This window comes from Cynocephalus volans, chromosome 6 (genome assembly GCF_027409185.1).
Source record: "Cynocephalus volans isolate mCynVol1 chromosome 6, mCynVol1.pri, whole genome shotgun sequence".
In the NCBI taxonomy this organism is placed as follows: Eukaryota; Metazoa; Chordata; class Mammalia; order Dermoptera; family Cynocephalidae; genus Cynocephalus; species Cynocephalus volans.
In genome coordinates this window covers 103,949,862-104,197,082 of record NC_084465.1, presented here as the reverse complement: position 1 = coordinate 104,197,082, position 247,221 = coordinate 103,949,862, and the positions used below count along the sequence as shown (strand labels likewise).

General features: G+C 40.9%; 1 pseudogene; it reads left to right on the top strand.

Annotated features, from left to right (window-relative positions):
* The first annotated feature begins 7,559 nt into the window (after positions 1-7,559).
* On the top strand, positions 7,560-195,799 carry LOC134380997 (chromodomain-helicase-DNA-binding protein 2-like; annotated as a pseudogene).
* The last annotated feature ends 51,422 nt before the right edge of the window (positions 195,800-247,221 follow it).

The following is a 247,221-nucleotide window of genomic DNA, read 5'->3' as shown; positions in this document are numbered from 1 at the left end:
ATCCCAGGCACAACAGCCCTAGAGAAGAATCAACTTTCCTCAAACTCAGACCTATCAGTGCTCACTTTCAAAAAAAGATTTCTTCTCTCCTACTCCCCACCCATTTGAAACATTTTCCTCATCCTCCTGCCCCCCCAGACAATGCTAAACTTGGCAGCAAAATTCCAGATTCTCAAACCCTACTAAAAGGCAACAAGGTATATCAGAAAGAGACAAACTTGAAGTCTGACTGCTCTGCGTTCAAATCCCAGCTGTGCCATCTTCCAGCTGTGTGTCTCCAGGCAAGCTGCTTAACATCTTTGAGCCTAACTTTCTTAACTACCAAAGAGAAAAACAAAACTTAAGTTAGTGTTGAAATGAGGAAGAGCATAAAAAATGTGAGTAGTGAATAAAATCATCACCTCAGGAGTCTACTAAGAGTCCAGTAAAAGATTTTCCTCTGTTCTTCATTCATTTAATATCACAGCAACTTTGAGAAGTGGGTATTAGTTATCTCAACTTTGTTGGTGATAGAACAGAGGCTCAGAGAGGTGAACTCACTTGCCCTAGGTAACACAGCCAGTAAGAGGCAGAGTGGGATTCAACCTCAAATCTGACTCTCTTCAGAGCCAGTGTTCTCCTTAATGAATGGCAAATAGAGGGACCCTCTGTAAGCTGTCACCCATTAGAGTTATTTAGAGAAAATAATGAATTCAAAGTAAGGGCTTCCCTGTGGGGGTTATTTGTCTGTGATATGTTTGTTTTGTGTGGCTGATTTAATCTTTATGGACTAATGGCACTGTGCTAGGTACGGAATACAATGATGAAAAAACAGAAGTCATTTTTTGCTCTAAAGCCATTAAACAAATATATGCACATGTTATTATTTCATTACCTGAGCGCTAAGTGTCTGGGTTTGAATTCCAGCTCCACAGTTTCTGACTTGGATTCTTCAAGCGTCAGATTTCTCCTCTGTACAATGGACTGGTGAATTCCTGCCTCATCAGACTGTAGTGAAGCCCAGGGACATCAGCATGAGGTGGTCCTACTGTGTAGCTGACATCCAATTAAGTGCTGCTGTGGTGATCATCACCATGGGCACCTGTTTTCCGACGTCTGCTTGCAAGCACTCTGAGCTGGGCTGCACCACTGTGAGGCCAGGGGCAGCTTCCTCTTTTCTGTGCCTCGGTGGCCCACACAGCTTGGGGAAAGCAGGCCTGTGTGCCTTCATTAGGAGGAAAACCAGACTTAACAAGTGTGTGTTGAGAATACCACACCTCTACAGGAGCTACAGAGAAATCACTGTGACCATGTTTAGAGTTTCAAGGAAGTCATGCACAAACAGACCATACTAGGGCTCAGTATTCCTACTGCAGAGGAGAAAAAATCTGAAGCCATATGGGGAGAGTTCCATTAATTATATATTAAGGCTCTTGCAGTTGTACTTAGTAATAGGCCAGAGCTTGCCTGACATGGAGGCCAGAAGGGATAATATGATGAATTCATTAAAAAATCCTTTGCTCTATGTTCTCTCTGCTTACAGATGGGGATTTCATTGGATGCCAACACTTGGTTGTTACAGGGAAAGTACCCTAATGAATGAGAAAGGGAAAATCTGTATATGAAAGATACTCAGTTGTTGCAGAACAGATTTAAGCCCAAACTCCCTAACTTGGTATCCAAAGACCTTTACTCTAAGGCCAATGGATTTCTCTCCTGAAGTCTTTGTCAGGGAGCTGGAGGTTGGCTGCCTGAGTTCAGATCCGCATTCTATCTCTTGTTAGCTCTGTAACCTTAGACTAACAGTTGTTTGAGAAATGAGGATAAAACCACTACCTCCTGAGGGTATGACGATAATGAAGTGGTTTAAAGTCTGTAAATTGATTGCCATGAGGTAGGCACACAGCAGTTTCTCAATCTCAGCACCAATGGCTTTGGGAGGGGGCTGTCTTGTGCTCTGCAGGAGGTTTAGAAGTATCCCTGACCTGTGCCCCATAGATGCTAGTAGTACCCCCCCACACATTTGTGATAATAATGTCTCCAGATATTGCCAAATGTCCCCAGGTGGCAGAAGCAAAATCACCCGTGATGGAAACCCTTTGTTATATATTAAGTCCTCAATAAGGGTTGTCATTATCATCTCCCACCACATGCTTCTGAAACCCTCCACCTAAATCCAATGACTTAAAATTCCCTTGACTGGAATGTGTTTTCTGATAGTCCTCTGCTCACATCTTCCCTTCTGCCTCCAAAGCCCCTTTGTGCCTCTTTTCCTGGGTACTTCTGTTCATTCTTCAAGACTCAATACAGGTATCACCTCCTCTAGGAAGCTTTCTCTTCCCTTTTCCCCCCAAAGGTGGGAATGCTCTATCTCTGGGCCCTGGGCTTCACTCATTCATTCAAAACAGACCATGCCTGGCACTCAGTAGGAACTCAAAGAAGCTGTATTAGTTGGTTTCTGTTACTTATAACAGAATACGTGAAAACTGGGTAATTTATAAAAGAATGAAATTTATTTCTTACAGTTTGGAGGCTGGGAAGTCCAAAGTCCTGAGAACACATCTGGTGAGGGCCTTCTTCCTGGTGTAATAACTCTCTACAGAAACTCAGGGTATCACATGGTGAGAGAATGGGCTGAGCGAGACAGAGCTAACCTTCTCATTTGCCCTCCTTCTAAAGCCATCAGAACCATGCCCATTACTCCATGAATGGGTGAATCCATTCATGAGGGCAGAGTCTTCATGAGCCAATCACCTCTCAAAGGCCCCAGCTTCCGATTACCATAATTGGATTTCTCACTCTCTTAACACAGTTACAAGGGAGATCACGTTTCCAACATATGAACTTTTGGGGGACACATTTGACCTATATCAGAAACACTTAGCACAGAATTATCACTGTTTTTTTTGTGTGTGTCTCTCCCACACAGGACAGTGATCCTAGAAGATTGGAATTGCTGGCACACAGTAGGAGCTCATTGAATATTCAGTGCAGGGAGTGGGGAAGCAAAGAGCTAAGGGCTGGGTCCTTCCCAGGAGGACAGATAGAACAGCTACCCTGCTTCAAGCCTTCTTGCTCCTTCTTTCATCTGGGTCCCCAGAACACAGCCCAGGAAGCAGCAGGAGTTGCATCAGCCCCACTAAATAAGAACTGCTCTTTAAAAACATCATTTGAAACTCATTTACCACAAGCCACCAAAACCGCGTGTGGCAGAGAAAATCAGCCAATTCCAACAGTCTTTCTCTTGTTCCATTTGCTTTTTTCTTTTGTGTATTTTTTCCCTTCAAGTTTTGCTGATTCTCTTCATTTACAAAGAATTATTTCCCCTGCTTCTTGCCGCCAAGTCCCCAAACAATCAAGCGCACACATCTGTGTGTTGCTCAAGGCGAGAAGAATGCCTTTGCTGCTTAGTACACATTTTGCAGTTTGCAGGGCTTCGGATCTCAACGCTCCAAGTTGCTGGAGCCCATCCTTGATCACATATTAACATCCAACTGTTGGACTTCCTTTCTCTGCATAAAAAATGCAGAGGGGTTTTTAATAGAGTTAAATAGCTTGCATTTTATAAAATTTTCTGTCTTCCATTCCCAATCCTAATCAGGGAGATTGGTTGCATCTAAAAATAACTTTAAAAAAATTTTTTTATTTGAAAATTGACTTAAAAGCGATTATTTTAAAAAAACCATTTTCCATTCATTCAAAATTTTCTTAATTTTTAGCAGGGAGCCTGTTCAGTGTCTGTGCTTCAGTTGATGCCCATTCCACTTTGAGAAAAGGAAGAAAAAGGGGAGAGAGGAAAACGCCGGGGACCCACCACGTGCCTCATGCCTTGGGAGAAGCACTCACAAGCTCACGTTTACAGCTGAGAACTCTAGAGCACAGAGACGTTAAGCAACTTTCCGACAGTCACACTGCTAGTGGCTGATGGAGGCAGGATGACTAACAGACTCAGCTTCTGGAAAACACCAATGCTGTCATTTTCTTAGTCCTCTTGACCCATATCATTTGAGCCCTGATAATAAACTAATTTTGCCTACCAAGACCCATCCTGCACAGGAGCAGTGGAAATACTTTTCAATCTGCCTGTTGTAAGAGGGGATTCTAGTCTCCATCCTCCTAGGGCTGTGGTGAGGATTAAATCTCACAAATCTAGGTTTGTTCAACTGAGCACCCAGAAGGCACTTCATCTTTATTAGCTGGCATTATTATTTCGTCCTTCAAAACTAATTGACTTTCTGTCCCATTCTCCAGGCCCTGCCTGCTATAGAAGATTTCTAAATGATGAGTTTTTGGAGGACTGGATCCACATTAGATCCCATCCTCAGCTTGGAGTATGATGCCTGGCACTGAGCTCAGCAAAATCTGGTTGATTGAATGGCAGTAGTGGTAACTGGCTAAATGAGTAAAGGATACACTGGCAAATATCTACTCTGCGAGGGCAGCCCAATGCCTTGGGCTGTTGCAAATGCACCCCTAAAGACCGTAATGGATCATGCTAATGGCAGAAATATGACACACGGCAGCAGGCTAAGACATATTTAAGAGTAGATGGGAAATTTTGTCTCTGTAAGGTATATTATGAGGACGATGGTGTCTTCTTTTTGTGCCTTCAAATTGTTCTATTTTTAAAGTTAGGCTTTCTAACCTTTTGTTTTTAAGTGCTAACTATTTGCTAGATGATGAGCGCTGGTATGGATCAATCATATGCAGTGATGGTTATGTAAGCAGACTAAGGGAATAAGAAAAGAATTAAGCTGCAACTTTTGCGATAAAGTTGGTTAGCAGGAAGCAGCTGAAGAGCTGAACTTCGATGACTTTGCTTATTATAACGTTTAACTCTCTACCCAAGGAGGAGCTTAAGCTTCATTAACATAACACTAGATGTATGAACAAGCATGATGTGAAACTGAGCATGTACCAACAAAATCCCACCTCTGCATGTGATGACCTAGACAAGAACTTTGCATATTCATGTATGTACTAAATAAAAAAGGCTGTCACTTTTTCTTTAGAGAGACACTGCTTTGGGAACTATCCCCAGTGTTCTCATGACTTGTGAGTAATAAAGTTTTCCTTTCTCCAATCTGATCTCGGTAGTTTGTTCTGAATATACTCTCAAGGAGGCGGACCCCTTGAGTCCAGTGACAGTCACATTAACTGCCCTGATCCAATCATTATACAACATACACATGTATCAAAACATCAGATGTACCACATAAGCATGTACAATTACAATGTGTCAATTAAAATAAATAAATTAAAAAACATTCTTCCTTAAGGTGGAATGAGGTTTATATTAAAAGAAATAATATTAGGAGCACTAACATGTGGGTCTCCCTGCTTCAGGAACATGGAGACTTTTACTTCCTGGTCCCCAGTGGGATCATGTGACTCTCACTGGCCAATGGGTTGTGAGCCTAAGTGTTCCCTTTCACTTCTGAGCTGGACCATTTGTTTGCCTGGTGTGACACTCTGGTACTCTCTTTTTTCTCCATTCCTGACACCAACAACATTCAATTTAATAGTTGTTCCATCAACCTGAGACCTCCAGTGACTAAAATGCCCAGGACTCCCCTATTAACTTTAAACAACATATGAAAGAAAGAAACAAATGTTTTAAGGTGCTGAGTTTTTCTGGGTTGGAGACTATTTGTTATGGCAGTATAACTTAGCCTGTCCTGGCTCATACAAAATATTTATGTATTCAGTCTTTGCTAAGAACCAGGCACTGTTTTTTTCTTTTTGTTTGTTTGTTTTGTTTTGTTTTGACCGGTAAGGGGGTTACAACCCTCGGCTTGGTGTCGTCTGCCCCATGCTCAGCCAGTGAGCGCACCGGCCACCCCTATATAGGATCCGAACCCGCAGCCTCAGCACTACCAGCGCTGCACTCTCCTGAGTGAGCCACGGTGCTGGCCCAGAACCAGGCACTGTTAACTGTTAAAAAATTAGCATAGTTAAGGGCCGACTCCATGGCGCACTCGGGAGAGTGCGGCGCTGGGAGCGCGGCAGTGCTCCCGCCCCGGGTTCGGATCCTACATAAGGATGGCCAGTGCGCTCACTGACTGAGCGCGGTGCGGCCGGTCACAAAAAAAAAAGACAAAAAAAAAAAAAAAAAAAATTAGCATAGTTAATGATCAAAATAACCCCATAAAGAGATTCTTCTGTATGTTTCTAACTGAGCTTTGAAAAGAGTAGCCCAGAGTCACACTGATAGTAAGTAGAGGGTCAAGATAGACTGAGGCAGTTTGACTCCTGAGTTCTTGCTCTTAACTCCTGTATGGTGCCACTTTGACGCCTCTCAAACAAACCAGTTAGTGCCACTAGACGGGTATAAACAAAGCCATCAGGAAGAGGTAGGGATGATACACCTTGGAAGGAACAGCAATGACCTTGGGGGGGGGGGGATAGATTGGGAGGCTTCCCTTTAAAGTACAGGTAGGAACCTGTGGCAGTCAAACTCTAAGGTGATCCCAAGATTCCAGCCGCATGGTGTTCACTCCGATGCAATCTCCTCTGCTTAAGTGTGGGCAGACCTGTTTCATTTGCTAGGTAAAAGGGTAGAGCAAAGGTGAAGGGAGTTTATAGAAGTGGCTAAGTTTTCAAATAGTTTTTTATTTGAAGGGGCATTATCCCGGGTAGGTTTGACTTAATCAGGTGAAAACCTTTAAAAGAGGGCCAAGTCCTCTCTGAGGTGAGAATTTCTCCTTGCTGGTTGATGAAGTGATGGAGTAAGAGCCAAGTGAAGGAATCCTATGTGACATTACACTGTGGGCAGCCTCTCGGAACTGCGTGTGGCCTCCAGAAAGCAAGGACAAGCCAGCCCCCTCAGTCCTACAGTTGCAAGGAAGTTACTTCTACCAACACCTGAATGACCTTGGAAGTGGATTCTTACCCAGCAAGACTTCCATATGCAGTGCAGCCTAGCCTCCACCTTGTGTGAATCTGAGTAGAGGACCCAGCTAGGCTGTGCCTGGACTCCTGACCTACAGAAACTGTCAGATAACAAAGTCATGTTGATTTAAGCCACGAAGTTGGTGATAACTTGCTCTGCAGCAATAGAAAACTAATACAGAGTCCAGAATGGGGATTGGATGAAAGGATATTCCAGAAAGTAGGATGAAGAAAGGATAGGAGGTGGTAACTCAACACCCCCAGCACAGGTAAGTGAAGGGGTGAGAAGCTTGGATGTGTTCTGGGAGGGCCTCAGACGGCAGACTAATGTGGTTGGGAGTCTTTTAGGTAAAAATGAGAACTCTGAGAAACTTTCAGCATGAGAGTGATGTGATGCCACAAACAGAGAAGTACTTGGGTAAGATTGACCTTGAAGTGGGGAGTGGAGTTTGGGATGTACAGTGGGGTGAAAGGTGAGCACTCACCCCAAAATATACATCCACATGCTAACCCCAGGAACATGAGAACGTGACCTTTTTTAAAAGAGTCTTTGCAGATGTAACAAATTTAAGAATCTCAAGATGAGATGATCCTGGATTATCTGGGTGGACCCTAAATCCAATGACAGGTGTCTTTATAAGACTGAAGTCTAGAAGATTAGACATACAGAAGAGGAAAACACACAGGACATGGAGGAGACAAGACCATGTGAAGAGGAGGCAGATCGGAGTGACATATCTACACTCCAAGAACAGCAAGGATTGCCAGCAACCATCAAAAGCCAAGGAGAGAGAGGAATGAATAGGAAGGCCTCTGGAAGGAATCCACCTGCCAACACCTTGATTTTACACCTTTGGCCTCCAGAGGTATGAAAGAATAAACTTCTGTTGTTTTAAACCATCCAGTTAATGGTAATTTGTATTAGTAACCCCAGAAAACTAACAAAGAATGATTTGGAGAGAGAAGGAACTGAGGCCAAACAAGAGGACAGTGCAGTTGTCCACACATGACATGTACGGGTTCCAAGCCTGAGAGTGGTGATGGGAATGGACGGTGTAGAGTCCTCTCCTCGTGTCTGAATTCTTATTATTTCCCCCTTATGTATTACACAAACGCACAGAAACTCATTTACTGAAAACTTAACATGTGCCACGCACATACACATTGCATTCATTACTTAATTCACACAATGAAAGCACATTAGAGAGTGTTATTACTCCCATTTTGTGGAGGAGAAAACTGAGACACAGAAAAGTCAAGTAACTTGCCTATGGACAAAGCACTGCCCATAGGCGGAGCTAGAATTGAGGTCCAAGTCTGTCAAACTGAAAGGGTAATGCCCTTAACCAAATGCTGCACTATCTCTGTGCTCTTTCTTTCATAAAGAAGCATCATAAAGTGTTCTTAGATCTGTTAATTCAAGAAATCCTGGAAACAGTGCAGGAGGGCTCCTCTTTCTCTGCATCCTCGCCTGCATTTGTTGTTCTCTGTCATTTTGATAATACACCCACTGTAAATTAGTGCAGCCATTATGCAAAATGGTATGGAGGTTCCTCAAACAACTGCAGATAGAATTACCATAAGACCCAGTAATCCCACTGCTGGGTATATACCCCCCAAAATGGAAATCATCATGTTAAAGGGATACCTGCACTCCCGTGTTCACTGCAGCTCTATTTACAATAACCAAGACTTGGAACCAACGTAAATGTCCATTGGCGGATGACTAGATAAGGAAAATGTGGTACATATACACAATGGAATGCTACTGTGTTATAAAAAAGATTAAAATTCTGCCATTCGCAGCAACATGGATGAACTTAGAGAAAATTACGTTAAGTGAAATAAACCAGGCACAAAAAGGGAAATACTGCATGTCCTCATTCATAAGTGGGAGCTGAAAAAATAAACAACTAAATTCAAAAAGAAAGACACAACAATCAGAATAATTTGTTGAATAACGAAAGGAGAGAACAGAACTGAGGTCATCAGAGGTGGGAAAGGGGGAGAGGGAGAGAGGTTAGTAAGATACTGGAAAAGGGACACACAAAATGATTACATTGTATAGTGTTAAATATACTAACTATCCTGATATGAGTATCACATATTGCACACGGGTATTGATATTCAACGTTGTACCCCACAGAAATGTGCAATCAATCAATCAATTATGTTGTAATAAATAAAAGAAGAAAAGAAAAGAAAGAAATCCTGGAAACACAAACACTGGGCTTGGGCCTTTGCCTGTGGCATCCTCTGGGTACAGCCAGAGTGCTAATTAGCTTTTGTTTATCACCTCTAATTACCCGAGACTCTCTGACAGTTTGAGTTCATGAATGCTAATGGGAAGACAAAGTCATGAGAAGTTAGAAGCAGAGGCCTCAGGCATACGAAACAAACTTTGTGTTTTAGCTGACCCAGTGACTTTTGGGGGGACAGAGTGATGAAAACATGGGGTTAAAAACAGAGATTGCGATGAAGAGGGCCACTTAGCATCTACTTCCTATCCCAAGAGCTCTCACCTTGCTGTAATTATTCTCTAAACAACTCAACTCAAGGACTAATGAGTTTTGAAAGACTGATGTAATAATTTTAACATTTGTATTGCAAAAGGTTGTAGAGCACATGTGTTATTTTCTTCCTGCCCTGCAACTGTTTCTCTTTCTACTGGTAATAGAACACTAATTGCTTGGGAAGCCATCCACCCCTACTTTAAGTCCATTCTGATCTTAACCTATAATCCAGCCCTGGGCTCCAAGAAGAACCATGTGGTTCAGACCTGGCCAATCACCATATTCTATCCCTATGGCCTCAGTGATTGGCTCAGGAATACACCAATGAGATTCAATTCCAATTTTTTTGGAAATGTTGGATAAGTATCTAAGTTGCAAATAGATCTAGTTGACTTCAGGCTCAGCTATATCCAGAAGCTCAATTGTATCTTCAAGAGCCTGTCATTCTCCATCTGTAGTCCTGTTTCCTTTATGTTGCTTCATTTTTAGGTACACACTCTATTTGTTAGGAATGATGGCTACCAGAATGGCCCTTCTCTGCCCCAGCATCCATATGTCAGATTTCACAAAAGAATTTTTAATTGGTCCTACTTGCCTGCACAGTCCACTCCTTTGGCCAATCACAATTGGGAAAGTGAAGTTCTAGGACTGGCCATGTCTGGGTCACCCTTGCAGCTGCAGGTGGGTGGTGCGGGCAGGCACCATAAGTCCTTATGGAGGATAAGTGGTGTATAAGTCCGTTTCTGTTGCTTATAACAAAATACAAGGAACTGGGTAATTTTTAAGAAAGTGAAATGTATTGCTTACAGTTTTGGAAGCTGGAAAGTCCAAAGTCCAGTGAATACATCTGGTGAGGGTTGTGGGGGAGGCAACAGCGACTCAGTGGTCTCACATGGCAGAAAATGTCAGACCAGAGGGAGACTGACCTCTCATGTGCTCTTCTTTTAAAGCCCTCAGAACCAGGCCTCTGACCACCATTGTTAATCCATTCAAGATGGCATAGTCCTACAATCTAATCACCTTTTCAAGGCCCCACCTTTCAATTGCCATAATAGGATTTTCCACCCTCAGCAATTACAGTGGGGATTAAGCCTCAATGAGGTTGTAGGTGGGGGGCATCCAATCTATAGCCAGTAGTTTCTCCAAGACAGGTGAATTTCAAATACTCTTCATAGTTCGTTTCAACTATGAGTGGTTCCTCTCCTTTGCAGGTTTCCAGAAAATGGGCTATATTGTTAGACGTTTCAGAGTTGGATGGGCACACTGGCTCTGTCAATGGTGTCACTGGCCAAATCTCATTCCTTGGAAGACTTACAATCCAATTTAGAAGCAGATATTGGCTACCTACTAGCACACTACTGCCAAGATACAGGAATAAGGCTGATGGACTCACGTGGGGAGGAAGGATGTTTAGGGGTCCATTATTCTCAAATTGAGCTGCTTACATTACTCCCCTTCCTAAATGTAGATGGGTTCCCATTTTATTAGGTCAAAGTCCAAAGTTCTATCTAACTTGATATCTGGGGCTCTTTCCAGCCCAACTGGAGCCCAGCTTTCTAATGACATCTCTTCTCTGCTTCTCTACCTTCTCATTTCTGCCATGCCCTGTTATGCTCCAACTGAAATGCACTGTTTTTTTGGTTTTTGTTCCCTGTAGGTGCATGCTCTTTGGCATCTCTGGACCTTTGCACGTGTGATTGCCTCACCTGGAATGCCTTTGTCTGTGAACAATCTTTTAAACACCCGTCTATTAAGCCTAAGTTATATTATAATCATCTGAGAGAAGCTATAATGCAGGGTTAAGAGTATAAACTCTGAAAGTTTAACACCCTGGTTCTACCACTTACCATCCATGTGATCTTGGACAAGTTGGCCTCAGTTTCCTCATCTGTAATATGGGGGATAATAATAGTACCTTCCTCTCAGAATTGCTGTGAGGTTTAAATGTGGTAAGTTATCTAACACACTTAGAGCAGGGCCTGGCATGGAAATACTTTAGAAATGCTTGCTCTTATTTTTATTAATTCACATGTCTGTGAATGGTCCTTGTAAATCATAGGCTCTTTGAGGGCAGTGACTGTGGCTACTTTTTCTGTGCCCTCCATGTGAGCATTAACAACCTCCGGGCTCATCCTGGGGGAAACTCACCCAGAAGCAAATCTCGGCAAACAGGAAAGCTGGGCTAAGATGAAGTGCTGGAAATGTGGCAAAAATGCCACCATTCAAGACAATGCCTAGGATTTCATGCCTATTGCTAACCTAGTGGACCATTGCAACAGGTGACAATACAGAGTTGAACATGTTCTTATGGAAATTAGCATCTGAACAGGGAAAGGCGGGGGATGGAGTGAAATGCAGGAGACAACACCAAGGAAATACTTGAGGGAGAAACAGTGCTCCCCAGAGCTCAGAATGCTGAGTCCTGTGCTGGATGGCTGGCAGATGGCCAGGGTACAGAGCAGTATTTAACTGCTCTGCTCTTGCTCCAAACAGCTGGGCTATAAATGCTCATACCTCAGCCAAAGAATAAGCAATCTCATCTGAAATTGTATTTTAGTGAAAATAAAAATAGGCTGGGTTGGAAGAGGGAGAGTTGAATTGCCTTTGATTCCATCCCCCCCTCCCTTTTATTGCCAAAATTGTATTGCTGCTTCTCCAGCTGCGATAACTCTTTCAGAAATAATAAGAGCTTTCATCTGTCTTAAACAGACTAACAAAAGAATTTATTTCTTCTGCCCTACCTGCTTGTGAAAATTGAGTTCAGTAATAACTGGCTTTTATATACTACCTTAATATGCATTATCATTGGACCCTCAGGGCAGCCATTGGAGGTAGGTGTGATAATCATCAATCATCACAGTTACAGATGAGGAAATGAAGGATCAGAGAGGTTAAGCAGCTTGCTCAAGGTCACACAGCCAGGGTATAAAGCAAGATGATATAAAGGAAAGAGATCCACTTTTGAGGTCAGAGAGATCTGGGTTCTTACTGTACTGCTCTGCTACTTTGCAGCTGGGTGAACTTGATTAAGCCTTTTCTCTTCTCTGAGTCTACACTTCCTAGTTATTGAAGTGTTATAGTAATGTTCACTCTATAAGTTTATTATAAATTGAATGAACAGTTATGTGAAAGGTTTTAATGTCAAGTATACTGCCTAATAACTTATTGTGCATTTGCTCCTTTTTCTTTTCTTTCTTTTTCTGAGAGTTGAATAGAGTTAGAACTTGAACTCAGAGCAGCTGATCTGTCAGTTGATCTCTCAGAACAGCTGATCCCACATTCTTTTCGCCTTTCTATGCTACCTAACATCTTTGCCCTCTGCCACTGTGATAATATAATGGCGGAGGGAGGTAATGTCTTCTTCTGAATCATCTGTCATATGGTGAGGGAGATCCCCGGGTACTAGAAAAACATGCGTTCATTTATTTGTTCAATGAGTGAGCTCCATGAGGATTTAGGGGGATGGTGAGTCCAGCTTTGAATATGTACATGTCAAACTGCCTGCGAGGACCCAAGTGGCACTGCTCAATAGTGAGGTGAATACACTGAGCTGAAGCTTGGGAAACCAATAGGAGCTTTGCTGCAGATTTATGACATAGCCATACAAGAGATCAGAGTATAATATCTGCTCTCACGATGCTCAAAGGAGGTAGACACAAGGTGTGGCAAAGACAGAAATAACTATAATACAGTATAAAACATGACAAGTGCGGGATTTCCACAGATCAAAGCAGACAAGAACTCTGTCCTCATGGAGCTTAGGCTGCAGGGAAATTTAAGAGACATTAATCAAAATTATATTCAAATGTATGTTAAAAATTGACATACCAAATTCTCCAACTGGATTTATGCTATCTCCAGAACTCATTCATTTATTTGTTCATTCTTAAAATGGATATTTATTCTGCTCCTACTACGAGCCAGACACCATGCTGGGTTCTGGAGATAATGTGATGAGTGAAAGAAGATAATAGTCTCTTCCTCCCATGGAGCTTAGAGTCTGTTGGAAGAAACAGAGAGACAGCAATCAAATGTTTGTGTAATAATACATAAAATTGCAAGTGTGTCAAGGGCTATAATGAATAGCAAATGATTCTAGTAAGTTTTGACCTAGGCAGGAAAGTTGGGGAGGACTTCCCTGGGGCATTGATATTAGAGCTGGGAAATAAATGTTGATAAGGCATTAAGTAGGTGAAGAAAGAAGGATGGAGAACACACAAGAGCAGCACATGCACAGGTCCTGTAGTGGGAAGAATATTGTGTATATGAAGGACTGACAAAAACCAGTGTAGCTCCATTCAGTGGGCATCTGGCTACAATCTAAAACCCAAATTGCATCCTTATCTACAACACAAACTGAGGTCCCATAAGTTACTTTGTAAGATGCAAATGACTGTAAGTTACCCCACTGGTTTATTAACATTGATTTTTTTTTAACTGAGAATTTAAAAAAATTGTGAGAGCTTCATTACCACCTTGAATAAATACATTGATTTATAAAGAAACTTTTCATTTGGGGAAATTTCAGATTTACAGAAAACACATCAATTTAAAGATGCATTCTGAACTTCAAAATGCTAAAAAGATACATCTTGGAATTGAAGCAATTTCTGTGATTATGACAATCACAGCTAATATTTCTTGGAGTTTTACATGTATCAGACACTCTGCTAAGCACGCTTGATTTACTCAGAGAATACAAATGGGAAAGAGAGCTGCAGCATGATTAACACACACTGTGAAGAATGCCAAGTCAAGGCTTGAACCCAGGCAGACTGGATTCAGAGCTCTGTACCTACTACATGCCTCTTGGTTTAGCTCCAGTTCCCAGGATAGGCTTTTTTTCTACCAGTTGCTTTTAGGGATAATTGATGAGCTGAGTGAGAAAGGATGAGGCTGAAGGGGGATTCAGTCTCTACTCAATGACACCTCCTGTGCCTTTGGGCATTTCTTTCTCCTCTGTGCTCATTTCTCCAATGCCAGACCAAGCACAACATGGAAATGTCATAGATTCCCTGGCCTCAGGGGAGATGATGGTCACCTCCAGGTTCAAGACCAGCCTGGCCACACTGGCTGCATGGATCTGCTGTGTTAGTACCAGCACCTTGACTTTCCAATAAATGGGGAGCCCAGGGGCTGTCGAAGACCACCTGATTATTTATGTTCCTTTCCAGATAGTCAGAGCCATCCTTAATTTCATTGATCTTGGCCACCATGAGAGGAAGATAGCCATTACTCATAACCCAGAATTGATCTCTTTTGCTAACTTGCTGAATTGGTTTTGTAAAACCTCTGGTGGCAAGTATTAAAGTAAATAAGTGATGTCCACCATAAGGAAGCTTAGAAAAAAATAAAATGTGCTCTTATTCACACCCTGTGCTTAAGTATAAAAATGGTTGTCACTAGCAAGGTGTGCATATTCCAGTATTCCTTGCTTGGCATGATGGACAAATTTTCTGTTATTTCTTTGGATTAAGACATATATGCATTTTATAGTTATACACTTATACAGAGACCTGGAACCTGTAAGTGTTAGAGATTAAAAGCGTGAGTCTCTACTCCGACTACATGAGATTGAACCCTAGACCTATTACTTTCTTTGTGAATTTAGATAAATTATTTAAATTCTCCATACCTCAATTTCCTTATCTGTAAAATCAGGTTAATAATAATACATACCTTATAAAGTTGTTGGAGGATGAAATGCATTTCCTAGCCAATAGTTAGTCCTCAATAAATGCTCCTTTTCTTCTTTTGCTACTCCTCTTCCTCCTCATTTTTATAGTTATTATTATTGTCAATAGGTTATTTCATTAGATTTTTCCAATTAACCTGTAAGAAAAGCAATAGCATCATTTTATTAGTGTAGCCCATTCAGATAGAGGAATAGGCTTGCAAACGTAGCCCCCTACTAAAGAGAAATTTCTCTCTGTTCTATTGACCTAATATCCCAGTATCTTTTTTTAGTCAATTTTATTGAGACATAATTAACATAAAATAAAATGCTCACATTTTAAATGCTTACATTTTAAATCACTCATTGACTTTTGTCGGGTTGATATGTCTGTGTAACCTCCACCACGATTGACATATAGAACATTTCCATCACCCGCAAATGTTCCCTTGTAATCCTTCCCAGTCAATCTCCATCCTCCAGTCACAGCCAACTATTGGTCTGCTTTCTGTCTCTAGAGATTATATTTGCCTTTTCTAGAATTTCATATAAATGGGATAATGCAGTGTGTACGCTTTCGTGTTTGGCTTCTTTTATTTGGTAGAGCGCTTTTGAGATTCACCCACATATGTGGATCAGTAGTTTGTTTCTTTCTATTGATAAGTAGTATTACACTGCGTGAATGTCACACTGTATTAATCAGCTGGTGGGCATTTGTGTTGTTTCTAGTATTTGCCTGTTTTGAATAAGATTGCTCGGAATATTTGTGCATAATCTCCACGTTCGTATGGGCATATGCCTTCTGGGCAGATACGAAGTAGTAGAATTGCTGGAGAACCACAGAATGCTAACTACAATGTCAGGACTTCTCCTTCAAACACTTATCTATACGAATACTTACATATTATTTTTTGATTCAGGGCTTTTAAAAAGATTATGAAAATATTCATAGGACTATATATAATTTATCATAAGTTGACCTATACTAATAATACCCAATGACAAATATTATGTAGTGACATTCTGCTGATAGCCTCAAAGACTTCTCTAAGACATAGTGGCTTACTTCAATAGAATAGGAAAAATGTCTCCCTCCTGCTCTGGACATTGTCACTGGTAATTCCCTTCAGAACTGTTTTAGTCCATTTACTGTTACTTGTAACAGAATGCCTGAAACTAGATAATGTATTTTTAAAAGAGGTTGATTTCTTACAGTTTTGGAGACTGGAAAGCACAAGATCCAGGAGTGCATCTCTGGTGAGCACCTTCTTCATGGCAGGAACTCTCGGATGAGTCCCATAGCAATGCAGGGTATCATGTGGAGAGAAATCACATGGAAAGAGTGGCAGGAGCTTTTCCACAAGCTTCCTTCCTCTCCTTATAAAGCCCCCAGTCTACTCCCTGATAATCCATTAAACCATTAACTCATTAATCCACAAATGGATTAATCCATTCATGAGGGCAAAGTCCTCATGATCCAATCACTTCATAAAGGCCCCACCTTTCAAATACTGTATTGGAAATTAAGTTCTAACATGAGCTTGGAAGGGAGGCGGGGGACATTCAAACCAAACAGGAACATATACCAAGAAGACACTCAGGTGACAGCAAACTCACGTTGCTGTCATTCTGTCTTTCAGAGAACAGGCTCATGCTCATGGAAGACATGTCAATAGAAGCTCTAGGAAGCAGGGGTGCCTGCCACATTCATCCCTGGATGATGCTAGAGAAGTAGTTTCCACCTATTTCTCTGGATCCTTGCAACCTGCCCTTTTAAAGTCAACTTTCTTCCTTAGTGCCTTTTGGTAAAAGAACACGACAATGTCAACTTTCCCTATCCTTTTTTGTTTTATTTTATTTATTCCATTTAAATCCTGTTCCCCATTCCACTGTTCCTTTCCCATAGGTAAGCATTTTAATGCATTTAATGTGTATCATTTGTCTCTATATGTTCTTGCAACATATTACTATTTTTGGTGTGCATTTATATAAATGGCATTGTACCCTATCTGGTTCTGTTTCTTCCTTATTTATTCCCCCTACACCATGTTTTTACATCTCATCTATACTGCTAAGTGTGCAACTAGTGCATTTCTAAGTGTTTTTTAGCACACCTTGATGAGTGTTCTCCATTTCTTCTCTCTCCACTCTTTCTGATGAAATTCTGTGCCTCTCTGATTTCCACTCAAATACCCTCCAACTTCCTGTTACTACAAATAATGTTGCAGTTCTCAGACATGTTCCCTCAGAGACCAGTGGGAAACTCGGTATGGGGTTTATCCCTAGGAACTGTACTGCTGGCTCACAGGGCATGAGCATACTTAATTTGACCAAATACTGCCATATTGCTCCAGAATGCCTGAATCACACCACACTTCCTCCAGCAGTACAGAGCATGCCCGTATCTTCCCCAGCCAGCACTTAGCATTAATGAGCTTTCTCATGCTTGCCAATATCATAGATGTAAATTAATATCTCATTATTGTTTTCATTTGCATTTCTCTGACTAGTAATGAGTTTGAACATCTCCTCATATGTTTGGTGGCCTTTTGGGTTTCCTTTTCCCCAAACTGGCTAATCATATACTTTTTCTGCTTTTTGCAATTGAGGTTGCTGACTTTTTCTTGTTAATTTCCAGATGACATAAACTTTGAAACTACAGCATAGTGCCCTGAACAATATAGGCCATCAAAAATTTTTGTTGAATAGTTGGAATGAGAACAGACAGCATGACATGATGCAGGTGGCCTGTCTCCCTGAGGAATTAATGAAACATGCCAAATAGTGAATGATTCAATGCCTGTGTTTGCACAGAGTCTCTGATTGCAAGCAACAGAAATTGACACTGGCCACCATAAACAAGGTTGTGGGGAAATCCTATTGAGGTGAATTAGCTTCAAATGTTTTAGTCTTCGCATCACTCTGTTTACTTTTCAAAATCCTGGGAGAGAAGAACAATTTGGCTTTGATGGATGGATTATCTTGCTGACATTCCTACCAAAATGGCATTCAAAGGGTACCTCACCAAAAGAAAGCAAAAATGTACCAAAAGAAGAGGAATGAATAATTCCTGAACAGGTAGAACCCATAAATACTCACTACATTCCTCACCATCCTGATGGGTCCTGCAGACTCTAGCAAGCCCTCAAGGTGTTCAGAATTTTCTGCACTGTGGCCAGGGGTCATAGACGATGCCAGGTCAGCTGAGGGAGATGATTTGAGGCAAGGGGAGCCTAATAAGTGTCTTTCAGTCAACTCTTTATTGAGTACTTACTGTGTGCCAGATACTCTGGAATAATACAAAGATGAATCAGACATGCTATCTTTCTTTTTAAAGCCCATGATCTAATGATGAAGATTAACATGGAAAAAAACTGTCTCTTCTACCAGACAGATTATTATACTTGCTAAAATAAGTGGACAAAAGCCTAAAAAATAAAAATGAAGGAGATATTAATTTTGGCTTTGGGCTGGGGAAGGAGTTGGAGAAGACTTCCTGGAAGAGTTTCCATTTATGTAATGAATATCTATTAAGTATCCACCATAGGTGCTGGGGTTGCTGCAGTGAATAAGAAAGACAGGATCCTTGCCCTCATGTGGTTTCCATGCAGATTCTCAAGGGGGTGAAGTCTAACTTGCCCATGTTTATCTCTCCAGCTCAATTCTTCTCCAGCCCTCCCACTACTTTTCACCTTTGTTTGAGCCATGTGGTGACTATTTATTATTGGATAATTGGCCCATACTCTCTCTTGCACTCATGAATGCATTCATGCTCTTTTCTTGCCTGGGACCCCCTCACTACCCACTTAAGTATCTAACCAACGGCTACTGGGCTAGATCCCTTCTCTTCTGTGCTCTCACAGCCCCCTTGTGGTCTTCTCCATAATTTTGTTGATGACAATACAATCCTGATGAAACTCTGTGTCTCTCTGAGGGCAGGGACTGCATTGGATTCATCTTATTTCCAAGTGTCAGTTTGCTAAATTTTTAATGAATGAATGAATGAATGAATATTGGGGGAAAACCCAGAATGAGTTCCACATCTTGATTCTGGTCTTGCTTCAACAATCAAATTACTGCGTGACCTGAGATAAATCCATTGCCTTCTCTGAGTCTCCATTTCTTTGTCTGTATTGTAGAGGCTTAGACTCGAAAATGTTTAGAGTCCTCTTTTCAATTCTGGGGTTCTATACTTCTCCCCCTCTGCTAAGAGAATTATGACTGTCTGTGGGAATGACACATAACTGTCATAAAACACTTAAATAATTCAGAAAAGTACAAAGAAGGAATGCAAAACTTACCCTGAATCCCATCATCTAGAAATAACCATGGTAGCATTTGGTGAAGATCATTCCAGACATATTATGCTTATATAGTAATAGAAGCTAGATAGAAATAAAACCATAAAAAAGGATCATAGTATCCTGACTTTTTGGGAATACAATATTAAATTAATTTTTTCTTGGATGCAGTAGATGAAAAGGAAATTGAAAGGAAACTGAAGGAATTGCTGAACTTCAAAGTCCTATTCTTCTGAAACTAAATGCTCACAAGTTCTGACAAATACCAACAATTCAGGTATAAAGAAAATTCAAATTCTGGGGTAGAAGAGGCTCCTTTTAATTCTGAGTGTGCAATCTCATGCCCTAAGCTGGAAGGATAGGCTTCAGGGTCTCAACAATTTGATTTGAGCGGGCTTGTGAAAGATGGATGGCTGACAGCCCAGCCTTGCTCTATAGCTGATGACAGTGCAGTAGTGACCAAGACTATCCCGCATGAGAAACCCAGTTCCTGAGGCTGTCAGCCAGGGCTGTTAGTGGTCCAGCGGAGGGCTCAGATGGACCCATCCTGCGAGCCCCAATCCTGGGAAGTCAACAAATCCTCCCCAGAATCTAAAATGATCAAGGGCAGGTGAGGGAGGATTTCTGGCAGATAAAGAGATGATGTTCTGACTTGATTCCAGAGGCTTCTGGCAATAAATTACACATTTGGCTGAGATTGGTCCATCCCCACCCCATGTCCCAATCCCTCTGGCTTCTGTAGACAGATGAACTCACCATCTGATTTTACCTACTCAGAAGGTGGGGATGGCTATGATGAGAAACAGAGATGTCTTGACGGATTAAGCAAGAGCTTAGAAGGCACAGGGTAGAACACCAACTGTGGGATTTTAGGGTTAGACAGAGAAAAAGGTGACATCTCTGCAGGACAGTGCAAGTCCCAAAGTTCTGGGTTTGAATCCAAGGTCTGAGCTTTAATAGCTGTTCAAAGATCCTGCTTGTTCAGAGCATCATCATGATGATCCCATGAGAAGGGGAATGAGGCAGGAAAAGGACACACAAAGGGGACAATAGGGCCATCCTCCACATAGCCACTAGAATAATCTTTCAGAAACATACATTTGGACCAACCTCTCTTCCACTTCTTCCATGGCACCCCATTATCCTCCTGAAAAAGCTAAGTTTCCTTCCTGCTTCTTCACAAGCTTCATCTCCTTCCACTCCCAACCAAATTCCCTGTGCTCCAGCCACACAGGAACATTATCTAATCCCTATGCACAGCCTGGGTTCTCCAAAGAACCAGAACCAAGAAGACAAATATACATATATACACATACGTATGTATATATACATACGTAGGTATATGTATGTATATATGTATATGTATGTATACATATAAGTGTATAAGTATATGATAGAGTTTGAATGTGTTGTCCCCACCAAAACTTATGTGGAAATTTTATCCTGAATGTGGCAGTGTTGGAAACCGATTGAGTCATGGGGGCGGATCCCTCATGAATGGATTAGTGTTCTCCCTAGGTGGGGGGATTAATGAGTGAGATCTCGCTCAATTAATTCCCGCAAGAGCTGGTTGTTTGAAAGACCCTGGCACCTCCTCTCTCTCTCTCTAGTTTCCTCTCACCATAGGATCTGCTTGTACCCGCTGGCTGCCTGCCACTTTCCACCATGAGTAGGAGCAGCCTGAGGCCTGTGCCAGACGCAGCTGTCCCAGAATCGTAAGCCAAATAAACATCTGTTTTTTATAAATTACCCAGTCTCGGGTATTTCTTCTGTTATAGCAACACAAACAGACTAATACATTATACATATACACACTAAGAGATTTATTTCAAGGAATTGGCTCACATGATTGTGAAGTTTGGCAAGTCCAAAATCCACAGGGCAGGCCAGCAGGCTAGAAACTCAAGCAGGATTTTAAGCTGCAGTCTTAAGGCAGAATTTCTTCTTCTCAGGGAAACCTCAGTTTTACTCTTAAGTCTTTCAACTGATTGAGTCTCACCCATATTATTGAGAATAATCTTTACTTAAAATCAACTGATTATAGATGTTAACCACTTCTACAAGATGCTTTCAAAGCATCACATAAGTTAGTGTTTGATTAAATACTTGGGAACCACAGCCTAGCAGAGTGGACACGCAACAGTGACCATCACGACATCCTTTCACACCCCCATGGCTTTATGCAAGCTGTTCCCTCTGCCTGAGCTTTATTACCAGCCTTCTCAGTTTTGTGATTCTTTTTTTTTTTTTTTTTTTTGTCTTTTTTGTGACCGGCACTCAGCCAGTGAGTGCACCAGCCATTCCTATATAGGATCTGAACCCGCAGCGGGAGCGTCGCTGCACTCCCAGCGCCGCATTCTCCCAAGTGCGCCATGGGCTCGGCCCAGTTTTGTGATTCTTGAAGGTACAGAAAGTGTCCCCCTTTGTGAATCCTTAAGTGCAGTGAGATCCCCCTCCCTTGTGCTTTCAGGTACCCCAGGCTCAGTCTGTTACAGCACGTATCACACTGCATAGCAAATATTTACTCCCACCTGCCCTCCTCCATTAACTAAGAGGTTTCCTGGGGCAGTATCTGGGTATTTTTCCAATCTAGTGTCCCCAGCATCTTCCACACATCTTAGCACATGAAAGATGCTCGATAAATAGTTGTTAAAAGAGACAATTTGTTGTAAATAAGGAGTAGAATGTGAAAAAAAAAACTGATCTCAGTGGAAGCATGAGAAGATTACACTACTGTAAAACCCACCAATGTATACATTTTTTCTCAGCCCTGATTTCAATGTGTTTCCCTCCCTGCTGCTTAGAGCCAAGTCGAGACAGGACTGCCAGGACTAGCTGAGCCCATCATCAAAAAGTGTGTGGGGGGCTGAGGGCAAAGGCAAGCAGGTCTGCAAAAAGTCACAAGGAATGGCTTTCTGTGAGAGGCTTTGCAATTAGTATTCCACAGTATGTGGCATTTTTCAGCTTCCTGCTGGCAAAAGCCAAGTGGTTGTAAATCATTCTGCTGCAGCTGTCCAAGTGATAAGTGCCTGGGAATTGGGAAGGGACATGGAGACATGCTTCTGCTGTCAGGAGCCATGCAGGGCTATTTTTTATTAATATATGATAACTGTACATATTTATGGGGTACGTGTGATAGTTTGATACAATGAGTAATAATCAAATCAGGGTAATTGGGATATTCCTTACTTCTTACATTTATCATTTCTTTAGGTTGAGAACATTCCAAATATTCTTTTCTAGCTATTTGGATTTATACCACAAATTATTGTTACAATAGTCACCTTACTGTGCTATTGAACACTAGAATTTATTCCTTCTGTATAACTGTATTTATTTTTGTACCAATTAACCAACATTTTTTTAATCCTCCCTCTCCCCTACCCTTCCCAGCTGCTGGTAACCACTATTCTACTCTCAACCTCCATGAGATCAACTTTTTTTATCTCCCACATATAAGTGAGAACATGCGATATTTGTCTTTCTGTGCCTGGCTTATTTCACTTAACATAATGTCCTTCAGGCTCATCCATGTTGCTGCAAATAACAGGATTTTATATTTTATGGATTAATAGTATTCTATTGTGTATATATACCACATTTTCTTTATCCATTTGTTGATGGACACTTAGGTTGATTCCACATCTTGGCTATTGTGAATAGTGCTGTAATAAACATGGGAGTGCAGATATCTCTTCGATATACTGATTTTCTTTCTTTTGGATATTTATCCAGCAGTGGGTTGGCCTGGGCAAATATTTCTTGGGAGTAAGACCCCAAAAACACAGTCAGCAAAAGCAAAAATAGACAAATAGGATTATATCAAACTAAAAAGCTTCTGCATAGCAAACAATCATCAGAGTAAAGAAACACCTACAAAATGAGAGAAAATATTTACAAACTATCCACCCAACAAGGGATTAATAACCAGAATATATAAAGAACTCAACTCAACAGCAAAAAACCAAACATCTGATTTAAAAATGGACAAATAATCTGAATAGACATTTCTCAAAATAAGACATACAGATGATCAACAGGTATATGAAAAAAATGCTCAGTATTACTAATCATAAGGGAAATGTGAATCAAAACCACAATGAGATAGCATCTCACCCCAGTTAAAATGGCTGTTATCAAAAAGACAAAAACTAACAAATGCTGGCAAGTATGCAAAGATAGGAGAACTCTTGTACACTGTTGGTGGGAATGTAAACTAGTCCATCCATTATGGAAAACAGTATGAAGTTTCCTCAAAATCTAGTTTCCTCAACAACTAAATCTAGAAATACCATACAGAGTATTTCCAAGGTGTGGCAATTTATGCTGAAATGCAGAGGGCTTGGTCCCTTAGCTCCTGAATCAATAGTAGACAGAGAAACATTTGTTCTCATAGTGCAGTCCACAGCTTGAAGGTGCTGGAGGCCAGATCTTCTGGGAGAGTAGATCCTCCAGAACTCTGATAGTATGAGCTCTTGGAAATGTGGCCACTTTGGTGAGGCAGGAATCTACTTCTAAGCTCACCTAACCTTGGGAAAGTCATTTAAACTCATTGAGCTTCATTCTACTTATCTGTAAAAATGGGGACAAAAATAGTAGCTACTTTGTAGAGTTGTTATAAGGATTAAATAAATGTGATGTGATAAATATATGTAAAGCATTATTTCAGTGCCTGGAACATGGGAACCACTATGTAAATGTTTACTATTATAACCATCATCATCATCATCCTCATCATCACCATCATCACCATCACCATCATCCCTATCATCATCACCATCACCATCATCCCTGTCATCATCACCATCATCATCATTGCCATCATCACCACTATCACCATCATCACCACCATCATCACCATCACCATCATCACCACCATTATCAACATCATCGCCATCATCACCATCATCACCATCATCACCATCATCACCATCATCATCACCATCATCACCATCATCACCATCATCAACATCATTGCCATCATCACCACTATCATCATCATCACCACCACCATCACCATCACCATCATCACCATCATCACCACCATCATCACCATCACCATCATCATCATCCTCATCATCACCATCATCACCACCATCATCACCATCATCACCATCACCATCATCCCTATCATCATCATCATCATCCCTGTCATCATCACCATCATCATCATCGCCATCATCACCACTATCACCATCATCACCACCATCATCACCATCACCATCATCACCATCATCACCACCATCATCAACATCATCGCCATCATCACCACTATCACCATCATCATCACCATCACCACCATCATCACCACCATCACCACCATCATCAACATCATCGCCATCATCACCACTATCACCATCATCATCGCCATCACCATCATCACCACCATTATCATTATCATCACCGTCACCATTACAAACACCATCATCATCTCCATCTTCGTTGTTGTCATTATTGTCATGTCAATATTTATAGATTCTGTTACACACCAGGTTCTGTACTAGGTTCTGAGAATTTCCAGAGACTGAAAAATATGATCCTCTAACAGGAAGTTGAGCATGCAGACATCCCAAAGGTGCTTCAACAAAGGCTTGTTCAAGAGGCACAGAGAAGTACATGAAAGCTTCCAAGAAGAGCAATGTTTGAATTGACTCTATAAAAAGGTCTAAGAGGTGAGGAAATTAGTAGGGCAGACAAGAGGGTATTTTGGGTGCAAGACAACATTCCAGGCAGAGGAAAAGCATGGAGACCCAGGCCCAGAGGATGCATTTAGGGAGCTACATGACCTGGCACAAAGCCTGGCAAAGGACATGAGAGAAGAATTGATGACTTCTCAGAACGTTCCTGAGGTACATTCATGGCCACAGTAGCTTCCTAGGCCTCCACACACTCTAAAATGTTAAGTAGGTAAAAATTTCTCTATAAGCCTCTCTCCATAATATTCATAGGAATGAGCATATTTCTAAATAGATAAATGAATAAATTGGTTCTGGATTCCTTCTGCCCATAAAAGCTCACTAGAAGGAAAAGTTGCCACTCAAGTTTCCTGTCTGCTAGATGCACTTTGGTTCTCCTCATACATCCAATTGTACACATGGCGTTAATAGCTCTCACTGAATGGGTTTCTATTCACATGCCTGGTACTGTTCTAGACAGTAAACATACAGTATAGTATTAAATAATCACAACAGCTGCAAGGAAAAGAAATTACTAAACCTACTTTATAGATGAGAACACTGATACTCAGAGAGCTTAGCTGGCATATCCAAGGGCGGGCAGGTAGTGAGTGACAGCAATAGGGTTTGAACTTCATTTTGCTGAATTCTAAGCCTTTTGATTACTGTAGATCTCATGGTTCAGTCTGATAGCCACAAGACACATGTGGTGACTTTCACATAAAGTTAATTTGAATTAAATAAAATTAAAAATTCAGTTACAAGCTGCACTAGCCACATTTGAAGTGTTCAACAGGAACATGTGGTTAGTAGCTACCATATTGGAGAGTGAAGATATAGAACATCTCCATCAACACAGAAAATTTTATGAAACAGTGCTGCTCTAGAGAACAGGTAATATCCTCCCTGTATGTCTTGTGCTATCAGGAGATCATGCCTCATTTAGTTGTAGCTTTGCAACATCATACTTAAGATGCTCCAGAGACCCACAACTTCCCCTTATAAGATTACCACCAGGAATAGCCCATTTGGAAGGACATTAGGCAATATGAATCATGAAAGGTGCAATTAATCAAAGCAAAAGGCAGAGAAAGAAGCCATGTGGCAGCTGTTCCAGAGGTGGAAACTTCACCTGAGAAGAGCAGGCAAGCCCAAATGAGCATAAGCTCACCCGCACCTTGGGCCCTTTCCTGGCTGCAAAGTTGTGTTTTGTAATATTGCTCAATGGCCTTCTTCCATGTCTCTGGAGCTTGCCTTACATAGCCCTTCATGGATATCAATTCATTGTCAGCATAGGTCCACGCATATTATGTGCCAGGCACACTTCTAGACACTGTGGAGGAAAATCAATTCAGGATTCTGACTTAACACCTTGGTCATGAGAATTGAGTTCAAGTCTGATGCTGCATTCCTCTTAGGTCTAGCACAAGTCCTTTTGTGGCTCTGGACCTCAGTTCTGGACTGTCAGGAAAAGGAGACCTAAAAAAAATATTTTTGATGCTCAAATGAAATGATTTATGTAAAAATCACCCTGTAAGCTGAAAATCACTGCTCCGAAGGTCAATGTTTTAAGTGAAATTAAATGCACCTCCATGGCACCAGTGAGCACCAGATGACCAGCTCAGAGAAGAAGAGGGGGGATTAGTTCCCCTGATATGAGTCCTCATTTTACATGTAAGAACAGGTAGATGAGGGATAAAATGGCTTATATGAGTGGGTGCAGGAGCCAGAGAGACAGAGAGGGACTAGAAGCCCCAAACTCTACATCTCTCTTCTTCCCACTCTGATTATCTTTCCATCCTTGGCCAAGCTGTGAATCCCTCTCTGCTTTCAGGACCCACAGGTTTTCATTATCTGAGGTCAATAATAAAGGCCCTGGAGACCATTCATCCAGCCCTTACTATGTGCCAGATAGTAAACACCCAGAGTGGTGTTAAATCCCTATGTACAGATCAAACTGGGGGACAGACCCCAATTTCTCCTAGCTAGTCTCCTAACCCCAGTCAGAACAGACCTGGGCTGGGGAAAGGGGCAAATAGCAAAAGAAAACCTGCTTGACCAAGCAGGACAGGCAGTGTCCCAACCCTCGGGATATTCAACGCAGACCCTGGAGAGGGGAGTGGGAATTGGATGGGACAAGAGATGAGAGAAATGGAGACAAGACAGTATTCTGATCAAGTCTCATTTATTAGCCAGAAGGTCACAGCTTATATAGCCAGCAGGAGGGAATCAGCAGATAAGGAAGTATGCAGCAGATGTTTTCCGGGAAAAACCACAGGGCAAGTCATTCCAGGAAACGGAAGATTCCCCTGTTATTTATGGCAAGTTGCAAAGTTACCCACACCCATAGTGCACACAAGAGGGAGGGACGGAAGATAACAGCAAACAAGGCTCTGACGCCTCGAGGCAACAGCCAGGCTCTATGGCTCCGGACAAGGCTGGAGTCCTAGGAGTAACAAATTCAGTTAATAATAAGAGTCGAGTTGATTAAACATATACCTCCATAGGCTAAGTCTTAATCTGAAGGTCAGGATATTTGTTCCTTAAATGAATGCCTTATGGCTTAGGATAACATCTGTAACCCCTCTCCTTGAGTCATCTTTGTAGATAACAAACAATTACAAGCCTGCTTTGAAGTCTGTGTACCCCCAGACTTGAAGGAGCCAAGAAGTTCCTTAGTCAGGATGCCAGAAATAATTACACTGACCTCACTGACCAATAAGATTCCTACATGTCTGCCAGGACCTCCCCTCATGATTTTGCTCTATAAATGCCCACAATTTTAAGCAGTTGAACAGCATGAGGTCTTTAAGCCCCTTTGGCTGAGCTGCTCCTTTGAATGGCCATCCAAAAAGAAAAAAGAAAAAAGAAAAACAAATAAATGCTAATCTTTAACACCACAAACTTTGGCACGAGAGACTTCTTAGTCATTTGGGCAGCGGATGAAGGATCTCTCTTGGTTCAGTAACATTAACCCTCATTGTAGAGAAGGGGAAGAAACCATCAGAGAGGCTAAGTCCACGGCCCAAGTCCACATCACTGATAATGGGCAGAGAAGGTGATCATGCCAATATTTTTCTGACTGTGAAGGCTTTTCACAGCTCACTGTCTTCTATTGCAGCAGCATTTTGTAGTTGCCAAGAGCTACAAAGAGGGTGGGAAGAAAGGGTGTTTCTGCTGTCTGCACCAGCTGTAGCACTGTTAGAGCCCCTTTGTCTTTCCACCCAGCTAAGAGAGGAGAGTCGTTGTTAGGGCAGAGATTCCAGGAGGAAGGAGAGAGAAGACATAACATCTGGGGAGTCTCTCCAGAGCATTGAGAAGCTCCATGCAGCCCATGCTTTGTGTTTCTTCCTCCATGTTGGGATCTGCATGCTTATCTTTCTAATTATATTTACCCGAATCTTTCCATGAAAACACTTCTAGAGGAATTTCCTAATTAAATGAAGAAGTAATATTGTCAAATTTTCTGGGGCAAACTCTACCTCCATGGCCTGCTTAAAGAAGAAATTAAAATCCTACATTGACCTTTTAGAAAGATCAAGGCTGGTTTTGTTCCTGTACATCCGTGCTAGTAGTCTCCTTTCTTCTCCTTTTCCTTGCAAATTTACATCTCAGGTTTAGAACAAAGGTAGCAAACTCAACTGAGGACTAGAGGATCATATTTAGAAGAGTTATTGGCAAAGTCCTCAAAGTTGACATGTGTCTGCATTTTCTGGTTAATCAGCATGCCCATATTAGCATGGATCACCATGCCCAGCTCTGTGATAGTTTTGATCTTCTAGACAGAGATTACTTGTCACTTTGTATCACAGTGTTGGTCTGGCTGGTAATGTCATTTCTGTTTTCATCAGGTAGCTCCATCCCCGGCCTCCACAGCCTCTGATGCCTAGTAGATGTCCAGCAATTATTGGGTAATTTTGCCTTGTATATCTTTTATAACATTTAACATGACCTGACCTTATTTTATTGGCACTTGCATTTTTTCTATTATTAAAGTCAGCTGCAAGAGAACAAGGACATTGTTTCTTTAGTTCACTGCCATGTCTCCAGCATCAGGAAGAGGACACTAAATGAACATTTGTTGGATGAATGAAGTACCACTGGAGAGGCATGGTTAACCCTACAAAAGGAGCTGACCATCTCAAATTCCAAATTTAAGGTGAGAAAAGAAATGGAGACAGTACTTCCCTTCTGTAGGGAAAATAAATTAGGGGCTTCTGGATCTGTGCATAGTAAACAAAGCTGAAAAATAGGAGTGCTGTAGTTAGTAAATATTTTACATACAGCTTGTGAAAATAATATCTAACTTTGTTTGCCAGCCACTTAAGATACATTTTATATGCATTATCACATTTAATCCTTCACAGCCACCATATGTGGTAGGTGTCATTATCCTTTTGTGAAAATACATATTGATGAAAAACCAAGGTGTACAGGGGTTAGGGAATTGTCAGAATTACATGATTGGCAGGGTAGCATTTATTGATTACCTTGCTCTACTACCTTCCTCGGTTTGAAAACCAGCCATTTACAGCTGAGTTGACACACTAACCAGCGAGGGGCTTAATATTCTAACACAGTTGAGGTGACCTGAGCTAAAGCACAGAAAGGAAAAAAAATCAGTTCCCTTTCCCTCTTTGTGTCCTAACAAGCATCTCAAGCATCTCTATGCTTCTCAAAAACTAATCCCTTTATTTCCATAATTGATTCTTCTTTACTCTTTGCTTTCCCAGCTAAGTGCTCTAAAGTACATTTTACCCCCATGCTTTTCCTCTTATCTACTACATTAAAGCTCTCTTGACAGGGGCCTAAGTTTTGCCTCTCAGTTATTTAATGTCTGTATATTGTAGGATTTTTGTATAATGCTGTACTTGAGCACCAAGAGAGCAGGGAACTGATCTGTCCTGTTCTCTGTTCCATCCCCACCATCTAGATCAAATCCAAGCACAGAGCAGAGATGCTGTAAATATTGCTGAATGAACAGATAGGGGTGTTTTGGGGTGAGTGAGGAAAATCTATATGCACTCAAGTCAGGAGGTCCTGGAAAGGTGAAAGCAAGCATCTGTTTTGTGAGGGACTCCAGGCTGTGTATTATAATTACAGAAGAAAGCAGGATCGGGAAGAAACTGGAGACAATATTGAGTGAGTCTCACTTGAAGCCAAGCCTGGTCTGCTCCCAAGAAGCTAAAAGAATCTCAGGTGTATTGACCCAGACCAATCTCCTCCTTTACTATAATAAGAATTATGTTTGTGAGGAAGGGTCCTGGTATTGGTGCTCACGCAGCCAGATAGATCAAACACAATTAGAAACCTTCACTTGGGTCTTTGAAAACCCAGCTGATTTTAACAAATTCTCCCCAAGTCAACTTCCATATTTGCCTCGAGCAAAAGAAAAGCAATGAATCCTTTGAAAAATACTTATGAAGCCTTAGACCCTTGAAATTTTCGCTAGTGGGCACCAGGCCACTCAAACTCAATCTGTAGTGGATGATGATTTGTCTGTTCAGCTGCTCTCTGATCAGAATTAGTGGCCCTAAATGACTTCCCTTTCCTATTTGAAAAATGGCAGGTCACCAGCTTTATTACTCTCCTACGGCTGCTGTAACAAGGTGCCACAATCTGGGTGGCTTCAAACAACAGAAATGTGTTGTTTCACAGTTTTGGAGGCCAGAAGTCCAAAAGTCAAGGTTGTCGGCAGGGCCATGCTCTCCCTGGAGCCTTTAGGAGCATCCTTCCTGACCTCTTCCTGGCTTCTGGTACAGCAGTCCTTGACATCCCTTGGCTTGTGCCTGCATCACTCCAATTACAGCCCCCACTATCACACAGCCTGGGTATCTCTATATCTCTCTCTCCTTATAAGGACACCAGTCATTGGATTTAGAGCCCACTTTAATCTAGTATGACTTAATTTTAACTTAAATTACATCTACAAAGACCCTATTTCCAAATAAGGTCCTAATCAAAGATACCAGGGTTTAGGGCTTGGACATATCTTTTGTGGGGACACAATTCTATCCACAAAACCAGTCAAATAAGTTTCTTCGGGCTACTTTGTTCTTGGTGTGAATTATGAACTGGAGGATTGATTTATCAAGACTCTTTGACCAAAAGGAATCAGAGGAAGCATGGCATGAAGTTGCAATGGCACCACTGATTGGCAATGGATTGTCTCATCCCAGACATCTTTCCTGGACTGCAGCATGTCTCTGGGTTTCCACATCCAATTGAATCTTTTAACACTTCTTTCAAGCAGGTGATGATGGTTCTTCTGTTCACCATCTGGCAGGAACTGTAAAGAGCATCACTAGTACCCACTGCTATGGGTCAAATGTGTCCCCCAAACGTTCATGTGTTGGGAACTTAATGTCCATTGCAATAGTGTTAAGAGTGGGAAATCTGGGCCGGCCCGTGGCTCACTCGGGAGAGTGCAGTGCTGATAACACCAAGGCCCCGGGTTCGGATCCCATATACAGATGGCCGGTTCGCTCACTGGCTGAGCGTGGTGCTGCCAACACCAAGTCAAGGGTTAAGATCCCCTTACCGGTCATCTTTTAAAAAAAAAAAAAAGAGTGGGAAATCTAATTATGGTAATTGAAAGGTGGAGTCTTTAAGGTGATGAGATTGTGAGGACCGTGCCCTTGATCCATTTGTGGAGCGATGGATTGATGGTTTAATGGGAGGTCATGGGTGTGGTTCCAATGGCTTTATAAGGAGAGCAAGTGAGCAGATTAGCTCTCTTGCTCAGCCCATTCTTACAATGTGACACTCTGCATTTCTGTAGAGACACTACCAAGAAAAAGGTATTCACCAGATGTGTTCCCAGGACTTTAAAGTTCCCAGCCTCTGAAATTATAAGAAATAAATTTGATTTCTTTATAATTACCCAGTTTTAGGTATTCTGTTATAAGCAACAGAAATGAACTAATACATGCACCCATCTCATGAAGGAGTAAATCAAGGTACCAGGAGATTAATGGACACCCAGGACTGCCAATGGCTGCTGTCAGGCTGGATTGCAATGACTGACATACTTTCTTGCCGTGAGAATCAAGTCTTTCCAGAATATGAGTCATAAGCAATTTATTTTATATATAAAATAATAAAAATAGTGTAAGGTTATTTTTTTCCTTACTTTGTTGCCTTTTAAATAAGGTTCAGAGTCACCTTAGGACTGGCCACTTTTGCTGTTTGCTCATAGCCCTGTGCACATACCTGGCATGTAGAATTATCATCATCTCTTTGCATGTTTGTCTTCTCCCAGACAACTGTAAGCTTCACAGAGGGAGGACAAACTTCTCTAAAATCATCTTTGATTCCATGGCACAAAGTACACATTGACTACACCTTGGAATCACCTGGGGAGCTTTAAAAATACTTATACCTAGATTTCAGCCCCAAAGATTATTTAGTTGGCCTGGGATGTGGCTGAAAATCAGCCTTTTAAAAGCTCCCCAGGTGGGCTGGCCAGTTAGCTCAGTTGCTTAGAGTGTGGTGCTATAACACCAAGGTCAAGGGTTTGGATCTCCAAAACTGGCCAGCCACCAACAAAAAAATAAATGAAATCTCTGCATATAACCTCAACATGCAGGCAGCCAAGGTTAAAAATTACTGCCCTGGCATCTAGCATTGAGGTTGGGTAGCATTGGTGGCAGCAGCAGCTAATATTTATTGATCTCTTATTATGTGGCCAAGGCACTGTGTTTTGCAATTTATATGCATTGTTTCATTTTGTTATATAACCATCCTAAAAGATTATCATTACCCTGACTTTACATAGTAGGAAAATGAAGTCTAAAATCGTTGAGTGATTACCCAAAGTTACTGGACTAGTAAGTGACAGATCCCGGCTGTCCCAACACCATTTTGCTATATTGCATTCACTATGCTATCTACCTCTCTCTGTTGCCGTATAGGAGGTGCTCCATCAGCCATAAATGACTGAATAAATGGAACTCCCAAAATCTATTCTTAGCATTTCATATACGTCACTCAAGCTTCCCCAGGCATCACCTCAGCTACCGTAATAAGCTCTACACATCACTGCCTCTTGTTCCATCTCACACCACAGTACCTCGATCTCCCTCCCAGGGCTGCTCAGATGTGTCTGGAATCTTCAGGACTGTAGTTAATGACCAGGTATGCTCTGAGCTCAGGGGACCCCCTTGCACTCATGCTTCTCCACCGTGCTCCCCAGGACACCACCACAGTTCTTGCATGCCCAGTGGTCTGGAGGGAAGTGAGACCAGACAGGGTGAGACTCTAGAGGGGAGAATGCCTTGAGCCCATTTGATGCAGTTAAAGAAGTACTCCTCCAACTTTAATGTGAGTACAAATCACCTGGGAATTTTTCTTAAATGGATATTCTGATTCAGTAGACCTTGGAGAAGCACCTGAGATTCTGCATCACCAGATGATGCTCTGATTTGCAGACCTTGCTTTCGGTAGCCAGATGTTGGAGGAGTCTCAAGGTAGTAGTACATCTTGTCAGTTGAACTCTGAGTATGTCAGCTCTTTCTGCTCAGAGACCTCCCTTCTACCTATGATTAAGACATCTGTGGATCATGTGATGTCACTCCAGCAAACATGGGGAGACAGGGCTAAACCCCATCTTAAACTCAACCTGGATCCTTCCTGCACTCACACATAAAACAAATTACAAACACACCTCAAAATATCACTTATTATTAACCTCTTTCTGTAAGGGATAGCGCAGCAGCTGACATATGGTAGGTGTTCAGTATATATGTGATTAATTTAATTTATTTAAGAATCAACTGTGAATCTTTATTGCATTTGACATCAGCTCAAGACATTAATTGCTTCAGGTAACTCTCAAATAAAATATTATTCCTGAGTTCACTGAAAGGTGGGTAATTTTATAAACTCTGATAAACACAGTTATTCATTCTAATGTCACTGAGGTACAGGGAAATCAATTAATTGTTGATTAGGCGCAGGAGAAATAACATGCATTGTTGTGGGTACTGCTAATGATTATATGTGCTTCTATGCCATATAAGATAATTGTATATTCTATGTATTAATTAACCAGCTAATAAATTAATTTAATATCTGTTGAGTGCTTAACATGTGCCAGGTAATATTCCCGGTGCTGTAGATAGAGTGGTGAACAAGATAGGTAAGTACTCTGTCTTCACGGAGCTTACATTTTAGTAGGAGAACACAGATAATATAAGGAAAATATACTGAGCAGAAAAAACAAATTTTTCCCTCTGCTCTCTCACCACAACAATCAGGACAGAAGACTTCTGAGACCAAAGGTGTGTGTGCGTGTGGGATGGGATATGGGGGGTGTCTCCACCCACCAAGCAAACAAACAATTCTGCAGTGAACACCAGCTGTATGTCTTCTATGTCAATTCAGTTATGACATATGTGCCTGGAGATAGCATCAGATCCCACAAGACTGAGCCCCATTCCTGATGCCAGTTGAAAGGCACAGAGTGTTTGACCTGTGCTTCTAACCAACCAGTTATAAACTGGAGTCCCCACAGCCCCCTCCTTGAGTTCGATTAACTTGCTAGAGCAGCTCAAGGAACTCAGATAAATACATGCTATGTTCACTGGTTTATTGCAAAGGATATTACAAAGGATAAAGGTGAAGAGATATGTAGGGTGAGGCAGGGGGAAGGGGAACAGAGCTTCCATGCCCTCCCCAGAGTGCTACTCTCCAGGAACCTCCATGTGTTCAGCTATCTGGAAGCTCTCAGATCCCTGTTTTTTGTTTGTTTGTTTGTTTGTTCATTTTTCTTATGGAGGCTTCATTACCTAGGCGTGATTGATTAAATCACTGGCCTTCAGTGATCAACTTAACCTTCAACTCGTCTCCCTTCCTGGAAGTTGGAAGTTGGGGCTGAAAGTCCCAACCCTCTAATCTTGGAATTGTATTTCAGGAAACAGGGGCAGAGACCAAATATATATATTTCACAGTACCACAATATGAATTAAAAAGATATGGAACAGGAAAAAAGCTGATGTGGTTATGACATAGTTAGCGAGGAAAGTACAGCCTTGTAGTTTGTGCTAAGGAATTTGAGTTTATATTATGTGCAATGTGCACCTGTTGAAAGATTTTAAGCCTGGGGTAGCAAAATCGCTTATATTTTTACAAATTATTCTGTCTGCTGTGTCAAGAATGAATTATTGAGTGACAAGACTGGAAGCAAAGAGACCATCAGGAGGCTCCTTAAGACCATCCAGCTGAGAGATGGTGGCAGGTTGGTCTAGGGTGATAGGAATGGTTATGGAGAGAAGTGTACAGGTGCAGTGGTTTAGGAAGAGAGAGGAAAACAAGCCCTGCTTAGAAATTGGATGTAGGTTTGAAGGAAATAAAGATGCCAAGATTAATTCAGGAGATTTCTACAAGAGCACCTGAATGGATAGTGGTGCCCTTCTGAGCTAGAGAAGACAAAAATCAAGAGAGGTTGTTTTGGAGCTTGTTAAATTTGAGATGCCTTCCTTTGATTGGAGATGTTGGGTGGGTAGTCAGAAATATGATTCTGGAAATGAGGGGAGTGGTGAGTGCAGGAGACATGGATTTGGGTGTCCTTAGCATATTAATGATATTTGAAAACACAGGTGTTATCAGGATCAAGTTCGAACAAAGTTCAGAGAAGATAAGGAATCCCAGGACTGAGCCCTGGCTAACTCCAACTTAGAATGAGTAGAGAGGGTGGGGGAGGCAATGGGGAGGACAGAGAGCTCAGTGTCTTGGAACCAAGAGAAGCTTTCTGAGAAGAAGGGAGAGATTAATCAGAGATGATGCTGCTTAGAGGGTGAGTGAAGGAACATGTAGTCGTTCACTGAAATCCTGCGGTATGTCCCACATGTATTTAAGGAACATTAATATTCTCATGACATCCCTGTAGGTTATACTGAACTATCCCACATTTACAGATGGGAAACAGGGTTCAGAGAAGTGACTTGTCAAGATCACAGCTAACAGGTGAAGGTGTTGGGCTTCAGCTCAGGGATGGAGCTCTTTCTGCTGCAAATCACACAGGACTAGTGCAAGCTCCTGGAGGACAGGCACCTTCCCTCCTAGTTCCCTGGGTGTAGGGAGGCCCGATAGTACAGCTGTTAAAAGTATGGGATATGAATCCAGAGGGCTGAGATTGGACTCAAATGTTTTTTATCCACACAGTGGAAATGAGGTTAATCACCTCCAAAGTTTATTTTGAGAAATAAACGAGATACTCTACCAAAATGCCTCCACAGTGCTAGATGAGTACTCAGAAAACTCTAGCTTCCTTTTGTTATTCTTTTTCTTATCCTTTCTTTTTCTTTTTTTTTTTCTTTTTTTTTGTCTTTTTCGTGACCAGCACACAGCCAGTGAGTGCACCGGCCAGTCCTATATAGGATCCGAACCCGCGGCGGGAGCGTCGCCGCGCTCCCAGCACCGCACTCTCCCAAGTGCGCCACGGGCTCGGCCCCTTTATCCTTTATTTTTCAAAAGAATTCTAGAAAATACTACAAATAAAAACTATCCTGTATTTTTTCTTGTGAAGCTCTGGTTATGAAACATGATCTGAAGTATTATCCAAAATAGAATTTTGTAAACCTCAGTGTGCTGAGTAATTGCATAAAAAGCCTACATGTTTTGTCTTAACCAGGGGTGGGGAGGTCAGAGTTTTAATTTCAGTTTTTTAATCCCAGCCTCAGTGTTTACTAGCCGCGTGACCTTGCAGAAATCCCTCATGTCAACCCTTGCTTCCAAGATATCATCGTGGTCCTATGGATAGAAAAGTTAGATATCTGTGCTATAAAAATCTGTGGGTATCTGTTTTCAGGAGTCTTGCAACTAAGACTCATGGAAATCTATCTCAAACAGGTTTAAGCACAACAAAGAATGGTACAGGCCAACATAACAGAAACCCCAGTGATGACCTCAGGCATAGCCGGATCCAGGTGCTAAAATGATAACAGTAAAAATATTTTGCTCTCCAGCTTTTGGCTCTGGTGTCTCTAAGCTGGTTTCACTATCAGCTTCCCAGATGGTGGCAGAGAGGTGGCCAGCACCAGGTGTACCTTCTTCTGGCTTAGCAGCCCAGGGGCTGCTTCAGATCTTACTGTAATTAAGTTGGCTCATGATACATTCAAGCAACAGCACGTCATAATAAAGTGAATCATTGACCAGGGGTTCTCAGCACCCCTTACCTGCTTCTCCACTTGCTCCCACCAAAAGTCTGTACCTCCTCTTTCCTTCCTATCCCCACAGGCTGCATGGACATCAATTCTACCCCTGCCTCTGTTTATCTTCCTCCTCTCTCTCTCATCTCTTGCTTCTCTATTTTCTCATTGGTGAAAAAACAAACAAAAAGATGAATAATGTTGATGATGAAATCAATCCTTTGAGTTTGCTGCAAAGATTAAATAGCATGCCTATGTAAATGTCTGATAGGTCACAGAAGTTCTGGTGATGTTATGCCTCTTCCTTCTGTATTTTTTATTAGTTCCTGATATGTAAAACAGAGGTATAAAACATTGTGATTAAGCTCAGATTTCCAATACAGAATTTGAGTTCTGTCTTCTCCCCTTCTGGCCCAATGGCTCTGAGCAATTCAGCTAATCTCTCTAAGCTTCTTCCTCCTCTGTAGTGTGGGGATAGTAACAGTAAAACCCACTTCAATTTGTGTAACAGTTACATGAGAGACCATATGTCCAGCACTTAGCTGGGTGCCAAGCTCATTGTATGCACCTTACACATGTCAACAAGTTTTTATTCTTAATCCTCATGGATGAGATGAAGAGAGGGCTTACTCTGTTATGACATGTGAAATATGTTTCTGAAAGCTAAATAAATGATCATTGTCTAGTAATGCTTTTAGTCTTATTGGGTAATTGTGAATTACGTGTGATGTTCCATGTCCATTTGGAATGGGGTGAGGAAACCAGATGGATTATCCTTAAACATATACATAAACAGAAGCCCTTGGGTCATTTACCATATTAAAATATCTCACACATGCCCAAGGCATATTTTCTGGCCCATGAAGCACTGCACAAGACCCTAGATTCACACTTAACAACTGATAAGTAACAGATACACACCTGACATTATGATGCCTACAAGGAAGATTTACAAATGTTTTGAATCTTAATATTTAATATTTTAAAAGAAGAGGAGAACATAAAAATGAACATTCAGCAACTTAAATGGCATTAATTATTTGCTATTGCTGGGTTACTGTGGATAGTTCCATGTAATCTCAAACACCTGCTTTGCTAATGTGCAAAAAGTCTTAATAAAAAAACCATTTACCTACACTCCACTCTTCAAAAAGTCTTCACTTTCCTGATTTTATCTAATTTTCATAACAGTCTTACGACTAAATAGAGTAGCATTCTTATTTTTGGAATGAGAAAGCTGAGTCATAGGGAGATTAAATAGCTGAGTTTAGTCATACACGTGTGCAGTGTTAGAAACCGAATAAGAATCCCAATGTTAACCTCTCTTCACCTTGAAATTTTGAGCCACTTTTTTTGATAAAACTAAAAATGTGCTTTTCCTCTCTTTTTTCCTCTTGAGCTTTTGTTATCCTCAAATTTTTGAGAAACAGTATAAGTAATGCAAATAATGGACCTTACATTGGATAAATAGCATGTGAGAAGTGGGAAATTTTGATGAACCCATTTCCTGGCATTGGCTCCTCCTCCTTTTTTGTTTTTTCATCTTATATTTCTTCTTACTCTCAAAATATTCACCACAACATAGTTTAGTTTAATAAAGCAAGTTTAATAGTTCAGTTTAATAAAGCGTGAATTTTAAAATTTATTTCAATGTGTATTTTTAGAATTTTTATCAAGGCCATACACATGGTTAAACATTAAATAGGACAAAAGGGCTGATAAATGGCCAGGGGACATCACCAACTCTACTTTCTTCCACTTTCCTGAACACATCATGACAAATGTGAACTGCCTGACCTCCTTTTATTGTTTCTTCTAATAGTTAATTCCATACTTCTAAATAATGTGATGATTCTGGTATTTATGTGTCAATAAGTTTTATCTGTTATCTATTGACTTCTCGCTATGATGAGTATTTACTGCACTTCTCTCCTATTCTCAAATACATCACATTTATAAATTCCTCTTTGGTAAATATTTCTTACATATCTTCTTGTCTTATTCTATCAATTAAAGATAAGATCTAAGCTCTACCCTTCAACCTCCCTTTCTCTTCTACTTCCAAATTTCTGTCATCTGTGCTTTTATATTGTTAAGACTAATAGTATTTATATAGTGGTGAACAATAACTACATATCATCAAATCTAAGATGCTATGAATGACAAAATGCACCATTTTTATGTGTCACTAAGAAAGAAAAAAAATAGCAAAAGTAGTCAATTGTAGTTGCAAAGTGCCATCAAAGACACATCTTAATTTTAGATATATGAAAAAATACATACTGTAACCCTCAGACATTGCTGATGGTATTGTAAAATGGTGCAGCTGCTTTGGATACAGTTTGGTGATCCCTCAAAATGTTAAGTATGAGTTTACGACATGACTCAGCAATTCCACTGCTAAGTATTTACCCAAATATAACTGCATGTGAATCTAATAATCAACTCAAAATAAAAATTTTAATTAAAAGAATAAAGTGGGTTTGAGCTGATGGATATGCTAAATACACTGATAAGATCATTGTGCATTGTATAAATGCACCCAAATATCACACTGTACTCCATCAACATAGAAAATTATCATGGGGCAATTAAGAAAAAATAAATTAAAAAAATAAATAGCAAGTAGAATAGTTGTTACCAGAGGCAGGGAACAGTAGATTAGTGGGGGAGGGGGAGAAGTTAGTAAATGGGTACAAAGTTACAAAATTACAGTTAGATAGGAAGAATGCATTCTGGTGCTGGAGGTCTACTACAGCTTATAAAATTTTATTGTCTATTTCAAGATGGCCAGAAAAGAGGATCTGTAATGTTGCAACAACAAAGAAATGATAAATGTATAGGTGATAGATATGCTAACTATTCAGATTGGATCATTATACTATATATGCATATACTGAGACAACAAACTGTACCTCACAAACATGTACAATAAAAAAATTTTTTTTTTAATTTTAAATGAGGTAGTACTGAAATGATTTCACTCAGGAAGCACCATGCTATGATAGTTGGCATCCATAAGTCACTGTTGTAACTACTAGATTGTCATCAACTAGATTTCAAAGTGTTTCAGAGGGGCTGAGGAGTCACAGCCAATCAAAACCTTTCATTTAAAAAAACTGATTAGAAGTTAGTTCAATAGCATTCACCCATGATCTCACAGGAACCACATGCAAATTACAGGGCTGCTTCCTCTGGGTCAAGGGGCTATTTTTGCAATTTAAGAGGTGCACAAAATAAAACACTGATGAGATATCAGGCACAGGCTGGATGACATTTTGTGATGGATATTTAACAGTGAGTGTGTTATAAATTGCCAGAAATGAAGCAGTGCAAAGGACAGGGGTGAAATTCCCAGGTGTCTGAGCAATAGACCAAAGAGCCTAGAAAACTGTTCAGCCGTTCATCCAGATGGATCAGAATCCATGAACAGGAACATAAAATGGTTTTACTGTCTCCTAAACTGCTCCATCTGCGGCTGCTGTAGCTGAGGCTGGGTCAGGATTGCAGGCGACAGTCTGGGAAGCAGAAGGTAGCAGGCTGAGATGCTAATGGGATTTGCAGGGTTAGCTGTGTTAGAGCACGCTGCGCTACAGAACAGTGGGATGAAAGCCTTGCTAAAAAGTGCTGCGGCCTTTTTTTATTGGGGCCAGAAGCTCTCTCTGTCCCAAATCCATGGCCACAGCTAAAAGCATTTGGCCCATAGTGGGCTGTGCTTAGTTTGTTTCGGGGTGGCATCTTCAGATTCTGGGGGGCTGATGGTAAAGCCAGTAGCATAGAGGTGAGCTCCAAGAACTGGTAATGCAAGTGGCTCTTACGCCCAGAACTTTTCAGGGGGGTGTTAAAGGACAGAATTAACTGAACATTTCTCCTGATAGATCTAAGAGTCATTTGACATTCTGGACCATGATTTCCCATCTACGCTGTCTGCTTGAAGCCTGTTAATGACTCATCACAGTGGTTTTGCTTCTCTGCTGCCTACATTCAGAGCTATACTTGGTGACCTTCTGAAGAGCACGCAGGGAAGCCTGAAGCAAATGAAGATCAGGCAGGTGACCTTCACCGCTCTTCTGATGAACAGGTTACAAACTACAGAGGTTAAAGGTCAAGGCCGAAACTTGCCTTTCTGAGAAACTATTTCCTCCTCTGCTGGTGAAAATGACACTGAGAAGAAGCATAAAGACTTCAGAAGCACGGTAAAAGGGGTAGGGCAGATTATTTAGTTCTAGAGATTATTTAGTTCTGTCTGGGCTAGAGAGGCAGGTGGCAGAAGGGACAATCAAGTTCACCTATATTTAGTCTGGACTGGTTCCTCTCAACTTTAACGTGCATACAAATCACCTAAGGACCTGAGCTTCAGACTTGCTATAGGTCTGGCATGGTGCCCAAGATCCTGCATTACCAGCAAGCTCCCAGGTGATGCTGATGGTTCAGGGCTACACTCTGAGGAGCAAGATTCCAGATTGTAACTTTGCATGATGGATTCATCTCTCCTTCCCCCTCTCTCCAGTTACCTGGAACAGAAGCTGGATTAATGGCAGGCCATGGAGTTGGTATTAGAAAGGACATTTTTATTCATCAAACACTTGTTCTGCTCTAAGAGCTTTCCCTGCACTGATGTAGGTATCATCTTTCCTATTTGACAGATGAGGAAATTGCAGCACAGAGGAATTTTGGTTGTTCATTGTTATGGCTGGCTTGTGTTCCCCCCAGAATTTATATGTTGACATCCTAATTCCCAGCACCTCAGATGGGACTGTATTTGGAGATAGGATCTTTAAAGAGGTGTTTAAGCAAAATGTGGTCATTCCGGTGGCCCTAATCCAAAATGAATGGTGCCCTTATAAGAAGAGGAGATTAGTACACAAACATGCACAGAGAGAAAACCATGTGAAGACACAGGGAAACAATGTCCATCTACAAGCCAAAGAGAAAGACCTCAAAAGAAACTAACCCTGCCAACACCTTGATCTAGGACTTCTAGTCCCCAGAACTCTGAGAAAATAAATTTCTGTTGTTTAACCCACCCAGTCTGTGGCACTTTGTTATGGAAGCCCTAAAAATCTAATATACCTACCTACTATGCTCCAGCAGTAAGTAAAGAATGACAACCTTTGGGTTATATTCCAACTCTGGGCATAGTGCCATGAACATTGTTGACAATAAATGTGCTGAATTGATCTAAGGCCTGTAAGCATGTAGCCAGATAGTCAAACTCATATTTCTCCAGAGCGAAACAAACCTTCCAGACCTGCTCAAGCCTCTGACCCAATAGATACCTGGGTCATGTGGTAAGAATGCAGAATTGGTTCAGCCACTAAACTACTCCTGCTAGAGGTAAGAAATTTAAAAAGAGAGTCTCCTGGACCACAAAAATTCTCAGGTCTTTTGGATCTCTCCCAGAAAGATGAAGTCCTTGAAGTCTGGAGTGGCAAGTAGGGTTGGAACATACGGTTGTGCAGAATACAACCTGAACAACCACCCATGGTAGTCCTAGTGATATAGATTGATGAAAACTTGAAATCCACAAATTCCAAGCCAGGATTGTATAGAAAGCGCTCATCTGTTGACATGGGTTAAATGTGTCCTACAAAAGTTCATGCAATAGAAACTTGCATCCCACTGCAACAGTGTTAAGAGGTTGGGAAATTCAATTATGGTATTCCAAAGGTGGGGCCTTTTAAGAAGTGATTAGATTGTGAGGACTGTGACCTCGTGAATGGATTGATCCACTCATGGAGTAATGGGTGTGATTCTGATGGCTTTATAAGAAGGGCAAGTGAGAAGCTTAGCTCTCTCTCGTTCAGCCCATTCTCACCATGTGTCACCCTGCATTGCTGTAGAGAGTTCCCACCAAGAATAAGGCCTTCTCCAGATGCGTTGCCTGGACTTTGGGATCCCCAGTCTACAAAACTATAAGAAATAGATTTTGTTTCTTTATAAACTGCCCAGTTTCAGATATTCTGTAATAAGCAACAGAAATGAACTAATACATCCCTAGAGGGAAGAACTAGTGCAGGTTAGTGCCAGCATGCTAACCTTGATCGACCCCATCTTGGATGCATTCTGACTTAGGTGTCACTTTTGTTCAAGTGAGCTTTCCATGGAAAAGGAAATGACAAAGAGAATACAAGAGCATCTTTGAAAAGTGGTAATTGTATATCATAGTTTGCAATTCTGTGTGTAATGCTGTCAGAAGCACTTCCTCACTAGGGGTCCTTTTTAAGCATTTTATGCTCATTTTTGTGGAGGAATATTCTGTGCTGTGGATTTACTGGTAGGACCAAACTCAGGAAGAAGTAAATGTAGTGATTCAATGAATTTTCTTTATTGAATAAATATCACATGACACTAAATCTTGTATCAAAAAACCCTAGGACCAGATGATACTTGTGGCCCTTTAATCTACTCACCCTATGTGTACTGAACACCTTTTTTTTTTTTTAAATATCAGGAGTGGTGCTTGCTCTGGGGATATAAGTTTCAGCCAGGTAACTATGGTGCCTGCCCTTTTAAAGCTTTGATCTTCCAGGGCCTGCTGGTAGATGAGTTATTATAATACAGTGGGAAAGGTGTTATGTAAATAAGGGTAGTCCATGGTGACATATCAGATTGAGGAAGGCTCCCCAGAGGAGGTTTCTTAGTGGTGGCAACATTTAGCCTGATACTTAAAGGTTGAATGGGAATTTCCCAGGTGTTATGGACTATATTGTGTCTACCCAAATTCATGCATTGACATTCTAACTCCCAGTACCTCAGAATGTGACTGTATTTGGAGGTACAGCCTTTAAAGAGGCAATTAAATTAAAATGATGTCTTTAGAGTGGGCTTTAATTCAGTGTAACTGGTATCCTTACAAGGAGAGAAAATTTGGAAACAGACATGCACACACATACAAAGACCATGTGAAGACACATCAAGAATGCCGCTGTGTGCAAACCAAGGAGAGAGGTCTCAGAAGGAGCCAACCCTGCCAACACCTTGATCTTGGATTCTAGCATCCAGAAATGGGAGGAAATTAATTTCTGTTGCTTAAGTCACCCAGTCTGTGATGTTTTGTATGGCAGTCATAGCAAACCAAGAGACAGAGAAGAACATTCTAGACCAATGGAACAAATGAGTTAACATCCAGAGTTAGAGAGAGCTTGGCACCATCAGGAAACTGAGAGCAGATCTGAGTGGCTGGAGGGTGGGTCAGCGGGAGGGACGTAGGGGAGGAGGCTGGAGAGACAGGTGGGCCCTGTGAGCACAGCAAGGGTCTTGGTCTTTATGAAAGGGGCAGTGAGGAGCCGCAGAAGGCTTTGAGCAGGAAGTGACATGATCAGGCAGAAGGGGAGAGAAAGACTGTGTTGGCAGTCCTGCTGACTTCCTGTTGGACAGATGGACATCATCAATCTGAATCCTTCCTGGGATTGGGGGAAGAAGAGCAGGGCTTCTTGACCTGGACTCTACAGACATTTGGGATCACATAATTCTTTTTAGTAATCCTTACCCACTAGATGTCCCTGGTCCTTACCCACCAGATGCCACCAGCACATTCCCTCTGCAAGTAGTGACAACTAAAAATGCCTCCAGACATTGCCAACTATTACCCAGGAAGTGCAAAATTGACCTTAGTTAAGAACTTCAGAGGTAGAGTGGAGTGGTAATACCTGAAGTCAACAGTTCTCAAAGTGGGGTCCCTAGGCCAGCAGCATCAGCATCATCTGGAATGTGTTAGAAATGCAAAGTAGTAGGCCCAACCCCAAAACCTATGGAATCAGAAACAGTGGAGGTGGGGCCCACAAGTCTGTGTTTTTTTTAATTTTATTTTTAATTGGCGCATAATAACTGTGTTTTAAGAAGTCCCCCAGATGATTCTGTTGCTCTCCAGATGATTAAACTCTGTAAGTCTAAGCATTATAGGGACTCAAACCAGACATGGAGGAAAGTTCTTGGATGCTGATGAGAGAGTTCGAGAGCTCTACTCACTACAGGAAACAGGAAACATGTATCACGGGCTCACGCCTTCTAGCAGTGCCTCCTGCCCTTTATACCTTAGGCACTTTGACTCCCCTGCAGGTTCAGAAATGATTAAGACACAGTTCTCACCCTGAGGACTTCAAACCCTGCAGTGTGTTATTAATAAACATTTTTTTCCTGATGCGATAAAGCAGCAAACATTTACTGAGTGCTGACCATGTGCCAGAAATGGTGATAGCCACTCTTATTACCTATTCTATCTTTACTGCTATATAAATCAGGTACCATTAACAATCTCATTTAATAGATGAAGAGTCTTAGCTCAAGGGGGATGGAACTAGCCAAAAGTCACGCAGCTACCAAGTAAGTGGTGTTCAAATGCACAACCACCTGACTCCAAAGATTTTAATCTTTTCTGTACATCACTGTCTTAATTCATTCAAGCTGCTATAAGAAAATACCACTGACAGGGTGGCTTATCAACAGGATTTTTTTCTTACAGTTCTAGAGGCTGCAAAGCTCAAAATCAAGGGTCTGGCTGATTCAGTGTCTGGTGAGGTTCCCACGTCCTGGTTCATACATGGGGCTTTCTCACTATGTCCACACATGTGGAGGGGTGAATTCTGGTCTCTTTGACCCCTTATAAGGGCACTAATCTTATTCATGAGGGCTCCACCCTCATGGACTAATCACCTCCTAAAGGCCCCACATCCTAATGCCATCACATTGGTGATTAGGCTTCCGCATATGAATTTGGGCAGGACACAAACATTCAGTCCCTAACAATTATGCCATCCATAAATGATAAACCAATTGTGAGAGATGTCATAAAATTAAGCAGAGTTTTGGAAGTCCTCAAAATTGAGTAAGAGTAGAGGAAAAAGTGCACAAGGGCAGAAAAAGGATTTGAGGAAATATAATGGTATATGCAATCCACAGTGCAGCCAGCATCAATTCTTTATCAAAGACAGATAAGCAGATTTGACGAGCCTTTGAAGAAGTCTTAAAGCAGAAAAGGCAGTAACCCGAATCAGGGGACATTAGGAAGTGAACTTTCTGATAGGAATAGAGTGGCATCCTCCAAAGAGGATGAGAACAGATGCGCAGGACAAGGCAGGAAATCTCATGTCACACCACGAGGCTCTTTGATGTGGCAGTACAGTCCAGGACTCTGAATTTAGGGGATTTTGTGGCCACTGCCTCAGTCAGTCAGTAAGAACATATATAACAAGACATGACACAAGAAAATACAGCTCCACAACTGGACATAAATTGGGTCTAACAGCACTGGGAGATTCATGGTATCAGATATAATACTGTGTTTGTTACAAGGCACAGTGGCACAATGAGGTTGAAGACACATAATTCAACATGACGGCTGAAATTTCGGGAGAAGAGGCATCTGTATCCAAATCAGCTGTGTTAATTTAGGTGGTAGCCATATGAGAGAACATTACCAAGACAAGAGCACCAACTATTTGCAGGGAGCTGGCCAGGGCGGGAGACTACAAACATGGAGTATAAAATGCCATGACCGTACCATTGGGCTGTTAAAAGTCATAAGAGCTAGCCTTTTGTGTGTGCGTGTGTGTGTGCCAGCTTTCGAACAATCAGCAAATGTATGTTTGCTGTGAACAATCAACACATTACCTCATTTAATTCTCCTAACAACCCTGAGGGTTAGGAATAATCCCCATGTTATGGGTGATTTTACATAGCTAGAAGGTGACAGCTGGGATTCAAATCAAGGCCATCTCATTCCAAAGCCCATAGCTGCAAACACTACACTCTGCTCGGGTTCCCTCCAATCTCTAACAGGAATGCTTTGGACACAGTAGGCAATGGATATGTGTGTAATAAATTACTCACTGTGTGAGTTTTGTGAGATGACTCCATGACTAGGTGATTGTTCTCAGGAGCCCTTGCTGGTCAGATGTCCAGAAATGCACCCACAGAATGTCAGCCCCTACTACGTTTTTTTTTTTTTTTTAAGTTGCCAATTTTTAAATATTGAAACATTCCCTGTACAATCCAGGTTTTCTGTCTCTGGAGAGACTGGGAAATCTAGTAATGCCAGGTCCACTTGGCAATCATCAGCTGGAGCTGACACTACCTGTACTCTCTGACTCTCCACCACTCCCTATTGCCTCTTTGATTCTGAATCCCAGTACTCCTTGACATTTATAACTGCATTTGTGTTATTTTTCTTTCAGGATAATTAAAGAAAAAGTGAAATATGTATTATACACATCTCTATCAAATGCAAAAAAATCAAATACAAACTGAGAAAATCATATATTTCAAGAAAATTTGGAACTGTGGAATTGAAAAGTATTGTACCTGTTTAATATATTAATACAGTGTGTCTGTATCAAAAGCATAAGTCTTAGGATACCCAGCCTGATTCAGTGATGTTTGTTTCCTGCTTGATCTTTGTATGGATTTGATTTTTCAGCCTCTGATCTAGACTGTTGATTGTAATAGTACAATATCATGTGAGCTCTTGTCAGTATGAGGTTTGGTTCATTTGTGAGCAATCAGGGAGGTCTATAATCAATAAGAACCAGTTACTTGGTTGCTGCTCTATATGAATTTAGGGATTCATAAACACTTCAAGACTTATATCTTGAAACTGTCGGAAAGTGAAGAGACGTTTGTGGAAACATTTCAGGCTGCATTGACAGGGAAGGGGTGACCACAAAAAGTTTCTCGTGAAGTGGGAGAGAGATGAGTCACTTGGGGACCAGTCTGATTCACTGAGGACTGCATTGTCCCTGTGGACTCGGAACCTCCATGTTCCAGGTTTGCAGTGTGATACTCTGTAGTCACTGTTGCCACCACTGAGGCCCCCACCAGATGTGTGCCCTTTCTGGACTTCCCAGTCTCAGAAACTTGGTTATCCAGCCCACAATGTCAACAACGCAGAAGTTGAAAAACCATGCTTAGACACACCCTGTGGTGCCAGCACAAGACCCAGAAGGTAGGCCTCACTGCCACCACCTGACTCCATCCCCAGCCCAGCTGAGTGCGTGTGGAGTAGGGAAATGTCCAGCAGGGGAGGCGGAAGCTCAGCAAAGACCACACGCCCTGCAGTGCTGGTGAGAGACCCAGCAGGTAGGCCTTACTGCTGCCATGCGACTCCATCCCCAGAGCGGCCGAGTGCATGCTGATCAAAGAGGCAGATCCCCAGAGAGGCCCAAGACCCAAGGCAACCACACACACAAGGCAGTAGTGGCCAACTGAGCAGACACTGAGGTAACCATACCAAATTGGCAGCCCCAGCAGCATCCTGGTCAGACAATAGTGTCCAACCAGTGGACTGTGAATCCCCCAGCCACAATGACTAAACATCAAAGGAAAGATATGAGAAATATGAAAAATCAAGAAAGTACACCACCAAAGGGTAATAACTCTCAAGCTCTAGATCCCATAGAACAAGAAGCCCTTGAAATATCTGACAAGGAATTTCCAGTGATAATTCTAAGGAAACTGAATGAGATACAAGAAAACTGAGCTAGACAACATGATGAAAAAAGGAAAAGTATACAGGATCTGAAAGAAGAAATGTACAAGGAAATCAATGTCCTGAAAAAGAATGTAGCAGAGCATGCGGAACTGAAGAATTCATTCAACAAAATAAAAAACATAACAGAGAGTTTAACCAGCAGGCTTGCAGAAGTAGAAAAGAGAACTTCTGACCTTGAAGATGGGCTGTTTGAAATAACATAGGCAGACAAAAAAAAAGAAAAAAGAATTAAAAACATTGAAGAAAATCTAAGAGAGATATCAGACAACCTTAAGTGCTCAAATATCCAAGTCATGGGTGTTCCAGAAGGGGAGGAAAAAGGAGATTGCATTGAAAAAATATTCAACAAAATAGTGGCAGAAAACTTGCCAGTTATTGGGAAAGACACAGATCTTCAGATTCAGGAAGCTCAAAGATCCCCAAACGTATTCAACCCAAAAGGTCCTCTCTAAGACATGGTATAGTCAAATTGGCAAAACTCAAAGACAAAGAAAGAGTCTTAAAAGCTGCAAGAGAGAAGTGTCAAATCACCTATAAGGGAGCCCCAATCAGACTAACATCAGACTTTTCATCACAAACCCTAAAAGCCAGAAAGGAATGGGATGATATATTCAAAATACTAAAAGACAGAGATTGCCAGTCAAGAATACTCTACCCTGCAAGGTTATCCTTCTGAAATGAAGGGCAAATAGTATATTTCTCAGACAAACAAAAACTGCAGGAGTTCACTACCACATGATGACCCTTATGGGAAATTCTCAAGGGAGTGCTGGGTTTCGTACCTGAAAAACAACTACCACTGCCATAAAAACCCAAGAAAAATCAAAACCCACTAGTATAATAAAAATGGCATCCATGAAGAGAAAACAAACAAACAAAAAGGCTATATACAACCCAAGGAACCAGCAAATACAGAAAACAAATAGTAAATCAGAAAGAAAGGAAAAAAAGACACTTAAGACATCCAAACAAAAATCAATAAAATGCTAGGAGTAAATCAACACTTTTCAATAACAGCTCTTAATGTAAAAGGCTTAAATTCTCCAAACAAAAGACACAGACTGGCTGACTGGATTAAAAAGGAGGACCCAACTATATGCTGCCTTCAAGAGACCCACCTCACCCATAAAGACTCACATAGACTAAGAGTGAAAAAATGGAAAAAGATTTACCATGCAAACAGAAATGAAAAATGAGCTGGAGTGGCTATTCTTATATCTGATAAAATAGACTTTTAACTAAAAACCATAGAGATAATGAGGGCCACTACATAATGATAAAAGGATCGATCCATCAAGAAGACATAACAATCATAAATATACATGCACCCAATGTTGGAGCAGCCAGATTTATAAAACAAACTCTATTAGACCTAAAGAAGGAAATAGACACTAATACCATAGCAGCAGGGCACCCCACTGTCAATATTGGACAGATCATCTAGGCAAAGAATCAGCAGAGAAACACAAGATCTAAACAACATACTAGACCAATTGGACTTGGCAGATATCTACAGAACATTCCATCCAACAACCTCAGAATATTCATTCTTCTCATCAGCACATGGATCATTCTCCAGGACAGATCACATGTTAGGTCACAAAACAAGTCACAACAAATTCAAAAAAAAAAAATGGGATTATCCCATGTATGTTTTCAGACCATAATGGATTAAAATTAGAAATCAATAACAAATGAAATTCTGGAAACTATACAAACAAGTGGAAATTAAACAGCATTCTCCTTAATGACATATGGGTCCAAGAAGAAATCAAGCAGGAAATCAAAAAATTTATTGAAACTAATGAAAATAATAATACATCATACCAAAACCTGTGGGATACTGCAAAAGCAGTACTAAGGAAGAAATTTATCACATTAAATGCTTACTTCAGAAGAATGGAAAGATGGCAAATGAACAACCTAACACTTCACCTTAAAGAACTCGAAAAACAAGAACAATCCAAACCCGAAGTTAGCAGATGGAAAGAAATCATTAAGATCAGAGCAGAACTGAATGAAATTGAAACCCAAAAAACAATACAAAAGATCAATGAATCAAAAAGTTGGTTTTTTGAAAAGATAAATAAAATTGACAAACCATTAGCACGGCTAACTAAAAAAAGAAGAGAGAAGATCCAAATAACAAATATTAGAATGCAAAAGGTGATATTACAACTGATACGTCTGAAATACAAGGAATCATTCGAGACTACTATAAACAGCTATATGCCAACAGATTTGAAAATCTGGAGGAAATGGATAAATTTCTGGACACATACAAGCTACCAAAACTGAGCCAAGAATATGTAGAAAATCTGAACAGACCAATAACAATAAAAGAGATTAAAGCTGTTATCAGAAGGCTACCAACAAAAAAAGCCCAGGACCAGATGGATTCACAGCAGAATTTTACCAAACATTCAAAGAAGAATAGACATCAATTCTTTACAAACTATTTCAAAAGATTGAAACAGACGCAAATCTCCCAAACTCATTCTATGAAGCAAACATCATCCTGATACCAAAACCAGGTAAAGATACAACTAAAAAAGAAAACTACAGGCCAATATCCTTGATGAATATAGATGCAAAAATCCTCAATAAAATACTAGCTAACTAAGTACAGCAACACATTGTAAAATTATACACCACAATCAAGTGGGATTCATCCCAGGGATGCAAGGTTGGTTCAACATTTGCAAATCAATAAATGTGATACACTGTATTAATAAAATCAAACACAGGGACCACATGATCCTCTCTCTATATGCTGAAAAAGCATTTGATAAAATTCAACATTCATTCATGACAAAGATACTATATAAGTTAGGTATAGATGGAAAGTATCTCAACATAATTAAAGCCATATATGATAAACCCACTGCCAATATCATCCTGAATGAGGAAAAGCTGAAAGCTTTCTCTTTACAAACAGGAACTAGACAAGGATGCCCACTCTCACGACTCCTATTCAACCTAGTGTTGGAAGTACTAGCTAGAGCAATCAGAGAAGAGAAGGAAATGAAGGGCATTCAGATTGGAAAAGATGAAGTCAAACTATCCCTGTTTGCAGATGACATGATCCTATATATTGAACAGCCTAAAGCCTCTACAAGAAATCTCTTGGAGTTGATAAATGATTTCAGCACAGTAGCAGGATATAAAAACAACACTCAAAAATCAGTAGCATTTCTATTCTCCAATAGTGAACATGCAGAAAGAGAAATCAAGAAAGCTTGCCCATTTACAATAGCCACCAAAAAAATAAAATACTTTGGAATTGAATTAACCAAGGATGTGACAAATCTCTATAATGAGAACTACAAACCACTGCTGAGAGAAATTAAAGAGGGAACAAGAAGATGGAAAGATATCCCATGCTCTTGGATTGGAAGAATCAACATTGCGAAAATGTCCATACTACCCAAAAGTGATATACAAATTCAATGCAATCCCCATCAAAATTCCAAAGACATTTTTCTCAGAAATGGAAAAAACTATCCAGACATTTATATGGAATAACAAAAGACCACGCATAGCCAAAGCAATACTGAGCAAAAAAAATAAATAAATAAAGCTGGAGGCATAACACTACCTAACTTTAAACTATTCTACAAAGCTATAATAACCAAAACAGCATGGTACTGGCATAAAAACAGACACACTGATCAATGGAATAGAATAGAGAATCCAGAAGTCAACCCACACACCTGCAGCCATCTGATCTTTGACAAAGGCACCAAGCCTATACATGGGGGAAGAGACTGCATCTTCAGCAAATAGTGCTGGGATAACTGGATATCAATATGCAGGAGAATGAAACTACACCCATACCTCTCACCATATACTAAAATCAACTCAAAATGGATTAAAGAATTAAATATACACCTTGAAACAATAAAACTTCTTAAAGAAAACATAGGAGAAACACTTCAGGAAATAGGACTGGGCACAGACTTCATGAATATGACCCCCAAAGAACGGGCAACCAAAGGAAAAATAAACAAATGGGATTATATCAAACTAAAAAGCTTCTGCACAGCAAAAGAAACAATTAACAGAGTTAAAAGACAACCAACAGAGTGGGAGAAAACATTTGCAAAATATATATCTGACAAAGGATTAATATTCAGAATATACAAGGAACTCAAACAACTTTACAATAAAAAAAAACAGCAACCCAATCAAAAAATGGGCAAAAGAGCTAAATAGGCATTTCTCAAAGGAAGATATACGAATGGCTAAAAGACATATGAAAAAATGCTCAACATCACTCAGCATTTGGGAAATGCAAATCAAAACCACACTGAGATACCGTCTCACCCCAGTTAGGATGGCTAAAATCCAAAAGACTCTGAACGATAAATGCTGGCGAGGTTGCGGAGAAAAAGGAACTCTCATACATTGTTGGTGGGACTGCAAAATGGTGCAGCCTCTATGGAAAATGGTATGGAGGTTCCTCAAACAATTGCAGATAGATCCACCATACAACCCAGCTATCCCACTGTTGGGAATATAGCCAGAGAATGGAAATCATCAAGTTGAAGGTATACCTGTTCTCCAATGTTCATTGCAGCACTCTTTACAATAGCTAAGAGTTGGATCCAGCCCAAAGGTCCATCATCAGATGAGTGGATACAGAAAATGTGCTATATCTACACAAGGGAACACTACTCAGCTATAAAAAAGAATGAAATACTGCCATTTGCAACGACACGGATGGACCTAGAGAGAATTATGTTAAGTGAAATGAGTCAGGCACAGAAAGAGAAATATCACATATTCTCACTTATTTGTGAGAGCTAAAAATAAATAAATACATACACAAAAAAACGGGGTGGGGGGGAGGGAAGAAGACACAACAATTACAATTCCTTGAAGTTGATAAGACAAGCAGACTGAAACGACCTTGTTGGGAGGGAGGGGGGAGAGGGAAGAGGGGGGGGAGGTTTCAGTAATGGGCCACGATAATCAACCACATTGTATATTGACAAAAAATAAAATTTGGAAGAAAAAAAGAAGAAACTGTCGATGGCCTTCTACACTTTCTTTTCAGAGCAGATGTCTATTGTAATACAGTGATAATAAAAATAACATAAAAGAGTACCATATATTGAGCTATCTACTATGAGCCAGGATACTTAATGAGTAATGAACATATACTCTATAACTTATTTTAATTATTGCAATCACCCTGTAATGCAGTTATTATTTAACCCCAAATTTTTCACTAAGGCAGTTGATGATAGTCAAGGTTAAGACATGAACTCAGGTCTGAGTCCAAAACCTGAATTTTTTTCACTCTGCTATACTGTTTTGACTTTATCTGATTGTAGCAGGGACAACTCCACTCTTTTTTCTTTTTAAATTTTCCTGATGTTTAATTGCTGATTTTCAAAATTTGTAACCTTTGCCATTTAAGACATTTACAAGCAATATAACTTGTATTTTAAAGACAATTTTTAATAAGGGGTTTTGCTTTATAATAATGAAATATATCCCTTTTATTGTCATAACTGATACTTATACTTTGTGTCTTTATTCTTTTTATTTCTTTTGTACCTCTCCATAGTGAAACATGTCAGAACGCTGTACATGGTAGGTAATCAATTAACATTTATGGACACAGGGAGGTGCTCAGCATCAACTGGGAAGGAAGATTTTAAGTTAAATAAAGTTGGGCCATTCATTCCCTAGCTTCCAACAGCTGTAAAGATGAGCTAAGGCTGAGGTTTGCATCTTTTTCTTCTCTCCTCTAAAGAGGCTGAAGAGGTTTTCTCTTCAGAAACCTTAATAAATATAGTAGAAAATTCAGGGGACATTACAATGTTATACAAGCAGTTATCTTCACATATTTATAGCCAAATCACGTTGTTTCATTAAGACTGGAATTTGTGACATGTTGGCTGGAGGCTGGAGGAAGTTTACCAAATTAACGGTGTAAACGAGATTTCAAGGTTCATACTGTTCCCACTTAAAGCAAGTTACAAGCACATTGGAAGCATCTGTAATTAGATAAATTATTGGATGCTAAATATATGGTGGGTTGTGATGGAAGCTAGGGGTCTCAGGAGACACCCTTATAAACTAGAGCAAGTTATCACACCTCTCGGTGCCTTGGTTTCCCCATCTTTAAATAAAATAGAGATAAGGAGACCTAACTCAGCACTACTATTAGAATCAAATAAAAACATACATACAAAAAGAGGTGAATTCACATGGTAGTTAAGTGCACATATTTGGCAATCAGAATTGGGTTAGACTCTTTGCTTTATCAGTAACAATATGGCTATGAGCAAATGACAACACCTCTCTGACCTGTACCAGTTACCTCATCTAGTAAATGGGTAGAATAATGTCATTGGGCTACTGAAAGGATTAATGCAAGTGCAGCACCTTGGCCAGTATTGGACACGTAGTAAGTGCTCAGTATACAGTAGGTATTTTCACAGTGTCACCATAGTGCTGATGTTAATATTACCTCAGTGTGTAAGACTATGTAATTTTAGTATGCAGTTTAAATATTGATAAATTAACACTGGAAATAATACAATTGCACGTAGTAAGTGCCCAATATATTGTATATGGTATTTATCCTGGAAGAGAGAACTAGAGGCAGAAATAGTTGTTGGGGATGTCATTGGTGCTTCCCTGCCAGGCTTGACTTACTATTTCATAGACTAGAACATGCCTTTTCATTCATTCATTCCAGGAGGTTCCCACGGCTTTTGACGAAGATGAAATTTTCTTCCATTGAGTGTCTGTGTCTACCTGAACGTAGTAAGTTATGTCTTTTATAATACATTATACTTATAGTGCACTTTCTTCATTGATTCCTTCCCTCAGTATGCACAGCCCCTCCCTCTGTCTTCCCCAAATAATGACACATCTCCCCAGGATTGCTGTTGAGAGTGTCTTTTTCTTTGGCCCTCTTTCTTCCTTGCTTCCCAGCAGCCTTCCCCAATGCGGGAGAGGATGCCATGGTTAGAGCGAGAGATGAGAGGATTTGTGCAAAGGGGAAAGCATATCTTATCTCTAAATCTATATTCTCTCCCCACCTTCTTCTTTCCCTTCTCCCCATCACCATCTCTCTCTCACTATCTCTTTTTCTTCCTCGTTCTCATCTTGTTGCTTTTGTTTCCTCCTCCTCCTTCCCTCCCTGCTTCCCTTTCTTTCAGCTCTCTCCTCTCTCCCTTCCACAGGGCATGAGTACAGCTGTGATTTTGTTTGAAACGCTCTGTGAAAATGCTCTGTACTTAAATCACCAGGAATGTCTCTGAGCGGTGAAAGAAGAGAGAGCATCGACTGAAACTCTCTCAACAGCCTCAGATTACCACATGATAATGGAGGGGGAGAGGATGGATGTCAGGTGCAGGCATCTGACACAACTGATCCTGCGTCTGCTTTCCTGGGACAAGCTCCATGGTTTCCTAGGAACAAGGATGACTAAACACAAAGACGTTTTAACCTGGACGGGCTTTCTGCAGAGGTCCCCGCACCAAGCCCACCTGTCCCTCCAGTGACTTAGAGGGGCACAGAGCCAAAGAAAGCTCTCCCAGCCAGGCTCTGGGTCTGACGGTAGCCAAGGACCAAGCAGAGTGCGTGGACAGCCCTCCAGCCCTGTTACCAGGAATCCAGGCTTTTGTGGGTGCCTTGGTGGCTGGCAGAGATCCCCTTTCATCCATCTCTATTTCAGACCCTATCAGTTGTTTCCTTATCCACTTCCATCCATCCAAATTCTCCCTCGATGGAGGCATGTTTTTAAATACCTATAGAACACATAATTCTTAAGTGTACAACTTCATTGATTTTTATATAAGCCAATTCCCCAGGAAAAGAGAAATCACCACCCATATCGAGATATTGATTGTTTCCATCATACCAGAAAACTTATTCCTACTGCCTTCCAGTCCACACCAGTCAGTATTCTGACTTCTGTCACCATAGATATGCCTTGCTTGTCCTTGAACTTCATACAAATGGAATCATACTGTACGTATGCTTTTGCGTTTTCTTACTTTGCTCAACATAATGTTTTTTGAGATCCATTCAAGTTTTTATATCTAGCAGTAGTTTTTTTTTCTTTTTATGAAGGAATAGACTACGATTTGTTCATCCCTTCTTTTGCTGAGAGACAGCACATTTTAATTGATGAAATGGATATCTTTGGAAAGTTTTCTGTGGAAGCTGAAAGAAAACTAGCCCTACTGACACAATAGTGTTGTTGTTAGTGCTGTGACCTCATAACCTGCTGGGTCTGTCTGGCTCCATCTCAGTATATTGGCAGGGGAAAGGTGGACAACCTCTCTGGGATTTTTCCTGGAGAAGCAGGCTTCAGGAAGCCTTTGAAGCCATTCTGCTGGACACGAGCTCTCCCTCCATGCTAGACTATCTGGGTCCAGGAAACCCAGCAAATGCTGCCAACACATAAGCAATGAAATACACCAAGATGTTGCAGAAAAGCATCAATCCAGATCAATTCAGATCAGCTGGGTTCAGTTCCCAGTAGTTACTCTTAGCAGCTACGTAACATTTAGAAAGTCACATAAATGTTGTAGCCCTCCAATTCCACGTTATTACGTGGGTTTTATACTTAAACTTCCTAAGATCATTGTGAGGTTTTAATAAGGCAATGTGAAAAAAAGCACCTGGTACAACTGTGACACGTAGTAGGAAATAGCATATTCAGAAAGGAACCTCCACTCAGGTGGAGATTTCCAGAAGCTTCTTAGAGAAATGAGATTTGTGTGTGCGTTTTCTCCCAAGGAAAAAATATGCATAATGGAAATTTTTGCCTTGCAGAGAAGAATTTCATGACATCTTCTAACACTGGGACATTGAACATTCTCTCTAGGACTTGTAGAGTCATGGCTAATGTCTGTTTCATTTGCAGGATGAGGCACGAACAAAATACTTTGCCATAGTTTGTATTTGGTGTCTTCCGCCAGGTACTTCTGCTCTCATGCTCTCCCTTATGGCGAGATGCACTCTCTGTGGAATTCTATCTTACCCTGACATCTCCTTTCTCTCCTGCAACATTTCTTCACCTTAATCAGACCATCCCACTGGTCGATAAACACAACTTACTGCAGCCTATAGCAACTCCTTCTTTACTCTTATATTGTTCTATAAGAAGGTCTTCTATACTCTTATTTTAACCCTCATACTCTCCAGATAATACCCAGTTTCTTTACTCACTGTCTTTATTTTCCCACCCATCCTCTCTTTAACTCACTCCGACTTGCCTTTTATCTATAACCCACCAGAGTAACGGGGATTTGCACAAGCTGATGATGGCCTAAGTCTGGCCAAAGCTAATGGGAAATGCATTCGTTCATGCATTCAACAACTTCCTACTGAACATTTCTTTGTAGCAGTGTTTGTTCTAGATTCTGACATATATGTCAGAACAAATAGGCAAAGATCTCCTCCCCTCATGGAGCTTATCTTCTGGAGGAGAGTAATGAGGTAGAAAGTCTTCACTTTTATCATTCTCTCTGCAGGACCCCTTCTTCCTGAAGCACTGTTCAGTTGGGCAAGATCAACTTTCAATGTCTCAGTTTCCTCCCCTGTAACATGCAGATGATCACACCTACCTGGGAGGATTGTTGGGAAGTTCCAGGGAAGTACTATGTGGTCAGTGCCCAGCACACACACATGCATAGAAATGCCAACTTCAGTTCTTGATGATTTTTCCTTACCCCACAAGATCTTTAATAACAAAATATGTAACTTTATATTAGTTATGCCTGTAATTACAAAGTAACCTTCAGAATAATATATGCAAAGGAATCAAATTTCCTACAGCTCAACATGCATTTTTTTAAACTTCCAATTTTATGGTCTAAACCAGCTCCCTGATTTATAGACTTGTAACCTTCACTTTCTGCCTGTCAGCACCTGCCAACCCTGGGATGGCCTTGGCTTCTTTAGCCAAAACCTTAGAAAGCTTAACAGCCTAGCCTGAAGACTTCTTCCAGGAATCACATCCTGGGCTTTCTCTGTCTCTATAGATTAGATAGATAGATAGATAGATAGATAGATAGATAGATAGATAGATAGATAGATAGATAGATAGATAGATAGATAGATAGATGGACGGATGGATAGATTTTTACATAATTCCAAACATACAAAAAAGCTGCAAGATGAGTACAAGCAAATCTCAATAATTCACCAATTTTTAATAGTTTACCTCATTTGACTCGTTATTCTACATATGTATTTTTACTGAAACATTTGAGAAGTTGGAAATATCATATCCCTTTACCATTAATTTTCATGTATATTTTCTCAACCAAAAATATCCTCTTTCATAAACAGTATAATTATCATATTCGAGAAATTTAACATTGCTATGTCGATTACTGATGTGCTATCATGAAGTCTACAGTCTGTATTCAAGTGCTGCCAATTTCCCAGAAAGGTTTTTACAGTCCTCCGCCCTCCCCCCGTTCATCATCCAATCCAGAGTGATACATTGCATCTAGTTGTCACGCCTCTTTAGTTTTTTCATCTAAAATGTTCCTCGGCCTTTCCTCATATTTCTTGACCTTGGTATTTTTGAAGAGTTTGTTATTTTGCAGAATGTTTCTCAAAATCACTTGGTTAATGTGGTGTCTGCCAGGTTTCCGTACTGTAAATTCATTACTTTCCTTTCGTAATTAATAATTTGTATGTAGATACTTTGAAACTCTGTACATATCCTGCTTCTTTTTTATTTTATTGTATTTTGTTTTGTTTTGTCAATATACAATGTGGTTGATTATTGTGTTATTACTGTTTCTTAATCAAGCTTTTAGAGCATGGTTCAGCATTAATAGGTGCTTTTCTAATGCTGTCAATCCTTTTATCTTTATTAGTTGACATTCTACCATAAGGAAGAGCTTTTCTTCCTTCTCTGTCTACTTAGTTCTCATTTGTATCACTACAGACTCACAGATTCTTATTTTATTCAATCAGTTATAATCTACTATTGTTATTTATTTTCATGCTCCAACTGTACCAGACTGAGCCAGTGGGAACCTCTTCACGTTGGTCCTGTGTCCTTCTGATATATCCACATCAATCTTGAACACTTCCTTACTTTCTGACACAAAAAGGAGCTCCAGATTCAATTTATACTCTTTCTTCCCCAACTCTGGATTTAGCCTTTTCTCCATGGAATCTCAGTTCCTTGCAGAGGAGACTGATATTTAAAAACAAAGATCTGGGTCTAGATGTACTCACTGCTACTGCTGTATTATTGCTTCCAGACCCTCCCAGCAGATATAGCTAGGGTATACACATATGTCTACACACACACACCCTCTATTAAAACCATGAGTTTATGATACCTCTAATTCCTATCCAACAGCACAGGGAACATTCTAGTTTTTCCCCTTTCCATGTTTATAACTGCCTTTTCTAAGAAGGAGAAACCTGGATCTCATTATTTTTAAATTATTTATTCTTTTCCTCAAGCCCATGATATACAAAAAGTAGTTTCAGAATTGCCAACTCATTCCACTGTGAAAAGGAAACCAATTAACTAGAGTTCAGAATTTGTTGTTAATTCTTTTTAAGATAAAATGTACATCAGATGAAATGCATAAATCTTAAATGCATAATTCATGAGTTTCGGAAAATGCATATACCTGTGTAATCCACAATCCTATAAATACACAGAACAGTATTTACATCACACTAAAACGTTCCCCTTATGCCCAATTCCCAGTTTCCCAGTCAATTACCCACAAGAGGCCACCATTTTTCTATTTTTCACCATAAAAGTTTATATAAATGGAATCATACAGTATGTTCCCTTCTGTGTCTGGCTTCTCTCACCCAGGATATCTAAGCAATTTATCTATGCTGTTATATGTATAGATAATTTATTCCCATTTTTTCTGAGTTGTTATTCCATTGTATAAATATGCTAAAAATTGCACATTTTTACAGTTTGTAAAATTGTAATTGCAAATGCTTGCGGTCTTGTTCATTCTTAATTGGATTGCTTGTTTTTATTATTGATTTGTAGGAGTTTTGTATATATTCTGATAAAACCATTTGCCAGATACATGTTTTGCAATTATTTTTTAAAATCTGCAGCTTCTTGATTTATTTTCTTAATGGTGATATTTGACGAGTAAAAATACTTAATTTTAATAGTCTAATTTATCATTTTTTCCTTTTCCATTTTTGTGTCTTACCTAAGAAATTTTTACTCCCAAGTGGAATGGATATTCATCTATATTTTCTTCTAAAACTTTCTACTTTTGACTTTTATTCTTAGGTTCATGATTCATCCTAAAGTGATGTTTGTTTATGGTATAAGGAAGAAATTAAGTTTATTTTTCTTTCCCCAGTGAAGTGCTTTGGTACTTTGTCTAAAATCATTTGACCACATAAGTTTAAGGATCCTGCTAGACTCTCTAGACTATTCCATAGATTCAAGTTGTCTTTCGCTGTGCCCATAGCACACTTATTTGATAAAGTAGTTTTACAATAAGTCAGGTAAGTCTGGTAGTATTAGTTCTCCAGATTTGTTCACTTTATCAAAATTGTTTGGATATTCTATGTCCTCTACACTTTTATTTAGATTTTAAAAGTATACTTTGTCAATTCCTGCCTTTATAAAAGCTGCTGAAATTATGATGAGGAATGAATCTATAGATTAAATTAGGAATCACTAACATTTTAAAAACGTGAACTCCTCCAATCTATGAACATATTTCTCCATCTATTTAGGTGATTTTAAATTTTAATGAGCAATGTTTTATGGTTTCTCACTGGTTGACTTGCACATTTTTTCATTAAACTTAGTCTCAGAAATTTTACATTTTTGGTGCAACTGTGAATGAAATAGTTTTATTTCAGTTTCTAATTGCTGCTGGTATATAAAACTATAATTCTTGTGTATTAAACTTGTATCATGTGATCTCATATTCCCTATTTTACCTACTACCTGTGTTACCTTGGAAAGGTTACGGAAGTCGTGGCCAGAAAAAAGTACCCATTGCACAGAAAGAATTGAGAATAGCTTATTGGTGGAATTCTGTGCAGGTTTTAGGAAAACTGAAGATATTGAAGCACCCTGGGCTAGCAACTACAGAGAGTTATAACTCCCAGGCACAGGAAGAGGGAGAATTTACCAGACTTCAGCAACAGCTATAGGAAAAAGCCACCCAACATGAATTATAGTCTTCAATAGAGGAACCCTGTCCCAGCCGACTCACAACCCACCAGGGATGAAGGCTTGAGAAAAAAATACCCCAATCACTCTTCCCTCCCACACCCCAATCTCCTGCTAGTGACTCTCACTGACTGAGCCTAACCAGAAGCCAGATGGCCAGGGAACCTGGTTGAAGCAGACCACACAGTCCAGTCTCCATGTCACGGAGCAGAGTGGAGAAAGGTGGAGAATGAATCTGGAGGGATGAAAGGAGAATAGCTTGCACACTCACTATGCCTCACTTTTCTCATATAAAAGCAGGAATTAGAATGATACCTACCCTAACAGGTCTTTTGTGGGAAGCAAATGGCATAAAGTTCCTAGCATAGAAACTCAATAAATCCTAGTTACCATGTTTCTTTTCTTCCTTCTTGTTTACCTGATTAAACTAATCAAAAAATTGTTTGAATAAAAACTTCTAGCTCCTAGATAAGGCAACTGCCCAAAACATGTCTAATAAGTTTTAGTTGTTACAATTTGTACAATAGCATGGTTTGCTTATCAACTACATCTGTTCTTTCTGGAAAGTGACAGGTAATTTTCTTACCAGTTAGCTACTGATTTCTCATATGCAACAAATACACAAAAGCATCTATCATACATTGTGAGACTTACTTTGAGCAGACCATGAAATTCAATGGCCTGTTCAGATTATTTCTGGAATCCATAAATGAGTTTAGATTTGCCTTGAATTTTATGAAAAGCTGATCCATTATCATTCTCTCCTGTCAAATGGGCCTTGTGCTAGTTGCTTTAAAGTCCTATAGAATATGTAATTATATATATGAATATATCACATTTAAATGCAATTAGAAAAATAAGAAATGTGCATAGTTATAAATGTGGAACGTTCACACTCACATAAAGTGAATAAAATATTTGTAATTTCTTTAGCTTCAAAAACACTGAATATTATATATTATATATTACACATTACTTATTGAAAATTTTATATTCTATTATGTATTACCACATAAAGGTTTTTGAGCCAGACAGCATAGCTCAAAATGCAGGTTCTATTGTATAATAATTCTGTGACCTTGGGAAATTTATATAGCCTCTTTAAAATTCATTGATCTCATTATGAAATGAAGACAGTGATATCGAATTCACAGGGTTGCTATGAGTATTAAATGTGAAAGTATATGTAAGATGCTTAGTATTGTGCCTAATAGCTAATTTGTGCTCCATAAATTAAAGATTTTATTGTTATGGAAAATGGTATTTCTGTTTATAAATATTTAAAATGTAGGAGATAAACCATTGCTTTCTTCTCCCCAAAGAACTGGATCTGGAGGGGAGAGTTTGGGGTAAACAGAAAATTTTGCAATTTGAGTGTAACCTTTACCAGCCTTTACTAAAGAGGAAAGGAGAAAGTTGAGCAGGGACATGGGGATGTCTTCTGGGTACTTCTTATATAGTCTGGTGACTTTCTGGTTGTCACCTACAACATTCTCCTCTGAATACAGAGATTTCTAGGGAACGCCTATCACAGCATCCTCATCCACACATCTCTCAGAGGATCAGTGGTCATTTTCCGTCTACTTCTCACTGTCAACCCGAGGACTTAGAGACATTATAGTCTCATCTGTGCAGCACTTCTCAGGATGAGACATCTTTGGGGAATTTCACACATGCAATATAATAAGGTCAGAAAGCAATCAAGAGAAGGTCCTAAATAGTCCATCTTTTCTGTCTCGTATCATTCTGAGGATGAGATACATTAAATCAACAGATAAAAAATGAAATGAAATATTAGAAGGTACAGACAAATAGATTTTGTTATCATGGTCCCTGGAACAAACTCTCTATTAAAAACAAACAAACAAAAAAACACCCAGATAAAAAGGTAATATTAAATCAAAATTATGAGTGGACTCAGGGACGTCATAATAGTAAATCTAATAATAATGATGACTACATTTTTTTGGAGGTTTACTTTGCATTAGGTATTATTTCAAGTGCCTTCTATATATTAGCTTTTAAATCTTCAAAACGACTCTATGAAATAAATAATATTATATTCCAGATTTTTTTAGATGAGGAAACTGAAATAGAGAAAGTAATAAACTTGCCCAAGTTCACACAGCTAATAAATGCCAGAGCTGGTATTTGAACCCAGGCACTTAATTCGAGTCTAGAGACAGCAAGGCACTGACTCTGACTTCTCTCTCTAAAATGTTGTCTTGCTGATGTGAGTTTAATTAAATAACAAGGATACTCCGACATTTATAAACATCCCTTAAAATAGAAGCACACATATTATTAGTGTAAGTTATTCTAGGAGGTGGGAAGATTCCTGTAAGCCCCGAGAATAAAAGACAATGGCAGTGAAATGATTGTCCTGTTTTCATATTCGGGCAGTGACCTACCTGTCTAGATGGGGCCTGCTGTCCATTAATAGTCAAGCGTCACATTAGGAACTCAGGGACCTGGGAAATTCCAGTGCAGGCCATGTTATGACTGCTCCTGTCTATATAGTCACACTGCACTGTTGAAGAATTTCAGAATTTTGGCTAATAAGCCTAGTAATCTATAGTGGGTCTGTACATGCATCAGTGTGTTATATAATCCACCTGAAATGCTGCAAATAGTTAATCCTGTGGGCCTTTTAGAGCCTTGATTCTTAAAGTGTGGTCTGTGGACCAACAGCACCTGAGAGCTTATTAGAAATGCAGAGCCTCAAGCCCCACCCCAGACCTACTGTAGTGGATAGAATTATGTTCTCCCAAAAGATACGTTCACCATGTACCTCAGAAGGTGACTTTTTGAAATATGGGTCTTTATAGATGTGATTAACTGAAGGATCTCAGGATGAATTTTTATATACTGGTGTCCTTTTAGCAAAGAGAGCCTAGAGACACACAAGGAAGGCTGTCACGTGAAGATGGAGGTGGAAATCAGAGTAATGTGTCTGCAAGCCACAGCTGGCAGCCACCAGAAGCTAGGAGAGATGCACGGAACAGTTTCTCCCCTAGAGCCTCCAGAAGGAACAAACTTTGCCCAAATCTTGATTGTAGACTTCTGGCCTCCAGAACCAGTTGTTTTAAGCCACCTGTTTGCAGTAACTTGTTATGGCAGCCCTAAAAAATTAATATACTTACTGAATCAGAATCTGCATTTTAATACCTCCCAGGTGCTCCTATGCAAATTAAAATTTAAGAAGCACTGCTTGAGCATTTACAATGTCTGTTGACATCTTCCGTTGTTTTCCAATCTGTTTTAAGGAGTAGGACCACTTTTTTTCAAATCAAGTCTTAAGCTAAAGAGAGGGGAGTGATTGGGCTAGAGTCTAGGGGTTGATGGGAGATGCTCAGGATGACCTAATTTGCTTTACTCTGCAGACCTCAGATCCTGAAGAGCCTGCCTTGTTTCATACGGAACCTGTGTGTATTACCATTTGATTCACAGACCACTCCTGTGGGGTAAGAAAGGTCATGGAACTAAAATACAATGGAACCAGAACTCAAATACTTCTTAGGGCCCAAATTACTTTTGCTTTTTAAAATTTTAGTTTCCTTTCTGTAATCCTGTAAAGTCTTTCTCAGAAAGGACATAAAAGTTGTAGAAAATTTGTCCTCCCAGCTCTTCGATCATCAGTAGGAATTTTGAGGTTTATAGAAAATAGGATTAGCATCCAACTAATGCTGTAATCAGCGGCCTCATAGTAAGACCTTCTCTTTGGAAACTAGATCCACATAAGGAGCAAGTAAGTCCTTAGCTCTGGTTTTGTTTAAGATGACCCCCTACCTAGCACTAACTACAATGGACAGGGCACCATGAATAGCTTCCCCTCCATAGAATTGCAAGAGTACTTCCAAAAGATCATAGAAAGATTTGTATTTCATTTTATCAATATACAATGTAGTTGATTTTCATGTCCCTTTACAGATTCCTCCTTCGCCCCCCCCCACTCCCACCCATCAACATCATATCTGTTCACTTGTCTTAACAAGTTCAAAGAATTGCGATTGTTGTGTCTTCTTCCCCACCCCACCCCCTGATTGCTTGTGTATTTATTTATTTATTTTTAGCTCCCACAAATAAGGGAGAACATGTGGTATTTCTCTTTCTTTGCCTGACTTATTTCACTTAATATAATTGTTTCTAAGTCCATCCATGTTGCTGCAAATGGTAGTATTTCATTCTTTTTATTTATTTATTTATTTATTTTTAAATTTTATTTTATTTTATTTTGTCAATATACAATGTGGTTGATTATTGTGGCCCATTACCGAAACGTCCCTCCCTCTGCCTTCTCCTCCTTCCCTCCCAACAACCTCATATCTGTTCACTTGTCAAATCAACTTCAAGGAATTGTAATTGTTGTGTCTTCTTCCCTCCCCCCCCAGTTTATTTGTGTATTTATTCATTTATTTTTAGCTCCCACAAATAAGTGAGAACATGTGATATTTCTCTTTCTGTGCCTGACTCGTTTCACTTGATAGAATTCTCTCTAGGTCTATCCATGTTGTTGCAAATGGCAGTATTTCATTCTTTTTTATAGCTGAGTAGTATTCCATTGTGGAATATACCACAATTTCCGTATCCACTCATCTGATGATGGACATTTGGGCTGGTTCCTACTCTTGGCTACTGTAAATAGTGCTGCAATAAACACTGGAGTACAGGTATCCCTTTGACATGATGATTTCCATTCCTCTGCGTATATTCTCAGAAGTGGAACAGCTGGGTCATATGGTAGATCTATCTGTAATTGTCTGAGGAAACTCCATACCATTTTCCATAGAGGCTGCACCATTTTGCAGTCCCACCAACAATGTATGAGAGTTCCTTTTTCTCTGCATCCTCACCAGTATTTATCATTCACAGTCTTTTGGATTTTAGCCATCCTAACGGGTGAGATGGTATCTCAGTGTGGTTTTGATTTGCATTTCCCAAATGCTGAGAGATGTTGAGCATATTTTCATGTGTCTGTTGGCCATTCGTATATCTTCCTTTGAGAAATGCCTGTGTAGCTCTTTTGCCCATTTTTTAATTGAGTTACTTGTTTTTTTGCTGTAAAGTTGTTTGGGTTCCTTGTACATTCTGGATATTAATCATTTGTCAGATGTATATTTTGCAAATATTTTCTCCCATTCTGTTGGTTGTCTTTTAACTCTGTTGATTGTTTTTTTCAGAACAACATGGATGAAGTTAGAGAAAATTATATTAAGTGAAACAAGTCAGGCACAGAAAGAGAAATACCACATGTTCTCACTTATTTGTGGGAGCTAAAAATAAATAAATAAATAAACACACAAACAAATAAAGGGTTGGAGGGGGGAAGACACAACAATCACAACAATTCCTTGAACTTGTTAAGACAAGTGAATAGATATGATGTAAGGGTGGGAGGGGAGAAAGTGAGGGAGGAAAAGGAACAGGTGAAGGGTCATGAAAATCAACTACAATGTATATTGAGAAGTTAAAATAAACAAACAACAAAATTCAGCTTCTCATTCACACTAGCCACGTTTCAAGTGATTAATAGTATCAGGTGGCTGGTGGAAACAATGTTGGACAATGTTGGTATAGAACTTTTCTATCATCATAGAAAGTCTTATTGGATAGAATAAGTCCAGGGCTTTTGGTCATCAATATTTGGCCATACAATTCCATTTCTGTGACAGTGACTTTTCTATTGTTGAACGCTATTGTCCACTACCAGGATGCTTTCTATATATTACCTCCTTAATCCTTGAAATTCTAGGGGTGAACTGCACTCCCCCTAATTTGCAACTGAGGGATTTAGAGCTTTGGAAGGTCAAGGACTTACTCAATGCCATGTTGCTTGGGCTTGGCAGAGCTGGGGTCTAAGATCAAGGCTATTAGATACAAAGTCAGGTTCTTTCCACAAGAATCATTTGCTTCTCACTGAAGTGTTGCTATGCATGTGTGAAATTTATCAGGCATCTGAAATTTTTGGATTAAAGGAAGCTTGAAGATTGGTCAGTTGCTCACCCAGTATTGGCGTCCTTTAATCTACATCCCAGATGTAACCAGATATTAGGCAAGTTTCACACTTTACTGTTTTGACCCTTATATGCATTCACGTATGCACATCTGCTTTTTAGTTGAGTGTTTTCCATGCAAGAGATGGGTAAAACTCCATGAGTCTTTTACCTAATTCTTAATACTTATTACTCACAGACATATACCACAAAAACTAAAACTGACAACTGTTAAATCTGCACATGGTAAAATTTGTTACAGTTGAAAAGCTAACTGAAGAATCACATCTTTTTGATAACACTGAAATCTGCACACACACACAGACACACAAAAATTGACCCCAGGAAAAAATTAGACCTGGTAGAATGATTAACAGAAAATGAAACTGACAGCAGCTAAAACTGTATATAGTCGAGTCTGTTGTTGACTAAAAATTGTTGGAAGAATAAAATAGTCTTGACAAAGTGCAAAATTTTACGTGGGAAAATTTGATTTGGTAAAAAATATAGTAATGATGGCTTTTAAGCTGTTCACACTAATCAGATTTCTACGGATTAGCTAACATGATAAACACTTTCTGTGGTTTATTTTATCTAATTCTCAAGAAGATTAAGAGATTGATATTAACATTACTCTCATTTTATAGTTGATAAAACTGAGGCAAAGAAAGGTTGCCCAGAAGGATCTGCCTAAAGGCAGAAGGTGAAATTAAAGCCAGGAAATTTGGTTACTTGGGAAATGTTTGCACTCTTCAATATTTATTTTATTTTACCATGCTTTTTATTTAGTTCCTTATTTGTCTTTCCTTTGAAATTATTTTCTGTGCCTCTTTTGCTTTATATGGAACACTTTATATTTAATAATTAAAGTAAAATATTTTTTGAACATTGTCTATTGAAATAATTTTAAACATGGAAAAAATTGCCGAAATAGTCTAATAAAACTTTTTGAACCATTTATGAATGATACCTCATTATTCCCAAATATTTTAGGATTCTTACAACAAATACATTCCCCTAAATAATGACAGTATAACTGATAAGGACTGAATTGTGTCCCCGAGGTTTTATGTATGAGAAGCTTGATCTCCATTGTAACTGTTGAGGGTGGGAGATCCTATTATGGTCATTGAAAGGTGGAGCCTTGAAGAGGTGACTAATTTGATTGTTTAATGCTGGCCATGGTGTGGTCTGAGGGCTTTAAAAAAAAGAATGCGCAAGGAGCTATTCTTTTTTCTCTCTCTCTGTACCGTCATTCTGCCATGAGAGACCCTTGTGTTACTGCCAAGAAGACCCTCACTAGATGTGTTCTCTTGACTTTGGACTTCCCAGCCTCTGAAACTGTAAGCAATAAATTTCATTTTCTTACAAATTACCCAGCTCCAAGTATTGTGTTATAAGCAACAGAAATGGACGAATACAGCAACCATCAAAATCAGGAAATTAACATAGATGTGTTTCTGCTATCTAATTCATGGACCCCACTCAAGTCTTGCCAGTTGTCTTAATCATGCCCTGAAGCCAATCTCTTGCCTTTACTGTCTTCCATGCCATCTAAGTTCTGGCCCACATGGGAGCTGTTGCTGTCCCTCACCACTTGCACGCCCATCTTGCTTAGTCCAAACTAATGTCTTTAGAAAGGAAGGAAGAGTGGAAGGGAAGGAGGAAAAGAGGCAGAGATGGAGCAAAAGAAAGAGAGAAAGAAGGAAGGAAGGAAGGAAGGAAGGGAGGGAGGCAGAAAAGAGAAAGGAAGGAAAAGAATACAAATTAATTTAGGAAGAAAAAAAGAACTGCAGTGTATAGAAAACCGATGACATAAATTGATGTAATAGAATTCACTTCAGAAATACTATATCAATATAAATGTATCATTTGGGGATAATTCTGATTAAAGGTCTATATTTAAAATAGAGAGCCAAAATGCCACAGAAATCACAATTGTCAAATACTTACAGATAGGAATGAGGGAGCGAAATATTCACCAGATCAAAAAGTAGCATCAATACAGTAGGATTAAAACATTTTTAGAAGGGAGGACCGCTGCTGCTGGCCGGTCGTGGGGGGTGACCGCCACTTTGCCCCCGACAGCAGAGGCTGCCTCACTTACAGGCAACAGCTTTGAAGTGTGGAGCAGGAAAAGAACTGTTTCTTAGCTGCAAAAGCGAATCTCGAAGCAGGGAACGCGGCGCCAGGGCTGCTGTGGATGCAGACAGGATCCCGGAGGCCGGGGCCGCGCTGAAGGCGGCCAGCTGCCCTATTCAGGATTCGAGGTTTCAGGCCGGCATTAAAGAAGATTCCTGGGAGTGCCCGAGCCGTGCCACGACTGAACAGCCCGAAGCGGCAGCAGCCGAGAACGGGGAAGGTGGCAAACCAGAGACAGAGAGCGAGCACCCGACCTGGCACAGCACTGTGAGTGACCCCCTGGTCCAGCTCTGTTCGGGGGGCGGATGCCCACCTGGCTCCTGCCTGCACCACCAGGGCACTCACCGCCCCGGGGCTGCCTCCATTTTCCCAGGTCCGGGCAGCTCCGCCCAGCTCCGCCCAGCTCGGCCATCACTGAGCCCTCCCACTTGCTTGGCCTGGCCGGGGCTTTCCGGAGCCTGCAGGCCGGCCTCCCATCCCACTCCCTCCGCGGTTCTCTGGCGGGGCTGGTGGCGGGGGGCGTCCCCGGCCAGTGTCGGGAGGGCAAGGAAGTACGGGCGGCCAACTGTCACTCCACCACACCCTGGACTCCGGCCCCCAGTAAACTTCCTGTTACTGGGAGGCAGATACCATCTCTGCGGCCACCAGTTTGGAAAAAAGCCTAACGAATTTCTGGTTGGGAATAGTGTGGTAGGAGAGTTCCCAGGTCCGCTTGAACCTGCCAGAGAGCAGGCTGCAGGCACGCGCTAGACTTGGTTTATACCGGGGGGATACAAAGGTGAACAAGACCTGAGAAAGATCTACATAGTGCTACAAAGGCACCCAGAGAGACCAGTCATCCGTGCCTAGCAGAAACCTGGTAGACTTCCTGGGCGAGGCGGTGCCGAGCAGGGTCTTGAAGGCCCAGCTGAGAGACGAGGGTTGCAGAAGACACTCCCCAGCCCAGCACAGTGTGCAGAGTGGGGAGACGTGCGGCCAGGGAGGCGGAGACTTGACAGAAACCACACACCCGGTGGGGTCGCCACTGCACAATCAAACAGCCAGGGCCAGAGCACACGGAACGGGGAGAAGTCCTGCACAGGAAGTGAAAGCTCAACAGAGATCACACACCCTGTGGTACGTGATCCACCAGCCCAGCAGAGTCCAAGCTGACCAGAAAGGTGGCTCCCCAGAGAAGCCCAAGACCCGAGGCAACCACACACACAAGGCACTAGAGGCCAACTGAGCAGTCACGGAGGGAGCCATACGAAATTGGCAACCACAGCAACATCCTAGTTAGTCCTTAGTCTCAAACCGGAGGACTGTGAAACCCCCTGCCACAATGAATAAACACCAAAAAAAAGATACCAGAAATACAAAAAATCAAGAAAGTACACCACCAAAAGTTAATAAATCTCAAACTCTAGATCCTATAGGACAAGAAGCCCTTGAAATGACTGACAAGGAATTTCGAGTGATAATTCTAAGGAAACTGAATGAGATACAAGAAAACTCAGCTAGACATCATGATGAAATGAGGAAAAGTATACAGGATCTGAAAGAGGAAATGTACAAGGAAATCAATGTCCTGAAAAAAAATGTAGCAGAACTTGCTGAACTGAAGAAGTTATTCAGCAAAATAAAAAACACAACAGAGAGTTTAACCAGCAGGCTTGTCGAAGTTGAAGAGAGAACCTCTGAACTTGAAGATGGGCTGTTTGAAATAACACAAGCAGACAAAAAGAAAGAAAAAAGAATCAAGGACATGGAAGAAAATCTGAGAGAGATATCAGACAACCTCAAGCGCTCAAATATCCGAGTCATGGGTATTCCAGAAGGGGAGGAAAATGGAGATTCCATTGAAAACATATTCAACAAAATAGTGGCAGAAAACTTCCCAGGTATAGGAAAAATCACAGATCTTCAGATCCAGGAAGCTCAATGATCTCCAAACGTATTCAACCCAAAAAGGCCTTCTCCAAGACATGTCATAGTCAAATTGGCAAAACTCAGAGACAAAGAGAGAATCTTAAAAGCTGCAAGAGAGAAGCGTCAAATCACCTATAAGGGAGCCCCAATCAGGTTAACATCAGACTTCTCATCACAAACCCTAAAAGCCAGAAAGGAATGGGATGATATTTTCAAAATACTAAAAGACAAAGATTGCCAGCCAAGAATACTCTACCCTGCAAGGCTATCCTTCCGAAATGACGGGCAAATAGTATATTTCTCAGACAAACAAAAACTGCGGGAGTTCACTACCACATGACCACCCTTACAAGAAATCCTCAAGGGAGTACTGGGTTTGGTTCCTGAAAAATAACTACCACTGCCATAAAAACCCAAGAAAAATCTAAACCCGTTAGTATAATAAAAATGGCAGTCATGAAGAGAAAACAAGCTAACAAAAACACTATCTACAACCTAAGGAACCAACAAACACAGAAACCAAACAGTAAATCAGAAAGCGAGGAACAAAAGACACCTAAGACAACCAAACAACCAATAAAATGCTAGGAATAAATCAACACCTTTCAATAACAACTCTTAATGTAAAAGGCTTAAATTCCCCAATCAAAAGACACAGACTGGCTGACTGGATCAAAAAGCAGGACCCAACTATATGCTGCCTACAAGAGACCCACCTCACCCATAAAGATTCACACAGACTAAGAGTGAAAGGATGGGAAAAGATTTACCATGCAAACAGAAAAGAAAAACGAGCTGGAGTAGCTATTCTGATATCTGACAAAATAGACTTTAAACTAAAAACCATAAAAAGAGACAATGAGGGACACTACTTAATGATAAAAGGACTGATCCATCAAGTAGACATAACAAACATAAATATGTACGCACCCAATGTTGGAGCAGCCAGTTTCATAAAACAAACTCTATTAAACCTAAAGAAGGAAATAGACACTAATACCATAATAGCAGGGGACCTGAACACCCCACTGTCAATATTAGACAGATCATCTAGGCAAAGAATCAGTAGAGAAACACAAGATCTAAACACGACTCTAGACCAATTGGAATTGGCAGATATCTACAGAACATTCCATCCAACAACCTCAGAATATTCATTCTTCTCATCAGCACATGGATCATTCTCCAGGATAGATCACATATTAGGTCACAAATCAAGTCTCAATAAATTCAGAAAAATTGGAATTATCCCATGTATCTTCTCAGACCACAATGGATTAAAACTAGAAATTAATAACAAACGAAACTCTGGAAAATATACAAACACATGGAAATTAAACAGCATTCTACTTAATGACATATGGGTCCAAGAAGAAATCAAGCAGGAAATCAAAAAATTTATTGAAACTGATGAAAATAATGATACATCATACCAAAACCTGTGGGATACTGCAAAAGCAGTATTGAGGGGAAAATTTATTGCATTAAACGCTCACTTCAAAAGAATGGAAAGATGGCAAGTGAACAACCTAACACTTCACCTTAAAGAACTAGAAAAACAAGAACAATCCAAACCTAAAGTTAGCAGACGGAAAGAAATCATTAAGATCAGAGCAGAACTGAATGAAATTGAAAACCAAAAAACAATTCAAAAGATCAACGAATCAAAAAGTTGGTTTTTTGAAAAGATAAATAAAATTGACAAACCATTAGCATGGCTAACAAAAAAAAGAAGAGAGAAGACTCAAATAACAAAAATTAGAAATGAAAAAGGCGATATTACAACTGATTCATCTGAAATACAAGGAATCATTCGAGACTACTATAAACAACTATACGCCAACAAATTTGAAAATCTGGAGGAAATGGATAAATTTCTGGACACACACAAGCTCCCAAAACTGAACCGTGAAGACGTAGAAAATGTGAACAGACCAATAACACTAAAGGAGATTGAAGCTGTTATCAGAAGGCTCCCAACAAAGAAAAGCCCAGGACCAGATGGATTCACAGCAGAATTTTACCAAACATTCAAAGAGGAATTGACACCGATTCTTTACAAACTATTCCAAAAGATTGAAACGGACGCAAATCTCCCAAACTCATTCTATGAAGCAAACATCATCCTGATACCAAAACCAGGTAAAGATATAACCAAAAAAGAAAACTACAGGCCAATATCCTTGATGAATATAGATGCAAAAATCCTCACTAAAATACTAGCAAACAGAATACAGCAACACATACATAAAATTATTCATCATGATCAAGTGGGATTCATCCCAGGGATGCAAGGTTGGTTCAACATACGCAAATCAATAAATGTGATACACCATATTAATAAACTCAAACACAAGGACCATATGATCATCTCTATAGATGCTGAAAAAGCATTTGATAAAGTTCAGCACTCATTCATGACAAAGACCCTCTATAAGTTAGGTATAGAGGGAAAGTATCTCAACATAATTAAAGCCATATATGCCAAACCCACTGCCAATATCATCCTGAATGGGGAAAAGCTGAAAGCTTTTCCTTTAAGAACAGGAACTAGACAAGGATGCCCACTCTCACCACTCCTATTCAACATAGTGTTGGAAGTACTAGCCAGAGCAATCAGAGAAGAGAAGGAAATAAAGGGCATCCAGATTGGAAAAGATGAAGTCAAACTGTCCCTATTTGCAGATGACATGATCCTATATATCGAACAGCCTAAAACCTCTACAAAAAAACTGTTGGAATTGATAAACGATTTCAGCACAGTAGCAGGATACAAAATCAACACACAAAAATCAGTAGCATTTCTTTTCTCCAATAGTGAACATGCAGAAGGAGAAATCAAGAAAGCCTGCCCATTTACAATAGCCACCAAAAAAATAAAATACTTAGGAATTGAGTTAACCAAGGAGGTGAAAAATCTCTATAATGAGAACTACAAACCACTGCTGAGAGAAATTAGAGAGGATACAAGAAGATGGAAAGATATTCCATGCTCTTGGATTGGAAGAATCAACATAGTGAAAATGTCCATACTACCCAAAGTGATATACAAATTCAATGCAATCCCCATCAAAATTCCAAAGACATTTTTCTCAGAAATGGAAAAAACTATTCAGACATTTATATGGAACAATAAAAGACCACAAATAGCCAAAGCAATGCTCAGCAAAAAAAATAAAGCTGGAGGCATAACACTACCTGACTTTAAGCTATACTACAAAGCTATAATAACCAAAACAGTATGGTACTGGCATAAAAACAGACACACTGACCAATGGAATAGAATAGAGAATCCAGAAATCAACCCACACACTTACTGCCATCTGATCTTTGACAAAGGCACCAAACCTATTCACTGGGGAAGGGACTGCCTCTTCAGCAAGTGGTGCTGGGATAACTGGATATCGATATGCAGGAGAATGAAACTAGATCCATACCTCTCACCGTATACTAAAATCAACTCAAAATGGATTAAGGATTTAAATATACACCCTGAGACAATAAAACTTCTTAAAGAAAACATAGGGGAAACACTTCAGGAAATAGGACTGGGCACAGACTTCATGAATACGACCCCAAAAGCACGGGCAACCAAAGGAAAAATAAACAAATGGGATTATATCAAACTAAAAAGCTTCTGCACAGCAAAAGAAACAATTAAAAGAGTTAAAAGACAACCAACAGAGTGGGAGAAAATATTTGCAAAATATACATCTGACAAAGGATTAATATCCAGAATATATAAGGAACTCAAACAACTTTACAAGAAGAAAACAAGCAACCCAATTAAAAAATGGGCAAAAGAGCTAAGTAGGCATTTCTCTAAGGAAGATATCCAAATGGCCAACAGACATATGAAAAAATGCTCAACATCACTCAGCATCCAGGAAATGCAAATCAAAACCACATTGAGATACCATCTAACCCCAGTTAGGATGGCTAAAATCCAAAAGACTGTGAACGATAAATGCTGGCGAGGTTGCGGAGAAAAAGGAACTCTCATACATTGTTGGTGGGACTGCAAAATGGTGCAGCCTCTATGGAAAATGGTATGGAGGTTCCTCAAACAATTGCAGATAGATCTACCATACGACCCAGCTATCCCACTGTTGGGAATATACCCAGAGGAATGGAAATCATCAAGTCGAAGGTATACCTGTTCCCCAATGTTCATCGCAGCACTCTTTACAATAGCCAAGAGTTGGAACCAGCCCAAATGCCCATCATCAGATGAGTGGATACGGAAAATGTGGTACATCTACACAATGGAATACTACTCTGCTATAAAAACGAATGAAATACTGCCATTTGCAACAACATGGATGGACCTTGAGAGAATTATATTAAGTGAAACAAGTCAGGCACAGAAAGAGAAATACCACATGTTCTCACTTATTGGTGGGAGCTAAAAATTAATATATAAATTCACACACACACACACACACACACACACAAACCGGGGGGGGGGGGGGAGAAGATATAACAACCACAATTATTTGAAGTTCATACGACAACTAAACAGAAAGGACATTGTTGGGGGGGAGGGGAGGAGGGAGAAGGGAGGGAGGTTTTGGTGATGGGGAGCAATAATCAGCTACAATGTATATCGACAAAATAAAAAAATAAATAAATGAAAAAAAATAAATAAATAAAAAACATTTTTAACCCATACTTATGTGAAAAGAATTGATCCTGATGAAAATAGATCTACTAAAGTTAAAGTTAAGATAGGAGGAAATGAATTATATATTGTATTATACAGATAATAGATTAAAAATTAATTGGCATAAGTTAATAGTCTCAAGAGTAGTCCCTGTCTCCTAAAGCTATATTTTGAGGACTAAATAGATGAGAGGATGTGATATACATACAATGCATAGCCCAAAGTAAGTGCTCAATTAATGAAAGGGTTGGTAGAGGTGATAATATGGTAATGAAGGGAATGAGTCCTGGGTTCCTTATTATGCCTCTGGAGGTAGTAAAAGAAGTAGAGGTTGACATGAGGTTGTCATGTACACACAGGGAGAATTCAGATTTAATGACGCCAGGTCTTATGGTGAACACAGTGCAGGCACAGATTTGTCAGAGAAAACCCTTTCTAGGTGTATGTGTTCCAATAAATCAGCCACTGTGATTTGATGAAAGACCTTGAGCTGCAGAACCAGTGGCAAAGGAAGACATCAAAAGGGGCTTTCAATCTGAAGTGAAGAGGTAAAAACCATTAAAATGATTAAAGATATCTGCTAATGAAAGAGGAGAAAGTGGACACCAATCTTGTTTTGTCGAGACTGGCATCTGCTGCATGGGTTGTGAGCTTTGATCAATGGCATTTCTCCAGCTGAAGGAGAAAAACCTTTTCAAACCCACCAAGGCAATTTCCAGAAGAGGCCATTTCAAGTGGAGATTATTATTGCACGAAGAACTTTCTTAGTGATTGTCTTCCTTCTGACGGCTCCAAGGAGGAAAAAAAAATAGCATAGAAATGAGTCAAGTATACTAACCATTGTCTGAAGTCAGAAAACAGAGAATGAGCTGGAATAATACACAGAAAGCTGCTCAAACTGAGACCACCCATTGGTCTTTGTAGTACTGCTTAGCATGTGAAAGTGCTCTGTATATATCTTGGCTGAATGAATGAATGTTTCTTAGATACTGAAATGGTTTTCTCCTCTCGGTGCCTCTCCCATCTATGATCTAATTAAATTGCACCCAAGAAATAAAAGAGCAATAGCTAAGAGGATTAAAAAAAAATACAAGAGCTCAAAATAAGTTGGGGAAAATGGAAACACCTGTTTATGTGATTATAATTCTTGCATTCCACTAATAGCTTTTGAGGGTTGTATTTGAAACATGGTTCATTTTCTCCCATTCTGTAGGGTGTCTCTTCAGTTTGTTGATCATAACACAGGTTTGGGGGATTTTAAAGTTAAGCCATCCTGCCCTTTTAGAGCCTAGAGAGCAAAAGGAGGCAGATATATAAAGGCCCATTTACCCATTTACACAACAAAATTTATTGAGCACTTACTATACTTCAGGGGACACAGATATGTATAAGGCAAAGTTTCTGCCCTCCTAAGAGCTTATGGTCTTGTTATGGAGACAGATAAACTGAAGTGTGTTTTGTGCTAAAGGCAACTTAGAAGCACAATAGAGTTTCACCAAACCCAGATGGTTGGAGGAAGCAAGTTATGAACTAAGAGGATGGCAAGTTTAGCCACCAGGGATTTTGCCTTGTGTACTGCTAAAGGTAGGAGGTGACCTATTTTTCCCTAAATAGTTAACCAGTTGTTCAAGCACTATAGATTGCATAATCCTTCTGTTCCACACTGATTTGTAATGGCACTGTTATCATGCATTTGCTATGGTGTTGTGTGTGAGTGTGTGTTATAGTAGCATCTGTTGCTAAGTCTCTCTTCTGTTCCATTAATCAGTCACCTTTTGCAACAGTACCACACTATTAAATTGATTACCTCCCTAGCACTCACAGATATTAAGTATACTATAACCTCACTTTTACTTCCTTAATTTTTTTCTTGGCTCTTTTCACCCATTTATTTGTCCAAATGCATTTTAGAATCACTTTGTCAAGTGTCCCAAAAAATGTCCTACTAGAATTTATATTGTAGATGCAATAAACCTGTAAATTAATTAAGAGAGAACTTGTATTATTGCATCTTGTCTTTTAAGAACATGATATGTTTCTACATTAAACAAGGTATTTTTAAATGTTCCTCAGAAAATAATGTTGGTTATTTTCTTCACAGAGCTAAGTTTATGCTTTATGGGCTCAAAAAAATTATTTTTGCTGCTATGGGGGAATAGGATTCTTTTCTATTGTATTTTTTAAGTGCTTATTGCTAACATATAACAAAGCCATTGATTTTTATATATTTATTTTTTAGTGCAGCCATTTTACTACCCTTTCTCACTAGTTCTGAGACTTTTTCAGGTGTCTTTCCTGGGTTAGATAATCATATTACCTATAAACAGTGATAGCTCTGCATCTTCTTTCCAAATAAAGTGATTCTTCAAAAACATAAAACAAATTATTTCTACTCCCCTGCTCCCTACTGTCTCTGGTACAAGATCCAAATCCCCTAAAAGGGAAGGGGAAATATTTTGTGATCTTGCCACATCTTCTACAGCCTCTTTTCTGCATCTTCATAGCATTTATTGTCTTACAACCATTTCCAAGTTCTGGCAGCCTCCCAAAAACAAGACAAGCTCTGTTACTGCTTCACACACGGTCTCTCCTTTCTCTGCCTATCAACTGCAATTCATCAGCAAAACACAGCTCAGGTATTTGACATATCCTCCTTAAGCCTTCCCCAAGTCTTTAGGCTCTCCCATGCTCCTGGGATGTTCAATGGGAATCGTTCATTGCCATGGTATATTTGCAGTACAGGCTGTTAAACTGGTTAGGAACACAAGCTTTGGTGTTAGAAACCTTGCTTTTGTATCTTGGATACACCATTTATCAACTATATATACGATACATAAGTTAATTTGTGCTTCTTTTTAAAATGGGAATAAAAATACCTAACTCATAGAACAGTTACAAGAATGAAATGGGATAATTAAAGTGTTTCATGTAATCTCTAGTTAGTATTAAGTCTTAAATTAAAGATAGCTATTATTTTATTGTTGTTGTTATGTTGTGGTTATTTTCCTATTATTGAAGTTTTCCTAATAAATTAACAATTGTTTGTATGCCCCTCTAGACTATAAGCTCCTAGAAGGAAGATTCTATATTTTTGTTTTTGATTTTTGTTGTTATATAGATTATTTTCAAAGTCTCGTTGTTATAAACAATGCTTTGTTGTCAGCTTATCCAGGGTAGACTTTCTCAGGTGTTTCAAGACTATCCGCATCTCTCACCTGGGGACTTTGTCGAAAAGGTGGCTTCCCAGGCTACCCACACTGTTGAATCAAAATCTCCAAAAATTGAGCCCAGGAAGATGGATTTTCACTAATCACTAATTGAGCTTTATGTACTTTAACATTGAGAACACTGTTCTCATGCCCAACACCATGTGTGTTCAACGAACATCAATTAACTAAATGAAGTGGGTCAAAATAGTTGCAGTGAGTCCTACAGCTGAGTAAGTAGCCGCATAGGGAATTCACAAGACACTTCATTAGAGAAAAAAGCAACCTGTCTATGGCTTATCATTGAAATTCAGGGGCTTACACAATATCTAGCACATAGTAGGTTCTCAATATATACTTGAATTTGTAAGTGGATGCATGAATATGAGAAAACCAGAGCTGCAGTGTCAGTCTCTGAGCCCAGCTAGGCTCATCTGCTACTTAGAGGAAAAATAGTGATAAATCTCATGCCCTCTTCCTGTCCCCAGCCACCCTTGCTAAAACACCTCAGCATCACTTCTGAAGGGAAGCTCCTTTTGTGGGATCAGCCCATCGTTTGCAGAAGCATCCATTACTACTTTTGCTAATTAAAATCCAAACAATTTGCCTTTTCCAGCTAAGGAGGTTCATCCAAACACGAAATATGTGTGGTTTTTATGTGTTCTTTTCTGGAATTATGAAAGCAATATATGTTTTATTGGAGAAAACTTGGAAGATAAGGACACATGTAAGGAATAAAATAAAACATCAACCATAATCTCTCCATGTATTTTTGTTATCATTTGAATGCTCTAATTGCCATCCTATTTTATTAGCATGTGTGCTTTTTACACAGTTCATAAGCTTCAGAGCTCAGGTGAGCATTGCCTGTATCATAAAAAGGATCCTAAACATTATTTTCAATAGCTGCATAATACTGTCACATGGATATACCATAACTACCATTTTATTCTCCTATTGGACATGTAGATTATTTTCAAAGTCTCATTATTACAAGTAATGCTTTGTCGAATATCCTTAAATAGGCCCAATTTGTTTTCATTTGTGATTATTTTCTTATGATATATTCCTGGAAGTAGAATTACTGCATCAACAGGTGAGAACATTTCTAAACATCAAGGTATACATTACAAATTCCTTTCTGGAAAGACTGTAAAAATTTATATCCCTGTGGAGTATCTGATAGTGTCTATAAATGAAATTTTTCTTATTTTTTTCTTTGTTTCATGGGAATCATTCCTCCTTAGGTAAAAGGAAGAGTTTTAAATATTTGGAAAGGCAAAAAGCATGGTTAGTCTCCTGAAAACGGAAGCTCTGCTGATATGCTAATATGCCCCCGTCCCTTGAACTTTTACCTCCAAAAGAACAAAACCAAGTTCCTTCAGGGGGTCTCCAGGTGGTTTTCTCAGCCCTCGCTCAACCCTCTTCCTGTCTTTGCTTGCAGAAGGAAGAAATTCCGGAGATAAACTTGCGGGGCAAGAATCAAACTCTCGCCGTGGCCTTGTAATTTCCCTAGATCCTTAAGGATGCAGTCAGCTCTGGGCAGGTTCTTTCAGAATGATGTGTGAATATGAGAGGAAGCCACACCATCAGCCACAGACAGTGAGGGGATGGGGGAGTGGGAATCTTCTCTTGGTGAGCTATGAAAAAAACAAGACTCCTTCAGTTCTCACCATTAGTGAGGAGAAGTCCATTCAGGTCATTTCCAATAGAAGTTCCTACCTCTCTTCCTGTTTCTCAGTTCAGTTTCTCATTCTGCTACCACTACTCAGAGATCACACAGGGGCCAAACGAGAGGCATGTATCTGAGGATGTGTTCTTGTGACTTACTCCAAGAAGAAGAAATCCCTCAGAATCCCAACTGCTAAGCTATACTCCCCTCGACTGAACTACAGACCTTGACTCACTTAACATGGAATTCTTATGTGTCACTTCACTCTTTTGAAGGATGTCTCAGCCCCAATCATTTCATCAACCAGCTTCCAGATAGTACAGAAGATAAAAATGCTAGCTGAGGTGAGAGCTGGGGATAAGCCAGGTCATGACTAAATCAAAGGACTTTGTGGAGCCTGTAGCAAAATCTGTTAGTGTTCCTCAAATATCTGTGCATCCCTCTGCATTTCCCATCCTCCCATGTGGCTGGGGTGGGCCACATGACTAGTGCTGGACAATGAAATGTGAGAATGGGTACCAGTGTTGAAGTTCAGACACATGTCACTTCTAGGTTGAAGCGTTTCAGAGTGAGGTGACCCTGGTAACTCTCTCTTCCCGTGCCACAGTAATCATGAGACTGTGTATCTTGATGCATCTTGTGAATAAGAAATAAAATTTTATTGTGTAAAGCCACTAAGATCTCAGAGTTTATCTGATGGAACAGCTAACTTTAATTCCTCTGATCAATATAGAAGCATAAAGTCAGTTTGAGGTACTACTGTTTGGATATGTTGATTAACAAAATCTTTCTTTGACTTCTTTTTGGTGTTCCTATTGGCCTTGACCAAAACCCCACAGGTTGGCTCAGAGTCTAAACTGAGGTTTGGGCAGCATATTTCAGCTGATGGCTTGGCTCAACAGTACAATCTCTACTTCAGGAATTGACAGGAGTCGTAGATTATGAGAAAAGATGGGTGAAAGTGGGAACTGATGAGTGTTGAGTCTCACAGTTGTGGGTTCAAATTTTTATCCCACCAGTAACTAGCTGTGACTTTGGGAAGGTCACTTAGCTTCTCAGCCTCAATGTCTTCATCCATAAAAAATGAGAATAATGATCGTATCTACCCCATCACTGAATTGGTGTGAGGATCAAATGAGATAATCCATGCTAAGCATTTAGTACCATGCAGTGAACCATAATATTTGACAGATGGGGAAGCTGAATCTTTGAGAGGTGAAGGGACCTGACCATGCCACACAGTGAGTTATTTGCAGAACTTGGACGGGAAGTCAGCCCTATTTCAGGGCTGGACTCCAAAGCAGGTCATGTCTCATCTATGCCGTTCTGCTTCCCACACCTCCTTCTTTCTCTGGGAGGCCTCCCAGCAGCTTACACAGCTGTTCTCTGTGAGATGAGCTGCATGTCTCAGCTGGGGCCATGCTCCTGGTCAGATCTCCTGAGTCACAAGGAAGGGACACTGGGATTTAATAGGGCTTTAACGCCATTGCCTAGAAGACCCTGGAAGCAGCTAAGATGGAGACTGTCTTAGAGCCCATTCATGTCAGTGAATAAGGAGCTTTGAAATTGTTCCAGAAACCCATTTAAAACAACAGAAAGACACCATTCAGACAAAAAGCCCTCTGCCAAGTATGCCTCCCATTAAGGCTTCCTTTGTGTGGGCCCGAACAATGGGCCGTGATAACCTAGACTGCTGAAAGAGAACAATATTTCTGTGAGAAGTACACGACAGCCTTTCTTGGAGAGGGCCTTTGTTGGGTGAGCTGTCATTGAAATAGGGGGAGTGAGGACCATGACAAACAAACGGTCTGAGTTACGGGAAGTGAAGATAAAGAGGAAAGAATTCCAAACAGCCTCCTGGCATTTGGCTAAGAGAAGGCTCTTTACAATGTTGCAGAAGAAGGATGGAGATGGAGCGGTGAACATGTGACTTCTAGCCAGTATCCTTCCTTGCCGTAAAACTTTCTGAGCAACGTTGTTAACACCTACAGTGATGCTTTTTCCTTGTCGTTGTCACCATTGTCATCGTCATGGATACCATTTTTGAAGCTCTTATGATGTGCTGGAACTTTACGTCCACTATCTCATGTTATTACTGTAACAGTCATGTGAGGCGTTATCTTTATTTCTATTCTACAGGTAAGGAAACTAAGGCTCAAAGGAGCTAAGGAAATTACCATTAGTCACATGGGATGTAGTGAAAAACTTAACCTTGCCCAAAGAGAGAGGTGGTCTTTGCCCTTGGCTTTTGGGAGGTGGTCTCTAGGCTCTTGGAATGTTATGCCTGTCTTTGTTTGCCTGGGGGCCTTTGGTCATACGACATCGTTTAGGATGGGGACTTTGAGTCAAGCAGTATCAGCTCAACCTCCAGAAAAGCTGGAGACAGATCAGTCACAGGGTAGTCAACCATGCCTGTATAAAAAACTCTGGACAATGCTGCTTGGGTAAACTTCCCTGGCTGGCAATACTCCATGTGTATTTTCATACACTGTTGCTGTAAAAAGTAGCTCTGTCTGTGGCCCCACTGTAAGAGGATGTCTGGAAGCTCCATGCTTGGAACTTCCTTGGACTTTACTCCATGTGTCTCTTCCCTCAGCTGATTTTTTTAATCTGTGTCTTTCCACTATAACAGACCATAATGTGAGTGTAACACCTTTCAAAGAGTATTTTGAGTCCTTCTGGAAAATTAACCATCTGAGAGTGGTCTTGGGCACCCCCAAAATTGCAATTGGTGTCCGAAGTAAGGGTGGCCTTGGGACATTCCTAAACTTTGCAGTTGGTGTCAGAGTGAGGGCAGTATTGGGGACTGTTCCCTAACTGCATACCTGGATAAAGCAAGATCTGAACTCTGGTGAGTCTGACTCCAAGTTCGCTGGTCTTTCAAAGAATGGTCTTCATGAGCAAGTCTCAACTATGATTCTCAAACCTAGCTTAGAATAAAGATCCCATGGGAGCTTTTCAAAGATACAGATTGCTGGACCCCATCTCAGTCCTACTGAATGAGAATTTCAAGAGGTAATACCAAGGAATCTCTACTCTGTGTATCTTGTAACATCTCTGGTTGATTCTAATGGGGCTCGCCTAGCACTGGTCCATAAACATAGGGAACTGCACTGGTCTGTGAAATCCCTTTGTTCCATTATGGCAAAGGCATTTTTTTTTTCCAAATCAGACGCTAGTGTTTATAAGTGATGAATCACCTTGTATTAGTGCCTTTATGTCACTTATAACAGAATAACTGAAACTGGGTAATTTATAAAGAAAGCAAATTTATTTCTAACAGTTTGGAGGCTGGAAGTCCAAGGTCCAGGTGGAGCATTAGTGAGGGCATTCCCCTGCGTGGGAAGAATGGGCTGAGCAAGCCAGCTGAACTTCTCACTCGCTGTCCTTATAAAGCCATCAGAATCATGTCCATTAAGCCATCAACCCATTACGCTGTGACTGGATCAATCCTGTTACAATGGAGGTCAAGTTTCTAACACATGGACTTTGGGGGGACACATTTAACCCATAGCACCCCCCCAAATGCCTTCAGTATCTGTATTAGACTGTGCTCTCCCTGAGAATAGGAACAGTGTCTTTTTCTCTCTGCATCCTTCAGATCCGGTACAGGGAATAGCAGATACTCAAATGTTTGTTGAATAAATTAGGTAGTATATTTCTGGTTATGACACATTTATAATGAGCTAATTAGTTAATGCATATGATCATGAAAGAAATAAATACCTGTTGCTCCACATCTTGGGACCTGCTATGTAGAGTTGTCCTAGTGAGGAGCAACTGAATATAATAAATTAGTCACTGCACTTGTAGATGTCTGCCCTCATGTCTCACAACTAGAGGGTCATATGGAAAATCACAGCTGTGCTCTTGGTCCCTGGCATCTGAGTACCTATGGTAGGTCTTCCTCAAACAGTGGACATGTCGGCCTCTGGTCATACTTCGGTCTCTGTTTCTCTGATGATTGACTGAATCTCTGAGATGTCCTCCCATAGGGAAGTCTCTTTATGCCACATCAGCTATATTTTAAGTCAAATCCATTCCAGATATACCTTCTAAAACCATGCAGTTAAAAAGCAGCTATCCATTTTTGTGTGATGCGAGGATCACAGAAAAGAAAGAAAACTTAATTTACCTGAATGTGTACATGGCCTCCCGTGCTGGAATTGCTTCATCCTGATGGCACAGCATTAGGCAGACCTGTGTCTGTTCTGACACAGAGGAAGGGAAGGCCTGGGATCAAGGGAGTAGGGCATACTGTCATGTGCCAAAAGCCATACTAGCCATCATTTCATTTTTTCTGTAGGTAACCCTGCAAAGAAGGGCCTTCAGACATGCCATTTCCTTGGCTTGGAATGCTTCCTAGATTGTCCTGGATCACTCTTATTCATTCTTAGGATCTTAACTATTCCTCCCGACCTAATCAAGTCTTCCTATTATCCATTCTCATAGCATGATGTTTCTTCTGTCTGCAGGACTTAGCTGAGTTGTCATTTTATCTGCTCAACAGTGGTGTGATTTTTCTTCCCTTCTTTACTGTAATGAGCAAAGGGGATCTTTCACACAGGACAAAAATTATATTTACTCATCACTGAAGCTCTATATCTTTATACCCAGAAGAGTGCCTGGAGCCTGATAGATCTTAATAAACCTAAACTGAATGAATAAAAAGTTGCAGATGAGGCTCAGAGATCACAAGTGACTTTTCCAAGGTTGCATAGCCTAGAGCAGTAAAACTGGGACTGAAGTCCTCTTGGCTCTGATGTTTACCCTCTCTCTACTCCCAGCATCCTCACCTGATACTACTGAAGGGAGTGGGGAAGCTCAGAGCAGGTGTAACAAGACCCTTTTGGGGGACAGTTTCCATCTGACTCAAGTCAAGGAGGCAGGTGAAATAAAGAAAGGATAAAGCACTATTTATTATCCACTGGGTTTCAGGAGACTTGCTTCATGAGGTTATTTTCTAGGGAGCAAGGATTTTGACCCTGACATTGAGGAAAGTGTCACACTGGGTAATGCTGCTTTATGAACTATTGCCCTGGACTTTGGGAAACTGGAGAGTATAGGAGAGAGCTTTAAATGGGGTCAGAAGAGGGCATTAACAATGCCATTTTAGCCAGTGCGCTCACTGGCTGAGCGCGGTGTGGGCGGCACCAAGCCGAGGGTTGCAATCCCCTTACCGGTCATAAAAAAGGCCAAAAAAAAAAAAAATGCCATTTTACCAAAATCCAGGCTCTACTACTGCACCTCTATTTCTAAAGGAAAGAAAGGCTATTATTCAGCTCAGAAAAACTTGTTTTACTTTTCTGAAAGCAGTGGGATGGACTGAAAAATGCAAGGGCTTTGAGGGCAGAGAGGCCTGGGGTTTGGTCTCAGATGTGTTGCTTACAAGCTGTGTGACCTTTGGAAAGCTGTTAACCTCTCTGTGCCTCAGTCTCCTTGTTGGCAATATGAGTACAATAATGCCTACCATTCATGGTATTGATGGATATTTAATGAGACAAAGAATTTTAAAGTACCCAGTAGGGTGCCTATCACAGAGCAGACACTCAGGAAATCTTAGTTCTCTTCCAATGAGATATGGTCATTTGTACAAGAGTACTTCAAAAAGTTTGTAGAAAAATAGAATTGAAAGATAATACAAATCTTTCTGTGAACTTTTTGAAGTGCCCTCTTATTAGTGCTTTCATCATTATTATGGGGGAAGACAACAGAGATATGTGGAAAAGAAGATAAGAAGCAGGAACAAGTAACATTTAGGGTCCCCTCCAAAGACTAATTCCATGATTCTCCTTAATGTTTGTTGAGTGTCTGTTGGTACTAACATGCACAGGATGATGTTTGGGGGCAATAGCTTGACATCAGAGCATGAGTAAATTGGGGTCTTGACCATAAAACTCTTCCCAGGACTTTTCCATGGTGAAGATAGGTGACATCTTTAGATTCTTGATTTAGGATCAGAGATAACATAATCACCCAATCCATTTATTTATTCAGTGTGGATGATGATAATAATAGCTAACAATTTGGGGATAAGTACTCACCATAAGCCAGACAGTGCTTAAATAATCAAGACATATCTCATTTAATCTTCATGGGGCAAAAAAGTAAATACTGTTATCATCCCTATTTTACAGGTCAGAGAACTGAAACTCAGAGAGGTTAGGTAACCCGCCCAAGATCACACAGCTGGTGAGTGATGGGACTAGACTTTGAATCCGGCAGTCTAACTCCATAGCCCTTTCTTGAAGCTACTAGGCTTCTTTTCCATAGAAAGTCCAGAGATAGGTAAAAATCCTCATCTGTAAAGTGGGACTCATGAGAGTAGCAAAGAGAAATTACTCTTAGTAAAGCAATTACTTCAGGGTCTGCACAGAAGTTCACAGACAGTAAAGGAAATAAAAATGGGAAAATACAAATATACAATATGATGTGTGCTGTAAAGGAAGAACATGCATGAGGTGAACTAGATGCAGGATCAGCGACAGCTTTATGTAGACGTGAAACTTGAGCTGAGTCTCTATTTCAACTTTTTAAAAAATGAGTTGGTAAAGTTATATGAGTAAATAAAAAATAACTTCAAGGTAAACTTTTCTAGGCCTGGTTATCTAGAATTTTATTTTGTTATGATTTATTTAATCCTGAGTAATAATCAATCTCTGGGCTATGGGAAAATTTAAATAAGAACAGAGGATGGTCTGGAGATAGCATTCTTTGTCTGAGCTGAATCTTGAAGGAAATTTGGGAATGTTCCAGTTAGAAGAAGAGGAGACAGATACTCCAGATCCATCTTGTGATACAATCTCCAGCATCTGAGAGTGTTTAAGGCTCTGGCTATATTGCACTGTAAGTACAATGGAATCTTGAATTCCTTATCTGTTGGAAGGTGGAGTTTGGGACTTCTACCTGACATCCTTGAGTGCTCTACTGTTCCTGAAAATCCTGCCTGGGTGATTTTTGTAAATGACGGGGGATACAGTACATGGCTTATCAAGTCTGTGGCCCTTGCTTCTGGATGTTACAGTAACCAGAACACTCCCCTCCTATTACAGCCCTGAGGTAGCTTCAAATAATACAAATAACATTGGTCAGGTTTTAGAGGCCCCTAGGATATTCCCCTTGCTGGAGGGTTCAGACTCCCCAAGTCCTAAGCTGAGGCAGAAAAGCTTTAACAAAGTTGAATAAGCCCCCAAATTATGACAACTTTTAAATTCCACCCTCTCCTGTCACCACAGAATACTGGGAGTAGGGAGACAGATTTCTGATAACGTCTTGTGCAATGGCTTTTTCTGATCCTGTGATTTTCTTTCAAGATCAAAGTGGTCTTTGAAGAGGTACATTATCTAAAATTTACAAATCAGTGTATTGGGTCTTTTGGGGAGGATACTTGGCGACTCTAAACCAATCAATTTGGGCAGTAGAAAGAACAAGAGAAATCTGTTGTACAGATGCACAGACATTCAATTTATCAGGCTTGCCAGAGACTAGGGGACTCTGGTGGATTTGAAGTTTTCAGTTTGAGCTCAGTTTCAATTGTTTTTTTAAATTTTATTTTTAATTGACAAACGATAATTTATATATATATATTTATGGGGTACAATGTGATGTTTTGATACATGCTCACAAGGTCAAATCCACATACTTATTATTTTTTTGTGGTGAAAACATTTAAAATCTACCTTTTCAGCAATTTTAAAATATACAATGCATTGTTATTTATTATAGTCACCATTCTGTGTAATAGACACTAAAGTTTGTTCCTCCAAACTGAAATGTTGTTCTCTTTGATCAACTTCTCCCTCTCCCCATCCACCGCCTTTGCAAGCCTCTGGTAACCACCATTCTACTCTCTATTTCTATGAGTTTGACTTTTTTAGATGCCACACATAAGTGAGATCATGGGGCATTTGTCTTTCTGTGTCTGACTTATTTCACTTAACATAATGTCCTTTAAGCTCACGTTGATGCAAATAAAAGGATTTTCTTCTTTTATAAGGCTCAATAGTATTCCATCATGTTTATATACCACATTTTCTTTACCCACTCATACACTGACGGACATTTAGGTCAATTCCATCTCTTGGCTATGGTGAATAGTGCTGCAGTGAACATGGGAGTGCAGATACCTCTTCCACATACTGATTTCCTTTCCTTTGGATGTATACCCAGTAGTGGGATTGCTGGATCATAAGGTGGTTCTATTTTTAATTTTTTTGAGGGATCTCATACTGTTGTCTATAATGACTGTATTAATTTACATTCTCACCAACAGCGTGTAAGGTTTTCTCTATATCCTCCCCAACACTTATCTTTTGGTTTTTTGATAATAGCCATTCTAATTAAGGTAAGGTGATATCTAATTGTGGTTTTGATTTGCATTTAACACTATTCAGCCATAAAAAAGAATGAAATCCTGTCATTCATGGCCACATGGGTGAGCTTGGAGGACATTATGTTAAGTGAAGTGAGACAGGCACAGAAAGGCAAATACTGCATGTTGTCACTCATATGTGGAATCTAAGAAAGTTGATCTTATAGAAGTAGAGAGTAGAATGGTGGTTATCAGAGGCTGGGATTGTTGTGGGGAGAGGGGTGGGAAAATTCTGGTCTAGTTCTGCTTTAATGGCAGGTCTCAGTATGCTTAGCACCATTCTCTGTATTTGTATTATTGTTTCTCTGTCCTTGGGCTTTGAGTTACTGGGAAAGTTGTGTTATTCTTGGGTGTCTCTCCCCCAGTAGCGGAGAAGATGGGCAGGTCTGGGAGGAAGTGGAGGCCTGGCTCCAGCAGCTGCAGCAAATTGCTGCCCACTGCACCCCGAGGCTGATGCTTAGTGATGCTAGGTTGTACTTAAAAGTTAAACCTCTTCTCAGCTTGTCCAGATGCTGCTCAACTATAGCCCTGCTTTTATTAACCCAGGCAGCAGGCAGGGAAAGAAAATCCAAGTCATAAAATGCAAGGATGCACATAATTCTCATAAAGTTACCCTTCAGACAAATTTTTTCTTTAAATACTGGAAAGAATTATCTTTTTTTTTCCACATGAGACCATGCTGTCAAGCACTGGGGCTGGGATGATATAAGAGATATAGAAGACACAGGTGTAGTGCCCCAAGAAGATTTTACATCCATTTCCTCCAAACTCTGCAAACTGTTCATGTTACTGCTGAAAATAAGTAGCCAACATTTATGACTTATTACACACCAAGCCCTGTACTAAGTATATCCTTACTGAATTCTCAACATAACCCTAAAAGGTTAGTACCATATTACCTCCACTTTATAGATAGGGAAGCCAAGACCCAGCAAAGATGATTATCTTGCCCAAGTTCTCAACAGTTCTCGAATAACAGAGCTGGCATGTTTATCCATGAGCCTGGGCTGATAATCACTCTGCTAATTAAGATCTAGGAAGTGGTGAGTGGTAGGAGCATGGAATGCCCAAATCTTGCTCCAAAGCACTAAGCCCCTGGCAATTCTCTGAGTCATTCACTTGCCTGCTCCTGGTAAACACAGCTGGAGCTCATGGCTTAGCCCAAAAGTCTTTGGGAGTCTCTTTTTACCACCCCCACCCCCAAGCCAGAATCTTGCTTCGGTAGATTGCTAGAGAAGGAAATGCTCGGGCAAAGAAAGAAATCAGCAAAGGAGGCTGGTCCCATGGAAAGCAGCAGGTCCTGATTCTAACTACCCATACAGGATCTTAGGAGTGGGGATGGAGGATGTCATGGCAGGGGTGGTTTAGAGTACAGGGAAGAGAGGTGGGATTCAGAAAAGAGGAAAGACGTTAGATGTTAGTTCTCTATGGCAGAAACTGTATCCTATTTACCAAAACCCATTTTCTTTTTCTTTTTTTCCTGGATACACAGATTACATTTTCCAGCCTCTCTTGCAGATGCATGCAGCCACGGGGCTGAGTTTTGACCTACGGAATGCGTGCAGGAATAAGTGATGTGTAACTTTTATAGGCATACACCAAAATTTTTCATGCACAATTCTCCATAGTATTTCCCTTTCCACCAGTTGAATTTCATTGTCAAGACTGACTTTTGAGTACCATGTTGATGTTAGCAGAACTTCCAGTGGCCTGGGTCCCTGAGTGACAGTAAGGAATAGAGCTTCCCCCACTGAATTAGAATCTCTTTAGACTGTTAAATAAGAAAAAATAAACTTCTAATATTAACTTTGGATTCATTTTTTACAGCAGCTAGCATTACCCTAAATAATATGCTGTACTTGTAGAAATAAGAGAAAGCATTGCAGAAGAGAAAATCTTAAATGGCCTCTGGGAGGATGGGCCACATCTTGTGTAGAGCTCTGTATCCAACAGGTAATAAATGTGGAGGCTGACTGCAATAAAGAAAAAGTTCTAGAAAAGTGAGATAGAATCCCAAACATGAGGTTATGGGTCTGCCCTATTATGACATACAGGGAATGAATCACAGTCGGAAGGGTGCTCATTGTGCTCTGAAGTAATCTAGGAAACTTCTAGAAAATGATGGCTGTAAACAGAAGATATATCACTGTGGGACCTGGCTACAAAATTATGTCATGGGGGAAAAAGACAAGATTATGAGACTTGGGTTCTAGTCTTGACTCTGTGTCTGCCTCTTTCTCTGTGGCTCAGTCAGGCAAGATACATCCCTCTTCGAAAAGTTATTGCCTCTTTTGTTAAACCAGGGATTGGACAGAAAGATAATTGTCACAAAGAGGTGGTTTGGCGTGACAGTTAAGAACCTGGATTCTGGGGTCAGATGTCTGTGTCCAAATCTGATCTGAGACATATTAGCTCTGTAGCTTTTGGAAAAGTTTCTTAACTATACCTCAGTTTCCTTATCTTTAAAAGATAGGGTTAATAAAAGTGCCCATTTCATGTGATGGTTTTGAGATTTAAATGAGATGCTAAATGCAAAGCTCTTAGCATGATCCCTGACATTGTATGTGCTTGATAAATGTCAGCTATTGCTGTTATTAATAAATCCTTTTCAATGAAAAGGGGAAATGGACCAATAGACAATATTTAGTATTCACCAAAAAAAAAAAAAAGACCCTATAGCTGTTTATCCCTTAGGTCTGGATGGGGCAGCCCTCCCTGCTTTATCTAGAAAATTCCTTGCTCTGCTGGTAAAGCCTTGGAAAGGAACAACAGGACCTTGATGAATCCATTACCCAGGAAACGCATCCCCAAGTGTGTCTGAGTGCTGGCTTTTCGTGAAGATGAACCTCAAACTGGGCAGCTTTGTGCACCTCTCAGAGAACAGGTTTAAGCAATTGGCATTAAATGGAAGTAGATTTGGATTTTCCACTCAACTCATCCAGCCTAAACGAGGGGAAAGGGAACAGTTGTTAAAAAAAAAAAAATTGAAATTGGGAGAGTGACCTTCAAAAGGCCAAGGCCAAGGCAAGAGGGTCCCAACAACAGCACTGTCCACCCAGGCAGCACAGGCAGAGTCTTTGGCATGGACACAGCTGCATGCCATTGGACTGTATGGGAGAGAATGAAAACCAAAGAATTCAGAACACCAACCTCAGATTCCCAGAGGAAGGAAGGATGCTTTGCAGAGCAAGTATTCAAAGAGACATTGTCCCCATATGACGGAGACCAAGAAGCATGTCCAGGAAAGGTGATCACGGACTCTCAGAGCCCAAAGTATTATAACAAGAGCTACCGTTTCTCAGTACTAACTCCATGACCATGCTAAGCTCTTCGTAAACACACGATCTCATTAAATCCTCTAACAATCCCTTGAAGCAGGTACTTTAAAATCCCCACTGTAGAGATGAGGAAACTAAAGCACAGAGAGGTAAAGAAACCTGCCTGAGGACACACATCTAGAAAGAGACGGAAGTGGGAAAGAATCCACAGGGGTGACTCTAGAGCCCCAGGCAATAACAGTGATGCTATATGGAAGCAACTTCCAGAAAAGCATGCGATACATGAAGAAAATGAACACATGAGTGAGTGAGTGGATGCGTGGACTGATGAGAAAATTGAGGTGAAAGAAAAATAAAGGAAATAAATGAAAGTCGTTTGGTAAAGTTCATCTGTCAGATTCATTTCCATTGGCTGCAGAATATAATGATTTGAGAAAGGCTACAAATTAGATTGAGCTTCTTAGAGGCCAGAGTGAACTAAACAAAACAATGAGATCTCAATGCCATAAAATAAAACCCGTCTCTGTTCCAAGGGGTCCTGGACCATTTTGCTTGGTACTTTTTCCAAAGACACAAAAGAAAGCTTCAAGGCCTCTATGAGATGACAAGCTACTTTTCTTTCTTTTTTGATTTCTAGTTGGGAGGAATTGTCACCTACCATAATTCCAAACAGTTTTATTTCAGAGTTGGTTATACAAACACATTAATTGATTTGTAGAGAAAAGAATTATGTGGGTAACGTTACATCCTTATTCCTCTTTTACTCTTCCCACCCCCACAAAGCTCAGTGTCCTGGAAGGATAATATAAAAATCTCATTGGAGGTGAATTGCTCTTTTTCACTTTCACAATCAATTTTGACATCTACTCAAAACTGAGTAGAATTGCAGTTGAATACCAATGCTCACAACCACCATGGGAGGTTTTGGGGGACATATATTTGCATTTCCATTAGACAGGTAAGCAGCTCAGAGCATGTGATGTGCCCCACATCTCACAAAATCTGGTTTACTCTTTTTTCCTAAGCCAGTGGTATTGCCACTACCTGATCCTTCCTTGGCCAAACTTGACAAATAAACCTTTTCTATAATTTGGAGGAGGCTGCCTGGTTAGCTCAGTTGGTTAGAGCACAGTGTTATAACACCGAGGTCATGGGTTCAGCTCCCTATACCGTCCAGCCACCCAACAAACAAACAAAAATCTATAAAGCTTTTGGTTAAAGCACAGCCTTGTAACACCAGAGTTATGGGTTTGGATCCCCAGACTGGCCAACGGCCCCCCCCAAAAAAACAACAAAAAAAGTTGAAACATAATTTGGGGGAGGTTCTCCCCTCTGTTTTTGTTTCAGTAAGATCCACATACAGCTCAGACACACCCTCCAGGGTCTTAGCTATGTGTGTGTTGGGGCTGAGGATGAGCTAGACTCTGACCTTTATTTTTCTTCTTAGCAGCTGCTCTCTACCCACTTAGGAAGATGTATTTATGTATTTATTTAGTTTTGGCAGCTAGCCGGTACCGGTATCAAACCCCAGACCTTGGTATTATCTGCACCGTGCTCTAACCAATAGAGCTAACCAGCCAGGCCCACTTAAGAAAATTTAGAAGCTCTTGAGCCCAGTAACTTCAGGACATAACCCTTACCATTTGTTCATTCATTCCACAATACTAATTGAGTGACGCCCTTTATGTTACAGAAACTACACTACAATCCAGGGATGTAGAAATGAACAAAATAAACATGCTTGCTTTGGGGACCTTGCTTTTGGGGGAGTCAACTTCTTAATAGGGAAAGACAAATCAAGCAACAAGTACAACAGATAGTTCATTGTTTACAAAAGCGAGGGATGCAGCGAAGGAGATGCACAGGGTTCGTGAGAGTGTAACGGGAGGGGGCTGGACCCTGCCTAGGGCTTGGGGTAGCGTTTCTCCACCTTCAGTGTGTGTGTGCATCACCAGGAACCTCGTTAACAGAATCCAACCCAGAGGTCTGGGGTGAGGCTGAGATGCTGCATTTACAATAAGCTTAAAGGTGATGCTGATACTGCTGGTCCAAAAACCACACTTTTAAGAAGGGTTGTGTGATCTGGGCCCTGGGGGATAGGTAACAGTTAACCAGGGATGTTCTCCCATTCTGAACAGGTCTGTTCATCTTGCATTTGGCAAGAAGAGTCATTCTCTGACATTTCAGTCCTGCGCTCCAGCCTGGCAGACGATAGAAAAATGGTTAGAGGATCGGTGGCAGGAGGGGTAGGCAGGCGAAAGATAGACTTCCCACCCTCCTACAAATATTTCATAAAGTTCCTGGGTGAGGAGACTCTAGAGTCTTTTTCTAGTTCCATTCTCATATTTTTAAACTAGAACTGGGACCCTGCCTACTCCTCCATATTTGTTAACATATATTGGGCACCTGCTGTATGGAAAATCCTAGACCATGCATGCTGCTCGCAGTAACTTGTGCAATTCTAAAAAAGCAAAAACAAAACAAAACAAAAAAACAGAAGAATTGTTATTACTATCTGCAGTTTATTAAAAAGAAAATATAAATGTTTGTCCCATGCCACACAACTAACAGGTGATAGAGCTGGGATTTGATCCCTCAACCCCGGATTGCCTAACTCCAAAGCTGCATTCTGCATGGCATCTACTGACTTGAATCTTTGTTCCAACATCTGCTTAATTTTGACACTCAACTAATGATGAGATAGGGGCAGGCAAACGAGGGGCTGGTTTCATCTCATGAATCACAAAATGCTTCTTCTACCCAAACCTCTTGCTGCAGAAACTCTATTTACCTTATTGACAGCTTCACCAGAGATTTTTCAGCAGCAAATTTTTTTTTCCGGGTGGGGGGGGAGGGAGCCTTTAAACTAGCTTAAACAGCGTCATGATATCCCTTCTTCCTGTCCCTCTTATCTTTCCGTGTTTCTATTTGGCTGTCTCTCTCTCGCTGTTGACAGCCTGTATACATGAAAGTCATTCTAAAGAGCTCAACTTTTACTTTAGAGGAGATAGGGATCCATTTCATAATTTCTCCCTTATCCTAATCCTGGCAAGCTTATGGGAAATTGCATAAACTGGCTCATTTATTAGGAGATTCATGACAGCAAATCAGACCATTGGAGCTGATTCAAAAAACTGTAACAGATTCCAAGCCTAAAATTGACCCTCTGGCAGTGGGGGTCCCTTATCAAGTCAAATATCATCAGCTGTGGGCAAAGGAAGCTGCTAATTTAATTACAAGCTCTGTGGACTGTGAAAAGTGATCATTTTTCATCACAGTTTCAAGGACACCGTTTTTCTGGAAGCTCTCTAACTGCCTTCCTAGTCAGCGGTCACAAATCATCAGAGCACACCACATAATGTCACGGGGAGGGCGTGGAGCATGCAGTCAGACAGAGCTCTTTCCTCTGCAACCAGCATCTTGGGCTTGTCAGCTAATCACCTGGAACCTCACCTTCCCAATCTGTAACGCGGGATGAATCGTAACGCCTGCCTCGACTAATCGTCATGCAAGCTCTGAATAAGCATAGTGTGGGGTGTCCCGTGATGTTCCCAACATGTTGTAGGCATGCAACAGAGTAGCAGAAATGGAGGCAACTTCCACCTGAGCTGGAGGAAATGCACATTTTTCTTTAGCTAACACTGCTCCGGCTCTCACCATGTGCCACGCACTGTCTAGGAACTTCACGCATATTGATTCATTTTAAAATTCACAGCAATCACTTAAGATGGGCACATGATTTTCTCCATTTCATATACGAGGAGACTGAGGCTCAGGGAGGTTGACCAAAGTCACAGAGCTAGAGAGAGAACAATGGTAGATTGAACCCAGGTAATCTGGCCCTAGGGTTTATGCTCTTAAATACAACATGACACTGCCTCCACTGCTTACAGTTGGAGGTACTCTGAGACCAGCAAAATAATAATCAGAGCCAATATTCACTTGCTCCTTGAGATCAACCAGGCATCTTACATACTCTAATTAATCCTTGTTATAACCCAATAAACTATGCTCTGTCATTACCATCATTTTACAGATGAGAAAACTGAGGTACAGGAAGGCTAAATAGCCTGACCTAAATCATACATTTAGTGAGTGGATTAAGATCCATGTCTGGCTGTGTTTAGAGCCTGTGTTCTCAACCACTCTAAACCACTTTTGGATTCTAATAAGGCTCACCCCATTGGAGCCCCCTCTCGGGCAGTGGAGGAACTGCTGGCTAGAGAAGGACCAGCTGGAATGACCTTCCAAGGTCTCAGGTCAGCGTCAGTATGGGCAGCTGCCCTCTGCTCAGAGTGTGAGAGGACCCAAAGAATGATAGTGTGGGAAGATGCTCAGAGATCATCGCACCCAGAACCTATTCCACAGATGAGGAAACTACAAACGGAGAGGAGAAGGGATCTGCCAACGAAACCATCGCTGAGTCCTTCCTTCAGGCTACCTCTCTTTATAAAAACACAAAACAAAAAATCCTCTAATTTTCTCTAATAATTATTCTCAGAAAAGGGCCTAAAATATAAGAAAAGCTTTAAGTCAAAATATAATCAATGTGGCCTTTTATATAAAAAATAAAAAATATGTGAGCAATTTCAATGTTCAGCAATAAGGGTTGTTTAAATAAATTTTGATATGTCCACACAATAAAATATTGTGCAGCCTTTCTCAACAAAGTTAGTAAAAAGTTAATCTTGGTGTGAGAAATGTGTGAGACATAATGTTAAATAAAAAAAAAAAAAAGAGAGAACTCAAACTAAGGGAGGTGATAGTAATTCCCTTGCAGGGTGGGTTTCTGGGTGAATTGTTTATTTACTTCCTAGATTACTTCCTACATTGTCTGGAGTCCAATCATTCACCCAAGACATTGACTTTTAGCCTCTTCAATGTATCTTGAACCTGTCGACTGGTCTCTATTTCTGCGGCCAATTCTTTACCCAGGTCACCCCCATCTTTCACCTGGATAACAGCACCCACCTCCCAACTGGTCTTCCAGACTTGATTCCACCCTCAATTCCCCTGGCCATGTCTCACATAGCAGCCAGAGTGATCTTTATAAAATATGGACATGACCTTGCTATGCCCTTGCTTGAGTGCTCCAATGGCTCCTTATTGCCACAGGATAAAGTCTGAACTCCATAACATGGTACCCAACTTCTCTCTCCAGCCTGATCTCATCTTTCAGCATTTTCCACCTCTCTCTTTACATTGCAGCCACACAGAAAGTTCTGGAGTCCTTCTGCCCTTCCAAGCTCCTTCTAGCCCCAGAACTCAGTCACGTGGTGTTCCTTCCACCCAGCACACCTGCCTTCCCTTGGCTAACTTCTGCTGTCCTTCTCACCTCAGCTTAGCTATCACTCCCTCTCTGTGGCCCTGAACCCCAATACTATGTCAGGACTTCTCCTCAGGACTTTCACACTCCCACTTTCCCATTTATAATCTGTTATAATCATCTTTGCTCATGCTCAACTCTCCCACTAGAAAGTAACCTCCATAGGGGCCAGGAAATGTCTTTCTTATATTCCAGCTCCAAACACCAGTGCACTCAGTAGGCATTCAGGAAATATTTGCTGAATCGATGCACTACATAACTCAGTTAGGGGGCTGGTTTGAGGGGCTCTACATTATCCAGGTATTTGAGAGGAAAATCAATCTTTGGGGGAAGCTTAAATGATCCATATTTGTTATATAAAAAGAACACTTCCCCTGTTCAAAATTACAATGTGATTTTCCTTTGTGCTATGAGGATTTAGCCCCTCCATGCCTTGAAATGTATGGAAGTCAGCAGGTGGTCAAAGACATGCATTAAAAATACAGATGCCCAGGCACTACCCACAGGGATTCTAATTCAGCAAGTCTGGGATGAGGCCTAGGGATCCGTATTTGTAAAAAGTCCTATGGGGAACTTCAACATATACATCCAACCTGAAATACCACTGAAATATATAGAGAGACTAGCCTCCTGTTTGGCACAATTTAGGGTTTCTCAAAATTTTAGTTCTCCTTACTTTCCTGCCAGATAAAAGCAGGCCTGCTTTCTCCTAATTCTTTTCATCTAGGGTCCTACATTTTCTGCCTATTAAGTGACACACGTAAAGTAGACCCCAGAGCTGAAAATCCATCCTTCCTTGAACCCACCCTGAAATAGAAATGCATTTCAAGCCCCTCAGACTGCAGGACCAATGATTTTTCCTGCTTATTAATGATAATACAGAGGCAGCTGGCCGACCACGTTAGTATGACAGGTCTATTTTCATATGGAAAAGAAAATTATAGAGAGGCATAAACATTTGCTAACTAGAGAGATGTTATTATAGTTTGCAAATTGCATTCAGATGTTCAGTAATACTAGAGTTAATGAATTTCTGAGAGTTCTTCAGCAAGTGAGCTTATCTAAGAAAAACCTTTCTTTTCTCAGTTTTTATGAAAAGGATGTTACCCAGCCTCCTTCATCTGGCAAGATGGTTACTAGCTGCAGTGGGGAATCCTGGGTCTGCAGGGGTTAGGGGGCTGTAAAAGGACAGCACTACCTCTGCTTCAGTTAAGTGTAGGACTGTCAGGGAAGCCCCTTGCTCTCACATCTTTACAGGTAAATTAAAGAGAAGGCAGTTACTGTTTACTGAGCACTTACTCTGTGCCAAGCACATTACATTCACGTCTCATTTTATCCTCTCTACACTTCATGGAGTGGTATTATTATCTCTTTTTTATAGATAAGGAAACCAAGCCACAGAGAGTTTAGGGATCTTGCTTAAGATCTAACAGATAATATGTGCGATTTGACTAAGTTAACCCAGAGCTCTGCTATGGGTTAAATGTGTCCCCCAAAAGTTCATGTATTGGAAACTTGATTCCCATTGTGACAGTATTAAGAAGGTGGGAAATCCAATTATGGTATTTGAAAGTTGGTGCATTTGAGAGGTCATTAGATTGTGAGGACCGTGCCCTAGTGAATGGATTAATCCATTCATGGAGTAATGGGTGTGGCTCTGATGGCTTTGAAAGGAGAGCAAGTGAGGAGGTTAGCTCTCTCTTGCTCAGCCCGTTCTCACCATGTGACACCCTGGTCTCCATGGGACCCTGAGTTGCTGTAGAGAGTCACCAGCCAAACAATAGCCATCACCAGATATGTTACCTGGACTTTGGACTTCTCAGCTTCCAAAGCTGTAAGAAATAAATTTTACTTCTTTATAAATTACCTAGTTTCAGGTATTCTGTCATAAGCAGCAGAAACAGACTGATACAAACTCATACCACCCAACCTCAAAATTCAAACTCTCCACCACCAAATTCCATATGCAAGGTTTACACAGTTCTACAAGGCAGCTACCATGGCACCTACTACACAGATGTGTCACTTGAATCTCAAAAAGTCTCTTGCCTAAGAGGTGGAACCAGGGCTTGAACCACATCAGTCAGTCTGTCCACACTGATTGAAATCACGCTCCATGCCAGGCTCCAGGCTCAGCAGAGAAGAACACAACAGATGCCATCCCAGTGCTCATGTATTTAATGCTCTGTGCTGCTCTGGGACTCCCTCTCACATGGAAAACCCTTGGAAAAAATGTCAAGGGCATTGCTATTTGTGACCATTGTGTCCTCTGTCTGCTCATCCTCCTTATCTTGATCTCTGCCTCTAGGCCACACTGCCCAGGCCCACATCCAGAATCTGATCCAAATAGTCATCCCCTAACTGGATATCCATATGCAGGAGAATGAAACTAGATCCATACCTCTCACCGTATACTAAAATAAACTCAAAATGGATTAAGGATTTAAATATACACCCTGAAACAATAAAACTTCTTAAAGAAAACATAGGAGAAACACTGCAGGAAATAGGACTGGGCACAGACTTCATGAATACGACCCCAAAAGCATGGGCAACCAAGGGAAAAATAAACAAATGGGATTATATCAAAGTAAAAAGCTTCTGCACAGCAAAAGAAACAATTAACAGAGTTAAAAGACAACCAACAGAGTGGGAGAAAATATTTGCAAAATATACATCTGACAAAGGATTAATATCCAGAATATATAAGGAACTCAAACAACTTTACAAGAAGAAAACAAGCAACCCAATTTAAAAATGGGCAAAAGAGCTAAGTAGGCATTTCTCTAAGGAAGATATACAAATGGCCAACAGACATATGAAAAAATGCTCAACATCACTCAGCATCCGGGAAATGCAAATCAAGACCACATTGAGATACCATCTAACCCCAGTTAGGATGGCTAAAATCCAAAAGACTCTGAACGATAAATGCTGGCAAGGTTGCAGAGAAAAAGGAAGTCTCATACATTGTTGGTGGGACTGCAAAATGGTGCAGCCTCTATGGAAAATGATATGGAGGTTCCTCAAACAATTGCAGATAGATCTGCCATATGACCCAGCTATCCCACTGTTGGGAATATACCCAGAGGAGTGGAAATCATCAAGTCGAAGGTATACCTGTTCCCCAATGTTCATTGCAGCACTCTTTACAATAGCCAAGAGTTGGAACCAGCCCAAATGTCCATCATCAGATGAGTGGATACGGAAAATGTGGTACATCTACACAGTGGAATACTACTCAGCTATAAAAACGAATGAAATACTGCCATTTGCAACAACATGGATGGACCTTGAGAGAATTATGTTAAGTGAAACAAGTCAGGCACAGAAAGAGAAATACCACATGTTCTCACTTATTGGTGGGAGCTAAAAATTAATATATAAATTCACACACACACACACACACACACACAAACCGGGGTGGGGGGAAGAAGATATAACAACCACAATTACTTGAAGTTGATACGACAAGCAAACAGAAAGGACATTGTTGGGGGGAGGGAGGGAGGGAGAAGGGAGGGAGGTTTTGGTGATGGGGAGCAATAATCAGCCACAATGTATATCGACAAAATAAAATTAAAAAAAAAAATAGTCATCCCCAATACATCTTTAGGAACTTCTTCCAACACATGAATCCATAAAATCAAGGGATGCTCAATGTATTAGTCAGCTATGGATGCCATAACAAAATACCAGACTGGGTGGCTTAAACAACAAAAATTAATTTTCTCAGAGTTCTGGAGGCTGGAAGTCCAAGATCAAAGTGACAGCAAATTCAGTTGCTGTTGAGGACTCTCTTCCTGGCTTGCAGATGGCCACCTTCTCAGACAGTCCTCACATGGCAGAGAGAGAAAGAGAGCTCTTGCATCTTTTCCTCTTCTTATAAGGACACCAGTCTTATGGATCATGTCCCTACCTTCATCACCTCCTTCAATGTTAATTACCTCCTTATAGGCTCAGTCTCCAAATACAGTCACATGGGGGTTAGGGTTTCAACATATAAGTTTTGGAGGAACACAATTTGGTCCCTAAAAGTCAGCTACCCTTTCTCCATTGCAGAAGCCACTGAACTTTAGAATCAAAAGATTCTGGGTCATCCCACCCATCCTTCTCATTTACAGGTGGGGAAACTGAGGCCCAGACTAGAGGAGTGCCTTATCTGGAATGAAAAGTCCAGGTAGGGCCAGAGCTGAACCAAGAACTGGAGCCAAACCTTGATTTCACATCTAACGGGCTGTAACCTTGTCCAAATGACTTAGCCACTCTGAGGTGCTGTTTCCTCCCCTGTGAGGTGGGGGAATCCTAGACATACCTGCCAGGAATGTTGGAGGGGAGAGGTGAGATGAGATCACATATGCAACATCGTGGGATAACAGCAAGGACCTTGCTGTTCTTCTCATTGGGATGAGGGCTTGGTTTTTCCATGTCTGCATCTTTGACTGCTTCCTGATAGCTAAAACAGAAACTCACACCCACATTTCTCAGATGCATCTTTTTACTTGCAGTCATGGGGTGCATGCCCTATGATGCTCCATCATGTGAAGTTCATAATTTGCAGCTTATCTTACCCTAGCCTTTGGAGTGACAACTTTAATCTTTATTGGCTGATGGGCCAGGTCTCTACCCTCTTTCGTAATGGGTAAGAATAGAAGTCAGAGTCCCAGGCACAGAATCTGGAGACCTGTATTCCATGACTTTGCTGTGCAGCCTTGCTTGCCCTCTCTGGGCTCTAGTCCACAGCTGTAGAATGAGCAATTTGGAATTAATGGTCATGAAGAATCCTTTCAGCCCTTGCACTCTCCATACAGCATGTTTTGAAATGTAATGGATGAAGAATAGAAAAACTCCACCTGGTGGTATGTTCTTGCTAACAGAGAAGGGCAGATCATGCTGGCCAGAACTCCAGCATGTGATCATGAATTCCTTAGTGGTTGAGAGCCCAGGAGATTTACCTTAGTTTTCTCCATGTCTGGCACTCATCACTGTTATTGTTTTCTTTATTGACTTCTGTACTTATTTATTTCCTGCCATAGTGGGTTGAACGGTGTATCAGTCCATTTTTGTTGCTTATAACAAAATATCTGAAACTGGGTGATTTATAAAGAAAAATGACATTTATTGCTTACAGTTTCTGAGGCTGGGAAGTCCAAAGTCCATCTGGTGGTGGCGACAGTGAATCAGGGGTCTCACATTGCAAGATGGTGGAAGCAGAGAGAGCAGAGCGAGAGAAAGACAGACTCTCCTCTTCTTTTAAAGCCCTCAGAGACCCCTGACTATCCTTTTTAATCTATTCACTACTGCATGGTCCTACAATCCAATCACCTCTTCAAGGCTCCACCTTACAATTACCATAATAGGATTTCCCACCCTCTTAACAGTCACAGTGGGGACTAAGTTTCTAATACATAAAACTTGAAGGATACAATTCAATCTTCATTGAGTTTTGGGGGGACATAATTCAATCCACTACAAATGGTGTCCCACACAAAAGACATGTCCATCCAGAACCTTGGAAAATAACCTTATTTGGAATAAGGACCTTTGTAGGTATAATTAGGTTAAGGACTTGGGATGATATCATCCTGGATTAAGGTAGCCCCCCAAAACAATGATGGATGTCCTTATAAGAGACAAATATGGAGAGGACACATAGAGACCACAGAGGGTAAGGCAGAAGACAGAGGAAAAGACTGGAATGATACAGTTGCAAGCCAAGGAGTTCCAAGAATTATTGATAACCACCAGAAGCCAGGAAGGAAACATGGAATGAATTCTCCCTCAGAGCCTCCAGAATTAACCAATCCTGCCAACACCTTGATTTTGAACTCCTGGCCTCCAAACTTCTGAGAGAATAAATTTCTGTTATTTTAAGTCACCTAGTTAGTGGTAATTTGTTACAGAAGCCCAAAGAAATTAATACTCATATGCTTGTTGCCTTGGGTTGAATGTCTCTTCAAAACTTAATCCCCACTGTAACTGTTGAGGGTGGGAAATCCTATTATGGTACTTGAAAGGTGGGGCCTTGAAGAAGTAATTAGATTCTGAGGACCATGCCCTAATGAATGGATTAATAATGTTGATCATGGGCATGGTTCTGAGGACTTTAAAAGGAGAGCACATGAGAGGTTAGTCTCTCTCTGCTTTGCAATTTTCTGCCATGTGAGACCCCTGGGTCACTATCACCACCACCAAGGTCTTCAACAGATATGTTACCTGCACTTTGGAAATCCCAACCTCTGAAATGGTAAGCAATAAATTTCATTTTCTTTATAAATCCCCCAGTTCCAGGTATTTTGTTATAAGAAACAGAAACGGACCGATACACTTGTCTTATTTGAAAAGGTCTAGGGTTCATATAATACAAGGTAAAATAAGTTTAAGGAAAAGGCCATATAGAGTAGTAGAAAAGACAGAAGAAAGAGCCACTTTCATAGACAAAATGAAACTATACTAGAAACAGATGGCATCATTGGGTTCCAAGCTTCCTGGTAACAGATGCAGAAAGAGAAGTCAACATCTTACATGGTCCACTGTGTCTATAGGAAACAAACATAAGTACACAGAATGAGCACTGAGATCTGAGTGTAAGAAAAGTATTCCTTAAAGAGAGAAAGGGTCACTTGTGATTTCCCGAAGAACATTTTAAATAAAAGTGCCCGGTAAATATTTGTTGAAAGAATCAAGACTCTCTTACAGAGGCAACTGTTCTAGAAAGTTGACAAAGCCCTCAGGTTTCAAAGAATATAATAGGAATAGAAAGAAACTGACTAGTATATCCTGGAGATATATTTTTAAAAATGCATGCTATTAAAATATTAAACAAGCCTCCAAGGGACACACTGTCTCCTGCTTCCTGGTTTATATCCTGGGCATGAACCCTGCATGTTTATCGCACACACACTCTCCCCCAGAGGCAGCCCCAGAAAAGCCAAGTGTCTAAGTCTTGCCCTTAGCAGTGCTCACTAGGGACTCTGGGTCTCACGCTTAGCTGAGATTCCACCCTTCCTCAGGCCACTTGCATCCTCTCAACAGTGGGCCCATGCCCCTCAATTTATTCCTTTATTTGTTCATTTATTCAATCATTCACTTGCTCATCAGCTGCAAGCCCTGATCCACATGCTAGGAATTCAGTGTTGAGAAGACCAAAATTAAATGAGATAGTACAAAGACAATGCCTAACACAGTGGCCGGAAAGCAGCAGATGCTCAAAGAACATCACCCCTTCTCTTCCTCCCTTCTTTCCAAAACAAACTTTTGGAGATAATGGGCTTGTGATACATGCTTGTGATTGGGGAGCATGGCAAAAGGCACATCACTTCGTTCAGTACCCTCAATGGGGGAGGATTTGGCTCACCTTTTAGAAATCTGGGTCATTAAATTTCAGATCTTAGCATGTGCTCAGTAAGTATTTAAGTGAATTAATGAAAAAATGAACATAACTGGTTGCTTGCTTTTTAAATGGATTTCTTCTTTTTTTAAGAAAGTAATTTTAATTAATATATGCACATAGTAAAAATTCAAACAGTATGAAGTATATACAATGAAAATTAAGTATTCTTCCCATCCTTGACCCCTTCCCCCAACTCTTTCCATTACTGTGTGTGTGAGTGTGTGCATGCATTTAGCATTCCAGAGATACTCCAAGCATCTACATATCCATATTTTTATCATTAGAAATATACTCTGAGAACCGGTTAGTATCTCACTTTTTTTCCACTGAAAAAATATGTCATGGATATTACTCCTTATCAGGGCATATTGAGCTATTTTCTCCTTCCCAAATGAAACAATGTGTGCCATTGTGTAAATGAACGAATTATTTAGCCAATCCCCTATTGCTGGACACTTAGGTTGTTTCCAGTCTGTGCTATTATAAGCAATGAACACCTTCATTGTGCACAGCTACGAGCACATGAGTAGGAAAACATCACAACACTGGAACACCTGGGTCAAAGAATTTATGATTTTCTTGTTTGTTGTTTGTTTGTTTTCACAGATATTACCAAATAACTCTTCAAAGTATTTTCGTATTTCACACTTCTTCCAAAAATATATATAAATGTCTGTTTCCCCACACCCTGGCCAAATCACCCAGTACTGTCATTTTCAGTCTTTGCTATTCTGCTTCCCTAGTGATTTGATAGTCATTCATCCTGCCCTCATACAGATTCTTCTGGACAGGAGAGATTCATTAAGCTGTATTAATGAAATTAAACACCTTTCATTAAGTGCTGGTTTCAGGATAAATTGAATTCGAATTCTACTCCACCTCAGCTGATCATTTTTTTCACAGATCTAGGCTGCCCTCTCTGGATTGGGGTTTCCCAAGTCTCACGCAGAGGGCTCGGGTGTTATTTGCATAGCATATGGCAGTGAAGAAACAAGTTCAAGGTCACGGCACCACTATTAGTCAGATTGTTTCAACACAGAGCTCTGTTTGTACTCCCAGATGTGAATCACATTTTACACTGTTCTAGTTTCCCCTTTTGGGAAGGAAAGACACAGGTCCAAGGGAAGGCTGAAGGTGGAAGGTGTCTGGAAAGGTTAGTTTATCAGTACAGAGTCAGTTCCTGGGGCCACAGTGTATAGGGTTCAGGATTTCCAAGGTGTAAGACACTTTGAGAAAGTCAGTGGGTCCATGTCCCTGTTTCTCAGGTTAGGGAATTTCAGTGCGACTCAATTCAACAGAAATGCACGAAGCCCAAATATTTGTGTGGCTCTGTGATACATCCTGAGAATGTATTGATTGACTAAAACAGATAATGTGCAATCCCCAGGGGTTTTAACCTAGGGTCCATGCATCTTTTAGTCAGATTCAAGGGGCTCCATTAATTCCCTAAAATTACATACGCAACTGTGTATGTATGTGTGCATGTTTGTGTGTGGTTGTATGTACTTTCTGGGGAGAAGGTCCATAGACGTTTTCCTATCGTTAATGATTCCATCTCCGCCATCAACACCAAAGACAAAGCTTAAGAACTGATGAATCTAGGAGTAATGGTGTATCTACCTTCACCTTGAGGACTTTAGTAGCCATTTCCAGGGTTTTTATCTTCTCAACACCCATAAAGTTCTTGCTTTTCTCCAACTACAGTACCTCCTGTCTATTGCTTGACCTGAATTCTTCCTGCTCTTAGAGAAAGTAACTGGTTTTGCCTTTAATAGGCTAAGCAATGCATGTAGTGATTGGTAGGCACAGGGAATACCATGGTGGCAAAGGTATTAGACCATTCAAAGTTCAGAAAAGAAGGCAGACTTGCAAAATCTGAGCTCACTTACATGCTTGCCTTCATTAATCACTCATCATTCATCCCATGCTCTCAAGGACACACGCACTGTTCCACTGACTCTCTCATTCACTCACCATGCAGGCAACACATTCACACTCATTCTCTCTGGCACACAGTCATGCAGCTGTGTATTCGTTCTTCAAGCCCTTACCAAGTACATATCAGGCACCTGGCACCATAGGATTGCAGAGTTGTATGGCCCATGTCCCTCCTCTAAAGGATTTTATAATCTAGAGGGGAATCAGATGCTAAGAATAAGAATGACATTGTCTTACATACCTCAGAAAAATGAGGTAGAAAGGTCTGTGTAAATTGCTGAGAGGGCTCTGAGAAGATAACAACTGCCTCATCCTTGGGAGAAATGGGGAATGCTTCACAAGGGAGTGATTTTTGATTTGGGTCTTAAAGGATGACTAGGAGTTTTCCAGGCATAGGAGAGGGATAAACATTCTAAGTAGATGGAAAAACAGGTGCAAAAGTCCAGAGGTGGAGAAATACAGGTATTGAAGTTTGGTGCACATTGAAGATTTCAGCCTTTTCTTTCCCCAGTTATAACCTGTTTTGAGCTGGAGTGCGGCTGCTTTGGGGGGAAGTGCTCAACGGATGAGCCCACAGGAAATTCTGCAGCACTTGGTGACACATTTGCTGCGGGGGCAGGGCACCAGAAGCCGGGTTGTTTGTTTCTCTCAACATTTTGTTGATTGCTCTCTAGGTGCTACTTGTACGTGATGAACTCATTCCCGAAGCACATTTGGCCTTCAGTGGTGACAAAAGCTCTGCCTGCGAGTGACTGATTTACTGTGAATAAAATAATCTCTTTCCATCTTTAGGACTTAGTTTATGGGACTCCTGCTATGACTGAGTGCCTGATTTTCTAGACTTTACCATAGCCCTGCTCTTCCTCCTTCCTGTGGCTCCCACTGCACAGGGGTGGGACAAAAAAAGTTTCATAAACAGAAATTAAATTCAGAAGAGATGAAATGAAAGCTATTTTGCAAACATTTGGAACAAAAACATGTGTGATTCAACACTCTTGACTCACACAACCCTATATTTTCAAACTTGTGGTCATTTGAAGATCTTGCCCAGAGGTGCTTCAATACAGAAAAATGTTTAGCTGGAGAGACAATATGACAGGTTGCTTAAGGTCATGGACTCTTGAGTTATAGGGAACAGACTTCAAATCTTGGCTCTGCCACCTAGAACCTGTATGTGCACATCAGGACTTGTTGGGTGCCAGTGACAGAAAACCCAACTGAAGCTGACTGGGGTGGGGGGAAATGGTCACCCCTCAGTTCTGAGAGTGTACCATGCTCTTTGTCATCTCCAGGCTTTTTAAGTACCATTCCCTATCCTTTGGATAGTCTCCATTTTCCCGGCCCTCTACTGGGATAACTTACCTTTTTAGGTCATAGCTTAGCTATCGCCTTCTCTATAAGGCTATAGTCAACACTGCAGTGGGCCACCCAGACTCAGCTCCACAACTGGAAACATCAGTGGCTAACAGCTCCCACCTAAGTCCCTCTCCAGAAAATGCCTTCAGTGGAAGAGAACTGCCCCACCCAAAGTCACTCTACAAACCTGGGGCCAACCCACATCCAATGACTGTTCCATGGGGCTGTCTGAAGGAAATACAACTCTCGGGGCCATCACAGTTCCAGAGCTTGCTGTGGGATGAGCAGAGGCTTTTGTTGCAACTACATCATAGTTTGGCTCCTCTCCTTTGCCCAGTTGCACTTCCTTTACTCCCCGACAGGTGTCAATGTCAAGGGCACTCCCTGAGAAATGCCCTGAGTGAAAATCTCCATCTCAGAGTCTTCTTCCTGCAGAACCTGATCTAAGATAGTAGTCATCCTTGACACTCTGTAAGGCTAGGTCAGATATCAGGTCCAGGAAACCTTCAGCTGAAAGTCACCAAAACCCTAACTCAAAATTGCTTAATAATAAAACAATTGTTACCTGCCGTGGAAAAATCCTAAAGTAGTACAGACTTCACAGCTTGTTAATTCACCTGCTCAGTGACGTCCTAGAGACTTAGATGTTTCTCCTCCCTCTCCTAGACTATCTTAGCACTGGCTTTAATCCTCAGGCTGTCAAAAGGTGGATGCAGCAGTTTCAGGAATCACATGCAGACATGAAAATGCCTAGAAGAAAAAGAGAGGCCATGTCTTCTTTTAGTTAAGCATATAATTTTCCCAGAATCCCCTCAGTAGGCCCTCATAGCCTCATTGGCCAGAGATGGGTCATGCCCACTCCTAGACCAATCACTGACAAGGAGATCCAGGTCCTCGTGGGGATGGAGTCCCCTCCCTAAGAGGAGCTTGGCTACAGGGGAGGCATGGATACCTGAATAATATTAGGATCCTATTAATGAAGAAGAGAGTGAATGGATGGAAGATAGACTACCAAAAGCAGCATCAGCATCCTCCTCTGCATTCTTCCTCATAAGAGCACCCATCATAATGTAGTGAAGAAATCTGCTGACTCCTCCATCTGCCTCATGAGACAGAACTCTGTGCAAGCAGGGATTTCACCCACTCGATGTCAGGCACTGTTCTAGGCACTCGCAGATCCAGTAGGAATGAAACAAAGTCCCTGCCCTTTGAAATTTGCATTCCAGTAGAAGAGACAGAAATAAATAGACATATTGATGTGCAGTATAACATCAGTGGTGGTAAGTCCTATGAACAGAAATAAAACCCCCCAAAAAAGTGATTAGGAGTGATCAGGGTGCTTCTTTAGAAAGTTTGGTCAGGTGAGGTCTCTCTGATAAAGTTACATTTGAACAGAGACTTGGAGGAGGCAGAGGAGGGAGCCATGTGCTATGCTGTCTAAGTGAAGTGCCCTCCAACATTAGTGGACAGCAGGTGCAGAAACTAGCTCCTGATTGCCATGTTCAAGGAGAAATAAGGGGGCAGGTGTAGCTGTTAGGAAATGAGCAGGGGTGAGCTCAGTGCTTCCTAATAGAAAAACAGTGTGGTTGCAAATGTAGCTTTCGATTTTTTTTTTCCAGTAGCCACAGGTAAAATTCATTTTAATAACATATTTCATTCAAGCCAATATAACCAAAATATTATCATTCCAGCAGTAATGATATTAAAAAGTATCAATGAAGTACTTCACATTACTTTTCTTACTGTCTTCAGATACCTCAGACATGGGAATGTACACCCAGTGTGTGTTCCTTACTCCTTGCATATGTGAATTCTGACTAGCTATATCTTAAGTGCTCCGTAGCCGGATGTGGACAGAGCAGATAGAGAACAGGTTGAACCTTGCTGTCAGGTTTTTATTCTCTGGGTTTTATTCTTAATAAGATAGGAAGCCACTGGAGAGTTTTGAATAGGAGTGTGGCTTTATATTCCATTTGTTTTAAAGGGATTAAATAAAAAGCTGTGGCTATTAGGGGAAATTTGCTCCTATAGGTATCAAGGGAGGAAGCAGAAAGACCTGTTTAAGAAGCTATACTTGGGTGGTGACAAGCAGTAGGGAGTGACCCCAGCCCCCGAAAGCAGAGGTGGCTAGATCCTCAGTGGGGATGAGCTCCCCTCAGCCCATTCTCATCCCATCCTTCCATCTGCACTGGAGGGGTCGGCCTCACATGGATGGAATTTCCATGAGGCAGGATGGCTCACCTGTCATTTGCTCAGCCGTCTCCATCTCCATGCCTTCATTTGCTTACCCATAAAAGAAATCAAGAGTGGTCATTAATTTGTTCAAAACACGGAGAAAACCAAACCAAACTCTGCAGTGGTGGTGTCCACCCTGGATCCACTATCTAGCATTTTTAGCGTAGAGATCTATGAAATAGATCCAATGAAATAGTCTACCAAGTTCTCAAGCAGATACTCCTCCACTTACAAATGGGTTAGGTTCCACAAAGTTCTCTGTTGAGTCCATCTGTGCCTGGTCCTAAAACTCTGGACAAGGGACAGAAGCACTTTCATGGAACTAAATAAAGTCACCTTCAGTATGCTGACTCATCTCATTCTGTGCACGCAGAAGTTTTATTCTAAGTTGATGGCATGCTGACTTTCTTCTTTATATCATACATAAAGCATGAATCACCTTCATAAATAAACCATGACACCTAGACTTTAAACAGTCCCACACCAGGTTCACATCACCAGCAGGTGCTGGGCAGAGTGGACCTACCTCTGGTCTGGTAGGTAGCTTTGCTCATTTCTAGCAATGTCCATGTGTCTAAGTTGAAACTGTTCATAAAACAAATAAGGACAGATAAGAGTGGTCTTGAACCAGCGCAGATTGTCCATGCTCATATCTTTTCCTTCAAAGTAGCCCCTGGGGCAGCTCTGAGAGACAATTTGAAAACCGTCCTGTTATTGTCCAATGGTTCCAAAACTTCTGACATTCACATGCCACCGTCACAATTTTTAAACAGCTTTATTAAGATATAATTTACACACCATAACATTGTTTTAAGTGGACTATTAGGTGATTTTGTAGATTTACAGAGTTGTGCAACCATCCCCACAAACTAATTTTAGACTATTTCCATCACCCTAAAATAAACCCTCATGCCCAGTTTAGTTCCTCCTCTTCCCCACCCTCAGCCCCAGGCAATCACTAATCTATTTACTTAGAATTGCCTTTTCTGGACATGTCTTATACATGGGCTCATATAATCATGGCATTTTGTAGGTGACTTCTTTCACTTAGAGTAATGTTTGTCCATGTTGTAACATGATCAGTACTTTATTTCTTTATATTTATATTACCCCCTTCATAATTTTTGCCATATCCAAATACTACTTATACTATTCTTTACTTACTATTCTCTTTAAATCATTCACTTTTTAAAAAGCTGTGTTAGGAGAAAACTTGACATTAGGACTGCCAAGGGAAAACCCAATACTACTTACAGTAGTGGAGGGTAACTGTAAAATAAACAGAAACAAAATAAAATGCATTTGTGAATTATATCTCAATAAAATGCAAATGAATACATAAATAAAACATTGTTATTTCATTTGAGTTGATTACTCATGTCTGAGATGTTCTAAGCCTGGCCTGCTTTCAACATGTTAAAAGGAGAAATTAGTAAGTGTTAAAGGAGTGTTAAAAACCCATTAGCACCAAACTGAGCATTTCTCAGTGAAGTGTTCAAAAGAACTGAAAGATAATCAAAAAGGAAATAACTTTCTCATTCAGTGATTCTATTATTTTGTGCTCACCTGTGCACCGCTTAAAATAAATTTAAACGTCTTCAGAGCTATGCTGCCCACATTCTTAGGGGATGCCCAGATCACCCTTATGTGGATATTTGCATTGTACATTGCTGGTGCTTAAGTGCATGTCACTGCCATAAGATCCCTAGGCTTAGAAAACTTTAATTCTTGACTCTAAATCTTAAAGAGCAGTCACTTCACAATTATGCACAAGGCCCTGGATTGATACACAGCCATAAGACGAAAAGCCCTTCCTCCTCCTTCCACACCTGCCTCGAGACCCCCAAACCCTGGATAGCGCTGTAATTCAACTGCACCATGGGATACATGGCCTAGCCTATTCATTTACCGAGGGAATGCCTCAGAACCTGGCCACTTCTTTTACCATTTCTTTTGTGTTCTGAATTCTAAACCTGTCTACCTCAATTGTTTCTCTATTAAAATTTTTCAGTGATCCCTATAGTGCTCAGGATAAGTCCCAGCTCCAGCCAACTCATTTTGAGATGTTTCCTGAATGTGCCCTTGTATTTCACACCGAGTCTTTGTTCCCTGTGTCAGAAACATACTTCTCCTTACATTTTCCTGCACAGCATCCACTCCTCCTTAAAGACTTGCCAAAGCTTCATCTCCTTCAAACTCACCTGGGTCACCCAGTTCTGCTGTGTGTGTCCATAGCGTTCACACATAACTGTCGCCAAACACATGGGATGCTGTATTGTGAGCATCCTGTGTTCACTAAAACCTTGCTGGACTTCTAGGTCCCTGAGGACAAAAGCTCCATCTTCTATCTCCTGACCCTCTCCCAGGATCTCAATTTATATTTGTTGTATGAATGACCTTGAAAGGAACCTACTAAAAGCCAAATGTTGGAGAGACAATGGTAAATGCTACTTTCTTTGTGAATTTCTTAGATAAATTTGTCACTTGTATTTTAGGGGTGTTTGTTAATTTTGCTTCAACCTCCTTTCAAAACTGCCTCTCGACCTTGAAAACATCCCCGACAAGGTGATTTTGCAAGCACGCTCACACTTCACACACCTAAATTCAGTAGCTCAGACAAAGTCTTCTGTCACCTCTGATTTCTCTCTTCTCTCTAATTCATGGTTATTGGTGGCAGAAATAGCAAGGATTCTGTCCTAGGCTTTGTTCTCTCCAACAGGAGCATTCTTCAGGAAGTTTAAAGTGGCTCTGAGGAGAGTCAAGAAGGCATTGTGCTTGGGGGAGGCCACCTGGCGGGGTAGAGAGAGCATGAGTCTGGGGTCTAAGGCTAAATGCCCCAGTCATCCATGAACCCCATGCCCTCCAGCCAACCCAGGACACCATTCCAGCAATTGATCCATTTTCTTCCTGCATCACAATTTTTTTCCAATCTTCAGTATCATTCCATTAGAACACAAATGTGCTGTAGGATTTCTCATCTTGGGAAAAATCATCCCTGGTCTGTTCAGCTACTGTTCTATTTCTTTGCTCTCCTTTACTGCAATCACATAAAAGTAATTGTCTCCATGTGTCTTCTTCCTTCTGTCTCCTGCTTTCTTACCCACCACCCCAGAGAGGTCAACAACAATATCTAATGTGCCAAACCCAATGGTGAATCCTCAGTCATAATCCAACTCAATTAAGAAGAAGCATTTGATGCAATTAATTGCCTCTTTCTTCTCAAAATTCCTTCTGCACTTGGCCTCCATGGCCTCATTGTTGGTTGTCATCCTACACTAACTACACCCTCTCAGTCTCCTTTACAGGTTCTTATCTTCCCATCCTCTAAGGTTAAAATGCTCCAGGGCAGCCTCTAACTCATTCTCTTCTCTATATCCACACTTCCTAGTGGTTTCAACCACTCCATGGCATTTAATACTGTCTCTATGGTGACAAATCTTTTATTTTCATCTCCAGCCCTGTCCTCTTTCCATATCCAACTGCCTCTAAATATCTCCTCTTGGGTGTCTAAAAAGCGTCTTTAACTTAACAGGTACAAAACCAAACTCTTGATTCCACTGTGCCCCAAACCTGCATTGGCCAATGTCTCCCATCTTAGTAAAGGGTAACTTCTAGTCACTAAGACCAAAAACAATGATGGTCTTGAAACCTCCCTTTCTCTCACAACGCACATCTAAACCATCAGCAAATCCTGCATCACTTTCCTCAAAATGCATTTGAAATCGATCCGTGTCTCCCATTCCAGTCCAAGACTTCACCTTCTTTCCCTGGATCACTGCAGTAGCTTCCTAACTGGGCTCTTGGGTCCCACCCTTTCCTCTCTACAATCTATTTTTCACAGAAAACCTAAGTAATCCAAAACATAAGTCCAATAAGGCATAGCTCTTTTTAAAACACTATAGTGACTACCCATCTCCCTCCAAATACACAATCCAGTGATTTTACGATAGTTACTAAACACTATATGATACGGCCCCTCTTCATTCTCTGACTTTACTTCTCTTTAGCAAAGACCTTCCACCTCAGGCCCTTTGCATTTGGCTGTTCCCTCTGCCTGGAACATTATTCCTCCAGGTATGTGCACAACTCCCTTGTACTCCCAGGCCTCTGCTCATATGTCACCCTATAAGAGAGGCCTTCTCCAACCACCATAAATCAAATAAGCCCCCACAATGCTCTCCAAGCCCACTTAACTTTTTATAGCACCACCCACCACCTGACATACTATATATGCGAACATTTATGTGCATATCATGGTTCCTCCCCTCTAGAATGTAAGCTTCGGGAGAACAGGAATTTTTCCATTTTATTCACTACTGTATCCCCAAGAGCCTAACACACTGAGTGTATGCAGGAGGCCCTCAATGAACATTTTTAGATCAATGACTGAAAGTCAGATACGATTTGAATTCTGACTGTGCCACATACATGCTGTGTGACTTTGATGAAGTTCATCTACCTCTCTGAGCTTCAGCGTTTTAACTCTGAAATGGGGATGATGGTATCTACCTTAAAGAAATGTTGTAAAATTTATCAATAATATGTGCAAGTGTCAGAGTAAGGACAGAGTAGTACGGGCAAAGGAAGCACACAAAAAAATATATATACTATTAGCGTTTTGCTGCCATTAACGAGAGTGAAGAGATCAGCCCTGGATTCGGGTGCTGGAGTTCCATCATTCATTAATCTTTATTGTGAAGGCGTTAGGGAGAGCTGTCTTTCTAAAACTTCCTGTGGCATTGAAGAAATTTCAGTTGATTAGATTTGTTTGTTCATTTCTTAAATAAATTTAAGAAATAAATTTCTTAATTTAAGAAATAAATTTAAGAAATAAATTTCTTAATTTAAGAAATAAATTTAAGAAATAGTTGAGGAACATCTGTTATGTATCAGGCTTCCTATATAGACGTGCTCTGTACTTACTCTCTGGATCTGACAGTTTGGGCAGTAGTGACCACAAGAAAACCTTTATTGAGATGGCCTAGATCTCACCAGCAGAATAGCAAGCAGGTCTTCACTCATCACATGAGCAAAATAGGCCTGATCTCAGCTGCCACTCACACCCAGCTCTGGTGGGGCTGGCTGCACACCACTGTAGCCATCATTATCCAGAGTCTGGAACAGCGTAAGTGCTGAGTGATGGAGGGGATGGAAATACCTTCTGGAAAAGGAGGTTGGCATTTCTGGGGCAGGGCTTCAAGGCTCTGGCAAGGAGATACGCAAAGACACCTTGTTCTTCCCTCTGGGCCTCACTGGCTGTTTGCCCAGTTGCAAGAGTCATCACCTAATGACTGATCTGAGTGACCCCTTGATGGGGGGCATGGCTTGAGGGCAGAGAGTGGCATCCAGGAAGGCTGAGAAATGAGCGCTGGACTTGGAACCATGAGCTCAAGCAGTGAATCCTGACCCAGCCTCAGTTTTATGTGATGCTCGGTCGCACACCCGGACATCAGCTGACTCAGGATCCAAGTTCCGTCACTTGGTGGCTGGCCAGTTTCTTCATCCTGAAATGCTGTTTTCTTGTCTATAAAACATGATAGGACTTCACAGCACTGTTGGGAAGATTTGCAAAAATAGGGTCATCTATGTGGAAGCATATTGATGACTGGCACGGGGTAGCTGTGCTTTCAAAGCCTCATTACCTTATCTATAAAACAGGAGTAACATCGCATCTATCCTAGAGGTCGCTGTGAAGGTGCATAAAAGGGCTTTATGAAGAGGGTGTAAGGTGTCATTGTCATCAACCTTCTCTTGTCTCGAGTGTTCTAGGCTGAGAACAGAAATCTCTCTATTGTAATCAGTTCTGTGCATTCCTCCCACCAACAATTGTAAGTCCTTGGGTGGGCAGGGACTGTGTTTGCTGCTATGAGTTAAATGTGCCCCTCAAAAGCTCATGTATTAGAAGCTTGATCCTCATTGTAACAGTCAGTGTCAAGAGGGTGGGAGACCCAATTATGGTATTTGAAAGGTGGGGATTTGAGAGGTGGTTAGATTGTGAGAACTGTGCCTTCATGAATGGATTGATCCATTCATGGAGTAATAGGCATGTTTCTCAGGGCTTTATAAGGAGAGCAAGTGAGGTTAGCTGGCTTGCTCAACCCATTCTCACCATGTGACACCTTGCATTGCTATAGAGAGTCAGTACCAAGAAGAAGGTACTCACCAGATGTGTTCCCTGGACCATGGACTTCACTTCCCAGCCTCTAAACTATAAGAAATAAATTTTATTTCTTTAAAATTTTCCCGGTTTCAGGTATTCTGTTATAAGCAACAGAACCAGACTAATACATCTGCATTTGCACAATATTGTCATCCCAACATTTGGCACTTAATAAACAGCTGGGAAATGAAGGACTGTCTAGTGCCTTGAAGATTTCTTTTTCCTATCCCTTTAAATGTTCACTTCCATGAGGAGCCTCCAGACCAGATGGACAGACTTATTATATAGGAATACAGTTTGTGTCTGCCCTTCCTCTAGTGACAGCCCCCTAGACTTCTCTTTGGGTAACTCCTTCTCCACCTTTCTGAGACCAGATTGGTTGAATGGGGCTTATGCAAGAACTAGCTAATCAGCATGTTTTTCTCCCAACCAGAGTGACTGGCTAAGGGATGGCCATGTGACCCATGTCAGACCAATGAAACACAACATCGAGATTTTTACTTTATCTTTAGGCCAATGAAGTTCTTTCCACTGGGACTGGATGCAGAGTAGAAAAAGGGGAAGAGAGTCTGATTAACTCTTGATGATATCTGTTTCAATCTCTAGATCCAGTGGGGCTTGAAGTCCCCAGATTGTTCACTTGTAGAATTTCAGGGTTTGGGGTTTTTTTTTTTTTTTATCTTCGGCTTAAGTGGTTTTGAGTAATGTTTCTATCACTTGCAACTGAAAGAATACTGACTAATTTCTAGCTAGGATACACAGTGGTAAAGAGCACTGCAGGTGGCACCAACAAAATAACATACTTGTGAGTAATTGTATTTGAGAGCACTGGCAAACACAGGTGACAATTACTTTTAAAAGGGCAAACAAAATTCCAACCAAGATACATCATGCTGGCCCTTTCTTGCTGTATCTCAGGCTCTACACACTTTTTACTTAGGGTTTAAAGGTCCCAGGTCCTAATTTGACATGCACACAGTATTGGAAAAGGAAAGAAAAGAGAGATGAAGAAATGACAGGCTTCAGGGAAGCAATATCATTTTAAATGTAAAATTGCTGAGTGTTGACTGCACAGTCTGTTGAGAGAATATGCAAATTATACACAAACTGTATGCATATTTAAACTACAAATCCCTTGTGACCTTCCCACACTGTCTTCCACACACCTGGTATGAGGCCCTGGGGGAAAATCCTAGTGGGAACTTACAATCAATAAGTGTTTATTTAATAAGCTCTTACTCTGCCTGTGCAAGGTGTTTAGTCTACAAGACTTGGTCTTTGCCCTCAAGGAGTTGGCATCTGAGCTGGGGAGAAGGGAGGAACCACAAGAGACAATTAGTGCCTAACAGAAGACAAGATGTAATTAAGTGCTAAATGCTGGGCTGCGGATTTGAAGTTGCAAAGAGGCCAGTTTCAGCTCAGTGCAAGGCAGAACTTTCTGGTCGATGGACCTGTCCCTCAAGAGTAGTACAAAGCCAGATTCTATCTTATCAGAGCTTGACACAGATTTGCAATAATAAGAGTAATAATAGCAATCATGGAACTGGGAATCATAACAAGTTTGAATCCTGGCTTTGTCATCTAACCATGTGACCTTGAGTAGGTGCCTTTTTTTCTTCATCTATAAAATGGATCTGATGACACCCACCCTGTAGCATCTTGAGCTTCAGGGAGCCTGCAGGTAAAGCATGTGAAAAGCCTGGACTATCATGGAAGCAGCAAAATATCAACAGGTCACACTCAGGAGGATCTGAGTTCAGAACCCTAGTTCTGCCATTTATAAGCCACGTGGCCTTGGGTGAGTCATCTAACCTCTTTGTACATCAATAAACAATAATAATAGTTATTAATACTATTATTGTTATTGTTGTTGATATGCTATCACCAATCTAATTAATATGCTACAAAGATTGCTGAGAAGGTTCTTAGCAGAGCGCCTGGTACAGGTTTTTTAAAAAAAAATGATATATGTGTGTATATGCAAACACATATGCTCATATCTGTATATACCTGTATCTCAAACAGTCAGGCCCAGTCTTCTTCTGTTTCCTTCTAGAAGCTTCCCCAACAGCATGTCAGTGATCCCAATGCTCTGACAAGTGAGCTTTTTGAAAAAGGAAAACAAACAAAAATCATACTTACACCTGCACCCAGAATCATCTCTCCAAACCTACTATCATGAATGTCCAAGCAAATAAGTTTCCTGATGTTTTCACCTTCCTTTTTAAATTAGGCTTATTTTCTTTAGAAAAGTAGTATACATTAATTGAAGAGCATTTGAGAAATTTTGTACACTTACAAAGATGTAAATTTAGATCACCCACAATTTCTCCATCTACCCATGGATAAAAACTGCTTTCTAGACTTGTGTAGACAAACACACTACAGAAATCTTTGTGAGCTTAGAAGCTTCCAAGGTAAGACCACAAAATATGTTCTGGCAGTATATAAGCTAGAGGGCATCAGACACTGAGTTACTATTCAAGATGTGCCTGAGAAAACACAAAAAGAGACTGCCACTTACCTGTTAAAATGACGAAAATAAGACTAACAGCATCAAGTGATGTCAAGGGCATGGAGGAACAGGAACTCACACAATGCTGGTGAAACTCTATTTATTAATTAATTAATTTATTTTTATTTTATAAAGTTTATCAGGAGCCAAATCTGAGGATTGGCCCAGGAATCAGAGTCATCTGCCTCAGTCAGAGAAGTGCTCCCCTGAAACTTTAAATTGTATGATCACTTTGAAAAACTGGCCCTATCTGTTAGCACTAGATACACGCCCATCCTGTGACCAAGTGATGCCACTCCTAAGCACACAGCTGTTGTAGACTGAATTGTGTCCCCCTAAAATTCATATATTCAAATCCTAACTCCCATTACTTCAGAATGTGACTGCATTTGGAGACAGAGTCTTTATAGAGGCAATTCAGTTTAAATGAGGTCATGGAGGTGGGTCCTAATCTAATCTGACTGGTGTCCTTATAAGAAGAGATTAGAACACAGACACACACAGATGGAAGACCATGTGAAGACACGGGGAGAAGACACCATCTATGAGCCAAGGAGAGAGGCCTCAGAAGAAACCAACAGTACTGAAACCTTGATCTCGGACTTCTAACCTCCAGAACTGAGAAAAAATGAATTTCTGTTTAAGCTGTCCAGTCTGTGGTACCATGTATGGCAGCCCTAGCAAACTAACACAATGGCCAAGAGAAAGAAGTGTCTGTTACACAATAATATTCACAGCAGCTTTATTTATAACAGCCCCACACTGGAAACAACCCAAATGTTCATTGATAGGGGACTGGATGGAGAAAAAGAAAATAAATTGTGATATGTTCATATGATGAAATACCATATAGCAATAAAAAAAGAACAAACTACTGATACATGTAAGAGCACGGATGCATCTCATGGGTATTTCTGAGTGAAAGAAGCTAGGCACTAAAAACTATGTAAATTTGGTTCCTGAAAAATAACTACCACTGCCATAAAAACCCAAGAAAAATCTAAACCCTCTAGTATAATAAAAATGGCATTCATGAAGAGAAAACAAGCTAACAAAAGCACTATCTACAACCTAAGGAACCAACAAACACAGAAAACAAACAGTAACTCAGAAAGCAAGGAACAAAAGACACCTAAGACAACCAAACAACCAATAAAATGCTAGGAATAAATCAACACCTTTCAATAACAACTCTTAATGTAAAAGGCTTAAATTCCCCAATTAAAAGACACAGACTGGCTGACTGGATCAAAAAGCAGGACCCAACTATATGCTGCCTACAAGAGACCCACCTCACCCATAAAGATTCACACAGACTAAGAGTGAAAGGATGGAAAAAGATTTACCATGCAAACAGAAAAGAAAAACGAGCTGGAGTAGCTATTCTTATATCGGACAAAATAGACTTTAAACTAAAAACCATAAAAAGAGACAATGAGGGACACTACTTAATGATAAAAGGACTGATCCATCAAGAAGACATAACAATCATAAATATGTATGCACCCAATGTTGGAGCAGCCAGATTTATAAAACAAACTCTATTAGACCTAAAGAAGGAAATAGACACTAATACCATAATAGCAGGGGACCTGAACACCCCACTGTCAATATTAGACAGATCATCTAGGCAAAGAATCAGTAGAGAAACACAAGAGCTAAACAAGACTCTAGACCAATTGGAATTGGCAGATATCTACAGAACATTCCACCCAACAACCTCAGAGTATTCATTTTTCTCATCAGCACATGGATCATTCTCCAGGATAGATCACATATTAGGTCACAAATCAAGTCTCAATAAATTCAAAAAAATTGGAATTATCCCATGTATCTTCTCAGACCACAATGGATTAAAACTAGAAACTAATAACAAACGAAACTCTGGAAACTATACAAACACATGGAAATTAAACAGCATTCTACTTAATGACATATGGGTCCAAGAAGAAATCAACCAGGAAATCAAAAAATTTATTGAAACTAATGAAAACAATGATACATCATACCAAAACCTGTGGGATACTGCAAAAGCAGTATTGAGGGGAAAATTTATTGCATTAAACGCTCACTTCAGAAGAATAGAAAGATGGCAAGTGAACAACCTAACACTTCACCTTAAAGAACTAGAAAAACAAGAACAATCCAATCCTAAAGTAAGCAGATGGAAAGAAATCATTAAGATCAGAGCAGAACTGAATGAAATTGAAAACCAAAAAACAATTCAAAAGATCAACGAATCAAAAAGTTGGTTTTTTGAAAAGATAAATAAAATTGACAAACCATTAGCATGGCTAACAAAAAAAAGAAGAGAGAAGACTCAAATAACAAAAATTAGAAATGAAAAAGCCGATATTACAACTGATTCATCTGAAATACAAGGAATCATTCGAGACTACTATAAACAACTATACGCCAACAAATTTGAAAATCTGGAGGAAATGGATAAATTTCTGGACACACACAAGCTCCCAAAACTGAACCATGAAGACGTAGAAAATTTGAACAGACCAATAACAATAAAGGAGATTGAAGCTGTTATCAGAAGGCTCCCAACAAAGAAAAGCCCAGGACCAGATGGATTCACAGCAGAATTTTACCAAACATTCAAACAAGAATTGACACCGATTCTTTACAAACTATTCCAAAAGATTGAAACGGACGCAAATCTCCCAAACTCATTCTATGAAGCAAACATCATACTGATACCAAAACCAGGTAAAGATATAACCAAAAAAGAAAACTACAGGCCGATATCCTTGATGAATATAGATGCAAAAATCCTCACTAAAATACTAGCAAACAGAATACAACAACACATACGTAAAATTATTCATCACGATCAAGTGGGATTCATCCCAGGGATGCAAGGTTGGTTCAACATACGCAAATCAATAAATGTGATACACCATATTAATAAACTCAAACACAAGGACCATATGATCATCTCTATAGATGCTGAAAAAGCATTTGATAAAGTTCAGCACTCATTCATGACAAAGACCCTCTATAAGTTAGGTATAGACGGAAAGTATCTCAACATAATTAAAGCCATATATGCCAAACCCACAGCCAATATCATCCTGAATGGGGAAAAGCTGAAAGCTTTTCCTTTAAGAACAGGAACTAGACAAGGATGCCCACTCTCACCACTCCTATTCAACACTGTGTTGGAAGTACTAGCCGGAGCAATCAGAGAAGAGAAGGAAATAAAGGGCATCCAGATTGGAAAAGATGAAGTCAAACTGTCCCTGTTTGCAAATGACATGATCCTATATATCGAACAGCCTAAAACCTCTACAAAAAAACTGTTGGAATTGATAAATGATTTCAGCACAGTAGCAGGATACAAAATCAACACACAAAAATTAGTAGCATTTCTTTTCATTTCTTTTCTCCAATATTGAACATGCAGAATGAGAAATCAAGAAAGCCTGCCCATTTACAATAGCCACCAAAAAAATAAAATACTTAGGAATTGAGTTAACCAAGGAGGTGAAAAATCTCTATAATGAGAACTACAAACCACTGCTGAGAGAAATTAGAGAGGATACAAGAAGATGGAAAGATATCCCATGCTCTTGGATTGGGAGAATCAACATAGTGAAAATGTCCATACTACCCAAAGTGATATACAAATTCAATGCAATCCCCATCAAAATTCCAAAGACATTTTACTCAGAAATGGAAAAAACTATCCAGACATTTATATGGAACAATAAAAGACCACGCATAGCCAAAGCAATGCTGAGCAAAAAAAATAAAGCTGGAGGCATAACACTACCTGACTTTAAGCTATACTACAAAGCTATAATAACCAAAACTGTATGGTACTGGCATAAAAACAGACACACTGACCAATGGAATAGAATAGAGAATCCATAAATCAACCCACACACTTACTGTCAGCTGATCTTTGACAAAGGCACCAAGCCTATTCACTGGGGAAGGGACTGCCTCTTCAGCAAATGGTGCTGGGAGAACTGGATATCCATATGCAGGAGAATGAAACTAGATCCATACCTCTCGCCGTATACTAAAATCAACTCAAAATGGATTAAGGATTTAAATATACATCCTGAAACAATAAAACTTCTTAAAGAAAACATAGGAGAAACACTTCAGGAAATAGCACTTGGCACAGACTTCATGAATACGACCCCAAAAGCACGGGCAACCAAAGGAAAAATAAACAAATGGGATTATATCAAACTAAAAAGCTTCTGCACAGCAAAAGAAACAATTAACAGAGTTAAAAAACAACCAACAGAATGGGAGAAAATATTTGCAAAATATATATCTGACAAAGGATTAATATCCAGAATATATAAGGAACTCAAACAACTGTACAAGAAGAAAACAAGCAACCCAATTAAAAAATGGGCAAAAGAGCTAAATAGGCATTTCTCTAAGGAAGATATCCAAATGTCCAACAGACATATGAAAAAATGCTCAACATCACTCTGCATCCGGGAAATGCAAATCAAAACCACATTGAGATACCATCTAACTCCAGTTAGGATGGCTAAAATCCAAAAGACTGTGAACGATAAATGCTGGCGAGGCTGCGGAGAAAAAGGAACTCTCATACATTGTTGGTGGGACTGCAAAATGGTGCAGCCTCTATGGAAAATGGTATGGAGGTTCCTCAAACAATTGCAGATAGATCTACCATATGACCCAGCTATCCCACTGTTGGGAATATACCCAGAGGAATGGAAATCATCAAGTCGAAGGTATACCTGTTTCCCAATGTTCATTGCAGCACTCTTTACAATAGCCAAGAGTTGGAACCAGCCCAAATGCCCATCATCAGATGAGTGGATACGGAAAATGTGGTACATCTACACAGTGGAATACTACTCAGCTATAAAAACGAATGAAATACTGCCATTTGCAACAACATGGATGGACCTTGAGAGAATTATGTTAAGTGAAACAAGTCAGGCACAGAAAGAGAAATACCACATGTTCTCACTTATTGGTGGGAGCTAAAAATTAATATATAAATTCACACACACACACATACACACACACACACACACAAACCGGGGGGGGGGGGGGAAGAAGATATAACAACCACAATTACTTGAAGTTGATACGACAAGCAAACAGAAAGGACATTGTTGGGGGGAGGGAGGGAGGGAGAAGGGAGGGAGGTTTTGGTGATGGGGAGCAATAATCAGCCACAATGTATATCGACAAAATAAAATTTAAAAAAAAATAATGAAAAATAAAAACTATGTATTGCTTGGTTCCATTTGTATGGATTTTCAGGCAAAACTAATCCATGGTGCTAGAAGTCAAAATGGTGGTTATCTTTGGGAAGGAGCTCAAGGCAGCCTGCTGGAAGCTAGAAATATTCTCTTTCTTGATCTGAATTTTGGTGACACGTTGCAAAAATTAACCAAGCTGTCATGAGTTTCTGTTTAGAATGACGAAAAAATTTGGGAAAGTAGTGGTGACAGTGGCACGATGTTGTGATAATTTAATTTTACATTTAAAAATGGTTAAAATGGCAAGTTTTGGGTTGTATGTATTTTACTACAGTAAAAAATTTCAAAAAAAGTAATCAAGTTGTGTACTTTGGAGGTGTGCCTTTTATTGTATGTTATGCCTCTATATATAAATAGAAAAAAAAAGTCAGGGATTATTTCACAATTCCTAGCTGATACAGCTGTGTTGTGCACATTCCTTTTCCTCTACTGCTTTATTTATTTATTTATTTTTTTTTTTCAGGAAAGCTTATTCTCAACCTAAGCTGTGACTTTGAACACAAGGGGCAGGGACATTTGGTTGACTTTATTCTAGATTCCTCCTCTCCATGAATTCTTTATTTTACCTTTTCTCTTTTTTTGTTTTTAAGTCCAGCAAATCATCTTCCCTGATGGACTGATTGAAGGTTATGGTGACCTCATATGAATGAGTGTATCACTGGACTCAAGGAAAACGGGAAGACTAATGCAGAAACCTCCCTTTCCAACATACAACTCCTGCCCTCCAAAACTCATTTTTGGTTGGTTGGCTGGAGAAGATGTCTATTAAAGGGGCATAATTAATGTGGCAGGTGCCTTTGTTACATGCAAATAATAACAGTGGAGAAAACAGACATATAATTAGTTGGGCTTTTTTGGTGCTCAAGCGTTACTGCTGCTGATATTAAGTAAAGAACATGACACCCAATTGTGCTCTGAGTATTGGGGGTGATTCACATTTGGCTGGTGGAGACGTAGGCTTTTTGGGTGGATGTGGAAAGTGGACTTGAATTTTTTTTTAAAGGAATAAATATTAACTCCTTAGTAACACATCAGGGAGAGTTTGGGCCCTGTTCCTGTCAGTATTTCCTTGTGGAGATCTTTTCAAAATCACTCCCCTTCTGTGTCCCACCTATTGTTACTTGTAAGTAAAGTTTTATGTTCTTTTCTGCAAACTCTCACTAATCAAATAAAGTAGGGAAGAGAGTAACTAAGCCCAGACCTCCCACTTGTGCCCTATATAAACAGGGCAAAAAGCAACAGGGGGGGCGTATTTCTCAGCCCCATGATGAATCGAGGGGCTCCTGGCCCAGGTGCACTTTCCATACGCTGCCTAGTAGACAGGGATCTGGGTTCCTGCTGATCCTTCTGACTGTGATATTCTGCCTGCACCAAAAGATGATGCTGGTATTTCCTAAGTCCTTTGCCCCAAATCCACAGAGCACATATTTCAAGTCAGATCTTCTACATCATTTAAGTATGTCTTTACCTGCAAGCAACACACGGAAGCTTACACAGATAGGGTCTATTTTTCTTATGTGACAATACAGCTAGAGGTAAACAGCTGTCAGCACTCACTCAGTGTCTTGGTTATGTCAGGGCTGGTGTCCCTGTGATTCTGAGTGTTTTCTTCATGATTGTTGTCTTGAACTCTCATGTGGCTGCCCAGGATTTAAGCATCTTGTCTCCATTCAAGGCAGAAAAAGGAGTGTAGGGGAAGTACCAGGTTTACCTTGTCCTCTTTAATCAGGAAAGCAAGCTTCAATGCAAAGAGGTTGGGAAATGAATATTTGGCTTTCCAGGATTTATAGTGGGAAAAAATCCAGGGAGTGGGGTGTGAACAGCTATGGAGTAGCCAGTCAGCTAGCTAACCCCCATGCCATCTTGGATACACTTTCCACAGGGAGTGAAAATCTGCCTATCCATGTAGACATGAGGAGCATGGAGGCTGGAGTTTTTGAGTTTCGGAATATTATGGGTTCCGAGAATTAGTCTCTTTCCTCATTTTCTGCTCATGCCCATTTGGGTCCTCAGAGAAGCTAATGCCAAAATGGGATTTGATATGCCAGAGATTTAAGACAGGAAAAGGAGCAGGTAGGGGAGCCATTAGACCATGATGTGGGTCTGACACCTGCAAAAGGAAAGGAGGAAGAAAAGAGGATATGACAGGGAGGCCTGAGGAGCTTCCCGCACATGTTCCCTCCTGGAGAAATCCTGCATCAACGTGATGGGCTGGCACTGGGCCCACCACCCTACCAAGTCACTGGCTGAGTGCAGCCCAGGAGAACATAGCCTGTTAATGAATACCATGGTGGATTCAAAGTTGCAGGTGCTGGAGACAGTCAGTCAACCACCCTCATCACAGCAGGTTCTCTTGGACAGAGTTTTGAGTAGGGTGCCCCACAGCTGTGGTTCCAGGCCCTCTCCTATGCCTCTGCTTGCCTCTTCCTTTATCATACCCAAACTTCCCCCAAACTATTTGAAATCTCTCCCTTCCTCCTGAGCCTCTGGACGTTCTAGATAGGAGGGCTTTGGATGGCCACCTTGTTGCAAAAGGGCAGGGCATTGTTTGTAATCAGTGTTTGCACAGTAGTCTCAGCAACTTAGGTTGTGTGGTCACTCCATGCGGCTTGGGATAGATTATCCACTATCCCTGCTGTGGGTTAAATTGCATCCCCCCCAAAATGTTTTGCAGTTCTGACCCCTAATATCTTGGATGTAATGTTATTTAGAAACAGGGTCTTTGCGGATGTAATCAAATTAAGAAGAGGTCATACAGGATTAGGGTGGTTCCTAATCCAGTGACTGGTGCCCTTATAAGAAGAGGAAATTTGCATACAGAGACACACAGGAGAATGTCATGTGATAACAGAGGCAAAGATTAAAGTGATCTACAAGCCAAAGAACTCCAAGATTTCTAGGAGAGAGGCATGGGACAGATTCTCTCTCAGATCTTTCAGAAGGAATCAATACTGCCAACACCTTGATTTCAGACTTCTAGTCTCCAGAACTGTGATAGAATAAATTTCTGTTGTTTTAAGCCACTTGCTTTGTGGTAATGTGGTACGACAGCCCTAGGAAACTGATGTACCCTGGTGTAACCCAGCCTTGTCCTAAGCCATTGCTATGAGTTAATTGTGTCCCCCCAAAGTTCAAGTACTGGAAATTTGACCCCATTGTAACCGTGTTAAGAGGGTGGGAAATCCTATTATTGTAATTGAAAGGTGGGGCATTTAAGAGGTGATTAGATTGTGAGGACTGTGCCCTCATGAATGGATTGATTCATTCATGGAGTGATGGGCATGGTTCTGATGGCTTTATAAGGAGAGCAAGTGAGCAGGTTAGCTTTTCCTTGATCAGACAATTCCAAAGAACCCTGTAGAAAGTTCCCATCCAGAAGAAGACCTCACCTGTTGTGTTCCCTAGACCATGGACTTGGACTTCCCAGCCTATCAAACTGTAAGAAATGTATTTCATCTCTTTATAAATTATCCAGTTTCAGGTATTCTGTTATAAACAATAGAAATGGACTAATACAGCCATCAACTCAGACATGGTGTCTGGGATTCTCCTAGTCTTATAAACTGAGGCTCCATATCAATGTGTGTCTCCTGACTTTAGTAGTAGAGGGAGGAAAACCATCTTGCCTGGGAATTTTCAGGTCTCATTTGATTGGCTTCTATGTGGGGTCTTCCTATATGGTATAATATTAAAGGGACCTCCTGGACTTGGAACACAAATGTTCATGGTGACACAGCTTTGTATTGAAAGCCCAGGCTTTGAGGTCAGGTGACCTGAATGTGAATTCTGTCTTTAGCTGATAGGAGACCTTGGGCAGTGTCAGCTCAGGCCGCCATAACAAAATACAATGAACTGGTAGTTTAAACAACAGAAATTTATTTTCTAACAATTCTGGAGGCTGGGAAGTCCAAGATCAAGGTGCAGGCTGATTCCAACCCTGGCAAGAGCTCTCTTTCTGTCTTGTAGACATCTGTCTTCTGTGTCCTCATATAGTGAAGAGAGAGAGCTCTGTTGTCTCTTCCTTTTCTTATGAGGGCACCAGTCCTACCAGATGAGTGCCCTACCCTTGTAGCTTCATGTAACCTTTATCACCTCCTCACAGGCCCTACCTCCAAATGCAGTCACTTTGGGGGTCAGGGCTTCAACTTATGAACCTGGGGACTGGGGAACACAAGCATTCCATCTGTAACTGGCAACAATACAACCTCTCTGAGCCTTAGCTTTTCTTATTGTGAAATGAGGATACTACTACTTACTTAAAGAGTTCTTGGAAGAACTTCAAAGAAGTGTCTGCTTCATTGCATTTAACTAATACATGGCTATTTTTACCACTGTTTAAAGAAACAATGATGATTATGATGATAATTCTGATGTCACTCTGGAGACTTCATGTCTTCTTTAAATACTCCTTGCTCCACCATCTTTCAATTTCCTTTTTTTATGAATCCCATTCTTGACTCCAGTGTCTGAAATTCCCAATTGGCCAATTAAGTACTGGTTTAGGTGTATCAGAAAAGAAGAGACTAGAGAGACTGAGAGTGAAAGCGAATGAATAAGAACATCTTAAAGGAGAGAACGAGATCAAGCCAACAAGAGAACTAATTTACTTTCTGCACAATGTAAATGTGTGTAATTTTGAAAAATAGAATTATATGTTACAGCCCATTATTATTTTATTTTTTATTGCATATGGCAGCAGTGTGATATTTTCAGGGCATTGGTCCTCTAAAAGTCCTGCCTGTTCCTACCGACTGTACATTGCTCTCTAACCCTATGTGCCTCCAAGGTACCCCCACCAGAAGAGAGAATAGTATGTGGAAAGGCCCCATGGTGGAAGAAAGGATGTAAAATCAAGTTGCAAAGGGAAGGCCAGTGTGGCTGGACCAGGAAGAGGGAGCAGAGAGAGTTTCAAGACAATTGTGATGTGATCAGGCATTTTTAAGGATTACCTCTGACCTCTGGAAGCCACATGGAGAAAGGAATGGAAAGAACAAGTGTGGACTTGGGAGACAACATCCCATCTGAGAGATAATGATGGAATTCACAACCAATACTTCTCTGGTTTAATAATAGTAACAAACTCTCGTCTTTTCTCTCATGTATGCCCCACAAACCGGCTGCAGCATGCACTGCCTCTGCTTGGAACAAAGCCTGTTGATGTCTCTTTGTACAGACGCCAGCCCAGGACAAGCAGAGAACAGTAAATGTCAGAATCAGGCAATTTGCAAAGATGACAAATCCCCAGCCTCTGAACTAGCTGCAGCTCTGTATGCAAAAGGACAGCAGCATAATTTTCTACAACCTGAAGTAGACATGAAGTGCAAAGGCAAATCCCAATGCAGGTGTTTGACAACTAAGAACAGTAACTTGGAAGGAAAGGAAGGGAAGCAGGTGTGACTGAGGGGCGGTGCTGTGCTCAGTAGACCTGTGTCCTCTTATTTAATCCTCCCAGTCACCCTACAAGGAAGCTTTTACTCTCCCCATTTCATAGGTAAGTAAACAGAGGCATAGAGAACCTGAATGCTTTGACCAAGTGGTGGAGCGATCATGACTGTGGCTTCTTTTTAATCAAATACTGAGTGTCTGATCTTAGCCACAGTGCTAGATAAACACTTTCCCCAGGGTTGCAGTGATCTCAAATGAAGAGCCCAAACCCATGACCAAAGCACAGGCATGTGCAACTCCAAAGAAGAATAAAGAAAATGTCTAGTCCATGCCCACCATATGCAGTCCCAAAGCTACATGCATGGGTCATGTCATTTATTTGTTTGTTTGTTTTTTCCCCAATTTTTTTTTATTGAATCATAATTGATTATACATATTTTGGGGATTCAATGTTAGAATATATTGATCAAATCAATATTATTAGTATGTATATTGCTACAAATTGTACTTATTCTTTATACCCCTTGTCCAATCTCTCCCTGTCCCCCTCTCCCTCCCCCCTCTCACAACTGATAACCCTAGATTTCTTTTCTCCCTCTGAAAGAGTAATGGTTACTCTGTTGATTCATTGCCTAGATGATCTGTCTAATGCTGAAAGGTGTGTTCAGGTCCCCCAATATTATCATAGAGCAGATGCTTCTTCTGTCACTCTGGAATGGGCTTTGTGGAGAGAGACATCCTATTCTTTTCTTTGGTCTCTAGTGGTGACTCTCCTTGTGTCAACGCACTCCAGTGGCTGGTGGACCATCTGCATGTTGGTTGTGACATCTAGCCACTTTTGTGGCAGCCATGCTTACTGTGGTCACCGTGGTGGCTGTGGTGGGCCACCCACATGGAAGTGATGTTTTTGGCATGCTCCTTGGTGCTGGTGGTGTGCCTGCTTGTGGGTGGGGGGTCCGATCCCCAGCTCAATGTCCCTGGCCCCCGGGTGGGGCCCTGAGTGGCTGGGAGTGTGGGGTCATGTCATTTAAACCAGCCCAAGATGCTCTGATGGAGGCACTGTGGATAGTATTACTCCTATTTAACAGATGAAGAAATGATTCAGAGAGGTAAAGCTACTTGCCCAGGGGAACACAGGTGGAAAGTGTGGATTTGAGCTGATGCTGTCTTATTCTGCCCAGGAGGAGACAGAGCATAGTGCATGGGTAACATGACTGGGGACATCAGGCTGCTCTTTTATTATCTGCACATCGACACTAAAGAGTGATGTCACAGTTAAGGAATATACCGCTCTCATCTCCTCTCTCCCTCTCTCCACATCCAGTTTATTAAAACACCCCCATTGATTCTTTCCTCAAAGTATAGAGAGGATTCAACAACTTCTGGCCACCTCCCATGTTCACAGGCTGGCCCAAGACCCCTCTGTCTCTCACCTGGATGATCACAATGGCCTCCTAATTCGTCTGTCTGTTTCCATCCTTGCCTCCCACCTCCAACACACACAGTGTCCAGAATGGTCCTGTTAAAATTGCTCATCTACCTAAAACCCAGCTCACTCAGGGTAAATCCCAAGTCCCTCACAATAGCCCACAAAGCCCTGTGTGATCTGATCACCACCCACCCCCCCATTTCCTCTGCAAGCTTATCTTCTCCCCCTAATCCTCTCTTCACTCTCTCTGCCCCAGCACTCTGGCCCCCAAGCATGTGCATGCCTCAGGGCCTTTGCATGTGCCCTTCCCTGGAATGCTCTTCCTCCAGATACCTGCAGGCTTAACCTCCATGTCTCCTTCAGGCCTCTATTCAACTGCTATCTTATCAGAAAGTCCTCCTTCCTATCTTCCATACTCTATTTTATTTTTCTAAAAGATGACTGGTAAGGGGATCTTAACCCTTGACTTGGTGTTGTCAGCACCACGCTCACCCAGTGAGCTAACCAGCCATCCCTATACAGGGACAGAACCCGTGGCCTTGGTGTTATCAGCACCGCACTCTCCCAAGTGAGCCATGGGCTGGACCCTTCCATACTCTATTTTACTTTTCCTCATAGACCTTGACATAGCACATATTTATCTCTGGTTTTTTAATTGTTTACCTCCCCACACTGCAAAGGAAGCTCCATGAGGGAAGGGAGGTAAGTGGCTTTGTTTGGTTCCCCTCTCCACCCCCAGTACTTAGGACAATGCCTGGCTCAGAGTAGGAGCTCCACAAATATTTTTTGAATGAATGCATGAATAAATGAACACTTGAGATAGAATAAATCAGATGAGGAGAATATGAGGGCTTCCCTTAGTAAAAGCCCCCCACTGTAAGGATAAGGGAAAGGAAAATGTGCTTATAGTGTACCTAGTATGTGCCAGCATAGCAGTTATGAGGGCAGCTCCAGCTCAGACAGTTCTGGATCCAAATTCCTGGCTTTGCCACTTGCTAGCTGGGTGACCTGAGAAAGTTACCTGTCTTCCCTAAGCCTCAGCCCCCTCAACTATTCAATGTGACAAATAAGAGCACCTACCTCACAAGGGTGTCCCAAATATGAGATGAAAAATGCTTTCCTGAAGCCTGATCAGTAGCTCTCTAACCCTCTATGCCTCAACATACCCACATCAGAAGACAGAACAGCATGTGGAAAGGTCCCGTGGTGGGTTAGAGAGAGGCTAACACCTGATAAGCAGCCAGAAATATTAGTTATTCAAATTTTTATACAAGGTGACCTCTCTGAGACAGTAAAAGTGCCTATTTCCTGAAGGACAATCAAGATTTCCAAAGTTTCAGAGATGAGGTAATGAGTGTGCAGAGAGGAATTCCATTAGAGAGAAAAATCCAGCAACTGGCCTGAACGAATATTTCTTTCTAATGTCATTTTTGACCTTTCATATTTAAACTCTGAAATGATGCAGGATGTGGAGCTTTCGCCTGAGTCAAATAGACTCTAATCACCTCCACTGTATTATCTCTGATTCCAGACTTTGATGGCCTAGAGTAATTCTGGAAGCTGTTCTCCCTGATAAGAAAATGATCGGTGCTTACACTGTACATAAATAGTATTTGGTCTTGAATAGTCATGAACTTTTTTCATGACCTCTTGGCAGTTGGGAGCATGTTTGTTGGAGGTGCACATATTTGATTGGAAGAATTCTGGTCAAATAGTTCTATGAGTAAGGTCCTGGGAATTAGCACAGATTCATTTACTTCTCACATGGGCCCCCTAGGATTTGCTTTTACATCTGGGCAAAGACCACTGAGTCTACATTTTTCACTTTGACAGAGGATATATTTCCCCTATTCCAAGTCCCCTTTACATGTTCATTAAAATCACCATCATCTGAGCAAAAAGGCAAATTAAAGAATATTTCGTATCTTATAATACCACTTACGTAAATTATATAGATGTGTATTTCTTTAAGCACTAGTAAGATATCTGGAAAGACACTCTTTACAATAGAAAGTGGTTAATTAGTTATTTAGGGCTAATGGGAATTTGGATGAGTTGAGTTTTTTAAATCTTTCCAGTATTATTTGAAGTTGTTAAGATTCCTGCAAATTATCTGCTTAATAGAAAAGAAACAATAAAGCTATGCTCACTTCCAAAGAGAAAAAGTCATTATCATCATCATCATTACAAACAAAATCAGGCAGTGGCCTGGTAATAATGCTTGGATTTTCCCATATTTGTGGCAGGTTGGTGTCTGATATCTGGTGGTGCTCACTTCAGGAAGGCCACTGGGAAGTCAACAAGTTGACTGTTTGGTTTTCTAATGAATGGAAGTTGGAAGTTATTTAGGCATGTATCATTGGCATCTACTGAAAGTCCTAAACTGCTATGCCAGATGGGAAAGTTGTCTATGCTCACATTTCCCACTTGTGCCTGCATTTATGGAGGGGGGCAGTATAATGCAGGTCCAAGGGCTGGGAGTCTGTTTAATAGAAGTATTTCTAACTCCCTTAGCATTGGAATACAAGGGGACAGAAGAGAGGTCATAGATGTTTCTGTTCACTCCAAACCATCCCAGGCTGAAGCTTCCTGGCAGTGTGCAGAGAAAAGGCAGCTGAACTTCCCAATCCATTCCTTTATTAATTAGTATATTTTAAGTGTCTGCTGCAGGACAGACACTGGACTAAGGCCTGGATGTGATCTAGAGAAAAAGCCTGCCCTCATGGAGCCCAGTCTAGTGGGGAAAATGGGCAGTAAATCTATAACAAGCCGTTGGACAACTAATCTTAGAAGGGAAATGCTGAATAGAGTATGAACCAGATGTGGAAATAGCCTAAACCAGGGGTCAGTAAATCACAAACTCAGAATGATTTCATACATATATATATATACACACATATTTTTTAAAGGGTTGTAAATAAACAGAATGATATGCAATGGGAGACTTTTGATCAAGATGGCAGAACAGACAGTCCCCAGCATCACCCTCTCCCACAGTCAACCAATTTACAACTATAAAAAAGCAATGGCAGCCAAGCTGGGGCCACTAGAGGTCAGGGGAAGAAGAGGAGAAGCCTACTGAATTCATAAAGGCAAGAGAAGCCACAATGAGAGAAACAAAGGACAGCTCTGATCGTTTTGAGCCCCAGCTGCTTTAAGGCTGGCCCTGGTGAGCACATGGAGCAAGAGCTGGCAAAAGTCGCTGCAGTACCCTTTGGATGGAATTGCTTGGAGGCTGCAGGGGAGAAGAGGGCCTTAGTGGCCCCCAGGCCAGCAAGACCACCAACAGGGTTCCACATAGGACCCATGTAGGAGTGAGGAAAACAGACAACTGGAAAAAAGGAGACACTCAGAGGCCAGTGAGTCACTACAAGGGATTAGCGCATGGCCTGTCCCATGGGAAGTGTTTGGAATGTGGTGGGGTGGGTATGGGAGACAGGCCCACTGGAGGAACATTGGGGCACAGCAAGGACAGCTGATCAGCCCTCCAATCAGCATAGGACCACTCAGTGGAGACTGGTCTGGAGTATAGAACTGCAGAGGGTGCAGTTTGCTGAAAAGACTCAGGCCCAGACCAGAGTTTCCACACAACACAGGTGTACCAAACCTCACAAGATCTGGAAGTGTTTACAAGGTCAACAGTTAAAACCTGAGCTGCACAAAATGCCCCCAGAGAATCAGCAGCAAAGCAGCAGTTTAGCTCAACCATAGGGTTCAAGTGCTGGTCTCCACAGGAAGTTCCCCCATTTTAGAAGTAACCAAAGGACAACAAATTAGTTCTAGTGCAGAGTTTAAGTAGTGGGAACAGCAAATAATCCAACACAGAACGTAAAGAAAAACCCAAAAACCCACAGATCAGAGACCAAGTTCTGATATTAACCAGTAAAGGTCTAACACCACCAAAGAACACCTGTAAAACCTAGAAAGACCAGAAGCCCCTTGGGCTCCCAAGCAGGATGGGGAGAGGGCCTCATCTATGCTCCCCACCAACATCCGCATCTAGCTCAGTGATGACCAAGCCACAGCTGGAAGCCCCCAGGGGCTTCCAAGCCCGGGGGGGGGGGGGGGCGTGCAGCCACTCAGGGCCTCAGCCACACCCCACTGATGTCTGCATCCAGCCCAGTGGTGACCACTATGCTGCTGCCAGAAGCGCCCCAGGTTCCTGAGCTGGGGCTGTGAGGGGCCGAGAGCCTCAGCCACATCCCTGCAATGTTTGCATCCAGCCCAGCGACAGTAACAGATATACCACCCGAAGTGCTCCAGGGTCCAGAGGCACTTATCCTCCTCCCCTTTCCCCTCTCCATCTCCCCCACAACTGGTCCACAACATCTTAGAATGTAAAAATAATTAATTAATTAATTAAAAATTTTAAAAATGCAATGGGGACCTCAGGTGCCCCACAAAGCCTTAATTATTTACTGTCTGGCCTTTTGCAGACAATTTGCTTATCCCTGGAAGGATGGAGAAGGAAACAGGGAGAGAACTGACATAGACAGAGCAGTCAGAGAGGTCTCTCTGAGGATGCAATATTTAAGCTGAAACCTGAAGGAGCAGAAGTCATGGGAATGGCCCATGTGGTCCAGGAAGAGGGCCATCAAGTGCAAAGCCCTGAGGCAGAGAGCAGGCAAGTGTGGCTGGAGGGTGGTGGTGGACAGGAGGGGGAGTGATGGGTACAAGGTGCCAGAGAAGTAGCCAGGGGCTGGGGTGACTAGCAATAGGAGTAGTGAGCTCTGAATTCTGAAGATGTCTGTCTGTCTGTCTGTCTGTCTATCATCTATCTATCTATCTATCAGAGGGTACTTCAAAAAGTTCATGGAAAATTAAAAGGTAATATGGATCTTTTCATCAATTTCTTGAAGACCCTCTCAAACCTATCAGTCTCTCTGATGATGAAACACTTAGAAAGATCAATAATGCTTTTAAAAAATTATTTTTATTTGAATGGACACATTGTAATTATACATACTTATGAGGTACGATCTGGTGTTTTGATACAAATATATGTTGTATTAGGATTGGGTCAGTGCAGTTAATGAATCAATCACTTCAAGCATTTTTCATTTCTTTGTGGTGAGAACATTCAAAACCCTCTCCTCTAGCTATTATGTAATATACAAAACTAAACTGTTAACCATAGTCACCCTACTGTGCCATAGAACACCAGAACTTATTCTTCTTATCTAATTGTAGTTTTGTACCTGTTGGCTAACCTCTCCCTGTCTTCCCTCCCTCCCTCCCCTCCCCGGTCTCTGGCAACCACTGTCCTATTCTCTGCCTCTATAATATCAACTTTTTTCTTTTATTTTTTCAGATTCCACATATGAGTGAGATCATGTGGTATTCATCTTTCTGTACCTGGCTTACTCACTTAACATGATGTCCCCCAGGTCCATCCACAGTGCCAAAGTGACAGGAATTCATTCTTTTTTATAGATGAAACATTTGAAATAATTATAGACTCACAGGAAGTCACAAAATAGTACCTAGAATCCTGGGAACCCTTCACCCAACTTCCCCCAGTGATGACATCTTATATAACTTATATAAACAGGAAACTGACACTGGCATACTGTTAACTAGACTGCAGAACTTGAGTTTATCTACATTTGTAATCATTCTAGCTGCTCCATGGAGAACAGGTTAGAGGCAGGTTGGCTTGAGCTGTGAGTAGGGGATTTAGCAGGCTCCTAAAATCATCCAAGCAAGAATGAACATGAATACAGAGAAAAAAAGACAGTTCTGAGTTTTCTGCATTGTTCATTTCCAATTGTATTTTGATATCTGGCCTCCCTAGGAGCATCAACAGTTTCAGTCAGCAGTAAAAATAAAATGAAGTGACATATGTAAATATGTAGCACCGTGTCACAGACACTGGCAAAGTGTGCCAGGTATGGACAGGTGGGAAAACAAGCTCAGAGTGAAACGCCACTGGCCCTGGGGCCAGATCTCAGGTCTGCTGACTCCTAACTCAGGCAGCTGTCATTCTGTTTCTCTTCTCCCCTTGGCTTTTGACCTTGAAACAAATCACTTACCTTCAAACCTCAGTTTCCTCATCTGTAAAATGGGATGATAATAATACCTCTATCAAAGCATTGTCAAGGGCATTAAATGAATAGGTACACATAAAGCACACAGAGAACAGCCTAACCCGTAGTAAATGCTAAAAAAATCCTCATTTTGTTATTGTTTCTCCCCCACTGGGGAGCAGCCTCTTTAAGTGGAGCCAGTTGGGGGATGAGGTACTGTGATCATTGGTCCTGAGAACAGAAGGAGGGAAAACAATCTCATTTTCCCCTCCAAGATGCCTGGCAGGTGGGCCCAACCATACCTACAAGGAAGATTTCTGTTCTTACTTCTGATAGAGGAAATTAGAAGTGGTTCCCACAGAATCTGAATTTTTTTAAAGTGTTCAGATAATTGTGATAATCAACCAAGTTTGGGAACCACTCAAACATGCATATAAAGCACCCTGAAAAATGTCTGGCATATAATAAGATTTCAACTAATGTTAGTTGCTGTATGATTTAACAAATCAGCCTTGCAGTATATATAGGACACTAGTACAGTGGACAAGAGCATATAGACTCTTGAACCAACCCACCTGAATCCAAATCCTGGCATTAATAGCTGTGTGGTCTTGGGAAGGTTCCTTAACTGCTCTGAACCTCAGTTGCATCCCCTTTAATATGGGAATAATAATAGTACCTCCCTTACAGAGTTGTTGTATAGTTTAAATAAATTAATATACATAAAATGCACACAACAGAAATCAGCAACTGACACACAGTAAGTTCTGAGTTAGCTGTTATGATTTTTTTTTTATGAAATACATTAGGAGCTGCCAGAATTAGATCAAAATTCAGTGAATCATAATAACATGAGATTACCTTTTCAATGGCACATAATTTGAGGAACTATGCAGAACCTCCAAGCATTTGTGAGAGGCCAGAGAAATGTAATTTTTTTTCATTTGCTCAGAGCAAGTCACATAAGAAAGTCCTGTAGAATCTTTGTAAGATTACACAAGCTGTTAAGATTCTGAAGCTAGATTAAAAAAAAAAAAAATCACAGAAAATGCTGAAGGTAACAAAGTTGGGACAGAAATGTGGTTTGTTTTTCACTACAGCTGCAACAGGAATAGATCAGCTTTACAGTGAGTGGCAACGTTGTTCTTTACTCTAGACAAGTAAATTGAGAAGACCATGTACACACACACACACACACACACACACACACACACACACACAACTCTCTCTCTCTCTCTCTCTCTCTCTCTCCTTCCTCAGCTCAAAGTCTAGTGAATTAACCCAAATATAGACTTATAGGGAAAAAAAATGGGCCTCTGGATTGGCAAGAGTCCACTTGAAAAAACACTGTAAAATATTAGCATTAGAGTCAGGCTTCTGTGTAGCAAACAGGTCTGTAAGGTATGAAGCAAGGGGACACAAGAAATTCGACCCCCAAGCAGGAACACCCGGAATATCTTCCCCAGTTTTCAGCCAACTTTGAGAAGCCTGGTTGAAATCCAAAAGACCTGGGTGGAAAGCCTGGCCCTGCTCCTTCAAGCTCTGGGAATTTAGGCAGATTCTCAGAGCCCAAGACTGTGATTTACAAAACAGTGAGATGACTTAGCAGGTGACCTCTCAGTACAGCGACCCCTATGTGAAGACTGAATGCTCCACATCTGCTGACTGACACTACCCATCCTGACTTGTTCTATTCCATCCATGCCTCAGCTGTGCCCCACACACTGCTGAATTTCAAAAACAACTTTTGCTCCCTCTTGGTTATGCCTCTGCTTCTGCATCCCCACTTGGAGGATCATGTTGCCTGGATAAGATTCCAGGAACCTTCCCTGTCAGTTGCCTCCAGATAATGAGAATCTTGTTTCATGTTGGCCTTTTGGCACAACTCAACAGCCCCAGTTGTCTGAAGGGCTCAGTTTGGAAGTCCTCCTTCTTTGGATTAAGCATTGCCCTCTCTTCCTCCCCATATACTACCAGGAAGCCAAGAATTTTCATCCTTGCTGCAAGTGCATTTATTAGATATCTCTGTTGTATGCAAACAGTGAAGAGAGCTGCAGTGTGAGGGTATTAGTTTCTTGTAGCTGCTATAACAAATTACTGCAAACTGAGTGACTTAAAACAACAGAAATAAATTCTTTCACAGTTTAGGAGTTCAGAAGTCCAAAATCATTCTCACTGGGCTGAGCAGGGCCAGGATCCCTACAGAAGCTCCAAAAGAAAATCTTTCCTTGCCTCTTCCAGGTCTCATGGCTGCTAAGCATTCCTTGACTAGTGGCTATGTCACTTTGCTCTTCAATGACAATGTCTTCAAATCTCTCCCTGCCTCAGTGGTCACATTTGCCGTGTGTCTGTCTGTGTTCCCTGCCTTTGACTCTCTCTTATAAGAAAATCTGTGACTATATTTAGGAATCATCTGGATAATTCAGGGTAGTCTCCCTATCAGAAGATCCTTAACTTAATTACCTCTGCAAAGACCTCTTCTCAAATTAGGTCACATTTACAGGTTCCAGGGATTAGGACCTGGTATCTTTGGGGGGCTATTATTCAGCCCACTGTGATGGGTAATTACAGAAGGCACCAGTTGAGTTAGAAAGTAATGTCTGTTAAATACCTACTAGATCCTTTCTCAAAACAACTTTGTGTACTAAATATCATAATTCCCATCATATCGATGGTGTCGATGTTTAAACAATAAAACAAACTGAGAGTAGCAGCAGCATTTATTTTTTTCATTATAGATGAAACAGTAATGAATGAGCCTGCCACGGAGCACATGCTTTTTCCCTGCCTGCATTACCTGAACTCTGGTCCTGCTATGGCTAACACTTTCTTGCCTTTCACGCCTCAACTCAGTGCCCGTATTCCGGGGGTGGGTGGGTCTTGCCTGCACCCCAGGTGAGTGGTGACCCTTCCTCAGGGGACCTGGCTTGTTCTGTGCTCTCTGGTCACTGACTTGATTTGTGTCTGTCCCTAGAGACCATAGCTCCCCTAAAGGCAGGGACTTAAAAGACTTTGTGTCCCCCGTAACCTGCACAGATAAAGCACAGTAATTAATACCTGTTTGTGGAACTAATAAAGTGATGAGATCGAGACTCAGAAAAGTTTATATTATTTGTCTGAACTCACACTGCCACTGTTTTTCTTCTAATAATAAATGAATCTGTGACCAACATAGGGAAGGGGAATCCGACCTACAGGAATGTAAGGCCTTGTGCTGAGGCCCAAGCAACTAGCATTATCTATTGCTCACAGAAGTGTATACCTAAGCTTGTTTTTCAGAACAGCAGGATCCAGGGAACAGCATGCTCCAAAAAAACAACAGTGAAATTCCTGACCACAGACAAGTGTCAAGGGCTCCATTTTGGGCCCAAATGCAAACTAGACTTTAAGAACAGATTGATGAACAATGTTTCATAGTCATCCAATCCAAACTGAACAAGTTTGCATCCTCCATTTGCATAAAAGCCTCCATTTGCCTAAATGAGGACCTGGGCAGGGAGTTGGCAGGGAACTTAGTCTATATAGGATACCCACTTTTCTTTATTCGGGAAGACACTGCTTTGGGAATTATCCCCAGTGTACTCTGTTACTTGTTACAAGTAATAAACCCTCCTATCCAGAATTCTGGTCTCAGTTGCACTTACTGGTTACACTCACTGAGACACAGACCCCTTGAGTCTGGTAACAAATCCATTCACCTTTTAAAAAATCAGAAAAATGCAGATAAAGTCCCTTTGACTCCCATCTCCAAACAGTATTACAAGTGTCAGACCTATTCTTCCAGATCTCTTTTTATCATTTTACACGCACCTGAGTGTAACCTTAAAATATATGTCATTTTCTGTGATTTTTTTTTACCTAAATAGTATCATTCTGAATGTATTCTTCAACATCTCGCAATTTTTACTGAATAACGTCTGTCTTTGAGATCTCTCTCTCCAACTAATGTAGATGCATTCCTTTTGATGGCGCGTTTTATTCCATTATGTAAATGTATTATATTCTATTTATTCTTTCCCCCATTGATGAGCTTTCAGGTGGATTTCTTTCTTTTTTTTTTTTTAATTACAAAAGGAAGTTTTGCAGTGATGATTCCCACAGATGTCCCTCACTGCATGCAGGCAGGTGCTTCTCCAGAGTAGATAGAAGCACCACTGGGATCTGAACCCAGGTCTTCCTTATCAAAAAGTCTTTTGAGCTTCCACTTGTAGCTGTAGCAGAACACCACAGGGGAGAGTACTAATAAGGGCCAAGCAGGACTGGGGTAGTCCTCAAAGTACCCGTTTAGTTGTGCAAAATTCGACAATTCCCCTCTCTGAGATCATCAGGGCCCTAATATTGAAGGGTACTCAGGAAGCCACCCCCGGCCCATTTTGCTTCTATGCCCCTTGCAACAGCCACATCGCTGATCTCTACCATTTTTCTTTACTTCCCATCTGCATTCTGCAGAGGCTCCCTTCACCCCATTCCTGCTGCCACCCCCCTAGCCTGGGTCACTGTCTTTTTTTGCCTGGACTATGGCAATAGCTTCCTCATTCCCCTTTCTATGTCTGCTCTGGCTACTCCCCCCAAATCTGTTTGATTCTTTTCTTTGAATGATCTCAAGATGAATAGCTGATTCTATCACTTCTCCTTTGCTTAAAACCCTGCAGTGGCTTCCTACTACTCTTGGGATAAAAGCCCAGAATCCTTGACATACATTATAAAGTCCTCTGTGCCTTGACCCTGTCTACCCCTCCAGTTTTATTTTAACTCATACCTGCCCCTACCCTTGGCCACAGTTGCCTTCTTTTGTATCATAAGTATTCCATGCTCCCCTGCCACAGGACCTTTGCACAAGCTGTTCTCTTTGGCTGAAATGCACATCACCCTTTTTATTAGCTAACTCCTACTCACCTTTCCCATATCATTTCAGAGTCACACCCACAAGTGGAAGTCTTTGCAGAAGCCCTTGACTAAATACCCCATTTCTGTAGCTCCCAAATCCTTTTTCCCCTAGTAACTCCTTTCAACAGATTGGAATGAGATTTATCTGTAGAACTACTTAATTAATGTCTGTGTCTTCCACTAGATTGCAAACACCTTAGGGGCAGTGTTTTTCTTGACTGTTGTGTCCAGTGCACATAGTAGATACTCAATAAGCAATGGCTGCAGGAAGGAATAAAAAAGGAGGGCAAATATTGCTGGTGTCATTACATCTGCATCCAGGTGGCAGATGCTGGGGACATATTTGATCTTCACAGATCCTTGGTGATTTTATTAAAAGAGAGGCAAGGAAGGAAGGGGACCTCCCTTAGCATGTCAATCAAAAGAATTGTCAGATTGATGATAATTCAATGCATTTAACCTCTCGAGCCTCAGTTTCCCCACCTGCAAAATAGAGACAATAGTTGTATCACCTCATAGAGCTCTTTTAAGAATTAAATGAAACCCTTGTGTGTCAAAGTACTGAGCACATTGACTGACATGTAGAAAGTGTTCAGTAAATGCTTGCTGTTTACTCTCATAGAAGGAGCTTAGTAAATAACAGCCAATATAAGCGCTTTGATGAGCCAAGATTTATGAATTCAGGACTTTAAATGTATGTTGCTCTTTGATCCTCACATCAACCTATTAGTTTGTCAACTTACTCCTGAAAACCGAATGCTCCTGAGGGTCCAGTGCTTGAATCTGCCATAACTTGCCCCTCACTTCTCACAGTGTAGTCTGCAGACCTCCAGCATTGACAGCACCCCAGAACTTGCTAGAAATGCAGAATCTTGGGCCCCACACCAGACCTCCTAAACCAGAATCTGCATTATATTCAAGACCCTCAGGACTTTCAAATGAGGCTCAGATTGCTATGGAACTTGCCTGAGCACACAGCTAATAAGGGAACAAGGTGAGATTTGAATCCACATCATCTGATTCCAGGAGTGGGAGAACTCCATCACTCCACCGCACCGACTCCCATGGGTCTGGTACTCTCCGGGTGAATAGAAAAGGCCCTTGCCCTTAAGTTACTGACAGCTTGAAAGTGGACAGAGAGAAACAAGCAAGAAATGTTGATGCAGAAAGCTAGGAGCTGTGAAGAGGGGAAGGCATGGAGGAGGGGCTATGGGAAACCACTGTTTAGGAAAATCCTCATAGTCTGGGAGGAGGCTCTTGGGGTTTGAACAGGGGCAGTGGTGGGAGGAGAATGAGGCTTTCGAGGTGGCCAGTGGCCGTTCAGAAGGTCAGCGAGCCACGTGCTGGGGGCCTGTGCAGATGACCAAGGTGCTCACTTTTACTCTAGAACGGAGCTCATGGACCTCACTCTGCCTCTCACTGATGACACCCAGTGGTTCACAGAACTTTCCTACACATTCCCTGAACCGGTCTTCATGGCAACCCTAAGAGGTAGTCAGGGAGCCCTGTTTTACAGGCAAGCAAGGAATGCTCAGAAAACAAATGACCCAACTGATGACACCAAGGTCCAGGATTCAATCCCTATACCAGCCAGCTACCAAAAAAAGAAAAAGAAAGGGGGCCAGCCAGCTATCTCAGTGATGAGAGCATGGTGCTGACAACACCAAAGTCCAGGGTTCGATCCCTCTACCGGCCAACTGCCAAGAAAAGAAAACAAAAAAATCCCCAAGTGACCCAGGTTACCAAGTGGCAGGCTTCAGAATGGAAACACAGTCAAAGAAGACATTTCCCTTTATATTTTGTCAAGCAAAGGAGTAGCTCCACAACCATAAGGCAATTTTTTAAATGTTGGCACATTGGCCTTCTCTATTTGTCTTCTTAGTGCTCCCATGAAATGGACTGGGAGAGGTGTCTCTGCTTAATGCTAAGGAAACTGAGGCACAGAAGAGACAGCAACTTGCCTTTTAGGCATACAGCAAGTGGCAGTACTGGGGGAATAGTAATAATGATGATGATAAAAATTAGCAGCTACTGCCTATTACTGGCAATATGATAAACTAGGCACTTTGCTAGCATTGTCTCATTTAAGTCTCTCATCAACCATGCACTTGGGTATAATTTTTGTGACAATTGTATAAATGAGTTGATGGCATCTCAGGGAGATTAAAAAGTTAGAAAGAACTGTGCTCAGAACTCAGTCCCGAGCCCACATCTTTGTCTCAGGTTGTTTGCCTGCCCTGGAAGTAACCTGCCCATGCCTTTTCCCCCAACGTCCCCGCAACACAGCAATTTCACTGTGACACATCTGGTTTGTATTTTCCTGTCCACTTTTCCATTTCTCACCTTGCAAAGGGGACTCCAGTGTCTGATTGTGCATCTTGGGCTCTCACTCTGCTCTTAGGGCCGGTGACAGTAACCCCCGGGATACCCTGAACTCAGAAAGAGCCAAAGACAGCAACAGGCTGGGATGACGGATGTTGCAACCTCGAAAGCCAGCTTGGTCTATCACTTCGCAAATAGAAACATGCCTTTAATTACATCAGTTAACTCAGCACAGGGAGGGAGCCCAGTGACAGATGATCCAAGTCTCTGAGCAGCAAGCCTTTTCAAGTTGCGCGTCAGTGCTGCAGGTGCCCCTAAGTCCATTTGTCACCTGCTTGGCAGCTGTCAACCCCTTGATTGAGCTGGAGCAGCTGACATCATGCATTTAGGCAAAATCGCCAGGTTTCCATGTTTCAGTTTTTAAGCTTATTGATGCTTAAAAGAAAAGCAATAAAACCTTAGTCTCTCAGGATCAGAGTTTGAACCTGTCAGGCTGAGGAGATAAAGAATTTTCACTTCTCTTGGCCATCTGCTTTGGGGGATTATTGCACTATAGCACTGTGCAATGATCTTTTGCAGATAAAGTTTCGCGAACTAGCAGAGGGCAAAGAACAGGCATAGAGTGCCCAGTGCAGTGCCCGGCATGGAACTCGAGCTCAAAAAATGGAAGTCTGTGTCCATGAGACTGTTGTCACAAGAAATAATGTAAATCTCCACAATAAGCCCCTACTGTACAGCTGTAACCCCCAGGCTTAACACAGTGCTGGCTAATATATGCTCAGTAAATACTTGTCGAATGAATGATGAGTGTAAACAAGCAAATGGGTATGATTAATTCTCATACATAGTGTGTTTGTCATTCTCTTTTTGGCAACCCAGCCCCTGAAGCGCCCTCCTTTGCCTGGAGAATATCCCCACCTTTTGAGACAGAGCCCACCTCCCATTATAGAAGCCAAAAATGCCAAATGCCCACTTTTGCAGGTCTCAGTGGCTTTCATGCCCTACCAATCAATTGTGCCTACTCCAGTGTGGAATCTGAGCTACTGGTACCAAAAAATGTGGGACAAGTGAATCTGTTTTGAAAACGGACAGTGGTTTTGGTGCCAGCTTCTTCGTATTCCCCTGGGCATAAAGGGCCGCTGGGCTAACAGCACACCCAATGTTCAGGGCTGCTGCTGAGGATGATGCACTTCCTAGTAGGAGGCTGAGAGGATGGAGGCTAGTTCTCCTGGAAGATTTTGGGAGTGGCCTGCATATCTCAGAGCCTGACTCTCTGGCCCTCTGGTGGTAAGCTTCTTCACAAGATTCGGGCTTAGCTTCCGTTGCCTACAACTAAAGTCCCTGACCACTTGTTCCATCACTTGCAGAAAAAAGAAATGATTCTGAGAGAGTACAGTGACTGACCAACGCCATAGCTGCTAAGTGGTAGAGACAGTTTACAAACCCAGGTCTAGAGATTCTAAAGGCCATGTCCTTTTATCTTCACTGAGTTTCGAAAGCAAAAGAGGTTCTAATTAAACCACTTGGTTGCAGAGAATGCAAATCAAATGTCTGGATGCAGGCGTCAATAGTCTTTTCTTTGGTGCATGCACATGCCATATAGGGACATGGACAAGTGGGCACTTGCAGGTCCATCATGCAAGCCTCTTTGTGGACACGCTGTACAGAAGCCAGCCTGGCCATCTGGACCTCAGAGTTCTGATTAAAAGGAGAAATCCATTTGTCCAGCATTAATCAAAAGAAGTCCTCAAACTCAGGCAGAATGGGCTCAATTTTTAATTTGGTTCAAGTCAGATAATTACTCAGCTGCCCATAAAATTTGTTTTTAACTTATTAAATGGACCTTCCAAAATAGCATTGCTATGGAGTATAGCCAGTTGCATGGGTAATTTGTCTGAAGGAAAAATACATTGGTCTGAAACCTCGATCCTCTCTTGCCCAGCAGCTGAAGGACTTGGGCAAGTGACCCAACCTCTGTGTACTAAAGTTTTCTTGTCCTTAAATGAATATATTTATATCTGCTTCACAGCAGTGTCGAGCGTATACGTAAGTTATTTGCATAGACTCTTTAGCATATGCTCTGACACAGAGAAGATGCTGCATGAATGGTATAAGGATTCCCTTAGGATAGATTTCCAGAAGTCAAATTACTGAGGAATGCATGGAACTCTTCAGAGTTCTTATCTTCCCACTTTTCCCTAAAGGGTTGCACCAACTATCACAGCAGCTGGCAATTTATAAAAGCACTTATTTTGTAAAGGATTTCAACCAGATTCTTGCCAATTGGCAAGGGAGACTGAGCAGTGGCATGTTAGGAGCGCAAAAGGTGAATCATGTAGCAAATGAACTTGAGTTGTTCATGGGTTGATAAAGTATTCACATGTAGATCATTTTCAACCAAAGCATTGAGCACAGGGAAATTGTCAAAAGACTCTGCCTTCAGTGGTGTGTGCAAGGAATGTTACTGTGCATCTTAGTTAGATTGGTAACTTTTAAATTTGCAAGGAAACTGGCAGGCTGATCCAATATCCCTTTGCTGTAGCAATTACTGAACCTGAGGTCTGTGCACAGAGGAGGAATGAAGCCAAGTATCCAAAAGACAGAGTACCATTAGGGAAAGTGCTTATCAGGTGGTGGAGTTGCCTGTGTTTGAATTCCCAGAGCAAAATGGAGCAAGAAAAATAGAAATAGAAGAACGTGGGCTGAATTCTGTAATCACAGAAACTGTCTTTTCCTTCTAGAATGGAGAAAACAACCACTCATCTGTCCATTGAAAGTTGGAAACATTAGATGATTCACTACAGGAACCCCTGGTCATTTGTTGATTTATGATGTTCTTTTTGCTTAATTACATAATCTGGGTCATTCACAAAAGGGCTTTTAAAAACTTTGGGAAAAGGAAGGGGGAAAGGAGGCCAGGGAAGTTTGGTAGACTGGTACAAAGTTACAAAGGTACAGTTAGATAGGAGGAATAAGTTCTGGTGCTCTAGGGTGACAATCACTAATAATATTGTATGTTTCAAGATAGCCAGAAAAGAGGATCTTGAATGTCATAACCACAAAGAAATGATGCATATTTAGGTGATGGATGTGCTAACTATTCTGATTGGATCATTACAAAATGAATGCATGAAATTAAAACTACATTGAGATACCACCTCACCCTAGTTAGACTGGCTATTATCAAAAGGATGGTGAATAACAAATGCTGATGAGGGTGTGGAGAGAAGGGAACACTCCTACACTGTTGGTGGGACTGTAAATGAGTACAACCACTATGGAAAACAGTATGGAGTTTTCTCAAACAACTACAGATAGATCTTCCATACAATCCAGCAATCCCTCTTCTGGGTATATACCCAGAGGAATGGAAATCATCATGTCAAAGGGATACCTGCACTCCTATGTTCATTGCAGCTCTGTTTACAATAGCAAAGACATGGAACCAACCTAAATGTCTATTGATAGATGATTGCATAAGGAAAGTGTGGTATATATACACCATGGAATACTACTCTGCCATAAAAAAGAATGAAATACTCCCATTTGCAACAACATGGATGAGCCTGGAGAAACTTATGTTGAGTGAAATAAGCAAAGCACAGAGGGATAAATACCTCATGTACTCACTCATATGTGGGAGCTAAGAGAGAAAAAAGGAAGGAAAGAAAGACTACAGCAGTGCACTGGTCTTGCAGAGGGAGAGAACATTCCTTGGGCTACAAAGTGGAGTGGGGGGGAAAGGGGGAGGGGGAGGGAGGTTGGGGATAACTGGGTGGGGACATGGGGTACAAATGCAATTTTTGGTAATGGGTATGCTGCCAGTATGGATCTGGCCCTCACGTCATGGGCAAGAGGGGTGACAATCAGCTTTGTATCTCATGAATATTCATAATAAATAAATAATAATAATAAAATGAATGCATGTATTGAAACATCAAGCTGTACCCCATAGATATGTATAATGAAAAAAATAAATTTAAAAAAAAACAAAACTTGGGAGTCACACAGACCTACGTTTAAATTCTAGCCCCACCATTTACAATCCTTGTGCCGCAGATACTCTGTCTTAGTCAGATTTCTCATTCTCAGACTCCCCATCAGCCCACTTTCCTTCTTGACGTTGTGTGCCTGTGGACATTTATGTAACGACTCCTAAATCAAGGTGCTCTGAGAGCAATCCAAGAGTCAGCCTCCTTTCTGTCCTCTGCCAAGTCCACTAATTGGGAAAAAACTGTTATAAGCATCCAGACCCCCATCTTGTCAGTACAAGCAAGAACAGTGCCCCAATTCTGCAGCACTTGGGTGAATTGCAAGGACCTATTGAAAATGCTGATCAATCTATGCTTTGGAGATATGAATGGTGCACATCTTGCACTTGATCCAAGTGAATAAAGATGTGAGATGTACTTGGGTCACCTGTTAATCCCATTGAGAGCAAAAGTACCTGCCTAATGTAATTCATTCGGCAGCCTCACAACAGGGAATGTCAAGACTCCCCAACTTTAAGTGTATTAATGTCCCCCGTTGGAGGAGATGTTTGTTTTTAACCAATGCTAAATTCTTCAGCAGCGAGTTCTGGCCAGGAAATCTGTCCCCACAGTGGGGAAAAGGATCCGAGTGTTCAGCTGAGCGGCCCCTCATGAATAATTTTAATTTCTTCTAAAAAGAAAAACACAATAGAACTTGGTTGCTGTCACTGCTCTGTGAGTGCACACCAAGGTTCTTTGAATCAATTGTTTTGACCTGGCAGGGGAGCATACTCCTACCCTGGAAGGATGGTACTGAATGATTTATGCCTGTGGACCATAAATAAAGCTCAGCTTTAGGAATAAGGCTGGTGGAGAGAGAAGATCAGGAAAGAAATCTTATTGTAAACTTCTAACTAATGTATGTTTTATTTATGCTTATGAAGCCTGAAATATTAATGGAGGCAAGTGAATGCATAATTGATATGTCCCATAGAAAATGTGTAGTATGGAGCACATACAGGAAGCTCCAAATGTCTTTCTGTCGAAGATGTAAGAAGGATCCTGAAGCTACTGGTGACTTTGGAGTCCTCAGTGTTGCTGGAAGTCTTGAAATCTCTGTGCGTTCTGGCAGCAGGTATCAGAAGGATGTATTTTTTAGTGTCTGTCTATTGGATGCTCATACCGTTTCACCATTTCTTTAGGGGAGAACATGGGGTCAAGAGGGATCTTGTATTAACGGAATACTTAATATGTGGCAAGCATTTTTTCAGTGCTATTTCATTTAACCATCATAATAATATCAATCCTATTATTAATCCTATTTTATGCATGAAGAACTAGGATGCAGAAAGATAAAGAGACATGCCCAAGGTCACACAATGAGTGAGTGGAAAAGCTAGAATTCAAAACCTATTCTTTTCACACCACAGCAATAATTGCTGTGAGCAAGATGCACCGATGAATGCTAAAGTTAGTGGGTGACAAGAGAGTGTGTGGGTGTAAATCCTGGCCCATCATTCAGAGAAGTACATTGTAAGAAAACCACTTAATCCCCCTGTGACTCAGTTTCCTCATCAATAAAATTGAGATGATAGTGGTATCTATCACATAGGACCGCATGGTGTTGAGTAAAAAATACATATAAAACCTTACCGCTTGTCACGTAATAAGCACATACTAAACATTACTTATTACTAGTATTATGCCTGCTTTGTACAAGATGCTGAATTAGATGTTCAACAGTCCAATGGGAAGACAAACACATAAGTGGATTATCACACTACAGAGTGCTAATAATTTTTTATTTACCAAAACTTATAGGAACCCAGAGGACAAAGAGAAATTCCTCCTGAAGATATTAGTGATGGCGTCACGAAGGTGCTGATTTTTAACTGTGGGTTTTGAAAGGTGAGACTGTGCAGAGTGGAGAAGGGGAGAGCTTGCCGGGTGGGGGTTCCAGCCTGTGCAAAAGCCTGAGGGTGTGCCCTGGGAAGAAAAGGAATTTTATTATTAGAGGAGGAGAGATGACACTGCTGGTCAGGGAGTGGAGGAGCAATCAACATGAGAGGCGGGAGCAGGGAAATCCCTGTGGCAGACACAGGTGTCACACACACAGATGGAGCACATTGTCTCTGCTCTCCAGAAAAACAGAGGTGTCAACATCACTATCTCCACAAGAGTCCCGGGGTTACCTTTTGGCTTTTGCCTATTTCATGAAGAAGGCTCAGCTGTGGAGCACAGAATGAGCCATCTCACTTTGCAGACCATTTTTCAAATAAAATCATCTATGCCTCTTCATACCCATCCCCTACTAACTGGACTCTTTGTTCCATTACCAATCCTGTCTCCACCACAGCCACAAGGGTCTTTGCAACACACAATTCCTATCATCTCATCCAACTTTCTTTTTGTTTTTTCGTTTTGTTTTTGGTGGCTGGCCAGTGCAGGGATCCGAACCCTTGGTGTTAGCAACACTGTGCTCTACCAACTGAGCTAACCAACCTACCCTCATCCAACTCTCTTAAAACTCTTCAATGATGTCCACTGTGTCCATGACAGAGACCAACTTCCTGACCACAGCCTTAAAGCCCTGCATGGTTTGGACCCTGCCTGCATGTCCAGGCTCATTTGTATGCCTCAGCCTGCTCCAGCCACTCTGACCTTCTCTCTCTTTCTTCCAACCAGCATGTTCCTTCACACCCACAGTCATTGCTGTTCCCTCTGCCTGAAATGTCTCCCTTCCCCACCCACCCCATCCATCCTGTAGTTAAGGTCTCTCATCATATCTCAGCTCAAATGTCATTTCCTTGGGGAAAACTTCTGACCCCTTACACCAAGCTCAAAGTCCCTACTCTGGCCTCCAACACATGAGCCTCTCCTTAAAAGCACTGATCACAATTTAAATGCCCCAGAGATTATTTTATCATGTTTGTTTCCATGAAGGCAGAAACCATATCTGGTTTTGACAACCATTAAAATCATAACAATTGGCACAGTGCTTGACATACAGTAGGGAATTATAGATATATGCTGAATGAAAAAATGAATGAATGGATGAATGAATGATGCACTTCCACAATCTCCCAACTTCTACATTTTATGAGACATGTTTTTGTGTTGAGTGCCTACTATGTGCCAGACATTGTTCTCGTGCTTTGTATACATTGGAAAGCAAAACAAAGATTCCTTCCTTTGGGGAACTTATATTCTAGCAGGTGGAGACAGACAATTGACAATCACGTACTAGGAAAGTCATTTAGTAAGGTGGTAAGTGCTTAGAAACAAGAAAAGATACAGTGGGATGAGGAGGAAAAGTGCCAAATGGGGAGGAATTTGTAGTATCAGACAGCACGGTGAGGGTAGATTTCACTATGAAAATGACATTTGGACAACAACTTGAGGGAAGAGAAGAGAAGGAGTGAGCCAAGTGGCATTTGGAGGGACAGCATTCCAGACAGTCTGGCAAAGGTCCTACAGTGGATGCATATCTGTTACGTTCAAGGAGTAGCATGGAAGCCAATGTGGTTGGAGCAGAGGGAAAGAGAGAGAGAGAGATAGGGTGAGAGAGAAAAATGGGGTCAGAGAATGAGATACGAGATATTGTAAGAAATTAGGTTTTTATACCGAGTGAATTAGGTTTTCAGCAAAGGACAGATATTAAGAAAGATGTGATTTGACTTGTGCTCAGGGTGTTATGTTGAGAATAGACCATAAAGGGAAGGGCTAAGAAGGAAGCAAGGAGACCATTCAGGAGGATCTGTAGGAATCCAGGTGAGGGATAACGGTGGGTGGGAACACAGTGGGAGCAGTGGAAATAGTAGAAACTGGTTGGATTCTGGATATGTTTTTGAAAGTAGAGGCAAGAGCTGATAGACTAGATGTGGGATGTGAGCTCAAGCAACTGGCATAAGGGAGTTGCCACCAAAGATGGGAAGGACATGGCAGAACAAGTACGAGGTGGCCCAGTTTGGGGCTCGTTGTGTTTGAGATGCTCCTCAGACATCCCAGGGAGATGCCAAATAGGCATTTCTGTCCATAAGTCTGGAAAAGGCACATTCCTCCATTCTTTTCTTTTTGCTCATAGCTGCTATTTGTTCTCTTGTTATAAACACTCGGGAATAAAAGGGGAGAAAATTTAAAATGCACCAGCAGATTCATTTAGGTCATGCCCATATTTCATTCAGATGTGCCTTTTGTAAAGAGTGTTAAATTATGTCATATAACTCACTGAAAAACATGTATCTCACTTATTGGCGGGAGCCAAAAATTAATATATAAATTCACACACACACACACACACACAAAACAAACCGCGGGGGGGGGGGGAGAAGATATAACAACCACAATTACTTGAAGGTGATACGACAAGCAAACAGAAAGGACATTGTTGGGGGGGAGGGAGGAGAGGGAGGAGGGAGGGAGGTTTTGGTAAGGGGCAACAATAATCAACCACAATGCATATCAACAAAATAAAAATTAAAAAAAAATACATTACAATAAAATGCAAAAAAAAATGTATTTAATGGAAAAGCAAACAATGATGAGGATGTTGATAGAGAGAGAGACTACAAGGAACTAGCTCAGAGAGTGAAAATATCAAAGAGAAGAAAAAGGAAAAAGGAAGGACGGAAAGAAGAAAGGGAGACAAACACCGTTCTTAAACATTCAAGTGGCAAAGTGATTCTTTATTTTTGAAGATGTCTGTTTTGTCATCTCTGTATACCCAGTGCTCAGCAAACGTATTGTGTATCATAGAGGATAAATGAAGCAGGATCCCAAATCACCAAATATTTTATTATATTCATTATAGCTATAATACCATGATAATATTTTTTTCCTATGCAATCCATGTATCCATGTTCACTGGGCACCTGGTATACGCAGGGCACTGTACTAGATAACAGAGACTCAGTAATTAGCACAGATTTAGCCTCTGCCTTTATGAAGCTCGCATTCCAGAGGGCAAGAAAGAGATCACATTGCTAACCACACTACTAATTATTCAATTACCATTCCAGGTGGGCTGAGTGCTACAAAGGGAAAGCCCATGGTGCTGACCCAGCCTATCACAGAGAAAGACATCCTGGTGCAGGGAGATCTGGAAGGTTTCTGTGTAAGACAATAGTGAAGCCGAGATTTAAAAAAAGAACTAGTTTTTAAAAAAAATTTAAAAAGCAAAATCACCTAACCTCTTTGATGTTCTGGCTTCTTAGCTGAAGAGGAAAATAATGGCTGTGAGGGTTGAATGAATCCGTGTCTACAATAGGAGGGGCACCTGCCAATGTTTCTTTCCCTCTCCCATTCACCTGTTCTCATCAAATTTTGAGGTCACAGGTGGGGGCTACTTCCACCACAGCATTCAACACAGACCCCTCAGTGCCTTCCCCCCATGCTCTCCTCTACGCACCCCTACACCCCTCCCTTCCACTGAGAGAGCCAGGCTTCAGAGGAGATGAATGGAGACTTCCCTTTTCAACTATGGGATTATCATCAATGTCACAGCCATGGCAGGAACATTTGACAGTGACAGCTCTGTGCTGTCATGTGCTTTCACAGAACAGACAGTGGCCTGAAGTTCTACAACTCTGAGCTGAGTGCCGAATGAAAGCAAGGCCTCAGAGATGTGTAGATCTGGACTCCCACTTATCTTCTCCACTGGGCTGTTCAATCTCCTACCCAGTTCTGCTTTACTATTGGCAATGATTTCCAGCAATGAGTCATTTTCTCTCACACGCCTGAACTGACCATTTCCAGTGGACCCAACAGGAGAGTCTGAGGTCAGCAGAGTGGAGAGATACTTGCAGTGGCTTAAGAATCAGGCTAAGTCCCAGCTCAGATGTGTGGTGTTCGGCCAGTTGCTTCCCAACTCCATGCCACTGTATTGGAAAATGGAATTTTACGACAGCCATGTTTACTTCCCAGTTGTTGTAAGGACTGAGTGAGATGTTTGTAAAGTGTGTGGCTTGGTACGTAGCGAACAGTTAACGTAATCACTGAACACCTACTATCAGTTTGGGATACATCTTTCCAGATAGTTTTTCTCTTCATTTACACAAACATATACATATGTGTGTATTTTTCTTCTCCTTCTTACATAAAAACTATTATGTGTGTATATGTAATGCTATTTTATATATAAATATACAACTACATATAATACAGAATTTGTTATTCTGCAAATTACTTTTATTTACTCAAAAATATCATGCCTCTATCTCATCCAAAGAGGTCTTCTGAATCTCTCTGTGCTCATACATACATATCTTCTTCATTCTTTCTAACTCTTGCCTAGTATTCCATAAATTGGGACCCCATAAGCTATTGATGGACATTTAGGTTGTCCCTGATTTTTCACTATTATAAACTGTGTAGCTGCTAGCACCTTCATACACGTTTCCTTATGCATATGTGTGAGGATTTCTCTAGCACAGATCTTATTTCCAAACAGAAATGAGAGTCAGAGATTTAGACTGCCCTTCCCACATTTGGGTGTGGAATATATTTGTTCTCAGTGTGTGAAAAACTGAACTCGATACAATTGTGATTAAAATGTCTCTTTTCTTCACTTCTCAATATATTATTTATTATTATTTGCACAGTTTGTATATTGTATTATAATTTTCCCGTAGCCTAATAGTGTGTGAATATTTCCTAATTGTATTTTTTTAACTTTGTGTCTTGACATAATCATAGATTCACAGGAAGTAGCTACACTAAGAATATATCTACATCAGTACACCTTTTGCCTAGTTTCTCTCAGCAGCTTCTTCCATAACTCTAGTACAATATCATGACCAAAAGACTGACATTGATACAATTCATGGAGTTTATTAAGATTCCCCCAGTTTCGTATGCACTCATTTGTATCTGTGAGTGTGTGTGTTTCTATGTACTTTTATCACATGTGTGGACTTGGGCAACCAGCACCTGAATCAAAATCCAGTACTGTGCCATCACCACAGACTTCCTGATGCTATCCCTTCATAGCTGTCCCCACCACATCCTGCACCCCTGGCAATCTCTAATCTGCTCTTCACCTCTATAATTTTATTTCGAGAATGTTATGTAAAAGGAGCCATACAGCATGGAACCTTTTGAGACTGACTATTCCCATTCAACATAATCCTCTTGAGAGCCATTCAATTTGTTGAGTGTATCAAAAGTTCCCTTCTTTTTATTGTGGAGTAACATTCCATGGTATGGATGGACCACAGTTTGTTTAGCCATTCATTCATTGGTGAACACTTGAGTTGTTTCCAGTTTGGGGCTATTATAAATAATGACTATATGAACATTTGAGTTTGGGTTTTTGTATAGACATAAGTTTTCATTTCTCTGAAATTGCCCACGCAGCAATGGCAGAGTTGTACGGTACGTGTTTGTTTTACATTTATGGAAGGAAGAGGCAGAGGCTATAGTACTTTACGTTCCCACCAGCAACGCATGAGGGATCCAGTTTCTCTGCATCCTCACCAGCATTTAATGTTGTCACTATTTTTTATTTTAGCCATTTTGATCGGTGTGTAGTAAAATCTCATTGCGGTCTTAATTGGCATTTTCCTACTAGTTAAGGATGCGAAGCATTTTGTGTGTGTGCTTATCTGCCATCTGTAGATTCTCTTCAGTAAAATGTCTCTTCATGTCTTTTGCTTTTTTCCTAACTGGATTGTCTGTTTCTTTACTGTTGAGTTTTGAGAGTTCTTAATAAAAGTTTTCTTTTTTAACATTCATTTTAGAATACCAGATGTGCTAAATAAGAATTCTGATCAGATGGACACTGCCTGTGGATATGATTAAAGACCATCTTGAGCCTCATTTACAGAATTATCATGCTTGTCTGTGATGTGTAGTTCAGCCTCAGGATTCCTTTTATGTCCTACTTTAAACCAACAGTCCATTGTGGATATACCTTTAAAAATATCTGATTGCCAATAATAATAATAATAATTTTAAACTACAATGGTCAAAAACTCTCCAGCAGCCAGCAGTGTACTGATGAGTGACCATCACCTGGTGACTGAGCATTGAGTACCCCCACTGGATCACTCTCCATAGGCTCTCATATGTCTCTTTCACAAAAAGAAAGAAAAATATAAAGCTATTTTTATCTATTGCCAAGGACTGAAATTTGTTATGGCCAAAAGTATAGGATCTGGAGTCAGACAGCTTAGGATCAAATCGCAGCCTCACAACTTGATAGTGGTAGTAGGGCTTCTTGTTGTGGTTTTGCAGGTTGTGCACTGCACAAATGCTCCCAGATGAGGAGATAAGTGGGGGCTGAACTCCAGGTTGTCCCATATTCACCAAGCTATGCAAGCCAATTGGGACTGGTGACACCTAGAGGAAGGGGCTGCTTTTTCCTTACATAAAGATACCAACACTTGCCAAGCTGTACACTAGTAGAGTTTTGTCTTCCTAAAAGAGCATCTTGTTCTAATTCAAAAGAGAGCGCATTTTCCTGATTTGTACATAGGCTGCTATAGGATAGCAGAGACCTTACGCTATATTACTTTGGGAAAGTTATTCAACCTCACTAGGCCTCAGCTTTCTTATCTTTGAAATGGGATAATAACAGCACCTATCTCAAAGAACTGCTGTAAGGATTAAATGAGTTAATTCCTATAAAAAGGTAGGCATAGCATCCGGCATATGATAAATGCTCAGGAATGTTGCCATTGTCATTATTTATTATTACTATCATTTACGATGTGGATAGACAGGCTCGTCTATGTGAACCAGTTTGCAAACCAACAACTGGAAAATGATAGTTCAGTGTATTGCACAAGATCAGAGTATTTTATTAAACTGTAGCATTTCTGATTTATAATCTCAAAACGCTTCAAGGCACAGAATGCTCCCCTGATATTGGTGCCCGGGGAGATGAATCCACACAGGGAGGCTAGCAGAGTGACCTTCATCCTGGAGCCCAGCCAGCCTGGCTTTAACATTCCAGGTCAGATACCCAGCCTCAGGCTTCTCCTAGCCTGATGTGGTCCTTCTTCAAACAATTTTTTTTTTAATTTCTTGCAAGATGTAGAGTTTTCATTTCTCTTCCTTGAGAAAATCCCATCTGTTCTCCGCTGATACTTTCTCCCCCAGAATAATAGTCTGAGTATCTGAAAGGAACTTCAGAGACCGATTTATCCATCGGGTTTTAAACTCCAGAAGGCAAAGGAATCAAGTGGAAAACATATTAAAAACACAGATTCTTGGACCCCCATCTGTGAAGATTCTGATTCAGTGAGTCAGGAGTGAGGCCCAGGTATTTGTCATTTTAACCAGTACTTTCAGGTGCTTCTCGTGTTTAGTTGGCCTAGTCCAACCCCTCTAAGCCTCAGAGAGGGATGTGATCAGCCCAAGCTCACACAGCAATGAGAAGCAGAGCTGAGACTAGAATACAGACTTCTGCCTGGTGTTATTTCTCAGCAAGGTGCCCCTCCCCTTATTGCTTTCTCTCCCCCCACCAGCTTCCGCTCTCTGGCCCCATGACCTTAGAGACCTTAGCTGGTGTACCTTGGATGCCCTTTGATGCTAAAAAGTCCACTCCTCACCCCCACCCTGCAATAAAACTGACAGGCTGAGTGTTGGTTCCACAAAAGATATGACTTTTTTTGATTCTGTGGCAGGTTGCTCATCAATTCCTTCCTGGGGATTAGCAGCCAAACCCCCCAAAGAGAAAGATGCTTGAGCCTATCTGGGGCACAAAGAAGAGAGTGGGGCAAAATGGAGAATCTGCAACCTTTTAGACAACATTTGGAGGTTAAAAGGGGTCTGGGAGATGGGATGAAAGGGGTTATCTGGGAGGCTTGTCCAATGGACAATGCATTAACCCACTCAGTTACTGCAACATTCTATTCATGAAATAGTCACTGAAGATGGACTGGGTAACCATTACTGTGCTAAGACCTGGTTAAGAGCAACTTTGACTATGCCAAAGAAGTAATGCAAACAGTCTTTGCAAAGACTACAAAATTTTTTCTAAAGACAGAGACAGGATTCATCTTGGAAAATGCACATGCAAATTGTGCGTGGATACAGACACACTTATGTGGACAAAAGCAAATACACGAAGATCTTTACACCAAGCGTGCACACATTCATACATAGACAGGCAGATGTGTGCCCCTACATTAACAGATATACATGAGCATGCACGTACACACACATGCACATGCACAATCACAAATGTAATTACATACATACCATATATCTACAAATGGGCTTACTATGTAACATATTGCACTGGATTATCATTTCAGTCACTGGACTGTGAGCTTCTTAAGTTAGGAAACGGTGCCTTATTCACCTCAGTAGCCCCAGAATTCAGTACAGGGACTGGAATAGAATAGACATTCTTCAAAGTTTTGTTAAGCTTTGAATACGTGCACACACTTGAAACTAAGCTAAAGCCATCCTCCAGTGGATAAAGATGCAAGTTCTTTCCAAGATTTTTCTTTGCATCAGCAGAAATCAGATCTAACTGTGGATGTAAATTTCAAGGCAAAATCGGATTGCCTTACTTGCATTTCTATTTGAGAAGCAGCAAGAACATGCCCAGGGCTCCAAATGGATGGCTGTAAAGGGGGACATTCAGACAGCACTAGGCCTGCACCCCTCCTGGGGTCCACCCCTTCCATGGATGGTTCAGCTGCCCTCCCAGATGAGCAATCATCACCCCCACAGGGGGCTTGCCACTCCCCTCTAAGCTTTCCAAAGCATTCTTTGTTTGTCCAAAGTCAACCCTTTCTGGTTTGTACATGAAGTGAGAAACTTTAGTTTCTGCATTAGTTTCTTTTGGCTGCTGTAGCAAATTATCACACACTGGGTGGCTTAAACAACAGAAAATTTGCTCATTTCCAGTTCTGAAAGCCAAAAGTCCAAAGCCAGAGTGTCAGCAGGGTCCAGCTTCCTCCAGAGAGTCTAGGGAGGAACGCATTCTTTGCTATTTCCAGCTTCTGGTGGCTGTCAACATTCCCTGGACTGTAGCTACATCACTTTAGTCTCTGCCTCTGTGATCACACAGCCTCCTCCTCTTCTGTCTGTCAGTTCTTCCTTGCTCTTATAAGGACAATTATGAGGCTCACGTGCACCTGTTAAAGCAGGGGCACACGCCTACCTGTTTGTGGGCATGCTTGGTGTGCGGATCTATGTGTCCTAGCTTTTGTCCACGTAAGTGTCTGTTTCCATGCAAAACTGGCACCTGCATTTACCAAGATAAATATTGTGTCTGTCTTTATAAAGAGTTTTGCAGTCTTTGCACAAATGGAATTTAGGAGCCATCCAGATAATTCAGGATGGTATGGCTTGAAGGTGTCCCCCAAAGTTTATATGTTGGAAAATTAACTCCAGTGCAACAGTGTTGGGAGGTGGGACCTTTAAGAGATGATTAGGTCACGAGGGCTCTGCCTTCATGAACAGATTAATGCCATTAACGTGGGAGTGAGTTAGTTATCCTGGGAGTGGAATCCTCATAAAAGGATGAGTTCAGCCCTCTTTCCCCACCACCCCGTACTCTCTTACCCTTCCACCTTCCACCATGGATGACACACTAAGAAGGACCTCACCAGATAGGACCCCTCATCCTTGGATTTCCCAGCCTCCAGAAATATAAGAAATAAATCTCTGTTCTTTATAAATTACTCAGTCTCAGATATTCCATTACAGCAGCACCAAACAGAATAAGACACAGGATAAACTCCTTCTCAAGATCCTTACCTCAATTATATCAGCAAATACCCTTTTTCCAAATAAGGTCACATTCACAGGTTCCAGATATAAGGGATTAAGATTTGGACATATGGGATGGGGGGCACCATTCAGCCAACTATAGTTCCTACAGTCACTAAGCTGGTATAATAATAGAAAAATTTCCTCAATTTCAACTTTTGGACAGGGTTTTTCTGAAATGATAGGAGAGCTAAGAATTTTTAAAGGAATACAGATTCACTATTTTCATGCACTGGCTTGCATCATTTAGGACTATCTTAGACAGCACCGATTGGTTATAAAGCCACTTATCTCAGAAATACTTTAGTACTAACAAAGCATGTACTTTCAAATCCACAACAGTCCTGAACAGAAAGTATGCACATGTAATTTTTTTCCCACTCTCCAGTACAGTCTACCAGAATTGCAGAATGAGTGTATCCTGTCCCCATCCAGAGAGAACGGACTCTCTCTTCACCAACAAGCTTTGGTGAACCTGAATTTGAGCACAGCCCAGTTGCATTTCACCACAGATGCAACTTCTGCCATTTTCCTTCCTCTGGTAAACACTTTTGACCCAAAATGGGACACATGACAATGAGTCTGGAAAAGTCTCATGCTGGATGTGACTCTGTGAATTTGATGGTGGCTTAAGGTATGGACACCTTCAAAGAACTGGTCCCAGAGAAAGCACACAGGTTGGGAGTTCTTAGAAATCAGTGGAGAGGCTTCAGAATTATAATTTGCTTTGAGGCATCACTCACCCGAAAGGAAGTGGCTGACTGGTCATGCATGACCAGTGGCTGTGGAAGACTCTGGCCCAAAGCTCTCCATATTCTGGAGAGTCCAAGGAGAACCAACAGGGATCTCCAATGTCACCTTCATAGGGATTATGGAATTAACGTGGAAGCATAGAGAGAAAGAGTAGGAAGGAAAGAGGGAGAGGGGTTTCCATGACTCACACCCCAGAGATTCTGTTCTAGTTGACCTGGGGTGGCATCTGGAAACTGTACATTAAAAAATAATAATGAAGAAATAAAGAAATTTTAAAAACCTTGTTTTTCTGTCACTCAAACTTCCTAAAGGCAAGGGTCAACTGCTGTTCGTACTTGAACTCTTCGTTGCCTAGCACAGTGACTTTCATATAAAAAAAAGCCCGCAATGGGGAATGGAGAAGGGGGCCAGACCCACCTCCCACAACCAGGCACCCCAAGCCAGCACACTGGGTCCCACAAGAGGAGCCGGGGTATGGAGCTGGGGACCGGACCCCCCTCCCACAACCAGGCACCCCATGCCAGCCCCTCGGGGCCTGCCCTGGGACTCGAGGCATGGAGAAGGGGACCGGACCCCCTCCCACAACCAGGCACCCTGTGCCAGTGCCCTGAGGCCCACAAGGGGACCCAGGGTATGGAGCTGGGGATTTGACCCCCCTCCCACAACAAGGCACTCCCTGCCAGTGACCCAGGACCCACACAGGGACCTGGGGTATGGGGCCAGGGACCGGACCGCCTTCCACAACCAGGAACCCTGTGCCAGCACCTTGGTGCCTGCCCTGGGACCCAAGGCATGGAGAAGGGGACTGGACCCCCCCTCCCACAACCAGGCACACTGCACCAGTTCCTCAGGGCCCACCTATGGACCCAGGATAAGGAGCTTGGGACCAGACACCCCCCAACCAGGCACTTTGGGACAGTGCGTCAGGGCCCTGCCCAGGGGCCCAAGGCATGGAGAAGGGGACCAGACCCCCCTCCCACAACCAGGCACGCCATGCCAGTACCTTGGGGCCTGCCCAGGGACCTGAGGCATTGAGACAGGGACAAGATTCCTGTCTCACAACCAGGCTTCCTGCCCCAGTACCCCGGGGCCCACCCTGGGACCCAGGGTATGGAGCCAAGGTCTGGACCCCCTCCCACAACCAGGCACCCCATGCCAGTGCCTCAGGGCCTTCCCTGAGACCCAAGGCATGGAGAAGGAGACCAGATTTCCCTCCCACAACCAGGCACAGCACACCAGTGCCTCAGGGACCACTTTGGGACCTGGGGCATGGAGAAGGGGACCAGATCCCCCTCCTACCACCAGGCACACCACACCAGTGCCTCAGGTCTGCCCATGGACACGAGGCATGGAGAAGGGGACCAGACTCCCCTCCCACAACCAGGCACCCCATGCCAGCACCTCTGGGCCTACCCAGGGACAACCAGGCATCCAGTGCCAGTGCCTTAGGGCCTGCCCTGGGACCTGGGGCATGGAAAAGGGGACTGAATCCCCCCTCCCATAACCAGGCACACCATGCCAGTGCCGTGGGACCGACTCGGCGACCCAGGGCATGGAACTGGGGATCAGACACTCTCCACAACCAGCCACACTGCCAGCACCACAGAGCAGGCCAAAAACATCTCCTCCATGTGGGTGGTCCATCACATCTACCACAATAACCATGGCTGCCGTGAAGGTGGCTAGATGCCACAACCACTACTCAGATGGTCCACCAGCCCCTGGAGTGAGTTGACACAAGGAGAGTCACCAGCAGAAATAAAGAAAGGAGGAGGATGTCTGTCTCCACAGAGCCCATTTCATAGGGATGGAAGAGACATCTGCTCTATGATAGTATTGGGGGACCTGATCATGCCTCTCAGCATTGGACAGATCATTTGGGCAAAAAATCAACAGAGTAACCATTATTCTTTCAGAGGGAGAGAAGAAATATAGGGTGAATAGAGGGGGGAGGGGGAGAGAAAGGGGGATGAGGAGGGATTGGACAAGGGGCGTAAAGAATAATTACAATTTGTAACAATATATATGCTAGTAACATTGATTTGATTTACATATTTCAATGTTGAAACCCAAAAACATGTATAATCAATTTTGATTCAATAAAAATTAAAATTAAATAAACAAATAAATAAAGTTATCTATACAAAATGCTAAAAAAAAAGTCCATAAAGTATGTGGAAATCGTGGACATTAAGAATATGGTTTCCAGTATGTTTGGTGATCATTTCTTGAGTGACTTGGCCACCTCCCCAGCCTACTATACCAAGAAGCAGGAACAGCAGTGGTTAAAGAGGAAGAACCCAGGGTTGAGCAGCTGTGGTCAAACCACTCTGGCAGTTACTGCGTGACTTTGGACAAGCTACCTTACCTCTGTAAGCCTCAGTTTTCTCAACTGTTAAATGGAATTAATAATACCTACCTCTGAATATCATTGAGAGTAATACATGTGCACAACCCAGTGCCTAGCACCTAGTACGTGCTCAATAAATGTCAGCTATTATTATTATTAGAAGTATTACTAATTTGAATAAAATAAAACATATCAATGCTCTCCATTGCTCTCCATTGTTCTAATGGTTAAGTAAAAGAAAAGGTATTTGGTCTTGCATAGCAGACCATCTGAATCGATTCTGGAAAACCTGTCCCTCACCCCAGATCTTCTGGAGATACTGAATTGAAATGGTTCCCCACATTTAGTGTGTCCTTTTTGCCTCTAAACCGATCCCTCTGCTCAGAACGCCCTCCTCTCCACTCTGTCTGGTTTTACCTGCCTAGTGATCTTTAACTTTAAGTGGCAATTCAGATGCTCTTCTCTTGCAAGAAGACTTCTCTTCCTGATGGTTCTCCCTCCTCTCCTCCATATAGTTAACAATCCTTTCCCCTTATTGGCTTCATACTCTATTCCCACTCATATTTTTAAACATACCACACTGGGTTGAAATGTATGATATCTTATTTGCCTTAGTATACTGGGAATTTAGCAAAGGGCCTAGAATATTGGGTACCCAACCAAAAAACATAATGGTAAATAATAACCAATCCATGCCAGCATGGGTTCTAAAATGTGGGTTTTGGATTCATGCACTTTTACAGTATACAGTTGTATCTGTCGGGTATTGCTGTATAACAAACCACCCCCAAACTCAGTAGTTTAAAATAATAATCATTTATTCTCACTTATGTATTTGCAGATTGGGTGGGAATTTGCTAAATTCAGCTGAGCATCTCTGCTTCAAGCCTGGGTCCAGCTGGGCTTGGCTGCTCACTGCAGGTTTGCCTCAGATCTACTGCAGGTGTGTTCTACTGCAGGAGTCCAGGTGGAAGGGCCGGCAGTTACAGAGTGAAAGCTCCTCTCCCAAACACATTTCAAGCCTCTCTGCTTGTGCTATGACTACTACTATCTCAATGACCAAGTCATATGGCCAAGCCCAAAGTCAAGGAGCAGAAAAGTGCACATTGCCTATCACAATGTCACAAAGCTATGTGGTCAAACTCAACATGACTGGGTTCACTAAGCATGGAGGTGGGAGATAGAGGGGGAGGAAGGGAGTGAATATTTTTAAGCAGTGATCGATCTACCACAATAATACTCAAATCTTGCTATAATTCATTTTGCTTGTCAAATACTTTAGCCTCTATTTGGACACCTACATTTCCTTGTTCAAATAGCCTTAATAATAAATACATTATAATGATATTCTGAATTCTAACGAGGAATTAAATTCTCCCTTCTCAGTTTCCCTTATGTGTGTGTGCTTGCAAAATCATTTAGTATCTGTATTATTAGTCTGTGCCTCTCTCTCTCAATGGTACAGCATTACCCAATGGCCGGAGAGATATTATTGTTGACTGACCTAACACCCACTCTCACTTCCTTCTACTCTGGCTGCCTCCACTATAAATGAAAGAGATGACAAATATTCATCTCCCCAGCCTCCAGTGCAGCTAGGAGTGGCCATATGACACTGAAGCATAAGCAGAAATCTGCAAGGAGAGCTTGAGAAAGTCTTTGCTTTCCTAACAAGACAGAATACCTCCACTGGCCCCACCTCTTCTCTCCATGTTCCTGTCTTTAACGTGGATGTGATGAGGTTGACAAGTATTAAGGAAAATACATAGAGAACCATGAAAATGCTGGTTGACATCTTCAGACCACTGAGCCAACACCAGTAGCTGCCTACCTTAAGACTTCACATAGTAGGATTTTATGTTAGGTATAGCCAAAGACACTCCTAACCATGCAATTGTCTAGGACAGGAATGAGCAAACCATGACTCACAGGACAAATCCAGCTCACCGCCTGCTTCTGTAAATAAAGTTTTATTGGGACACAGCCATGCCCATTTGTTTATTGTCTGTGGCTGCTTTTCTCCTACAACAGCAGAGTTGAATGGTTAGACTTCCAGGCCCACAAAGCCTAAAATATTTGCTTGCTTGCCCTTGACAAAAAATCTTGTCAACCTTCTGCTCTAGGACAAAGGGTGTACCTTATTTCTTTTTCCTAGCCTTCAGTGTCTAGCACAGTTCTTGTACAAAATAGGCATGCAATAATTGATTGACATAATAGTAATATCATTCAATGTCATTTATTAAGCACCAGCAGTTTGTCAGGAGCTATGCTAAACACTCTTCATTTATTATCTCATTTAATCTCCACAACATCCCAGTTGGTTGGAACTGCCGCCTTCCCCACGCTACAAAGGTAGAAACTAAGTTGTTAATAATCAGCCCAAGATTATAAACCTTCTGAAGGACAGAGCCAGCCCTACAATGTAGGTTTGGCAGACTTCAAAGACAATGTTCTTAACCTCCAGCCTCTTCTATCTCCCAGTTGTCCGGCTGAATTTTTATCAAAGACTGTCTTTCGTGAGGCAGGAGGATGAGATTTGCCCTCTTCTTCACACTGCCATTTGTGGGCCAGGTTTATGGACAGTCCTTTTTCCTTGGGAGACTTCATCACACCTCACTAGAGAAAAGAACCTCTTGGCAAATTTAAAACAGTGACTCTAAATCACAGAAACAGAAAGGTTTTGCAGCTACCAAATAAACAGAAGATGTTGTAAAACTTCTCTTATGTGCGAGCTGAGAAGTTGTTTTGCATCTGTCAGGACTTTCCAGTGGTCATTCTTTTCCCTCTGCTCATGTCCAGACAAAGAGATTTGTGCTGCCTGCCTGTCAACAGGTATCTTGTTTTATTGTTTGTTTGGAAAAAATCCTTCTTGCTCACAGTGCGTGCTCTACCAGTACAACTTAGCTTTTAGCAGAGGACTAACGCATCCCCTCAGCTCATCTCAGAGGAGTGCTGCCCCAATGTCCAAGTTGATTATGCACAAATCACTCAGCTGCCTCTGAGGGTGGGATAAGAAAGAGCTGGGTGGGCATTTATCACACCAGAGTCTCTTCAATAGCTTGATTCAAGGGTCTTGTCAGAAGATGAGGTACACTTTCAGATTAAGTTAAACAACATTGGTAGAAATCCCATGGGTTTCTCTTAGCCGACAAAAAGAGTCCAAGAAAATCAGCCTGGGGCTTAACTTGAACTTCTATCCAACTCATAAATGAGCACCTTCTAAGAGAAGAGAGTACTAATAGTCATTGAGTGCCTACTATGCAGCCCAAACTGTATGTGCTTTTATATAATCATAACATATTTTATGCACCTTGTGTACAGACCGGTTCTAAGTGCTGTGCACATACCAAGTCATTCAACTCTCACAGCAACCTCATATAGTAGGTACTTTTGGGGGGGATAATAAAATGGGGCATAGAGAATGTATAAGTTATCTTTTCCTGCTAACAAACATCCCCACCCCAAAATGGCTTAAAAAGAACCAAGCATTTCCCCATTTATTGCCCCAGCTCCCTAACCTCTGGTAATCACCATTCTTCTCTGTAAGGGTACAAAGCTTCAGAAATCTATTGCACAGCATGGTGACTGCAGTTAATAATAATATATTGTTACATGTTAAAATATTTCAAAATTGCTAAAAGAGTAGATTTTAAATGTTCTTACCACAAAAAAAAGTATGTGAGATGAAGAGTATGTTAATTAGATGGATCCTACCATTCTGCCACAAATACATACATCAGAACATCACATTGTAACCCATAAATACATACAATTATTATTTGTCAATTAAAAATAAAAATTTAAAAAACAAAACATTTATCTAGTTCATGATTCTGTGAATCGGTGTAGGGATTTTCTGATCCAGGCCAGCTCAATTGATCTTGGTCTGACTCTTTCATGCAACTTTGGTCAGCTTGTGGACAGGTTGATGGCTGGATGATCTAGGATGGCCTCACAGCCCTGTCTGGGGGCCGGAAGGCTGTGGGCCTGGGGACAGGACCACTGAGCTCTCTCATCATACAGCTAGCTAGCCTGAGCTTCCTCACATGGCAGTAGTGCTCCATAGAAGCAAGAGGGGATGAGACCCAGGGCACAAGCACTTCTCAAGTCTCTACTTTCAACACATTCACTATTGCCCTATTAGCCAAAGCAAGTCACACAACCAATTCCAAAGACACACCGAAAAGGACTTCCCAGGGGTGTGTGTACAGAGATGCCTGAATACATTGGGTCCATTGCTACATGAATCAACCACAGAGAAGCAAAATCATCTATCCAAGACTTTAAAGCCAGTAAGTGGTGCAGACAGGATTTTGATCCAGCTAGTCTGGCTCCAGAACCTGCATGCTTAAGTATCATGCTATTCAATAATATATTATTTCATTTGAGCCTTTAAAAACCCTGAAAAGAAAGCTGTTACTAGCTTTATCTTAGATTTATAAAACAAAAAACAGAGGCTCAGCAAGGTTGGATAATTTGCCTGAGGAAATGGGGGAAATCTGACCCATTCTAAAGGCTCCCTCTCTCCACTACATCAGTATGCACCTCTGCTTGCTGAACCAACCTGTGTGCACCAGCTAAGGACTACTTTCAGAATATGTGTTCAGGAAGTATGAAGGACTTACGTGGGGTTGTCAACAAGGGCTGAAATCTACCCTAAGCACTTTTCCCAACAATTGCCCTGAAGTTTTATTCCCATTCAGGAAATTAATTTCTACCTATCAGAGTGGTAGGCATTGTGGTATTCAAACAAAATGAAAAAGATAATTTTTCAACTCCCAGGATGGTTACAAAGTACACCATTACGAAATAGCAGACACCAACACAAAACGAAGTGGTAGATAATTGGAAAGATGGAGGCAATTATGGCAAACTGGAAGATGAGTGTGAACTGGAGTTAATCGGAAAAGACTCCCCAGAAGAGATGGGCTGGAGGAAGAGTGGGATTTAGATTGGCTAAATCAAAGGAATGATCGTTCTTACAGCTGCATCTTTCCTACAAAAATGTAATAGGATAGATAATGGTTAGGACTCTTTAACTATGTGCAACAGGAACCAACACAAGCCAACTTAACAACAACAAGAACAAAAAAAAAAGTGGGCTTCCAAATTTAAGATAAGGATACAAAATACAAGATGGCAGTGCACAAGGGAATCAGACATAAACTGGAATCAAGGGTTCAAATGTCACCAAAGCATCCTGTACCTTTCCTCTCTGCTTCCTTATTTATCAGCAGACAAGCTTCCATTGCATCTTGCTCCACAGGGTGAAGCATGGCTGCCTCTCAGTTCAACTCCAAGTCCCAACAGAGGGAACGTGATTGGCCCAGACTGAGTCAACTGTCCACCCCACCTGTCGTCCGGTGAGCTTTCCCTAGGAGGCAAGGATCACAAACTGCAAACATGCTGCTGGGGGAGCCACCTGGTAGGCTTGAGAGCAGCTCTCAGCAAAGGAGGACTGGTTTCTGGGCTGAGCAAATACCACAAGATGTGTCTACTAAGCATGTGTGTTGGAAAATCAAATGTGGTGAGCCCAACTGAATCTAGAAATTTTTAAAGGATGTTAGATGGAAGACAGCTACATACTATTGATGGAGGGCACTCAATTCTAACCAGAGTATGTTAGTCTAAGACTCATAAATAATCATGAGCCTTGAGAGGGTTCTCACAGAGGTTAATTATCAGGGAAATGACATAATCGAAAATTATGTGTTTTTATTGCGAAAGTAACACAAATTCATTTTTGAATGTTTGATTTTGAAATTTTGGTATATACATAAAAAGTATGTTATTATTTTCTTTCATTTTTACACAAACACACTGTCATCTGGCTCTGTCATCAGGGTCACTTTCAGAAACAAACAGTTTAGATATCCACAGTGGAAAAAACCTATTCAATTCTGGATCACATTATAGAAAATATTACATCTTATTTGCATTCACTTGACATTATGGTTACTTGGGTTTCTGGATGAAAATTATGCAAGTTATCTTTAGACAGCATAGCTTATGAGTATTTTTTCATGCTATTTTCTATTCTCCAAAATTCTACTATTTGATCTTAAGACTGTCCCATAATGAAGTTATCCAATCCCCTATGTTCAGACATTTAGATTGACTCAACTCTTTGCTATTATAGATGGCCCTGTGTTGAACATTTTCCTACCTAAAACTTCACCTCCCATCTGCAATCATTTCTCAGCAATGGAATCACTGGGTCACAAAGCATGACCATTTTTAAATTTCTTGATGCAAATTGCAAATTGTCCCTCCAGAAAATATGTACCAGTGCACACATACCAGCCACCCCCAAGGATGTACATTTCATCTCAACTCAGCAGTACTGAGTGTTAACAGAAGATCAAAGGCAGGCAAACATGGGAAGGTCCATTGGATTATTCCCCATGTGTAATGGCATCAGGCTCTGATCCATTTTCACACCAGGAGAGCTTTTTCACAGGTCCCTAATACTCATAGTCCATTGACAAAGAAGGACACTCTCTATCCTGGAAATGCTTTGCCATGATTGATTGCTGTGATTGATTCTGACACTCTTTTTTTCCAGGACTATATACTGCCTACAACACATGTGTTCCCATTTGATCCTCATCAGAGCCATGTAAAGTGGACAAAACAAGAGGGAAGCACTGGATCTCAACAAGATTTAGTGGTTCAGTAGTTCAGAGCATGTTGGTCGATGTGCCGGAACTTAAGCCTGACATCGTTCTTTCTACAACATCTCCCAAGGGGGAGAGATTGGGTCCAGAGCCACCAACTTAAAAGCTAATGCAACAGTAAGTTGTGAGGTACTGGGGACTGATGTGAGGGGTATGATCACAGCAATGAGAGAAGCAATGGAATCTGAAAGTCTTGTGAAGGAAGAATCACTACTAAGAGAAGCTCGTCTGCTTTTGGAAAATGTGTTTCAAATGGAAAATGAACTCAAACTAAAAAAGAAAGGAGAAAATGAAGAGTGTTGAGGGTCTTCAAACTCCTGGATCCAGTTGTCTCTAAGGCCAGTAACTCTACCCCTGCCATTCCCAGGCACGTAAGCCAAGAAAGCCAAAACTGACTTTGCCTATGCCAGTTAGAGCCGAGTTTCTGTCATGTGCAATGGGAGAGCACTGAGCTGTGTATCCATGCTGACATTCCAGACCACTTCAGAAATGCATGCAGAAAAACAGATGGCAGAGGCCTTGAATTGGAGTGTGCTTCGTAAGTATCCAAGACCTTACTGTCAGCTCAATCTGCCCTCCTTACATCTGCCAATTCAGGCCTCTCATATTACTGATAAGAATTTTCTGGACTTCGCCAGTCTGCCTGACTCACCAAGTAGCAGCACCTCCATGCCAGATTTGTGGTTCTTGGAATCTCTACAAATTCCCTCCCTTGGGATGAGGTAGCAAGTGTTACAGCTGTGGAGGGCTTTAATCAATAGTTCATGAGCCTGAAGAAGAGGCAGGAATCAATAAAATATTTCCACACTCAACATTTTGTTTTTAGCCTCAAAACAACAGCATCAAAACATTCATGCTAGACTGCATTTAAATTTGAAAAAAAAGTTATTCTTTTCTTTCTTGCTCTTTAATGAAAAGCATAATGAATGTATTTACCATATGAGAATGAGAATAAATTGCAAAAACTCAAAAAATATGGTGTTTTATGGTGGTAGGGTTTCCCCCCCATTTTTGCCAAGAAAGTCAATTGCAGTTTCTAGGATGTGTCTGTAAAATGATGTGAAATAAGAAAAAGGAAAGATTATATTCAGAGCTCAGAGCATGAACTTCTGGCTTTGTACAGTGGGAAATTCCTGTTAATTTATGCCTGAGTCCATGCAACACTGTAGGTTTACAGTGAATGTATATGGCAATTGGTTAGATGGTAACCACTCTCGTTGCCAGATGATTCCAAGAGGCAACCAGTTTGAGAACCACTGGACTTGATTATGTCTCCAGGCTAGATAGTTTTTAAATATCACATAGTCCCAAATAGTCTTTCTAAAAACTCATGATTTTAGCACTGACGTTCATGTTTGAATGAATGAGTAGACAGAGCTGTTCTATCTCAGTGGCATTAGGAATATTCCTTGACTTCTAGAAATGTGTTTCAAATGGTAAGAAATACAAAATATATGAAATCACCCCTACATTTCATTTATTTATTAAATCACTAATTCATTGTTTTTATGTGTCAAAATTTGTTATAGAGTGAGTACTTTGGATATAGCATTGGGTAAGACCATTCCGTGACCTCGAGTAGATCACAGCCCACTTGGGTGACACCAAGAAGATTAAATTAGAACAATAAAGTGATGGATCAGAATACAGTATGATAAATGTTGTGAAAATAATAGGCACAGGGTGTCAGTAGGGAACTGTGAGAGAAAATTGACAGCCATGGAAGGAGAAAAAGCAAGCAAACACAGCTTTTTAAGAAACTATTAGAAGGAGGTTGAGGTTGAAGCGAAGATGGAAGAGTGAATATGGAGACACGCCAGGAGATGAGGTTGGTGAGGTTGGTAATCTACCTGCTGGCACATCAGGATCACCTCGGGAGCATTAAAAAAAAAGAAATACTAATGCCCTGTTCCCACCCAAGACCAATTAGAATCTTTTGGTGGAGAGCACAGACATCATTTTAGTTTAGTTTTGGTTTGGTTTGGTTTGGTTTGGTTTGGAATTTTTTTTTAAATCTCTCCAGCTGAGTCCAGTGAACTGCCAGCTTGAGAAAGTGTGAACTAGGTGCCTTGTTGCCATTAGAAGGAGTTCAGACTTTGAATTCCAAAAGAAATGGTCTCCTGAGACCATGGAGATCGTTAGAACCAAGAAAGGCATTAAACTTTCAGACTTTTTAAAGCAGGCCTCCAGTTTCATCCATCCGTGTTTAGCTTTTTGAGACCTGCCAAGAGAAAGTCAACTGCTAGAAGGTGTCGGAATAACATGACTAAGAGCAGAGCTTGTGTGAAGCAGGACTGGGCTCAGGTCCTGGCAGGATATTTAAATCTGTATGCTTCGGTTTTCTCTAATATTTGGTTGGTAATATTTTCCTATTTAATAGGATTGTTATAAAATATTTATTGAGAACTTATTAGGTGTTGGGCTCTTTGATAAGTCCTGAGAATAAAATAGTAAAGAAAAATGACACATTTATTCTCATGGAACTGAACTTCTAATGAAGAGGGTCAGACATTAGTGGAGTAACTACACAAGCAATTATTAAAAAGATACATAATCACAATTATGTAATTACAAAGGGATACATCTGTTTAGGAGAAACACTAGGAACTAAGAAAATGCGTAATAGAAAAGCTCACCTGGGAAAACTAGGCTGGAGTTTGAAGGAATAGAAGGTAATTTGGTGAAAATGCAGAGGAAGGAAAATTAGAAGAAAGTGGGGAGGAAGAGGAGGCCCAGGCAGGGTGATGTATATAAGCAAAGGTCCTGAGAGCTGTGGCAATAATATATACAAATTATCCAGCAAGGTTTCAGGTGCATTGTTAAGTGCTTAATAATCAGTTATCATTATCATCATCCTCATCAACAACCGTTTTCTGAATTTAAACTACAGAGAGTTGAGAAGTAGAAATAGAAGAAAAGATTCATTGAACCAGATATTTTCTAATTGTTAAACTTTTTAAAATATTGATGATGTTGAAGGTAAAAATGTCCCCCCATGCAGTTTAAGACAAGTGCTTTGTGCTTCCTTAATGAAGGTCTCAGCAGAAGAAATCCTAGCTTCCATTCAAGCCCAGGACAAATAGCTCACTAATGAGCTGCATGTCAACCATTCTGACTGAGTGCTGAGACAGACTTTTTGCAGACTGCCGAACAGTGAATGTTTCCAGACAGCCTGCACCTCAGGAGATTATCAGCTTTTCTCATACACTGATAATTGTTGTCCCACCAGTATCAAAATGTGCTTCAAACACAACTACCTGTCTCACCTCCCCCTCAGTCTCTCCAGGAATGGCATGAATGACAAAATGCAAACATATCCTTCATGAACTTCCTTGGACTTCCCTTTGGGGACTCTGGATTAAGTGGTGAACCATAGCCAGCAATCATCGTCGCTGTATATTACAGCAGCTCATAATATGCATTTGGTCAATTATTTTAATATGAGTTGCATAAGGAGCTCCATGGGTCAGAACAAGCAGTTTTTGTGCTTCCCACCTACAGATTTTCCTTTTCTTCTTCTGTTTTCTTGATCTCTGCAGCCTGATTGTTACTTCGCTCAAAAGATACTGCACTGCACATGTGGGAGCCCAACACTGTGCCTGGCTTGCAGTAAGCCCAGTTCTCTGCTCCCCCTCCAACCCCCACCTTTCATCATTGCATGCTCTCCAAAAGGCCATGCAGCATGTAATTAAAACCATGGATCTTAACATCAGCCAGAGCTGGACTCAAATCTAATCTCCATAACGTAACCGGCTGTTGTACTTTGCACATGAACACATCAGTTCTCTAAGTCTTGAGTTCCTCATTTGGAAAACAGAGCCCACACTGTGGGGTAATTGATAAGATCCGTGATAACCCACAAAAACCTCCTGGCCCAAGCCTGTTTAATAATAGATATTCAGTTTATGGAAGTTGTCATTGCCATGATTAGAATACTAGAATTATTTTGTTTTCTTTGTCTTACGTTTTCATCTTCTTTTCCCCAGCAAATGCAGGAAGGTTTACTTGACTTTAAGGAAATACTATTTTGACCATGGATATTGTATTAGCTAGAACTCATTAGGACTCTCCTTTTTCAGTGACAAAAAATGTACCATAAATTGGTTAAGGCTGAAGTGCACAAAAGTCTGGTGTCATTAGCTGCAGACATGGCTGGATGCAGATGCTCAAATGATGTTGGGAACCTGCTTCCTGCCAACTCTCATCCACATGTGGCTTTCTTTGGGCTTTATTTTCAGGCAGGCTCTCCCCTTGTACTGACAAAAATGACCTTCAGCAACTCTAAGCCGTTCTAGTTCCAGTTTAGCAAGGCTAATGAAAAAAAGTAACTATTTTCCCAAGAGTTCCAGAAAAATTCAAGGACCTAATTTTCAGATTGACTTTGATCATGTGGCCATTTCTTTATCTCTATGGCCAGGAACACAATGTTCTGATTGGTCAGACCTGAGTCAGGAGCACACATCTGGAATAGGAAATAGGTCGGTCCCCAGAGGAAACATCGGAAACTCTTACCTGAAGAAGAGTACCTGGAAATGCAGACAAACCAATCCATGGTCACCAACTATAGATATTTTTCATTCTTTCACCTTAAAATCAACACTCCCCAAAAACCAACTGTTAACACAAGATCTGTTGCTCAGCTGACCCCCTCTTCCCAGCCTCCCTGATTCCTCAGCCAGCCACTCTTAGAGACACCCAGCCTCCATCACTCTGCAGCGTCTGCTTTTACCCCAACCTGCCCAGCAAGAATAATTGTCAGCAAGGGAGATGACTATAGCCATCCTTCAGCTTCCAATCACCCACTGTCGGAATATGTTAAAGCCCATTGCCAGCACAGCCATTTTATCACTAGGAACCACCAATTTAATGGAAAGCAGCAACCTTTCTTCCTTCAGTGATTTCTAGTCTACCTCAAGCAAAGAACTATTAACTTACCTTGACTTTACAGTGACTTAAGTAACCAACAATAGTAATAAGACAGTTTCTGCTATTTACTGTGCAACTGAGCCTAAGAGGAAAACACGAGGTGCATGCACCTCCCCTACCTATGTCCACAACCATGACAGACGTCACTAATCAATCAGCACTCCATCCTGATGAACCTGGGTCTGATCTCTGAATTCCTCTCAGCATAGCAACTATTACAAAAAGAATGGAGTTGGTTTTCATTCATAGGAAGGGAAACCATTTGCTCTCCCAGGTCTTGGCAATATCTGTGTTCATGTCATCTAACAAGTTTCAATCCTCCCAGCAACCCGCGTGCTAGGCATTGGTATCCCCAGGTGAGCAGTGAGGCTCAGAGAGCTGCAGCAGCTTGCTCTCTATCATGCAGCTACCAAAACTGCCTGATTCCACAGCCCATGTTTTACACCATTCCTCCTCTTCCACCTCCTCCTCTCTTCATATTAAAAACAGCAATCTGTTCATAACTCTCTCCTCACCCAGCAGCACAGGGCAGAGCCAGGGCATCCCTGAGGCATGGTTGGCTCCCACTTCCCTCTTTTGAAGGCTCCAGCTGACAACCCACTTGGCACTTGACAGATGGTCATGTCACCATGGAAGAGCATTGGAGGCCACAAGGAGCTACTCCCGAGCACTGCTGTTTTACAGATGGTGCTGGAGCAGTGAGGGCCCTGGCCACCTCAGCAGGAAGCTCAATGATGGTATTTTGTACCCATGAAGCCACAGCAACCCTCAGCCCACTTTCCCAGGCATGTCAGTATAAATTGCACTCGCAGGCCCTAACCTGCCAGAGGAGGGGAGAGCAGAGAGCAGGGAGCATCTGGAAGGAGGACCCTGATGCCAGAGGAAATTTGAGAGTGAACTAAACTCTCACAGCAGGAGCTCACAGAGGATCCAGCCTAGGGAAGGGAAAAAGGAGGGAAAGCCCATTTTCAGTACAAGCAAAGCAAAATAAAGTAAAATAACTCATTGTTGCTGCAATCTGCCTCTTGTTTCCCAGAAATTGCTCTGAATTCCTGATCTTCCTCTTCCTCCTCCTGCCACCTTTCTGCTGTGCAGCCACAGAGGGTAGAGTATGCACTTTTGGTCTGAATCCAATATCAGTCATTTGCTGCCTGAATAACCTAAAGAAAGTGCTTCAGCTTCTCTGTGCCTCACTTTCCCCATCAATGTGATGGGGATAATAGTATTTCATACTTTACTGCAGTTTCTCAACCTTGGCACTGTTAATATTTGGGGCAAGATAATTCTTTGCTATGGGGAACACTGCCCTGTGCATTGCAGGATGTTTAGCAGCATCTCTCGTGCCTACCCACTAGATGTCAATAACATGCATCCACCCACCGTAGTCATGACAACCCCAAAAAATCTCCAGACATCGCCAAATATTCTGGGGTGGGAGGGGGAGAGGGAAGGCAGGGGACAGCAAAATCTACCCTGGTTGAGAACCACTGCCTAATTGAACTACTATGAAGATTGACCAACTTAATATTCTATACTATAAATCATTTAGGAGAGTGGCTGGCATACCACAAGGGCTTGCCAAATGTTAGTAATTATTGCAATGTCTTTGCCCACACTGTCCCTGCTGCCTGGGGTACCATTTCCTCCTCCACACTTCCCACCCTGACATGTATGCCGACATTGCTAATCAATTGCAACTCTGTTCTTGATGCCCTTGGGTATGATCTCTGAATCCTTCTCAAGACAGAAGCCATCTTTCAAGATTCTGGTGTTCTTTGGGTATTCTTCAAGACCCAAGGAGCTGTGCCCGACACTCAGAAGCAGCTCTGGGAAGTTATTTCATTCTGACTTCATGACAATCCTGTGAAGTCCCTACTCCCTCTTGGCAGTTGAGGAAACTGACGCTTGGAAAGGTTAGATAATTAGCCTAAGGTTGTGTGTTTATTAAATGGCAATACCTGATGTGACCCTAAAGCCCATTTTTAGGATTCGTAAAATCCCTGAAGCCCATTTTTAGCTATCCCCAAAGCTAGATATCAAATCCACAAGAGTCTGATTCTGAAGCTCATATTCTTTTTTTTATTTTATTGAAACATATCAATTAGACATATTTGTGAGGCACAGAGTGGAATATCAATACATGCATAGAATGTGTAATGATCAAATCAGAGTAATTAGCATATTCATCATTACAAAACTAATCATTTCTTTGTGATGAGAACATTTGATCCCCTCTCGTCTCGCCATCTGATAACATGCAGGAAATTACTGTTAATTACAGATGCCTAGCTAGACTGTACACCAATAAAACTTATTTTTCTTCTCTACCTGTTTTGTGTCCATTAACTAACCTCTCGCTATCCCCTTTTCCCCTTCTCTTTTCCCTCCCCTAGTAACCAAAGTTGCGCTCTCTCCCTGAGGCTCATATTCTTAAGCAAGACCCTGGATAGTTAAGGCCTGATTCTGTAGTGGGGGTGCTCTGGTAAACCACCTCTCCAAGAGAAATACAAAAGCCTTAATTTGTAGCACTCGCCAGTTTCCATCCTTTGAACACTCTCATCATAGCCTATTTAAAATTACCGATGGTTTAACAACTAACTCACAAAATTACTGACAATGTAACAATTGCCTCTTGTGAGCTGATGCATGTAGTTTCCAGCACATAGTGCCTTCCAGTCCATTTTAGAACAAGGCGGACAGCATCAGTATGTGAATCTCAAGAAATCTCAAGGTATCAAAAGCAGAGGAAGAACTAGCAAGGGAAGAGACTGTTTCACTTTCCATCTCTGAGGTTTAACATCTACACAAACCCGTATTCAGGTTTGAATTCTGCAGCTGCACTTACATAACCTGACACAGTAAACTCTAGATACAATGTTCAGAAAATTAGTTCAGGCTGACAAACTTTGTAGTCTCATTAATTATTGCCCACAAGTTCTTTTGGGGGGGAAAAAGTATTCTCCCTCCTTAGGCTGACTGTTTCTAGCAAACAACTCAAGAATAAATATTAGCAGCAGGATGATGAGTCTGGGCCAATGCAGGATTTGCAGATGATTTCCCCTCCAGAGGCACACTGTGAGAGGTGCTTCAATTAGCCTCTGTAGCTCCAGGCCAGCAAAAGCAACCAGGTTCCATTTCACTGGGCTATGTGTAAAACGTGCAGCCCTTATGTAATTAGTATGGAAGTTCTACACTTAGTTAACTTAATGAGTATTAACCATGTGTTCACTCTTCTCCTAAGCAAGCTGAGAACTCCCTCCTTTCCTCTCTGCCTCCCAGTTCCCCATCCAGAAGGCGAAGATAAATAATTCCATCTCGCCCCTATCAGGCAGTTTCTCTTCCACGCTGGTGAGCCCCCAAAACTCTGTCAGACACTCAAGTGAGCATGCACAACCATTTTTCCATCTCTGAGTGTTGGGTGGAACATTCTGAGCAGTTTTCTGTGCATCTAGGTTGCATCCTGTAAGTGAAGTTGGCTTCCCTGAAAATCACTTCTACAAAGCATAGGGCTTAACACCAGAACACAGCCATTTCTCATAAGGGTATCAACTGTGCTTCACTTTATACAATGGCCACAAATCTTTGTTTCTCAATTCTCCCTAACAATACCCTTCACTTGAAAAAAAATCAGCCACAATCACCAAGAGGATTCACTGGAGTTTAAAATTCTCAACACAGAAGGTACATAATTCTTTTTTCCTATAGATTCTGTCACCAGGTCTTAGTTGAAGGAGTCAAAGAGTTCTTCAGAACATGGTTTAAATTACAAAGAAGCAGCAAGAAAGAGGAGATATAATGTGGATTTAGGAGTTAGACAGACAAGCTTGAGTTGAAATTCTGACTTGGCCACATGCTGGCTGTATGTCCTTGTACAGTTATTTAAACTCTCTTTGCCTCAGTTTCCTGATTTGTAAGATGGAGACAGTAATATTAACGTCATGGGGCTCCTGTAATTAGACCAAAAAAAAAAAAAAAAAAAAACACATGATGAGTACCGTTCACTGGGAATTAGAAAATCACCTAATTTTCTAATTGGGATTAGAATCTTTTAAATTAAAAAAAAAAAAAAAAACAGGCTATAACATTTTATGGTCCTAGTTTGCTTCCTGGTCTGTAAATGTTTTTGTTTGTTTGTTTGTTTGTTTGTTTATGTAATGGAATCTTCAAAAACCAGATGCCTCTCCTGGCCCCAGAAGGATACAAACCATTAGGAAAGGTGCTGTACAACATGGATGACATAAAGAAGACATGACTCTGCTGAGAAAGACCCCAAATGCTCCCATGTTATGTTTCTGTATAGAGTGGCTTCTAAATCCATGTAAACCTGACTTGAAATGTTCTCCTGTAAGACACATTTATTAAAGTTCCTCAAGGTACTGTGAACCAACATCGTCTTGGTCTTGGTCTTTTCAAAGTTTTTAGGGGACTCTTGAGAGCTTACTCCAGTGACAGGGAGGGTCCTAGCAAATCAAATTCTGGCAGCTGACAAACTCCCTCCCCACAAACCAATACATTTGTTATTTTATTTTCATTCTTTCTGGTTTATAATCAATTAACTTATGGGAAATCTGTCCTATAGAGCTTTGTCCAGAGCTACTTTGTCCTTAGCTCTTCATGCTGGAACACAGAGGATGGGGTGGTTGTGGGTCTGGTCCCAGCCAACGAGAGTGGATGAGATCAGAAACCTCTATGGGCTCATCCTCCCGGCACCATGAGTGAGAAAATGATGCATGCGGGAAAATATAGGAGTTATGTATCCAGAAATGTAAGATTGGAAGCCCAGGTCTATGAGGTTACAAAGACACCATCACCAAGTCTGACCCTGAAAGACATGTCCTCCACACCTCCCTTATTACAGTGCTCCAGAGAAACAGAACTAATAGAATACATGTAGAAATATAATAGGAGATTTATTATGGGAATCGTCTCCCACAATTATGAAGGCCAAGAAGTCCCATGGTGTTCTGTCTGCAATCTGGAAAACCAGAAAAGCTAGCAGTATAATTCAGTCTGAGTTCAGAGGCCTGAGAACAAGGGGGCCCCTGGTATAAGTCCCAGAGTCTGAAGGCCCAACAATGAGGACCTCTGATGTCCAAGGGCAGGAGAAGGTGGATGTCCCAACTCAAGAAGAGAGCTTGTGCTTCCTCCCCCTTTGTGTTCCATTCTGTCCTTCAGTGGATTGGATGGTGTCTGCCACATTGGTGAGGATGGACCTTCTTTATTCACACACTGATTCAAATGCTAATCTCTTCTGGAAACACCCTCACAGACACACTCAGAAATAGTGTTTTACCAGCTATCTGGGCACCCCTTAGTACAATCAGTTGACACATAAAATGAACCATCATACCCCCTCCACATTCACCCCTTTGGAAATCTTATCCCAGAGAAACAAAAACATAGAGAAATAGCTTATTTCTTTTTTCTTTTCTTTTTTTTTTTTTTTTAAATATTTATTTTTTATTTTTATTCTTTTTTTTTTTTTTTGGTGGCTGAGGACCTGGCGTCTTTATTTATTTATTTTTTTTTTAATTTTATTTTGTCGATATACATTGTAGCTGATTATTGCTCCCCATCACCAAAACCTCCCTCCCTTCTCCCTCCCCCCCCAACAATGTAATTTCTGTTTGCTTGTTGTATCAACTTCAAATAATCGTGGTTGTTATGTCTTCTCCCCCCCCCCGGTTTGTGTGTGTGTGTGTGTGTGTGTGTGAATTTATATATTAATTTTTAGCTCCCTCCAATAAGTGAGAACATGTGGTATTTCTCTTTCTGTGCCTGACTTGTTTCACTTAATATAATTCTCTCAAGGTCCATCCATGTTGTTGCAAATGGCAGTATTTCATTCGTTTTTATAGCTGAGTAGTATTCCATTGTGTAGATGTACCACATTTTCTGATGATGGGCATTTGGGCTGGTTCCAACTCTTAGCTATTGTAAAGAGTGCTGCAATGAACATTGGGGAACAGGTATACCTTCGACTTGATGATTGCCATTCCTCTGGGTATATTCCCAACAGTGGGATGGCTGGGTCGTATGGTAGATCTATTTGCAATTGTTTAAGGAACCTCCGTACCATTTTCCATAGAGGCTGCACCATTTTGCAGTCCCACCAACAATGTATGAGAGTTCCTTTTTCTCCGCAGCCTCGCCAGCATTTATCGTTCATAGTCTTTTGGATTTTAGCCATCCTAACTGGGGTTAGATGGTATCTCAATGTGGTTTTGATTTGCATTTCCCGGATGCTGAGTGATGTTGAGCATTTTTTCATATGTTTGTTGGCCATTTGGATATCTTCCTTAGAGAAATGCCTACTTAGCTCTTTTGCCCATTTTTTAATTCGGTTGCTTGTTTTCTTCTTGTAAAGTTGTTTGAGTTCCTTATATATTCTGGATATTAATCCTTTGTCAGATGTATATTTTGCAAATATTTTCTCCCACTCTGTTGGTTGTCTTTTAACTCTTTTAATTGTTTCTTTTGCTGTGCAGAAGCTTTTTAGTTTGATATAATCCCATTTGTTTATTTTTCCTTTGGTTGCCCGTGCTTTTGGGGTCGTATTCATGAAGTCTGTGCCCAGTCCTATTTCCTGAAGTGTTTCTCCTATGTTTTCTTTAAGAAGTTTTAATGTCTCAGGGTGTATATTTAAATCCTTAATCCATTTTGAGTTGATTTTAGTATACGGTGAGAGGTATGGATCTAGTTTCATTCTCCTGCATATCGATATCCAGTTATCCCAGCACCACTTGCTGAAGAGGCAGTCCCTTCCCCAGTGAATAGGCTTGGTGCCTTTGTCAAAGATCAGATGGCAGTAAGTGTGTGGGTTGATTTCTGGATTCTCTGTTCTATTCCATTGGTCAGTGTGTCTGTTTTTATGCCAGTACCATACTGTTTTGGTTATTATAGCTTTGTAGTATAGCTTAAAGTCAGGTAGTGTTATGCCTCCAGCTTTATTTTTTTTGCTGAGCATTGCTTTGGCTATTCGTGGTCTTTTATTGTTCCATATAAATGTCTGAATAGTTTTTTCCATTTCTGAGAAAAATGTCTTTGGAATTTTGATGGGGATTGCGTTGAATTTGTATATCACTTTGGGTAGTATGGACATTTTCACTATGTTGATTCTTCCAATCCAAGAGCATGGAATATCTTTCCATCTTCCTGTATCTTCTCTAATTTCTCTCAGCAGTGGTTTGTAGTTCTCATTATAGAGATTTTTCACCTCCTTGGTTAACTCAATTCCTAAGTATTTTAATTTTTTGGTGGCTATTGTAAATGGGCAGGCTTTCTTGATTTCTCCTTCTGCATGTTCACTATTGGAGAAAAGAAATGCTACTGATTTTTGTGTGTTGATTTTGTATCCTGCTACTGTGCTGAAATCATTTATCAATTCCAACAGTTTTTTTGTAGAGGTTTTAGGCTGTTCGATATATAGGATCATGTCATCTGCAAACAGGGACAGTTTGACTTCATCTTTTCCAATCTGGATGCCCTTTATTTCCTTCTCTTCTCTGATTGCTCTGGCTAGTACTTCCAACACTATGTTGAATAGGAGTGGTGAGAGTGGGCATCCTTGTCTAGTGCCTGTTCTTAAAGGAAAAGCTTTCAGCTTTTCCCCATTCAGGATGATATTGGCAGTGGGTTTGTCATATATGGCTTTAATTATGTTGAGATACTTTCCCTCTATACCTAACTTATAGAGGGTCTTTGTCATGAATGAGTGCTGAACTTTATCAAATGCTTTTTCAGCATCTATAGAGATGATCATATGGTCCTTGTGTTTGAGTTTATTAATATGGTGTATCACATTTATTGATTTGCGTATGTTGAACCAACCTTGCATCCCTGGGATGAATCCCACTTGATCGTGATGAATAATTTTACGTATGTGTTGCTGTATTCTGTTTGCTAGTATTTTAGTGAGGATTTTTGCATCTATATTCATCAAGGATATTGGCCTGTAGTTTTCTTTTTTGGTTATATCTTTACCTGGTTTTGGTATCAGGATGATGTTTGCTTCATAGAATGAGTTTGGGAGATTTGCGTCCGTTTCAATCTTTTGGAATAGTTTGTAAAGAATCGGTGTCAATTCCTCTTTGAATGTTTGGTAAAATTCTGCTGTGAATCCATCTGGTCCTGGGCTTTTCTTTGTTGGGAGCCTTCTGATAACAGCTTCAATCTCCTTTATTGTTATTGGTCTGTTCAAATTTTCTACGTCTTCACGGTTCAGTTTTGGGAGCTTGTGTGTGTCCAGAAATTTATCCATTTCCTCCAGATTTTCAAATTTGTTGGCGTACAGTTGTTTGTAGTAGTCTCGAATGATTCCTTGTATTTCAGATGAATCAGTTGTAATATCGCCTTTTTCATTTCTAATTTTTGTTATTTGAGTCTTCTCTCTTCTTTTTTTTGTTAGCCATGCTAATGGTTTGTCAATTTTATTTATCTTTTCAAAAAACCAACTTTTTGATTCGTTGATCTTTTGAATTGTTTTTTGGTTTTCAATTTCATTCAGTTCTGCTCTGATCTTAATGATTTCTTTCCGTCTGCTAACTTTAGGATTGGATTGTTCTTGTTTTTCTAGTTCTTTAAAGTGAAGTGTTAGGTTGTTCACTTGCCATCTTTCCATTCTTCTGAAGTGAGCATTTAATGCAATAAATTTTCCCCTCAATACTGCTTTTGCAGTATCCCACAGGTTTTGGTATGATGTATCATTGTTTTCATTAGTTTCAATAAACTTTTTGATTTCCTGCTTGATTTCTTCTTGGACCCATATGTCATTAAGTAGAATGCTGTTTAATTTCCATGTGTTTGTATAGTTTCCAGAGTTTTGTTTGTTATTAATTTCTAGTTTTAATCCATTGTGGTCTGAGAAGATACATGGGATAATTCCAATTTTTTTGAATTTATTGAGACTTGATTTGTGACCTAATATGTGATCTATCCTGGAGAATGATCCATGTGCTGATGAGAAGAATGAATATTCTGAGGTTGTTGGGTGGAATGTTCTGTAGATATCTGCCAATTCCAATTGGTCTAGAGTCTTGTTTAGATCTTGTGTTTCTCTACTGATTCTTTGCCTAGATGATCTGTCTAATATTGACAGTGGAGTGTTCAGGTCCCCTGCTATTATGGTATTAGTGTCTATTTCCTTCTTTAGGTCTAATAGAGTTTGTTTTATAAATCTGGCTGCTCCAACATTGGGTGCGTACATATTTATGATTGTTATGTCTTCTTGATGGATCAGTCCTTTTATCATTAAGTAGTGTCCCTCATTGTCTCTTTTTATGATTTTTAGTTTAAAGTCTATTTTGTCAGATATAAGAATAGCCACTCCTGCTCGTTTTTCTTTTCTGTTTGCATGGTAAATCTTTTTCCATCCTTTCACTCTTAGTCTGTGTGAATCTTTATGGGTGAGGTGGGTCTCTTGTAGGCAGCATATAGTTGGGTCCTGCTTTTTGATCCAGTCAGCCAGTCTGTGTCTTTTAATTGGGGAATTTAAGCCTTTTACATTAAGAGTTGTTATTGAAAGGTGTTGATTTATTCCTAGCATTTTATTGGTTGTTTGGTTGTCTTAGGTGTCTTTTGTTCCTTGCTTTCTGATTTACTGTTTGGTTTCTTTGTTTGTTGGTTCCTTAGGTTGTAGATAGTGTTTTTGTTAGCTTGTTTTCTCTTCATGAATGCCATTTTTATTGTACTAGCGGGTTTAGATTTTTCTTAGGTTTTTATGGCAGTGGTAGTTATTTTTCAGGAACCAAACCCAGTACTCCCTTGAGGATTTCTTGTAAGGGTGGTCTTGTGGTAGTGAACTCCCGCAGTTTTTGTTTGTCTGAGAAATATACTATTTGCCCCTCATTTCAGAAGGATAGCCTTGCAGGGTAGAGTATTCTTGGCTGGCAATCTTTGTCTTTTAGTATTTTGAAAATATCATCCCATTCCTTTCTAGCTTTTAGGGTTTGTGATGAAAAGTCTGATGTTAACCTGATTGGGGCTCCCTTATAGGTGATTTGACGCTTCTCTCTTGCAGCTTTTAAGATTCTCTCTTTGTCTCTGAGTTTTGCCAATTTGACTATGACATGTCTTGGAGAAGGCCGTTTTGGGTTGAATACGTTTGGAGATCTTTGAGCTTCCTGGATCTGAAGATCTGTGATTTTTCCTATACCTGGGAAGTTTTCTGCCACTATTTTGTTGAATATGTTTTCAATGGAATCTCCATTTTCCTCCCCTTCTGGAATACCCATGACTCGGATATTTGAGCGCTTGAGGTTGTCTGATATCTCTCTCAGATTTTCTTCCATGTCCTTGATTCTTTTTTCTTTCTTTTTGTCTGCTTGCGTTATTTCAAACAGCCCATCTTCAAGTTCAGAGGTTCTCTCTTCAACTTCGACAAGCCTGCTGGTTAAACTCTCCGTTGTGTTTTTTATTTCGCTGAATAACTTCTTCAGTTCAGCAAGTTCTGCTACATTTTTTTTCAGGACATTGATTTCCTTGTATATTTCCTCTTTCAGATCCTGTATACTTTTCCTCATTTCATCATGATGTCTAGCTGAGTTTTCTTGTATCTCATTCAGTTTCCTTAGAATTATCACTTGAAATTCCTTGTCAGTTATTTCAAGGGCTTCTTGTTCTATAGGATCTAGTGTATGAGATTTATTAACTTTTGGTGGTGTACTTTCTTGATTTTTTGTATTTCTGGTGTCTTTTTTTTGGTGTTTATTCATTGTGGCAGGGGGTTTCACAGTCCACCGGTTTGAGACTAATGACTAACTAGGATGTTGCTGTGGTTGCCAATTTGGTATGGCTCCCGCCGTGACTGCTCAGTTGGCCTCTAGTGTCTTGTGTGTGTGGTTGCCTCGGGTCTTGGGCTTCTCCGGGGATCCACCTTTCTGGTCAGCTTGTACTCTGCTGGGCTGGTGGATCACGTACCACAGGGTGTGTGATCTCTGTTGAGCTTTCACTTTCTGTACAGGACTTCTCCCCGTTCCGTGTGCTCTGGCCCAGGCTGTTAGATCGTGCAGTGGCGACCCCGCCGGGTGTGTGGTTTCTGTCGAGTCTCCGCCTCCCTGGCCGCACGTCTCCCCCCTCTGTGCACACTGTGCTGGGCTGGGGTGTGTCTTCTGCACCCCTCGTCTATCAGCTGGGCCTTCAAGACCCTGCTCAGCACCGCCTCGCCCAGGAAGTCTACCAGGTTTCTGCTAGGCACAGACGACCGGTCTCTCTGGGTGCCTTTGTAGCACTGTGTAGATCTTTCTCGGGTCTTGTTCACCTTTGTATCCCCCCGGTATAAACCAAGTCTAGTGCCCGCCTGCAGCCTGCTCTCCGGCAGGTTCAAGCGGACCTGGGAACTCTCCTACCACACTATTCCCAACCAGAAATTCGTTAGGCTTTTTTCCAAACTGGTGGTCGCAGAGATGGTATCTGCCTCCCAGTAACAGGAAGTTTACCGGGGCCGGAGTCCAGGGTGTGGTGGAGTGACAGTCGGCCCACCCGTACTTCCTAGCTCTCCCAACACTGGTCGGGATGCCCCACACCCCCAGCCCCGCCAGAGAACCGTGGAGGGAGTGGGAGCGGAGGCTGGCCCGCAGGGTCCGGAAAGCCCCGCGCCAGGCCAAGCAAATGGGCTCAGTGATGGCCGAGCAGGGCGGAGCTGCCCGCACCTGGGAAAATGGAGGCAGCACCGGGGCAGTGAGTGGCCTGGTGGTGCAGGCGGGAGCTGCGTGGGCATCCACCCCCCGAACAGAGCTGTGCCAGGGATCACTCACAGTGCTGTGCCAGGTCGGGCGCTCGCTCTGTCTCTGGTTTGTTGCCTTCCGTGTTCTCGGCGCTGCCGCCTCAGGCTGTTCAGTCCCGGCGCCGCTCGGGCGCTCCCAGGAATCTTCTTTAATGCCGGCCTGAAACCTCGAATCCTGAATAGGGCAGCTGGCCGCCTTCAGTGCGGCCCCAGCCTCCGGGATCCTGGCTGCATCCACAGCAGCCCTGGCGCCGTGTTCCCTGTTTCAAGACTCGCTTTTGCAGCTAAGAATCAGTTCTTTTCCTGCTCCACACTTCAAAGCTGTTGCCTGTAAATGAGGCAGCCTCTCCTGCCGGGGGCAAAGTGGCATTGAGCCCCCACGACCGGCCAGCAGCAGCAGTCCTCCCTTAAGAGATGGCCAGAGGAAGGTCCACAAGTTTCCCGGCTGCCTGAGGCCCAGTGGCCACCTTTTCCACCTCAGCTACTCCGCGCCAGCCGCCGCAGCCGCCGCCATCTTGAAAACCCTATCAGAAATAGCTTATTTCAAGTACCTAAAAGGTCATCATGGAAAGGCAGCAGATAGATGAAAGATCCATGTTATTTAAAGAGTAAAAACATGATTATTGAATGAGATGTACATGAGAAGAAGATGTTAGCTTGACATTAGGGAGAATAACATAACAAAGTGGCCCAAAACAGAATTTAGGGTTTTTGCACTCATTAATTCATTTAATAAAATATTCACTGAGACTCAGCACTCCTGTGCCAGTTGCCTGCATCCACACCCTCCTTCCCCAGAAGCTCAGAGGTCTGTCTGATGCGGCAAGCCCACAGGCACCAGCAGAGAGCATGTGGGGGGTGTGCAAGACACCTAGATCCACACCTACCTTCTCCAGGAGCCCAGAGTCCCACCTGACACAGCAGTAAGTATTCCAATTTCACTGAATCTCCAGGACCACAGTTGGTCTCAAGTGTTGGTAGTCAATATGTAAAATCAGAGATGCAGTGGGCATTAGAATAAAAGAAAGAGACACAGAGAAATGCAGCCTCTCCCTGAGAATGCACAATGAAAGAAATATAAAATGAAATAATACATTATATATCATTGAAACTAGAATTTGGGGGGATAAGGTGCAGGGAATGAACCAGCACTTACTACTGTGCTTACCAAGAACCACGCCCAACCCAACTATCAATATAGAACACTTCCTTCTACAGGTAATAGTCTCTCTGCTCATCAAAAACCACTCCAAAAATTAAAAGAAGCAACCAACCACACCATCAGATGCTCAGATGTCTACACAGAGGTATGAGAAGCATGAAAAAACAGGGAAACATGACTCCCCTCAAAAGGACTGCAATTATCCAATACCAGATCCCAAACAACTGGAAACCAGTGAATCACCTGAACCAGTGAATCTTCCATCCCAAATGGCAATATTAAGGAAACTCAACATGATGCAAGAAAAAATAGATAGAAATCACAATGAAGTAAAAAAAAAAAAAAAAAAAAAAAAATCCAGGACATGTATGCTAATTTCAACAAAGAAATAGAAACAATAAAAAAGAAGTAAGCAGAAATCTTGGAACTTAAGAATTTATTCAATGAAATAAAAAATACATTGACAGCATAAGCAGCAGGCTCAAACAAGTGGAAGAAAGAATTTCTGAACTAGAAGACAGGCTTTTTGAATTAACACAGTTGGACTAAGAAAAAGAATGAAAGAGAGAAAAAAGAATTTTAAAAATGAAGAAAGCATACGAGATCTACCCAAAAACCTTAAGTATACAAGTATCTATATTATGGGTATACCAGAAGGGGAAGAGAAAGGAAAAAGCATTGAAAGCCCATTTAATGAAATAATAACTAAAAGCCAACCAAGTATTGGGAGAGATATAGTCTCCCAGATCCAAGAAGCTCAAAGATCTACAAACAGATTCAACACAAAAAGGATGTCCCCAAGACACATTATAGTCAAATTGCTGAAAGTCAAAGACAAAGGAAGAATTCTAAAAATGGCAAGAGAAAAATGTCAAATCAAATATAAGGGAATCCCCATCAGGCTAACAGTAGACTTCTCAACAGAATCCATACAGGCCAGAAGAGAGTGGGATGATATATTCAAAGTGCTAAAAGAAAATAACAGCCAACTGAGAATACTATACCCAGAAAAGCTTTCCTTCAGAAATGAAGGAGAAATAGTATCTTTCCCATACAAACAAAAACTGTGGGAATTTGCCACCACAAGACCAGCCCTTCAACAAATCATCAAATCCTACACCTGCAATCAAAAGAGTGATATAAATCACATAAACACACAAGAAAGAATAAAAACCACTAGTAGAACAGATATACAAATGAGAAAGAGAAAGAAAATGTATCTTATCACTACAAAAAAAAAAAAAAACACCAAAACACCAAACAGCAAAGACAAACAATAACAGAGAAAGAAAAAAACATAAAACAACCATAGAAATTTTAATAAAATGGCAGTAAGAAGGAAATTCCTTTCAATAACAACCCTGAATATAAATGGATTAAATTTCTCACTTAAAAGATAGAGACCGGGTGAATGGATTAAAAAACTAGGCTCAGCTATATGCTGCCTGCAAAACTCAGTTCACCAATGAAGGCACACATAGACTGAAAGTGAAGAGATGGGAAAAGATACTTCATGCAAATGGAAACCAAAAATGAGCAAGTGTTACCATACTTATAATAAATAAAATAGACTTTAACACAAGAATTATAAAGAGAGACAAAGAAGGACATTATATAATGACAAAAGGATCAATGCAGCAAGAAGATATAATAGTCATAAATATGTATGCACCCAATGTGGGAGCACCCAGGTATGTAAAGCTATTATTGAATCTAAAGAGAAAGATAGACCCCAACAAATAATAGTTGGGGATTTTAACACACCACTCTCAGCATTGGACAGATCATATAGTCAAAACATAGCAGAGAAATATTATAATTAAACAGCCCTTTAAACCAAATGGACTTGACAGACGTATATAGAACATTTCCTCCAACTGCAGAATATTCATTCTTCTCATCAGCACATGGAACATTCTACAAGAAAGACCATATGTTAGGTCACAAATCAAGTTTCAACAAATATAAAAAGACTGAAATCATATCAAGTATATTTTCAGACCACAATGGAATAAAATTAGAAATTAACAAAATCAAAATTTTGGAAACTATACAAATACATGGAAACTAAACAACATGCTCCTGAACAACCAAAGGGTCAAAGAAGAAATAAAGCAAGAAATCAAAAAATTTCCTGAAGCAAATGAAAATACAACTTACCAAAACCTACAGGATACTACAAAAGCAGTAGAGGGAAGTCTTTTGCAATAAATGCTTACATTGAAAGAACAGAAAGCTTTCAAATAAAGAACCTAACATTACAACTCAAAGAACTAGAAAAACAAGGACAATACAGTCCCATAATTAGATGGAAAGAAATAACTAAGATCATAGCAGAACTAAATAAAATAGAGATGTAAATAAGTAAGTAAGTAAATAAACAAACAAACAAACCGGAAGATCAATGAAACAAAAGTTGGGTTTTTTGAGAAGATAAACAAAATAAACAAAACATTAGCCAGACTAACTAAAAAAAGAAGAGAGAAGACTCAAATAACAAAAATTTGAAATGAAAGAGAAAGTACAACTAATACCACAGAAATACAAAGAATCTTTTGAGACTGTTATGAACAACTATATGTCAACAAATTTGAAAACCTGGAGGAAATGGATAAATTTCTGGACACAAACAAACTACCAAAACTGAACCAAGAAAAAATAGAAAACCTGAACAGATCAGTAATAAGCAACAAGATTGAAGCAGTAATCGATATTCTCCCAAAAAAGAAAATCTCAGGACCATATGGCTTTACTGCTTAATTATACCAAACCTTTAAAGAAGAATTAATACCAATTCTTTTCAAACTATTCCAAAAAATTGGAGAAAAGCCATTTTCCCAGACTCATTCTATGAAGCTAGCATCACTCTGAGACCAAAATCAGACAAAGACACAACAAAAAAAGAAAACTACAGGTCAATATCCTTAATGAATATAGATGCAAAAATCTTCAACAAAATATGAGCAAACAGAATGCAACAGCACATCAAAAAGATTGAACACCATGATCAAGTGGGATTCATCACAGGGATGCACTGATTGTTCAACATATGAAAATCAATAAAGATGATACACCACATTACTGAAGTCAGTGACAAAAACCATATGATTATCTCAACAGATGCAGAAAAAGCATTTGACAAAATTCCAACTTCCCTTCATGATAAAGACTCTCAACAAATTAAGTTTAGATGGAAAGTATCTCAACACAATAAAAGCCATATATGAAAACCCCAACACCAACATCATTCTGAATCGAGAAAAGCTGAAAGAGTGGGAACAAAACAAGGATGCTCACTCTCACCACTCCTATTTAACATAGTATTGGAAGTACTAGCAGAGCAATCGGGCAAGAGAAAGAAATAAAGGGCACCAAAATTAGAAAAGATGAAGTTAAACTGTTCCTATTTGCAGATGACATGATCCTATACATAGAAAAACCGAAAGACTACAAAAAACACAAACAACAACCAAAATTATTCTAGAGCTGATAAACCATTTCAGCAAAGTTTCAGGATACAAAATCAACATGCAAAAATCAGTAGCATTTTTAGACTCCAATAACAAACTAGCAGAAAAAGAAATCAAGAAAGCAAGCCTATTTACAACAACTACCAAAAAATAAAATACCTAGGAATAAATCTAACCAAGGAGGTAAAAGATCTCTACGATGATAACTACAAAACACTACTGAAAGAAATTAAAGAGGACATGAAAAAATGGAAAAACATTCCATGTTTATGGATTGGAAGAATTAACATAAAAATGTCCATATTACCCAAAGTGATCTAACAGATTCAATGCAATCCCCATCAAAATACCAATGATATTCTTCACAGATATAGAAAAAAAAAATCCTAACATTCATATGGAACAACAAAAGACCCCAAATAGCCCAAGCAAGCCCAAGCAAAAGTAAATAAATACATAAAGCCAGAGGCATTGCACTACATAGCTTCAAATTATACTATAAAGCCATAATAGCCAAAACAGCATGGTACTGGCATAAAAAGAGACACTCAGACCAATGGCACAGAAAAGAGAACCCAGAAATCAACCCACATACTTGCAGCAAACTGATCTTAGATAAAGGCACCAAGAACAAACATTGGGGAAAGGACAGCCTCTTCAACAAATGGTACTGGGAAAACTGGATATCCATGTGTTGAAGAATGAAACTAGTTCTGTACCTCTCACCATAACAAAATCAGGTTAAAATGGATTAAAGACTTAAATATAAGCCCTGAAACTATAAAGCTCCTAGAAGAAAACAGAGGAAACACTTCAATATATAGGACTGAACAAAGACCTTATGAATAATACTTCAAAAGCACAGGCAACAGAAGAAAAAATAAATAAATGGGATTACATTAAGCTAAAATGCTTCTACACAGCAAAGGAAACAAACAGCAGAGTGAAAAGACAATCTAAAGAATGGGATTAAAAATCTGATAACTATACATCTGACAAGGGATTAATATCCAGAATATACAAGGAATTCAAACAACAATAAAAAAATAAATAATCTGGTTAAAAAATGGTCAAAGGAGCCAAAAAGACATTTCTCAAAAGAAGACATACAAATGGCCAATAGGCATATGAGAAAATTCTCAACATCACTAATCATCAAGGAGATGCAAATCAAGACTACACTGAGATATCATCTCATGACAGTTAAACGGACTATTATAAAAAAAAAAAAAAAGACAGAGAATAACATATGCTGGCGATGGCACAGAGAGAGGGGAACCCTCCTACACTATTGGTGGGAATGTAAACTGGTGCAGCCACTATGGAAAACAGTATGGAGGATTCCCAAACAACTACAAGTAGAATTACTATATGATCCCACTACTGCATATATACCCAAAGGAATGGAAACCATCACATTGAAGACCCTATTTACAACAGCCAAGATATGGAACCAACCTAAATGTCCATTGACGGATGACTGGATAAGGAAAATGTGTTATATCTACACAATGGAATACTACTCAGCCATAAAAAAGAATGAAATTCTGCCATTTGTAGCAACATGGATGGGCTTGGAGATAATCATGTCAAGTGAAATAAGCCAGGCAGAGGAAGAGAAATTCTGCATGTACTCATAAGTGGGAGCTTAAAAATAGACTAAAAAAAGAAAGAGGAGGAAAGGAAGGAAGGAAGAGAGGGAGGGAAAGAATCACAATCATACATTAAACTTTCAGAAGGAGAGAACAAAACTGTGGTTACTAGAGGTGGGAAGGGGGGGAGAGTTAGTGAGAATATGGTTAAGGGACACAAAGAACGATTATGTTTTGTAATGATGAATATGCTAATTATCCTGATTGGATCATCACACATACAAAGGTATTGATATTCAACTATATACCCCACAAATATGTTTAATCACTAATGTTTCAATAAAAATAAATTATATAAAATAAAAATAAATATCTGAAAAAAAAATTCACTGAGCACCACTACTCATAGGGGTCAGATACAGTTCTAGATGCTGAGGACATACCACTAGCCCAAACTGGCATGTTTTTCATGACCCCACTTTCCTTCTTGCTTCCCTTCCTTCCTCTTTTCTTTCCCTCCTTCCTTCAACCAGACTTTAAGAGCTTTCTACTGCCATGAACTGTGCAGGGTACTGAGGCACCAGAAATAGTAAACAAACAGATGAACAGTTGCAAAGCAGTGTATAAAAGAGCTATCATGTACAGAGTACTTTCCATGGACCAGACACCATGGTTAACCCAATTAATCCTCATAACAAGTCCTATTTGCTTTTAGAATTATTATCTTTATCTTATGGGTGAGGAGTCTGAGGTTCAGATAGGCTAATAAGATACTAGCAATATCATAAAGTGAGAAATCAGTTGAGCTAGGTATCAAATCCACAGACTCTGATTAAAAGTTCATGTTCTTTTAAACATGGTTTTGTACAGTTAATGAATGTATATTCTACAGAGAAAGTGTATTGGTAAAACACCGGGCCAAGAAAAAATAATAAAGCCTTAATTTGTAGCATATGCCAATTCCCCGGTATAAATACTCCCACCACTACCAATTTGAAGTTACCAATGGTGTAATAACTGATTCACAAGATTCTTGAAAATGCAGTACCTGATTCTTATGAGTTAGGCTCCAGCATACAACTGGGGTCTTTAAAAGCAGAGCAAGTGAGCAGCTTAGTGTTCCTGCTCAGTCATTTGCCATGTGACACCCTGCATTGCTGTACAGTCACCACCAAGAACAAGGCCCTCACCAGATGTGCTCTCTGGACTTTGGACTTCCCAGTCTCTGAAACTTCATTCAGCCTCTGAAGAAGCTTTGGGTTAAGATTTAGGAAGCCAGTTGGAGAGTGATCAGGACAGTGATCCCGGAAGTGGACATGGCAGTAGTCAAAGAGTCAAATAGAATCTTCTGAATCAGTTGAAATCTGAGTGAATCAGCAGGTTCCAAATCCCAGCCAGTTCTTCCAGAAGCCAAAGAGAAGCCAACCTCTAAGAAGGAACAGATAACTAATGTGAACATTTGGGAAGATTATCCTGATGTTTATGAGATCAGGCAGTCAAACCAAAGCAGACAAGAACCATCAAGTTATAATATTAAGGAAGAGGCAAGTAGCAGGTCTGAGAGTGGGAGCCCAAAAAGAAGCTGGAAAAACAAAAAACAAATAAACAAACAAAGAAAGAAAAATGGAAACGAGAACCCCCCAGAAGATGAATGGGAACAAGACAAGGCAACAGTGCAGAGAGTGAACCAGAGCAAAAAAAAAAAAAGTGAAAGCCAGAAGACCTGTCCCCAGAAGAACAGTGTCCAAACCTCATGTTCAAAAGCAGCCTAAGACTCAGTGTAGAAAGAGAAAAAAGTAAGATTCTTCTTCTGATGATGATGATGAAGATGATGAGCTCCCAAAAGGGAGACTCATCAAAGAGCAGCTAAAAATGTTATGAGACCAACTCGGATGATCTCATTGAAATGATGGGCAAAGGAGCTGTTGAACAGCAGGATGATCATGAAACTATTGAAAAGGCCTGAGTTTCAAGAATGGGAAAGAAAGGAGCCACTGAAGCCATGGAGACCCTAGTGGAGACTTTGACTCTGGAAAGGATGAAGGTGAAATCCAATACCTCACCAAGTGGAAGGGTTGGTCTTATATCCACAGCACATGGGACAGTGAAGTATCCTCCTAGTAGCAGTATATAACTGTATGTAAATACGAAATGCTAGTGGATCCAGAGGAGAAGCCCAACTAACCCAGCTTTAGGGATTTAGTTGTAGAACTCAAGATGAAAAAGTCACATGCTTCTTCCATGTAGGTCTCTGAAGCAGCCCTTTTCCCTTCCCCTTGCCCCAGGCTTGTTTGTTTAACATTTCCTTGGATTCTCTGAGATGCCCTAGTATCCTTCCAACCAATTGCTTCTTGCCAAAGCTGATTCAAGTTGAGCTTTCTTATTGAAAAACATAATAATCTCATTAACTAAGGCAGAGGGACCTCCCCACTGAAGTCATTTGTTACTAGAATCAGAAATATGTTCTTTGGTGGAGCAGTAGCAGTGTGTTGATATCAATTAAATGCAGCTTCTATATTCTGGATATTAATCCTTTGTCAGATGTATATTTTGGTTTTGGTGATGGGGAGCAATAATCAGCCACAATGTATATCGACAAAATAAAACTTAAAAAAAAAAAAAGTTTTTGGAAAAATAGAAAAAATAAATAAATAAATAAATAAAATAAATGCAGCTTCTATGGGTAGACATGCTCTTCTGATAATTCAGAAAGACCTGTACTCCCAGAATAATGGAAATCATCACTCTACCAAAGGAAAATCTAGCAGCAACATCCCTGGGTGCACTTATGCATGTGTCTATACACTATTAACTACCTGGAAGAGAGTTTGAGAGAACACTATGACCACAAATAACATAAATTGACATTGGAAAAGTTGGTGCCAAGTGAAGATATACCTGCAGTGAAGATGAGTTACCAGTGAAATTATAACAGAAGCCAGTAGTAAAGGACAATTCAATTTTGTGGGGAAAAGACCTACAAACAACATTTTAGAAATTCAGCTAGAGAGTAAAGCAATAAGTAAGTGTCTTTTCTGAGGTCAACCTGAACTTTGCAGTCAGGTGGATATGAGCTTGAATCTCAGCTCTTTTCTAGCTCTCTGACCTGGAGCAAGTTATCCTGGAGCTAGCTTCAGGCTATATAACATGAGATAAATAATTCAAGGTGCCTCTGAGAGACAAAAGCAGAGTATGTGGATCCTTTAGTGTCATGCTGGCCCATAATTAATATTCAAGAGATGATAGTTAATGCCATCAACAGAGATGATGATGACAAAAATGATGTTGATTATTACAGGTTAAGTCTCGCCTCATCCAGAAAGCTCTTCCTGAACACGTTATCTCTGACCAATTTTCCTAATCTTTGGAATAGTCATGATATAGTCCTCATCAACACAGTTAAGTAGATAACCACTTGTTTGCTCAGGAGTAAGGACTGTGTTTCAAGTAGCTTCCATGTTTCATGAGATGGTAAAAGCATAAGATTTGAAATCAAGTTACATTTCAGAGAAGTTTGGTCATTTGCCCAAGATCACACAGCCAATAAGTGGCAGAGTTCAATAAGTTCAAAAACAGATCCATCCTACTCCACAGCCCAACCTCTTCTACTTTATCCTTCCTCCCTAGTATGGTCTCACCTATTAATTAAGCTTAGTGCTCTGCTCTCACGACCCACTTGATGTTGCTGTTGCTACCAATATTCTTGTTGTTATGTTTCCAAACCTCATGTTGATCCATGATAGGGTTTTTTGATTGACTATGGCTGAAATCAATGTCAAGTACACATGGAAGATGTATTCTTGCCGTTCTTTGAGCCCCAGCATTATGTGTAGTTAATAATAGATTCAGTGTAGCAGAATTAAACTAGAAACTGTCTGGTGAGGCCTAATATGTTGCATTTGGTCTCAAGCATGATGGTGGAGAAAACTTGTCGTGGCATCAGCCTTGCTTACTTGCACCTGGTGGGGAATTAGAAGTCTCCTAGTGCTTGTCTCCCAGCTAATTTAGATTTGCTTTCTTTACTAAAACTCCTGGGCACTTGACCTGCTCACATGATGGATGCCAGTGCCCTCCAGAGTCTCCTTGCAAATAAGGCCATGAGGGATACTTGGAAGTATTGGGGCTGCTGCTGCTGCTCCAGGATACACTCTGTATACTCTGATTGCTGGCCCTGTTTGACTTCAATATAGGTCTAGGACCAAGGGTTCTTGATATAGGCTGCTTGGGTTCTAATCCCAGTTCTACCACATATAAACTGTGTGGACTTGGGTTAGTTAATGTCCCTGTGCCTCAGTTCCCTTATCTACATAATAAGGATGATATCTTAAATATATAGGCCTGTTGTAAGGAGTAAACGACATGTTACCTATAAATTGGCTAACAGTCTTGGCTGCCAGGCAGCCAATGCCCCTGAGCTCTCCAGTGACCAGCCACAAGGAAGGTCCAAGAAAAATATGCAATTCAGGTTGGCCTCTGTAGGGGTAAAAGGAATTCAAATGACCTTGACCCTTCCTTTCCTCCTTCCCCTCCTTCACCCACCACACACCTTTGCAGAGTGTCGTGATGCCCTCACCACACTTTGAGGACCATTGGGGAAAAAATGCATGCTGTAGGGTCAGAGCTCTGAATGCAGAGAACTGAGCCTCCAAAAATCAACTGAGTGTCCCATTGCAAGTTATTTACTGTGCTTCAGCATTTCTACAACGTGAATGATAATGTGAAGTTTTAAAAAAAAATGCATGTACATGACAATCACACGAGCCATGCTGTTGTTTTTCCCAGATATTTTAGTCTCACATGAAGGAAGAGTGTTTTCTTTGCAAAAGACTTCGCTCTGTGTCTCTGTATCTCTCCATGTCTGTCTGTCTCTCTGCCTCTCTCCGTTTTTCTCTTTTATGTGTCAATTATCTCCATTTCTTTCTACACATTTCTTTAAATCTCTACTTTTCTCAGACTCTCTGTCTCACACTCTGCCTCTTTAAATCATTCACTCTGCCTGTCTGTCCATCCGTCTGTCTCTGTCTCTGTGTGTGTCAATTCTCTCAATCTCTTTCATTCTATTTCTCATACACTCTCTGCCTCTCAACTACAGTAATTAAAAGTGTACCCTCTGGATCCATCTGCCTGCATTTGCAGATTGGCTCCTCACTTTAAGAACTGTGTGAACTTGGGCAATTTATTTAGTCTCTCTGAGCTTGTTTTCACACTTCAAAAGTAGAGAAAATAAGAGCATTTACCTCATAGGGTCATTATGAAGAATAAATGAGATAATGCAGCCAGCTTACTTGGCATAGTACCTGGCACAGAGCAGGTACTTAATAAATACTGTTATTATTATCTAATCTCTTCTGTCTCCTTTGATCCCTGTATCTCTCTGTATCTATTTCTGGTGCACTCTCTTCCTTTCCCTTTCTCCATATTTGTGACTGTCTCTCTCTCCTTTCCTCTCTCCTTCCTTCTCTTTCATCCTCTCTATCTGGACAATGATTCGCTGCAGCTTCTTCTCTAAATTGTTTAAGCCACATCAAGCTCTTGGTCTGGTATAGATGTCAAGCCACCCACACACATACACAAAAAGTACCAATGGGGTATAGGTGGTTTGGGAGCCCTTGCCACATTGCTCAGTGCAGAGCTAGGGCTGGGTCTGGTGCTCACAGACCCCTTGAGCCTGTTCACAAACCCTTCAAATGCATGTCTATGAGCTAGGTAACTGGCAAAAAGGTCCTTGGAGCCTTGGTTAAAGTAGGAATAGTCTATCTAAGCACACACACACGCTAGGAGCTAGGCAATACAAAGAGAAACTCCAAAACTCAACCGCTACTGGCAAAGTCCAAAGAAAAAACTGAGCAGCTGCCAGCAGAGTAAACATGCTCTATTTTCAGGCGTGAGCTTGGCTGGCCAGCTTCTGCTTCACAAAACTGAAGAATACACAATAGCAACAAACCAGAAAGATACATTGGTGCACATGCACACTAACTCCACCCACACACGACTTGTTTACAAGAAATGTGGAGGGAGCCTGACTAAATTATCCTATTTTCTCCACACTCAGGAATTGGCCCTGGGGTTCCATGATGACAGGAACAGGGCCAATGCTGGTGCTGTTTTCTTATGCCATGGTAACCACCCACCATGCATCACTGCAAGACAAATGGTGCTTCTCGGTAAGCCGGTAAGCCGGGAGATTAACAGCATAGATAGTGGAATGTGAGCTCTCCAAAGGGAGCAGAATGTTCCATGGTAATTCATCTGAACTCCCATTTTCAACTCAAAACACAAATTTAGTTGCCAATAGATGTCTATAAAGAATTAATTAGAGAATTTCACAAACTGTCAAAACTCACAAATTTATCACTGTCAAGAAGAATCATTTTCCCTGTCAGACGTGAAGTGTGGCTGTCAAAAGACGGAAACAAAGGAAAACACTCAAAGAAGCAGGGCTGTGGTCTCATTTCCTTTTCCTAGTTTGAGGGAAGAGATAGTTTAGGACTTGGAGGATTCAGAAACTGACAGTGCTCCTGGATCATAAGCTTCATGCGGATAAGGTTGGCCTTGTATGTTTTTGCTTCCTGGTGCCCCAGTCCACATCTCAGTGCCTGGTACAGAGTAGGAGCTAAAAATATTTCTTGAACTGACTAAATATTCAAAAGAAGGGAGTTGACAGGGATGAGACTGATGGCCCAGACCTCTGGCACTAAATCTGTCTTCCCTTCACTGCTCTCCCCTACTTCCTGTAAGGCAGGAAGTGAAACAGGAAGTGACTCAGTTCTGAGCATTCCTGCCTACTCCTGCCAGTTATTACTCTAGCAACCCCAGTAATAATTGAGAGCATGGCTTTGGAACACCAGAAGGTCCAGCTCTATCCTAACTTCCATTAGCCTCAGTTTCCTCATGTATAAAATGAAGCTAATAATTGCATTTACATCATACAGTTTCTATAGAGCTTAAGTGAGAAATGCATCAAAAGACGAATATTAGTTGGTTACTGTTAGAAGTGAATGGGACTGTTTAAGTTTGCTAGGGCTGCCGTAACAAAATACCACAGACTTAAACAGCAGAAATTTATTTTCTCACTGTTTTGGAGGCTGGAAGTCCAAGATTAAGGTATAGGCAGGGTTGGTTCCTTCTGAGGTCTCTCTCCTTGGCTTGTAGATGGATGTCTTCTCACTGTATTCTCATATAGCCTACTCTTTGTGCTTACACCCCTGGCGTCTCTCTGTGAATCCAAATTTCCTCTTCTTACAAGGACATCAGTCACCCTAAAGTCCCTCATTTTAGCATAATCACTCCTTTAAAGGCCAGTCTCCAAATACAATCACATTCTGAGGTTCTTGGGGTTAGGACCTCAACGGATGAATTTTGGAGGGGCAAAATTAAGCCCATGGGGACCTTTAGTATATTAAACACTTTGGTTTAACCAAGCTTCCCAAAACTTTAAGGAAAAACAAAAATTTACCTTTCTACTGACCCCGAGCTATAAAATGTTTCGAAGCCTTTGTAAAATGTTTATCTTTAAAAAATGTTTGTCCTAAAACGTATTTTTCAAACTGGGTTTGTGAGCATGTGAAGAGCCAGACAGACCAGAGATGGCACTAATGCTCTCTCTGCCCCCAGCAAGCCACATAACAGGATTTTCATCAAGTCTCTCACTCTCTCTACTCCTCCTTTAAGAGGCACAGGTTGGGCCACATGGTCCCCAAGATCCCATCTGATATAATTCTAGCTATTTGGTTGCTCAAGACACTGAAAGAATCCATAAAAGTTTGTATACAAAACGAGAGTGTCCCACCCCTATCTGGAGGATTTGGCTTCTGGAGCTCTTCATGGAAGTAGGCATGTGGTAGAGGACACTAAACCTTGTGAGAAAAATAAAAAAGGTCAGGGAATCGAGGCTGTGAGCCAGTTCATGAAGAGCTTCATCATGGTAGCTCTTCCATCTTGCCCAACATCCAAAAGATGTGTCCAAGCTATCACCAGAAAAAAAAAAAAAAAAAAAAAAGAACACAAAACAATGTATTACACAATCTTTTTTTTTTATGGGAACATTTATTTATTTTGTATTATTTTTTATTTTAACTTCTCAATATACATTGTAGTTGACCACACATCAAGTGCAGCAGATGGCACAAAGAACTCCCTTGCCTTTCCCTTTAAAACTCATTTTAATCCAATCAGGGTCCACCTCTGGACCCTGGGAGTCTTTCTCCTCCGTAGCCTCCTGCCTCGTCCCCCTCTCCTCACCTTCATACTTTGCTATGCCAGGATCTTGCTCTATCCATGAAGGAACTCCTTACAGACCTCAGCTTCTGAACATCCTGCCCAGTTCCTTCTTCTGTTATAGGAAGAGGCTTCAAGCTTTTCACTTCCCTCAGGTGAGAGGTAGCACAGTACAGTGGTTAGAACATGCATTCTGGAGCCAGTCTGATTAGGTTTGCATCTCTGATCTTCCACGGATTAGCTGTGTGACCTTGGGAAAGTTACTTAACTTCTCTGTGCCTCCATTTGTTTATGAAGTAGGGATTACAATTGTTCTTACCTCTTAGTATTGTTATGTTATGAGCTAATATGTATAAAGTCTGAGAACCGTGCTAGGCATGTCATAGGTACAACACATGTTAACTGTTTTTACTCAAACGTGAGCATCCTCTGTCCTGTTGGACATGACAGTTTATTGGGATGCATAAAGAAAATGCTTGTGTTATCATTGCCCTTTCAATTTCGATTTTTACATCCATTTTATAACATACATAATAGGTGAACACAGTAGTACACACTGCCGTTTATAAATAAACATGTATATTGTGGGGAATGCTCAAAAAATTCTTGTGTTTGGGTGCACAGCCACAAGAGTCTGAAGGCCATTGATCTATAAGCAAAAAACCCTTTCTTTTATAGAAGGTAATTTGTAGAATGGTATTATTCAGAACACACCCTTCTCTTGTTCGTACCGACTTTTCCTCTGAGCATAATGCGGTTGTCACTATTATGCTAATAAAACCTCAGTCTCTTTACTCTGTCTTACTAAACACTGCCTCCCCACCAAGACTGAGGAGAAGAGCTCATCCTGCTACTAATAGATTTTACACTCACCTAAACGCAACAGTAAAGACAGCCTCTGAGACAGAGAATGAGAGAATGACAGGGACTTTCCGCACATAATAAATCAGTAATTACAGCTGCTGTACAACACATCTCCATTTGCCATTTCTTGCTCACTGCATACTCTGCCCCCAAAATATCCTGGTTTCAATGATATATAATGTGTCGGTTCATTTTATTTTCCTTTCATTGTGCATTCTCGGGGGGAGGCTGCATTCTCTGTGTCTGCTTCTTTTATTCTAATGCCCGCTGCATCTCTGATTTTAGATACTGACTTCCAACACTTGGGACCAACTGTGGTCCCAGACATTCGGTGAAATTGTTATACTTGCATTGGTGATAACTTTAGGCAATCTTGTTCCAACCTTCTTGGTTCCACTGGTAGGAAGTTCTTCAATCCCATTGCCAATACCCAGCAGTATGTAATCTCAACTTTTTCCATATACATTCGTACTAAAGCCACCTTTCTCTTATACATCTGCTTTTCTTATACTAAGTAGAATTACCTGGAAGTAAAGAGAAGTGCTCAGAGTTCTGGGAATAGATGATGAGCTCCTTATCTCTAAGGCAGTGTTTCTGAACTTCAGCACTATTGACACTTGGGGCTGGATAATCCTTTGCTGTAGGGGGTGTCCTGTGCATTGTGGAATGCTTAGCAGCATCACTGGTCTCTACCCACCAGACGCCCCAGTAGCATCTTCCCCAAGTCATGACAACCAAAAATGTCTGCAGATATTGCCATGGGTCACCAGAGGGACAAAATCATCCCTGGTTGAGAATCTGTGCCTCAGAAGTAGTTAAAAAGAAAAAGAACACCCACCTCAGGGAGTTACAGTAAGAAGATTCCTGTGCTGGATGGAAACTGGAAACAGATTCTAAAGTGTCTGTAGCCTCTAAAATCCTACAATATAAAAAAAAGTGGTTTTCAAGTTTGTGGTACTGGTGCAATAAAGTGTGTGGAGAGAGAGAGAGAGAGAGATGAGTAGGAATGGGGGAAGTTTAGAATCCAGGACCAATGGCCTGGGGGTCCCCCACAACATCATCTGAAATGTGTCCACTCCCTGTCTCCCACAGCCAATCCCTGTGGAGATTCGGGGGGATGCAGGAGGAGAGACACTGACTCGAGAGTTCGGGATTCATACCAATGATGCCTTTGGAGTGTAGCGAGTACCAGGTGGCTGAGTCTCCCCCTGTAGCTCTCAGGGACAATCTGCCCTTTCATTCCAAGGGGTGGGCATGTCTCTCAAGCTTTACACCCCCTCCACATCGGCTCTGTGCTCCCACATACTTAACTACTAGAAGTTACTCACCGCTCTGCTCCTTTTTGTCTTGGGAGAAGCAGCCTCCTCCCTGAAGCTATTGAGGGATCTTAGGAGATGTGAAAAAGGGAGACGGCCACAGTTCCACTCTCCCTGAGACCCCCATGACCAGCATAATCCTTGTGGCCATTCACATTCCAAGATAAGGAGGGCAGATAGACACACTCATCACTTTCACATGAAATGATGTGCAGTCTCAAAGGCATGTACTGATTGCAAATCTATTGTAAACAGCTCCTGACTATTTCTCTCATTATTAAATAACCATTTCACTATAGCTTGGGGACTTGGGGTGTTTTAGGCCAGCCCCCAGTTTCGAAATTGACAGAGACAAGATAATTAGACCTCAACTTAAGGACCCCATTCTGCCTACCTCCCTGAAAGGCTTGCCCGTTGGATTTCTTGACCTTCTCGTTAGAATAGCTCTTGTACTGAGCTGAGCCACAATTCTATTTAATTGTCCTACCCATGAAACCTTCACTCTCTCACATGCTGGAAACAATGAATTAGAAGAAGTTTCCTGTTCTGCCTCATAGAATCTTTCCACCCCATTACGCTATGTTTAGCACCTATGTGGGCACTTGGCTGATGCCAAATACAACTTACAGCTTTAATTCCCATTTTGATGAGACACTCTTCACTGAGGGTGTTGCTCAGGGGTGGAAGAAGTTGCTGAAATATTTCTTCCATTGTCTACCCCATTTGGGAAAAGCAGGAGCCTTCTCTCAGTCACAAGTGCACTTCATTGGAAGGATTGCATGTGAATAGAGGAATCCCAGCCAGCTGTCCTGCAGTTGTGTTTTCCATTTAAGGAACATCTACTGCTCACCTGATAAGTGCCATGTTCTGGGCCAGGCATGGTGACACAGCTGGGAATAACTCACAGTCCCTGCCCTCAAGGGGTTAGTGAGTCTGATATGGAAACAAACTGGCAAATAGATATTACCATATGACAAGTAATAAGAAAAAGAATAACCAAAAACAAGCAGCTCTCATTTTTTGGCTCCTTACTATTTGTCAAGTACTAAAAAAGAAAGTATGGAGTTCAGTCTCTAGAGCCAAACTTCACCAGTTCAAAAAGCATCTTGGACACTGTATTAGTCCATTTCTATTGCTCATAACAACATACCTGGAACTGAGTAATTTATAAGAAAACAAAATTTATCACTTACAGTTTCAGGGGCTGGAAGTCCAAAGTCCAGGGAACAGCTCTGGTGAGGGTCTTGGTGGTGGCAACAGTGACCCAGGGGCCTCACAATGGCAGAAGTGGTGGAGCAGAGAGAGACTCTCACATGCGCTCCTTTTAATGCCCTCAGAACCACGCCCCTGACCACCATTATTAATCCATTCACTACAGCATGTTCCTATAATCTAATCACCTCTTCAAGGCCCCACTTTTCAATTACCACATTAGGATTTCTCACCCTCAACAGTTACAGTGGGGATTAAGCTTCTAATCTATGAACTCTGGGGGACACAATTCAATCAATCACTAGTGATGTAAACTCGGAGAAGTCACTTCCTCTCTCCTAGCTTCTAGATATGGAGATTTGGACCAGTTGTGTAACTTCTCTGAGCCTCAGTTTTGTCATCTGTAGAACAAGAGCAATAACAGTCCCGATCTCTTAGGGCCGTGTTGAAGATTAAATGCAATAACATATATAATGTAGTAAATCCTCCATCAAAGCTCACTGTTATGTTCTCAGTAACCCCACAGGTCTCCTTACTATTCCCATCTTAAAGATGAAGAAACTAAGGCTCAGATAGGTTGTATTACTTGTCCAAGATCCCATAGCTACTAAGCGGCAATCCTGAAATTTGAACCCAGGTCTGTATGATGCCAAAGCTGTGCTTTGGACCACAGCTCAATAAGAAGGAACTAAAGTTTTTTGAAAATAATGACAGAACATTTGAGGGGACAGCTTGAGCCTCTACAGTGTGAAGACAGAAAAAAAAAAAGAGTCCCCAGTGTGACAAGCAGAGACTGGAAGGACCTAAGGTCTCCACCCTGTCACCTTTCCTTCTCTCTGCTCCCTTCATCTCTGTTGCTTGGTATCATCCACTTCTCCATTTGAATGTCTAATCAACATCTCAGAGTTCAGGTAGCCAAATCCAGACCAGGAATCCTAACCACCCCTCCCTTTTGCTCTTCCCCCAGCTATTACCCATCCTGGTACAGGGCACCATCATCTCCTAGCCACTCAAGCCAGGAATTCACAAGCCATTTGATTCCTCTTTTTCTCATCAGCAAAACGTGTGACTGACTCTTTCAAACGAGTGACTAACTCTACTCACATCTCTCCACCTCCTCAACCACTTCCTGGTCCAAACCACCATGGTGTCCCTGCTAGATGGCTGCTGAAGCCTCCTCGCAGGTCTTCACACTTCACTCTTGTTCCTCTGTAGGCCGTTCCTCACACAATATCAATGAGAGCTTTTGAAAATAAAACTTACTTTGCATCAGTCTTCTAGCTCACGCACTTGTGTTCCTTTGCACCATCGAGTCTTTAGCCTCAAATGTTCTCCCTTTGATTTTCAGGTGTCTGTTTCCTTCGTATCAGTGGATCTCAGCTTAAAACTCACAACCTCTGAGATGACTTCCCTGACCACGCAGTGTCCCTCTGACTCATCTGCTTTTTTTATTCTTGGTAGCACTTATCGTCAACTAAGATTGTCCCTGTATCTGTTTCTCCCAGCTAGACTGTAAGTGCCGTGAGAAGCAAGACCTTGTCTGTTTTGTTTACGTGTCCTCAATACCTTGTACACAATCTGCCACATAATAAGGTCTAGCACATAATAGATGCTCAACAAATATTTATATGATAAATACATAAATGAGTTTATTTCTTTCCTCCTTCCTCCATCTCACTCCTCCTGTATCTAGCTTCTTCTCATCTCTTGAATTCATTATTCAGAATAAGAATATAAGACATATAACGTCTCATGCTTAGTCATTTGTAACCAGTAAGTAAAACCCTAGAACTCTTAGAGTGTAACGAAGAATTTTAAATGCTGAAACAATATGTGGGTAGCTCCTCTGAAATGTTTACCAGCCTCACGGAAATGGCTGCTTACCTCCACGAATGCAAATGAAGACAGGTCATTCAACAGTTACCTGCAAAGCAGCCACAGCATGTCTGTAATCACCGTCAGGTTCTCTCGGCTCTGTCTCTGATGCGCACCCCTAAACTCACTTCATTAGTTTTAATTATCCCCGCCATGAGCAAGCAAAGACTTTAGAGCTATTTTAGAAATGAAATTAGCAAACTTAGAGGCTGGATAACTCTCTCCAAGGTGTTTAGCTGTAATTGTTCTCACGTTGAGTAGAAACAAAAGTAACATCAGCTTATCCATTTGCTGAATTTATATTGCATTTTGGGGAAGATGCAGTTTGATTAGTTTCTTCACTGGTCGGCTTCCATGAATATCAAATCTACTCAGACTGACCCTAGCCCTGGCTGAACCATTCCTACCTTCTGTGATGTGATTCCAAGTCCAGCCACATTTCTGTCTCTTTAACACACACACACACACACACACACACACACACACACACCCCTATTCGTACAAAACAATAAAACCACATACCCGACCTAACCACTTCTTCCCACTGCCACTGCAACACTGCAGTATAAGCCATTACCGTCTCTTGCCTGGACCACTGCCATAGCCTCTCGGTCTCCATGTTTCTACCCTGCTCCCCCCGCCTGCTCCCCATTAAGCTGCTAACATGCTGCTTACAATGGAAAAGTCAAATCACATCCCTCCCTGCCTAGATCCCTCTACCTGCTCCTCACATATGGATTAAGTCCATACCATGTCCTCAATGACCCTCACTGATCTGGCCCCTGCCCACCTTTCTGACAATGTCTTATTACTCACTCCACTCTAGCCACCTGTGTCCTAGATATTTCTGGAACCCCCCAACCCCATTCGTTGCCTCAGCACCCATGCACTTGCTGTTCCATCAGCCCCAAACACACTTGTGGCAGATGTCCACATGATTTGCTTTCTCACTTCAGTCAAGTCTCTGCTCAAATGCCACCTCCTCTGAGAAGTCTTCCCTGGTCACTCTATTTAAATTTAAAGTCTTTATAGAGATAAAGACTTGATTTTTCTTCCATAGCACCATCAGCTTGCAACACTATATAATCTAAATTATTGTTTATTTGTCATCTCCCTACATTATGCAAAAGAATGTGTGAGCAAGAGGGATGGAGTGAGGAAAGGAAAAACTGGTTTTAATACCGATGGACAGATAGAATTTCCCCTTCTACAGAAACCTCCACTAAGTGGAGAGAAAATATTGGAGGGAGCCCAGCCAAAAAAATGGTGTAGACACAGACATAGACATATATATGTGTGTATATATATATATATATGAAGAAATAATAATAGTAATCTCAATATCAATATCAAGAATTAATGTCAGACCCTCTGATAAACAAATTACATTCATTATGTCAAATCCTGATAGCAACAATTTAAGACACAAATTATTGTCCCCATTTTAGATATGAAGAAACTGAGACTCAGAAAGTTTAGGTAACTTTCTCTTTTAAAATTTATTTTTTAATTGACACATTGATTGTACATGTTTATGGGGTACAGAGTTAAATTTTAGTACATTTATACAATGCCTGATGATCAAATCAAAGTAATTAGCATATTCATTATCACAAAAGTTTATTATTTATTTGTGATGAGAATATTTGAGCCCTTCTCTTCTAGCCATTTGAGGACATACAATGAATTGTTTCCCAAGAGTCACATCACTTGGAAGTGGCCAAGCCTGAATCTAACCCTGGATTCATCTCATTTTAAGTACTTCTTATCAGACACAGGTGTCATCTACCTGAGTCCATTAACTTCACTGTCTTTTCTGTGAAGAAAAGGAAAAAGGAAATCTAGTAGGGAAATTGAAAGGTCTTGTAAAAATCATTTCACCCATCACTAACTGCGGAATGCTTCCTAAATAGAAGGGTTTTGTACATGTTCATAAATGCCAACACACTCTAGGGACTTTTATTTTTAGGAAAAGGGAGTGCTGCAATTCCTGAGAACTGAAATGAGGTTATCATTGCCATGTTCCTTAGATCACACTGATTACAGTTTTTTACCTCTTTTTGGTTTTCCTGGTACTGGATGCAAAGGAGTTTAAAAACTTTCAGAAGCTGCCATGCACATTGTATACTGGGCAGCTTTAAACTTTACAGACACACACAAAAATGAAGTGGCTCACAAGGGCAGGATGAGTGAGTACTCAGGTTACTCCACTAGGATTCATTTCACATATATTCATAAAGGGTTGGGTGCAGAGAATATAAAAATGACAGCAGCTAGCCCGTGTTCTCAAGGAGATCAGAAAGGATCCTTCCTAGCAGACCAATAGGTAACACAACATCACTCAGAGACCAGGCTAAAAGCTGAGGGCAGCCCTCAGTTAGTTAACCCAATGCAGGCTCAATCAGAGAGTTGCCTTACTGGTAGGCAAAGCCGACCTGGTACTGTTTAAATGAATAATGATGCAAAGAGCCTTGTACAGTGTCTGGCCCATTGTAGGCACATGGTAATTATGAAAGGGAAGGAAAGAAGGAGGGAAGGAAGGAAGAAGGAAGGAAGGAAGGAAGGAAGGAAGGAAGGAAGGAAGGAAGGAAGGAAGGAAGGAAGGAAGGAAGGAAGGAAGAAAGGAAGGATTATTTCTATACCAAGACTTCTGGTTGTATGTATCCAAAGGGATTGAAATAAGTATATCAAAGAGATGTCTGCTCTCCTTTGTTCATTGCAACACTATTTCAATGGCTAAGATTTGGAAACAACAACCTAAGTACACATCAACAGACGAATGGATTTTTTAAATGTACAATGGAATATTTTCCAGCCTTTTAAAAGAACAAAATTCTGTCATTGGCAAAAACATGGAAAAATCTAAAGGACTTGATGTTAAGTGAAAAATGTCGGACAAAGAGGCAAACACTGCATATGCACACTTATATGCACATGTGGAATCTAAAAACTCAAACTCATAGAAGTAGAGAGTAGAATGTGGTTTCCAGAGGCTGGGGAAGGGGGCTGGGTGGAGGGGGATGTTGGTCAGAGGGTACAAAGTTTCAGTTAGATAGGAGGAATAAATTCTGATGATCTACTACACAGAATGGTGACTATAGTTAATAATAATGTATTGCATATTTCAAAACTGCAAAAAGAGTGGATTTCAAATGTTATCACCACAAAGAAATGACAAGTATGTGAGGTGATGGATATGTTAATTACCCAGATTTGCTCATTTTACAATATCTACATGTATTGAAGCATCACATTGTACCCCATAAATATATACAATTATTTATCAATAAAATAATTTTTAAAAAGAATCAAGCAGATAAATGGAATGACTTTAAAAATGATCTGACATGCCTGCTTTGCCTGAGACCTCTACAGCAGAGGAAACTGACAAGAAGCCAATTTCAGGAAGTTGTTTAGCCAGGAATAAAATGCACTTCTGTGACAAACTCAGAATTGGGCTGTACTTTCTATTCAAGAAAGGTCCAAACACTCCTCATCTATCTCCCAACGCCCACCTCCCTCCCCATCACTCTTGCCACCCTGTCTCTTGGGCGATTGCACCAAAATATTACAATATCTGTGCAATTAAGATACTACCCACAAATACCAAAGTGTGAGCTTCAACTTGGCAAATATATAAAAAATCTTATCAATATCCAACTCTTTAACCCAGAAATCCTCCTTTTTGAAAATATCATAAGGAAATATTCCGAAACACAAATTTCTGTGTACAATATTATTTACGATGTAGGGGCCAGGGAACAACCCATCTGTTCAGTAATATGGCACTGGTTAAATAAATGAGGGAACATTAATATGATGGACTGTTATGAAGTCATTAAAATTATGTTTATGAGTATCTTTAATATCATGGGGAAATACTTATTCAACAATGACAAGCAAAATAATGAGGATATGAAATTGTATTACTTTAGTGTCAACTGTGTAGAGAAAAGAAATTTTTTTAAAAATACTGGAAGAAATGTGCTGGGGTGGCCAACTCTTTGTTGTATTTAAAAATGATTTTTCCCCTGCTTTGTAGAATTTTTGGCATTTTCTAAAGTGGCATGATAGGGATTTTCATCCTAGTAAATAAATTTCTACCCACTGCTGTTCTGGGATCCTGCCCCTTATCAAACACTGCTGTCCTGGCATCAGAGAGGGGGAGTTGGGAAAGGTGGAGAAAGAAGTAGACATTTAGAATTATGATAAACTAGAATTTTGCTAAGATCAGTAATTACCAGGAGAAAGCTTTGCCTTAAAGTTGTTTCCCAAGGCTTACCTAAAAAGTTCCTCTCTCCTTCATTCTTTTCTCTCTAGCACAGCACCTGAAGCATCTCAGATTTCTACCCATCCCAAAACCCACCCCAGGGAAATTGGGTGGACCATAAAGGTTGACATTCTTGCAAAAGGTTAAGAGAAAGAAGTGTGGTACTGAGGACATCAATACAACCAAGGGAACCATAAGGAAGGAGGGGAATAAGAAAGAAGACCACAGGGGAAAAAAGCCAGTGGGAAACCCACCTATTTATAAGGGTCAAACAGATAACTCAGCTGTGAGTGAGATCCAACAGGGGATGGTGGGAACTGTGACAAACTGGAGGGTCCATACATTGTGGAATGGGAGCAATTAGGCCAGTTCCAGGTAAATGTTACCACATAGGAGTGCAAGCCAAGTTTTTGCCAGGCTTTTCTGTTTTTCAATCTAGAAATGTCACATTTATATACAAAATGTCACATTTTAAATATTGGCAGATAAACATTTAAACTTCATTTTTAAAAATACAAGTATGATGTAAGTATTAGAAGGTTGGTTCTTTTTCACTGATGGGCACTTGGGTATTGTTACATTTCTTTATTTTTTAAGTAAGAAAAAAGAAATAAAGACAACATTAAAACCCTCACTACACAAACTAAAATATTGACAAGTCATATTCTACTCAACCATATCATTTGCAAGGATTCTCTTGTGCCTATCTGAGCCGGGCTTAGTGTGAACTGAAGGGAAACACAGAGGCTTTTTCTTATTTTCACTACCATCCATGTGTTTTGTTTTTTTTTTCAGAAATAGATATCACTATCCCACCCTTCCAAATTTAAGGGGTTGCAAGACAATGTGCATCCTTTAACAATCACAACACAATAAAAGATGGGAAAAAATCTAGGAGAGTGAAGTTTGGCAAGGATCCTTTCTGCCAGCCTGGAGAATGGACATCTCTTCCATCTTGCCCAGGTCTATGAGTGAGCATTGCTGTTGTGTTTAAATGACATATCCAGATTAATTTGTTTGACAAATGAGAAAATGTGTGAGACATGTCAGGTCATAAAGATGGTTATTTTGTCACTGTCTTTATAAATTATCCCTGCTTCTCCTGAGAGAATGCAATCAGTAGGTGCTTCTGATTCAGATGGCATGGATAAGAACAAAACTTTTTGCTGAAGAGATCAGTTAGACAAATTGTGACAGTGTCTACGGGACCAGAAATGATCAGAACCCTACAAAAGTAACACAAGAACATCACAATTCATTTGTATGGCTGCCTCATTCCAAGGATGGCATCTGGTAACCAAGGGAAAATAAAAACTGAGACATCCTGCATCTCACAATTGGCTAGTGAGATCCAGGATTCCTTGGTTGTGACTAACTCACCTCCCATTGACCCATGGCCCTGGGGTCCTCCTAGCCCAGCATCATTGGTTAGGGGATTCTGCTAATGACTGTGGAATTAATGATAACCAGCAATAACTGATTATTTCCCATGTAAAGCCCACTCTGTACCCAATTATTGACCTGCATTTCCAATTAATAGTTGCAAATCTTGAATTGGGTACTGGCAGTCCCATCTTACAGATACAGAATTTGAGACTGGATGGGATAAGTGACTTTCTCAAAGCCACCAGCCGTGATTTAAATGAGAATTCTTATCCTACCTCACACAGATTATTGTGATGATTAAGACTGTGGATGTGAAAATGTCTGGTAAATTGCAGAAATTTTTTTTCCAGATATTTGCTCTTTATTTTCCAGAAGATCAAGTCCTTCACCAATTTGACACTTAGGGAAAAAGCAGTTTTAAAATACAGCTTCCAAAGAAACGGAGAACCATAGTAAAAAGAGGGACGTTCCAGTAGTATCAGACAGATCAGGAACTGCATAAAGCCTCAACCACTTCCATGCCATGAGATCCCAGGTAAATCTCTGAGCTTAGTTTTCTCCTCTCTGTGAGTGAGATGGTTTAAGGAATAGATGGAGTAGCTCAAAGAAAGCACCTGGGAGAGCATTTGACACGTAGTGAGTGCTCAATAAATATTATGTAGGGATGATTATATTTTCCTAATGAGGAACTGGCAGAGGTGTTCCCTGCAGAACCCACAGCCTGAGAGCCCAAGGTTATTCTCTGAAATCATAGCTAACCATTGGCAAAATGCCACTTTCATGCCTTTCTCTCCTCTCTTCTGATTCAAGGGAAGACTTTGACCTAGGATCTTGCGACTCAAGTTGTGGTCTGCACATGGTAGCATTGACATCACTTGAGAACTTGTAAAAATCCAGAATCTTGGGCCACACTTCAGAACTACTAAGTCAGAGTCTGAATTTTAACAAGATTCTCTAGGTGATTCACATGTGCATTATATTTGAAGAGCGCTGTACTAGAAGGCACTACATAGGTTTCAGAACAAGACAAAGTGTGGGGGGCCAGTGAGTCAGCAGCCCATTGTCAGAGGGCTGCTGGTAGATTTGGGAGACAGCAAGGAAGGTAGAATGAAGAGTCCTCTCCATAAAGACACCAAGAAACACTGTATAGACCCAGGTCCTCCTGGAACTCAACCTATTCACTTGTGCATCAAAATCCTTGGGAAATGCCATTCAATGGAATTTCAGTGGTGAAATAATGCCTGAAGATCATCTAGCCCCATTCCCACAATTAAGCAAAGACATTGAAGACTACAAAAAGGAAGAATGCTGATTCATTCAATAGTTATTTATTAAGAACATACTACGTGTTGGTCACTGTTGTTGGAGTTGTCCATACAGTGGTATATGAGATAACTTACATTGTACCACATAGAACTGCCATTCTGGTCGGGAGTGGAGAACAGAACACAAAAATATATAATATAACTTTGCAAAGGGGTGAGTAAGCTCTATGAAGAAAATGAAACAGGGTAAGGGAATAGATAACAAGTGATGGGAGGGGATCAGCCATTCTAAGAGAGGATCATCAGAAAGACCTTGCTAAGGAAGAACTGAAATATAAATTCCCATATAACTTCCAGCAAATCCTGAGGATCTTCTCTGGAGAAGCACAGTCCCAACAGCAATTCTACCGATGGGTTCTCCATGTTTAACAGGTTCTTTCTAAGCTGTTAAGGAGCACATCATGTCTCTAGCAGTTCTTCTAAGGCACTGTGGAGATGAGTGTAATACTCTGTTGGTGTCCAGAAGTGGGGGAGATTCACGAACCCCTTCATCATGGTTCCTTCTGCTCGGTCTATTCTCTACCCACCTCCCCACACAAATATTTTCTTGGATCATTTGTGTTCTTCTTTAGTTTCAGGATAAATTATCCAGAAGAAGAACCTGAAATGAGGATCTATAGATAAGTGATATAGTTAAAGAAAGGATCCCAGGAGAAACTAGTGGTAAAGCAGGAGAAGCAGAAGCAGGGAAAGCAAAGAGGATTTTAGGCACAATCCAATGGAGAGGAGCTGCAGCCTGATCCTGCATGGGGACTCAAGTGTGCCCACCCAAGGCAAGGAGACTGGCTCTGCATCCCCACACCCACTCTGCAAGGGCAGACAAAGCACCTCTCAACACCCTATGGCATCCTCCTAAGAAGAGTCAGAGTTGCACACCAAGCCATGGAGGGCAACATGGAACTGGGAAAAGGGATCAGGAGCTGCAAGCCACATGTTAACAGTGTCCACTAAAGTCTTCAAGTTTCACCTGTAAAATGCATCTAACAAGTACTTAGTGAGTGCCTATGGACTAGGCACTGGAAATCCAGCAATGAATAGGACAGCAAAATCTCTGCTTTTGTGAACTCACATGCAGAAAAGAGTGAGGACAGTTGGCAAAAAAGTGACAACAGTGGTTTCAGACTGGGATACGCACTCTGAAGTCAATGAAGCAGTAAGGGAGAAAGTGATGGAGGGTTGTCTTCAGGTAGGGTGGGCAGGGGAGTCCTTTCTAGGGCATTGGTATAATATCCAAATGGCAAGGAGAAGCCCACCATTTAAAGATTTGGTAGACTATTTCCACTTTCATATTATAGTTAAAAGTGATTTATGTATCATCATAAGAGTATTAAAATATTCTGAATTTGACTGTATACTTACCTTTACCAGTGAGTTTTATATCTTCATATGTTCATGTTGCTAATTTGCATCATTTTGTCTCAACTAGAACTCCTTTTAGCACTTCTTGTAAGGCTGTGATGAAGTCTCTAAGCTTTTGTTTGTCTGGGAAAGTCTTTATCACTCCTGAAGGACAGCTTTGCTAGGTATAGAATTCTTAATTGGCAGGGTTTTTGTTTTTTTTTCTCGGTGCTTTGAATATATTATTCCCTCTCTCCTTGACTGTAAGTTTTCTGCTGAGAAATCTGCTGATACGTGGCTCATGTCATAAGTCACTTTTCTTTTGCTGCTTTCAAAGTTTTGGTTATGAAAGATAAATAAATTCTGGAGATCTGCTTATATGGCATAAAATTCGCTAAGAGGGTAGATCTTATGTTAAGTGTTCTTGCCACCCCCAAAATAACAATAATAATAAAGAGGCAGAGGAAATTTGGGGAGGTAATGAATAGTTTACTGCTTTCATGGTGATGATGATTTCATGAGTCTATACTTATCTTCCGATTTATCAGGATATATACGTTAAATAAGCACAGAGTTTAATATATAAATTATACCTCAATAAATTAGTTTTAAATTAATTAATTACTTTAATTTAATTAAAAACCTGGTGGGGGGGTGCTACAAACACAGATAACAAAACATACAAAAGCCAAAGTCAGGAATAGCTTTAAGATTTCAAAGAACAAAAAAAAAAAAAAGATGCTGTGTCTAGATTCACAGGGAATGAGCATGATGGGTCAGTTGTGTCCCCCCCAAAGGTTCATGTACTAGAACTTAATCTCCATTGTAACAATGTTAAGAGGGTGGGAAATTCTATTATAATATTTGAAAGGAGGGGCTTTAAGAGGTGATTAGATTGTGAGGACTGTGCCCTTGTGAATGGATTGATCCATTTATGGAGTAATGGGTATGGTTCTGAGGGCTTTATAAGGAGATTGAGTGAGAAGGTTAGCTTTCTCTTGCTCATGCCATTCTCTCCATGTGACACCCTGCATTGCTGTGAAGAGTCACAACGTAAAAAAGGCTCTCACCAGATGTGTTCCCTAGATCTTGGACTTCCCAACCTCTAAACCATAAGATATAGATTCTCTCTCTGTATAAATCACCAAGTTTCAGGTATTCTGTTATAAGCAACAGAAAGCAGACTAATAACAGAGTGAGCAAGGTTGAAAGGTACGTGTGAACCTGGTTTCACACACACACACACACACACACACACACACACACACACACACACACACACACACATTTTTACTAAGCCTTTAAATTCTTCTTGGCACTTAACTGCAATATAACCAAATAAGTATTGTGTTAGTATAACTGTCTAGTATCTGGCTACCCTGCCAGACTATAATCTCACTGAGGAAAGGGATATTTATTTTTTCTTATTATATATCCACACCTAGCAAAAATGTGGAACATGATAGATGCTCAATTGCTATGGGGTATGGGAGCAGAGAGAGAAAGAAAACTCCCAGCTCACAGAATGCTTCATCAAAAGATAGGTATTAAATATTTTAATATTTTTTACTAAATTCCCTTTGAGTTGTATTTTTTTTCTGCTATATGAAGGAATTAGGCTCCATTACCACAAAAACTTAATAGGATTTCTTTGATGTGAGTTATATTAACCTGGGTATAACCCAGCTACAATTTTTCTTATACTGTTATGACAATGAAAATAGCTCAGAGAAATTTGTAAAAATTTTCAAAGAAAACATTAAAGAGTTTTTGAAGCATCCTATATAAAAGCAGAAAGTATTCCAGAGGATTGGTGATATGTTTTAAATCACCTTTTCTTAGGTATAATTTTCATACAGTAGATGCATTCATTTTAAATACAGTTTGATAATTTGGACAAACATATACACTTATGTCATGTAAGGGCTAATATAAATTTAAAATAGAGGCTTAATTCTCCTTGTTGAATATAAGAGATTTCCCTCCCCACCTTTTGTTAAAGCATTTATTTTAGAAAACTTGTAAATTCTCTCTCTCTCTCTCTCTCTCTGAATATATGTAAATCTTTTTAAAAGCTAAATAAGTCTCTTGCCAGTTTTAGGACTCAGGAATATCTTTTTCAGGGACTTGGGAACCATCTCTTTGAAATGTAATCATCAAGGAAGATTGCACCTCTATCTCCCAGTTATTGTGGGAGGGTAGGAGCCTAACTTCAAGATACAAAACTACCTCCTGTCATAAAGAGGCGAGAAGTTTATTTTTCCTTTGGAGAAAGCCAATTAGCAAACACAGATGGCCACCCCAATTACCAAGTGAATCCAGGGTGAACTGTGTGTGACAAATGCTGCTGTCAAGTTATTTTACTTGTTGTTTGTCTTGAGAACATGTATGTAATGGGTCATATTCACTTGGCTGTATAAAAGGGTGAGATCTCTTTCTGTCTTTGCAATCTCTTAGCAGGTTGCCTATGTTGCACATTCCATTCTAGTTAAATGTTTATTCAATAATGAAATTGGGTTTTTTCCTCCTCTACTTTTCTGGGTTGGAAGGGGATTTTGTTTTCAATTATATTTCCACAACAGTCACCAACAAGATATAGAACATTTCCATTACCCCAGATATTTCCTGTGCCCCTTTAAAATAAATCCCCAACTCTCCACCCTACGCCACCATCGATGTTATTTCTATTATCATAGACAAGTTTTAGCTATTCTAGAACTTCTTATAAATGGAACCATACAACAGTTACTCTTCAATGTAATACTTCTTTCCCTCAGGATGTTTTTGAGATCCATCCTTCATGTTGTTGCATGAAGCATTAGTATGTTCATTTTAACTGCAGATACAGAAAACCATTCCAAAATTGTTTTCCATTCACTTGTTGATGGAAGTTTGGGATTGTTTCCAGTTTGGGGCTATTATAAGTAAAGCTGCTATGAACATTCATGTACAAGGCTGTTTACAGACTTTCATTTTTATTTCACCTTGGATAAACAGCTACGAGTTAAACTGCTGAGGCTTATAAGAGTGTGTGTTCAACTTTTCAACTAACTGACACACTTTTCCAAAGTGGTTGTACCATTTTACACTACCACCAGAAAATTTTTCCACAACCTGACCAACACTTGATACTGTACCTTTACAAAGAGTCTTGAAATCATGTAGTGTCAGTGCCCTAATTTCACTCTTTTTCAAAATCATTTTGGCTATTCTAGATCTTTTGTACTCTACAAAGCCTGCTTGGGTTTTGATCAGGATTATGTTGACTATAGGTAAGTTTGGAGAGAATGAAATGATAACAGTTTTATTAGTTATCTACTGCTGCATAAAAAGGTTATCCCAAATTCAAAACAACAGCATTTATGATCTCAGTTTCTGTGGGTCTGTAACATGGGCATGAGTTAGCCAGGTCTTCCAGCTCAGGGTCTCTCACAGAGATGCAATCAAGGTGCTAGCCAAGCTGCAGTCATCTCGGGATTTAACTGCATCCATTTTCAAGCTCACTCAGTGGTTATTAGCAGAATTCAGTTCCTCACAGGCTGTTGACCTAAGAAAATCACCTCTTTTGACTGTTAACTGGAGGCCATCTTCAGTTCCTTGCCATGTGGAACTTTCCATAGAAAAGCTTATGACATGGCAGCTGGCCTCATCAAAGTAAGCAAAAGAGAAAAGGTTAGTGGTTTGAAAGAAGATGGAAGTCAGTCTTTTGTAATCCAATCTCAGAAGTATTATCCCATCACCTTTGCCCATTACCTTTATTCATTAGAACCAAGTCATTAGGCTCAGCTCCTACTAAAGGGAGGGTATTATACAAGGGCACAAATACCAGGAGGTAGAAATCATTGGGAACTATCTTAGAAGTCTACCCACCTCAACCATATTGAGTATGCCAATCCATGAACATGGTGTCTCTCCCAACCCCTCTCTTTCTCTTTTTCAATTTCTTGTAACAGTGTTTATTGGCTTCTCTGTTGAAGACTTGCATGTTTTTCATTAATTGTTCCTAAATATTTTATTTTTAATGTTCTCATAAATGGTATTTTTAATTTTATTTTCTAATTCCTTATTATCAGCAAATAGAAATATATGTGATTTTGTATATTGACCTTGAATTCTGTGACCCTGATAAACACACTTATTAATTTTAGAATTTTGTGAGGGTATTTTACACAAACAATCATATCATCTAAAAATAGAGAAAAGTTTTACTTGTGCCTTTCTAGTTGTTATACCTTTTGTTCTTGTGATTGATGCCTTGTTGACCTAACTAGTTCCTCCATCTCTGTGAGATTTTAGTCATAAACGGGTTTTAACATCTTAAATTTATCTAGTAAATTTTTAATTAAATTACGGTACTTTTCAATTTATAATTCCATTTGATTCTTTTATATAATTTTCATTTCCTTATTGATATTTCTTATCTGTTTACTCATAAGAACTATTTTTCCCTTAAATCCTTGAATATATTTAAATTGATGCTTTATTATTCACAGAGCCAAGATGTGGAAACAACCTAAGTGTCCATTGATGGACAAACAGATAAAGAAACAGTGGTACATTATTCAGCCCTAAAAAAGGAAGGAGATCCTGCCCTTTGCTGCAAAATGGATGAAACTGGAGGACACTATGCTAAGTAAAACAAGCCAGACACAGAAAGAAAAATATTGAAGAATCTCACTTACATGTGGAATCTAAAAAAAAAAGAAAGAAAGAAAGAAAGAAAAAGAAAAAGTCAAATATACAGAGATAGAGAATAGAACAGTAGTTACCAGGGGTAGGGGAGAAAGGTAAGAAATACGTTTAAGTTGGAGGATGCAAAGTATTGTAAGATGAACAAGCAACATTTGTTGATTTTTGGGAGAAAGTCGATATCAAATATAATAATAATAATATTAGTTAAGCATTTACTACTTTCCAGGCATGGCTAAAAGCACTTTTCATGAACTAACTCATGTAATTTATACAACAACCTAGTGACAAAGGTCATATTAGTATCCCAGTTTTGCAGATGAGCTTAACCAAGGTGCTAGGAAAATAAGTAACTTGCCCATGGTCAACCAACACAACTAGCAAAAATGGAGTCTATGTGCCTTTGTCCATCATTGTATGTCTTCATTCAGTATGGTTTATTCTAACAATGTCAAATTTATTATCTCTTTTATATTTTTTTTACTACCCAGTAAGGCCAATCATTTACAGATGAGGAAGCTAAGGCTCAGTAAGGGGGAATTAGTCTGCTTAAGGTTTGCTTGGGTTTATTTTATCCAATCCAATGCTCTTTCTCTGATCTCCCATGGAAAGAGCCCAGGAGCTCTGGGGAATTGAGTTGGAGAAGAAGGGGATTTTATGGCTACCTTTGACCTTTCAATATCTGGCACCGATGGTCTCAACCAGAGATATATCTCAAAAGCAGGAAAGGAGATAAAGTGGAAAAGAAAAAGTGCTTGGACTTGAGTGAGGCTGGATATGGAAGGAGATTCTATACGGTGGATCCCACAGACAGAGAAATATTGTTTGTGCCTGGAGTTGAGACCTATTTTTACCACGATACTGAATTGGCCTGAGGGGAGAAAATGTTACCCATTTTATTTCACAAACTGCTTTCGAAAGGAGACAAGCTTAGTGTTGGCAATTTTGGTCTGTCCTCAGCATGAGCTGTTTTCAATTGTGTCTGTAATGAGATAAATGAATATAGGTACTGGCCTGCAGGAAAAAGGAAAGCTAACACTGGTTGGGGAAGTGTGTTTACACCCCTATTCAAACGCGGTCTGAGTATGCCCCATTGAAGGAGATACAATGTGGATAAATTTCACCCTAAAATGACTCCCAAAAATAGTAATAGGAAGAATCCCCTGATAAATAAGCAAGCCTCGTGTAAAAATATGGAACAGACGCTTGCCTTCAGATTCAGTCATAATTCCACCACGTACTAGCTGTGGAAACTTAGGTAGGTTATATCACTTTTCTGAGCCTCAGTTTTGTAATCTATAAAATGGAAATAATAATGTCTCCTAATAACACAGCATCTGTCAAGTCACTCAGCAGCTTTAATGCTCAGGGAAGATCTTTTGAAGCAATTAATCCTTGAGCAAGACCTGAAGGATGAGACCAAGCCAGAAATACAAAAATCACATAGAAGCATATCCCAGGCAAGGAGGCAGGGACAGTGAGTGCAAAGGTCCTGGGACAGGAAAGGATTTATGCATCCAAGAAACAGAAAGGATGGTGTATGCTAAAGCATAGCTTAAGGCAGAGTCAGATCATGTAGGACTTTTCGGACAAGGCAAGAAATCTCGGTTTTAGTCCAAGTTTAATGGACAGTTTTTAGAGAGTTTTAAAGGATTTTAAAGTGAGGGAATGAAATAATTTGACTTATCCCAGAGTAGCCATAAGAAAATTGGCTCAATAATGCTTCTTAAAGGAACTAGTACAGAAGCCAGAGGTGGAAAAGCACACAGTGAGAATATGGTACGTGGTAACTGTCATTCCTCTCACAGTTGTATCCATCTGGCCTTGTCCCAAGCACAAGTCATTGCTGAAAGGACTCACATCCCTGAAGCCAGAGGAAAGTTCCAAGCAGGCCAGTGACATCCAGCCCCCCAGGCCCGGGGCAGCTGACTCAGGAGCAGAGTGATCCGATCTAGCGAAGTTTATTAAAGCTCCCCAGCTCTGCTGATGTGGTTATGAAGTTTAATGATGAGAGAGCATCCTTACCTGGCTTTAGGGCATCACCTGCTGCTGGGGCTGTGTCTGTATTCTTGCCCTCGAGAACAGGAGAGACGGATGTTTCCCTGCCTGTGCTCACTTGGCTGTTTTTATTGCTGAGGCAAGCCCTGCAAGTAGCTACTAATGAGGGCAGGGACCACAGAAGCAAGCTACCAATCCCTGAGTCATAGAATCCTCAAGGGTTGGCACTAAGAGAGACCTTCCCCTCATCTAATTGTAATACCAGAAATAGGCTACTATTTTTTGAATACCTACTATGCTCTAGGCACACCATAAGGCAATTACATTGCCTCTTTTAAATCCTCACCCAGCTTCCAGGGAGGCATTTTTCTCTCCATTTTATAGAGACTCAGAGAGGCTACGTTGCCTAAGGTCACACCACTGCTCAGTAGCAGAACTAGGATTCAAACCTGGTGTTCCTAGCACCACAGCTCATGCTGTACACATCCACATCCCTTCTCCCCCTGCTTGTAGCTGAGGACAATGAAGGCAAAAATTCAGGAGCAGTCGTGTTATACCAGATGCCTCAGTGTATTTTTTAAAAGCTTTTGTCACAGAAAGCAGACTTGGGCATCATAATATGTCTAGAAGCTCCTCAGAAGGCAGGACAAGTTGGCCTTGAAGCATCCTTCCAGCTTTTAACTTCAGAGATAACTATTTCTAAGATAGTTTCTGAAAAGACTTGAAGAAGGAGGTTGTTTAAATGCAACTGAAAACCAAACTACATCAACAAATACCTATGTATAATTTTTAAAAGATGTATATACTATTACTCCTGAGTCCACTTCTGGCTAGGATGGAGTAACAAGGATCAGATTTACTCTTGCACCTGAAATAGCTACAAAAACCCAAGAAGCAATGGTTTTAAAAACACTAGACAGCACACAATGATGGACAGTGACCCCTATGAGGTGGGAAACAAGCCAGCTCAGCCCTGTGATTCTTACTACCTTGACAGACTTCCCAGGATGCAGCTGAAGGTAGAGGAAGCTGGGAAGAGCCTTACAGACTCTTGGACTTGAGGAGATGGACTTGTGAGGCCAGAGGATCACAACTAACTAGAGTTTTCAGGACAGAGTACCGGAAAGAAGAAAGATCTTCAGAGGGTCCCCTTGGGTATTGAGCAGAGTACGAAGCACCACCTGGGTGTAAGGAAACTGCCTAAGTCTGGGGAAAGAACCACCCAAAAAGATTAGTGGAAAGATTGTCTAGAACTCATACAGTGCTGGGAACAGTATCTGCTCCTACCAGTCAGACTGCAAAACCTCATGATTCACAGGGCACTGGGTAGAGTTCTTCAGAAGGATCTTGCCTGAGTATTGGTCAAGCTGTAAACCTTGCAATAGTAAGGGATAAAGATAATACCCCTAGACAAAATAGCATCATAAACATTTCCCCTTCTTCTTGCCATATAGATTGCCACAATAATTGTGAAGTAATTGGGGCAGATTGTAACATTACTGCATGTAAAATCTCACTGAACAAGGGGTTGGCCAGTTAGCTCAGTTGATTAGAGCATGGTGCTATAACACCATGGTCCAGGGTTTGATTCCTATACCAGCCAGCTGCCAGAAAAAGAATAATAAGATGAAATAAAATAAAATCTTACTGAACAATTTCCCTTTTGAGCTAGGCTTTATCTAGAACAAACATGGCTTTTTGAGAAGCAAATAAATAGCTTTGGAAGTTAAATCACAAACCCAGTCCTTAAGCTATATCAGGAACAACTTTTACCAGGGCTTTACAAAGATCTACGTCTACAAAGCAAGTGATAAGCTCCAGGTAATTTTTTTAAAAGGTGTAGGGCATTCATTTTTCCTTTGAAGAGAGAGTTACATAGGGATGAAAATTTTCTAATAGTCCTCTTAACATATGGCACTCTAAACAGAACACAGTATTATAAATACTAATTAATCGATGTCAGAAAGACACTTTTAATTTGACTTAACAAATATCCATTGAGATCAGAGAATTGTCTTTGTACTGGAGTAATGAGAGACAAAAAGGAAATAGATGATTCTTGCTCTCAAAACTAATAAGACAGACTCACTCAAATAATATTAAACCTTGGGAGTATCTGTAGGTGTGAAATATTAGAACTCTGCCTGGGGTTCCTTCACCAGAATCCATACATTCACAAGACATATGTTACCACACCTGTGGTCCAAACCCATGGCAGACATTACTAATTGATCATGACACTCTACAGATAAGCCAGACTGAAAATTGATTAAGGAGAAACCATTTTCACCGTGACCGTCTGATTGTCTTCTTCTGTTAGTTTTCTTCAACCTAAACTCAGGTCTTTAAACAGTTCTCATATCCAAATTATCTTTGTTGATTTCATATCATTTAATTCTTCAAGAGACAGAATAGCTGCCTCCTTGGTTGCTTTTAGCAGTTAATTATCCACTGCATGATCTGCTGTTCTTCTTCATCCTCCAACGTAGTCACCACTGTCACTGTCATCATTGGCATTATCATCATCACCACTACCATTTTCTGAGCACTAACTATGAACCAGACTAAGTACTAAGGCTCAACAAGGTACTAAGAATGTGTTAAGTATTTTCCATGCTGATAAGAGTTTGGACGTGTTGTCACCCCCAAAACTCAAAGGGAAATCTGACCCCCAATGTGGCAGTGTTGGGAGCTGTTTGAGTCATGGGGCTGGATCCCTCATGAATGGATTAACACTCTCCCTGGGGGTTGGGGGTAGTGAGTGAGTTCTCACTCTATTAGTTCCTGCAAGAGCTGGTTGTTTAAAAGATCCTGGCAGTTCCCCACTCTCTCTCTCTTGCTTCCTCTCACCATGTGATCTGCTTGTACCCACTGGCTGCCTGCCACTTTCCACCATGAGTAGAAGCAGCCTGAGGCCCGTGCCAGATGCAGCTGTCCCAGAATCATGAGCCAAATAAACCTCTCAGGTATTCTGTTATGGCAACACACAAAAAATGGACTAATATGCATGCCTTATTTCAAATTCTTAGGACATTCTGAATGGGTGGTATTTTATCTCCATTTTACAGATGAAGAAACTGAGATTTAAAGAGGCAAAGTAACTCACCTAACCTCACCTAATAAAAATCAGAATTCAAACCCATAGGCTATGACATCATAGAAAAACTCATACTTCATGATTTAAAGATTTTTTTTTTCCATGTCAGTTCAGATTTCCCAAACTCCCTGAATATAAATACTGGAAAAAGAATTATTTAATTTCTATTATTGTGACTGGAGTCAGTGCAACATTTTGCTCATCAGGATTTAAGGCATCAGCCCAGAAGTATTTTAAAAGAATGAAAAATCCCTTTGTTCCAATTCAGAAACATTCAGCCAGCATTAAAAATATTACTGCAGCTTGGTGTGGTTGCCTATTTTCTTTTCCCATGACAAATCTTGTGTCGTGATTGTTTTCTAACTAACCAGCTTTCCAAAGAGCACATTCATTCACATTTCTTTTGTGGTGTGCAGAGGGTAATAAAATTAAAATGCCTCTCCCATCTTTGCTTTTAACTTTCGTCACTATATATCATCAATAGTGTAGGAATTCTCACAAGGGACTCCTGGGGTATTTATAAATTGCTGTTATTTCTGTGGTTTACCACTTGGACCTGGAGTGATTTATCTTTGCACAACTAGGGGCTGCGATAGAATTTATCATTCAAGTGGAGGCAGAAAGCCAACAGGTGTATGTTCATTGGGCAGCTAAATATGAAACTCACTGTAGGTATGAAGGCCAGCTTAGGTCTGATTAACCCATAAATGAATGTGCCAGCTGGATGTATCCCTGGAAACCACAGCTGCTAAAAAATTATTACAAAATTCAAGCCTCATGAGGGTAGAAACCTTGTCTGTCTTGTTCACCGTTCAATCCCCATTACCCTGCTCCATGTCTGGCACAGAGCAGATGATCCATTAATATTTTTCGAACATATTATTATAAATACTTTCAAACACAGAAAAGTTGAAAGAATTTTGCAGTGAAAATCCATATATTCACCACCTAAGTTCTACCATTAAAATGTTATTATGCTTGCTTTACCACATACGAGTATGTATCCATCCATTAATCCACTTTACCTTCTGAAGCACTTCAGAGTAAATTGCAAACATCAATACAATTCCCCCTAAGTACTTTTGTGTGCATGTCATTAACTTTAGTTTGATATTTGTTTGAGGTTTTTTCTTTTGGTGAAAATTTGCATACAGCATAATGTACTAAACTTAAGAGCACATTTCCTGGGTGTTAAGGGCTGAATTGTGTCCCCTTCCCCCCAAAAGTTATATGTTGAAGCCCTAACCCCCAGTACCCCAGAATGTGACTGTATTTGGAAACAGATAATTAGGGCTAAATGAGTTCATTAGGGTGGGTCCTAATCCAATATGATTGGCATCCCTAAAAAAAGAGGAGATTAGGACACAGACATGCACAGTGGGAAAACCACATGAAGACCCAGGGAGAAGATGGCCATCTACAAGCCAAAGAGAGAGGCCTCAGAGAGAACCAACCCTGTCCACACCTTGATCACTGACTTCTAGTCTCCAGAATTGTAAAAAAATTAATTTCAGTTATTTAAGCCACCCAGTCTGTAGTATTTTGTTAGGACATCTCTAGCAAACTAATACACTGGGTTCTGACAAATGCATTCATCTGTGCAACCCAAACACCTATCAAGGTACAAACTGTGGTTATCCCCCCAGTGGGTTAACCCCTTCCCAGCCAATCCCCACCCCAACACAGATACTATTCTAAATGCTCATACCCTAGGTTAGTTTCGTTCATTCTGGAACTTCATAAAAATTGCATTATGCACTGTATGTACACTCTCGTATGTAAGGCTTCTTTCACTCGGCACGTTTTTGAAATTCACCCATGTTTTTCTATGTGTCAGTAGCTTATTCTTTTTTATTGCTAAGGAGCATGTCATTGTGTGAGTGTACCAGTTTGTTTATACATTCTCCTATTGATAGACACTGAGGCCCTTTCTGATTTTTGAATACCATGGATGAAACTCTACTGAATATTCCCTTACAAGTTGTTTTAAAGAAAAGAGATCATTTTTTATGATCCATGTTAATTGTATGTATTTATGGAGTATAATGTGATACTTGGGTACATTTATACAGTGTGCAATGATCGTATCAGGGTATTTAGCACATTCATCCCTTCAAACATTTGTCACCTCTTCGTGTTGTAAACATTCAACATCCTCTCAGCTAGCTACTGGAAGTTATACAGTAATTTGTTGTTGACTGCAATCTCCCTACAGTGCTATAGAACACTAGATTTTATTCTTCCTATCTCTCTATAATTTTATATCCATTGACCACCCTCTCCCCACCTCCTTCATCCCCTTATTAGTCTCTAGTAACCACTATTCTACTCTATACTTCTATGAGATCAACATTTTTAGCTTCTACATATGAGTAAGAACATGTGGTGTTTCTCTTTCTGTGTCTGGCTTATTTCACTTACCATAATTTTCTTTTTTTAAATATATGTTTTTAATTCTCTTGGGCAAGTATCTGGAATGGAATGGCTGGGTCGTATGGCAGGTGTATGCTTAGTTTTATAAGAAAGGGCCTGAACTTTTTCCAAAGTGGTTGCACATTTTACATCCTCATTGATAATGTAGGAGATTTACACTTGTTCCCCACCCTCACTGACATTTGGAGGTGTCACAGTAAGTATTTGATGATTAGATATAGATATGGATTGTTTCACAGTCTTAAGGTGACTATGCACAGAACTCCTTTGGGGAGACCTCACATAGAAGTACCAGGTTTCTTTCTCACAAAGGATAGTAGATTGTGGGCTTTGGAGGTAGACCATCTGGGTCCAGCTCTCAACTCTGCCACTTGATAGCTGTGTGATCTGGGCAAGCCACTTACGTTCTTGGAGCTTCAGTTGTCTCATGTGCCACAAAGGAATAACACCAGCATCACGAGTCTGGTAGAGGACACAATGAGAAAATGTATTTAATAATCCTTAGCACTGAGTCTCCCCATAGTAAAATTCAGAGTTGATGCTTCATGACATAGTGGTCACTCTGTCTCCTTTTGCATCTTTTCTCAGTCTTTGTTCCATCCAGCTTTCCCCTTAAATTCCTTCCTGTATTCTTTTCCTCCTCCCTGATGCCTCTGTAGAAAAATAGAATCATTGGTTAGAACTGGGCATACCCAATAGCCAAAGGCATCCTTTAAAGAGGTCAGGGAAACCAAGTCACAGAAAAAGTCTTAATTTGAGTTCATCTCACTTCTTATTAGCTATGGCACTGGGGACAAATAAAGTCTCAGTTTTCTTTTCTGTAAATAGTGGATAATAACACCTTGCCCCATGGGATTGTCAGGTGGGTCAAATCAAATTAAGTGTCTAAAACCTCTAGCACAGTGTACAAAACAGGACAAGTGGTCAGGAAATCAGAGTTCTTTTTCTCCCCCAGGTCTAAGGTCTGCACACCTGAGGTCTGCACCTCTCTGCCCATTCCCAGCTCAGCTCCTGACTCACTTGGAACCGAAGGAAGCCCTGTGCTCTTTTGCCTCCTCTCTTTATATCTTGCTACTCAAGCCTCTGATGTTCTTTGAACATTCGGAAGCCAAGACCCTGTGTTTTGGGGAAAGCAGGCAATGAAGAAAAAGACGAGGAGAAGAAAAAGGAGAGGAAGGAGGACCCATTTAGCTCCTGTTGCCATCCTAAGCCTTAACAAAAAGATTTCAGAAAGTGCTCTCCCCCAGGACCTTTCCCCAACATCTTGTCGTTAAAGCCTTAGAAATACATTCAGGTCATCCTTTCTCGCTTCAATTAAAGATAAGAAACGTCTCTTCATGTTTAACAAATGATTCCTGTGAAATGAAAATAAAAGCCTTTCATTCAGTGATCATTACATTTTATTATTATTGTTAACCACTGGTTGACTAGTACTACTTGAGCTCCTCTGGATAAAAGGTTAACAATTCTTATACAGAGCAGCCACTAAACCATTTAGCAATTTGCAGAATGTGTTCTCTGTGCTTTGCCTAATTAAAGGAACACTGGGGAGAGGGGCTCATGAGTTGTCAGGGGTGATCTCAGGAGCATGGAATTTGCCCACTACCTCTCACTAGCTCCTTAATGTACCATGTTCATTCTAAATGATTTCTTAAACCTACGCTTCCTGAAGTTGCCCAAGCCTTATACAAAGATGAGTGCTTGAAGTCTTCCAGACTCATAGATTTTCACTGGATAATTAGGAAATGGAGTAGATGAATCTCTTCCAAATTGTACTCTTGGGTAGCCCAAATAGCTTAATTTAAATTGCTAAAGAATTTACATATGTGGCAGGATGGAGGGTTTTGGAAGCCAATAAAACTACATTTGATTACCAGCTATGATTTTTCCTACTTGTGACCTCAAGTGTGGAACTGCTTGGAGCTTCAGCTTTCTTGTTTGCAAAATGTGAGTAATAAGACCAACTGAAAAGAGTGTTTTGAAGATTAGAGATGATACACATAAATCATCCAACAGAGTACACAACGGGTGCTCTCATGGAGGTGCTATATCATCATCACCACCATCACCACCATCATTGCCTTCATCATTCCTCAGTGAGTTTGTAATTTTTAACTTGCAAGTAGATTGAATCCATGACAGTATGTAAAAACATCCCCATGGGAATTTTCTCCAAGAGTGGGCCAAACCCTGTTTAATGCAAGGTTAGAGATGTGTATCCTCTAGGTCTCTTTGTAAAGCCAAGTCCTTTGTCCTTCTGCCTTCCCAAGGACTAAAATGAATGCACAGTGATTTAACACACATTTATACATTATTTACGTATGGGGAAGATGATGCTATTGTAACCTGTGGCGCATGGAGACATAAAGCCTTCTTAAGTAAGATTCTGCCATAGAGGGGAGGTTTTTACTTGCTTTTGCTCCTTCTGGGCATCACAATTTTAGGTACAACCATCACAGGGGTTGACCTGGACCCAATATCTAGTTTGACAATACTTGTAGGAATTCTGAAACTCTGGGCCTTTTAAAAACTAAGAAGAGATTTGGAGAAAATGCCTGAGATTTTATGCTGGCTTTTAAGGATATTCTGATTCCTGCCTTTTCTTTGCACCTCAAGTCATAGGGATGGGCAGTGAAGTCTCCCATCCTTTTGACCCAAGGAAAATTTGGTCAATTTCAAGGACACAAATAGGGTCATACTGCCTAGGGGTAAGGATTCAAAGAGAATAATGTTCATGACACAAGTGAACATTGTTCTCTCTTCTCCCACACCACTCACTACTCAGGGTGTTTTTTTTAATATATATATATATTTAATATATAAATATATACATATTTAATATATAAATATATACATATTTAAATATATATATATTATCTTTTTATTATAGCAAAGTTGATTGTACATATCTTTAGAGTGCAGAGTTGAATATCAATACCAATGTGCAATATGTGATACCAATCAGGATAATTGGCATATTCAACATTATACAATGGAACAGTTCTTTTTTTTTTTTTTTTTTTTGTCCTTTTTGTGACCGGAAAGGGGATTGCAACCCTTGGCTTGGTGTCACCCACACCGCGCTCAGCCATTGAGCGCACCAGCCAGCCCTATATAGGATCTGAACCCACGGCGGGAGCGCCACTGCACTCCCAAGCACTGCACTCTCCCGAGTGCGCCACGGGGCCGGCCCCATTGTAACAGTTCTTTGTGGCTCTTTACCACCTCTGGGAACCTCAGTTCTGTTCTCTCCTTTTGAAACTTCAATATATTATTGTGATTGCTGTATCTTTCTTTTCATTTCTTTGTTTATTTCTTAGCTTCCACTTATGAATGAGGACATGTGGTATTTATCTTTCTGTGCCTGGCTTATTTCACTTAACATAATTTTCTCTAAGTCCATCCATGCTGCTGCAAATGGTAGTATTTCATTCTTTTTTATAGCAGAGTAGAATTCCATTGTGTAGATATACCACATTTTCCATATCCACTCATCTGATGATGGACATTTAGGTTGGTTCCATCTCTTGGCTATTGTAAATAGAGCTGTGATAAATGAGAGCGTGCAAGTATACCTTCAACATGATGATTTCCATTCTTTGGGGTATATACCCAGCAGTGGGATTGCTGGATTGTATAGCAGTTGTATTTGTAGTTGTTTGAGGAACCTCTATACTGTGTTCCATAATGGCTGCTCCAATTTACAGGCCCACTAACAGCATAGGAGAGTTCTCCTTTCCCTGCATCCTTGCCAGCGTTTGTTATTCTCTGTCTTTTTGATAATAGTCAATCTACTGGGGGTGGGATGATATCATAATGGGGTTTTGATTCATATTTCCCTGATGCTGAGCGATGTCAAGCATTTTTTCATGTGTCTATTAGCCATTTGTATATCTTCCTTTGAGAAATGCCTTTTCAGCTCCTTTGCCCATTTTTTAATCATGTTATTTCATTTTTTGGCTGTTAAGTTGTTTGAGTTCTTTGTATATTCTGGAGACTAATCCTTTGTCGAATGCATGGTTGGCAAATATTTTCTCCCACTCTGTAAGAGTGTCTTTTCTCTATGTTGTTTCTTTTGCTGTGTAGAAGTTTTTTAGTTTGATATAATCCCATTTATTTTTCCTTTTGTTGCCTGTGCTTTGGAGGTCATATTCATAAAGTCTTTGTCCAGTCCTACTTCCTGAAGTGTTTCCCCTATGTTTTCTTTCAGTAGTTTTATAGTTACAGGTCTTATATTTAAGTCTTTAATCCATTTTGAGTTGATTTTGGCATATGGTGAGAGGTACAGATCTAGTTTCATTCTTCTACATATGGATGTCCAGTTTTCCCAGCACCATTTATTGAAGAGGCAGTCTTTTCCCCAATGTATGTTCTTGGTGCCATTGTCGAAGATCAGTTGGCTGTAAGTATGTTGGTTGATTTCCGTGTCCTCTGTTCTGTCCCATTGGTCCAAATGTCTGTTTTTTATACCAGTACCATGCTGTTTTCATTACTATATCTTTGTAATATATTTGAAGGCAGGTAGTGTTATGCCTCTGGCTTTATTTATTTATTGTTCAGGATTGCTTTGGCTATTTGGGGTCTTTTGTTGTTCCATGTGAATGTTAGTATTGTTTCTTCTACTTCTGTGAGAATGTCATTGATATTTTGATGGGGATTGCATTGAATCTGTAGAGTGCTTTGGGTAGTATGACATTTTCACAATGTTAATTCTTCCAATCCAAGAGTATGGAATGTCTTTTGATCTTTTGGTGTCCTCTTTAATTTCTTTCAACAGTGATTTGTAGTTCTCAATAAAGAAATCATTCACCTCCTTGGTTAAATTAATTCCTAGATGTTTGTGTGTGTGCATGTGTGTGGGGGGGGGAGTGAATACTGTAAATGGACTAGCTTTCTTGGTTTCTACTTCTGCTAGTTCATTGTTGGAGTATAAAAATGTTACTGATTTTTGCACATGGATGTTTTATCCTGAAACTTTACTGAAATCGTTTATCAACACTAAGAGATTTTTTTGTAGCTACTTTTGGCTTTTCTATATATAGGATCATGTCATCTGCAAACAAGGACCAATTGACTTCGTCTTTCCAATCTGGATGCCGTTTATTTCTTTCTCTTGCCTGATATCTCTCACTAGTACTTTCGAAACTGTGTTAAATAGGAGTGGTGAGAGTGGGCATCCTGGTCTTGTTCCCATTCTTAAGATAAAAGCTTTCAGCTTTTCCCCATTTGGGATGATATTGGCGGTGGGCTTGTCATATATGGCTTCAACTGTGTTGAGATACTTTCCTTCTATATCTTACATCAAAAGAATAGAAAGATTCCAAACAAATAACTTAATGCTACACCTCAAAGAACTAGAAAAACAAGAACAACCCAATCCCAAAATTAGTAGACAGAAAGAAACAATTAAGATTAGGGAAAAACTAAATGAAATAGAAACCCAAAAAATGTTACAAAATATAAATGAAACAAAAAATTGATTTTTCAAGAAGATAGAAAAAAGACAAACAATTAGCTAGGCTAACTAAAAAAAGAGAGAGAAAGAGAGAACCCAAGCAAATATTTAAAACGAAAAAGGAGAGGAGACATTACAACTGATACCACAGAAATAAAAAGAATCATTAGAGACTATTATAAACAACTATATGCCAACAATTTTGAAAACCTGAAGGAAATGGATAAGTTTATGGACACATACAAACTACCAAGACCAAACCAAGAAACAATAGAAAAGTTGAGCAGACCAATAATAAGCAACAAGATTGAAGCAGTAATCAGCAGTCTCCCAACAAAGAAAATTGCAGGACCATATGGCTTTACTGCTTAATTCTACCAGACCTTTAAAGAAGAATTAATACCGATTCTCTTCAAAGTATTCCAAAAAATTGGAACAGTGGCCATTATCCCACATTTATTCTATGAGACCAGCATCACCTGATAGCAAAACTAGACCAAGATATAACACAAAAAAGCAAACTATAGGCCTATATCTATGACGAAAATAGAGGCAAAAAAATATTATCAAATAGAATACAGCAACCCTTCAGGAAAATTGTACACCACAATCAAGAAGGATTCATCCCAGCAATGCAAGGATGGTTCAACATACTCAAGTCAATAAATGTGATACACCACATCAACAAAATCAAGGACAAAAACAATATGATGATCTCAATCGATACAGAAAACGCATTTGACAAAATCCAACAACCCTTCAGAATAAAGACTCCCAGTGTGCTTTCAGCCAAAGGTCAAAATCTCAGATTCCTACAGGGGCTGAGCTGGATACATGGATGAGTGACAGCACTAACTAAAATAGACAGTTCCAGTTCAGTGTCAGTGGATTATTGCAAAAGGGAATGTGCAGTGTTACCAGATATTCTTGTTTTTCAGGATGTTAGAAGATAAGATTTTTATAAAAATCTTTCATTTTTTAACTATCGGAAATAATTCTTTAAAACACTGTATAGGTCAAATAAACATATTTAAGGGCCAGATCCAGCCCTAGACATCTAGTTAAGAGCTTAATTGTTAGAGTTATTTCCAACTGCATTCAAGTCTCAGCTCTGGCCCTCATTATCTGGATGATCTTGGAGACAGCTCAGTCTCCTCATCTGCAAAATGAAGATAACAATAGTACCTATTTCATTAGTTGGTATTCAGATTAATTGAGATTATTCTCATAAAACCCTAAGCATAATGCCTGGCACATAAAATTGAATTAACACTTGTTTAATAAATCGTTGGTGCATCAAAATGTGGGGACAGAATTTAAGAATATCAGACAAAACTAACCTCCAGTTACAGACATTGTAAAATGTCCAGTTTTATTTCTTAGTAATTTTACCCACGTCTCAAAGTTGGCTGAAATTCTAAGCCAGCCTTGTCCCCAAGAACTACGCATGAAAAATGACCTCTTTCTTCCTTGAATCTAATCAGATCTGTACCAATAAATGTGGCTTATAACTGTCCCTCTGTTTTGAGGCAACAAGAAAAATGGGTCAGTAATGGGTCAGTTTGAAGAGACCCTCAGTGAGTCCTGTATTTCCTCAGGGAACCTTGTTGGTCCATGTTATCAATCATCTCTGTTGCCATCTTCACTGACTTCTGCCAGGAAGCAGAGATGCTGTAGCTAAAATGCACAGAGAGTCCCCCTGTGTGTTGTTCAATTTCCTCTGCAAACAAAGGTAGAGGCACCACAGGAGAGAGGTGAATCATGGTCCAGGAAAGGGAAGAAATAGAGGTAGACTAGAGCTCCTCAACCTCAGCACTACTGACGTTGGGCGAGATAATTCTTTGTTGTGGAGGCTACCCTGTGCACAGTAGAATGTTCAGCAGTATCCTTGACCTCCACCCATTAAATGTCAATAGCACACACATGTATGTGCATGTACATGCACACGCACACACACACACATGCACACATCAGTTCTGACAATCAAAAGTATATCCAGACATTAACAAATGTCTCCTGGATAGCAAATTCTCCCCAACTGAGAACTCCTCCTCTAAATCCATCCCCCTGCTATTTCTGGAGAAGTCACTGATTCTGAAAACTTTTCTGCAATAAAATTAGGAGACGAAGACCAGGAGTAGGGGACAACTCCAAAAAAAAAAAAAAAAAAAAACTGCTTTAGGGAAAGAAAAGATGATGAGTGGGTTTAGAGTCAGATAATGAGGGTTTGAATTCTGTTTCAACTCTCAGCCATATGACTTTAGGCAAATTATTTCACCTCTCTGAGCTTCAAATATTTCTTCTGGAAAACGAGGATCATGCTACCCTTCTCCAGGAGGTATCGTCTCTGCTAAACGTGATGATGTCAGTAATCTGAATATCACTGTGTCATATAGAATTGCTAAATAAACAGAAATAATTATTATTTCATGGAGAAGATGGAAATGCACTTTAATCTTAAAAGAGAAGTCACTGGATTTTGCTCAGTATTTTATGTATTTTGGGGATTTAGACATGGCCCCACCAGTCCAACAAATTGCCTTTCACAGCTAAGTTGAGAGGCTAACTCCCAAATGAGATATTTTCCCTCTAGTGGTCTTCTTCCTTCCTTCTTTCTGCATGCTTGCTGATCAAGAAATCATTCATGATCCTTTTTAGCATAAAAATATACAAACTATTTGGGTTCTTCCATTTTCTTTGTCATATACACTAAATCCACAGTAAAAAGTCCCCAAAGCACAAGTCTTACCTTCCTCCCCTTAGGTCTGCTCCATTAACACAGTAAATACTTTTTGAGGACCAACTATTGGCCAGCTATGTACCAGTCATTTGAGGAAGGTGTATGAAAAGTTTTACCATCTTCTTTTCATAAGCTCACAAACCAACAGGGAAAACACATAAGTAGTTAGTCAATGACAATATATTGTAATCATTAAAAAATTCTTAATTTTCTAATGCTTTTCCTTTCTCATTTGAAAAAAAAAGATTGGAGTCAGTACAAACTTACAAATTTATGCTAGTGAGGAAATTAAGGGAAAGGAAAGTAAGTGTAATTAAAACAAGAGGAAGTCAGAAGTAAAATTAAGTACCAAAACACACATGTTTAACAGGCTACTGGTAGCCTGCAAATTGAGTGCTGAGTTTCCTGGTAGTCAATGCAAAGAGAAAAATAAGAAGTTACAGGACAATTTGGTGTGGTCAGCAGAGGAGGAGAGGTATATAATACTGCAGGGGAGTCTGGGAAGACATTTTATAGGAGTTCATGTCTGAGATGAATCCTATAGTACATGTAGGAGTTACACACCTAGATAAAGCAGGGATGGGTAATATAGGCAGACATCACAGCACATTGAAAGGCCTGGAGACAAGGTAGAGCATAGCAAGTTCCAAGCTTGCAAGCAAAGCTCAGGATGCCACTGCTTTTGCCATTTCTCTTTGTGCAATAGGATCAGGTTAGTACCAAATTGCATAATGAATCCTGCCAACAACCTGCTCTTGCTGTTCCAACGTCATTTAAAAAGGTGAAATTCAGCAAGAGCTACATTGGTTGAAGGAGAAAAGCCCATTCCGAAATCTTGCCTTTTCTTTTTGTTCCTGGCTTGGCAGAATAGAAAATACACAAAAATCGATTCAGAGGTAAATGCTCTATGAACAGAAAAGTATTAACAATAAAAGAAAGCCACTGTCAGGCCCCTTCCACTCTCCCCTGAGCTACCTGGATTGCAGATTCCCATCATCACTGATATGAACAGCTACTTGGGGTATGCAGTGCCCATTTGCTACCCTGCATGTCCACTGACCATGACCCTGAAATCCCCCTGAATGAATGCCCAGTACTGACCATGTGAAAGAGATTTTCTTCACCTCACTTCTCGTGTTTCATGCATGTTGCCCTAACCAACCAAGCAACCAGCCAAGCAGCCAGTCAATCCATGGTGCTCACTGAGCATCCACTTTTGTGCCAGGCATCATGCGAAGCCAGGACATGAAGAACCTTGTAGGACTTATGTTGTGGGTCAGGGAAGTAGACTCTGAGCAGAGATTTGCATGCAGGAGGTTTATTGGGGAGCGTTCTTGGGAACAACACCTGGGAGGAAGGGAAAGAAGCAGGACTGAATAGAAAGAGATGAACAGCAATGCAGAAGCAACAGAGGTCTTAGCTGATCCAACACGGATGATGGAGCTGAGGTGGCTCTTCAAAGATGTCCCATATGGAAGCAAGGGAGGCAGAACTTTGCACCTCCACACTGACCAATAGTTGCATGGACTCTTACTCTGATGAATGGGCATAACCTTGGACAAGGCAGCGCCCTTTCTGGGGAATGACCCTGCTGTGAGCTCTCAGCAGTCACATTCTTGGTGGCTGGAAAAATGAATGCCTTGGTCTTGCAGGGGGGTCAGGGAAGCACACCACAGCATACATTGCACCACATGAAGGAGCTGAGATTTTATTCTCAGAATAAAGAGAAGCTATTGAAGTGTTGTAGGCAGGGAAATGGCATGATCTGCTGTTCATTGTGAAAAGATCCCTCCAGTTGGGTGATGAAGCAAAGATGAGCAAGAAGAGTGTCAGGGAGACCAATTAGGAAACTGTTGGAGACATCTAGGATCTAGGCCAGAAGGATGGTGATGCAGTAAGAATGGATGGGATGGGCCCAATGTATGACTGGCTGGGAGAGTGGGAGGACTCTGGCTGGAGCACCTGGGTGGATCATACGATAGCGGAGGCTGGAGAAAGGTCAGGTTTCAGGAGAAGGCTGTGCAGTTTATCTGTGGCAGAGTGAGTCTGAGGTCCCTGGGAGAAGTCCAAGAGAAGATGTCATATAATTTGAGCGTGGTGCTCAGGAGAAAAATCGAGACTAGAGACATGAAAGTAGGGAACTCTTCAGTGTAAAAAATGATCCCTGAGGCTATGGGGGTAGTAGATAAGCCTTCCTAGCAAGAATGCATAGCTTGAAAAGAAAAGGAGACCTACAAAAGAGCCCTGGAGATGCCCAGTTTTTAAGGAAAGGGCAGAAGAGTGGGTGGCAGGAAAATAGGCTAAGAAATAGAGGCCAGAGATATGAGTCAAACACCAGGAAGATGTGGTGATATAGCTAACCTTTGCTGGATGCTCTTTGTGCCAGTCACTGTGCTATGAGCTTTGCAAGGATTTATTTTTATATTATTTGAAGTAGTACAACTCCTGTCTTCCCCTTAAAATGGAAGAAACTAAGGCCTAGGCTGGTGAAGTAACTTGCTTAGGATGATACACACAGTAGGAATAGAGCAAGGAACTGCTCTCAGACTATCTGACTTCATATCCGATGCCCTTAACCACTCTGATTTACTGCTACCAAAGTGTCACGACCATGAAGGAAGGAGGGAGTGGTCAAATCTGGGAAATGCTGCAGAGATGAGAAGCAAGAGGGAGAATGGCAATGCCTGAGCTCTTTTCCAAAAGAAGGAGGGATTGGTGGGGGCACTTCTGCTGGAATGATAGCCAGAGTGTGCTTGGCCGAAGAGGAATGATGAATTACTCTGGTGATACAGAGGATAAAGTTCTGATAAGGAATCATCCACCTAACTAAATTTTGCAGTCAACCTTTGACTTTTTTTTTTTTAATTTTCTCTGTGTGAGGCTATTTTGCTGGTCAGATGTCCCATATAAATCCTATTGGGTTATTTAAGAATATTGGATGTCTACAGAGAGGACAACGATGTGCAAATTTAGTTCAGCAGAGGACAAGTAATAGAAGAAGAAGGCAAAATGATAGACAGCTACACTTAACTCCATTATCCTCAGGATTTGGTTAGAGACTGGTCCACTGGCCAGTGGATTTCATGATAACTTAATTCAGGTTCCCTTTGTATCGTACCTACCATAATATTGCTTTCTTTTTTTGACTTTGGAGAAAATCCTTATTTTGATAATAATAGTAATAACACAATCACATTAATTGACTTTAAAATGTTAGAGCTTCAATTATTAGCTAAGTTCTGAGGATCCAGTTTAAATCAAAAAGTTCCTGTCCTGGGCAAACTCACACTCCTGTTGGAGAGGTAGGAATATAAGCAAATAAATGTGATCCTAAATGATAAGAAAAAGCACCCCAGGCTCCAGAGCAGGGGTGGGGGCATTAAGGCCTCAGCCACGCACCCCTGATGTCTGCATCCAGCCCAGTGATGACCACCAAGCCACCATCAGAAGCACCCTGGGCTTCTGACTTGGTGCAGGTGGGAAGCCAAAGGCCTCAGCCATGTCCTCCAACAACTTCATTCAGCCCAGTGATGACTGAGTCACTGCAGGAAGCCCCCTGGGCTCCCCTGCTAGAATTGGGGGGGGTGTGCCACAGGCCTGGAGGAGGCCTCCTCATCCCCCCTTCCTAACTCCCTCCCCTTTCCCCCCCCAACTGCCCCACAACATCTTATACTGTAATAATAAATAAATAAATAAATAGATTTAAAATTTTAAAATAAATAAAATAAAATTCTTAAAAAATGAAAAATAAAAAAGAGAAAAAATTATAAGAAATAATGAAGGTGATGTATGGGTTTAATGGAGACCTCAAAGGAGAAGGTGGAATCAACCGGATGGGGAGTAAGCTGCTGCACAGAGAACGTTCATTGAAGGAAACACTTAAGCTGGGTCTTAAATGATGGAAAGAATGTGACACTCAGATGGAATTGGAGGAGCAAGATGCATTTGGCAGCCTAAGTAGTTCCACGTGGCTGGAATCCAGAATTTTGTAAGGAAATAGCGAGAGAAGGGTAAAGAGAGAGGCACATCTCCACAGGATAAAACACTTCACAGCTTGGGAAGGTCCTTCACTTCCATTATATAAATGGTTCTCCAAGGTACAAAGGAAGGAAATTTACGTGAATTGAACTACCTAATATATTCCTGGCATTGGGCTTTGAGTTTTTAAATTGTCCTACAATAATCCCACTACATGCCTGAGATGGAGGTACTAGCGTGTCCCCTCAAAGACTGGGGACATTGAGACTCAGAGAAGGTGATGACTTGTCCAAGGTCTGAACACAGAGTTTTTAACCCGAGTCCATCTGACTCCCAAGTCTGTTCTCTTTTTATTATGTGATCCTGCCTTTTGTTCTATGCCTAAATATTCTTAAATACAGAAGAAGAAGTGTAATATTGTATGACTAAAGAGTGCAGTAAATCATTTGTGGAGCTATAGCTGACCCATCCTTAGCACAGAATGATTCCAAAACTCTTATCCTTAGGCAGGCTGGTCTAGTAAAAAAAAAGAAAAAGTTACTTCCACATTGATCTTTAATACCACTGACTGTGAATTGTCAGTGGGTTAGTGGGAGGAAAGCTAGATTGAAATCACTTCTTGAATCTTGAATCTGAAAGTATAAACTTGTGATGTGGACTTTTAATGATATGAACATATGCAGAATTCCAAGATCTTTTCATTTTAATGGGCCAGTTTTTTGGAATATTTCTGAGCAGGTTTGCAACATGCAGTTTGCAGGCAGAGAAGGAGAAAGGTTGGGCAGGGACGTAAAATCCATTTAACCACGTTAGTGAGGAAGATTCATTCATTTATTCATTCATCAGTGTTAATTCGTTGTTCCCTATAATTTGTGAGCCCTCCTATGTACCACTCAAAGCACTAAGGATTTATCAGTGGATAAAATAGACAAAAGCCCTGCCCTCCAGAAGTGACATTCCAGTGGGAAACACCATGGAATTTCTAAAATATTATGTCATGAATATAAACAGCTGAAATGAGAATTAATGAGGATTCAGGGAACCAGAATTCTATTTCTAGTCTTGTTGCTAACAAGCTTCTCTCTCGTGGTAAGACTACCTAACATTGCTACTTCTCTATTTCCTCATCTGTAAAGCGGGAACAATGCAGTTCATTCATTCATTCATTCATTTATTGAAACATAGTTGGTTGTACATATCTATGGGGTACCGTGTAGAATATCAATACCTGTGTGCAGTATGTGATGCTCAAATCAGGATAATTAGTACACTCAACATTACACAAAGTGGTCGTTTTTTGTGGCCCTTTACCCATTTCTCGCTAACCCTCCCTTCATCTCCTTTCCCACCTCTGGTAAACTCGGTTCTGTTCTCTCCTTTCAACTCATTCTCACCATTGCACTGAGTTGTCACATGACTCAATCTCCTTAAAAAAAACACAAACTGTTGTGCTCCAAACTATACCGAACACTTAATAACTCTGAGAATTTACTATTAATATAGTTTCTGCTGCTGCAGCAGCTACTGCTGTTATCACTGTCATCAATGCTACTACTGCCACTGTTTCCTCCTCCTCTACTACTGCTATTATTACTATCCCTCCTCCTGGTACTCATACTACTATTACCACCACTCACACTACTGCAGTGACGACAACTGCTACTGCTATTTTAAGGACTCTTCATTCTCGGCTTCCGTGAAACTCATTTCTTGGTTTTCCTCTTACTTCTCTGGACGTTCCTTCTCAATTCCCTTCATCACATCTTTCCTCCACCCTCAGTCCTGGGACCCTTCTCTTAGCACTTTGTGCTCCCCTGAGATGATGTCAAAAACTCTCTCCCATGGCTTTAAACACTGTATGTTGATGAGTCCCCGTTGACATTTCCATTCTAGGCATTTTGGACATAACTCCTCTGTGTTTTAGAGAAAACTGCCTTCCCAGAAGCTACTTTTGGGTGTCACTCAGGCATCTCAAACTCAACCTGACAAAAGCTGTACTCTTGGCCTCCCCTTCCAAATCTGCCCGCCACCCCTTGTATCTTCCACCTTCAGGAAATGGCACCATGACTCCACCCTCATCTTGCCATAATAAACCTGGCAATGATCTTTAGCGCTCTCTTCCTCTCGCTCCCTGACACTCACTCATTTGCCATTTCCTGTGGATCTACTTTATAAATGTTTCTGGAATATGTCTACATTGCTCCATCACCCACCTCAGTCCCTGAGATTGCTCCTTGTCTCGCCAGCACCACCGTTGTCACTTCCTAACTTCCACTTTTGCCTCAGCTACTTAATTCTCTACTATTTAAAGATCTTTCATGCCTTTTCTTTGCTCTTAAAGAAAGTCCAAAATCTACAGCATGGACCACAGGGCTGACACGGTTTGCTCCTCCTTCCCTCTCCAGGTTCATCTAGGAACCTTGCAATGCCCTCTCACTTCAACCACACGTAGAGTCTTGCCTCTTGAGTGGGCCGGATTCTTTCATCACAGGGTCTTTCCACATGCTGCTTCCTCTGCCTGGAATACTCTTTATCCCCATCCACCCACCCATCCACCTGACTCACATTCATCTTGCAAATTTCATCTTAAATGTCACTTCCTTAAACCTCTGACCTGGACCCGCTTCCCTTTCATGCAATCTCAGAGTACCAGTAAACCTTTCCTTGTAATTACATTTATTAGTGAAATCATTTGTTGAAAGACTGTCTCCCTTGCTAGACCTTGAAGGTCAGGACATGACTGTATTTTCAGTGCCAAGAACAGGGCTTGGCATGAAGCAGGTGTTTGGCAAATGGGTGAACAAAGAAGTGAATCATCACCAATATTGTTGTTATCAGGTCATTTGTTCTCTGGAGGTTTCCGGTCCCTGATATCAGCACCCCATTCTGTGAGATTTTGTTTTGTTTATTAAAATTTTTGCTCTGCTCTCTTGGACCTGGCTAGTTTAAATCTGGCTTTCCTTCCACTGTCCCCAAACTCATGCAGCACAGATCTTAAAGAATGCATTTGACTCCAGTAATCTCAGTTCCAAGGTCACTGAACTCCCTACTGTACTGCGGCGGCCCTGTTATAAAGGATGGGGGATCACTCTCCTGTAACAACTATTAGTGTTGTTTTGCTGTTTGAGTCAGAGCCACTTAAGCAGTTTTTGAAAATATGCCAGACAAGGAACCTAGAGCCTGTCAGAGAGTCTGTTTTTTGTTTTTTAAATTTTGCTCTGGAGTCTCCTGGATCTGATTGCCCTGAGATGGTAGAAAGGCCCTTGTGAAATGTTGGGGCCCTGAGGTGCCTCATGACTGACAGCTCTTAGCAGATAAGGACCAGCAGCCATCTGCCAAGTAGCACCTGAGGGCTCCTGCCAAGAAAAGAGAGGCTCCTGGGAGTAGGAATTGAAAATAACTGAGTTTACACAACACACACACACACAACAGAGTCTTACCAATACCCTTAACACAATTTAGACACTGAACTGTAAAGAACAAATCCTCAAGAGTATTTCAGAAATAATTGCATTGGAGCAGGGCTGTTGGGTCCATGCCCCTTAAAGAAAAAATAAACCTCACGCCATCATGTCCCCTCACCCATAAACAACTGACAGGGAACTCAGTAGAAATCCAATCTATATTTATATTGATGCTTTGCTCTTCCTGAAAGGACTCTCCAGTCCCTGGTAGGATTTTTCTTTCCCTTAAAAGTGACTCTTGGGCCTGGAATGTCTGGGAAACAGAAGGAAGATGGGCAGAACTACAACATCAGCCTTCCCTTCTGTGCACTCAGACCCATGACCCTGCTCTCAGGTTCCTGGGCCCCTACTGAGGTGCCCGCTGCAAATGAATCATGCTCTACATTTTACAGATGTTGTCTTTGTTGCTGCCACCAGGATACCTTATGGCCCAGGTCTCCTGGGTTCTTCAAACAATGTTAAAAAAACAATCAGAGAAGTCAAGCCTGCATATTTTCTGCAGATTTTCTGACATCTCCATACTTTCTAAAATCATAGGGGCAGACAAACCCATATTTCAGCAAGACCAAGAGAATGAGGAAAACAATACCAATTGTGTACTGAATGTTCACCAGGGCTCAAGCACTTAACAAGCTTTACTTTCCCTTTAAATCCACAAGAGCCTTGCAAGTTATGTAGTCATTGTTATTGTTATCAGTTTACAAGTAGGGAGACTGAGGTTTGGAGTAGTTCATTAACCTGCTTTTTCATTGTCAGGTAAATAATGGAGCTTTTGTAGAACACATATGTGTGTTGATTCCAAAACATGAACCCTTGAAAATATAAAAAATAACAAGAGATCACATTTAATGGCCACTCTATCGTATGCCTGATGCTAAGCTAAGTATTTGACATGCCTTATCTCACTTCTTTCCTGCAATTATCCCAGGAGGTAGGTATCAATACACCCATTTTAGAGATGAGGTCACTGAGGCCCAGATCAGCTAAGTGTCTGCTCCAAGGATTCATGGCTGGAGAGAGGAGAAGCAGGGACTCCCACCCAGGCCTTATGACCTTAGAGTCTAACCTCTTAATCACAGCACTATAGAAACCTCTACAAAGTCTTCACAGAGGAACTCTGACCCACACTGAAGTATTATTCTCAGAATATCTCCCTGTGCAGCTCCACTTCTGTTGCCAAAACCAACATCCAATTTTAAAAATTCAAGTTAACAGCAAGAGAGGTAGTTATTTGATATTTGTACCCTCAAGGGGTCCAATTCAGATCCTTGTCTTATTCTTAAAACATGTGACAATATGCAGCACCCTCCAATGAAGCTGTCTCAACCTCCCACATCCACAACTATTTTCATTCTTCTATCTCCCAACTATGAGTCTCAAGGCCTCTTCCAACACCCTACATCAGATCCCAAGTCACTCAGGATTTATAGAACTCATGGGAAAGCAATGAACCTCTCCCATTCTTCCTGCCTCTTACCAAATCACAGGTTCTAGAACAAGTTCCCAATTGAAAGAAAACACCAAATACCTCCAGCCCTTGTCTTGGGCGAGTAGGATTCAGCCGGGCAGAGGGGAGAGTCCACCAGGAAAAAAAGACCAGTGTGTGCAGAGACCCAATGGAGAAAGACTAAATGGGGCATTCCTGGAGCTGTGGGTGCTTGAGCATGACACAAGTGTGGTAAGTGGGCTGGGAGTACATTGACATCCCTCTGTGAAAGGGCAGACTCTGAAACATGGTTGCCCCAGTGTTATCACTATTGACTAGGAAAGGGATTGGCATTTCTCAACACATCCACACCTGGGCAGCAATCCTAGGAAGTACTCAACATGAGCAACTGTCCAGTGTAGATCAAGACTGTTCCTGGGGACCTTGACTCAGCTCAGACTCAGAGCTAACCATCTATGCATCTGCATGATATTATTCACCAGAGGCCACTGGAGCCCCTGTCCCAATGCACACTCAGCTGTCTGCCTGGTCAAGTCTTTTCAGCTCAAGAAACCATAATTTCCCAACCTGGCATGGTATAAAGGGCACAGGATCAGAAATTATACACATTTGGGTGCAAGACATGCATCTTCCCCTTGTCAACTGTGTGACCTAGGACATGTCCCTTTACTTCTCCAAAATCCAAGTACCTTACTGTTAATTGGGGGTTATTATACACTCGGTACTTAGAGTTGTCATGAGGATTAATGGTTTGCCCAAATCCTGTCACAAAGAACATTCCCCATATACATTTCCTTTCTCACCTAGATAACTCAGTGCATGGAGGTAGCAAGATAGTGATTAGACCTTTTGAGCAAGGAACTCCAAAGGCAGATCAAAGTCTTGACAAAACTCTGTAAATGGATCCATTCATAGAGAGATTGTGAAGAAGGTCCATAAAACTATCACATCGACCCTTCACTTGTCCCTGTTCTTCATACTGAAATGTTGGGAAGATCACGTTAATCAATAAGGCTACAGACCATGCAGAGAAGGCTGACATGTGTGTGGAAGGTCCAGGGAGAGGAACTGGGCAGGTAGTCAATGAAGGAAGACATCTCCATAGGGGGCCACTCCACTAAGACCACCTTCCTCTTGATTCCAATTGAGGTGTAAAAATCAGGCATTTCTTCACATGTTGGACCTCCAAGAGTTTGTAGGAACTGTAAATGTCTTGACAGACTCTAAAAGAAAAGAAAGTATTTCAAATATAACAGATCTGGCAGCTTCCCAGAGCAATTGAAGTCCTCTCCGCTGTGACATGAGAATGTAGCCCCAACAGCTGCCTCTACTCGGGCTTGTTTGTAGCCCTTCTGGGTTCCCTTCTCTTTCCCTTTTCTCCCACTCCGTTGTAAAAGCTCTTGTACTTGTGTTGAGGTGCACAGATCAAGGTCTGTGGACTCAGACAGACCTGGGTTAAAACTGGCTGTGCGTACTTGGGTTAGTTATTTCATTTCTCTGAGCATCAGATCCTCATCTGTAAACACACAGAACATAATCACGGCATCTCCCTCCTGGTTTGCTGTGAGGATTAGATAAAATATTAATGAAAAATCAGTCCTTAATAGATGCTGGTTTCCTAAGTACACCCCCCAGCACAGTGCTCAGTATCCAAAATATTGACAAGTCACATTAAATAACCACTATGCGCTAGGCTCTACGGTAAACATTGCATATTTATTGTCTTACTAATCCTTAAAACAGCCCTATGACATAGGTAATATTAGTGCACTTTTTGGAGTTGGGGAAATCAAGTCCCAGAAGGGTTATGTAATTTATCCAAGGACACAGTTGGAAAATTGCCAAGTAGAAATTCAAGGCAACTATCTGACTCCAGATTATCTACTCTTAACCACAACCATTATGGTGCTTAAGGAGATAGCACTCTTTTCTCTTCCTCCCTTCCTTCATTTTCTTTCTCTTTTATGATTTCGTCTAATCATCCTTTCCTCCCTGTATTAATTATTGATCTGTTAGTCCTTTACACCTATAAAGTGCATTGGGATTTTTAAAAAATGTCCAGATAAAGTTACTTTATTAGTCATTCATCCAACGTCTTCTGGCTGCGGGGTGCTGTCTGAGGTACTAAACGCCATCTGAGGCCCAAAAAGTCTCCTGCCCAGCAAGCAAAGCAAAACTCAGTATTCCCATTGGACATAATTTCTTTTTCTTTTTCTTTCTTTCTTTTTTTTTTTTTTTTTTGTTGTTGTTGTTGTTGTATTTTATATTTCTCTCTTCCCCACTGGACATACTTTAAATAAAAACTGAGAGTGAGAGAATCTGAGTGTCTTACCCAAATCCACACAGATAGGATTTGCAAACTTTGTCACTGAAACCTGGATGCCTGGTCCTCCTCTTAGCATTTTTCATATCCATGCCCACATAAATGAACAATAATGA